Raw genomic sequence first — 282529 nt, 5'->3', positions numbered from 1 at the left:
AGCACAGCAGGCGTGGGTGCACATCAGGGGCTTTGTGCTGCTGGGACCAGGATGTGGCCCCATGGGTTTCTCTCCTGTGGCATTGAAGATCGAGAGTTGAGATCTCATTTTCCTGTTGCGTCTGACCCATCTCCACTGGAAACCTGTAACTCTGGTTCACCTACTACATCATAGGAAAGTTCTCCAAAAAAGCCTGCTTTTATAAGAAAACCTGTTCTGAAATGGCAAGTTGTTCAATGAAGACACTTCCAGAGTCTTCTGCCTACAATGGCAATGAGTATAGAGCAATTCAAAATTATCTTTAGAGCAGTACACAGCAAGAGCTACATCTTCTGAAGGTGGTGTCATTCCTTCCAGTAGAGTTGCACCAACTGTGGGCTGATGTAGCTGATTTTGGGGGACTATTTGAATTACTGATGATATATTTCATTGCCTGCATAGAGCCAGAAAAGCTCCTTGTACATCTGTCCCTCATAGAAAACACTTAAAAAATAATTCTCTGCTCTACATGTTGCAAGTGACCTTTTCCATGGAGGTGGAGGCTGGTGCTATGGTGGTCTCCAACATCCTCCACCGGTGTCCATGGCCAGGCAGGGACCGGCAGCGCCTGTCCGAGGCAGGGCTGGAATTGGGATCCCCCGTGCGGGGCCACGGCCGGGCTCCCATTGTTCGCGGCCTGCCAGACAAAGGGTTAAGTAAATGTTTGGAGAAGATAAGGTGCCCTGTTGACAAGCAGCAGGCTCCAGCGGTCTCAGCAGGATCTCTCCCAGCGGTGATAAATGGGGAGGTTTTCAAAGTGGGATCAGCAGACGCCACGGAGAGGGCGGTTGCTGATGCCATGATTGGCAGCGGGGAAGGAATCTGAAGGTGTTTAATGATCCCACACTCTGCCGCAGCTTTTTTAACGACTCTGTGTCTAGCCAGAGGAAAATCCTCTATCAGCCACAGAGGCTCACACTCCCGGGTCTTTTTTGTTGTTGTTGCTTTTTTTTTTTTTCCCACTAAAACATGGGAACATCCACTGAAAGGGATCCTGATAAGGATCCTCTGGGATTCCTCATCCTCTCATATCGGTTTTGTCCCTTTTAATTTTCTCTTTGAAGTGTCTTGCACGTAGTAGGTGGACTGTTTTGTTTGGCTAACTTTAGTCAGGAGCTGTGTTTTGGGGAAATAGCATGTATTAAACTAATGAGGTGGGTTTTTTCTTCTCTGCATAGCTGTATTATTCCAATTACTGACTTGCCATTCCTTTGCTATAGTAAATATATAATCAAATGACATCAAGGGTAAAACCCTCAGAAAGATTTGAACCCCTGATGTGACATCAGTGGGTATGCAGACCATTGAAGGGTTTTCCTCCTCCTGTAAACAGAGCCCTAAAAGCGATTTGAAAGGCTGAACACCAAATACTTTTTCTCCAGATAGATGAAATATTTTCTGTCCTCATCTCTGGCCGAAAGCTGCCCTGGGTGCTAGGAAAAGCTGTGATGGTGGTGTGGGAAATAGGGTAGGGCAGTCAGATCTGGGAGGATGAAGCTTTGCCATGTGCATTCATGGGCTGCCTCTCAAATCAGGATTTTAGACAGTTGTATTCCCAGCGGACTGAGAAATGGGAATAAAATGCTGCCTGGTCCAATCTACACCTGATTTACACCAAGAGGAGTGAGCTGGTTAGGAAAGCAGCTGGATAACAGGGATCCAGGCACAGGGAACAAGCTCATCTATAGGCCAACCTCATCCTGGAAGGACTGGGATGGGTGGACGAGCCTTTTTTTGGGGAGAAAGCAGCCTGGCCGGTGCTGCTGCTGCTGAGCTGGGCGGGCAGAAGGGAGCGAGGGATGGGAGGCTGCTCCGCTGGGCAAAGATGAAAGGAGCCCGGTATAACCCAGCAAAGGGCCAAATGAGTCGGGACATGAAAAGCAGCGGAAAGTATCTAAAGAATGTAAACACCAAGGTGGAAGAGGAATTATTTAGCATGTTACGGGATTGGAACTAGGTGCGAGGGGATGAAACAACAAGGAAAACTCACCCTTGCTAACAGGGAAGCCTTGCTAGCGGCTAAGTCTGAAGGTGAAAAGGAAAGAAACGGTTTCAGCAGAGCAACTCTAGAAGTCTCCTTGTCGGGAGGCGGGAGGTTGCTGGGGCAGGGGGGCAATTGGAGGCGCTCACTTGCGGCGCGCATCCGCGCTCTCTACCGCGCCGCCGCCTCCTCCAGCCACGCTGGGGCCGAGCCCGGGCTGCGAGCCAAGGGGGGTCACGCTGAGAACAAATAGGATTTAGTGATCGTAAGAGGGGAATGCAAAATACCCGAAGGAATTTTGATTGAAATTTTATAACTTAAAGAAAAATCTTTTGCAGATAAATCAGGAGGTGGTTTAATAAACAGTTTGAGAGATTAGTATTGAAACAAATCCCAGTTAAGTCTCAGCAGGGTAAGGGTAAGGGAAGACCACTGCAGCTAAAGGACGTCAGGGGTATTACAGGCACTAAACAGAAGGCTTTCCAAAAATATAAACAATCTGGGGAGGGGGCAGATTGGGAAACCTGTAAAAATAAGCAGAACCACATTAAAAGGCTAAACAGTGGAGCGAAATCAAATATTGAACACGGGGTTGCGAGTGAGCTTTCAGCTCATGGTGTTGGCCAGACGTCTCCCAACCGGGCAGGAGCCAAGGCCAGGTCCCCAGGGGTGCGTGGGGCTCAGGTGTGCAGCCCATGCCATGGTGGGGCCCTGGAGAGACGTGGCAGCCTGCAGCCACAGTGACCAGCATCCTCCTCCAGAGATCAGACATGAGATAACAGGGGAAATATCCTTTTAATGAGTATCCTAAATGCATTAGACACTAAGCAGATGCCTTCCACCCAAGATTTTCTAATATCTGAAGTAATAAGAGGGACCTGTAGCTAAAAGACCGCGTAGCAAAACCTTGAAGATCTGCAGGACACAAGGATCCAAGAATAGACGAAGGATCTGGCAGAGAGTGCGTGCAGGTGATTTACATGGAGCGAAAGCTGGGCCAGCAAAGTCTTGTTGTTATCAACGAGCTACAAGACCAGGAATGAGTCTGCAGCGATCTTACCCATCGGGACAAAAATCAAACCCATTTCCACTACAGAAATCTGTACCTTGGTCAATAAAGTCGCTAAGAAAAGGAGAGGGGGTGGAGGCAGGGATCTTCCATTTGAGAAATAATTTGAAGCCAGAGTCTAAAATGAGGATGTAATGTATCTTCAGCCCCACATCCCACTTTCTCCAGGGCACTTATGGAAGAGCAGGCACACTGGTCCCTGCCCAGGCTCCGGGTCTCTCACCTGCCTGCAATGAAGACACAGTGATTCCCAGGGCCTGTCCCAGGTGGACACACCAGGAGCTTCAGTTCAGAGCCGTCCATTGGGCACATTTGACTCCCTGGACACCCGTTCCCAGCATCTCTGTTCCACATGACTTGTACCAGTGTGGGCAGCCCCTGTAATGAGAGTTGCCATGCAAAAGGGTCTGTAAGGAGCAGGAGCCCCTCAGCCAGGGTGGTGGAGGGAGCTGGGCACTGATGCTGAAGGCACAGGCAGGTTTCCACGGGTGATGTCCGGCGGAGGAGCAAGGTGTCCAGCTGGAGCTGGTGACATCCTCAGGTATCACTGTTACCTCTGCCAGGACCCATCCAGATGAAGCAGTGCTGGTCCATCCAGCTCAGCTTTTGACAATCAACTTTGCAACCCTGTCACCTGGACTCAAACAACCAGCCCTACTCCAAAACACTCAGCCCTGAAGGAGGATCTGGGTGATCCACGGTCCTTTCAAAGCAAGATGTACTTCGGCCACCAGCAGAATTAAAGGGAGATGTCCTGCTCTTGGGTGATGTGACCCCTGCTGAGGGGAAACTGAGGCACGGGCAGGCAGGGACTGCAGAGAGCAACGGAGCTGAAACCAGGAGGCAGTGGCACCTCCATCCTGGTCCTCTGGCCGACACTCCCCGTTGGCGGTGCAGTGACAGACCCCGTAGGTGCTCATTGAGGGCCTATTTTTAATCACCTTTCCACTGGCTTTTTGCAACGCCCCGTTCACACTTGCTCTGTGAAAAAGGATGTCAGAGCAGATTAACAGCTGGTTCCTGCCTGCTCCGACAGCTCTGACAATGCGTCCCTTCTTCTCAAGGTGACAGGAACATGCAGCTGCCTAATGGGTACAGAAGTGTCTATTCTTTCCCAGTGACATTTATTGTGAAATATCTGAGTGGGACTGAGAGACATGCAAGGCTTTCCCTCCCTTATCAGGCGACCCTGGTCAGTGTCCTGCTGTCAAGGACTAAAGTAATTTATGTCAGAGCTGCAAGTGTTTACTTATCTGCCCCAGCACCCAGCTCGGCCAAAAGCAGCCAGACTGGCTCCAGTGGGGCTCACCAGCCTTTTCCTGCTGGTGGGAAAAGCTGGGTGCCGGCCCTGTCCCAGCCAGCCACGAGGAAAGAGAGCAGAGGGGCGAAGTGAGGCAGCCGAAAACCTTCCCTCAGCTCGGGCATGGGGAGAAGGCAGCAGTGGGAATGCAAGAGGCAGGGCTGTGCCAGCAAGAAGCAACATCCCAGGGCAGAAGGAGCTAAAGCAAAGCCCGAGCAGCAGCACAGGGCATCTGCACAGGCAGCACAGGCTGAGGCGTGGATTTAGAGCGGGTTTTGCTGGGCAGCGTCCAGCCGACAGAAGCTGCAGCAGGTCCCTGCCATGGTTTCCATGGGCATCACACCTGGGTGCCCGCAGAAAGCGCTGGGGAAAGGTGGGAGATCTGCTTGCCAGGTTCGTACTCTCCTGGTTTCTCATCTTATGGACCTCTGGGGTTTTGCTGAGTGGGGGTTTGTAAGGGCAGAGGGGCTCCAGGAAGGCAGAGCTGTTCAGGGCACAGGAGCAGCCCAATACTGGGGACCCACAGCTCCATAGCAGCTTGGCGAGAGCATCCCAAACCCCCGTGAGCCTCGCGGGTGGCTTTAAAGGACTTCTCCAGAGCTTCTGTCTTGTGTCATGACAAAAACTGGAGCTTTTAGTGCATCTGGCCCTGAGACTCTACAACTTTCCCTTAGATTTGATTCCAAAACTCGCTAGTTTTATAAAGCAGTATGATTATCCCGGCGGTCCTTCCCCCACACCGGCCACCATCCATCATCCCAAACAAGGGGACAACTTTCATCTTGTCTGGAATCACACATCCTTTGCGGCACGGGAGAGATGAGCACAGGCCTGATAGCTCTGCTCCCGCGGGTGACTCCTTCCTGATGTATGTGCCCAGAGATAAATATTAAGCGGTGGTAGTTTCCTCTCCGAAGCTCACAAGCTCTTGCTGTCAGGCGGGGAAACCTTTAACTAGTTGGGATGTCGTGAACAATAGATTAAAGGAGACAGACTATCTCTTACTAAATGAGCTGTTATTCTAAATTAGCTTCTTTTTTTTTTTCCCCAATCCAGGCCACTCCTCAGAAAAAAATATTCTACTGACATTGTATTTCTCTTAACAAATATTTTTCTGAGCTGCATCCTCTCCCCACCCAGTGGGGCATGATCAAAGGGCTGGTCCTGTGCTGGGAAGGAGCTGTGAGTGCTTGGGGTGGCCGTGGGGCCCCGATGCTGTGCCCCCATCCCTGCCTGGTGGCACTGGCTCAAGCCCTAAGGGACCCCACGTGTGACCCCGTGCTCTGAGATTATAGCAATGCAAAATCCTCCAGAGGTGCTCTTTGGGGAGGGAGTTGTGTGCGCATCACGGAGCCATTAGTCCCCTACCCTGCTCCCGCTTGCAGACGCGTGGCGGCTTGGGAGAGACGGGTGCAGGAAGGAGGTTGCACCCTTTGGGCCACCACCGCCTCCCCGTAAGTCAGGCCAGAGTCATTGCATGGCTCTGCAGTGGCCTGTGTCTTCAAGGCAGCTCCTCAGCCCCAGGCTGCCTGACTTTGTGCTGGTGGGACTGGACAGGGCTGCGGGGCACAGCCACCCCAGGAGCGATGCCGGAGGGATGGCGGAGCGAGGGAGGCTGCAAACTGCTCCGCAAGGTGCCTCTCACCTGGGAGAAAAAAGTGCATCTGCAGCGGGCAGAGCGGGAACCTGACGTCTGCTCAGCTTTTTTTTCAAATACTGGGAGATTTCTTAAGTGCAGTCTGATCCTACGAAGTGTAACGCCTCATATTTCTCAGTCGAAACCTGAATCACGGCAGACAATAACACACAGCCCCAGCGTTCGTCCCTCCGCTCTCTGACAGAGGCTCATATGCAAAACTACAAAAGCCTTGCTTAAAAAAATCAGATATTTATTATGCCTTTGATGTTCCATAAGAACAGTTGTGGCTTCTGCTTAGTCTCCGACGTCCAATTGACAATTGTTTATTAGTTTTAAAATAGCTGAAATTCATGTCAAACATTCCGCATGTTAGAAAAATGTTTATGAAGTGTTATCATAGTTTATTTAACTGTGAATGTTTAGGAAACCGGCATAAAATATAATGGACCACACAAGGCTCCGAGCAGCCTAACGACGGTAGGCACTTTTTATGGACCGTGGGGAAGAGCGATGCCACCTTCAGCCTCATGGAGAGTCCAGTTGCGTAAAATGGTCTCTGAGTATGCTGTTATGGCATTGGGAGACCAAGAGAGCAGGGGTTTGGTTTATTTTAAGGACATTCCTCCTAAAAATTTTACTAGAGCAATGCTCACAATTGCAATTTTTGCACAACTGGATTGAGCACAGGTTTTAAATCAAGGGAGGGAAGGATCTCTTCTTGTGAGCCACAACGGTTTGCTGATGGGCACTGAGTGCCCTGAGAGAGATTTCAGATGCAGGGCATTAATATTCATGCATCATGAATAGTTACACTACACAAGTATAATATACTCTGCATTAATATTTATGGTGTCCAAGATACTGCAAATTTGGCTTTATATTTGGGAAAAAGATTTCTTTCTAACAGGTTTGGAAGAAACTTTAGTCCTTCTTTCTCCAGAGCTGTAATTTTCAGCCTGGGGGTGTGCTGGCAGCTGACCATGCAGCCAAGCTCTCTTTACTTGGTCCTTTGTGTTCGGCTGGGGCTGGGCAGGGAGCATCCTCCAAAGGTGAGATACTGAGCGCAATCAGTGCGAGTAATGCCCATCCTTTTCAGATCCTACTGCTCTGCAGCAAAACCTCTTCACCTTTCAGAAACCAGAAGAGGTGCAGGTAAACATCTAGAATACGAGTATTAAATCAGCAAACGATTGCAAGGTGGCGCAGGAGCATCCCAGCACCCTGACTCCATTCAGGACCCCTGGATCTTAATGTCAGTGAAATATATAGAACCATCCCTACAAGCAGTGACCGTCAGCAGCTGTTTGCCATCAATGGTTGCATACAGGAGATCAAATTTTAGAAATTCCCCATTTTTGTGAGCTTTCCCTTGAAATCTGCGGTTTTAGCAGCAGGACAAGGGAAGGAAATGCTGGGTTGTTCTTTCCAGCGGCTGACAGAGAAGTGGAAAAATAGGAAGGGATATTTTAGTCATTGGGTTAAAATGTTTTTTTTCCCCTGACAAAAATGAACTCGTGGGTCTCTTGATTATTCCTGAGCCCAGATGAACCCAGGAAGATCAGCCACAGGCTCAGAGGTCTTTCTTCTGTACTTTAGGCCATCAGTTCTGCAAAGATGCTCTGATGCTGTCAGCTCTTCCTAGGACATTTCCCTAGCCCAGAATCAAAAAGGAACGATCCACACCCAGATTAATCGCTTTTGTCTCTAACATCTGAATTTGACAACAAAGCGTTGTTTTTTTCTTTGATTTTATTTTTGTCCGTTGGCACACAAGTGGATCTGGTTTAAGTAGTTTGCTTGCCTGTTGTTTTACAATAAGAAATTTATTTGCGCCTGTATCTCTGGCCTCTGGGGCCTAATTCTGTTCCCATTTAATAACAACTCCTGCTGGTTTCTGTGGATGCAGAACGGGTAGAGAGAAGGGTTGACACACCGGGTCGGCAGGGCCCCTGGCTCAGCGCGGCAGGGTCGCTGTCCTCAGTCACTGCTGGCACCACCAAAGCCACCAGAGCTTTACTTCTGTGCTCTTGCCACTCCTGTCACCTTCATCTGAACGTTTTTTCCCCTCCAATCATAAAATTTCCACTTTTAATATTTTAAACTCTTATTTCTCATAAAACCCCCAAGTATGAAAATTTCTTTTAGAGAAATATACCATTAATGTATCTTTATGATGTGCAGCTGATGCTCACAGCATGGGCTATGACTTTTTTATGTTCCCTACTTGTCCTTGAGACATTTTATTTTGACACCATATCCTTATATTCTAAATTAAACCATATTTTTATTATCTGTTATACGCCAGTAGACAGCAGTGCCTTAAAGCTGTTGTACAGCTCCTCATGTCCATCTCAGGCCACCTTCCCCTCTTCCTCCCCACTCCCCCCGTCCCTCCACCTCTCCAAAAAAACATGGATCGAGTTATCCCCGCTGACAGCAATTTACAGTCCCCATTAACGGTCATATAAATTCCAGTGGATCAAGGAAGCTTGGAGTATATGATATTCAGGCACAGCTAATAGCTCTGGGCTAATTGCCATCTCGTGTTTCTGCTCTCCAAGCCCCACTGTTTATATCTTTGGTACAAGCAAGCGGTAAAACAAGTTTCCAGGTTCCCCAAGTCACCCAACGAGGGCTGGGAGCTGCTGGCTCCAGTAGCAGGCGGAGGGCTGGAGGTGGCAGTCATTTCCCATATTTAATGCGAGCTGCTTCGGCGGGGCTTTCCCGCTCCCATCGGTCCGATGGTCCTTCTGCAAGAGTTGTATGGGAAAAAATAGAGTCAGCTTGGTGTTATTACAGTTAACATCATGGCCTGAGGGAACGGTGAGGGGCTGGTGGCTTCGGTTCACGCTGGGGAAGTGCTCGATTGGTCTATTAAATAACCTATATATAATCTATCATTTTACTTTTTTTCATTGGTAGCTTGAAAGCTTGATTAATAGGGATATTTATTGTGGAATCCTTGTTGGCTTGGAAAGCTGGATTAATAGGGATATATAGTGTGAAATCTTTGCTGATAAATTAACACTCACGTGTTAATGGTCAAAGGAGTTTGGAAACTGGGACATTGCTCATGCTGTGGTGGATTGCTGTGGTGGGAGCAGCAAGGAAAGCTGTCCCCCTTCTTCCCTCAGCCTATGGCAGAGGGGTTGTTTGTGTAGGACCTGGAATATATGTGCTCTGAGCACTGCAGAGCCAAAAGGAGCACATCTATGTGCATCCCATCATCCCGGCGGGGCTGGTGCTGGAGCTGCAGGTCCTGCCTAGGGAACCTCCATCAGCATCCCTGGGAGAATCGTCCAAGTGATGCTGGATCAGAAGCAGCATTGCCTCTCAGACTGTGCCGGCAATTTGCAAAAAGGTGGAAAGTTGTCACACAAGAGTGTCAGCGTTGGGTTTTGTATAGAGGGAAATGTTCATCGGGAGGATCCTGAACCTCTCCAGGGAAAACAGCCTCAGTTTGGGGGAAAATTCAGGTTATTTTTCATGTGTGCTTTTTCTCTTCCCAGTGATGCCAACCAAAGGTTATTCAAGGAATGCGAAATTCAGCACCTCTATGACTTAAATCCTGCTCATGTGTGTCATTTCACCAGGACTTTTTTTTTGAGGGGGGAGTCTAATTTGTTAGAAAATAGATCTAGTGCAGAGGAAAATTCAAGGGGCTCTGGATTTTCCTTGGCAAGACCAATACCGCTCTAACAGCTAACTTCCAATCGAGTCTTTTTGGTCCTGCTCACGCAGACAGCACCACAGCAAGGTCTTCGCAGCAGGATGCAATCCCTGGAAAGCAGCCGCCCCACAGTTCCCCCAGCCCTGCGTGTCTGCCCGTGCCTCTCTGGCAGTGGATCCCCGAGGGAATCACCCCTTGGCACTGGTTTGCAATGGCTTTATGGGCGGTTTGTGCCTCTGTGTTGGGGCATGCGTTTCTGGGCACCCAAGGGAAGGGCGTCGGGTGTAGTTACAGGTTTCCATCACCGATCTGTCATCTGGCACATTGGAAGTGATGGGGACAGCTCCCCTTTTTAGGAAAAAAGGAATCAGCTGAGCGGATTTGTGATGTTCTCCATGCCAAGAAGCAACTACTTGGTGTATTAAAGACAGGCAACTAACCATCCCGAAGCGTATAGGCAGAGCTCTGTGCTGGGCAGAGCGGGCAGGACACCATGGCCCAAACTCAGGAGCTATGAGCTGGGGGGTGGCTGAAAAAAGCCCATGTCCCCATTACCATGCCTCAGGGAGGAGGCGTTGCCCCAGCCCCCAGCGTGGCCGTGCATCCCCTGGCAGGTGCCCCCTCCAGCCGCCCCGTGAGGGGCAAAGGGTCCCCGGGTTCCTGAGCACGACACGATGCTCAGGGCCGAGCGCCCGCGGTGGAGACAGCGCAGCCTGTCCACCCGCATCCCCACTCGCCCTTCCTCCGTGATTCACTGCAGTTTAATGCCTCTCCCCCCCAGCTCTTCTTTGCTCCCTTGCAAGCCAAGAAAACCTTTTTTTTTTTTTTTTTTTAGGAAATGAAAACGAATCCTCTCCATCACACATATTTTTAATAAATTATTTGTGAGCTCACGCCTTTCATGTCAGTGGGGTCTGTCAGCGGTGTTTGCTCACGATTGATTCATCCTGCCCCGTGTCGGGGGGGGATTTGATTATGGCACAATTAAGCCTGACAGGGTTATCAGATGACCTCTGGAAAAATTGTAAAGCACTTTCCATCTTTTGCAAGATAGATAGATAAAACTTGAAGGGCTGCTTTGGTGCAACAGCTGAAAAATTCAGCTGGGGTGGGACTGCTGGAGGGGTGTCAAGGTATAAGGAAAAGGGCAGAATTCCCATCTGCATCTGGCGTGGGTCGTGTTCATGACACCGGAGCGTGCTGAGAGACTGCATCCTCTTCGCAGGGGAATGGATGGAAGCAAACTGTGCTAAGCTTAGAAAAGTGCAGTGCAAAGGCTGTTCACCCTGCGTGGCCCTAAAAGGCTGAGGGATGCAGCTGGCCACAGGATACGGGTGTCACTGTGGGGGCAAAATGGGCCTTGAAAAATTATCCCATCATCAGCAATGTTTTCATAGTACCGCTCCAGTGGTGTGTGTCCAAACCTCCCCACGTGCCTTCCAGCCCATGCACTCCCAAGGAGGGGATGGACCCACTGGTCCCTGGCCCTTGCTGTTATTTTGGGGATACCCAACAGCCCTCTGGCCAGTCGGCAGTGAAGTGGCAGGGCTGGACACTGCGCATGGAGCCACGGCTGTTTACATTGCCCTATCCACGGCTCCCCCATCAATCTGCGGTCCTGGCAAGCGCTGCTGGCTCTCTGCAGGGAGATGCCGAGGCTTGCTCCAGAAGCACCTCGTTTATACAAGGCCCTCCCGCCCCAAATGTGAAGCCAGGGATCATGCTCGGGGCTGCCGACTGGCCACCTGGGATGGACAACGCCCCCCCAAAATCTGGGAACCTCCCTCTCTTTTGGGTGGTGAAAGTGGAAATGTGTGTGCACCAGCTCCCAGGTCTCCTGTACCCAAAGAGAAACTCCCCCATGCAAACCCCGGGCTCGTTGGCGGTGCCAGCCCCGAACCCCATTATCACAGGGTGCAGGGACCCAGATGGCGTAGCACCCCAGTTTCCAGCTGGCATGGCATCCCGGTACCCAGCCTGGCCGGCATGCCGGGCGTCACATCCCCTCCTTCCTATGCACCTTGTTTTCATGTGTTTCTGACCACATTTCGGCACGGAAAGCAGGCCAAACCTATTAATATTGGGTAGGAGTTTCACCTTCCCACCCCACACACGCTCACCCAAGCTGCGCCTCTCCTTCCCGGAATTCGCTGTTATCCCCAGCTATTTGCTGACTCGCTCGGTTCGGCGGCTTTCATCCTCCTCATCGCTCCCGAAACGTTTGCTTTGGCTATTTGTAGAGCTGACCTAACCCTCTTTCAATATTTTTTCTTTTTTTTTTTTTAAGTTGAAAAAAAAAATGCTTTTTCTGCTACAATTTTTCCAGAAATTATCAGCAGGGCTGAAATTCTCTTTATGTGAAATATTTGCATTTACAGAGAAATGGGACTCTGGGTGGGAGAATGTGCTGGACTGCGAAGGGTTTGCAAAATGTTACCATCGTGGCGGCCTGGCCCCTGGGTCCCTTCTGAGCCACTGCTAAGGGACAGCAAGCCTGAAGCTCTATGGCCAAACCCTGAGCCGCTTTCCACTAGCTCTGTTAAAACATGCCTTGATTTTAGCCTTAAAAACTCCAGAAATGAAAGTAGGGGAGTGGCTATGTGGGATTCGTTGGTGGGTTGTGTTGCACTGAATGGTACCCAGCCACAATGAAGTGACTTCTATGCACCTACTTTTCCATTTTTTTATTATCTTGACCATTCGAATGACTATTACAATATCCTAATATTATTTTGAACATGTAGATTCGCACTTTCCAGCAAATAATCTGTTTCCACTACAAAGAAGTTCACATGAGGGTTTTCACACTCAGGCTGCTTTTAGCAGCCCCTTCTCGTGGTCGTATCCTGCATTCCCATCCCAAACTGTGGCTCATGGTGGGGTCATAAATGAAACCGAAAATCCTGGTGGAGAAAATGGGCCATTTCCTCTTTTTTTCAGGGTTTGGTTTTTCAGATTGGACTCTTGGTCTCCTTCTTGGAGAGGTCCAGCGGGAGGGAGCCCAGGTAGGCTGTCAGCCACGGAGGACGGCTTGGCCGTCATCGGGAGAGGAGCTGTGGTGGGGACGAGGCAGCGAGCGGGGCTGTGCGGGACACAGCTCTCCCGGGCACAGGAAGGGAGAATCAGCAAAGCCGTGGATGCTGAATGAATTCAGGTTTTCACTTTTGTGATTTTGCAGTAAACCCAAGTTCAGTAAATTGATTTTCGTAGTAATAAAAGCTGAACACTCATAACCCCCAAAGCGATAAACATTTTACTGCTGTTTAGAATTTATATTTTATTTCTAGTCTTTTCCTTGGATATGCCCTGAGGGGGAGCATTTTATGTGCAGCTCTAGAAATGAACTAAGTGCAAATATTTTTATTTTCTGCTAAGCATCAAAATTTTGATGCATTCTCATGAGGCCAAATGCACTTCTTAAAAGTACAGTGAGCCAGCAGAGCAACTTGGCTAGGTTTTTTCTGAAGAAAAAGCAATAACAGTAAAAAAGCTGGGCACCAGGAACTGGGCAAAACAGTAAGTACCAATCTCTGATCTTGACCCTCTCGTTTCTTGATGTTCAGATAGAATTGACCAAGTTATTTTCCGTGTTTATGAGTCCCTGTAATTCCTATTGTAGGAGTCAGAGGAGAAGATATTGAAGTGCCTCAAGAAGGATCATTCATGTCCCTCTGGTCTTGGATCAGCATTTTCTAGCCTAGAGCTGCGTAGGGCAAGGTCTTCTGCTGGTGTATGTTAGCAAGACTTGGTGGCTTGGACTGGTGCTGGGCTGATTTCCACCCATGCAGAAGCTGATCCACCTTCTTAATTGTAGGTATTAATTTCTAGGAGGGTGTGGAGAGAGGACAGGCAATGCTCACTTGGAAGCCTGGGAAGTAGCAAGATGTTGAAGCTTAAAATAACAGTGCAGTGATGGATGAGGAAACTATTGCAGGTGCATTTTAGAGATTTCTGAAATGTTTGAGCTATAACTCTTCTCTCCTTACAAGTCCCAGGTGGCCAGATTCAGAGCAAAAAAATACACCTGGCTTTTTATGCAAAGGGATAAAAGAAGCAATACATATAAATGATATTAATGCTCTCTAAAACATCCTGGAAATATTCTTTCTGTAAAATATATATGACAAGTATAGATGACATCTCATAAGATGACCCAGATGATTCAGCACTTGGCTGCATATGAGTAATGTGGCTATCCCTATCTCTGTAGAAGTAACCTCTTTATGCCATGTAATGCCATCCAGGAGAAGATGTACAGTGTTTTCTGTATACATAAATGAAGGCTGGGGGATCCGGATGCCAGATTTCAGCAAGCTCTCTTAACCATTGCAATGCCAAGAAAACTTGACGTGGGTAGGAAGCCTTGTTCGTGCATTCGCTCCGGCCAGTCGATGGGCTGCTTGGGTCCTCAGACATGCTCCGTTTGGGCTCTCTTTTTATTTGCATTTAAGATTAAGAGCCACTTCTGTCCTACATGAGCAAAACAAGGGCAGGATGGGACCTGGAAAAACTTCCTTCTCCTTGGCACCAGCTCCAAAATTGCCTTCTCATCAATGAAGCCATACAATGAGCCATGCTTAATGAATCAAAATGTTAATTAACGCGCACAAATTCAGCAGCCCTGCCTGGATGAGGGCTGGCCCCCTCTGCTACTATGAATTCCTCCCCCTCATCACCATCACATCTTCTGGCTCTCTCCTTCATTAGTTTTTATTTGATGATTTAATACCACTCTTAGCCAAAAAATTATTGGTGCTAGTGTGCATGCACAGCAGACTGCAAGTGAGCGTAGTAAAACGTGAGGGAATTCATGCTGCAAAGATGTCACACAACTAAAGAAATATCTCCCTCATTTCCACTGAGGACTGAATGGAGGTAGAGACCTGAAAACCTGGGCAGCACCAGTGGATAGCACTTGACTCTTGTAGGAAGAAAAGCATATAACAGCCAGGTAAAATGAAAGAAAAAGTAGGTTTTTGCAATAAAACTGGGTATCCTAGCCAGAAGGAAGAGGAACATCTCCTCCTGGGATTGGCATTTTGGAGGACGTTTTCTTCTTATTGCATTTGGGATGAGGTGCAGCGAGTCCTGTACATGTTACATTTGAAGCATAAAAAGTGTAAATATGGCTTCAGCCAGTCTGTGACCAGTCCTGCTGGCTTTCCCCTTCGGGTCTGCCTCTGAGAAAAGCCCGTTTGCCTCTGCAAACAGCAGGTACCATGTTTTCCTCATCAGCTTGGGTTTCAGGAAAGCAGTGTTCATTTACTCCCTGGTCTAATGGTTTCCATCCATCCCACCACAGACACCCTGGTTCAGTGGTCTGAGTCAAATACAGCAATAAGAGAAGGGGTAGGAGCCCTGAATGCCAGAACACATGGGGACCTTTGCCTGAGCTCTGCCAGAAGAGCTGCCAGCACCACGAGAGGAGCGACGCCCTGCCGGTTAGTGCAGGCAGGGGATGTTTGTTGGCAGTTCGGCTGTTCAGCAGCAGGGCTGGGGTGGTGTTAGGAGGAGTTTTGCAGAAGCAGAGCCACGTCCAGCCCTTCCAGATACCTTGAGTATATCTTAGGCATCTCTCTGCCCCATAACCCAGCCAAAAGGGTCATTAATTCCTAATTAGTTAACCCCTTGTGGTGGTCCTTTGCATTCTTGCATTGTAAGAGGAGCTGTTGTGGTCACGTAACCTGTGGGGGAACCCCCGTGTCCCTGCTGTAGCGGGATCTCCAGCCAGCTGGAGCATCCCGTGGGTGCTGCTGGACTTGGGGAAAAGGCAGCATGCCTTATGGACGTACTTCCCCCAAAGCTGCACCCAAAAGCAGTTCACCCTCAGCCACAGATAGTCTCGTTTTACATGCAAAAACAATAAGGGTGATATTTAATGTTTCTTCTCATGAGTGGAGAGTCCCAGCAAGCATTAACTGCCCTGGTAGGAACCGCTCACAGCCATGGGCCGAGGAGCTCTGGGCTGAAGATAAAGCTCCGGGTTGACATGTACCCTCCAGGGTGCCTTCTCCTGCCCATCAGCATTCACTCAACACGCTCCTGTCAGTTTGAATTTTGGGGAACCAGCATCAATCACCATGGGAAGAAGTGTTTGACACTGGTGCCTCTGGGTGGTCTCAGAGTAGTTGCTTTTCTTTGGTAATTGGGAAAGATTACACAAATGATTAAGCCTTTATTTACCATTAGTGACTTGGGTTTACCAAGCTGGGGGGCTGATCTGTCAGCCCCAGAGGCTGGGGACTCATCCTGAGCACCAGGAGACAGAGGAGCCCTTGGGAAAGCACAGAATTGGGCTTCAAAAGGTACTTTTGGAGAAGGATGGAGGCTTACTACCCTGGCTCTCCAAAGCTCTTGAGCTGCTCATGGTGCTGCTGCAGCCGTTGCCTTTGCTGGGTTTGCCCTCGGATGCTGAGCAGAAGGGAAAACGTTAAGCGTCCCAGGCACTGACAGCTAAACATACACACAGCCTAGATAGCTTGCGTGATAGATAAAGGAGAGAAAACATCTCCTTAGAGAAAACACAGGATTTCTCCCTCTGCCATTTTTCATCTTTGTTGACTCCTGATCTTGATCTCCCAGCCCACTGGGTGGGCGGCTCCCGGCTGCCTTCCCCAGCCACGGGGCTTGGAGAGCCACTTTCTGCAGGGTAGAGTAGCCTTCCCTGTAAACCATATCATCATCAAGGTTCCCTAGAGACTGTGCAGGTTTTATGGGGGAAAACTGGTTCCCTGTGGTCTTTGCTGGGATTGTTGGATGCTGGCAGTGGCTCCAATAGGACAAGGTCCCGGCAACATGGCACACCCTGGACCACCCCTCGCCACCCTTTCTCTAAGCATCTTTCTGCACTGTGCGGTACAAAAAAATTGCAAATGCCTTTTCTTTGGCTTAGAGAGAGGGAAACATTTCTGGATCTAAACCAAATATTCAAACTCTTGCTTTCTGGCATCCAAAGAAATCCAGAGGGTTTTGTTTTGGGAGAAAGAAAGCGCTAGAGATTGAAAAGTGGTCTGCACAGGTTAAATACAGAGAAAGGTACATGTCGGGTTTTAAGGAAGAAAGCACCTTAAGAATAATGTTAATTATTTAAGACTAAGTGCACTGAACAATACACCGGGAATTTTTTGTCCATCAGACAAGAGTTTGGATCAATTTGTCCTGCTTTTGCACCGCCATTGATTTCCGCTCCCGGACCATTAGTGCTGCCAGGGGGACCTGCCCGTGGGTGGGGGCTGCAAGCTCCGCCAGAAAACTTCTGGCTTCATCTCCGCTCTTCATGTAGGAAAAAATTCAGAGGCTGTGCAGCCCCTCAGAGACCAGTCCCTTTTCCTGGCTCGTATGTGTCATCTCCCACTGGTGATGGGCGTTGGGACCCCCAGCCAGATCCCCCATACTGAGCTTCAGGAAAGCTGCTGAGCGTATGTCAAGGATGGATTTGGTGAGTAGGCATGAAATCTTCCACTAATGGCCAAATCCTGCTCCAGATGGCTGGAGGGCTGCACATATGCCAGTGTGGGCAGATTTGCTTCCTAAAATAGCTTTTTGGGGTTGGTGCTTGCAAGGTTTAACATTTCCAAAGGTGTCGGCATGATGCTTTGTTATGATGGGCCGCGTTGGCCCGTTAAACAACATGCCATCTTCCCCGATAAGCATCGTAGGGACTAAACAAGCTGCAGGGAAATTAACTGGAAAACTGCATCGGTCTCCGGCCAGACTCACAGCCCTGTATAAACACGTACCTGCTGAAAGGTCAGCGGCTGCCCGCAGCAACAGCAGAGCAGAGCTCTCCCAGAGAAAAGCAGAGATTTCAGGGATTTCCTTCACTCCTGCTCCAGGCAGGGCAAAGTCTCACTGGACATGTGTTAGTCTGGGTCGTTTTCATTTGACCAGAGGGCTGTGAAGGATTTAAATTCAGGATTTTGCACAGACTGCTTCAGTCCTGCCTTTTTGATTTTCTCTATTTCTTTAACACCTATGAAAGACAAAATTGAAATGGAGTATTTGTATCCCACAGCTCTGCAATCTTCGGATGCCATGAATCTCTCCTAGCATTTTTATAATGCTGAAATATGGCCACTGCAGTCCATCCTTTGGGACAGGGACACATCATGGTCCTGATCCACCAACGGCAGAGGAAAAAGGGATCAACCACTTCCAAACCAATGGGACCAGCATCACCAATTAAGCAAGAATTTACTTCAATTATTTCTCCACAATCTTGGTTTTCAGTTAATCTTCAGGAGTAGGGCAAAGCTGCGGGGATGGGATCTGTGCACCAAACCAGAGCCCGTGCAGCCGCCGCGCTCCTGCTGGGATTTGCACCCGCGCCTGGGTCCTGCCAGAGCGGCAAAGCAGCTGGCACACAGAGATGGGGGGAAAAAGATTATTGAGAAAGGAAAGGGCCCTACTGTATCCAGATACAGATTAATAAGTGAACCATTCATCTGATAGGGACACGAGGGAAGTTTGCAAGTATTCGGCCCCACTACAATTCAGTAATACCACTTGGCTTTATCTCTTGCCCGAGTAACACAAACATTTATGGAATTACATTTTAAGGCTTTTAAAGGTGTATTTAGAACATGTTTTCTTTGAAGTGTTATCTTTGCAAGCTCTCATATGCTGATAAAACCCGTGTTTAGCTGCGAAAACTGTTGGTTCAGAGCTATTTCACTCTCTTTGGCCGGGGACAGGCAGCCTCCGCGGGTACCATGCTTTGCCCCGTGCCGCTGGCGTTTGCCATGGCCCTTTCCCAGCAGAGCTGCGGTGCTTGCAGGAAAGCAGCGGTGGGAGGTCTGCCGTGGTGGGACTGATGTGGTGGGTTGATCTTGGGAGGTGGGTAGCATCCTTGGGGACTGAGCAGCTCTTCCAGGGCTGAGGATGAATGTGAAGCTTTAATACAACGAAACAAGAGCCCTGGGTTTTTGCAGATATCGGCGCGTGTGAGCTCTGCTTCCCTCCCTGGGAGCCTTCAGGAGAAGGGAAACAGCACGGTGAAACAAATGACTTCACTCCAGGCTGGTTCCAGTTAGCATCCCCGTCCCTCCTCCCAGCCCTGCCCAGAGATGAAGACATTGTTCAACAGCTCATCACTCACCGGCAGGCTCCGAGCAGGCAGCCAACGCGCATACCCTGAGCCTCATCCCGCAGGCAGAAGACTTGACCCAAAGCTCCTTGAGATCCATGGAAAGGCTCCAGTGGATTTCTATGGGTCTTGGATCTCAGCAAATGTTGGCAAACTCTGCCGAAGCTAATGGGAACGTTGCTGCCAGTACAGGCTGATGGGTCAAGCAAAGGGAGAAAATTAATTCGTCAACGAAGTGGATTTGTCTTTCCTTGAAGTTTCCAAGGAGTTTCTTAACGGGGCATTCATTAACATACCTTTGAGGGAGGAGGCCTCTCTACGTGCCATTTTAAATACCAACAGCTCCAGATTGGCAGCAGTGGTATTGCAAATAGCTCAAGGGGGTATAAATATCTCTCCCCATCCCCTTTGCCCCTTTTCTGGTCCTCCCCAGCTCCGCGCAGGCTGTCTCGCTCCTGACCTCCACCCTCGCCTGGAGCTGAAGTCTCGGCGCTGGAGACCGGCCACGCTCACTCCAGCCCCGCTCGGCCGCCCTTGTGGAGTTGCTTTCATTCATTTTCTTCCCCTCAGACATATCCCCCTCCAAAATCACCAGGCACGACTTGTCTGAACGTATGCCGAACCTGATAAGACTTTGGCAACCACAAGAATAAATTGCTTTAATAAAAATGAAAACCATTTTGGGGGGAGGGGGGCGGGGAGGGAAGGGAAGCAAAAGCAAATGCAAAAATAATGTGCAGGCGAGGGCCCATGTGATCACCTGGCAGGAAGAGGCATTTGCAAATCAAAGCATAAATCATGGGGCTGGGAGCAGCCAGGCCAGGTGTGGAGGCAGGCGGCGAAGCCCTTCACCTTCAGGTTTTATTTGCACGTTCATTTCTGCAAAGAGCACGGAGCGGGTGTTGCTTTTACCGAGCGACGGAGAGGAACTTGCTAAAATACTTCCCAAAAGGAGTTGCACGAGGACCAGGCTCCCGGGGGGACTCGGCAGCACGTGGCTGCAGTGATTTTGCTGGGGTGGGTGTTCTTGGACCCCTCCAGGCAGGGCAGGCAGATGTAGGGGAGAGGGAGGGTTTGCAGGAGGTGTCCCCCCGGCCACCCTCGTGTGCTGAGCACGCTTGCTCAACATCTTCCCACGCCAAGGCAAGGGAGCAAGCTGGGAGAGGGGACCCTGCAAAGACCATGGCTGGAAAGCCGTGATTTGGACACAGGCCTTGGCACGGGTCAGGGAGAAGCTGGCCCAAATAAACCACGTTCCCCAAAGGAGCTTTTGCACTTGGAGAAGGAAATTTCACAGAGATCCCTGCAAATACATCAGACGACGTTGTCTTTTATTTGTGCTCGTGAGGAAGGGACATAAATCACAGGCTCGCACAGCTCAAGCTGTGGCATTGCACAACTGCCTGTGCCACTCTGCGAGTGTTACACCACGCAAACGGCTGATCAGCAATGAGGCCCTAGGGCAAGTCTTACATTTCCAAAGGTTTTGGCCCCAGAAGGAGAACATAATGTTGGTAGAACCAGCTTAGCAATTTGTCTGTGTAAATGCAGTGCTCATTTCGGTCCTTTTATTGACCTTCTGGGTTTGGAGGCTACGGTAAACATCTAGGGGGTTTTGCAGCCTAACTTGGTGGAGAGCTATTTTTTCTTGCCTAAGATTTGATCAGCCACCACTGCAAACTGAGGAATTGAGTTTTTCTATGATTTTCTAAAGAAAATCATTAGATACCAGGAGACTGGTGAGAAACCAGTGGTGGGTTAGTGGCACTGGGTGCTCCACAGCTGGTTTGACATTCACTCTTTCCACTCCAACTGGACCGAGGCAAATCATCTCCTCCTGCCCTTTATTGTGGTGTGACCACTTTGTTGCTGGTTTTCCATCATGGGGAAGAGGAGGTGGAAATAGAGTGAGAAAAAAAACAACCTTGGCACTTTCAGGGTTTGTATGTTGGGTATTCAGGTGCTGCCCCACTGGGGATACATCAAGGAAAGCTGAAAAGAGGAGAGCAATGAAGCATCTTTCTTTCCAAGGATCTGTGCCAGAAATGAAGTTCAAAATAAGTTTTCTTGTCCTTAAGACTGAGATATTATTGATGAATTAATTACAGAGGGATAAATGACATAGCTGTGTGTTATGGGTAAACCGTTTAAAGCCTACCAAAAATTAAAGAGCTGTCATCCTTTCCCAGCTCTCGAGAGCAGGAGCCTTTCCAATGAAAAGCTTTGTTAATGAAGCAGTTGTGAAAAATATTTACTGCCAGAGTTTCTTCGATTGACATTTGCATCTTCTGTAATTTGCCAAACTCTCTGTGCAATTGGAGCCATTTTCATGGGACTATAATTTACAGGAAGGGTTTTTCCTTCACTTCTCGGTCTCTGCTTAAAAAAAACCAAAAGCATCTTTGGCTCTGAAATTCACACTTAATTTTTTATTTCTTTTTGGCCAGGGGAGGAGGGAGGGGCAGGGGAAAATGGATATTGTAGGCGACAGAGCTGAGATGGAGGAGTAAGAGATAGGAAGGACTGTTAAGTGCAGAGTTTCTCAAACTATGGGTCATGACTGCTTAAAAGACAGCCAAGACATGTCAGAGGACAGCAGGGTCCTCCCCAGTTCAGCTGAGCAGGAGCCAGCTCAAAATGGACCCGGCTCCTCTCTCCTTGTGGAAAAAAAGATGAATTTTGGGCAGGATCAGCATCCTGGTCCAGCTTGGATGGGAGTGCGGGCTGGAAGAGTTGCTGTCCGGCCGTCCTCCATCCCTGGGAGGCGGGAGCCAGCTGCGGTCGCTGCCTGCACAATTTCATGTTAGTGAGGAAATGGTTAAAAAAACCCTAATTGCATTAATCTCCTCCTTGCAGAAGGAGGGAAAGGCAGAGGTAGAGGGGAGGTGAATCCCAGCACATGCAGCCCATTCTCATTTCCCCAGCCTGGACCAAGCCGTTGCCAGCCGAGGGGTCGCATGAAGATGGATGAGCCAAAAAGAGAGTGTTTTTGTAAAGTTTAAGAAATGCTCATTTCAATGGGCTGGTTTGCTGGGAGAGAGGGGGATAACTTCTGGCACAGCCCAGTCCTTGACGTCAGGAACCAGTGCACCCTGCAAACCACCCCATCCACACGACCAGACTATATTTTTTAGGGTGTTAAATATTTATACATTGAGCCATTGGGAAAATCTGAGCAACAGCGATAGGAACAGGTGAATTTAGGTGGGATCACAAAAACTTACAACGTGTTTCCTGACTAGACAAGTTGTGCCAAAGCCCGACATTGACAACTACGTTTCCATCATCCTTTTGCGCTTCATTGAGAACAGCTGCCACCCAGTTTGCTGGTGTCTTTGTACTCTCCTGCATGTTTGCAGCACCTTGGAAGGCAAGAGCTGCTCGCCTAGGGTGTTTGCAACCCAGATGGTGCAGGATCAAGAAGGTGAAGGAAACCTGAGCCAAAGTGGAAAGAACTCATCTGCTTCTCCTTCCAATTGAGAGAAAAATTACAGCTAAAGGGCAAAGCAGCATCAGTGGGAGGAGGTTTGCGGCACGGGCGCAGCTCACCGGCATGTGTCCAGGGCCAGAGCTGGCAGTGCTGGTCCAAAGAGAAAGAAAAGAGGGTTTTTTGCAGGAAATTTCCCTGCTTTCTGCATGAGTCTCGATGATACATTGCCATTTTGAGAGGTAAAAGGCTAAAAATTGGCCGGCTGCTTGATTTCTGAGTGACTCAAAGTTGTTCTGCTGGTTTTGCGCAGCATGTTTGCCAGTGTTGGCATCACTGGAGCAACGCCAGCCACGGGCTGGATTCGCCCCTGCTGCACGAAGGACCCCGCAGCACCGCAGCCGCCCTCCTGCGGGGCGTCAGATACAGTTTCTAGGGCCACGAGTGAGCTCCATTACTTTGAACAAATGGCTCTGATCTCTCCAACTGGCAGCTTCTGCATCTGCAAGGGGGTATAATGATATTTACCCACTTCAGAGCAAAGAGCCAGGCGATCTGCCGGTGAGCAGGGCTGCGTAAGCACCACTGCTATCACCATTTACTTGGAGTCTCCATGGCCACGTCTCACACGCGCAAGTCCTTCGATTCAGGAAAGACCTGCCCCAAAAGCACTGATATCTTTACACCAAACATCCCTTCCAGAAATAGCCTTTCCCTGCCCGCAGCACTGCCGTGTCAGTGTGAAGCTCCTAGGTCTGGGAAGTGATACCCACCCTTTGCTGTGGGTCTAAATGTTTAGAGGTTTCCCAAAGTTCATCCCATGCCTTGATATGCATTTTGCTCCAGTTTGCTAATTATGATAGGAGGATTGCAAGCAGGTAGCCCCTGGCTTTGAAATCAGTGAGATGACTCAGAGAAGCTGAGTTATGCTCTCCAGGAGCAGATGGCAGCAGGAAAACCCATGTAAAAATTGAATTTATTCTGTCTGTGCCATCAGTACACTTGCAGTGGCCACCCTTCTCCCAGCTGATCTGTCTTTATATCTTTTAGTTACAGAAATTTAATGTAGGTAACACCTTAAAGCAAGGTTTTTCCAGTCAGATTTCTGAGAGATCTGTGGGTGTCCTCCAGGGTTAAAGCAGCTCCCTCTCGCCTGCGCCTTGTGTCACCCAGTGCCACCCCATGCAAACCCTGGGTGAAATGATGAGACCACAGCACACAAAAGCAGCATGCCTTTGTTATTTAGTGTTATTTAAATGTTTATAGCACCTGCAAACAACTGATTTAGCTTGATCTCTCCTCATCCCACTTTGGCAGGGCCTTTCCACCTTTGCAAGGCAAGAAAAGCAACCAGCAAGCTCTTCGCCCTGCTCTTCCAGGGGATGATGCATCCATCCCTCGGGTCTGGCACCCAGCGCTGCTGGGTCTGCCGGGACCCCCTCCAGGCCTGCGGGCACAGGGATCCTACCCCAGGCAAGGCCCGGAGCCCTGCCCTGTGCAGGCAGCTGCAGGCAGCGGCGGCATTTCTGAAGCCGGCGAGCAGCCTCTGGTGGATGCTGCCTGCAACACGTGCTGCTCTGCCATAGCCTGCAGGCTGCCTGCTGAGGGGATGGCAGGGATGTTGGGATGGAGTGGCTTTAACCAGGGAAAATTTCGTTATCTCACTGCAACGTCTGCCTGGTTGGATTTATATAGCTTCCCTTTACATTTTTTGCCTTTGTTTCTGCGTGTCTGCTGCAGGGCAGCGTCCCCCCAAAATAAGCCTAGTGATGCTGCTCCCGCCTACTTGTTCCTGCCAGGGAGAGCTCTGGGCATCAGCCGGTGGGTTTGCTCTTATGGGGCTTTACGAAAAGCCCAAGAGCATCAGGCTCTGAAGTGTCCTCAGGCTTATACCGAATGTCCGGTAACAACATCGGTCAGTCAGGGCCAGAAATGGGGAGGCATCAACCTCAGTCATAGTGGGTCAGGCTCGTCTTCATCACCACAAACCCCACTGAAGCCCCGAGCAAGGAGCACGTTTCACGCCTCACCTCCACGCTCAGCTTATCGGCAGGGACCCACGGGTGGGGGTCCCCTGTTGGACCGAGTTGAAAAGTCCTGCATTGTCCATGGAAAGATTTTATTCCCCTGTTAGTATGGATTCGTACGTGGCATGGACAACTGCATTCAACTCACTTTGCTTCCCAGAAAACCCGTGCCAATGGAGCAGTCTCTTCCGAGCAAGGTTTCTGCGTGCAGAGCCCACATCACTTGCCTTCAAACGAGGGAGAGGATGTATTTCCAAAAATTTCCTGTTCACATGACACACTTTCTTCAGAGAAACTGTGCTCAGCATGGCTGCAAAAACACCAGAGCCCTGCTGACAAGGCAACAGGGATTGCAAGCCTGGAAAAATGTTTCTTAAATCTGCACTGAGATGACTGTTAACAAAAATTGAACAGAGGAGGTGGCAAGAAACTCTACGTGGAATTTTTTATGCTGGATCTCCAGCCTGAGATTACCAAAGACATCTGGAGCTCTGGGTTTTAATTGCACTGCCTGCCTCACTGAAGCTGCACCAGTAGGTCCTGATATCAGCCTAATCCCAGTTTATTATTTACTTACACTCTAACAGGGATAAGGACCACACTTCTTGCACAAAGACAGCCGTTGGCGAGGCAGGCGGAGGACAGAGTCTGTGACCTTGCCTAGCATCTAAATAGAAGAAAGGATGGGCAGGAAAGCTTTGTGCTGGATGACCATGCCATGGAGTGGGAAGGTCAGGGCAATGCAACCAAGAACTGCAGTGGGTGCTCCTGCTGCTCATCCTGCCCTGGAGCTGGCAGACACTTCTGGCTCCTCAGCCTGGCTTTCTATTTCACTTTATTTGGCCTCAAAATACTCATTGGAATGGGATCCCATGAAGTTACATTAGCAGGTGGGGAGGTGCACACTGCGGGGCCACCGGCTCCCAGGCTGCTGTGGATGAAGTTGGCTCCAGTATCACTGACACATGCTGCAGTTGGCACTATGGATGTCCCCAAAATTAGGCATTGGGCTCTGCTCCCTGTTCTCCTGATTCCTCATGTCTATAAGTGATTGCTAATGATGTGGGGATGCTTTTGTCAGGGCCCTGAGGACACTAATGGGCTTTAACAGCCCTGAGCAGCCTCACCTGGGGCCTCCACCCACACCCCTGGCCCAGGAGCCCATTTCAGCCCAGCATGGGACTGTCAGTCCCTGTCCTAGCGATGCTGCAGGATCCTGGTCTCCAGTTCTGGCCATGTCACCATGAACTCCCCTGGGCTTTTGGATGAACCTGCTTGTGAGCTCCAGCTCTGCCCTGCTCCTCGCTCAGGTACTGCTGCCCAGCCCATGGGGAGGCCCACCCCCACCTTGTAGTCACTGGGTGTCTTTAACCCCTGTGGTGGCCCCTTCAGTGGGAACAAGTATGTGCTTTCATGGAGTTCTTCCATGAAATAGGAACTTTTCCCATTCTTTTGAAATTTGTGGAATGAAGGATAACCTACATCCATAATGAATGTTGTTTGTGGCACCCATTTTTCCCTGAAAGCCTAACTGACGTTTGTCCTCTGATTTTGGGTGAGGGTCAGTATGAATCGACTCAGGGAATGGGTTTTCTCACCATTAAAACAGTTTCCCTATTACGTATATTGAGCTGATGCTCTTGGACCAATTGCCTTGCTCTTCTTTAATGTGTTATCAAGTGCTCTGGTACAAAAAGCTGGTGGGAAAGCTATGAGGGTTGCTTTCTTTGGTAGCAGGAGAGGGATTTTTCCCCGACTTTGGCTCCTATTGAGATCGTCTTCAAAGCTACGGGCAAAGAACAAACAGCTTTGGGAATAACGGCTGTTTGGGCCTTGGCTTGGGTGGGTCGTGGCAGAGGATGGGGATGGCTCCCACATCATGGGACTGAGACCCCCCCCAGACCTGCAGCTGGGATGCCTGCCTTGGGAGGACAGGGCTCCCTCTGTGATTTCAGCCACATCCTTTCCATCCAGCAAATAGATTGAAATCTATTGAAGGTCCTTCTCGTCTTGTGCAGTAAAGGTAACAGCTGGAATTTGGCAGGGTGAGAAGTGTGCTTCCAAAGGGAAAAACATGCCTGAACTTACAGAAAGAGTCAATTCAGGGGAGGACCTACACTATGTTTTTTTAAAATATGCATTCAGTCTAATGCCTGGAGTCTGCTCTGGACACTCACCCTGGCAAATACCCTCCTCCAGGTTTCTTACAGGTTCATGGCACTTTCCCGGCAGCACATGCCCATGGTGACTGTGGAGGGATTTCTGCCCTGAGTCCAGCTAGTGATCATCCTCTTCAACAGCTGATACATTTTGGCAGCAGCCTCTGACAGCTCTGGCTCTGAACCAGATTGTTCTTTCCCAGATGCAATTATCTGATGGCCCCTTCTTCCGTGCCGCCCATTGCAGCCCCAGTGCTGCAGAGCCTGCCCGTCCAGCGACGCTCTCCTGTCTTGCTGGTTTTTCAGTTGCAGCCATCTGTCTCAGTCTTGATCAGATACCTCCAGGTTGTGTTAGTGGTTTTGTGTTTCTTTGCTGAGAAGATTTTTGTTTTCTTCTAGAAAAAGGGCTTGGAATTATTTTTTAATTTTTATTTAAGTTCCCAGTTGCAAAGAAACTGGTGCCCTGTCCACATCTTCTGGCTTTTCAGCCTGGAAGCAGAGCCATCTTTTGTGTAATCATGGTTCCTGTGAGCAGTCTGCGTGATCTCCAAAAGACATCTGTAGAACAAGGTAGAGATTATTTCAAAGTACATTGCTTTCTGCTTCCCAGAAATGTCCATTCTGCCTTCTCATGCACCAGCACAACCCTTCCAGGAGCTGCTCCTGCCTCAAGCCTCCGCACTCCCCACAAGCAGCCGCTACCATTAAGCCCTCCTTTTAGTGTTTCCCTTCCCAGTGCCCCTGTGGGAGATGCTGCAGATAGAGCAGTCACCGAACCGTTGGAGGCAGGCGCGAGGCAGTGGTGGTGCCCCCGTGGCTTGTGCCGCACGTCCCATCGCCGCTGCTCAGAGGTCTGGCTCCTGCAGGTTATCTCCCCAAGCTCCATACCTCCCTGTTACCCCACTGCTGCTCCCATGATGTCACCGGGCTGGTCCAAGCAAGGATCTCTCTTCCATGTGGTTGCTTTTAATTCCACCACCGCAAACATCAGCCTGAGGTACCGGACCATATCAAGCAATCAATCTCTAATTGCCATATCCCTCAATAAAACAAAAAGCCCAAAAGGAAAGAAAAAGGGAATAAAGAGACCAAGAGCTTCCCTCTGCCCGTTGCAGATGGCTCATGAGAAGCCTCAGATGGAAAATAACACCCCTTAGCCCCGTGCTATGTCCCTCTTGCAGAAGAATGAGCCAGGAATTTCATGCACGCAGAGCAACCACCAAACAGTCCCTACAGGTCTGCCAAGGACCACTGCTCACCAAGCGGCTGCTTGTTTACCTGCCACCCATTTCCATAGCGTGGGTGTGCAGCTGCATTCCTGGGAGCCCCGGCTGCTCCCGACCTGTCCCTGCACAGGTAACAAAGCTCAAAGCCACCGTTTGGCAGCAGAGCTGCAGATGGGCGATGCGATTGCTGCGGGGAAACGCTGCCAAGGATGCTCAGCGCTGTGCTAGGCTTACTTAAGGAGCCAGCTCAGCAGCTGGGGTGTAAATCAGTGTGGTGATATTGCTGCCGGTGGATGGATGTGACTTCACTCCGGCTGAGGGTCTGAGCTGTTGGCTGGGGACCGAGCTCTAGGGATGCACAGCACGGTAGAGCTGCTTTCCTCGCACAGGATGACTCAGTGGAGGAGCTCAGCCTTGGTGCTCCAAATCCCCTTCTGCAGGAGCTCTCCCTATCCACTGGCCCTGGAAATATCACAAGGAAACCACCCTCCCCAGCTTACGTGTCCTGTTAAGCAACACGGATGTGTCCTTCCCGAGTGCGGAGCCGTGTTCGGAGGCGGCTGCACCAGCACAGCAGGGCCCTGCACTCGCCAGGCAGCTCTCGGCCAAGCAGGGCGTGACGTCTGGGTCTCAGATACATAGGCAACAACTTTTTATTGCTTTTTATTTGTGCCATGCTGACAGTGAGCAAATGCACCTCTTGCTTTCACAGCCCATGCACGCTGCTGCTGTCTGCAGCGATGCAGGGGAAGGCTGTGCCTGCCCAGCTTTGGCAGAGACAGGCAGGGGAGTCGGTGCCAGCTTTTTCCCTGGGGATGCTGAAATAGCTGCACTTCAAAGACTCAGGATGTGTCCACGTTGCCTTCGGCTCTGACAGCCCACGGTTCGGGGTGAAAGCTGCTTGTGTCAGCAGCTGGAGCCAGGAGGCAACCTGGGCTGAGCCAGGGCTGCCGGCCAGGATCAGCACCCAAGTCATCCAGCCTTTCCCCACTGGTCCCCGAAGCATCCCCACCACTGCAAAGTACCTCCAAGAGACAGTCCAGGACCACGGGCTTTCGTCCTGCACTTGGGAGTAGTTATTTGTGTCAATTTGGGAATGTTCCTTCCCCTCTCCTGATCCGTTGGAGCTGGGGGCTCTTTGCTGCACAGCACTATTACATGCCCTGGGCCGTGCCGCTCTACAGCAGGGTCCCAAGCCCAAATGCAACCTCTTGTCCAAGCCGCGCCACTGGGAAATCACCCTCCGAGGAAGGCCACGGCAGAGCACTCCATGGAGGCAACATCCCTCCAAGCGAGGCAAACAAGTGCGCAAGGGTTTAGTAGGAGGATGCTGCTGTCACATTTGATTTTTTTTCTTTTTTTCTCTCCTTCTCTGAAAGAGCAAAGTTATGTAAAACGAAAAAATTCCCATCTTAATGGTGGATGAATTATTTAAATGGGTCTGTTTGCTAATGTGATTGACTTCAACCAACAGCACAGGTTGAACTGTAATTATGGGAAAACAATCAAATCTCTATCTGCGTTCAAACCATACTGGTCTTGCCACTTTTTTTGTATTATAGCAGAACCTGTTGGGCAGCTTTAGTTAAGCTGAGCCTCCTTTCTGCTGCTGGGGCAAAGAAACGCGAACCAGTAGAGCCAGTCAGACTGCAAAGAAAAATTATGGCTTATTGTCTGTGCAAGTTCACCCACACTGCTCACTCCTGTCTCCCGTGTCCCAGATGACCGCCTCCTGATCACAACTTAACTGAGCCAGAGGAGTCGAGGGAGAGACACACAGAGCCAGCCCCGCAATGTGAGTATTGTGCCTGCACCGATTTTTATCGGTCCCCAGCATCCTCGGCTGTGTTACATAGCCGGGAAGGGAGCTGGCTTGAGCCGTGCATGGAGAATTGCCCAAAAAGCACGCAGCAGCGCGCTGGGGAGGGCTGTCACTTGGTGCTGGCAACCGGCGCCTGCTCCAGCTCCCATCTGATGGGCAGAGGCTCTCGTGTCATGGGTTTGTTTGCTTTTCTGTCTCCTCTTGGAGTTTGTGGAGGAAATTTGGATTTTTCTAGCAGCTGGGGAGTTGATGGCTTATTGCAAAGTGGTGGCTCTGCTTCTGCGGGCGTGCGGGGTCAGCAGGGAGCGGAGCTCAGCCAGCCCGGACTGTGCAGCCGCTGCCCAGCCGGGACCCCGGGGCTCTCCTCTCCTCTCTAACAAAAACTCCTCCTCTGGCGTTTTCCACTTGATCCTGAAAGGTAATGAGATATCACTGAAACCTGAAATGCAAAGAAATCGCAGCCAGCTCTAGCTCGGGTGAAGTGAAATAGCTGTGCGAGGGTCAGAGCAGTTTGCGGGTGTCAGGGTTCATGTGAGTACCAGGGAGGCTGGTCACATTTGCATCTAGAGAGCAGGGACCAGAGGCAGCAAACATCAAAGCTTCCTCTGAGCAAACATTCAGGGTGCGCGACAGCCGTGGTGTGAGCAGAGCCGGGACCGCGGGCACATCGGGATGCACCGTGGGAGCGCGTGGGCTGGCAGCGGTGCCTGTCCCGGGCAGGCAGCACTGCTCACCCAGGCGTTAGTGCCCGGCACCGGGCGGGCATCACCTCCTTTCATGCCTGATCCACCTCCCATGCAGCATCTCATGCAGCACTGGCCTGCGCCAAACCGCGCACGTGCTCGGCAGTAATAATTTTCAGTGGGATCGTGGGGCTCCTTTCCTACCTCTGGTTTCCCACCCTAAATTGACTGCATCTCTATTGCCAGGGCTAAGAACAATGCTTTTTTCCTCTGTGGCAGCTGGGAGCCGGGTTGCGGTGACCCCTGCTAGCTGGGCAAGGTGACCCTCTGTCCCCCCAGCCTTCAGACCCGCTGTCCCCATTGCATTCCCCATGGGACATCCTGCCAGTGCCCTCCCAGGGCAGGCAGATACGCTCCTGCGGGCAGTGCAAATATCCAGCAATGCTGGAGCTTGCCGGAGCTCCAGGGGCAGCTCCAGGCACAAGGTGTGATGCTGATGGGGGCCATCGTCCCCCTCCCTGCTCTCCCCTACCTGAAATCTAGGTCTAAGGAAGCAATGATGGGATTGCTGCAGGGGGGAGGCTGTGTCCGCACACGCTGCCTCCCTGCACAGGGATTGTGGGTTGGACTGTCCCCCTCGCCTGCTCCTTGTCCCCTCTGCTGGGACAGTCCCACGATGGGGAATGCCCTGAAAGCGCTTACAGGGGAGATGGCCACAGATCCTCCCATAGCTTCAGTGGAGGACACAGGACACTGATGCGTGGTATTGATTCAAAACCCAGCCTGTGCAGCAAATTGTCCCCAACACCAATGTGTCACCAAGCATTTGGGACAAGCAGAGTTGCCTCAGCCCATAAAAATGCCTGGCTGTGGCTGTCCTGCTTGTTGGACAGCACAGTGTGGGGCTGAGCTGATAAGAGAGGACCCATCCATGGTGCCACAGAAGGGCTAAAGCCCAGGTGGAGCAGAGCTGCCCTGGAGAGGATCAAGTCACCATTTGATCTGGATCAGATGCAGGATGAAGCCGGTAGAGATCTGCCCAGCAAGGTGGGGAAGCATGGTCCTGTGCAAGCCTATCAAAGAAGCAGATATTTCCCAAATACAGCTTCTCCCACTGAGCTTTGCCCTTGATCCTCTCGGGAGTGGTGACAGGGTGCACATGTCCCGGCTAGGCTGCAAATACGCGGTGTGTTAGGGGCTGGGCTCAGGAGTGGGCTAGCTCTGCTTGGCAAACACACCTGCAACTGGGTGGACTGACGTATGGCTGCGAGGAAGGCGAAGCCACGCTGAGTGGGTTTTTCTTCCAAATTAGAGGCACTGGGCACTTCCCCAGAAGCAGGGAGGTAAGCGGGACCTCCCACCTGTTTCAACATGAGCAGTGGGAATTCCCAAAGGACGGAGGTTTGGTGGAATTAGTCCTTGGCATCTTTTGTCAAAGTTTCTCCAGGGCTTTCGGAGGCAGGTCATTTGTTCCAGCTGCTCAACACCATGAGAACGTTCCCATACCACCTTGGCGATGGGAACCTGGATCCCAAACCTCACCAGGAGCAGAGGCCAAGGCTGGGAAGAGAAACATCCACCCTTCCTGCCCCGCTTGTGCTCAACCTGGGGATGCCCCAGCTGAATGATGCCTGAAACCCTGTCATTGCTCAAACTGCCCAAAAGAAGCCTTGAAAGCAGAGAAGCAGCAACCAGAGATTTGCTCCGTCACTGCCTTAGAAGAGCCACGTGGGATGTGCAGGGAAATGCGAGGCACAAGACCTTGCCCGAGATTGGAGCAGTGAGCGTGGCGAATGAAAGGGCCCCTTGCAGCCCCCCTGACCTCCCCTTGCCCCAAACCAGGCACCACCATGGTCCCGGCAGCTCACAGCAACCAGTGGCCAAGGGGACCGTGCCGCATGCAGGTGTCCTGTGGGTGGGTGGGGAGCTTGTTTGGCAGAATAACTGCAAACACAGCAATGTTGCCCTGGGTCTTCAAAGCAAGCGGAGCCTTTCCTGCAGCTCCTGCTATTATAAAAGAGAAATATTTACTGACCACCAAGACTTCAGCCTTACAGCAGTGGATAAAAGCCTGACGTGGTCTCTCAGCCCCCTGAAAGCTGGGGCATCCCCATTGGCAGGGGGTCCCAAGGCATCCCCTGTTGGGGCATCCCCATTGACAAGGGGTCCCAGCCACCTGGTTCAGCTTTTGGACCTGCACACCAGTGGCTTTAAACTGCCCTGGCCATGGGGATAGGGCCAGATCCAGCACCCTAAGGCCCTGCGAGCTCTCACAGAGGAGAAGTGCTGCAGGCCGTCCCACTCCCATCTGGCTGACCTGGTTCAACCAGTGGGGCCAAAGTACCCAGGATGGTTTTGCAGGACTGAATCTTCCTAGCACATAACTCCTTTTTTAAATAGTGCTGAAAAGAAAAGCTGATTCAGTTAAAGACTTCATTACCTGCACCATATCCAGGGGAGAGAGGTTTATTCTTTTCATCTGCATGGCCATTATCTTGACTCAGGGTGCCCACACACACCCTAACACAGCAGGAGCAGAGGTGCCAGTTTATGTGAGCATGGTTACAGTGGATCTCCATGCTCCTTACCCCACGCAAGACCTGCTTGCCCATGCAGGACCACGAATGATGGATTCTCCATCTGTCAGGAGCAGCATGGACTCTGAGGCATGATGCTGTTGAGGTCTTCTGCCACGGAGGAGGAGACAGCGAGACCGAGATGCTCTCCAGGCGCCGTGCACAGCGTAACGGGATCACAAGCAGAGCGTGGGGTGATACCACCATCTATCAGAGCTTCCCAGGGTATTTACCACCCGCTTTCCCCAGCCAAGGGCTCTGGGGACAGAGGAGGCAGCAGGAGCATGTTGGCTGAGCTGGGAGGAGACGGCGGCCACGCGCCTCTGCTCCCAACAGGGCTTTGAGCTATTCCCTGAGCCTCACCACTTCTCAATTAAAGCACCTGAAAAATGCGATAATGCTTCATTACCCACTTCCCAGAGCATTTTGAGGTGTTAATTAAGTAATGTTTATAGAAGCTGTGGTTACCCCGAGATGCACAGGCAGATAAGTGGCTACTTTTCATCATCTTCCGAATCCGTGTGCAGGCACACAGACCTGCCCACAGATCCGGCCAAAGCCCACCATGCGCTGGGGAGCATCACAGCATGGCTGGTGGCTCCAAATGCCATTCCTCCTCAAGCTGGGAGCAGGGCAAATATTTATGGCTAAACCTCAGCAAAGCAGCAGGGAGCTGGGGAGCAGGAGGACAAAGCCGCCCTCGCAGCTGAGGATGGTGCAAGAAAAGACCCCTTAACTGCTCAGCCCACTATATAAAAGCCAAAGTCCAGTTCCTGGGTATATTCAGGTATTGCAGAGGACCAACTTCTCCTGCTTTAGTGATCCTGCAAGCCCAGGGCAGCAAAAAGTCTATACCAGGAGGAGGGATGTCCCTGTCCCCAGGGGACACAGGGACACCCTCCCAGCTCGGGGTTCTCAAACAGGCATAAGGTAATGGAAGAAAATCCCCATTGCTTTGGTGATTGCCACAGCGGTTAGAGAAGCAGAAGCTGCCTCCAAAGGGCTGGGGTGGCAGGGGAGAAATTGAGCTGCTGGGTTTGCGATAGCCGGGGCTGCGCTGTATTATGGCAACACAGACTTTGTAGGGTTGAAGTAAATACGTGTGTGGGTTCTCTTGGAGGCTTCACTCTTGTTCTCCTTTCCCTGAAATGGGGCATGTCTGCACACACGTGAGCAGGGGCAGCATCTCCCTGGTGTTGCCGGTCCTGTTTAGCTTGTTCAGAGGGCTGTGACCAGCGCCAGTCCCCAGCAAACCCAAAGGGCTGGTGAGGCAGATCGTAGCCCTGCTGCAGCTCCGCACCACCCGGGTGGGATCCCCATCCTAAGTTGGTGGAGGCAACCCTGGGGCAGGGTGTCTGCAGCAAGGGCTCGCTGCAAACCGGCCCCCAGGCTGGTGGAGCAGCACAGAGTGGCTGCCCTGCTTCAGGGAGGATTTTCGGGTTATGCGAGGTGGAGGAAGGCACCGAATCCTCCTCCCGGGTGAGGTGAGAGCCAAAGCTGCTCCTCCTGTCTCACCTGTCGGGGGGTAATTTTGCAATCTGCCAGCCCCTATCCAACACCCGCGTGCAAAACCAGCGTGGTGGAGAGCAAGCACTGGGCTCCATTTTAGGACAGCCTGTGCCATGTTAAGTCATACAAATAAAGAAATGCCCAGCAAAAAAATTCCCCAACACACAGAAAAAACCCTCACCATTCTGCCAAGTGCACAGTACATCAGCAAAATGGATCAGCTTCATGCTGGCCCGTGAAATACTCCTGGCACTGCAGATTTTCCATGAGTGATCAGGCAGCTTTTCTGAGTACAAATTCAATTTATAATTCTAAAATTAGACCAAGAACATAGTAGGGTAGCCAAGAAAAGAAAGTTTGGCTGGTGAAAGCAGCCCTGCCCGGCAGTCGCCCAGCAAAAGGTATATTACATAAATCCAGCCTGAAGCTGAACAACTCCAGCGCTGCTGATGGGGAAATATCTGGTTGTAAATCCATTAAGCTTCACTGATCTGACAGTGTCAGAACTTCAGAGTCCTGCCATTTTTTTTTTTAACATCTTAAGCTCATTTAGCTAATGAGCTGCTTTATTCTTCTGAAAAGAAACAGTGCTGAGGGTGAGGATGTGCTGTGGCTCGAAGCAAGCATGGCTGGCAGCACCGGGGATGGTAACGAGAGGCCAGAAACTCCCCAGGGACCAGGGAATGGGGGATGGCTGTGCTGCCAGAGCTGGCTGTCCAAGTCCATTCCCTCCCAAACCCCCAGCATGGGCTAGGAAATAACCTCCCTGCTGCTTTTCCTTTCCCCAGCTGCAGTCAGGAGCATCCCGCCCCACGGAGCGATGCCATCGGTACCCAGGCGATGCCAGGGGCTGCCCCAGCCCCGTGCGTGAGAGCCGATGTGCCAGGGACCCTGCACCACAACCGGGACCCTGTGTCCCGCCCTGAGCTGAGCATCGGGGGATGCAAAGAGCAGGTGAGCAAAGCCGTGGCCATCAGCAACAGCCCTGCTCCAGGGGCTTGGGCTTTCCAAACCCACCCGATTTAGGGCCTGGATGAGGAGTTTGCCTTTGGTCCCCAACACTGGGGCTCTGTTTGCAGAGGGCACCCGTCACTTTGAAATACGCCCGGCCCCACCAGCACGCCAAAGGGTTGCTCCTGGCCCCGCCACGGGGCCGCAACCGGCACCGCCGGGTGTATATTACAGTGACAGCTCTGAGCTCAGGGCTGTAAATGAAATCCCTGTCTCAGGGAGTGAGCTCCATACTGAGGGACTCTGTGGTCTGGTCTTCATCAATAAATCTCCCTCAATAAATCCTCTCGAGCAGGGTGGAGGAGCGGGGGGATGTGGCTTCACGCCTTGGCCAGTCCACACCGGGCGAGAAGGGAGCAAAGCCGAACCCCTCGGAGAGCCTGGGCTGTCTGCGGGGTTGCTCTGCCGCAGCAAAAGGCTGAATCCTGGCTACAGAGACACGGGGGGCGATGCTTGTACAACATCGCTGTAACCGTGTGTGTGCACAGACCAGAGACCCAAAGTCCTCACCAGGTTTACTGCAGAGTGGCAGTCCCGTCTGCAGGCAGGGATGGATGCTAGCAGCTCAAAAAGCACCGAAAATGGCAACAGCTTTTCCCCGCTGATCGGATCCCCAGCAGGTTGCAGATCCCCGCTGACCTGGGGGCGCTGAGGAAAAGAAAAACAGGAGTGAGCCCCAACCCTGGTGGCAGCGCAGCCGCAGCCATGCAAGGAAGGCAAAGCTGCTGCCCACACCCCAGCCCCAAATCCTGATCTGCTGGGCTCTGCCCGCAGCGCTGAGTCACAGCAGCAGGGATCTGGATCCGGCGCTGAGCACCTGGGCTGCCCCGCGCCCTCCGCCTCCCACCACATCCAAGCCCAGCCCTGTCTCCCCAAACTGTGGGCTGGCACGAGCCCCAGCCTGGATGTCACCTTCCCGGGATGTCCCAGCTGGAGCCCTGTGGCCCAAAATGCGGGGTGCTGTTCAGCCCTCCGAGACACCAGCCTTGGGGAGAGGGCAGCACCGAGGTGGGGCTGATCCAGCTCCAGCGAGCATCGTAGGGAGCCCACGCGGCCGCCACTGGCTCTGCTCCCAGTTGCAATCCCTTCCCAGTTTACAGCACTGGGGAATGCAATGGAAATTGGTGCTTGAGCACTTCAAAGCCTTCCCAGCTGGCACTCGGGGTTTCGGCCCCATGACAGCAGCGGTGGGTCTCACAACCTCCCTTCAGCCCTGGGGAGCTGCTTTGCCCAGGGCAGAGCCAAATTTAGGACTCAGCAATCCCGGGAAGTGCTTCCCATTACCATCTTTTCATCAGGGGTTTGGGGGTTGTTTTGAAGTAGAACCGGGTGTTATGTCACCTGGCTCGTTATTCAGCTACGGCTCTTGGGGCTGAGCAGGAGAGATCGGTTCCCAATCCCATTTCACGGCAGCTGATCCCAAGCTGCACGAGCCATGACAAGCCACGCCGTGCCTTGTGTGAGAGATCACACAGCCCTGGGAAAGGGTGGGTTATGCCCGGGGAAGTGGGAGCAATGAATATTTTTTTTAATTGTTTCTCCAGACAGTGAGGTCCCTGCTTGTTTGCTCAAAAGGCAACGAAGCTGTTTTGCTGATCCATGCATGGTAAGAGCACGCAAGCCGAGCTCCCTGCTTCTGCTCACCGGCGCGTGCCTCATTTCTTTTGAAAATCAGATGCTTTAGGGGAAAGTTTCTTCTTCCAGCTCTGCGTGCCCACATCTTGCATATGCAGGGGATCCGGCACACCTCTGCTCTGCATGCAGATAAAGGCACAGGCGGGCTGCCGGCAGGGAGCCGGGCTGGGAGCGTGCCGGAGCCTGGCAGAAACCTCCCCTTGCTGCCGTGGGGCTGCAAAACCCAGGGGCCAGCCCAGCCTTTCACCTCCAAACAACAGAGGGGAGGTTTTCTCCCTGGTCATCTCTGCATGGTTGAAGGCTGAGTGCCCAGCTGCTTTGTAGGGAACGGGATTACCGGCTCTGACCCAGTAACCCAGTGTGACTTTTAGGGGAGAAGCTCCCATGTGGCGATGCTGAATGCCCTCACGTGGAAGTCCCTCTTCTCCCAGCATGGTTTTGGTGGTCCTGGAGGACACCGCGGCGCGGGCAGGGCTTTGCTGACCTGCTCGGGGGGTCAGGGAAGTTGCACACCCCTCCTGCCCAAACCCTGGGGGAGCCTCCACAATGCTCTGCAGGGATGCTCGGACACACATCCCTCCCCAGTACCACCATGGTCCAGGAGGGACCTGAGCCCACAGCTATTTCAGGGGATCCAAGACTGCCTGAGGCTTTGGCTGATGGAAAGAAAAGAGTTTTTCCCAACATCAGCATCCCAGGGAGAAATGAAGTAATCACTGATGTAATGAGCTTTCTCACCTCCAAAGTTTCCTCTTTCCATCCCTGCTAGTAATTTCAAAATCACTGGGATTAGCACAAAATTCTTAAAATTAGGGCAAAATTCTTAAAAAACAACCACTTTCAGGCTGTTTGTTTACCTCCTGTCTTTCCCAGCTTACTGAGCTGGGGGTGTCGTCAGCTGCTCTCCACCTCTCCTGTTTTTTGGGGGAGTTTTCAACCAAAAAAGGAAAAAGCAAGGCTTTTTTAGAAAGCAGAGCACTTTCTCTGTTCTCAGGGATTATAGAACGTTACTGCCAGCACTATGTGATGGCACTCAGCATGACGAGCATTAATAACCCCGTGACATCAATGGGGAAGCTGAGGCAGGGGCAGGAGCTGGGACATTGCTACTGGTACGGAGGGGCTGGGGACAGCCAGCGCACCCTGGGGTGCCCCAGCTCGCATTCAGTCCCGCGGGTGCTGTGCCCACACCGGCTCTGCATCCACCAGGCTTCCTGCGGGGCTTGGCTCTGAGCATCGCCTCTCTGGGTTTCTCTGTAAAATGGGGTGAATAACACTCAGTTTGGTGTCTCCCAAGGGTTTGAAGAGGTTGCAGCCAGCAAGGCCACACGGGGAGCCTGGGCAATGACAGCAGGGCGGCTGAGCAGTACGTGTTGCCTCGGTAGAAGCTGTGTGTGGTGCCAGAGGGAGGAGGGATGCACAGGAGCATCTCAGGACCCAGCGAGAGATGGGTCCATCAGGCTCGAGCACCAAAGCTGCCACGAGTTTTCCCATCATCAGTCCCCAGCAATGTGGTTCTGACACAAGCCCTGCAATCCCTTCCTCAAGAAGACGCCCTGCCCCACCTCATCCCAGAGAAATGTGATTTAAACAGCTAAAAAAGTAGAGGGAAAGCCTGATTTTTTTTTCAGCTGGGCTTTCAGTTCTCCCATTTTCCAAGACATCGCTCTCCACTTTGCCCGTGCCCCCAGCCCGGGGCTGAGGCAGGGTGGACAGGGCTGAAAATGCCTCCCCAGATGAGCCTGCTGCTTTGTGCTTGTCTGTGGTTTAGCAAATGATTTCAGTTTCTAGATTTGGGCTTTGTCCTGTTTCCAAGACTTCTCAGAACACCACATACATAAAACACTTCTCTTTTACTGGACTTTTTGTTTCTATTTTAGGCTGAAACCTGAATAATTTGAAACGAAAGGACATCCTCGCGCTGGAAGCAGCCCGGCGTGCAGCACAGCCCTGAGCATGGCCACAGAGAGTTTTGCAGAGTTCCTGAATAAGCTCAAGGAAATCCATGAGAAAGAGGTCCAAGGTAAGGAGACATGAGAAGTCTTATTAAAAACTAGTGGAGGTCCATTTCTTTGTGACACCGCCTTGATCCGTTTGGTTTGAAATAACCCAAAGGGAGGAGGAGAGGGTGTGGATTAGGGAGCTTTGGGAATTAGGGCTCAGCAAGCATCACCCCCGGGGATGGATCGGGACGCAGGGTCACAGCCTGGCCCTCAGGGGACCACACCATCCGATAGCACCTTGGCATGGTTTATCCATCTTATCCTGGTGGAGAAGAAAGTTTACTGAGAAAATCAGTAACTTTTTGGACAATGAGGAGGACCAGGAGAGAGAGAGTGTTCCTGCGTCCGATATACCTGGAGATATCCCTCTTGCGGGAATCCCACTTGCTCCAAGCATTAATCACGGGGGATTTGGCTCTTTTCCTGCTCCTGCTGCTGTGGTCTGTGATAAAGGTGAATGGGGAGGTTTGCAGAAGTGACACGCATGCCCAGTGGGCATCTTCTCCGAGCAACGTGAATTGGAGTATATTTGGATAGTGAGGGATCAAAGGGAAAGTGGAAAGATGCAATAATCTATAAGACTGAAGCAGCAGGAGTATGAGGCTCTGTTAAAGAAAACCGTAGAGTCAGTTAGATAATTTATTCCTCTAGGGAATAAATTATTCCTCGGGTCATACATTATTAAAATAAGAACCATTAGGTTAAGCAACCAAATGCCAAATCCAATTGTTTTCCTATTAGTATAATTCCCAGTATCAATATTATGAACAAAACAACAGCACTTTTGGAGGATTCTGGCTTATGAATTCATTCTTCTCTTGTGTAATTTCAAGCCGTGTGAGAGTTAGAAGAAACTGTTGAGCAATTTAAACCACATGTTTACATCTACTTTGCATAAAATGGATTTGACAAGATGTAACGTCTGCAGATCCATCAAGGAAAGCCGTTCTTGTTGAGCTGTAAATATCCTCCAAGACGCTTTGCAGCCCTGAGAGTTATAAAATACTGCCCACCTGGGAAATGCATGCTGTAATGAGAAATAAGTAGAAACAAAACTGAACCAGATTTTTTGGGGAGGGGAATGCAGACTCATTAAATAGTGGAAATACAATGTGTGCTCACATTTTGTACAACTTTTCCAGCTATATTGAACTGTGATATTGTTTAACACAGGCAATCTGTTATCCCTTCTCGGAAATAAGGTTTGTAAATTGATGAGGTTTCTGCAAAACCAGGCGCCCTCCTGAAGTTCCATCATTGCATTTTATTTCCGAAATGCCAGGGAACTGGCAACTAATACCCACCTCTCTGTCTCTGCTAATTATTCCAGGTCTGCAAAGCAAGCTGACGGAGCTGACGACGGAGAAGTGCCGGTGAGCAACACCACGTCTGCTCTACCCACGCCGCGGCGGGACGGGGGGCGGAGGAGAGGTTACGCCACTTCATTTGCAGACCTCCCAGGCACTCCTCCGAGGCTGCCTGATCTAGAGAGCACAGTTTGTCTTTCCGGCTCTGCCAAATTTAAACCTTTTGGTGACTTTCACCATGCAAGTCCCCAGCACAGGCCAGGCTTGGGGTGATCCCAGCCCACCTCCAGTTTACCTTCCCACTACCAAGTGATGCTTGTGCCGGCAGGCACTTGCTCTCTTGGAAAGCAGTAAAACGGGATGAAGCAAGCTGCTGACTCCAAGGGCGGGTGTCGCAGGGCAGCATCTGGGCTCTAACACATTTGTTTCCCCTCCTGCCACACAAGCAAAAGCAATTCAGCCATACCAGCATGAGCAGTGCGGCAGGCTCAGGGCAGAAATCCTTCTCCTTGACAGGGCACTGTGGATAAAGGCACAGATTTTGGGGAAAAATCTAATAAACCTCTTTTCTTTGCTCTGTTTCTTCAATCAGTGATGCTCAGAGAATTGAAGAGCTGTTTGCTAAAAATCACCAATTAAGGGAACAACAGAAGGTCCTTAAAGAAAATGTAAAGGTGTTGGAAAACAGGTAAGATTTATTTTTTAATAGGGTGCTGTTTGGTGGCAGCAAATGCCCCCTCCTGGGGGGGAGTTTGGGGTTTGCTGTCTTCCCAGAAGCAGGGTGTAGCACATGAACCTCTTTTTTGCTCATACTTGGCTGCTGGGAGAGCTGGGGGAGCCTGGGCACGTGCAGAGGAGCTTTCCTAAGCTGACGGTGGTGGGACTGGATCTTGGGGGTGGAAGGGCCAAGGCTGGGCTGCATGGGTGATGACCCCTCTCACCAGTTCTGGGTGATGGGCTGGGTGTTCATGCTTCTCCGTGGGGACAGCAGGAGCCTATTTCCCCCATGGGAACCATGTGGTAACAAGCTGCCGGCCGTGGGTTTTCCTCCAGGCTGCGAGCAGGTCTCTGCGACAGATGCATGGTCACCCAGGAGCTGGCGAAAAAGAAGCAGAATGAGTACGAGACCTCCCATTTCCAGAGCCTGCAGCACATCTTCATCCTCAGTATGTACCGCCGCCTGCTGTAAGCTCAGCTTTGGCTGGCTGGGTCTTTGCTCAGTTAATGCCTCTCCCAGATACTTGCATGTGAGCCCTCCCAGTGACCGGGCACCCAGGAGGGGTTTGGGGAGAAGGGAGGGAGCCAATGGAAGTGTGAGGGCCCTGAAAAATCAGATCTGACCAGGACTGCGGATGGCAGCCCACGTCCCCCCCAAGCAGAGGTAACCGCTCCCACAAAGTGGCAGAGCTGGGGGGGTTGCAGACCTCCACACCTTCAGAAAAATGTGAGATGCTCATGCCAAGAGCAGCCCTGAGCTGGCCAGACCACATGAGCTGCCTGGTAAAAAGCTGCATTTGGCACCGCAGAAGCAACACTCTGGCCAAGACAGGAAAGTCACAGCAGCAGCTCAGCACGGGTAAATGGAAATCAAGCAACATATGTGACGGATCTTCTTCAGAGCCTTTGGCAGAGCTCCCGGCACCGCTCAGGCCTGGGGTGTTTTTCCCTGGGGATCTGGCTGGCCCAGGGAGGGTTGTGGGGGTAAAGGAGATGAGGCATTAGGAGGGACAGAGAGATGCCTGCAGCCCTTGGTTTATCTCCCCTGTTATGCCATTTCTCCCTGAGTGCTGCTTTTGCACAGGAGCAAGCCGAGGCAGCAGCCCACCCTGCCCGGGAGCCTGCCTGCTCCTCACTGTGGCTGCTGGGTGCTCACAGCCCCCTGTGGCCTTCATCCGATCCCACTCGAGGCCCCCAGCCCTTCCCCTAACACAGCACCCGCTCATCGGAGGCAGCATGGTGCTCGCGGGCAGGATGCCGACTGTGTCCATCCCACTGTGCCACAGCCACCGCCCCGTCTGGGTTGCGCTCTCCCCCCGAGCTGGATGGGCGGCAAGCAGACCCCAGTCCTGCCAAATCTGAGTTGAAAAGTTGCTCCCTTTTATTCCTTAGCCCCCAGCATGTTTTCAGGGAAGGAAGGAAATTCGGCATCTCTCCGAAACCTGGTGCCTTTCCCTCCTCCTCCCCTGTGCACCCCAGCAAGCTGCAAGGAGCATCAGCTCTCTCCTTGCAACGCCTGAATCCATGGCACAACTTGTGTCCCTGCAGCTAACGAGACGAACCGCCTGAGGGAAGAGAACAAAACTCTCAAGGAAGAACTGAAGAAGCTCCGGAGCCTGGAGTAAGTGCGCTCCTGGGTTTCATTCATCATGAGGGGTGTTGGTAAGGACGGAGGCATCCCCACAACTGAGCAGGGCTATGTCCAGACCACGGCATCCTCAGGGGTATTTTAGCATTTAATTCCTATGGATTCCTGTAGATGTTATACACCGGAACACCCGTAATGGTCTCTAAGTCCTTGTTGACCTTTGCTCCCTCCCCTGTTCACCTGCATCCAAGGATTCAGTTTTTGGGGAACAAGGGTATTCAACACCCCCCCATGGGGGACTGCTCATGGGAAGCCAAAGCGCTGGGCTGATCACCTTGGCCGCGGACCTCAACCTGGGCTTCCATGGCTCTTCCATGGCACCAGCTCCCCTCCTGCAGCCACCAGAGAGGCTCTGCAGGAAGCAGGTTGTGTTTTGGGGGAAGGAGAGTGACACGCAAGGGATGGAGCAACCTGCACCAACAGGTTCATATCCCAGCAGAGCACTGTGCTGAAAGCCAAGTAACTTGCCAGGCTGGTTAATATACACAAATCAGCTCATTCCTCAATGGTTTAAAGTCCAGAGGAATTAGCACTGAGGGATTAGTTTAGAAATGTGTTTTCTTTGGGGCACAGAAGCACCATCCGCTTAAAGAGAAACTTTCACTTTTACTCCCCAATGCTTCCCAAGGCCTGAGGAGTTTCAGAGCTGTAGGTCGGGCTGGGTTTGCTGAGCACCAAGCACTCCTGCTCTGCTCTTCCCTGGGCTGCTGGATAGGAAGATTTCCAGCCAAACACCCATGTCTCAGCATCAGGGTCCAGCCAGGACTTTGCTCATGACATAAGCGTGGGTTTCTGAGATTCAGTGACTCCCTCGTAGTGACCAAGAGCATCAGCCCCACCAGCTCACTATGGTGAAGAGGGACAGCCGCCACATCCCCGCACTGCATCCACCCCTACATCAAGCTGAAAGCCCAGCCAGGGACACACAGGTTCTCACAGAGCTTTTGCAATAGCCGCAGTTGGGTTTTGGCTTACCCAACGTCATGGCTTCCTGCGACATTACCCACAGGCAAGTGGGGAAATCAGACCTTGAGCTGTCGTGCTGGCTCTGTCCCATGCTCCAGACTGCAGCTGAGCTAGCAATAAGCTGCAATGGAAGGAGGTGAGTGAGGATCCAGTATGTCCACATACATAGATGTATAAATACGTATATTTATATATTGGGCTCTATAACTCAGAACTCCCAGTGCAGTGGCTCTCAAACTGGTGATTTCCTTCTCCTGCCCCTTCTCATTCATTCGTGTCCTTCTCCTTTCAACGGGGACAGGACAAAGCCCCCAGGAGTTACCTCCAGAGAGAGCAGCTCCACCCCCAGCTCCCCCTTGGCTTTACTGTCCCCAGCGAGCAGGAACGCCGGCAGCGAGAAAGCAGCTCACAGGGGAGCAGAAGAAGCCCACCACGATGTGCCAGGCCTCGACCTGGGAGAAGGTGGGTGCTGCTGGCTCCCACCGCACTCAAGGGACCGGGGGACGGGAAGAGTGACTGAGCTACGGTGCAAAGTTGCTCTGGGAAAGGGTCTGGAGAGCAAAGACCAAGCTGTTGGCAGCTCAGATGGACATTGCCATGGCCAAAATAGCTGCTGGGGGGGAAACTGCATGTCAAGGGAGAAACATGCTCCTCTGCGTTAGAGCAGAAGAGTGCTTGGGTGCCCTCACTGCAAGACGAGTGCTGTGCAGGTGTGGACCCGCTGCCCATTTCATGCAGAGACCATGTCGTTGCCCTGCTGCCACCCACACATGCAATGGAGGGTACATTCATTCAGGTGGTGGCTTGAGCCAGATGGAAATTTTGGCTCAGATGGAAATTTTGGCTCAAAATCCTCAATAGGAGGTGGTTGGTGCCAGCCAGTGGCATCCTTGGGAGTCTGCGAGACTCCAGCACGCAGTGGGGTGGGGCAGGGCAGGGCAGCCTGCAACAGCTCTGTGGGACCGTCATGGTGGCTGGTTGCGTCTTTTTTTGCAGAAAAGCCTGCGGGACAGAGAAGCTCTCCAAGCAATAGGACTTCCCCGAGCACTGTCCTCCAAGAAGTCAGCCTCGCAGAAATTGTGAGTTCCCGGAGGTTGCCTGATGTCCCCCACCACTGTGGTCATCCGAACTGGATCAAGGCGGGTAGACTAGGATAGAGAATGAGTAGGAGGCACTTAGGGGGTAAAATAATTAGCAGACTTGGGGCAGTTTGCCATTCCCAGAGCCAAGGAGGGCGCCTACCAAATGCCAGATGCATGCTTTCTGCAGAAATTGCCACTCACTGCAAGCAAAGCATTCAGAGTTTGGCACAGGCTCCTGTCCCCGCTGTGAGCGTGCACGTCTTTGTTTGCTCCTGTGTTTATCCTCCATGACAACACGTCTAGCATCTTTGAGTCCTCTGCCCATCGCTCTGGTTCCTCTCTCAGACGTCTTGCTGGGGAAAGCTCTGAGGTGCGAAGGACCTGGGGAGATTGTGCTGAGGCACATTTCAGTGTAGCTTATCCTGAGTTATAGAGTCAGCTCTCCATTATCTGGATGAGCAAGAAGCTGGAGCATTGTGAGTGTTGAAAAAGCCTGGAGAACATGTAAACTGTGGGAGTTGTGGGTACTGAGAACAAATACACCACAGCAGCCCTGCCCAACAGCATCACAGATGTCTCTCCACCTGCAGCATAATGAACATTGGTATTGTCAGAGGGCTTGGCATTCGGCGGTTGCTATTTTGTGCATTGATGCAAGCCTGCCATGCCTTTAAAACACAGCGAGTATGTGTCAGCCAAGGGATGCTGAGTGATATGGTGATATTGGGCACTGGGAGATGAGACTGCAGGACCTGGAGCCCTGTTCCTGGTTGTGGGAACTCAAGCCCGCATACACACCCACACAGATGCTTCTGTTTTGGCACAGGCTTCACTTACTTGAACTCCACAGAAAACTTGAAAGAGCAGGTGAAAAGGGGTTTTGGTAAGGCTGCAGGCAGGCTGTGAGGATAATTAATAGGGATGGCAGGAAGGGTTGGTGACAACTCCAGATGGGCAGGGGAAAGTCAAGTCAGAACATGCGGCGAGCCTTTCATGACAGCAGATGGAGATGATGATGTCCTGGCCTCACAGCCAGGTACTCTGCTGGAAATACACCCATCAAATCAGTGCATGCCAGGAGCTTGCATGAATAAAGTCTAGTGGCCTGACTAGGGGTCAGGGAATTTACAGGGTCTTAGTTAAGCCGCTGAATCATGGCTTGGCTTGACTTGAGAGCAGGCACAAGACTTCCTGAGCTACAAATCAGTGCAGCCAGAAGACAAAGAGTACTGTAGATCCCTCTAGAAAACATGAAGGGGAAATTTCCTGGGAAAACCAATAAAAATATGGTTGAGCTGTTGACCAGAATTGTATCAAACAGAGCACTTCAGAGCTATCTGTCTTGTTCACACCGGTGAAGAGCTGCGTCTCTGCTCAGCGGGGCTCCCCTTAGCCACATGCTGCCCGGGGCGCATAGCAGAACAGCTCACCTGGACTTTCTCCCCTCTGCCGCAGGCGTCCCAGAGGATCGCCAACCAGCTGCATGGAACCATTGCCCTGTTGAGACCCGGCTCCAGACCCTGCCTCCTGGAAAAAAGTCCTTCGGGGGCAGCAGTGTCCCCACCGGCAAGGAAGACTCCTTTCCCACCGGAGCGCGAGCACAGCCCCAGCCTTGAGGCGTGAGTTACCTGCTCATGGGTCGTGGTGTGCGCCTGATCCGTGGCCCATTGCAGCTCCACCACCAGGCAGACTGCAATGAGATGGCCGGTATTCGCTGTATCTGCCCACTTTCTTCTCCAGACTTCTCCCACAGCCTTGGGGAGGGGGGGTCTCCCAGTTTACACCAGCAAAAAATTACTGGAATCCAGCCCGACGAGATCAGCCTCTCGTTACTCCAGCTTCATCAGACAGACCCACAAAGCGACCTGAGTGCCCCCACCTCCAGCCGGGAGGAGAGGGACTTGCCTTACGGGAGGCAGCAATCCCTGCTCCTCCTTATCTGTTCTAATGGGCTTTTCTGCAGGGCTCAGCACTTCCCCAGGCTTATCCTCCCTGTGGATTTCAGAAGCACAGAGGGCTGAGCAAAGCCAGTGAGTTCACCTGTAGAGACAGCAAGTTTCCCAGAGTGGGAGTAGATCTGTCAAACATTCCCGGGAAAAGCTCACACACATGGAAGCTGCCAAATAACCAGCAATAACAGGGACTCGGTTTGCAGGGCAGGTTAATGCACCATACAACCTTAGCATGGCTGTAAAAATCTCCCATTGAGTGAGATTAGGGAGAGTGGGCTGTTCCTCTGTCCTGGAGGTCTTCAGGCCGACCAAGGCACTAAGAAAGCCCAGTGCGGGGTAGTTAGGATGCTTCTGGCTGTAAGGCGTGGTTTGACAAGTAACTTCTCAGCAGCAGTGCTGACGAGAACGGTCTCTGCATACCCCCGCTCACTCAGCCCCCTGTCTGGAGCCGCTGTGGCCCAGGGACAGGAGAGCACTGTTGGATGGTGGGATGGTGATGGCTTCCTGCGGTCAGCGCAGAGCTGAGACCTGCTGCCGGCTGCCTGACCCCCACGGCCACTGGGACCCTCCTCCCCAGCACAGCACCCAAAGGCGTGATGCATGGGCCAAGAGCTGCAACAGGGCACAGTAAGAGCAGGAGAAACCACACACATCACCTGCAGGAGCTGGGAAATCACATGAAAATTCTCTAATTAACGTGATTATTTTTTTCTTGCTTCTTTTAGTTATTTAACAGCAAGCAAACCAGACTCCCCCAAGGTTGCTCCATCTTACGAAAACCTAAAACTGACTGCCCGGAGAGAGCAGCTCTGCCTCCTCCACAAGCACCTTTCCCTGCACCAGCTGGGGCTTGTGAGCAACTGCACCTCGGCCGACCGGGACGACGGCAGCTTCTCCAGCCATTTGCTCAGGGCCAAAGACGCCGACAGCAGGACGCGGTCGCATGATGGCTGGGAAGATCGCGCAGCCTTGCTGAAGCTCCCTGCTGCCATGGTGTACATGAGGGATCAGCACCTACAGGAGAAGCTGCAGCTCCTCAAGCACAAGGAGCGGCTGCAGCATTTCCTCATGCAGCAGTGCCAGCCAGGCGATCAGGCAGATGGAGACCCAAAGCTCGTGCCTGAGGAGCGGCCCCTCTCCCCATGGCTGAGCATCACACCGGGATGCAAGGAGGAAAGGTCCTTCCTGGAGGATGCTGCAGATGAGAAGGAAGAGAAGGAGCTTTGGCTGAGCCAGGACAGCTCCAAGCTCCGAGAAAAGGCGAAAGCAGCAAGGGACGATGGCGCAGACGTGCCACTGGATCTGTCGGACTCTGGCCGTGGCAGGGAAACAGGCTGGCACAACCGCCGGGAGAGGCTGGGGACAGGCAGCCCGCGGCCAAGCCCCAGCGAGAGCCCCACTGTGCCAGCAGCCCGCGGACCTTGCGGGAGACACGGGGCAGAGCGGGATGACTTGCGCTTCCCCTACTGCTGGCCCAATGCCACCCGGGCACTGCCTGGTGCTGTCAAGGAGGAGGAAGAAGAAGAGGAGGAGGAGGAAGCAGCTGTGGTGAGTACAGCTCATGTTGGCATCAACTATGGCTCCTTCCCCTCCCCACAGTGCCCGGCACTGGTGCTGGCACTGTTATGACCACCATTAATGTCCCATGGGAGGATGGCTTTGCTGCATGTGAAGCCAACGGGGACATATTTGCCCACGCCAAAAGCCACAGCCGCTCAGCCCTGGCTCTCGTTCCCCACCCCCCCTCCCCTCCAATGCCTGCAGGGTTTCCATCCAGGGCTAAGGACAGGCAGCGCCTGTGCCGCATCCCACAGGTTGGTGCAGGAGCTGTGCTGGGCTTCCCTGCAACATACTCCCAGTGCATAGAAATGCCTCTGCGATGCTCATCCCCACGGGTGTCACAGTGATCGCGTAGGGGCTGGGGACAGCCCTTTCCTCCTGCCTGGTGAAGGCAGCGTTTGTGCTCCCTGTATCCCACAGCTCACGCTCTCACGGGCACATCTGACAAACAACTCCACACCGAGCGACCCAGAGGCCCTTCCAGAGACCGGGGTGAGACTGGCTGTCAGTGCACAGAAGGGAGAAGCAGGTAAGAAGCCCCAGGCAAACATGACATTTGAGAAGACAAGAGCAAAAGGTGCATTTTGGTGAAGGTATCTTACAGCCGGGAGCTCTCTGTGCTGGGCTCTGCACGCACCTGCAATCTCCGCCGACCGAAGCAGTAGCTAACCAGCAAGGGACACCCTTCCAGGGACCCAGGTGCTGCTGGATCCCAGCTCTTTTGGGCCATTGGGGGAACTTCAGGTTTCACATTTTCATCCTTGAGGGCCCAATTTTCAACACTTGGGATGGCCAAAATTCAGGCTCAGTAGCTACAGGGAGAAAATAACCCTGGCTGTTCTGGGAAGAAGCCCAGTACCTCCACCCAGCACAGACCAGGAGCCACTCATGGGTGCCCTTGCACACCCTGCAGAGCACCCTGCACTCAGCTGCTGGGTGGCACAGAGTTCTCCAGGAGCTAAAGAGGTCAGTTTAGCACTGGCCCATTGGCAAAACCCTCTCCACAGTGAGCTGCGACAACGTTGCTGCTCCAGCATTACCTGCCCCTCTCAGGGAAGCAGAAGCTCAGAAGTTGCCCCAGCAGAGATGGGGAAAATGCAAGAGGTTTTCAGGACTAGCACTGGAAAAACCACCCCTGCCTGTGCCCCCTTGCCCCAAAGCATGCCCTGTGCTGGCACAGCACGTAGGGTTGAGCACGGAGCGAGGGATGCTGGTACCTGCAGCAGGTAGGACGGGATACTCCCCTCCCTTTCCCTGCTCCATCCCCTGTAAGAGCCTTTTCCATTCCCAAAACAGCAGTGTCCTTAGTCTGGGGACACGCAGTGCTTTCTCCCTGCCTGACCGCCACGGGCTGTGGGTGCCAGGTTTGCCCGGCGGGTGGGAGGCAGCAGCCATGGGGAGCAGAGCGGGAAGCACGTCTGCTGAGAGCTGCTCGGTACCGGCCTTACTGGCTCGGCCAGAAAGTTGAGCTCACCTGGATTAGTTGGTCTGGGCGTGTCAGAGCAGTTTGGGAACACTCTCCGGAGCAGGATTTTGCACGGTGGAAAAAAAAAAAAGGGAGTCCTCTGTGATTTACGTGCTCGGGAGATATCATCATAGCAGAAGAATTTCAGCTGATTACATTCTGGGTGTGGGAATACAGGACTTTCTTCAGTTCTCACCTTAAGGTTGATACAAAGCCCAGGAAACAATACACAAATACTTCTGCACTTTCTAGTGAACCTTAACCCACGGAAGGATAAAGTGAGGATGGGATCAGACTACAGGGAATCTAGGAGTGCCTGAAAGCAGCTCCATCTGCTCTCCCACCTGGGCAGGGGCAGCAAGGGAGGCTGCCCTGCCAACGGTCCCACCCCGGCTGGACCTGGGTGTCAGGAGCAAGAAGTATTGAGGTCCTGGAATGCCCTTGGCCCTCGGAAGAGGGGCACAGCTCTGTCCCCAGCCCTTTCTGCCCCTCCATGACCAGCACGGCTGTGCTGCTGTGGGTGCAGACAGGGTGACACATTCCCTGCCCAGAGCCACCGACTGGCACCAGCAGCAAACCTGAGGATTGTCCTTTTTGGCCTCTACCCAGACACACTTCTCCCCACCTGGGTCTCAAATGGGAAGATGCAGTCTGGGGTTTTAAATACCCCCAGCTTCCCAATCTGCACGTGGCCACGGACTTCGGGGCACTGCTTGCGACCTTGGGGTAGGAAGGTCCTACAGATACAGCTTTATTGGGAGCTGGTTTCCCAACAGATTCCTGTTGGATCTCCCATAGACATTCATTTCAAGCCACATAACTCACAGTGCCTCTCCTTTGCAACACAGTTTATTGCTGAACCTGTTTTCTGCCTCAATGGCTCTCAGAGCGTGGGCCAGTGGCCCTGCATCTGTTCGTGAGCTTGTCGGGCCCCCTGCCAGCCAAAAAACCCTTCCTTTTGTGTTTCCTTAGATGATGATGATGAGTCTGGGAAGCAGGAATCTGATGAGCCAGACACGACGGACAGCGAGGTTAGTTTGCTCTCCTCAACCTATTAGCTTAGGCTGTCGGGTCCGAGAGGCGTAAGACGGGTTGTCCCTGCCCAAGCTCACTCCAGAAGGTGATGGCTCTTCCTACACGAGGTGCCAAACCCCATTCCCACACTTGCTGCTGAGGGATAGAGATATCACTCTTTCCAGCTCGTCAAGAGGGTTTATGAACAGCAGCATTTGTCACCACTCCATAGCAATGGTCACAAAGGTCCCTGGCAATGCAGCCGGGCCATCAGCTCCCTGGGAAAGCCTGGGTGGTTTGTAGACTGCTCTTCTCATTGGTGCAGGTGGCTGCCCCATATGAAGATGGTATCCTACAAGAAGCCCAGGCTGATGGGAAATATTTTTGCACCAAAAACAAAGCTCATGAGCTGCAGAAGAAGAGAAAAAGAGGACAGGATCCTTGGACAAAAGGTAAGGAGGAGGAGTTCCTCGTGGCGTCAGCTCAGGGCTACAACTTCTGCTGCTCCCCGAGGGGCTCCTGTGAGAAACGCCCGAGGGCCCCAGCTGCCTTCCCTGCAGAGGAGAGTGCTCCTCCGCTGAGTGCATGCCACGCTGCAAACAAATGTTTGCCCAAGGTGATACAGTGGAGTCTTTCGTTTCCCTGCAATAAGACACGCTGTGCCGTGTTTTGGCAACGGTTGTGCCTGCAGCCAGAGGAGCCCCTGGTAATGGTTAGCCAGGGGAGCCTGGGCAGGGTGGCCAGGAGAGCACTCCCAAGCACCTAAGCTAATAGGGCTAAGTCCCTCGTGTTTGCTTAGCGGTCAGGGAGGTGGTGATTGGAGAAGGCCAAATTCCCAGGAGTGAGTTACTGACACTCAGAGAAAGGTTTCTGCCAACTCTGTTATTCTTCCAGTGCGGCTGTGGAGGTTTTCCCTGCTGACAGAGGAATGTGTTGTACCCGTGTTTCCTACAGGTGAATAAGCAGAAAACTGCTCCTGATAAGGGCAAGGATAAGACAGTGTGCCTGTCAAGTCTTAAGAAGTGCTCTGTCAGAAATACCCCACTACTATAACCCGCTTTGTACTGTCGGTAAAGATAGGGAGATGTTGACCTGATTATAAATGGAGAGAGGGCTGTTGCTTAAGCATGAAGGGAGCTTGTTTAACAGGCACGCACTGCCCCTTGCTCTATCCCTGGCCTTCGGAGGTGCCTGCTCGCTCGGGGGACACCACCACAGCTGAGCGAGAAGAGGATTTGCTCTACAAAACCAGCTACTCGGAGCAATGGGGAGGAAGCTGCCCTGTGCTCCCCAGGGCGGACACCATCCCGCCCTCCACAACTGGATGGGGATGTCCCGAGTGAGGGCTGGATGCAGTTGTGGCAGGACTGGGGGGATGGAGAGGCACAGCCCCTCTCTCAGCATGTGGTATGTGCCATGTACCACACTGGAAGGGGGAGAAATCCAAGAAATGCATCCCGCTGTCCTGGGTACGCTCTCAGGTATACTCCTGTACCAGGTCGGTTCTCTGCCTGTGCTTCACATGTGGTTTCTGTTTCCAGGGTCACAACAGCCTCCCCCAGGTACCCGTGCATCTCACGTGTGTGAGGCGCTGCTCTTCATCTTTCCTTTGCTGAAATGTCCTTCCTCCTGCGCTGTCCCTGTTTTGGGATGAGGCCACGCTGACCTCGTACATGTAAATCCATTGCTCTCTGGTTAACTCCCGCAGTCATCTTGCTGTTTACAGGAGCTAAGAAGTCAATGAGAGGAAGAAAGAAAGTCAAAGTGGAGCAGTGCTCAGCAGGGATCACGAAGGAACTGGAGAACTGCCCCATGTCCCACAACGATACCTCCGAGGAGAGCTAACAGCAGGGCAGGATGAGAAGCGGCACAGATGCTGCAAACCAAAGGAGAGGGCTTGGAGACCTCAGCATCCCACCCACACTGGGAGAGCAACTCCTCCTGCCGGGCTGGGCCAGGCAGTGGGGAATTCCTAAGGACTCATTAATGAGCAGAGCACCCTGGAAATCCTCACTCCGTGCCCCAGGAGAGGCTAGGCAAGGAAGAGCCATGCAGGTGATACCGGGAGCAGCCAGGTCACTGCTGGTGGAGCAGCGCATTCAGTGACCCCCAGCCCTGCGCCGGAGCAGACCCTCAGACGGGTGCTAGGAAGAGGAGACGCCCTCTTTGCAGCACTCACCCTGGGTCGGGACTATGTTCAGCCCTGGGATTTCATGCAAGGAGAATGAGCTACCCAAACCCCTCTCCCCATGTACGATGTCCCGGTGGCTGGCCGAAGGGTGGTGACCAAACTGAACACTGCAGGACCCCATGCACAAACCTGCATTGATTAAATCCCTACCCAGGTTTCATACATGTGTGGATCTTGTTTGACCTGGAGAAAGCCCATGGTTTTCTTTGCTAGTTAAGGGCATGTCCCTGGAGAGGACAGGGAGAAGAGCATGGGAAGGGAGGGCTTGTGTGCTCCCTCTCCCCAGGGTGTCCTGCACGCCTGGAAAAGGCAGGTGTGTGTGACCCAGCTGTGGCTCACAGCAGAGCACCAGCTCAGCAGTTCACACTGACCTTGGCAGGATTGCTGGGAGCTTGTTTTCATGTGGATAAACTGTTCTTAAACAATGTTTTCTGATGTGTTAAGCATGGGCAAGTTTTCCTTCAGCATCAAGTCACAGGGCTCTCTAGCCCGGGATGGGATGAGATGAGAAGGGCTGCAGTGAGCACCCTTGCAGCCACAGCATTACACCAGGAGCCAGGCTGGGTTGTTCCCAGTGCCTGTGCGGAAAACAGGGCTGAAACGGAGGGAGGCCAGAGGAGAAGTGCCAGAGATGGTACCTGCCCTGTCTGGTGCACCACCATTTCCTTTACCCGCAGTATTTCTATTTAAATGTGGTTTTATTTGCCCATTCACAAGAACAAAGGGCAAAGCGCAGCAAGCCAAGTGCCCAGCCCATCAAGAGCATCCTTTCTGCACACCCCACAGCGCATTCCCACCTCGCCAGAGCAAGCAGGCAGAAAAAAAACCCACCCCAAAAAGCCCCAGCTGCAAGGCAGCAGGGCTGGGGAGCCGGGCTCAGCCTTGCCCGGGGCAGCTGCAGGGCTCGGGGGCATCAGCCCTGCTCCCAGCCGGGGAGGAGGATGTTTTTTCCGAGTGAGAAAGGCTCAGCCATGCGGGAGCGGTTGCTGCCAGAATATTTCAGAGCAGCTAAACTTCCCAAGCTGAAAAATTAATTTAGACGGCTCTTATCTTCCTCCCATCTCCACAGTTTTGCAGGCCTCATTGGATGCCACGGGGTATCTTCATTAGCAGCAGGCTGGCTGTGGAAGCACAGCCTCCAAACAGCCATGGCAGAGCAGCGGGGCAGGACGGGGTGTTATGCGTTGTGCAGGGCATGTGGGTTAACACGCTCCTACGTTCACCGTGTCCCAGGTGGACTTTTCCAGACATCATGTCCCTTGCTGATGGGTTTTTCCTCCTCATATTCAATCACATCTCTCAGCAGCTTCTGCCTAACACCAGGCCAGATCCGACAAACGGAGTGAGGGTTAACATGTTGGAGTTGCAGCAGGAACTTGTATCTCACTTGCACCGCTGTGGCAACCGCTTCCCCCTGAAAAAAACTTGCAGTAGAGGCTGTGCTCAGCAGGAGAAGCTCCTTTGGGCTCAACCCTTTAGTTGTGCTCTGTGCCAAGGAGCAAAGTCCCAGCTTGTGAGTTATCCACTGGCAGTGGATATTCAGGGAATCGATGTCCTGGAGGTCTGTGCTCAGAAATGCTTGAGACGTCCAGGTTATGAAGTGGGAATGCGTCTAACGGAGAAAGCGGCACCTCCATCCCCAGCACCAGCTGCGCGGGCGATGCCCCATGTCTGCAGGCTCCAGGCAGCACAGGAGGGAGCCCGGGGCTCCCATGGCATGACCACCCAATAGGCAGCCCCCAACTTACACAGCACCTTCACCTGGGGACCAGCTCAGCCCAGGTAACGCCCGTCTCTCATTTTACATCTCGGTGCTGTGATGTGGACACAGTGCACAGGAGCTGGCACAAGGAGGGGACGGGCAGGGGTGCAGGGTTGCAGGGCTGATTCATCCCAGGTCAAAGCGTCCATGGGATCACGGCTGCGGAAAATGGATCAGGGCCACAGCCAACGCCTTCCCCTTTCGGTCCCAGGCAGCCAGCATCGCGGCTCTCCCTTGCTCGGACTGACTTGCAGGGGGCAGCAATACCCAGAGCAGCACTGAACACACATGGAGAACGGGATGAATCTGCCTTTTAAAAATACTCCATCCAGGAAAAAAAAAAAAAAAAAGAAGTGGAAATGTAATCCTGTAAAGAGGCCCCTCAGACTGCAGGGAGGCAGCCCGGGCTCAGGAGAACTGAAGGAGGGAGGGAACTTTCATGCGCCTATAAAATATTCCCCTCCCTATGACGAACCCTTGATAAGAAAAATGTACAGAAGTCCTGCCAAAAACAATGACCTCCTCAATTTCCTTTTTTTCTACAAAGAGATTTTTTTTTTCCCATTGCACAAGACCACAGCAGATTTCACCTTCATTTATTGGACTTGTATTTTCTTTTATGTTGCTTCTTGGCTTTTTCCAGCAGCATTTTCAGCTGATGCCCCGTACCTCTGTGCAGGATGTGTTTGAGGGGCTGGCAGGGACACATATTTCATAGTTAGGGCAATCCCATAACTATAAAAACAAAAAACAGTTTTGTCAGCTCTGAACGAAGTGCTCCTCCGAGCAAGTTGCTGCAGTGAAATGAACTTTATACGCTGCACTCGATCCAGCCCTGGAAACTCTGCTTCTGCCCAGCCTCTGGCTTGCTGTTACCCCACCACCACATTGCAGGAACACAGATAATTGCTAAAGTCCATTAATTTTTGTAATTATGCCTTGTCAGTCTCTTGTTCAAGTCATTCTTGACAGATAAATGCACGTATTGATTTGATGATATGCAGGCAGCCTCAGACTGGAACTATTCTGCCGTAAGGAAGAAATCTGAGACCTGCGAGGAACCCCGGCGCTTCCCAGAGGTTTTCTGTATGCAGGTTCAGTTCTGCTCAAGGTAATGCGTTTGCAGGACCACACCGGGCAGCGTTCAGGTTTTGGGCTGATCCTGCCTTCCTTGAGAGCACGGCAGCCGTTTAATAACTTCACTGGAGTTTGGCTAATGACTCTGAGGGGCATGCGTGTACCAGACCCAGCGATCTATGATGTTTGCAGAGTTAAACCATTTTTGTTGCCACATTTCCGTTCAGCACAAGGACTGCTTTACACAATGATCCCCAAAAAGCCACTGAAATTACCCTTAGAGTTACAACCCACAGAGCAACAAAGCAGAAGAGAAGCTGTCCCGTGAAGAGATCAGTCCTTCTGGGAGACTGGCAGCTCATGTTTGTTTTGTTCAGACAAATTATAGCTCTGATGTCATCAGTGACGTGATGTAGGTAGGGCGTCTGGGCCAGTGAATTGGTTTCCCAGAGGAACGGGTTCAGAGCACAGCTTGGGTTCGCTCAGGTCAGGGGCTGGATTTGAAATTGCACACAAATCTGCAAGAGCAACCGTGTAAGCATTTCTGTTCCCTTTTAGTCCATCCAAATAGCAACGACTGGTTCCCTTATTGCCCGTCATGCAAAACAATTCCGATAACAGACCATCGCAACTCTTTTGCTCCCTGATCCTTAAGCATCTGCCCATGCTGAATCATTCTCCCAGCACAGATCGCTGCTCTCAGCTTGCAGACCCCCCCCGGTCCTCCCTGTGCATCAGCCTCCCACTAAGCTCAGCAGTAAACTGACATATTCAGCTACTCTCTAGGCTTGGTATGTAAAATTTCCTAAGAAATAAGTTTATGCAGTTCTAGCCATGAGTATAAATCTTCACCTCAGAAAAAAGAGCTCCTCTCGTACATCTAACAGAGACGGGGCTGTGCAGGAAAGTAGGAACTCCAACGAGCTCAAAGCAAAAGGGAACTGTGCTGGGGACACAGCAGGCTGCAATGCAGGAACCAAAAGCACCAAAAATAGAGAAATGCACATCAGATTCTTCCCCCTTACAATCCTCTGCAGTGGTATTGCCTCTATGGCAATAAATATTTTGAAGGTGGCCTAATTCATGCCCTTCTCATGAGACTGGGCACCACTTTCTCTGTAGTGAAATCCCTTTAACCGAGATCTGATCAGTAAGTAATTCCCATTTATAGTGCTGGCTTTGGAAACACTCTTCACTCTTCAGTTCACCATGGGAAAACCCTTTCCAGGCTTTACTAAAGTCTTGCTTAAGTCCCGTTTTGGGGATTTAAGTGGGCTGGACATTTTGTGTAGGTCCTTCCCAAGGTCAGATACACCCCGCACGTGTGAAAAAGGCAGCACGCAGCCAGGCAGCCTCGCATGCAGCAATGCAGTGCACAGCCAGGAGCTCGGAGAGGACGGGGACAACTTGGGTGTTCAGAACAGAGCCCAGGGGCAAGGCTTTACACTTTCGAAAGGAGGCTGTGAAGTCGTGGATAGGTTTAGCAAGTCCAGCATGCAGTGGTGCTTCTTGGAAGGGAGAGATTTGGGGAGTTCCTTCGCTCCTCTATCTTGAGCAAAGTTTATTGTAGGAATTTTTGAGCCAAAGTGCATGTTCCTCCCGCATCCCTTGGGCATCACGGCTTTCTGTCTTTCTTTCTCTGTCAGAGCTGTGCTGCTCACCCTGCTCTTACCAAACTCGTGGCTAGATGTGCTGATCTCCAGTGGGACCTCTCCAGAAAACACATTTTACAAGATACTCCCATGAAATGTATTGATCTATTAATAACGCCATGTAGTGGAGCACCATGTGGTTCAGAGGAGCGGGTTTGATTCATTCATTCACAAAGCCTCGCGTAAACGCCACATACATTTTTCATGACGCGAGCACACGGCCCTCCCAAGCGCAGAGCTATATGATTAAATCAATATCAGCTGCGTGTTTTTTAAATACTTCGTGTCATGCAGGAGAGCCTGAGTCATTTTCCAAGGCACACAGTTATCATCACAGAGGTCTGGTGGTAACGTTTGCCTCCTGGGGCTCAGCATGTTATTTTGCTGTAACTGGAAATCCGCAGCGAGAGCAGAGGAGTGTGTCACCCGCCACAGGTGAGCACTCGGGAATCCAGGAATCCAAGGGACACGGCCGCTCCGCTCCAGCGGTGGCCAAGAGAAACCAGGACTCCCAACTGGAACTGACTGGAGGCAAATGAAAACCATTGCAGTTTGCACGGCTAATGTACTGGTGGGGCCAATAGCTTGAGTCAAACCCGGCTCACGGATTTGGGATGCAGGAGGAGAGCCGAGGGAGATGGATGTGCCAGCGGAGAGCAGGAGTGGTCCAACGCGAGGGTAGTTAGGAAGGGTTTCATAATTTCTTACATACATAACACGTCTAGGGAATGATACCTCCTGGCGTTTTCTGAGACGTGCTAAATAGGAGGGGGAGGACATGCCCAGGAGAATGCATAGTCCCAAAAACGTGGTGGCTGGTCTTTAGATGGATGTGGTGAGTGTGAAGCTTAGCTCCAAAGAGTGCTGGTCCCCCTGGGTGTGCTGATTTAAGGAGAGGATTTAACAGGGGTGAACTGTGATAGGATCCCTGGGACAAGGACCTTGGCTTAGAGCCTGTGCAGGAGAGAGGGGACAGTAAGCTCTGGATGCACGTTGTACTTACCCATCATCCTCCCAGGCTTCCAGAGGCCAACCTGGTCCCCCGTGAGGCCTCGTGGATCCCCATCCACACCCCGCTTAGGCTGGAAAAATGTGTACAGAGATTTCTGGTGCCTTATCTTAATGCTAGCAGTTCCTCCAACTGGAAGGCTGTTCTTCTGGTTCCCAGCCTAAATATATTCATGACCTGTTTATCTTTGCTTGATTTTGGGCCATGATTTTGCAAAAAATATAACACCCAGCCCACATATGTACTTTAAAATGCTGCCTCATATCAGATGCTTAGACCAAATCCTGCAGTTCTTGCACGTAGAAAAATCCTGGTGACTTTGGGGACTCTATTCCCCACACAATACTGGAAAAAGGGCTTGCAGGCTTGGCCCACTCCAGACCAGCTCCTTATTCCAGCAACCCCTGACTGCTCAGACATGTATCCATGCAGCCCAGGGTTTCTTTTAAGGTAGAGCAGGAGCTCCAGGAGCAAAATGAGCGTGAGTTGAGTATTGGAGATGCAGAGTAATGCTTTACATTTGTGCAATAACACAGTTGGAAATGCAAAACTACCTGCCTTCCTGCTTTTCTGGGGGTTTTGCAGCGGTTAAGATTGGAGCGTGCAGCAGCACTGTGATGAGTCCAGCCTTTCTCCAGAACAGCATCCCTGTGTGTGAATTAGGAGCATCTCCAGTCAAAACGGAGCTTGGGCTCCCTGCATCCCCCCTTGTTGCAGAAAACAGGGAGAAAAGGTTGCTCGGGGTTGGACCCAGTCACTGCCATTTGTGGAAATGATGCTGATGCGCCACCCGTCTGTTTTAGCGGCAGATTCCTTGAAACACAGCAACATGCCCACTGTACTCATACACTGTGAGCTGGTTCGCTTGTCAGACAGACGAAAGCTCCCCAACATTAACAACAACAACATTCAAACAGCTAAATTCAGCTTTGAATTTAGCAACCCACTAAGCTATGGAGGCTGGCTTCTTTCTGCTTCATCCTGCGCTGACTCAGTGGGACGATTTGCATCCTACAGCTGTTTTTACAAGGAAAGAATGAAAAAAAAACCACATTTATTTTTTAAAATCCAGTCTTGGGTTCTAGAGAATTGTTTGCAGCAAGCCTAGCTAGGTTTCCATGCCTATTTATCCCTTGGCTTATTTGATGAGCTTGCCAGCAGGAAGGATTTTAATTCCTTTTTATCCCAAATCATTTTTTCTGCAGCTGTGACATGAGATGATTCTGCCAAATAATTTAGGCTCAAAATCTGACCTATATTGAATAGCGTAAGATACTGAGGATGTTCTTGGGATTTTAAGGGGAGAGTTTATATTTCACTGTAGGCTTTTTAATGGAAGCCTACAAGAAAACATTGTCTTATGCTTCCTATCCTAATCCTATTATTATTATTATTAAATACTGTTAACACAAGAAGACAAGTGTTGATGTCCCACTTGCAACAGTATACAAAAAAGGATCTTATGAAACAGCTATATGAAAAGATGTAGAACCTGTGTGTGTTTTATAGTACAGTTTCAAAATCTATCTTTTATTCAGTGCCCACATTTCAGGTCACATCTTCAGACAGCAGTTTGATTGCTGATGTAAACTGCAAGCAGTATTAAGAGTTGCCATGTAGCTTCTTTAAACATATTTGGCAAAAGCATTTACCATTCTAAGGGTCAGATCCAGTGTTGCAAGTACATTAATACCTGCTTAATTGTAAACATCTCAGTAGTCCCTCGTTAGTGGCAAATTTGGTCTGATACGTCCATGTCTATGGGCAAAATCCCGCTTGGGAGCACAAGCTGCTTTGGAGCATGGGAGGTGGGAAGCACGGGAGTTTGCAAGGGCTGTTTCGGTTTCAGAGGAACACAGAGGCCACCAACACTCGCACCCTGCTCCTCACAGCGCCAGAGGCTTCATCACGCCCAGCAAAGCTCCCAAACCTCCTCCGCCAGGCCCAGTGGCATGGACATCATCCGTGCACACCAACGTCCTCCAAGGACGGTGGAAAGGGCAGAGCTTTCTGACTTGGCAAGCTGTCAGAGCATCATCCCGGGATGTGGCAGGCATCGGTTCAAGTGCCTACGGGACATGTTTATTCTGTGCAGTATAAACACACCAGTCCGGGAAGCAGCATGCCACGCAGAAATGCCTTGAGTCACTTTGTGGAGATAAATACTAAGTTTATGCTTTCCCAGATCTGGGTCTGCCTTGCCCTTATACGGCCCACGATCAGCACTGCCTTGGCTTTGCTTCAGGGGCCGGGAGGCGTGGGGATTCATCCCTCCGCAGGGGTTTCAGGGGCTGCCGGTGAGTCTCAGGGCCGTGCACGGGGATCCATGCCATGCATGGGGATCCGCACCCTCGGGGCCAGTGGGTTGGGGTCCACCGCAGCCCTGCAAGCCGGAGGGCCAAGTCCCATGCTGCTGGGCTGGAGCAAGAGGAGCAACCACCTTCATCTGCTTTTGTAGGAGCTGTCTGATGTGCACAGCTGCCCGCTGATGGTTTCAGCAGATGTGTCCTCCCTGCCTGCAGGAAGGCCAGGAGACCTTGGGAAATGGCAACCACCAGAGTCACTGGGAGTTTGGGTGGGGAGATGGGGGGGAAGAGAAATTTTCAAAAAATCATGCAAAGGGACATGGCGGGTGTTTGCGTGGGGACACGGCGGGTGTTTGCGTGGGGACACGGCGGGTGTTTGCGAGGGGACACGGCGGGTGTTTGCGTGGGGACACGGGAGGCTTGCGGCTCTGGTAGGGGAGAGAAGAGGCCGCCCGCGTGACGGCCCCGGGGAGAGGGCCAGGGAGGCGGTGTGCCGGGCCGCGGCCAGCCCTGCTGCCGGCGCAGCCCCTGCCCGCCCGGCGGGGGCACCACCGAGCTGCCTGGGCCCGACGGAGCCGTTGTGCGCCGGCGCTAGGACCCGGCAGAACCCCACCGCCCGGCGAGGGGAGGGCGGGGCTACCCGTGCTGAGAAGCCAAGCCAATCAGCGCGGCGCCGCCGCCGGTTTCATTTACATTCCGCCGCGACGCATCCAATGAGCGTGCGAGCTGCCGGCCGCGCCGCGCTCCCAGCGGCCCCGCCCGGGCGGCCGAGGCGGTCGCGGCTCATTCGGAGAATGGCCGCGGCCACGGCGTGCGGCTCCCCGCCTCCCCGCCCGCCCCGCGAGCAGCCGCCGCCGCGGAAGCGGGGCGACTCCCGGCGGCGCCAGGCCGCCCTCTTCTTCCTCAACAACATCTCCCTGGACGGACGGCCGCCCTGCCCGCCCGCCGAGAAACCGCCCCCGCCGCCCGCCGGCCCGGTCGAGGGGGAGGAGGCGGCGGCGGAGCCGGCCGGAGGCCCCCCGCGGCTGCTGTCCCCGCCGCCCGCCTGCCAGCCGCCGCCCACCCTGCTGCTGCCCGGCGTCCCCCCCCTCGCCGCCACCGCCGGAGCCAAGGGGGAGGCGGATCCCCCCCGCGGGGGCATCTTCCTGCCGCAGCTGCTGCTGGGCGGCCCGCTCTGCCCGCCGCCCCCGCCGCCGCCCGCCCTGCCGGGGATGCTGGCGGCCGCCAAGCCGGGCGCCCCGGGGCTGCTCAGCCCCACGCAGAGCGCGGCGGGCGGCGGCTTCGCGCTGGAGGCGCAGCGGCAGAGGTGAGTGAGGGGACGGGGCACGCCGGGCCAGCCCGCACACCGCCCCCCTCCCCGGCCGCCGGCGGGGCCGCCCTGACCCCACGCGGGGCGTGGGAAGCGGCGGGACCCCCCGGGGCCCTGGGAAGAACCGGACTTTCCCAGGGCCCTCGGCCGGCCGGCGGCCCCCGGGGAGTGGGGAGCGGGGCATGGGAAACGGCCGCCCCCGGGGAGAGCGGCCGTGGGAGGCGGCGCCGGCCCCGCTGTGGCCTCGCCCCGGGAGGGAGCCCCTGGCCCGGGGCAGCCCGGCCGGAGGTGTCCCGGGGGCTGGGGGGGGGCGTTCAGCCTCGCAGGCTGCCCGCTCTGCCCTGCCCGCTGCCGCTGGAAGCGCGGCTCAGCCCTGGGGACGACGGCTGCCGGTGCGGAGGATGCCCCGGCTTGCGGGAGCGCCTGCTGAGGGGGGTTTGCAGAGCATTGCCCTCGCTGAGTCTCTGGCTGCAGTTCTGCGGTATCCTGAACCCTGCCTCCTGCTTTTCCTTAGCCCAGTTCTTGCATTTTTCTGTTTCCAGATGAAGCCGACAGGGTCACTGCTAGGTAGGACTCTTCCTCCGTGCGCTGGTGATGTAGCGCCTTCTCATCTCTGCTGCTTGTCTATGCAGTAACTCTGTACATTGATAAATGCTTGTATGCTGGGAACTTTGAGCCAGCCTCAGGGGAGGATGCTCTGGCCTTCAGCGCAGGATTACCGTTGTATTTCCAAGGGACTTCTTTCAGCCTGAAAGTGTTGGTTTTCTAATCTACTGCCTTTTGCTCAGATCTTGGGGATTTGATCTCTGAAGGAACTCTTTTCAGGCCGTTTCTTGCATAAACAGCTTTGTAAGGTGAGCTGGCCCTCTGAGCCTGCAGATAGGCAAAGCAGCATCAAAGGCTTTAAGTCTTCGTGGACTTTATAGTGGCTTCCAGAGCTTTGTTAGTGAGCTGAAATAGAGATGTTGCCTGTGCTTTAAAGCTGGGGAGCTTTGCTAATAGAGTTGATGGGTGTTCCCTTTCGGTGTACCTCTCACAACGGAGGGGTCCCCTTGATCCCCAGGAAACCTACTTGGAGTTTGGATACTTGGAGTGAATATAAAGAAAAGTAGCTGTTTGTGAGCTGTGGGGGTCCTCCTGTGTGTCGTCCCTCCTGGTTTTTTTCCTTCTTGAACTGTCATTTATCACTCGTTGCTTGCTTTCTTGTAATAGAAAGGACCTTTCTTTCCTCACTTCTTGGAGAAATTGAAGCTGGGCCTGCTAGATGCACTGTTGTGTTCAGCTTGTTGTGCAGGAAAGCCCTAAGTCAGGGTGTTGCTGTGGCACGGCTCCTTCTTGGCACTCCTGGTCCACAAAAGCCAGCGCCCTAGGTGCGGTGCTATTCGTTTTGTTGCTTTAATATTGTTGGTAAAGCTCTTGAGGGCGAGTTTTGCATCAGGAGCTTTACAAGCACAGTTAGCTCTGTGCGTACTCGGTTCTGGACTGCTGGAGTTCATGTACACGGTTCAATCCTTCCCCTTCCCACGCCAAGTCAAGAGGACACTAAGAAAACACTCTTTAATACGTATTCCTGGGATCTTCTCGTTTGTCCTTCCTGCCTCTTTCCTTGGCATCTGGTTTTAGATGTTGTTATGTTCCGCTATCGTAATTCTAATCAATCCACCTGAAAACAGTGATAAATCAGAAATAAAAGGTAGGGAGAAGTGCGATGAGGATACTCAGAGGAATGAAAGGGCTTCTGTGTGAGTACTGACAAAACAGGCCATGATTTCTCAGCTTGGAAGAGATGGCTGAAAGGGTATATTGTATTGCATTAATCATTTTGTGTACTACTTATGAGGGTGATTTGGAGTGAGAAATAATCTATTTTTTGTCTTTAAAGAAGAAAACAGTGGATGGAGAACATCTGCTGAAACTATCAGGCAGAAGATCCACATCTTTACTTGTAGGTACACACATCTTCTGACGAAAGGGCAGTTTTACGCTGCCTGTGGGGATGCGTTAGACCCAATGTACTACTCACAGCCACATTGGGCGCAGGAGCGGGTGAGGTGGAGCATCCCTCTGTAATTACGATTTCACCTGCGACTTGCAGGGTGAGGGACTTGAAGCACTATTTTTTCGCTCGATGGTTCCATGGTTTGCTCTGCGACAGAGCACCCCTTCATCCCCGCAGAGCAGCGGCGTCTCCTCTTGTTGCAAATAGACAAGGAGTGATGTGGAGACTTTCTTTCCTGCAGGACAGTGGTGGTTATGCCGCTTCCCCTTCTGTGTGTGGCGTGCTGTTTGCAAAACAAGATTCAGAAATAAACAAACAATTGCAAAATTGTTTCCTTTTCTTGGGACTCAGGAATCTGGGTATCGTTTTGCCATACAGTAATGTTGCTGCTCTAGATATGTTAACTGCGTGCATCATGCAAGTATACAGGCGTATGAAGTCATCAGAGGGAAGGGGGAGGTGGAATCTGCGCTGTGACTCTGGACATCTAATCTTTGGTGCCCGCTTAAGGCAGCTGCTCTCCTCAGAGTCCTTTTTTAGTCACTGTCAAGAGCTGCTTTGAATTGCCCTCGTGGAGCCTCCCTTAAATGCACCAGAAGCACGGGCCGAAGGGTCTCCAGATTCACTCCGTCCGTCTTCGGTGACCAGTGCCACTGCCGTCCTGTGCCGTGCCCGGGGATTTCATCGCGCTGGGGCTCGCCCCGATCCGCGGAGATCGCTTTAGCTAGAACTGGCAGTTTCATTGGGCAGAGTTTTATTACAAAAACTTGATCTTGTTTGACTTGATTGAGAAGTTGCGAGAAGCTGATGAGACCGGCTCGCGTGGCTCAGGGCAGGCTGGGACGGCACCCCTGCTCGGGTTGGTGGTTATTTGTTAGCAACAGGCAGGATCTTCGGTACAGCCCAGGGAATAAATGGTCCGCTCAGCTGATGTAATGTGGAGTTTCTTGGAGTTGCTTGGTAGCTGTCAGGTCCTTTAGGATGGAAACTCCAGCGGTGCACGCTCCCTCAGAGGCACTGGTCAATCTGGATGCTTGGCTTCATTGCGCTGCTGGCTGAGCGTTATAAACTTTAACCTCGCCCTTTTGTTTTCCTGCGGAATCTTCTGTTTACAGGATCTTAAATTACAATGCTGTGTTCTACCAGCTTGCTTAATCTGCTTGCCATCCCTCCTCCCTTCTCCTTTTCCATCTTGCTCTGTTCTTTTGTTCTTTCAAAGAACAAGCCTCCCAAGAAGCAGTGGAGGGAGGCAGCAAACAGCGAACAAATTGGCATTCACACATTTTTAATGAATTTCTGCAGCTGGGTCTGAAACTGGCAGAGCTTTCTGGGGAAACACAGATAACAGAGGGCCCTGAAAATAGCCAGGTTATGAAAGCATAAAGAATGGGAACAACAGCCCTGAATGTCAGTGCTTGTTGTGCTTCTGAGGTTTCAGTATAGCGTAATGTAAAGCAGCTGGTTTTGCCATATATCTGCTGCATTTTTCTGGGCCTAGGAATAAATACGGAGACTAAATTATTTGGAACTGATGCTTTAATGTCCTTGGTGTTCAGTGGTCAGGGAGCTGAACTGAATGCTCACGGTTGCTGATAAATCAGAAATGACTGAGCTAATTTAGGTCATTTTAAGGGTGGGAGTTTAAATAATAGTTGATAACAGCAGCACTTTGGACCGACTCTGCTTTTAAGTGTTAATTGGATGCTGCATTGCTGACATAGGTGGGATCAAATTAGTTCCTTGAGTGGAATGACAGAAATGCTTGGTCAGGCTTTTATGCTTATGATGGTTAATGTGTTGTTTTATCCTACTGTCAGCTTAGCTACTGTTTTTGCTTCGAGAAATATAAATACTAAAAAAAAAAAGCGGCTCTCTTCTAATAAACAGATTTTGTTGAGATGGATGAAATATAATGTTTAAAAGTCTTAGTTTTAATTTCTAAGCCTTATTTGGAATAACCTGAGCACACGTGGCGCTTTGCAGGAAGCAGCGAGATCTGTCAGAGTCTGTGAGCTTTGACCTTTCAGGCATGAACAGGAGACTGGGGTGTGCTGCTCGGGGCTGAAAATGAACATATTCTAAACTTGAACTTTATTTAAAAGTCAGCTGAAATGTTCGGGCTGCGGTCTCCTCAGCAAGCACAGTTTGCTTCGACAACTTCCTCTCGTATTTGCAACTGCAGGCGAATTGCATGGGTCCAATATTAAATGTTTTTAATTTATAGCTGCCTGTAGTATTTATTATCTGTCATTCCCAGCCAGGTATATTAATCGGAATCAGAAGTACTAAGCTGTATGCCTAGCAGGGAACTTGGAGATCAGAAACTGTGCATCCTTGCATCCCGCGCATCTCTGCGAATGGGTCTGCGTCAAACAATTGTAGACGCTTTTAACACCAAGGTTATTTGGCCTCTTCATCTAAAAGAGTCCAGAGGCTTTTAAAGTAACTTTGATCTCCAGGCAGGAGGAGTCTGTACAGAATTAACTGTACTTGCAGTTGATTTCACCTGCGGGCGGATTATGTAGCTCTTCAAAGCAGTTGTGCGGGAGCCCCAGCAGCCAGGTTTCGGGATGCTGCAGGAAAGGGAAGCGCCGTTTCCACCTTTGGAGGCAATGGGGGTGATCAGAATGATGTTGTCTTGCTTCTTCAGCTCAATGAGTCATCAGCTGGGAGGGAAAATGCTACCAAATTAAATGTAAAAAGCTGAATAGCTTAACTTTGGGGAGGAATTGGTGGGGTCCCGTTTCAGACCTCCAGTAAGCAAGTCCTGTAGGAGTGTTATGGCCAGAGCTTCCTTATCCTGGTGCTCCTCTGCTGTGGGCTTGAATGTACTGCCAAAACCTTATGTAGCAGCACAGCATTCGTGGCTGTTTTCTAATGTTTTGCTTCCAAGATTTACTTTACAAACTTCCTCAAGTCAGGAAAAATAGTGCAAGCCTTATTGGACCATTATTTTCAAATGTAACTCTTGACTCTGAAGTCTGCAGGATCTCAGTGTACTGGCTTAAAATGTTGTTTCTTTGATTCGCAGTCTAAAATACTTCTCTCCTCCCTCCTCCTTGCTTTCCTCCCCCCAGATCTCAGCTGGTGAACAAGTGCCACCTCCCAAGTCTGAGCACTCGGAGCTCCCAAAGCTGATGTTGAGCAGCAGCTGTATGCTGGGTGCTGTGGGTGTTGGTGAGAAGGATGTATTTAGGTTGTCGGTGCTCCTGACCATAACTTTGCTTAGCCCCAAAGTCCTTGATAATTGCAGAGATGTGAGCTGCCCAAATTTGCATCTGCTTTGCCAGCTGACTGGACAGCTATCTCGCCTATCTGTGGGTGAAGCATCTTCATCGGGGCTGTTGTGTGCTCTTGGCACCGTGACCAAACGGGTTCAGAAGAGTCACTAGCGGCGGTTCTCAGGGTTTGTTTTGCAATTTACTGTGAGCGGTGGGATGAGGCAGGGAGGGAAGGATCTTTGCTTTCCATTTTAAAGAGTAGTTCTGAGCTACAGGCGAGCTCTTCTGCTCTGGGTTTGGGTATGGTCTGTTTGGTTTAGAATGGGGGGAAAAAAAAGTGGAGGGAGGGGAAGTGACTCTCACAAAATTCTCTATTAAATATTTTATTTCCTGCAGTATGTGTTTCTTAGTTATATTAAATCTTGAAGACTTCAGCTGTCCTGTGTTCCTCCTTTTTTCCATCTGTCAAACCAGTTAAAGCTGTGAGGCTGCCAGGCTGAGTGAGCTTGAAGATGCTTTTGAGCCTTCTTTTGAAGATTGTTCTGAAGTCTTCTGGCTCTGTAGTTTGAGTTTAAAAATGCACAATCTGACATGCACACGAGCATAATGAAATTTGGATTCTTGAATGAGCACGAGGTATTGTTGATAAAGCAGGTGACTACAGATGCAGGGTGCTCAGCTAAAGCCACTCTGTCATGCTAGCTCTTCAAATGCAGAGCTTTAGACTCCTAACCTTTGGTTTATAGCTGTTGTATATATAATTTATTGTAAATTATTATAGTCTAACCTCTGAAAAAGATGTTAAATGAAGAACCTTTAACTGGTCTTATAAGTGCAAGCAGAGCAAAAGTGTTTCACCAAGATAGCCCTCTTATTCGTGAGATGAGTCTTTAAAACTAAAAGCTTGCTGCAGCTGCCCCCGCTGCTGAGGCTGTGACCCTGGGAGCTCCGAGCCCCCAACTCTGTGCAGCCGCCTTCTCCGGGGAGCGCTCCTCTTGTGCCAGCTCTCGCTCAGCGTGGTGGTACCCGAGTTCAGCGTAGCCTGCAGACCTGCCTTGGACCTGGGTAGCCATTTGGTTTGCTAGCCAGCCACAGCACGGGCTGAACACCAGTCAAAGCTGCTTGCTCTACAGCATGGACAGATTTGCACTTGCTCTGTTGTGGTCACTGTAATTTAAGCATAAAATTTTGTCCTGGTGAGGCTACAGCCTCTTGATTGTGGGTTGGAGAGGACGGCAGATGTTGCAGTGGGAAGAACCAAGTGCCCATAAAAACACTGGGAGCTTTCCCTAAACTTTCTTTGACTGGGTTTCCTCCAGTCGCCTGTTTTGGGTTTTCTTCTCCTTCCCAGTTAAAAGCTTCTCTTTTTTTTTCCCCCTTCTCGCTTTTTTTTTCTTTTTCTTTAAACTTGGCAGTTTTATTGTGCTGAAGGCTTTTATTTTAACAAGGCACATGATGAAATGACAGCATCATCTCTCAGAAAAGTGCATGAATATTTCTAACATAATGCCCCCAGTGTTATCAGGGCGACACTTTGCATTTCACTTGCCCGTTCTGGTCAGCAGTTCAGTGCTTAGTGAGCAGAGCACAAAGCACAGAGGGAACCAGGTTGGTGAGCTAGGAACGCCTCCAGAAACTGATAGAAATTTGGAGAAATACAGTTACTGGTTGTGTCCTGGCCAGCACATCCAGTTTGCTTTGTGAGAAGCAGCAGGGATTTTAGGAGTGGGCTCTGGGCATGGCAAACCTTGCATCTGGTTTGGTGGTTCTGTTGCAACAGATGGCTTTCATAATACTTCCTGGAAGGCATTATTTTATCCTTGGATTGTCTAAACACTCTTAGCACCAAAACAATGTGATTTATGAAACAGAATGAATACAAGGCTCATTTCTTAGTAGCATTAGGTCTTAATCATATGTGGTTGTGAATCAGCAGTGAAGTAGCAGCTGCTGTGAAGAGTATCTAATATCTTTCCTTGTTAGTTTTTAAAACTCTCCAGGCTTAGTGAGCTTCCCACTTGCTCTGCCTCCACCTTCATTCAAATTATACTTCATTTTTTTTCCTTCTTGCCTGTCTTGTAGGCTGCGTGACACATTCTTTTCCTTGCACGTGGCTTTACTGGTGTTTGAGGAGCGCAGGATTTTCTCCTGGCTGTTTGGGACCAGCAGGAAAGCCCCCGGTGCCCCTTCAGTTTTGCAAACAAACCTTGAAAAAGAACACAAAGGTGAGGGAATTGGGCCTCCCCCCTCCTCCTGAGGTCTCACAGGGGGACCCGCTCTGAAGCGTAAAAGTTCTTTCCATGCTCACGTGGCTAATTTGGGTTTACTCTTTAAAATGAAGATTACCAGAGGAATAAATTAAACTAGCCCCGCTGTGAGAGTTGTATTTATTCTCTGGCAGTCTGATACTGAAACAAATGTCAGAACGAGCTCTTGGGACGGTGGCCTGCAATCCAAACTGCGCGTTTGCGGTGCCATAAAACAGTGAGTAGCTGACGTCGTAAAGAAGGAGCACTTAGCTGTATGCTTACTATCAATTATGCGGGGTATCTTCTCTGCCACTGCCTCTCATTGAACATCAGGGCTGAAACCATCTGTCCATGAAAATGGCTTGCTCAGTCCTGGGCACAAATCCTTCATTAAAGTCATTTATTTCACCAAATATGTGGTTTTGAAGGTGATTCAGTATAAATGTGGTCTCTGACTTCTTTTGGCTTTAATTACTGAGAACTTGTTGCTACTGATGAGCTGTACTCAACCTGCTTGTGAGCAGGAACCTCATTAATGTAAGCACCGCGGGTGGTAAGGCACGGGGTGCTGGTACGAGAATCGGGATGCTCACACCCGTCCGCTCTGAAGTGCAAGCCTGAAAAAATGTCTCCTGGGCTGCATAAGTAACGGCAGTTGCGAAAAATTAAGCTTAAAAAAAATTAAGCTTAAAAACTGAAACTGGTTTTCTTAATCCCTTGATGGCAGTATTTTACCTAGTCAAACTGAAGCACAGTTCATATCGGGTTGTTGGCTCGCTCGTAAGGAAGGAAAACGATACAGCTTAATCTTTAAAATATGTCTTGGCAAAACAAATCTGACAGGTATGTCTTCCTATTGTAAACAGGATTTGGGGTCTGGATTCTTGTGCAGATTACCTTTGACAGTTGTTACTAAGCTAGTGCTTCCAAAAAACCAATAAATGATTTTTGTCCTTGTTATATTAATAACTCAGTCCCTTGACAGCTGTGATTATACTGAGGCCTGTAAAGGACCTTACAAAGGGACATCCATATTAAGTAAAACTCTTTCAAGTAAGAAATAGGAAACCAAATTTTATTAGTCCCTAATTTTACACAGTAATTAAAAATCCACCCATCTATTAGCAGTACATACGGCTAAAGAGCAACAGAGGACATAAGCCTTGCTGCTAATTTTAGCCCAGTGCCCGAGGGGTCTGTGCCTGCGTGGGCGCATGCGGTGTGGCATCCTTCCCCCAGCAGAAGGGCGATGGATGTGATTCTATCTGAAACAAATCTGCCCCGCCGGCAGCCCTTTGGCTGGAGGAGGTCTCAAGTCACGTTACTGTCTGGATTTGCAGCACCTTTGAACGCTTGTGTCACAGGGCTTGGCGACCCTGGAAGTGGTGAGGGTAAGAAGTCACGGCAGAAGACAAGCTCAAGGTGCTGCGTTGGTGAAAATGGCTGAATGCTGATTGAACTCTGGCTGTGTGGTTGGCTCAGAGTGCAAACCTCTCTCTCTGAGAGGTGGGGGTTAATTGGGATGGGAGGAGAATCCTTATAAGATTTTAGAAACTTCTGACGTAACCCTTCAGGAAGGAGCGAGACAAGCCAGTCCTTTCACCTGCTGTAGCAGAAGTGCGGGAATCAGAAGGGCAAAACAGAGAAAAGCTTCAAAATGCCCAAATGGCAGCTGCACGCAGCAGCTTAAGTAGGATCGTTGGCCACTGCAATTTAAAGACCAACATTAGAAGTTACAATGAGGTTCATGAGGGTTGTTGGGAGTGCTGAGCAGGGACCCGGGTGCCCAAAGGGCTGCCCCGCTGTCCCTCAGAGGACGCAGTGGTCCAGGAGCAGGCGTGGAAGAGCTTGCCTCTGCCTGAAGACATGTCTGATAGCACAGGGCTGGTATGTCTTTTGCATTCAACTATAATATCTGCTAAAGAATGGTCAACTTGGACACTTCCAACTACAGCAACTACGTTACCCTTGTCCTCTTGGGTGTCTGCAGGTAGCCCAGCCCATGGATGGAAAGGGGGGAAACACTCTTGGCAAGCCATCGGAAAGGTCGCTGTTTAATCTGGAGCTGTGAATTAGCCAGCTTTTTCCTTTCAATTTGTAAGACAGGACACGTAGGGATTACCGGTGCTATACATAGATTGATCTTAGCTGTGTCGTGTTCTGCTGGGAACACTTAAGAGCTGTGTCAGCCCCGGAGCTGGGGATGCTGTGTGCTGTTTGTCCGTTGTTGTTCTGCCAGTCCTCGGTGGGACGCTGGTAGGACCAGCAGAGGACAACTCTGAAGCTGAAACACTCAAGTTGGGTTTCCTCAGTGGGAAATCCATCAGAAAGGATATTTGTGCGGGCTGGCTCCTGCTGCCCAGGGTGGGAGTCAAAATGCAACTCTGAACATAATTTGTTGGGTTTTTATCTGAACACAAGATTTTTTTTTTTTGTGGGCTTTTTTTAAGTGGACGCTTAGCTCATCAGGGATTTGGCAGCGGTGTTGGATTGTGTGCATCCATGTGTGCACGTGGAGATAACAAGCCAAGACGTAATCCAGAATTACTCTGCTTGATAGCCCCTTATCTCTGAGCATGTGCTGCGTCTGTTTTCCCTCTTGGTGGGTCCCCTCGGAGGTGCTGGCTCTGTAAACACAGTTGCTGTTTTTAATGTCGAAGTTCTAGGAAGGTCCTGCTTCATTGACTCCTGAAATACTGGGGGGCAAGCACCCAAAAGTGAGCTCCTGGCCAAGGGCGTACAAACAAGCAAGCCCTCTATGGCTCGTCAAGGACATAGCTGGTACTGGCGAACAGGCGTGTTTGAACTTTCTTTAGGATACGGTTGAAATTGCAGCCTGCTCCATAGAACTCATTAACATTTTAATATTGGATACTTAGATTTCTACTTGTTAGGTAGCATGTTGGTAAGGGTGTGTGTAAGGTAACTTGCAGTGCATGTATAGATGTTGGTATTCTGTTTTAGTATTTCGGTTGCATTTGGCAACAAACGTCCTGTGTAAACTACTTAAAATCCTTTGCGTTCCGGTGGATCAGAGCACAAGCAAGAAGTGTTATCCTAGGTGAAGCTGCTTAGCACGGGATACGTGACTCGACATTTTTTCATCGAAGCTAGCAGCCGCGAAGCGATCCAGTGCTGCCTGTTGTTGAAGTGTGGATCGGCTGCATGAGAAGAGCACTCAAGCTAAAGAAAATATATATATGTGTGTATATATAACAATAAGTGCAGACCACTCAAAAAACGTTAAGTTCTGCAGCATACTCCAAGTGCTGCACTACGTAATAAAGAAGTTCTGTACATTAGTCGTACTGAGGAATCTAGCAAGTCTTTCTTGGACTGCAGCAAGGGAGCTGTGTTGCTGTAAAACGTTGGCTTGAGCCTACAAACTGTTTCAGGTACTCTAACTGGATTAGTGAGACCTCTTTATGTACACCTTGTTTTGAGATTTGAGGGAGAGTGACTTGCTTAGCATCTGGGATTCCTCCGAGGTGACAGCTTCGCTCGAGGACAGAAAATATTATTTACAAGTGTAGCTAAAAATGAAGTTTCCTGCTGGCAGAGTGGGGATGAGTCATTGTGGTTTTGAGTCAAGGGGCAGGATCTTCCCTTCAGCAGGCTTTTACTTCCAGATGCGCTCTTACGGAGCGGCAGGTTCAGGTGTTTGTCACTTTTGTCCCCGTTACTGAGAAAACGAGGTGGTGTTGAGAAGGCGTACTGCTCCGGGTGGGTCTCCACCGTGGTGGTGAGCACCCCCTCGCTGGCCCTGAGGGCAGTTGTGCCTACAGCACTGTGGAGTTACTAGTGAGGGTCTAGCCGTGGCTCTCCCAGTCCGTCCAGTTACACCTGCATCCTTTTACAGAACTATGTCCTTTTTTTGTACCAGTGCCTATTGTCGTTGGCGTTGGCTCTGTTTCCCCTTCGCTGGCCTCTTTGTCTGCATCCAGCCAGGTCTCCCCTAGGAAGGGAGGGGGACTGGGGACGTTACCAACTGCATTCATGCCAGGAGGTTTGAGATTGGTCTCTGCGATTCATGAAGGGGTTTTTTTTATTGCAGGTTAGATGCCAAAGTAGACTGGAGAACCATGTGTATGTGAGAGAGTTAAACTTCCCTGTGCAGTTCTCGTTGAAAAGCAAAAAAAAAAAAATTTTAAAACTGAAGGGCTGATGAAGGGCATTGAAGCTGTGCCAGGAATGTTCTTCAGTAGCACCCTTAATAGCTGTTGATTTGTAGGAGGCAGTCTCTAGCAGTACTGAAGGTGTTAGTCCTGTGGGAGGATTCACCTCTCTTGTGTTTACAGAAAGGGACAGTAATTTTGCATCCTCCTACCTGTTTGAGTTGTGGTCTCTTTTTCTTTTAAGAATGCCTGAACAGTGCTGCTAAGAATCTGAAGATGATTTCCTTCTAGGGGAAAAAAATTAAGTTTTATATGGGAGTATAAGTTATTAGCTAATGCCTTTTCTCTGTGAATTTCTATATTTTATTAAGGAGATTGTAAGCAGACTTTGGGAAGAAGAAAGATGTTCATTAGTTTGGCTTGGCGTTCATTCTCTTTATGTACTTGAAAATACAGAGAAAATGGTGAATTGTTTCTCATGAACTTGTAGTGAGGAATGAGGAACTAACCTGGTTTCAGGAATACTCAGACCAAAGTGTCATTTTGCAAAACCTCTCGATATGGGATGTACAACCACAGGAATAACTTCAGAGGCCTTATTGCAGAGGCTTGTCTGCAGATCAGCAGTTTTAAGTAACATTTATGTCAACATGTAAGGAAAGTGCTGGCTTTTGTGTTCCTGGTATAGCTTGAAGCAAGAGGGGCAAATGCTCCTGTTGCTGGTAATCCACTTGTTGCAGAAATCCATAATTTTATAGCAAGTCCTGTGCATCGGTGACGCTGCCTGTAATGGCAATGTGCCATGCGGGGGGATGCGTCTCACTGGCAGAGTTTTTGGCAGGCAGCTCTGGCAATAGCTCCAGGTAGCTCGGAAGAGAAGAAATAACTTGCAAGAAGGGGGAAAAGAGGTGAAAGCCCCTGTTTTGTCACTCAGGCAATTTGCATTTCTAGACACCATGCTTAAGAAAAAGCAGATTTTGTGTGTGTCCAGAACTCTGGTGTAGCTCTTCGGTAGCGAGAAAATAGTGTGGTTTGCTTTCTTACCCATCTCAGGCTGGAGAGGAGGAAAGGCAAAGTCACTAGGATTAGCAGATTGTCCAACTGTTTCAAAATCTTGAAGTGCTGGGCTTCAAGACCAGACTTAATCCCAGGTAGCTTTTTTTGATCTTTAACTTGAATCAAGTGAAGCTACAAATGACTTTGCTGTGTAAAAACTCTTCCATAGCTGTTAACAGTTAATAAATCCCATTTTTCTTGGCCTCTCCCCCCCACACACACCCCTTTCACCCACCCGAGGTGCCATGCTTTTGCTTTGGTGTTGGATGTTAACTTCCAGGCGTGAGAGCCTGGCCTCAATCTGTCTCAGCGGTTTGGCTGCTCGTGAGTGCCAGAGCTCTGATGCAGTTTAAAGTTTGAATTTTTTTCCAAAAGTAGATCTTGTCAAACCAGAGTCCTGCAACTTTTGTCTTGTATGGTGCTTCTACGTTGACTTCCATGGCAGTATTGTCCATTAGTTGAGTTACTATGTCACTTTGGAAGAAAACCTTAGACTTGAACACATATGGCTTGTGCTAATAATGTAGCACAATGTACGCTTGAACACAAGCAGAAAATATGGAATCTGATCATTGTAGTTTCAGCATTTTGCTGGTGGCAGTTGAATCTAGGTGCATTGTTCCTATGGAAATTGCAGTCATAGCTTCACAATTCATTTGTAAATCTCTGCCAACAAAGAATGTCTTGACTTTGACAATAGTAATGTATCTTACTTTGGCAAAGTCTATTTTTTTTGCTTAAATGTAATATCCTATTACTGTTACAATAACTCGCATGATTCCTACTATTATTCTCCTTGCATCTTCCATTCTGGGATTTCAGATGGGTACCGAAGACTCTTTGCTTCCTCTAATAGCCCTCTCTATTGTTTTCCGGAGAGATCCGTCAATTTTATTGAGCTACCGTCATAGACTCTCGGTCTGCCGACTCAACACAGCTGGAGACAACTGTGTTCCGAATCGGGAATACACAGATATTTGGTCATCATACAGATATATGTATCTGTCCATAGATTGATATAAAATGACTTACTCCCTTGCCTTGATGAGGGGGTGCTTTTTGCAATATTTCTTGTGAGATTTTAAATGAGTATTTGGAAGCTTTTTAGGTGTTTAATTTATAGGTAGGTGTTCTTATGTGTTGAAGATAGTGAATGCTCTTGTTAATGAAGTTGGTATAAATATGTACTTCAGGGGTCCTGGAGGGGGAGACAAGTTCTTGGCCTTTTTAGAACTTGAAACTCTTAGTTAAGCACTCTTCCAAGAAAAAAAAAAAAAAATCCAAAAAACCTGCCGTTTGTCCTAAGAGCTCATAGATCTGTTGCAGTTCATAAACTCAGAGGCCATGAACTAATACTGTTCACTCTTCGTGGTGTTGTACATTTTACAGAAGGCGTTTTATCTCCCAGCGCTGCTCTCTAGACTTTTTAGAAGACATAGTGGAATATGCCAGTGTACGAAGGTACTTTTTTCAAAAGCAGCATTAATCTCAACTCGTTGCATGCAGTCCTCTCCTCCCTCCACCCTCTTCCACGCCAATATCTGAGGTCCTGCATGCTAGTGCTGCCATCTGATCATACAACTGGCATGACTCGTTTTCAGAGCACTTAACAGGCAGTGGTGTTTCTTTTATCATTGCAGAACCAAGCATATATCTGGGTCTCCAAGACACAAAAGTTTGAAGAAGATGCACTTCATCAAGAACATGAGGCAGTATGACACCAAGAACAGCAGGTAACTTCTGGAGATCAAGGTGCCTCCTGGACTCAAGAGAAATAGGATGTGCTCAGCAGTAGGCTCCAGTTCAATGCAATTAGCCGTTTAATGTCAGTGGGAATAACGTGACGTCCTTGGGGTCTTGTTAATTTTATACATACTTCTATCGAAGGCAGTAGGTGCTCATATCTGCTACATCTGCAGCAATATCCTGATGGTTCTGCCATCCTGCTTTGAGGAGGTTAAATCACTCTCTTCTAACGCCCTTCTTATCTCCAGCACACAGAGGTTAGAGCTGAGGAGGATTTAAGGAGAATGGCTTGGTTTAGCCAAATTCTTGGCTCATAGTTACTGGGCAGAAGAGAAAGGAGGGGGCGCGTTGATATTTATTATTAATAGAGGTGTGAGACTTCATCTAAATGTAAAATATTACCTACATCTTTTCACAAGGTTTATGTAAAAATTACGTAAATATACATATGTGTATTTAAAGACGAGGAGCTCCCAAGGTGATGGCAGTTACTGAACGCTGGCATTTGATACAGAACTTGGCTCTAAGGGCCTACAGGGTCAGAATGAAACCTCTGCTTTTGTGCTGCTTTCTGAAAACACAAAATCCATAGCAGTATTTGTGTAACTTATAGAGCAATTTAAGAGGAGTTCTGTGTTCAAGTTCCATAAAAAGCTGCTTTATAACTTCTGAATCTTTAATTCTTATCCTGATCTCTTCCCATCTGCTTACAGGATAGTGTTAATCTGTGCTAAACGAACACTGTGTGTGGCTTTTTCTATCCTACCTTACGGGGAGAGTTTACGGATCAGGTGAGTCATCTTTAACTGCTGCTTTGTGAAATGTCTGGTCTATTGTTTGCAAAAGATCTTTTTAAATGAGTGTGGTTGGTGTAGGTCTCCTGTTTTGAGGCAGGTGAACTAACTTAAATTACCATTTATGTGTAAGGACAAGAGCTTGCTATCAGAGCAGTAAAATCAGACATTGCCACCGTGTCAAAGCATTCATTCAGACTCCAAGAGAAAAATAGTGGAAAAGGTAGACTTTTCAGGTGTTCCTTCACGTTTTAAAGCATTCCAGTCCTGTGAAATCCCTGAAACCAACTTTGAATAGATGATGTGATTTCTTGCTGTGCAGGATTTCCTATGCTCCTCAGGTGGTCAGAAATCAACTATCTGTAGTGCAGCAAACAACTGTGTCTGCAAGAAATCATACAGAGCATCAGGGAAGGATGCTGCTGCCTTTACTGGAAACCTTCAAGGTTTTACAGTGAAGTTACATCTAAATAAGTTTAAGATGCTCTTCTGGTTTTCAGCTCTAAGCCACGTATGTCCCTATTTGCAGTCCAAGGAAAACAGAAACAGTTTAGACTGATTGAAACTGCCTTTAGTGTTGTACTGCATTTTTGTATAGAACTGTCAATGTGATGACTGAAGAAACTGAACCTGGTAACTGGATTTTTTGCTCAGTCCCTTGTGATATCTAAGTTGATTCTGTAAAGGTCTGTGATCTAAAAGTATACCATAGAAAATACTAATTTTATTCTAATGCACTTTTGGCAAAACAATTGTGTTGTCACTTGTGTCCTGTACGTAACTTATGGACAAAGGAAACGGATGTTTAGTGGTGGGAATTGTATTGTATGCAAATACCCTTGCCATAAAAATAGTTGATGGGAAAATACTCTCTCACTTCATTGAAAAGCAGCAAGGTCACTGGAGCTATTTTGGAGCAGTTGTGAGCACTGGATTGCTTTGCTTGTGTGTAAGCTGGCAATGCAGTTCTTTAACTGAAAGCTGCTTTTTCGCAGTGGAATATAGGTGACAAAGCTGTGTGCGGCCGTCGCTGAAGCAGAGTTCTGCTAGCAGCCTTAATTCTTAATTTGAACTTGTGTGCGCAGTGGTTGGAAAATTGCAATTGAAAGGCAAGTTTCTAATCCTGGAAAACTAGTAATATAAATCATGTTTGCTGTTCAGTGTTTGAGCATTCGTGTGTTAATGAATGGTATGGTCTTATGCAGAAAGACCATATCAAAAAAAGTTTACATTTGCTAGGTATATTGTTACAGATGTGACTTAAAATGATATGAAATCTGATTCTTCAGTTAATGTCTCTGCATTTTGAAAAGAGTGCTTAAAAATTAATGCTTTCTCAGAGCTGGGATTGAGGGAGTGCACTGTTCTCACATAGAACTCTGACCTGGTGGTGTTGGCTGTAGCTAGTGGATGGACCTGGTGTTGACCGTAGACGAAGCTGGGCTTATGCCACATTTTCTAAGTGCATTTTCTTATGTGCATTTAGTGATCTGAAAATGGAAGGACAGAAGCAACGACATCCTTCTGGGGGAGTTTCCGTCGCCACTGAGATGGTGCTTGGCTTGGAAGGAGTAGAGCTGGGTGCTGATGGCAAGGTAAGGACCTTTTTTTTTTTTTTTTTTTTTTTTTTGTCTCTTGATCTGTAACGCCAATGACCAAGCCACTGACTGGAGCCAGGGACGGCGGATGGGTAAGCTGGCTGCTTTCACCCTGGGACCATTTCATACTGGAGCAAATCACTTTATGGATGGCAAAGCACTGCATAAATTAAGTGAGAGCTGTAACTTTTCAGAGCAGTGGAAGTTTTGGTCCTTGAAATTTGAAATGTTTGGCTTGTGATAAAGCTTCTTCTGAGGAGGCTGTTGAAGCCCGTGATCACTTCTGCCTCTGTTTCTGGAGAACTGATTTGACTCTGGTATCTCAGGCAACATGTGAGTGATGTTTTAATAGAAATATGGGTGAAATTTATACCTCTTTAGTTAAATTTATATACTGCCAGAATTTTACTGATAAGATTCTCCCCTTTTCTTTGCCGCTTCTACAACACTTCCATACTGAAGTTGTGGAAGCAAGGCATTCCTCATCCAAATTTTCCCTTTCCTCCTGTCCCACAATTTCAAGGTCTCCACTCCCAAATACAAACTCCAGGGGACTCTCTGAGTTGGAAAATCCTAGATGTCTGGAAATAAGCTTTTTCATACATTTCCCCCTATAACTACTACAACTTTCTCTTCTTTAAGGTTGTATCCTATGCAAAATTCTTGTATCCGACCAATGCCCTAGTTGTTCGCAAAGCCGACAGCCATAGCGCTGTTCCCTCATGTCGAGCTAGTGCTTCACGGAGTCTTCCTGGATCAAGATATAAACCTGTGACAGCAAAAACGATACCAGCAGGAACAGACATTGGTAAGGACAGCCGTCAGCGTTGTCACCACTTGTGCACACAGCAGAAAAACGTAAAAGGAATATATTTGTCTGAAACAATTGCAAATGGTAAAGTGCATTGTTAGGAAGGATGTGCTGCGGCTGGAAGGAGACTCTTTTTAGCACAGCCTAGCAAAGAAGGCTTGTTAATGAGGTATAAATGATGAGCCTTAAGACTGAGACTTGTACACATTCCTTGCATCTTCTCTATATCTGGGCTAGTTCTGTTTACGCAATTCAAGGCATGCAAAGCCATTTCCTTGGAAATGTGAAGTTTTGTATTTCTCCACAAGAAACATCTGGTGTACAAAAGTACAGGTGGTCCTCCTTGCCTTCTAGCACAGTAACAACGCATAGGCCAAAGAGTTTGTGACAAGAATCCCTTCTCTTGTGTAAAAGAGCAAACCTGACAGCTCTGCTGTCTGCTAGATTAGAGTATAGGCAAAAGAATTCAGTCTTGTGCAGGTGTTTTCTGTGCATATTTGTGGATGACAAACTGTTAGCTTGCACTAAGTCTAAAGTGGTGCGTCAGGCGCATGCTGGAGAAGGAGCTTGTGTAGGTTTTTAATAATTCTGATACCTGACTGGTGCATTCATGGAATGCAAACAGGTGACTGTAGCTGCAGTTTGCCTGTGCTATGGGGTCTGCCAACACTTTTACTGTTTGCTCTTTGAAAACCTCTTTTAAAGAGGAAGCAGGGAATTTAAGACTCTGTATCTCGTGACGCGGTGTTGTGCTTTCCTTGTTCCACTCAGGAAGTGAAGCTGGGGAGGCCGCAGAGTACGATCCAAATCTTCTGGATGATCCTCAGTGGCCCTGTGGGAAACATAAACGTGTTCTCATCTTTGCCTCTTACATGGTGAGTGACTGGCGTAACCGAACAGAGAAATGAGTGAGTGCCTGGAAGATCCTCCTATAAAGAACTTCCTCGAGGAAGAAGAGTTCCTCTAGGAAGAAGTAGTTGTGGCTTTTTGAGAATTTCTTAGGAAAAATACAACGAGTTGGGTTTGTACACTCAAAGCTGAGGACCAACCTGATGTGTATCTCCATGTTATCATTTGCTGCTTGTAACCATTTGCTCGCTATTTTTTTTTTTAAGATTTTGTCTGTGGTTGAGATTCAACATGGTCTGTTACGTAGGACATTATAGAAATGTTAAATTGTGAATAAAAAAATCTCAGGTTTGCCTTTTGCATTACTGTCTTTGGAAGAGTTCTGTTCACAAGAGAAATGATAAATTTTGCCTCGTGTCTTTCAGACTACAGTCATAGAATATGTGAAACCCTCGGACCTTAAAAAGGATATGAATGAAACCTTTAGAGAGAAGTTTCCTCATATCAAGTTGACACTGAGCAAAATTAGGAGGTAAGAAACAGGCACTGAATAATGAGAACATCTACGCTGTACAAGGCTGCTTTTATCTTCCACTTGTATGGAGCAAATACTAGATCTATTAATAGTATATATGATTAAACACTAATCTCTTGTTGCCAGTTGAGCTGACGGTAGGATGACAGCCCTGTACAGGAATGGTTAGGATGCTGAGAAAGGGTAACAGTTGCTTTTCATAGTTCAGCCTAAAAGGGTTTTGTTTCACCGTGGTGTACTAACACTTATAGCCAATTAACAGCGAAGCAGTGTTAGCCTTGAAACAACTCGTAACCTGATTGTTTGGCTGTAGAGCAGTCCCACTCTAACTGGATTGTCTTTCTGGACCCTCTGGCTGTTTTCGCCTTTCAATTACCAGACTTACTGATGATTGTGGACTCTAACAAGATTCTAGGATAAAGAAGAGTGTTAAGTCTGGGGAGTCTTGGTAAAGAAAAGCATTTTGTGAAGGCAGGACTATGCCACTCAGAATTCCTCGTCTTCTGGGAAATGCATCTGGCTGCTCATCAGCGAGAGGCATTGCTGTGCCTTCCGAGAGCTGTAATCTTGCTGGTATTACGTGGTGGTTAATGTAATCGGGGCCTTCTGAAATAGCCAGCTTAAACATGGTTCTGCTGAATCACCAGGGCTACGTGTAACTCTCGACTCTGAGTGGAAGGCTTGCTGAGTCAGAGTGTGTTATGCCAGCATCCTGCGTACTCCTCCTTGTAGCTGTTTTGAGTAGTGTACTTGCACAGATACCTTCTTGCAGATGTAGCATGGATGGCAGCCCTGAGAGGTAGCATCCACCCTAAAGTTTGCCTGTATGCTGAATTGAAGGGCCAGCCGTGGTGGGAAGTGTGTAAACCAGTCTGCCTTCCTCCTCGGACCTGATTCTTCTGCGAGGTAGTAGACGTGTCCCTATGCAGCAGCTGCTGTGATCTGCGCGGCTTTGATGTGGCATTCTGTAGGTCAGGGTGGTTCAGTCTTATGACATGAATCATGAACCTGTTCAGGAGCCCAGAGGGACCGATACAGCAACAGCCTGTGTGTCAGTGGGGCAGCTAAGCCCCAGGTGTTTATGGGCAGACACAGAACTGTTCTTCCACAACGAATGTTGTCAGCCAGGTTAACTCAGTTTGTGCATCAGCTCCAGCTTGCTGCCAGCTGGGCTTCTTCAGTCTAGGATAATACTCATCACGGTTTTCCAAATAGGAGTCTTGCCCATATGCTCTTCTGAGTTCCCATCCTGCAGTGTTTCTAGAGCATTTCATAAAAGCTGTCGTGTTTGAGAGCTTGTCTTTTTTTCCTGTTCCTAGTTTAAAGAGAGAGATGCGGAACCTGAGTGAAGAGTGCAGTCTGGAGCCAGTTACTGTCTCCATGGCTTACGTTTACTTTGAGAAGCTCGTCCTCCAAGGCAAACTCAACAAACAGAACCGCAAACTGTGTGCTGGTGCTTGCGTTCTGCTTGCAGCCAAGATCAGCAGTGATCTCAGGAAACACGAAGTTAAACACCTTATAGATGTAAGTACTGTGAGACTTGTTTCAGGTGTTGTCAGAATCTTCTCTCTAGCTAGAACAAGACAAAGATTAAAGCCAAGACTTCAGCAGTGCATGCTTGCATTTAAAACCAGCTCTTTCAGTCGTTTTTATGTCTCATTAGGACTCTTCCTTGATGCTTTTTTTTTCCTAATTCATTAAAACTACATGACTGCAGTCTAATGTCCGACTGATCCTACGGTGAGGTTATTTTTGCGCTTACTGTTTCTCAGGCGAACATATGTCACTGTTGTGTGGGTGCCACAGCTGAGCTGGTAAGTTGGTTTACTTGTCTGAATCCTGGCAACGCTTTTGGTTCTGTAGGTACCGTTCTGGCCATGCATCACTGACTCCTGTTTTATGCTGACTGAATCTAACAGCGCGTTGGTGTCTTGTGGATTAACTGATTCTTTCTCCCCTTCTTTTTTTTTTTTTTTTTTTAATTACTATCATAGAAACTAGAAGAGAGGTTCAGATTCAACAGAAGAGATCTCATTGGTTTTGAATTCACCGTCCTTGTAGCTTTGGAACTGGCTCTCTATCTTCCTGAAAACCAAGTTTTACCTCATTACAGACGGCTCACGCAACAGTCTTAACCAAAGCGACGTTCCAGCCGACAGCCAGTGGCGCTGGGGATCGTATCACCGAACGCTGCTGGTGAAGTTGCCACTGGCCTTTCTGTGCCGCTGTGCGCGTCCTGCCATGGCTACAGCTAGTTTTGAAGCCTGCAGTGCGTTATGAAACTGTCGGGGGGTGCAGTATGGACATGTATGCCAAGCCTGGGGGATGGTACGAGAAAAGTTATTGAACTTTATTTTCTTTTGGACATTTAAAGCACAAATATTCACCAGTCAGCTGTCATGGCTGCTTATTATTCCTTATTTATCTTTTCGGTTTTACTAAAACTGTTCTTCCCTAGGAAGAATACTATGGTTTGTTTTTTTTTTTTTTAAGCCTTGATTGTATTCCTTGAAACTAAAGGAAGCATCACTTCCAGTGCACCATAAAGTTCAGATGTTTCTAAGAATCTTCTCGCATTTTTACATTAATGAAATGCATACTTTATTTTTTTAAAGATGTGCCTAAAACTGGCTGGTCTGGTACCAGTGCTTTTTAAGTTAGTTATGTTATTTAGTGGGGAATCCTGAATTTCTATAGGCATTTATTCTTTACCTGCATTGGCCTTGCATATAAGGAAAACAATTCCAGTGTATCTGCACTAATGATACACAGAGCATCTATTCTCTACTGTACTATGGATCTGTAAGTAGCAAGGTTGAAATTACTCCATTCCAATTTAGTTAACTATTAATACCTTAGAAATATACATTTTATTTAAAAAGGAAAGATGGTTTGAAAATCTGTCATGAAATACCACGTGTTGAACAAGGTGGCTGCAGCAAAGCGATTGCCATCCTAATTCACTCTTCAATGGAAGATGAGCGCTTGACTAAGAGCAGTTTGCTGTCCAATGTATCATTTATGGTTTTTGTTTCGGTGTTCCATAGTCTGAAATAAGCACCTTTTTAGTACGACTGTATTATATATGGTCTGAAGTGCTCTGAGCAAATACTTAAGTCAGTAGAGCTACTGCTGCCAAACTAAGCCAATGAAACAAAGCATGCTCAGTATTTAAAATGCTACTTTTTTACTCCGTTCTTCCAAGCATTGCATCACTGTGATGGTCCTCATAAAACTGGCATTCGTTGCACATCTGAACAGCCACTTCACGGCTGGTGCCAGCAGCGCTCTGATGCTTACGCAGAGGTTAAATAACTTCCCTGACCATTGGCTATTCCTTCCTTTATTTTTAAAATGTCCGGGTTGGGAATGAACTCTGATTTTATGTGGAACCTTCTGTAATATTGGCTCTTGGGTTTATTTTCTGAAGCAATATTATGAAACAAGTAACTGTGTCCGCTTGCAAGGAACAAAACTGATGCTTGGCTATTACGACTGAGAAATTTGTCATTTAAGTTTGACTCCTAAATGAAATACTAGACCTCGTACTGAGGTAAGGGACCTGCTATCTAATATGTAAAGTAATGTAAATTCCTGTTCCTTGTATTAAATGTTGGTTGTAGGCAAAAACAAAGCTGAGTCTTTGCTCTTCAGCTGTGTTTTGTCTGAAGCTCATTTGGCTTCATTAGAACTGCAGCAAACTTTACTGGAGCCCCTTCCTCTTTAAGTAGGGCTCAAAATGTATTTTTCATATGTAATAACTAGAGTGACTATCAAATCTTTTGTAACTGTGTTCAACGGTATGTAGCTTCAAGTTATTTGTGTAAAATTTAAATGCTTGTGACTTCTCTCTAACACAGAAGGACGTTCCAGTCTCCGTAAGTGAGATGGTAGCTAATAAGTTAGACGATAAGCTTGCCAGTTATCTTCCAAAAGGTTTAAAAATATTGCCTACTAGTTAAACTTTCTACTGAATATAACTGTCCTTGCATGCAAGAAATAGTGAAGTACTAAACATCTAGTGTATAATGAGCCTTCAAATTAGCAAACAGTGGTGAAGACAAAGCGGTCAACCGCTTCCTAAAGTCATTAGGGGAAGGAGGTAGAACTGAGCAAAGAAGTTTCTCACACGGTGTTTCCAGAAATAGTAAAACACTTTGGTTAGCGTGAACGAAGTCAGAAGATGTCTTTCTCTGGGAACTTCTTTCTGTTTAGCGTATAAAGAGTTTTCTGTAACAAAATTAACTTTCCTTTCTCACCATCTAAGGAAAAAACGCACTTTGGTTTGCAACACTTTGGTCTCTATTCAGTGGAAGTTTGTCTAGTTGCAGTGGGCATTTGGGCTGGAGTTACACTCCCAGAAGCTCTGGTTTCACGTCATAGAAAGGCAAGCTTTTGTTTTCTCTTTCAGAAGAACAAATGAGGATAAGGAGCATTAAATTACAGAATGCTGAATGTTGTCTAAAGGTTACTCTAAACATTGGCTCGGGCACATGCAGTGTTTTTGAGCTCAAAAGCTGTTTGGAGCACAGGCCAAAAACAATGCGGTGGAGCAGACGCTGCGCCGATGTCTCTGGTAGAGCGTGGGTTTGGGGCCGATGCCGTCCAGAGGCGTAGCCTGCGGCTTGTCCATCGGTACCTCTGTTTGGTATCTGTGCAGAAACAGTCCTTCTGCAGAGATACGGTAACTTGTGTGCGTACGTGTTGATTTTTCTATTTCTAGAGTGTAGCTTGCAGCCCTGTGTGGGAATATTTATCTTCTCGCCTAAAAGCTGCCACCATGTGGCAAAGGACTATTACTACCTTACCAATTAATAAACTGAAAGTGGGACGCAAAATAATACGTGGATCTGCCGGCTTTACATCTTTACAGCCCAGCTCCTCTTGCTTTGCAGAGAAACGCTGCTTCTTGCCGAGGGGAGCTCCAGCGCTGTGTACCCTGTCAGGATGCACGGAGAACGCTCTCCATAGGGGGCTGTACATTTTTTATGTAAACAATACTGGGTTTTGTCTTACTCCGTTATTTAAAAGTCTGAGTTGTAGCCTGTTCAGTGGTTTGTTCCCCCCCTCCCCCCCCCCCCCCCCCCGAACTTGTGAAATTAAGATGCTGTGAAATAAAAACTGTTTTGATACACGTTTTGTAACCAAACGTCTTGTTTCGGAATGGTCTTTCGGGTCCTGTCAGGGCGGCTCAGCGAGCGGCGGCCTGAGGGGCCGCGGCCCCCCGCCGGGGGGGGGGGGGGCGCTGGTTCCCTGCTCCCGCCGCCGCCTCAGCGGGGCAGGGAGGGAGACAGCGCCCCACGGCGACCGTTTAGCTGACGTTTAACGGCAGCGCAGCCGCGCTGCTGACGTCCTGCCGCCACGCCGGAAGTACCCCCGCTCCCTCTGGCGTATTTCCGCTTCCGGTACGGTGCCGCCTTTTCCGCCGCGCTGCACGCGAGGTAGGAGCGGGGCCGCGTCGCTGCTCCGGAGGGGAGCGCCCGGGGCGGCCTGGCGGGCACCGAGGGGAGCCGGGGGGCTGGGGGCGGCGGGGGGCGGCTCTTCCCTCGGCTTCCGGGCAGCCATGAGGCCGGGGCCGGGCCCGCTGGCGCGGCCGGCCCCTGAGCCCGGCCTTGGTCCGTTTAGGTCTGAGCGCTTGGTGCCTGTGCCCTAGCGGCAAACCCGGACGAGATGCAGAACGACGCCGGGGAGTTTGTGGACCTCTACGTCCCTCGGAAATGGTGAGGGGTTCCCTTGGGCGGCGAGGGGGACGGCGGGGCTGCAGCCGGCGCAGTCTGTGCAAAAGGAGGGGGTTTTGTAGTAGCCGATATCGGGGGGGGGGGGGGGGGGGGGGAACAACTGTTTTCTATCTCTTTCTGTATTTTTAAGTATCTTATGTAAAATACGTGAAGCAAAACCTCAAGTTGAAGAGAATACTGTGCATCTCCTGCCGCACAACTGCCGGCCTTACGGTAGCAGTGACGGCTCGTGTGGTTCGCTTCAGAAGTAAATGCCCGTTTGTAGGACGTTAGTGTTGGCGTAGTCTTACCTAAAGTGTAGCGTAGTGTTAGTGCTTCTGTGCTACCGGCTCCCGTAGTCAACCTGTGAAGTGATCGCTTGTTGCCTTGATAGCACATCGGAAGTGCAATTTTGAGGTTATAGTAAATGGACAGCGAGAAGCTTTTTGTAGATGCGTGTGTTAAAAAAATGACTAAAAAATAAACCACGTGTATGCATTTTATTAGGTTTAAGTTGAATGTTTTTTACAGCCTGTGATTTCTGAGGGTTTGCAACCTGAGTGCTTTTTGACAGCTGTAATGGCTCCCAATGAAAAAGGCATAGAAACTGCATTCTCATGAATTAGCTTGATTGCTGTATTTTTTATAGAATCATAGAATCGTTAAGGTTGGAAAAGACCCTTAAGATCATCACGTCCGACCGTTAACGCTGCCAAGTCCACCACTAAATCATGTCCCTAAGAACTTTTGCACTTTAAAAAACAAAGAACTTGATATTCTGTGTGTTTTGAAGGCCTGTGCTGCTGTGTGCACTGTACAGGGGTGAACTGGACATATAAAAACCAAAGTGAAAGGATAGTTGGCGACTTTATCGTGACACTACCAAATGAAAGTCTCTTTTAAACGTGCTTAAAACTGCATTTTAATTTTCTGAGCACTAAAAGCTTAAACTGTTACTGTCTAAAACTTTTTGTGTAGCTTAATTTGCATGTAGATTTGGCTTTATTAGGTTTTTTTCATTGTCACTGTCTGTTTCCTTTTGTTTAAATATCTTGTTGTTTTATTCCTTAGCTCTGCTAGCAACCGAATAATTGGTGCTAAGGATCATGCTTCTATTCAGATAAATATTTCTGAGGTAAGTTTCATAACAGAAGTGTGTGAGGAGAAAGCTACACCTTTAAGTTTGTGGTAGAAGTTAAGAAATACAACAGCTTGTGATGCATCTCCAAGTAATTCAGTAGAGACCATAAAAATGTAGAGCTTAAGGGCTTGCAAACATACAAGTATATTACTGTGTAACCCCTGGTTATTTTTCAGCCTATTGGAAACTATTTATTAGAGGGAATGTCATAAAGCTCTGTACAGTCTGTTCCAGTGCTTAACTGACTAAATACAACTTCCTAACTGTAGATGTTTAGAGTTATAAATTCCTTGTCTTGAAGGAAAGAAGGAAAAGAAATGCTTGTTTCTGGGAGATTCTTATTCCTTCTATGTTCACCTGTCTGTAAGAAAGTACTGTTCTTCAGTGTGTCCCTGTTTTTTATTTTTTTATTCTTGTTGATCTTCTCTGTGCTTTTTCTAGTTTGTCCAAACTTTAAGAAAGATACAGTCTGCAGAGCAGAACTCTATTTCTGTTCTATTTTGCTTAACTGAAATGCCATCTTCCATGTTTTTGCTTGAATCGTTTCTGTTAGTACTTGACACTGCTGCTCTTGATAGGCGACAAATGTGATTACTCGTGTGTTCTGTGCACGGCATTATCATTTCATTAACTCAGTGCTTGGGATATTATATGTTTAGAATTTTTTCTGAGGCATGCTGGTTATTTGTATTGGCTTGGTATTGTACATTTAGTTTTCTTTCTGTCACATAAAGAACTTGTTCTTGTCCAAATTTAATTTAATCTTCTCAAGGTAGCGTTATTTCAAATCCCTGGAAGCTTAACATAGATGCTGAGAAAACCACAGTAGACCTTGACTCCTGCAGGATCCCAGTTAATGCACGTGGGCTCCAGTTAATTTAAACTCCTTTTAGCGTGTTTTTTTTTCCCCATGTGTTTATTATTTATTATTTATTCACCTCGCAGGAATTCTGTGGACACAATGTTCCTATAGCTGATGAGCTATATAGCTTGATTTATTTCTTCTTAAATGGGAGACCACAAGACTACATTCCTGTATTTTTAAACAACTGAGTCTCTCGTGTTATCTGCCTGACTTAAGAAATCATTTTAAAAAATGCTCTGTTTACAATTTCCTATAAATGTTAAGGCAAATAGTTTTCTTGTTCGCTGTGTTTCATTCCTTCAGTGATCCCTATTTCTTGCTTTCAAAGGATCAGGATTAGCAGAACTTGAAAAGAAACTCATGTGATATTACAGGGTTCCCTACACTGTTTAATTTCATTATATATATTGCTTAGTCTTTTTTCCTGTTAAATTTCTCAGCAACTGGAGGAAGTGAGACAATTTGTGTGTCTCAAATTGGGCATTTTTCTACCTGTGTGACAAGACTGTCCCCTTCCGCTCTTCACTTCAATTTTCCGTAATAGTGACCTTAATTAAAAGGAACATGAAAAAATAGCAAAGGCAGTAAAATCCCCAAGTAAACTTTACATTGAACTTTTCCATTTTATTTTAGAACTCAAGCATTTTGTTCTTCTAGCTACCATTGTGTATTGTGTTCTTGTTATGCTTTGTGATTCATTACGTTTTATAGCTGCACTATGAAATAATAAATTTGCTGTGAAAAGATACTCTATAGTTGTCTTTCTAACTTCAGTATTTGCTTTGGGTTTTTGTAGTTCGCAGAAAAATATTTGCAAAATTTAACAAGTAATTTTTATCTTTGAGTGCTTGCCAAGTGTGATGTAAGAACATAAAATTTCCTAAGAATCTGTATGGAGTAACTTACTTGTAATTACAGGTTGACAAGGTAACAGGCAGAGTAAATGGCCAGTTCAAAACATACGCCATTTGTGGAGCAATTCGTCGAATGGTAAGTATTTTCTTGAGCTACAAAATGATTGTGCTTCTTTTTATATTGATTAGTAGTTTTTTAGATTTATATTTGGCCCTGAAAACACAACGTGCCTTCAGCTCATTCTAGAGGAAGAGTTTTTGTGGTGATAATGAAGACAGAGTGAAGACGTGAACAAATTCGCTTGCAAGAATCAGTTTCTTCTGGTTTTTTCCTCAATCTTTTGGTTTGTAGAATTATGTATGTTTATATTTTTTTTTTAAATCACTGAAGGATGCAAGTGGGTTTTTTTCTTTTAAGAATGTGCCAAGCTACTAATATCTGGCTTTTATCTGTTGTTTATGTTTATTAGAGATGATACTACCATGATTTAAATGTATTAAACAGGGCATGAAGCTTCCCAGAGTTCATCAGAAGTCTGCTTACTCAGAAAAATATTTTGTTAATGCAAGTGTATATTTTGTCAACTTAAAACTATTTCTTATTCTAAAGAATGACAAATAATTTAGCGGCTTGTTTTGAAAAGACTAATCTGTGCGTATAAAATGTAGCGATCTGTGGAAGGCGTTGTACATTTCATTACCAGCATTAAACGCTGCAGCTGCCTCTCTTTTTAAGGCGTTTCAGCAATTATTTGGTCACTTCAGAATCATCTTTTATTTCTTTAAAGGGTGAATCGGATGACTCCATTCTGCGTCTGGCAAAAAATGATGGCATTGTTTCCAAGTACGTATCTTTATCTTATCCTCCAGCTCTTCCAGGGGTAACTTCCATACCCAAATCCAACTTTTAGGATGAAAATGTATACATTGTATTTATAGGATGATTACACAGTTGGTCAAAATTATTTACTTGAGCTGTTGAAGCAAACTGGTTTGTAACAACGTTTGTTTCATTTTCTTCTAGGAACTTCTAACTGAAGAAACTCTGGTATGGAACATCTGATGTAAAATAAACAGTTCAAACCTATACTGTGCTGTGTCTTTTGTTCAAGTCATAAACATCGGTGTATTTATTATAGCTAGTCTTAAAAGAGTTAGAAATGTGTGTCTTCAAAAGATATACAGATTCATATGAGTTCTTAAATCAGCTTGTAAAGCAGTGCCAGAGTTGAAAATCAAGAATTTCCGCTTCACTCTTTTCCAGATTTATTAAGTTTTGCAATTGTAGCTCAACTCCTTTTTTGATCTGTAATGGAACATTTTGCAATGTAGCAACCTAATTCAGCTTGCTGCTTTTTCACTGGAAAAACTAAGGGGATTCTTTCGGTTATGATATCAAAGTTTATTGTTTTTTCTGGTGATAGAGGCTCACAATATTTATTCTGCCATTGACACGTTCTTTAAGTGAATTATTAAAACTGGAATTCATGTATTTCTGATAAGACAGTTATACTTCTTGACATGCTAGCAGATTGATTGCCATGTGAGAGAGACTCTTAAAATTTTACCTTTTTACTCTTATTTAATACCTTGATGCTGAAAAGCAGGGAAATTAAGGAGAAATACTTCTGACTTTGGCAATATTTTAATAAATTACTTATCTAGCCCTTTAAGGGCTAGAAGGATGCGAGTGGATTTTTTTCTTTTAAGAATGTGCCAAGCTACTAATATCTGGCTTTTATCTGTTTATGATTATTAGAGATGATACTACCATGATTTAAATGTGTTAAACATGGCGTGAAGCTTCCTAGAGTTCATCAGAAGTCTGCTTACCCAGAAAAATATTTTGTTAATGCAAGTGTATATTTTGTCAACTTAAAACTATTTCTTATTCTGAAGAATGACAAATAATTTAATGGCTTGTTTTGAAAACGCTAATCTAAGCATATAAAATGTAGCTATCTGTGGGAGGCGTACGTTTCATTACCAGCATTAAATGCTGCAGCTGCCTCTCTTTTTAATGTGTATCAGGAGTTCTAGCCCTTTAAGGGCTAGATAGACTTTCTACCTGCTGATGTGTTGGTTTTTTAGCTATCTTACTAGCAGAATCGAGGGAGGATACAAGCAGTTTGATACTGTGTCTGCTCCCATTGCGTGTCCCCTCGGTCAGTTCCCTGTCTCTGGCTCATTTCCATTGCTTTGTGCTTCTGACATAACACACGAGTTTTTATAATGTAGTTTGAAAGCTGCTTCAAGGTTTTGCCTGTTGTACTTCAGGTGTTTAGTTTTAATTTGAACTGCTTGGTTTTCTGGTAATGTAAAGCTGCTGAAGCAGTTACTGTGAAAGAAAAATATTATTTGTGGGCTCAGACTGCACTGATACTCAAACCACAAGCTTTGCTGAGTTACCATTGGGCATTAACTTCAGATACTGGATTAGAAATAAGGTTCGTTATCCTGCAGGGATGAGATCATAGCCACACTATCAAACTTGGGTGTTTAGAAGCTCGACAATTGTCCTGACCTTGCAGTACTGTATTCTGACACCTCTGAACTTGCTCCTGCTTTGGGTGCCAAAACACACCAGAAATTGTTTCCTGGTGGGTTTTGTTCTGTTTTGTTTTGTTTTTCTGTGATCAGCTCTTCACATTCGGCTTTGGCATTGCATTTGGAAGTGCTGCGCTCAAGGTGCTTAGAGCTGTGCCAACAAACCCGTGGGATCTCACGTGTCGTTCTAGTGAGCCACAGTGCTTTTGGCAGTATTATGACTTGGTTATGTCTTAACAGCATTAAGCACTGTATTAAATTGCTCTCCACAATATTTTCCTATACTGTCTGCAGAAATTGAGGAACAGAATTGCAATAAGTGCTAAGCTAGAAGCAACTGCTGGCACTAAGATACGGGTATCAGAAAGGGGAAAGAATAGGTGTTCAGAGAAGAGCAGACACTTTATACTTTCGTGTCTTACAGTGTCTAGTTAAAATCATTGGCACCTCTATTGTAAAAGAGATTTCTGATTTACTTCAGGTATAATTCCACAAGGACTTAAAAGCACGGCGTCTTTTCTAGTGGCATAATGTCTCTCAGATTTTTGTTCTGCAGGAGGGATGCAAGAAAAGGCTATATCCTTTCGTCCAGGTGCTGCTTTCGTGATGGTAGATTTGTTTGCGCACAGCAGGTTTATTTGTCAGGTGGTAATTAAATAGAATGTCATCTATGGTTTTGGTAGTTTTAAAATATGCCAGCGTGATACGCCTAGTATTGAAAACTTCCATTGTCAGCCACATTTTACCAATTCATAATATCTACATTTATACACAGGCTGTCCTTCAGATTGCCTGTTCTCATCTGTGTGCTCTCAAGAATTACCGAGAGGGGTTATATCCAGATTACACCCTGTTCGCTCCTGTGTGGTCATCTCTAGGACAGTGTGTGCGGTTGTCCTTACTCCAATCTCTGCACAGGCCCTCTCTCATGATAGAAACTCTTCTGGTGATGCTTTCCTGTTTATGCTGTAAGCTGTCTCCACGTAGAGCTGGTACCATGTGGCTTATTTCTGACTTGTTTGCAAGTTACTGTGGGTGTGGGAATCTTAAGCCTCAGGCTTCTCTCAGGAGAGCCTGGAACAGGGATGCTATCGCCTCTGAACTAAGGAGGAGGATGGCTGAACTCCCCAAGTGTAGTATCTTTCTCCTTATCTGTATTTTTCTTACTTCTCAGACATGTCAAAATGCAGCATATTTCTTTGGAAGACCTTGACACCATGGATATCTTGAATCTAAGCATAGCAAATCAGGCCGTGTTAATGTGTAGTTGCAGTGTGGTGTCATTTTTTTAATTTGAATCAGTTTGTTTTTTTTTTTTCCAAATTATAAAGTGAATTAGGATTTCAAGTGTAAGCCGCTGTATAGATCTAATGAAGTACGTAATAAACCTTTGTTTCAGGAGGAATTTCAGCAGAGAAGACCAAAATCGACAGGCTGTTAGTCCTTTTTAGCATAGCTATAAACTAAAACATCTTTGGTTACACATTCTGTCTTCCCACTGATAACACTTGAATTTACTAGTCCTCCTCCAAGCTGATAGCACTTTTAAAAGATAAACTCCTGGCTTTTCAAGTAAGGGGGAACTCTGCTAAAAAGACCAAAAAAAGGCTTCATGCTGAATCCATGTTGAACTTAATAATACAGAAAGCATGTGAGAGAGATACCTTTTAAATACCACAAGCAGAAAAAAAAATGAACCCACACTTTATTTTTGAGCTATTTTCTTCTGACATCTAAGACAACCATGAAAGAGGCATTAAAAAAAAAGGGCAGGGGGGGAATGGGACAGGACGGGACTGTTAGTTGTGATTCTCCTGGAAATAATTCATTTTTCCAGCAGATAAATCTCTGAAAACACTTTCTGGAAAGACAAATACAGTCTCCAAACTGGAGAGATTTCGGCTTGGCTTATGTCCAATCCTCATTACTTTCCTTTGTACACAGTAAAAGGAGATAAGTTTTAATTGGACTTGATGTTTCTTCCTGACGTATCTTAAATTAGCTGCTTCTGCCTTGGCATTAGGGCAGAACTTTAAATAAAACCAGTAACTGTTTACTGCTGATAAATGCCTAGTTTACTGAAGAGTTTAAATATTGTTGCCTTGTTTCTAATCCCCTGGGACTCTGTTCGTCCATGTGGATTTCAGTGGAATTCCTCCATAAGGCAAAGTGAACTGACAGCTTAAAAGCTCCAGATGAACTTGAGGTCTCTCAGATGTCTTTTTAAGCAATGAAACTCCATTAGCATACAACTATACCAAATTTCCACTCTGTAATGATTAAGTATTTAAGAATTATGTTGTAATTTAAAACTTTCTTTGCTTTGTAAAACTGATCGTTGCCATTTGTTTTTTCAGAATTTTAAAAAATTGAAACAAATTACTTTTTCATTAATTTCTTGTCAAAATAAGCTTATGAAATGTTATTGTGCCATATCCTAAAACCTAGTTCAATTGGCAATGGATTAGGGCTAAAGGCTTCCTGAAGTTCACACTGTCTTCACCACCGAGACTGCATAGCACATGAGGTCGTCTAAAAATTTCTGCGGAATCCGAACAAGGGAGGACATGTGTCCCTTTAAAAATTAATTTTGAGTTGCATTTTCTAGTATTGTGATGTAAAATGTTCTTTGTTTTCCTGGGACAGGAATAGTTCAGATCTTCTAGAGCCATGAAAGGGAATGAACTGTACTTGTACTGTACAAGATGGACAGAGTTGCCCTTACATGGTTACATTGCACCAAGTCGTGAAATTCTTTTCTGTTACTTATGAGGACTTGGCAGTGGCATCCTAAAGACATCTGATTTAACTGGGGCTATTTTAGTGTCTTTGGCCAAAATTTTGCTGCTCAGACAAGAGCCTGTCTACTCCTTGAAACACCTGTTTTTTTGGTAGGAGCTGGTAGATATTTCATAATACCGCTTTTTTCTTTTAAGCCTTGATGTTCTTTTAATGAACCACATGGTGTGAAAAGCTGCTTTAGTCAATCTCAGCTGTACGTGTGTTGTGCTCAGAGGTCCAGGGTTAGGAGGCCGCTGCATCTTCTGTGGCTGGGGGCACAGAATTAGCAGCTTTGATAACATCACCCTTGCTTGCAAGGTGCCAAACACGCAAAACGCTGCCAAGGCTGGGAGAAGACAAGAGGCAACGTGCTTCCCTGGCGTCAGTGCAGAAAGGAGCACTGTGGCACAGAAGGGGAATAAAGGCGGCCAAGAGTGTCTTTTGCCTTCGTGTATATCCATTGCTGCTGCTCTGCGTCCTGGCTCAAGCTCCCAAGGAGCGCGCGGAGCAGAGGCTGTCCCACTAGTGCTCCCTACAGAAAGGAAGCCGGGACAGCTTGCGAGGGATATAGTTTATTTTCCTAAAGCATGCCGTGATGCTGGAGGCTGCTGAAAGCCTACCTAGAGGACTGAGCTCAGCTGTTACACTAGGTTTGGCAGCAATTCTGTTTTTCAGTCGGGTGTTAGGGAGAGCTGTCTATTCCCATCTCCTGTTTTGTTCAGTTGCTGTCACTCTTAGTGATACACAGAGATAAAAACACCTCTGCTGCAAATATTACTTTGAACAGGTTAAGGAAGGTTTTGATTTCATTTAATTCATTGATGATCATTTGCGTTGAGGCATCCCAGGGGAGGCAGCTTCCCCATATGTATGTTAGACTAATCAGCCATGGAAAAAACATAGAAAACTAATTAGGCTTGTGTTTTCCTGCTGGGAAATACACTATTGTTTAATATCAGACAGGAGTCCTCCTTGACTAAATCCTCAATAGGAACCACAGGTACTGAGATTTTAAGAATTAAGAACAATTAATAAGGTCAATGTGGGATTTTTTTAAATGTATCATGATGAAAAAGGTATTATTTTAACATCTATTTTCAGAGAGCTGATAGCGAGTAAAACAGATGTGGCCAGGTTGAACCAAGCCTATTATTCTGCAGTGTACATACCTGAGCTTTAGTCTGTTAATAAATCCTGTTCCGTGGTTTCTTTCTACTGGGCTGGGACTGTGAAGGAAAGCAGATAAACGTGTCTTCTGCTGAGGATTCGGGACCCTCCGTTTGGGAGCAGAGTGTTAGTTGATTTTTGCGGTCCTGTGGCAGGTTGACCATGGCCGGCTGCCAGGCACCCACCCAGCCGATCCCTTGCTCCCCCTCCTCAATGGGACAGAAAATAAGATGGAAAAGCTTGTGGGTGAAGGCAGGGAGATCACTTACCAATTACCATCATGGGCAAAACAGGAAAATTAATTTATTGCTTAATAAAATGGAGTTGGATGGTGAAAAAATCCTACCACCCCCATTTTCTAGGCTCAACTTCAGGGGAACACCTGCTCTGGTGCCCAGAGCTCCCCGTCCTCCCCTGGCCTCAGTGCTCGCAGGGCTGTCTCTCACAATTTTTTTTTTTTTACCTCACCCGTTTCGCCCGTTCTTACGCACGTTTTCCCAGCCGTGCCCCCGGCGCTGCCGAGGGGCTCCGCTGTGCCCTGTGGCGGGGCGGCTGGAGCCGGCCGGAACCGGCTGTGTCCGCCATGATGCGGCCCTGCGTCTCCTCACAGAGGCCCTCCTGCCGACGCCTGGGCACCCGCAGCTGGCACGGCCCTCGTCCTGATCAAAAGGTAGTTAAAATAAAAACCTTTGGTGCTACAGCTGGTGATAGACTTCAGCAATGCCTCGTTTTTATGTTGTGCTTCTTCTGCAGCAGATCTCCACTAGCTTTATGGGGACGTATGTATATTTATCCGTGTTTCGCACCTGGGAAAGCAATGGTGCTCCGAGAGTGAGGTATGGCCATCTGTCAGACATCTGATAGCACCAGGATTAAAATGCAGATCTTGGGAGCCCCAGAGCTGTACGTGTATTTTCTGTTAACCCACAGCAGATGTTCTTCTGAGAGGATGGAGGACGATCCTTCTGCAGGGAGGCCATTGCTGGGTGTCAATTGGGGATTATTGCAGGGATCAAAGTAAAAGTCATGCTTTGCATTTTGATGAGCTGATGGTAAGCTGTGCACTAGGACATCAAAATTAAGCTGTTGGTTATCTGACTAGAAATGCAATAATCTTTACACTGCTTTCATAGGGCACCAGAGTCCTGAGAAGCACCTTGATCCATCCATCGATGCATACCAAAAGGTGATGCACTGGCGTCCTGATGTGAAGTTACTCAGACTGTTGCATGCTCTCATGAGTTGCAGTGCCTGTCAGGTAAGTAAGGTTGAGCAAAAATGCTAAGATACTGAGCGTTTTATTTCACGAAACAGCATTTTTGTAAAGTGTTTAGCACAACTCTATATGGGTTACTCATTGAGCTGGGAAATGTGATAGTTCATGCTCTACGCAAAGTGTTTCAAATGTCTGAGGCTGAATAAAAATAGCCCTTCAAAATAAATTGGGTAGTGCACTGGGGAGGTGGCAGAGATCATTACTTGCAGCTTGTCCCTGGTTCATTCAGTTCTTTCCTCTACACGGACTAGAAAGGCTGGGGATTTAATTCTCCCTTTGACTAGTATGAGGCTAAAAGAAAGGGATTTACACGCCTGATTTCTGTTCTGGCCAATGGAGCCATGCTCACAGCGAACTCCCTCTGCATTCCTGGGAAAATGGGGTCATTTGTGCCGGATCACTCAGCCAAGCGCACGAGCAGGATCTGTGATTGTACAGCCCAGAAGCCAGCTGTGCTGAGGAAATAACGACCTTAAAAAGTTGACACTGCTGTTAAATTCAGTGTCTGCTGATGGGTCACTTTTGCTGCTGTCTTGTGTCTGTGCTCAAGTGCCTGGAACCATCATCCCAGAGTTCAGTACATTAGCTGGTAATCTCAAACTTGGAAGAGTTTCTGGGCAGGCTGACCAAAATCTGAGGATCTAAGACTGCCTGTACCCAAAAATAAGTAAATAAAAGGAAGCTAATCCCAGATGGTGCTGATTAAAATGTGAACTGCAAAAGGCAGATTAAGGAAGCAGCTTTCAGGCTGCAAAGTATATTACCTGAGAGGGAGCTTGATCATTGTAGCAGAGAGCTCATATTTCTGGAATCCCAGCACATCTTGACACAGCACTGCCTTTGGAGAGCCTGCATCCTCCTGCAGAAGATAACGGCGCCAAGCTTTGGGTCTTTTGATCGCAGAGGGAATTGATGTCTCAGCAGTCACCTTCTTGCCGAGTGATACAAGTGTGACCACGTTAGGCACAAACCCTCTCAGGGTAAAGGGAGGCAATTTTATAAGATTTTTCTGACCTTCTCCCAAATGCTGCACTTGTCTAGGGACCGGGAGGCTTTGCAGGTGTGGGACAGGTGGCAGCGTACCGGCCTGCCAGCGACACTGCGGTCAGTGTTCACTTCTGACCTTGGCTACTGAATGGTTGATACCAGACCTGGTTTGGTCTTAAAGCCCCAGATGCAGATTTTTTTATTTTCCAAATTGTATTGTTTGTCACGCATCTCTGTGGGTTTTCTTTTTCAAGGTGGTTTGAGACTGTCTTGACAGAAGAGTTAATCCTTGCCTCAGCTGGAACCAGTGCTGACTCACTGCCTTAAGTCTTAATTCCCTGAAAACTTTAAATATTCAGGAAAGTCTCATATACATATAACAGCTTTCCATGCAGTTATGCAAAAATCTCAAACTACGTCACTTCACCAGATATCTTGTGGCTCATGTCTGTTCTGTTACTCAACCCTCATTGATTTTAGTGCCTTCCAAAAAAAAAAAAAAGAAAGAAAGAAAAAAAAAAAAAAAAGCATTGTTTCTGCTGAGCAGAGAGCTGTTCCTGGCATGCTTCCCATGAAGCGTGCATCACAGGCATTCAGGAAAACTAGAGCACTGGGGCCAAGGCTCAGGAGACCTAGTTTCTACTTCTGACAGTGACGTTTGTTTTGAGCAAGACCTGTTGACTGCTACATCCTATACTAGAATTTACCCATCTCTAAAATGAATGTGGTGAAAAAAGTAGGATGCTTTGAGTTGATTTGAGGAGTACTCAGAAAATGCAATATGAGGTGGCACAATTCTTGAAATAACTGTTACACAAGGAATAGATACTTTAAAGAAAATCTGCGGTAAACTCGGAGTTGAGCCAGAGGCAGGTGTTCTGATTTACTATTTTAACCCCTGGTTTTATCCTCTATTCAGCAGGGAAATTTAACACCACCAATTTTCTGGACATGCAAATAAAATAATCCAGGTATCTTTTTTTCTCTTTTTGAATCCAGTACCATTTATGGAGGTAGGACTGTTTGAGTGGTTTTTCTTCCTTTAGGGGGTGGGTAATGAGAGGGAGGGTCATATCAAAGTTGACTGCTGGAAAAAATTACTCTGATTTACAACGCTCTGCAGCTTGAGATAATGCCTCTGGTATTTGGAGACTTCCAAATGCAAAAAGTAATGCTCATGGGGAGCCTGTTCTCAGTCACCCATTTCTTGTATCAGTAGCTGGGACCCAGGAGTCATGAATGGCACAAAAGACTGATCATTGTACAACCCACTGCTATTCCAAGGCACACAGTTATAGCTGCCACGTTTGCTCCTACTGCTCTGGCCCAGTCTACAGACTTCTTGGATCCCTGAGGTCAATGGAGCCTTTAATGCAAATTCCCAGGATACCATTAGACTTAGATTCCCATCTTCATGAATTTGCAAAAGACAAAGCTACACCAAACACTCTCCAGAAGTGCTCAGAGCTGGGAACAGAACAAACTAAGAGAAATTCCAGCAAAGGGGGTGGTAACTGATTCTAGCTCCAGATAACAGTTGTTATCAGAGAAGCTCATAAATCCACCCAATTTAAACAGAGTGTCAGGCAGCATCCCATTCTGCAGCATGTGTCGCCTCAAGGGATCTATAGCTGCTTGTTCTGATCAACGACTTCCATTCGATCTTTCGGGTTCCCAAAAGTCACTGCTTCCTGGAAAATGTTTAGGGGGGTGCTGGTTCTGAGTGTCTGTGTGGCCTTAGGGAGAAGGAGCAGAACGTGTTACTGTTCCAATAAGCAGCCCCAAATTATTGTTTGGCTGTCACTCGGGTGGCTGGAAAATGCACTAATGAGTAAAACAACGTACATTGGCAAAAACAACATGCCAAAAGTATGGATGTTGTATAAATGTTGACTTTGGGATATGATTTTCCTAATCCAAACTGTCTGTTGGAATAAGAAAAGTCTTCATTAAGTGCCAGTGTCTCTCCTGGGACTTGTAATTAGATGCCTGATAGCCCTGTGCTTCTTGAAGCATGAACACACTGATAGCAACACCTTTGCTGCGTCACTGTCACCCTTTTGGTGTCATCGCTGCAGTCGCAGAGCTACCCTGCATCTTGGCGGATGAAGATTACTTGAGGAGAAGGACATGAGACCACACCATGGTAATCTATGTATCTTAAATCTGGTGTTGCCTCAAGCATTTGTTTTGAGGTACTATGGCTAGATAAAAATGAGGCAGGCCTTTGGGAGGAAATTACATTTCTTGTTTGGGGAAAAAAAAAAAAAACAACATTGTTATGGAAAACTATGGATTTTCTGTTAAAGAATGATGTAGATGTGAGAAGATGAGCATCCCTGGCAAGCAGTTGGTCCCAAGTACAGTGTTAGGCTAATTCTCATCCGCTCCAAGTGATTTCTCAACAACTCTCCTTCCTGCTACATGAAAAAAAAATATTTGTATTGTGGTCAGCCATCCCTTTTAGGGACGTGCTGCAACAATTATTAGGAGCAAGAGGGAGTCGTGACCTTGTTATTATTCTAGCAGCTCTATTAGGGGAAAATATGTGGATTTCAGGCACATTTTGTCTCTTCCAGCAGTTTTGTAGTTTCCAATATGCCAAAAAGAGCATAAAGGGATTTTGCCTCCACTATGGTGGCTTTTGAATGACCTCACAGGACAAGGACTAGATGATGAAGTGACCTCATAAAATACTCTTTTAGAACACCATGTCATACACTGCTGGGATGAATTGTCCAGAACAGGATGCTGGGAATAACACTGGCATTTTGGATGAACCTATAAAGCAAGACTGTGGGCTCATCCCACAAAGTGGAGAGATGTATGAACCTGCGGGACGTGGTGTCAATCAAGCAGATGCATCAAATCTCTACGGCAACCTGCAGTGTCAGTGGGTGCATGGAGAGGGGAAGGTTGTTTCTTCTGCTATATGTAAAGGTTCAGCATCTTGGCTACCTTCACAAGTGTGTAATATCGCCTCCCTGGCTTCTGCGGCGAGGAAACTCGGCTCACAAAAGCTGCGTCCTTCTATATATCCAAGTTAACTTCTAAATCGTCTGTTTGTGCCTAAGTAGAATAGTAGCTGTACGCTGAGACCCAGTGCTGTAACAGCTCTGGCACCAGGGGTGACACAGTGGTATTCCCGAAGAACAGCTCTGGGGAGCAGCACTTAGGGGAAGAAATTGATAAAATGAGAAAACAGTGACACAATCTTTTTTTTTTTTTTTTACTATTGTAAAAAGAGATTGAAAGAAAGGAGCAGATGGAAATGTTTTGTTTAGTGAAAAGCTAAAGGTTGAGTAGCAAGCTCTTACTGTCCTGAAACGAACCGCTTACCTAAATGCTGAGCCTGTGATCTTGCTCTAAAAACCATCCCAATACAGCGTCACACAGTATGGAAGAGACAGTACGGTGATATGGATTTCTTCCTGCACTGTTTTGAAATGCATTGCGCTAGGTGAATGAGATGTTTTACAGCTGGATGCAACCCTCTCCCGTGGCCAAGAAGGGAGGGCAGATGGACCGTAACAGAAAACAAGAGGCGAGATGTGAAGAGAGACAGAGTGGCTTGGTAGTTAGATAAAGAGCAGGGAAGCCACAAACCTGGAGCTGATGCCACCAGAACAGGAGATCTGCTGAGCATATGGAGTGGGTCTGTTAGTTCCCCATGCCTGGCCCGCCCTGCTTGTAAGGAGGGATAAAGCAGGATAACTGCAGGAGCAATGGACACGTTCAGGCAGGAGGAGTGGGTGAGGAAGGAGTGAGCAGCTGACAGGGCTGAGAGGTGCTCAGTGGTCATGACTTAGGGGAAATTTCAAGGAAAGCCGCACAGAGATCTGGAGGGAGGCACTGCTGCCTGCTGGAAGGGATCAGGAAGGGAGAGGTTTTGTGTATTTATACACTATGTGGGGCCCAGACAGTCAGATCACCGGGCAAGCACTGCGCTGCCACATGTTCTTTGTAAATGCATGGGCAATCACAGCTGAATGTGTACTTTCTAACCAGCAGCGCTGCATTCATCTGCACGGTCTGGTAGTGGTTAATCTTGAAAAGCAGTACTCTGCTGTCTCCTTGTTAGAAATGACCTGAGCAGCAACAGCGTAATCCCTTGCACTAAACACATGGCTGGAATCCTTTCGATAAAGTCCAAGACACAGGACAGCTACTTATGCACGCTCTCCTAATGGCCTGGCTGCCTCAAGGGCAGACCTGGCTGTCTCATTCCCCTCGTAGTGAAATTTCAGAAGCAATTTTATTTATTCCGGTTGGTTTTAATTGAACATCAGGGTTAATAACAGGGAGATTCCCAAGGTTGGCATCAGAGTCGGGAAGGAAAAGGAGTAATTTTGGAGTCCTTCCTTAATCCCAGCTTCTTTGTTAGAAATGTCGGTGTTATTTAATTGACTGTTAAATCCTAATCACATGAGCACCCTCCCCGAGTGTAATCTCCTGTGATAAATTGCCCGGTACTCGTGTCAGAGGTGCATTCTGGTCTCCAGCCTTTGCAAGACTGAGAATGCCCGGTGATTACAGTTGATTTTTGGAGCGGGAACAAGGCAGGAATGGATCTTATTTCAGTTTAAATTGATTTAAAAAGACAATTGACTCCAGATTTGGATAAACATACCATTTTCTAGTCTGCTTGAGGTCTTTGTAGATGTAGCTATTTTTTCCATGCTTTTCAGCAAACGCTTACAGGGTCCGGGTCTTATCAGACGAAGGCAAGGTGGTACAGCCAGCACTTAGAGGGGAGCAACCAGACAATTGCATGAGGTCTCATCTCACAGGCAGGTGAGAAGGAAGGAAATGGGCTAGGTTAGGGTTAGGTAGGAGCTAGTTATCTGTTGGAAGTGGCCTGCACACAGTCAGATCTCCAGGATTAGGAAAGAGAACTTGAAGGTGGAAATGGTAACTAGATATGAAGAAGGAACTGAGCAGATAAGAGGAGGATGGGAAGGAAGGCCTGTAAGTCTTCAAGAAAACCTTTCTTGTCCTACAATCCTCTAATATTTCCCCGTTTGATTCTGGTCATTCTCCCCCCTCAGAGATTTCACCCTATGTCTTGGGGTCTCTGAGAGCAACCAGAGCCAGAAAGACAGGCCAGAGTCGGAGCAGGGTGCTGGCATGCCTGAGGAGCACAGATGCTTGCTCAGGGTGAGTGTGCAGGGGACAGTAAGTGACTTCTGGGATGCTCATGACTCCACTGGCACTGCGCTCCCCAAACCCTGGGAATTAGGAAGGTGGCAGCATCTGTGAGCTGTGCACCTGAAAAGTCTCTGATCTCAGACCTCCACACTTGGAAGAGGGGAGATTTCCATCTTACTGTGAAGCCACTTACATTTACACCCAGCTGAGAGGGCAGGTTTAGCTTTGCTCAGGCAGTTTCCATTTAAAGATTCCTCACCTAATGTTTTCTTAACTCTCAGGGCAGCAGCAAAACAGCAAAGGACTCCCTGCCTGCCTCTGGGAAGGTGGTGGTATGCAGCAGCAGCCTAGAAGTTTGATGGGAGCACAGCCAAGAAACCAACGTTCTGCTAAGCAGGAGAGGAGCAGCCCTGTGGGAAGCAGCTTGCAGCATGGACACATCTAGGTAGGACAAGAAGTCTGGCCCAGACTGGCTGCACATGTGTGCCAGATGCAGGCAGCTACATCTGGCAGAGGCATGGTCTGCAGTGACTGTCTCTGGTGTCAGGCATCTGTCTCCCTTCTGGAATGCAAGGCATGTGCTGAGACCAGCTTGTTGGGTGCTATTTTCCCTGTAATTTTAAAGCTCTGGCACTAAGGGAAATGGCAGCATGTATTGTGGTGGGGTCAGGAAACACAGCCCCGGCTGAGTCACTGGACTGTGATGCGCCCTGTTTCGGATGCCTGTTCCCAGGCGTGCTGCCTGCGTCCAGCCCAGCAGCAGCTGTGACAGGGCCCGATGTCCCACCACCCTCGCAGCACGTCCTTTGGCATGGCCCCGCTGATAACAGCGTGTTCCCTCAGCCCATCACAGGCACGTCACAGGCCATCTCATTTTATTCAAATGCCATTTCCCTCCCCAGTCCTGAATCATCACCAGGTTAATATCAGTGCCTGTGTGTCAGTACCAAAGGAATGCTTGATAATATCCCTTTTTCTCCTCAGCTTTCTCCCAGCTCCCTTTAAATCCAAAATAATTTGTACTTCCTTATGACCCCAAAGGCAGTACAAAACAAATGTATCAACATGAAAGTAAGCACTTTAATCAGTAAAATCCAGGATTTTTTTTAAAAATAATAACAGGACCCTGAAGGGAGAAAGACTAAGAAAGGAAGAGCAAATAAAAAGAAATGCTATGTATGTTATGGCTAGGAGCCAAAGGCCCTCTGGGCCAGGTTTGGATGAAATAGGGCTTAATTTCTGGTGTGAGAAACCGCTAGAGTGAATCTGTAGCAAACAAAGGCCAATTCACAAAGGGACATAGGCCATGGATGGAGGAGGAGAGGGCAGCCTGCCAGTTCTGCCAGCTCCTGTGATTTTATCATGTCTTGCAATATCAGATGTTTTACTCGCAGCTTCCTTTTCTGCTTGCATTTTTTTAAAAATTGCATTTCTACTCATGAAGTCTGTAGGGAAAAACTTGAAATGCACCCCAAAGATGGTCCAGAAACCAAAAGGAGGATGAAAAACACCAGAGTTCATTAACTTAATGAAAATTAAATTGAGATTCTTAAACAAGACTCAGGGAGAGGAGGGGGTTTTTTAAATGTTTGGGCTGGGCAGTGTGAAATGCTTTCTGGGACCATGAACAACTGTTTACATTTGAAAAGAAATGCTGTGTCAGCAGTCCTAGCAGGCTCATCGCTCAGTGACAGCATTATCTCCCTGGAGAGCTTCCAGCGCCAGAGGAGTGTGAGATCCCCCAGAAACGGTAGGGCTCAGCACTGCCCTCTTCCAGACCACCAAAACCTCTCCTCTGCAGATCAGGGCAGGCAGAGAGATGACATAAAGCCAACTATGGTAACAGGGTAGTACAAACCTACCAAGGGAATTCTCTCCATAATGGGAATCTTGCCTGATTCTTAAAAGTTCAGTTCACTTTTTCCGTTGGGAGCATACCAAAGAGCATGTACCCAGACCTGTGCCATTTCCATCGCAGCCCACAGTATGGGTGGTACTGATGGGAATGAATCGCGCTCACGTCCTGTTACGTACTCTGATTCTTTCCAATAAACAGAGCAGAGATAATAGCTTGTTCTGAAAATCTAAAGCTTTTCTATTAGTTGTACGCTGTGCTTAACGCCCTTGATAATTAAACAGTTGGCTGGTAGAATATACTTTTTTTTTTACTTGCTCAGATCTAGGCAGTGTCTTGGGTAGTCAGCTCTCAAACAACTAGGCATTTACTGCGTTTACAGAAACTAATGGCATTATGTATAGTGAAGTCAGCTTTAGAGTCATGCTCAAGAAGGCTGTTGGGGATATAGGATTGCTTCCCCCAGGGGTCATCTATGTGTTTTCCCATGATATTATCTGATTTTTGAGGCCAGTTGTGGACTCAGGAACTCTGCCCATGCACATTTCTTCTGGCTCTTGTAAGTCCTGGGATGACAGTAGGTCGGCCCACACAGGGCAGCCTGTGGCCATTTACCAGCCCAAGCCAACATAAGCTCTTTCCTAATTTTTTATTTTGAAAACACCATCATGCGAGCATAGGGAACAGAACTTTTGGGTCACCATGTCTACTTTGGAGTTACCTCAGGCAATCAGGACTTGGGCTTTCCCCATAAGCTTTGTGGTTGAACACAAGTGGGTGTGAGGTGCATCTGTGGAGGGGTTTTGGCTGTTTTGAGGTTCAGTCCCAACAGAGGCGCTTCTAGAAACAGCTGCTGGAGTTGCTGCCACTCTAGCAGACCAAATCCATTAAGTTTTCAAGCAGAGATTGAGCTAAGGATCTGAGATGTCATGATGTAGTTGGCTGAGAAGAAGTTGGTGGAGTTTACATCAAACTCCGCTTTATGTTACTGAAGCATTCAAGGCCCATCCCAAAAGCAGGGAGGCTGTATATACAGTGGGAAGGCGAGGGATGAAATAACTTACTGCAGTTTGCATGACAGCTTGTGGTAGGAATCTAAATTGCTCCATCTCCTCTGTGCTGGAGGGACACTGCCAGGCACAGACGTATATAGACTTTTGTACGCCCAAGGCACCAGCTTCAGTGACAGCCAGTCTCGTAGCATTGGTGAGAGATACGTTAAGTTACTTTCCAAGACAAATGTACTGGAAGTGACTGAATGGACCACCAGCCCTCTCCCAGCCTCCTGGTGCCATGTGCAAGTGTCCCTTGCTGGGGAAGGGAGCCCATAGCTACCGTGTGCTCAGCCACATGCCACTGCTTCCAGCCTGCCTGTGTCTGGAGACCAGCCCCGGCATCGTTGGGGACCCCTCTATGGGCGCTGGCCTGCTCAGCGCCTGGAGGTGGGCAGATGCAGGTTTTCCACTGTGTTACACGGGCTCGATGTGACTAATGGAAGGGAAACGAGGAGCGTTTGACTCTCGTTAGTGTCATAATTTCAAGCGATGACCACCCATTGCCTCAATAGTCTTTTACGCTTGCAGGGCTCTGACAAAGAGTGCTGTGTTCTTGCTGTATATGATTAACTAAATCCCGTGTTAGATGTAAGAGGCTGAATGGGGAGCTGAGGACGCTGTTTGCAAAGATAAAGGATGTGCAACTGTACTGGCACAGGCAGTGCCTCTGCAGTAGTGCTTTTTGAGTGGAAAGAGAGGCTGGATCCTGTTTTTATCCTGTTTGTAGCTGTGGTACTAACAGTACATACTTGAAATTTGAAAAATCCCTTTGTTTGGCCTCCCTCAGCCTTCCCACATGGAAAAAGGGTGTGTGGGGATGGGAGTGTATATGGCTGTGAACACAGTGTGCTCTCTGCTGCTCACATCAGCCAGGCAATGGTGAGGGAAGGAAAAGTCACTCGCCTGAGTAACGGGAATTGCTCGGCTACCACAGCCGTGGTGGAGAGGCTCTGTACATCACCCATCGGGGAAGCCTCCCAGGGATCAGGTTCTCCTGTACAAAAACTGTTCTCTTCCCTGCTTCCACCTCAATGTTTCCCACTGTTTAGACATAGACTTGCTCAGACACCACTTTTTTCCTACTGTCTCCACTTGCCTCTGTTCTGAACCAAGACCACATATATCAAAATATTGCAAGGATCAGCTTCTTGGAGGATGAGGAGATACCGGTGAGTCCCCAAGACTTCACATGCTAATTCATTTCAGCACGACCTGTCTCCTCTGCTCATCATCTAACACTATTTTTATTACTCATAATTTTTCAAATGGAGTAAAGTAGTTTGGGCAGCTCAATTTGACTGCAAATGCTTTTGAAGATTGACAGGAACAACACTTATATTGTCGCATTCCAGCACGAGCATACCTTTCACATCACTGATTGGGATAAAAATGATATATTGTCGCGGTGTTCCAGGTTTAATTTCACCTACAGCATCTGTATATTATGTGGCAACAGCCATTAGAAATGAATGATGCCAAAACCAGACAGAGCTTGTGCTCGTAAGTGTAGAGGCCATTTGCTCTGCTGATGACAGACAGTGACTGCCTGTGTACACTGACTTTACCCCATTCATGTGTTTCGATGTTTTTGCTGCGGTGTTTGGTATGGAGGCAAGTGAGAATATCCTTTTTGCACCATCTGTGGTGGGGTTTTTTTCCAAGTGTTCTGAAAGATTGACTTGTGCTCAGACAAGCGTGATGGCTTTGAACTGAATGGAGAGATGCCCGCAGGAATTCATCCCAGCTTCAGGAACTGGTCTAGGAGACACCTTTCAGAAATATTAGAGCCCAAAAGCTCTCCACCTCATCCTGGTACGGCTGTGTCTTAGCTGAGATTGCTGCCCACAGCACAGCCCCTTCCAAGCACATTCACTCAAGGGTGGAGCAAGCGTAGAGGCAAAGGTGGGACAACGGCCTGTGCAGTTTATTGCCCAAATATGAGTCCTTTGCGTGTAGAAGTAGCTCACTGCGTCACAGCGTGGCGTTCGTTAACGCACAGCGCATCGTTTTGAATGGGTTTATGTTGATGTAAATATTTAGCATGGGTTAGGGTCGCCAGTGGGATTGGGACAAGTGTGAGATCTATACTGGATTCTTTCTGAAAGTGTCATTAGAACAGTGTATTTAGTGAGGTTTTTTTCTGTTTGCAAATATTTGCGTGTCTATGTACGCACATGGTGAGTCTCTTTTGTAATGAGTCTTCACCTGTTTGCTAATTGCTGCAATGCAAAGCACTGCTGGGTTTGGCCTCTGATTTCCTATGAACACCTTCACTTCTGGATATCACTTTGGTAATCCTAACGAAAGCCATCCTGACAGCTCTGACTGATTGTCCCCGTTTATAAAAATGCATCTTAATACCTAATCCTCACCACCACTGCCAGCCAGGCAGTTTCATTGTTAAAAAGATTAAACTATTATCCCATGCAAATACCAACCTCTTATTTTTAAATGTTAGGCTAGAGTCTACCAGTGACGGAAAATGCCGGGATGCGTGGGACATTGTATTCTCTGGAGTTTCATGGCCAACATATTTAAACCTCTGTGAAATATAACCCACTGCTGCACTCATTATTTCTGTAGGTGAATTAGTGTCCCCTCCCCCAATCCAAACTCAGCTGGTTTGTAACTCCGAAATGAAAGTGAAGCATCTTTTGTTTTGATTTTAAAATATTTTTTTAATTCAGCTTGAGTCACAGGCTAAAATTATGGTTGATTTTGGACTATTTACAGCACAAGGATTTTAATAGCAGGCGTTCACTGAAAACTCAAAGAACAGTCCGCAGACATGGACAACATAAACTCTTTGCTACTGTGTCTTGTACTAATACCAACTTTTTCCCATGAATCAGTATCAGACAGAGACATGATCTAACCGAGGTGCATTTTGAGTCAGATTCCTGCTCTCTCAGAAGAGGAGGCTGCTTGGCTTACATATTTAGGAGGCTTTAATGAAAAGTCATTTGTACCGCATTGGGTTTTCAAGCACCTTTGGGTTTTATCGAGTCCGCTTTGAAAGGTGCGATTACACCCCAACATACGTTTTAAATTAAGCCATTTTGGCTGACGGGAGTCTAATATAGAACAGATTTAAGTAGCTTGAGTTACAGTCAAAGATCCCCACGAGATTGAGTTTGGCCAGCTGAACACTTGCTAAAGGATGACTCATTTAATCTTTGTCAGCACGGTAGACGGTGCATGTTAAACCGCACAAGCGGACGTATCTAACAGTAACCCTTTGTCCAGGCCAGCTCTTGGTGTGGGGCACTGCTGTGAAACAGCCCTGCCGAAGCTTGCAGGGTGGCTGCAGATGCCTGTTCTCGCGCGTGAGCGAAGGCAGCAGCAGCCCGAGCCGTGGGGGTGGTATGTCGGGCTGGCGCGTTTGTTCATGTCACTTGCTGGAACTGCTGAGCTATTGCATGCAAGATCTGGAAAGCCAGCGTGGTCTGGAGAAAGTGATTAAACAAAGATACGGGGGCCTAAGGAAATACCCTGGTTAGCTGAGATTTATGAACCACGGTCAGATGTGTCACTTGTAACTGCTAAAACAGAGGGGGATGGGCCTTGGCCCTTCCTGGATGTGGCAGAGAGCTGCAGGCTGTACTTTCCCATCCATTTGGTGTCCATGCTACAGTATAGCTGTCTAAGCAATGCCTGTAGCTTCAGGTGTCTAGGCTCTTCCTTAGTGTTTCTTGCCTTGTCTACTTCCCTTTAGTAAAAAGAATTCTGCAGTCCTGCTTATTTTACATCTTCAATTTAAAAAAAAAAAAAAAAGATATTTTTCTACAGGGACTTGGCTCATTTTGCAAATTTCTCACTGAGCAGGGGAGCTGAGGTGAGGAACTGTGAGGCTGCCTGGTGGTGCTGTGCGGTACTTGTGTTGTGATGGCACAGCACTACACTCGGGGCAGGATCCGACACTGAGAGAGCTGCAGTATGGGCTGAAGAACAGATCTCTGGGTTTGATCCGTAGCTGCTGATGTGGCTGGGGAGTCTCCTGCTGTCTATAGCAGAAAGGGATTCTGAAGGGTTACATTTTAATAACGCAGCATCTCTCTGCTTTGCCTGAAGTAAGAGAATGCCTGGAGTTAATGGCTTGTGCTTTGGTGATTTCTGCTCCCACCAGTTCTGGAAATGAAGGGTAGTCACCAGCCTCCAGAACAGCTCCTGAGGCTTCATTTTAGACCTAAAAAGAGCCAGTGTCCAAGCTGGGAAGAAGACAAAGCAGATACCCACTGACTACAGTGCTCTGAAGAACCAGGAGCGACCTGTGGGAAGAGGATTTGTCCTATCTCTCCATGTTGCACAGCTGTGAAAGGAGTGAGAAGATGGTGCCAGGTCCCCTGTGGCAGTTGTTCCCTTTGCCACAGCCACCTCATTGTGCCAGGAGGTGACTGGGAAAACCACCAGCCATGAAGCACGGAGATCCCTGGAGTGCTGACTGTCTTCATCTCAAGGGAGGGATCTTCTCCTGGTACCTTTTATCTTTAAAATAGTTTATTAGGGAAAAAAAGAGCTACAGGGGCTAGAAATGGCAGGGGAATGATTTCAGAGGAAAAAAATGCTCATGAACCTCTCTGCTCCTCCCAGGCAAAGAAGCTGCCAGCCTTGATGTGGCATGTCATTCATCAAGCTGTCACCCCGGGGCCTGGAGATCGTTCTGCCGAAGTCGGTTCACCCGGGAGGGAGCACGGGCACACCTGTAACCTTTGCCTCCCAGAGCTGTCTGCGGTTGTCCCCAAGGCTTGCTTTTGACTGCAAATGCAACAATAGGCTGTGGGGGAGGTGGGGAGGGGCTGTGGATTTCAGTGGGTGCTCATACCTGCCGGGGTGGGAGCAGGGAGCGTGCGGAGAGTGCCCTGGAAAGCCTCGGCTCCCCTGTTGCAGGGGTGTGTTGTAGCCGTAGGGGCACACTGCCGTTACAGTGAGCAGCAGCACAGCCCATCTGTCCTGGCATTACCTGAGCCCAAACCCACAGAGGATTCATTTTTGGGGAGGGATCCCTAGTGCTGGAGTTGCTCATGCTGAGTGTGGTTGAGAGCTGCTTCAGAAGATTGCTGCTCACCTTTCTGGGATGCAGAGCACCTCCCAGACCTGACTTACTGCAAGCAGCTAGCTCCTGTATAAAGTTTGGGGCTGTCGAGTTTTGTTTTGAAGTAACTCTTCCTCTCTGCATCAGCTAAAGACGTGGGCGTGCACGTTCAGATTTTCTTTTTAATGCTAGTTTCCAGATGTTATAGCAGCTTAGTGGCTTATCTTACAGCAAAGCACAAGAGTCCCGTGCCCGTTCCCCAGCTGTGCATGGGCAGGACAGATGCTATCCAGCCCCTCTGAGTGACGGTGGGCTGTACAGGCTTTGTGTTTGCTGAGGGTATGAGCTGCAATGTGCTAGCAGAGACAATAGCTAGGCAGGAGATGAAAAACACACCTGGTAGGAAAAATGAGTGGATGCCAGCTTTTTTTGAAGTAACATGCGAGTATCTGTATAGAGGGAGTGTTTTTTAAACCAGGGTACAGGCCTATCAGGCCAGTAAGTCCCATTCTTCTTGGTTATTGTGTAATTTATACAGTACTTCAAAGGTATCAGGGCACTCTCAAGCAAATACTAGGAGAGAATCCACTCCCCAGAAAGTCTGCAATATGACCTTGCAACCATTAAATCCCTGACTCTCCCTTTTTGCAGTAACCTGGAACACCTTCCTGCTCCAAAGTCTCCTGAGGTCCCTTTTCCTTCCCTTCATCAGTTGCTTTTTTCTTATTACATATAAGTTTCTAGATTAGAGCAGACTCTGTTCTTCCTGATATTTAAGAAGATGCTGTCGTGCATCAAGGAATCAATTTCATTTCTTAGCCACTGAATATTTACAGATATTTTATTGCCTCTTTTTTTTTTAAGGTCCTGCTCCTTTTTTGTTTTGGGTTTTTTTTTAATTTTGTTTTTTTTTTAACCTTCCAGCTCAAAGGGAAGTGGAAGCTGGGTGATACCACTTATTGCTTCAAAACAAAAGCTACACTATTTCTGATATCAGGGCTGTAATGTTTACTGAGGATCAAAGGAACCCTTGCAAACATCACTGTTACCGTTAAGAGGTGGCAGCCGCTTCTTAAATAGCCAACCTTTTCATCCAAAGGAGTAGGCATTGGTGATTGAGATGCACTAAATCCAGCAGCATGGGCTGGACTTCAGTTACTTTCTGGTCAATTTGGGCAGCCCAGTTCTTGTAGCCGAGCTTTGGCCCCAGCAAGCCCCCAGGGGATCATTTGACCTTTAGTATGAATTTAGATCAGCACTATGACTTTTCTAAATTATGCCTGCCAGAGGTCTTCGGGTCACAGCGCTCTATCGTCAGAGCACTTCCAGCTCCCAGCGCGCTCCCGGCTATGTGGGAGAAGGGATGTAATTATTGATCTTAATTTTAAAAAAAGCTGGATGTAAACAGGGTGGAAAAATGACAATCTGCTTGGGGTGTGTGCTTGTTATTTGTCACTAATATGTATTTAGAGATGCTTCTGCTGATATAAATGGCACCACCTATATTACTGGTGTAGGACAGCAAATTAGCTTTGCACATGTCCCAGATGGTAACGTTTCTGCCACCATATAAATGGTTAAAGTAGAGGAGCCGCTCTCTCCGCTTAGATAAACAGGGTCCCTGTGTGAATAGCTTGCAGCCCCCGGTCGTAATCCCTTTCTGATCTCTGGTTATAAAAATGATATATGGAATGTAAACTCCATAAAGATTAGTAATCACCAAGAGAGTAGGAAAAATACTGGGAAGAGTTGTAAGGTTCTTCTGCATTCCTGAGGAATTCTGCAGGGATTCCTTTTCTTCGGTGGAGCTTGTGCTATTGCCCAGCTCATCTTCCTTCAAACTTGCTGTCTGGAGACACTGGAGATGTTCATGAAGGATTTTCAACTATTTTTAAAGAAATCTGGCATGGACTCACTGTGACCTTGTGTAAATGACATGATGGTTCTTTGCCTTCATTTCTGTAGTTGTAAAGCAGAGTAACAGGATGTATGTACTTGTCAAAGAATTTGGGGATTTACTGCTGGCTCGGATGGTGCTGTGATGTTCTCAGGGAAGGAGCCTGACAGTGAAGCATCGATGTTATATGGCAGAACAGCAACCCTCTGTCATTCTATACATTTCAGCGTATTCATGTGGGATCCTATTCTTCTAATCTTTTGCACCCAGGGCTGCTCTTCTGAACACAGCTATTGATCTTGAGTGTCTGGTGTAGCATGTCTGATTTTCACAAGTTCATGGTTTATCTTAAAATGTAACCATTTTACAGTGTACAAATTTGGATCGCAAGTCACGTATCTCTCAAAAAATCTCAGTCCTTCAGTATACCTTATGAAATACTCTGAGGCTAAAAATGGTGAAGGTGGATCTTCCCAAAAGCTGAATATTTGGGAACTGGGTTACGATAGCTGCAGCCTTTGAAAAATCCAGCCCGTTGCACATATTTTGGGGGATTTGCTGTATTTGAAATAAGTTTCTGCTAATTGGTGATAGTAATGTAATTTGGAGGAGGGGGAAATGCATTCAAATTAGTCTTTACCCACACCTGTGAGTTAGGATTTTGTTGGTCTTGAGATCCACCTGGAACAGTGTGTTTGGAGGTTCATGATAGATTGGAGGAGGTTAATGATTGATTGCTAATGCACAGCAGGCGGTAAAACAGAAGAGCTAAACCTCTGGCTGGCTCCTGCTTCCTGTTCCCTGGGTGTAAACCGCTGAGCTCCATGGGGGTCCTGGGCGAATCGCCAGCAGCAGTTTACCAAGCTTGTCATCTCACAGAGCTCTGCTTTGGGGAGACTTTGGATGCAGTTCAACAAGAGAGATGTTCCCATCCTTTGGGATGGGGTGGGGCGGGGGGGGTGAAGGTCCCGAGTCCAGCTGGTGCAGGCGGTTCAGTGGGATAGGGAAGATGTGCTGGGAACGAACTCATCGAGCAATTGTGGTGTGGTTAAACCACCGATGCAGAAGCCATGTGCGGGCTGTAAACTGAGGGATTTGGGGGAAACAAGGAGGTGGTTTCACCTACACTTCGGCAGGGTTTTCCCATGTGCCTCCCACCCTCTGCAGGGCCTTTGGACTGTGTTCAGAGCAGCTGTGTCAGGTTGAAGAGTATGCTCCAGGGACACAGTTGGGCTTTCATTTAGTAGGAAGGTGTTTGTGGTATGTTGCCAAGATGGTGTTTTATTGCAAATTACCAGTGCAAGCTGCATCAGAGACCACCCAGATCTCTCCCTGAGAACATGGCTGTGCTACGAAACTCCTGTCAGGAGATCCCATTGCCATCTTGTCCCTGCAGTGGGTACAAGCTGCCTGTCCTCTGCTGATGCCGTGTGCTGTTACGTGAGTCTTTTTTTTTTCAGTTATCCTAGGAGAGTGTTTTACCTCAGTGTGTAGTGTCTCATCTGCTGTGCCTGCAGTGCTATTGGGGTGCAGGCAAGCAATTCTTCCAAGACCATGTAGGAAACTCATGAAAATCAAGGACTCAATCCAGCACCCAGATAAGCACTTCAAATATTTTTGTTTTTTCTCTTTTACTGCTGGTTACTGCAGCTGATTTATCTTTCCTGACTAACTCTGCTATCCCTATTGCAAATCTGGATTTGGCTGGAGACTACTTCAGCAAAACATTTGGGATTTTGCCCTAACAAGATCTGTAAGGCTAGCTGAAACAGCACAACTTACATGTGCTCCAAGAACTAAAAACTCTGCTGTAAGTGCATTGACATGTCTTCCTCTCCCGCAAAATGGATGGATCACTTTCGGTTCTGGCCTAGCGACACTCCACTTTGCTATACATCAGTGCTCTCAATATTAGGAATTGCTGTCTTAAATCAGCAAGAGCGGGATGTTCCTTTCAAGAACTTCTAGTGCTTACCTGTGTTAACAGCCTCGCACAGAAATAGCACAGTTTCACAGGGAGGGCTATTTCTTAAATGGATTAAGATAGCTTAAAAAAAACCCTCAAAACTGTAATAAAATTGTTTACATCCCTTCTAATAGCTGGGTCAGTTCCCTGTTCTGGTGCATAGCCTGGTTCCACAAATGGTTCTGTTGGCACAACCAAAGGGGAAGGAGGGCAGAAACAGATTAGGTTAATACTGCTGCCAAACACAACATGTTGTCAAACCACGGCCTCGGTCCCTCCTGTGTGGGTAGCAGGTCTCCTCTGTTCTCTCCAGCCCTAAACACGGTCAACAAATAGCAAAAGAGAATCCGACGCTTCCTCTCCCAAAGCCAGCGAGTGCCTGTAATAACAAGGATTTGATAAACACCCCAAAGCACTTAATCTGCTTTTTCAGTGAGCTGCAAGCCAGGGAACAGCCAGAGAGACATTCAACAGCAAAAGCAGACTAGATTGTAATTAACTTTAAAACCCTGTGAAACTTGCACTGCTGTGTGTGGCAGGCTCGCTTTGGAACAAAGCTGGGTTTAGTGCAAGTTCTAATCTTGGTATCAAGTCAAGGCTTGTCCAGAGAAAGTGTATGTGCTTTTATTAGCATGCAAATCACATACCCTCTTTATTACACTGTCTCTGCATCCCTCCCTCCAGAGTGGTTTGATAGAAGCAGGCAAGGACTAATTAAATTCCTTTATTCATACCTCATGCTTGAAGTGCAGAGCTCAAGGCAAGAATGCCAATGGGCACACGCCCATACCCTCTCCGTTTCCAGAACGAGTGTGGCATGCCTGACCTTCACCTCATTAGGGAAGGAATAAATCCCCTAGCATGAAGATGAGGATGTCAGGCACTATATGCATAAATCACATAAGGAGTTTCCAAATGGCTTTCATCTTGGGAGTCCTTAAAAGTTCAGAGCTATGGATCAATCCAGAGTGGATACCTTTCAGCAGTAATTCCACATCTAAAGCTCTTTAATAATGTGGCTCCTTTAAGTAAAATTCTGAAAGCCCAACCTAGCTGAAATGGCAGTATGCAATCAAGTTAATGACTTTAATTACTATAAAATTACCAGACAGTGTATTTGTAATTTTAATCTCCTAATCCGCAAAGTACCTTTTTCCCTTTAGTGTTCCTAAAGAAAGTAAAATAGCTTTTGGTTTCCTTGCCAGTTTTTCAAGGATCTTTGAAAACTGAGGAGAAACCTCCCACAAATAGCCCAGCTGTGGTTATGAGGTTTCTTTTTTCTTTATTTAAAATATTATCCTTGATATTAATGCGAAGTATTTAAAAGCAGTAACAGGATCTATCCCAGCAAACCAGCCATTCTGAGCCCAGGAAGGCTTCTTTGCTTACCTGGATGACTGTACAAAGGTTATACAATACAAACTTTCCTTCAAGTGCTGAGGAAATTGAAGGTTATTTCAAGGGAGGAAAATCTCATGCTGAAAACCAGTATTCAAAGAACAAACCCAGGACTGCTCTCTTCTGTCTGCAGCTGCTTTATTTGAAGTGTTATGGCTGGAAAACCGCACTCAAAATTCTGCACAGAAGGATCCCAAAGTGCTTCCCCGTGCGAATAAGCAAGGGTTTCTGACCTCCAGGGATGCAGCCATTCTGCACACCAGCTCGTCCTCTGGGAAGAACTGAAATTCTCCAGCTTAGCAGGGCGGTTTGTAGAGAGGCTGCTGTAGCAGCCTGCCCCAACTTCCCGAGCTCATAGCCTTGGAGAATCTCCTGGGCTGCCCTGTGTGTGAGAGCTGACGATGGCTTTTCTATTCACCAGCCTTTGGAACTGAGTTTAGCGACTGTTGGGTTTCTGAATTGTGTAAATCTTGACAAACCTGTCAGTTTTTGTGCTTGCTGTTTAATCTCCTGGAAGGTGAACCGGAGAGGCTGTGCAGAATGTGTGGGATTTTCACTGAAGTTTATTAAACCTACAAAATCAAGCAGGGATTAGCTGCTAAATCCATTTTTTACAAACTTAAAAATGCACCTACATTTGATAGTTGAGAATCTCACAGCTTTTATTCTCATCATACCCCATGACTGCTGCAACTTTTCATTTTGAGTTGAAGAGAGGCAAAGAGGAAGCTGATGTGTCCGAGGTCATGCATGAAACTAGCAGAGAAGGGGTCTGAGCCTCAGCCGGAGCCTAGGCTCTTGGCTGTGGCACCATCTTTCTCCGTGATGTTAGAAACAGGCTCATAGCTCTTCTATTTTGGAGAAAGCACCTATTTTCCTATTTGCTATCTCTTCCTACTGGGGGGAATTATTTTTAAGCACAAAATAGCTAACTGTTCCTATTAAGCTACTGTAGGAATAATCTGCATGGAAAAAACTGGGGTGCTTTCCCAAATAGGAAGTAATTTAGATTTCAGATTAATGGCTGTGACAATGGAAATATGTAAAATCTTTTCCTGATATGGAGCCCAAACCATGGCTATTTCTTATCTATGGTGGACACAGGTGTGAAAACTCATTTGTGCTGCATGCAAGGGACAAACGCTAACGAAAGGCATAAATATCCCCATTACCGCAGCACACCCAGACTGCGGTGTGCATCTAGAGGGTGAATCAGCTGGTACTGGTGAACAGCTTAAGAGTGGGCAATAATGTGTTTTCCTCTGTCCCCTATGAATCAACTCTTAAAAGCTGGTTCGTATGCAACTTAGCGCAGCACAAAACCAAACCGTGAGTCCCTGATGCCAGAAGAGATTGTGCTGCTATATTTATTTTTTCCTTGTTGTTAAAGAAGCCTTTTTTCAGGAATAGGCTATGCTGATCAGAGTCCAGGGCAGGCACCAGGAGGTTCGAGCATCCCATGCAGTGCAGCTGTCCTAGTTTTTACCAGCCGGTCAAGCAAATATTGCAGCCTGAAAGGAGCTCTGCCCTGCAGCAGCTGATCTGTTAGCGAATCTAGTGCTGCTTGTTCCGGAGCTAAGCCAGGCACGTCTGCAGGAACCACAGCTGCAGACTTGCAGCAGCCCTTTGTTGCGCACCTTGAGCTGTAGGAAAGAGATCCAAAACTTCTGTGACCTTTTGCTTTCACCAGGAAAGCAAGGCCTTAGCTGGCTGAGGCTAATCGCTGTAGAGGATATGGTTATGGCTTATGTCCCTCTTGGAGATGAAAGCCCACAGCAGGCGTGGAGAACCAAGTGGTCTTGTAGCTGCAATAAGATGTAGCTCAGTGGTTACCTTGTAGGAGCTACACAGTGCTCGCTGAGCTGTGCTCAGCCTTTCAGCTCAAATGCTTGGACAGGTGCTAGCATCCTCCCTCGTTTAATGGAAGAGAAAACATCACAGTGCACATTGTCACCCTAAACTTCTCTGTCTCTGATATTGCAATTGTCTTCTCTCACGCCTAAAGCAGGAGTCTTGGGAGCTTGGTGTGCTGGACAGAAATAGGGGGGCTCTGAATTCTGAGATTATGTTGTCAAAGGAAATTATTTTGTGTATTTCCAAAAAGTTTTAAATAGATGGGAACTCTTGATTTTGCAAGTCTTCCTCTCTTGCAGGTGCTCTGCCCCTGATCCCACCCAGGGAAATGAATTGTACTCCTAGAAACAAGAGGAAGAGTGAGAAGTAGGGAGGATCAGGACACTGAGTCGTTCTCTCTGGGACCTATAAATCCTCAGTCCTGGCAGTGAAAGGAGCTTTGTAAAAGGAAAATTAAGAGTTGGGCGGACAGCTGGGATGGAGGCAGCCAGCACAAGGAGCGAGCCCAAGTCTGGACTAACGATAATACTCTGCTGCTGTCAGCTGCAGCTTACAAAGGAACCACTTAAGTTTCCCCTGCTGTCGCAATCCTGTGGGTGGGATGGTGCCAGCCTTCCTGGGGACAGCAGGACTGCAGTCTAGGGCTTGCTTTGTAGGCTTCTGCTCAAGCAGAAGAAAATCTCTCTTCTGTGCAAGCCTTAAGCTGTACATGGTCAAGGGCATGTATGTGAGCAGTTCAGATTCCACCCAGCAGAAGGGGAACGGTGTGCATGCAGCGCCAGGGCGCTTGTAGGGAGGGAAGTGATGGGGGGAGAAAGCTTGTTTAGGTCAGGTGAGGATCTCTGTCAGTGCCTTTCCCTGTGTGCCACGGTTCTGCTGGTTTTCTCTCACACCAAAGGTTTTAAGTTGCTGAGAACTGTGAATTGGATTTTGTGGCAGAAGGGCTGGCGAGGCCTGGACAGGGAGTGCTTCTTGCTTTGCATTGCATGAAGGCCCTCCACATTCCCCACGTGTTACGCTCACTGATAAGGTTAACAGGATAAAGAAAATGTTACCAAATGCATTTTAATAGATATCTGCAATTTGCACTCAGCTGTTTTTTCTGTCTTAGGAAATGCAGAGTGGGAAATCCTACCTTGAATTAGCGAGAGGGGCAAGATGAGAGTGAGGAGCTAATGATTGCAGAGCGAAGCTCCGCAAATTTCTCTTGCACTCAGTCAAACTACAAAATAATCAGATTAAGCCATAACTGTATAAATGGGGCTTGAGTGTGTTTGCTCTGCTGACTTGGTCATGCATTCAGGACGTTCAGAGTGGTGTAACTACAGCCCAGGAGGTATTAGTCACGCTGGGGGAACTTCAGTGAATATAGGAGGCCTTCATCTGGGCAGTTACCAAGGCAACTCTTGCTAATATTTCATTACAATGCTTTTGCCCTCTGCAAGTCCCACGGATTAGGACTGGGAATCTCAGAAAGAAGAGTTTATTGTCAATATTGTGCTTGGATTGAGTGTATCCCAGAGAAGAAAAAAAAAAAAAGGCAAAGCATTCCCCATAGGCAGAGCCCACAATGCGCAGCTGGAGCTAAACTCTGTCATCCAGCACTGCCTTGTGCCCTGTGCAGAGTCTTGGGTAGTAACTAATCTCTCTCTTTCCAGCTCTGAAATAAGGAGAAAATGCAGGTATGAGCTCATCCTCATCTGTGTTGAGATGACGCTAAGACACCCTGCAGCAGCGCTGTGCCAGGTTCCATTCAGAGTGGCTGCAGCACAGCTTGCACCAGTACCAGCTGGTGCCCTCAAACAGAGGGGCAGCGTGCTCCAGATGGGCCGAGTTCACACCGAACTGCTGTGGCTGCGATCGGTGTGGTTGCTGGAATCGCGTCCCCAGAGCCAGCATGGGGGGGTACGGCAAGCAGAGGCTGTCTGACCGTCCCGGGTCGTGGGGCTGAGGCATTGCACACGAATGTCTGTTAACTTTTTTTCTTTGCATTGCAGCTTCTTCCCTGGTAAAGGATGGGGACTACTGGGCAGAGTTAGTGGTATCACATTTATGTCTCCTAATGTGCTTAAATCAAATAATGAAAACACAAGGGTGTTTAATGTCGATGGTGCATACCTGGGATACCAGCTCCTTCTGTTTGTCCCCAGTGATCTTTGTTACTCCAGAGGAGTTATCCTCTCCCTTACCTTTTGTTGCCCTTGCCTTGCCTGAGGTGAGAAGAAAACACAAAACCTGTGCATCGAGACTGCTTTTTGCCTTAACAGCTTGTACACAGGAGGTTCCAGTAATGGTCTTAGTCTATAATCCTGACAAGTAACGCGAGGCAGGGTGGTGGATGGCTGGTCTCCGCTTCCCGTCTTGCAGCCGAAGCCCTGTGGCTGCTTGGTGACCCCAGCACAGCCTGCCTGTGTGGCAGAGACCTTCTGGCAGAGGCCCCACACACTCATTATACCAGTGCTGCTGGTATTGGCCATTCAACTTCCTGGACATGGGGAATGAGGTTATTTCCCACGTTCAAAAACTGCTTTGAAAGGGATGAGGGACGAAACCCTTCATATTTAACATTTTTTTTTCCAAGCTTTGCATCTAACCTCTTTACCAGCTGGCACTCTTTATAAGACACACAGTTCTCATTTCATCTGGGAAAACATGTGCAGCACAATTAGAAAAGCTGCTGGGGAGCAGCAAAAACTGGAGCTTCATGGCTGGAATGTGTCTCCGCTGCTTCATTCAGTTTTCTGCATTTTTAAATATCAAGCTAAACCGCAGATTGGAGGTAACAGGGAAATTTCAAATTTAAATGTTTGTTCTGCTAAGTCCAACAAGTCCGTTGGGTTGCTGGGTCTGTGCACCTTTCTAACTGTATTCCTTGTGACTGACACGAGAGCTGTTGCTGATTCCTTTGGGGAGCCACAGCCACTGTGAGTTGGACAGGGCATCCCCTTCAGCTGGCAAAGCACATGTGAAAACCAAAGGACATCTGCTGGTGTGGGGTATTTGTTGAGATGATCCTTCCTCTGGGGCCAGCTTGGCATTTGTAATGTTGCTGGGGTCTGTTGCTTGTGCCTAATTACACTTTTCATTAACGATGTATTATTTCTCACTAAAGAAAGAGGACTTAATAGGAAAATGCCAATACTACTATCCCATATGGCAGAGAAGATAGTTTCTCCCTGGAGTCCATGTACTAGAAATTGATAGTGGAGGGGTTTTAAGGCATGATTTGGGTCTCATCAGTCCTGGGTAAGTAGGCTCTATATGATATGACTGTGTAATTAGCCCTAACAGGAACCATTTACTGGATATTTGAGTGTGTGCCTCACCATCTCATGACTCCAGTTCAATCTAGGTTATAAGCAGAAAGATTTCCTATGCAAAACCAGAAGGGTAGATTTGGATCAATCTGATTATAGGAAAGGAGAAGTCTGACCTTCAAGTCCCTAAGCGTAAGTGACAAAAGTTACTGACAAAAGACCAGCTTGAAGGTAGAAGTTGTTTTCACGGTAGGAGCTCTGTGCGGGTGTATCTGTATCAGCGCTGTGTTCCCTGCAGACAGCCGTGTCACCTACCAAACACAGCACGCAAGCTCCGTTTCGTGCTGGTTTAGTAGCGCTAATGAAATCAGAGCATTTCCCTGATCTAAGCCAACCCGTAGCTTTCCAGCTGAACAGATGCGCAGTTAATGAAAACGCAGTCACGAGGGCAGGGCAGGCAGAGGCAAACTGCAGTGGTCAGCTGGCGTCTTGCCTTTCTGATCTGGATGAGATCTTTTGCCATGTTAGCTACTAACTTTCTCCAGGACCTCTTGTTTTCAGTGATTTGTGACATTAGCACCAGCTCTCCAGAATGGCAAGGAGAAAAGAAGCTCCTTGAATGGAAACACAGTGGATGATTTAACCCAAGCAGTCCTTATTGGTGTGAATCATTCCTTCCCCTCCTTCAAAGAAATGTGTATATTTGCATTAGAAGTGCTAACTGTTTTTTCTGAAATTCCTGAAGTTCCTTGCTACTAATAATTTCCACCTAGGTTCTGAAAAATTGGGTGTGATGTGATGTTTGTGGAAGGCAGCAAGGGTCTGTCAGGACCCCATGCCTGAAGAATATTTGTGCGCATAGCCACAGGGTACAGAAACAAACCCGGGTGAAGTAACCTGTGGGAAAATTAATTCCCCGGTATCCAAAGAAGTTATAATGACATAGTAGGCAAAATCCTATTCTCGAGTCAGGCTTGACTCAGTCTCCCATTTGCAGTGCTGGATATGTCCCACCCATCAGACAAGAAGTAAAAGCGTGCTCTGTCTACGTGTCTCTAGCTTGCCCCCACTGCTCTTTCACACTCGAGCGGGTGCATTAACTCCCATCATTGGACTGGTTTTCATCCCGAGCGCATTTGCTCATCCCCCTGCTTCCTCTGTGGCTTCAACGGCTTCAACTTGACACAGCAGCGTTCCTTCTCCTGCAGTGCTAAACAGCTACCATGTCTCACCCCAGAAGTAACTGCACTTTTCTGGTGGGTGAACTGATCTCTGTTGACATGTCAGCTCGTTAAATCTGCAGGGCCCTTCTGGCTGAAGGGAGAGCTGCGTGGCATAAATTTAAAGCATGATTTAGTTATTAACATAAAAGCAGCTGTGTTCCTGTTTGATTTGTGCAAAGAAAAACATGTAGCTAATGATGACCAAGCCTGAAGCGTGCCTAGGAGACAGCACATATGTATGTTTTCAGTGCACCCCAGAATAATACGGAGTTTTAGGCTTTAAGAGAAAGTATTTGGGTCCGTGCCAGGTAGACAGACAGTATGAATGAAACACCTGTTCTGGCTTTGGGAGGGTTTTGGAACCATTTGATTACAGGGAAGGTACAGGCTGACCTTAAAGTGAATTGAATTCTCGGGTGTAGAGTAACATGTCCTGCTACATTATGAAACTTCTTGATCTCTTCATGAAAATGTCCACAGCAGACAAAACACAGATGCATGTCTCCTTTTGTTTTTAACTAAAAGGTGCCATCCGGGCATGGCAAATTGACCAGCTGTGTATCAAAACAGTCTTTTTCAAATTTCAGTAAATGTTAAAGGGGGAACACTATAAAGGAAACAAAGATAAGACACGTTAAAGTAATTTTACAGGAGGGGGGGAAATAACTGTTAATTCCAGATGTGTCCTAATTCAGCTCTTGCTAATGCTCATTTGGCGCTTGTCAGTTGTAGGGGTTTGCATTTTTACATAACGTAATCCAGTTCTGAAAAGATATAAAGGATGCTGTCTTTCCTAGAGTTGCTTCCTGTTGTATCACCCTATCAGTCTGGTCTGGTTTGTCCAGTTCTAACTATTCCTGTTAACATCGCAAAACCGGCATCAGGAATATTTTAATAAAAGCAGAGCTGTGCTGGGTATAGCACCGTGGGGTGCAGGTTGATGGCCTGTAGCAGACAGCAGATGAGGTAGTGCGATGAGTCCGTCCCTTCTGGCCTTCGGCTTTATGCGTTCGTAAGAACCAGTCCGAGAAAGCGAGGCAGATCCTGGTCAAATTCCTCATGCCTTCAACAAAACTCCAGTCGTTTCCCACTGTAGATTCAAACTGTGCCCTAGCTCCCCACATGCAGAAGGGTTTAAAAAGCTGTAATTGAGCTGTCAGTTTGAAGAACAAACAGGGGAAATGTACTTTGGGTCTGTGTCTGTGGGCTGTTTGCAGAACTGTCTGCATGTGCATGTGTGCGGGGGTCTGTGTGAACAGGGGAGGACTCCTTTCCATGCCTCTGAACTCAGCAAACTCAATGCAAGCCTCACTTGAAACCTGCTTATGTCTTTTTTTATTTTGTTTTACAGTCTTCTCAGTTACAGCCCGTGAAGCTTGTAAAATTATAAAGCTGGAGATGTGCTTGAAGGATATTGATTGCTCTTCCGGCTTGTGTTGGTTCAATTCCAGCTCATGTGGAATTAGTTCTTAGCTGCTAGTAGCTGTTCTCGACACACTTGTGTCAAGACACGACATGCTTATGGAAATGGTGATCTTGGTATAATGCTCTTAGGTCACCACAGAGCAAAGCTCAGGAAACACGTTCCTTCACACTGCTTGCAGCAGGGTAGTAGAAAAGTAATTAAATCCTCTGTAAGATAACATGTTCCTGACCCTATACAATACACGGTACAAGAACCATATGCTCTCCTATTTCCCTTGGCTCAGGCACTGCTTTTGCTGACGGCTCCGACTGTGGTGGTACCTTGCTAGGAAATACTGCACGTGAAGGCAACGGTTCTTTTTTCATTGGCCATATGTTCGTTTTCCCAGAGTGAGGAGCACTTCTTTCTTTTCTCTGTGTAATAGACAATACAAAACCAGAGAATTTATTCACAGCAAGCAGAATGTGTCTGCTTTGCCACTGAATTACTCGGTGGGCCTTGCTTCTGTCTGTGGGACACTTCCCTGCACTTCTGCAGCAGGTTAAAAGGGTCTGTGTAGACAGGAAAACTCGTGCTTGTAATTTGCTGAATCTTTGCTCAGATTTAGGAACTGGGTTCCCTCATCAAGGCAAGCTGTTGGGAGCCCAAACATTGAATTTGTTCTCGGATCTCTTTTAAGCTCTTCCTGTCCCTCGACGCTCCCCAAACAGTCATTCTACAGCTTGCTTGAAGAAAGAGCTTGCGGTTTCTGATGGCAGCTTCTGGCAAGCTCCTCATGGCCCTGCAGTTCTTAGGAAGGCAAAAGTAAAAACTTCAGTGGAACTCAGATGCCTTTAACTGTTGCAGATGGATAGCAGCATGGCTGAAGTCATGTTGCTACATGTAGGTTCAGAGAAGCTTGGAGTAGGATTGCTACGGGCTGGATTTTGTTTTTTCAGTTCTTTCTGTATTCACTGGTAGTGGGTTGGTTTTAAATGGAAAAGTCTCTTCTGCTTCAACACCTCCTATTTGAGAGTGTGTCACTATGATCAGTAGCTTTGTGAAGCCAAGAAGCAGCATTGCTAGGCTCAAGAAACTAGTAAAATTCAAAGAGGGATTAGAGCAGATAATAACATGAATGGTAAATGTCCAGGGCTGTTGAAGTTAACGCTTAGAAAAGCTTCTTAAATGGAAGAAAAGCTTCAGTATTCAAGCTAAGTTCTGGCTGTTACAGGTCAGGGGACATCTTTTTTGGGAGCAGAGTATTCCTTGCCCACCCACAGGGGTTTTCACCTGATACGTTTGCTGCTAGTGACTCTCAGATGAGATGTTGGACTAGATGGGACTTGTGTCCCATCCAGATTAGCAAATATGTCTTGTTTTCCTGAGTGTGGCTGACCAGAGATGGCATCACGACAGGAGTTCAAGCTGTTAACCTCAACTTTTTGGTTAACCTCGGATATTAAATCAGATGTTTAGCTATGTTATAAACCCTCTGCCCCTTTCTTTCTGTACTGGGAAAAAAACCTCAGAATCCTCTTTCTTTAAACCATTTCTATTGCTTCTCGGAAAACTTCAGATCCCCTCAGTATAGGTAGCCTAAGTACAGTTTCAGTCTTCAAACTGTCTTTGCAAAGTAGCTCTGCGGTTGCCTAGAGGCGAGTTCAGCCTGCGGAAGGGTCATTTTTTCTGCGTGGTGCTCCTGAGTCATGCCACAAAACCCACGTGCTAGCTGTGATTTCACTCTGGATGGATTGTTCATTTTCCTTAATTGCACGTTGGAGGGGTGATTAATTACGCACCACGGCGTTACCACTAGAGGGATTACGGATATTAGACTGGCCCAAGTGTTTTGCCTTGTAACTCTCTAGAGGGTGTGGGAGAAAGTTATTTTCCTCATCTGTGCCCTGCTTTCCTTGTTAACTCTTTTTACATATTCACAGGTGCCATGGGGTGTAAGTAGCTAATTAAATATGGCATTTGACAAAGTTTAAGGAAGTTTTAATTCCTGTCCTCTGGAGTATTGGTCTCCCATACATAAACATGTTAGTTAAAGATTACTGCAGAGCACATGTATTTTCAAAGGTGGCCGTTCTACTTTCCCCAGAGCAAGCTACCCATTTTCAAGCACAGTTTAAAGGGCAAGGACTGCCTGTTCTCTTTATAAGATTTGTTTTAAAAGGTTCTATTTACCTTTTAAAGGATACATTCATCTGCTGAGTGCTAAGATCTTGCATTAAGTGGGGAAACCAGGGGAAAGATCTCCAAAGAAGCGGACAAGCAGGAAGGGGTTAAAAGATGTCTGAAAGCCCTTTAGGAAGTCTTTCTAACTGAATGGGCTTGGCGGCTGTGCTTCAGTGCTTCCTCGCCATGTGGAACCAGGCACCTCTCACCACCCTGCCTTCACAAGTCCTGATGTCATGTGAATGCAATCTGGTGCTGCGCAGTGCCAGGAGAGGAACAGCTGGCACTGGATGGCTCCCTGGGCCGTGGTGGCATCTGGGTCCGCAGTCCTCCACCTCCTGATGGGGGGACCGACCAGCTTCTCCAGGCAGCGCCAAGCCGGAGGGCTGCAAGTGTCCGACCGCCTGCAGCACAGGGCGCTGCGGTGAGTAGGGCTCCACTCGCACCCTGCGGTAATCTTACAATATATCGCGGTGGGATAGGCCGCGTCCAGTGCTTTAGAGACAGTAAAAGGGGTCTTTCAAAGGCCCTTGAAGGCTCCGAAATGAGCGTAATTGCATAGCCTGCCAGGTACACGCCATATGCGAGTGCAGTCTGTGGAACTACGTGTTTGAACTACACACGTCACAACGCTTTTTTTTTTTTAAAGAGCTTTTCATATTTAAGACAGTAACTTTTCCAAGAGGGCTGGTTCCTGCTAGGCTGTCCACAAAAGAGAAACAAAGAGGATGATGTGAGGCAACGAGCAAATGCCCAGCAGTAGCCTGTGAAGACCTGGACGCGCTAAAGAGCTTGTTTTGCTTCTTGCGGGGTTCAAATACCATAGCGATCCAACTGTACGGAGTCCAGACCTGATCTCTGTTGGTCTACTCTATCTTCTTAGTTTAAAGAAACAGTATTGGCTGGTTTGGGCACAACATTTTATGTGTATCATTCAATTCTTAGATTTTAAAAAGTCTGTCTGTGCTAGAAAATCAAAGTAGTGTTTCAATAAGTTAATTTATGTATTGTTATATATAACTTCTTGTAATATGTTCAGTTTCTTATCCGTAAAGTGTCTTCCCCCCAGTAGTGTATAAAGACCTGCCAGTGTGTGTGTCCTTGCAGGTCACAGCAGGGAGGGACTGTCCGTGGGTAGCGGAGGGATGGGGAGAAGGTTGGGTGCTCGCTGAGCTGCGTCTTCCCCCCCGAGGGGAGAAGGCAAAGCCTTTCCCGGACAGCCAGCCTTTCTGGGGAAAGCGGAAGCGAATTTTCACTGTCCAAATTTACCGAGAACCAACAGCATACCCCGAGGAGAGTGAACTGGATTTTGTGGAGCCTTTTACTCTTTTGTTAATTAGTAATAGAGTTTTTCCTGGAGATAAACGGATCTATCGGTTAATGGAGTTTAACGTACTAAACTACCAGCCGGCGCGACCAAGGCAGATACAATGGGCACATTGTTCCCCTGGGGATCCTATCCCCCCTTTGACTTGGGGGGGTGGGATCACTTCACCCCCTGTGGCCTCTCCTCCCGCGGGGCCGGGGGGATCCCGGGGGGGTCCCGGGACGAGGCCGGGGGGGGGGGCTGGCAGCGGACCCCGCCGTCGGCGCCGAGCGAAAGGGTTAAGGGCGGCGGGGCCGCGCAGGGGGCGGGCGGCCCCTCCCCGCCGCCGGGGCAGAAGTAGCGCGTCCGCGGCGGCGCGGCGGGCAGTGCCGGGGCGGCGGGACCGGGGAGGTCGGGGCCGCTGCCCGCCCCCGCCGCTTGGGCAGCCTCGGTGAAGATGGCGAGGGCGGCGGAGCGGGGCGGTGCGCGGCTGGGGTTGCCGCCGCCGCTGCTGGGGTTGCTTGTGCTGGGGTTGCCGGTGCTGGCCGCCGCCGCCCGCCCGCCCGCCTCCTTCCCCAGCGATGTGAACGGGCACAGCCTCCACCCGCCCTACTTCAACCTGGCCGAGGGCACCCGCATCTCCGCCACCGCCACCTGCGGCGAGGAGGCGGCGGGCGCCGGCAGCCGCCGCGCCGTGGAGGATCTCTACTGCAAGCTGGTCGGGGGGCCGGTGGCGGGGGGGGACCCCAACCAGACCATCCAGGTACGGCCGGCGGGGGGGCACACACGCACCCGCAGACGGGCAGCTTGCGGAGCCTCGCTGGGGGGGGCAAAGCCGGCTCCCGGCCGGGGTGGGGGTGGGTGCAGAAGGGTCCGAGCCCCCCTTTGTGCTCCCTCGTCCCACCCCTGCTTTTCAGCCGGCGGTGCGAGAGGAGGCAGAGCTCGGTCTCCCCGGGGGCTGGGAAGGGCAGAGGCTGCGGCGAAGAGTAGGGCAGCTCGGAGATGGGCGAGCAAGCGGCGTGCGGGGTCCCACGGTCCCCCCTGCCACTGGTGTTTTCCCACGCTTCCCCACTTGCCGGCCACCCCAGCCGGACCTTAGGCAGAGCTGGTGTCGGCCAGCTGGCTGGTGGGTTAGCGGTGGGGTGCTCTGGGAGGGGGCAGAGGGCAGGCAGGGGTGGTCCCCAGGGCATCCTCCCCTGCCCGGGCCTGTGCACCGGGGCCGGGGGCCCATCTGAAGCCCCCCGGAGCAGCAGGGCGATGAGACACGCGTGCTCTTTCTCTCCCAGCCTTGCCAGAAGTTGCACACATGAACCGTGGCTTGCCGAGTTCCCGTGGCGTTATTTTTAAAGTTATTGGTTCTTTATATTGACAAAATCCTGGGCAAACCAGCTCCTAAATTCCTCTGCCGGTCAGAGAATTAATGTATGATAAACGTTATAATCTTTACCTTTATGGGTCTTAACTCCGCCATTCCCTCTGAGTTCAGCGGGGCATTAGGATGAGCAGAAGAGAGAGATAAGAGGGTGAATTTTACGAGCAAATGTCAGGTGACGTATCTCGGGGGTCCCATTTTAAGTGGACCAGAAGGAGCTTGTAGCCAGGAATGTAGATGGTAGAAACTGCTGTGCAGTGTAACGGCTATGGTCCTCTTGAAAAGAGGAAAGAACAGTTGTAAACAGGCTTGTAAAACACTAGTTATAGTTGCAGGAACTCCAGACCCGCTGCCCCCCTCGGGGCAGCCCAAGCTGGGAAGAGCAGCTCTGATTTGAAATGCTTTGCAGCCCGAAGCCTGCCAGGGAGCCGCCAGCTGCTCCTCGCCAGTGTTTTCTGCTTGTTGCTTATGAGGTTCACAGTGCCGTTCACCTGTTGCGACAGAGCAGTGGGGTTGTCCGTGTTGTGTGTAATGGTCAGGAAGAGCAAGGGAAAACTCAGTTTCTCGGATCAAGCCTTTCTTGGCCTTTTGGTAGGGGTGGCTTGGTTATAAGATGAAACATTTTTCTCATTCTGGCCACATTCTCCCACGTTAGTGCTGTACTAGGAATTTTCTGGCTATTGTGTGTTCATGATGTGGAATTTTGCCCTGTTTGTAGTAGAAATTGTTGAAGATGTTACTGGATGGCAAAAAGCTGACGTATCCTCCTCTGAGTTTTGCTACCTTTTAAAGTGATGTGTTTCACTTTGCTGCACTGTAAAATAATGTAACTTGAAGAAACTTTGCTTTAAGTACTAGTAGCAGGAGACTTATAGGGACTTAGATGTAGTAATTGTGCCTACAGTGAGGCAAAGGTAAAGAAGTAATTGCTACTATGTGCACTTCCAACCAAATGTGAATGATCTGCCAAGCAAAACTGGGAGGATAAGGCTGCTTGGAAAAGCTGGCAAATGTGGGTATGCATTTATCGCTCTACATCTGTCCACCTGTGCTTCTGTCCACCTGTGCTCTGGCCACGCTGCTGGTTCAGCATGACGCATTGCACTAAGGATGCTGGTGACTAAAATAAACCCTGTACCAGCTTTGGGGGCAGTTGTAACTCATCCTTCAAGTACAGCCCTTTCCTGGCACCGCAGGGTGTGTGCATCCTCCCGGCTTACCCCTGCTGCCCCACAGGGCTCCTCGCTGCGGATTTCTGCAGTGACCCCCTCCCATCCCCTCTGCAGCTTTGGCACAGGGTCGCTTTGATCTGAGCACCTCTTCCCAGGCCAGTGGTCTTTGGTCAGTCTGAAAGCTTTAGAAAAATCCTTTTGTAGTGGCTCCTTTCCATGACCACAGGCAGCACCTAAAAGGGAGGGGAGGAAACAGGAGGCATCAGAGCAGAGGTCAGAGTTCCCAATTCATCCCCTTTAGGGGTTTCGGCACCACCCGGTGACTAAAGCAATAAGGGAGGTGGGAGGGAAGTGTTCAATTTGAGCAGACTGAAACGACAATAACGAACTCCACATGCACGTTCTCGCTGCCCGTGTGTCCCTCCGGACGGAGTCCCTTCCCTTCTCCGTTCACCTGCTCTGTGCTGCTCGTGCACAGTGCGGCTGTGGTGTAAAGGGATTTTGGTCAGGAATTCTGGAAGAATGCCTCTTGGGACCTTCCAAGAGATTTCCACGTGCTGTGGTGGTGAAGGGATGTTTGCTTGACTAAAGACCTAGTGTAAACACTAATACAATCATCTAGTCAATCAGTTCAGTCCTCTGTTTTCTGCTTCTTTTCGTTTGACATTGTAGAAGACTTTCAGGAAAGGGAGTTCATTGGCTTTAAAACATGATAGTCTTAAAATGTCGATAATTGTTAAGCTTTCTGAAATAACGCTGCCCTAAAGACACTTGCAGTGTTTTTGGCACAGTTTGTGGGAAGGCTCTAAACCTTTTCAAGGAGTTTCCTTTGCTTTATTCAGGGCTCTTTGGCAGAAGACAGCATTTCTAACCGTGGGGGGCTTTTCGGTCTGCAAGGATGTGATGCACAGCAATGCTGAGGTGTGCTGAAAGGGACTCACCGTGGAGGTTTTCTTCCCTTGTCCCACTCGCTAATCAGCATGGGCGATCCTACATTAATGTCTTGAAAATGAGGCAAAAGAGAGATTATAAGTTTATTTTTCTGATCAAGCTTTACTGAAGAAGCTTGTAGCCGTCTCCCAAGACAGAGATGGCTCTGCAGAGGTATAGCTGTGTGCGCCCGTTGCCCATCCTGCCCAGCTGCCTGGGGGCTGTTCCAGAGACCTGCCAAAGCCGGCAGGGATTGTACGCTGCTCTGAGGCAGGGTTGTAGATGATTACTTTATTGCAGGAGATTAGTTGTATAACAATAAGGAAAGTTACTAGCATTAGCTGAAGCAATTACAGACCTTAGAATTTTAAAATGTGCAACAAACCTCACCGATTTCAAATCGGTGCTGCATTTGCTTTGTTTGCACGTTGAATTGCAGCGCTGAGCTACATTTGCCAGAGCAGTGTTGGTGCTTACTGGAGGTCTTGTCCTCTTGCTCTTCCAGGTGTTGGTAACAGATGAGGTCTGAAGCTGTTTCATACCTGAATGTCTCTGAATTAAGTGGCATTCTCTTGATATCTGCCATCGTCAGTGACCATCTGGCCCCGCGCTCTTTATCCCACGGCATCTCTCGTGCGTGGTGCTGCGCGGCAGGGGGGAGCTGGCTCAGCCCAGGGCTGTCTGGGGTTTGGGTGACAGTTGGTGTGGTTCCTCTCTGTATGTGTCTTCTGCGTTTACATATGTGATAGCATTGGACTTCAGTGGTGTAACTGCAGCTGAAGATATGCAGTTTTTAAAACAAGTTGCTGTTACCTGCAGAGAAGATGCCTGATGAGATAGCACCTGCTTAACTCTGGGTGAGCAGTTACTTGATCTGCGAGGACAGCCCTGGTAACAGCTTGCAAGCAGGCACTTTCCTTGTCCAAAATATTACTTTTTGCCCCCCGTTTCCTGCCCCTCTTACCTCATCCCCTGTGGCCCAGGCCTGGGTCACGCTCCCTGTGGTTTTCCGATAAATTAGGTGAGGAGAGCTGAGGTTGGGTCATAGTAGGGCCAGATAAACCGGGACAAAGCCATTTGCTTTCCCCGAGGCAAGCCGGGCCAGCGGGGTGCCAGGCTGGCCTTTATGCTCAAGGGAAACTTCGAAGTTCCCGTTGACGTGAGCAGGAACAGGATCAGGCCTTGCAGGTCTCTGGAAGCTGCCCTCCATTCAAACCTCCTCCTTATCTCTCTCCCTTTGCAGTTTGCTCTGATAGTGGCAGTTTTATGTTCTCTAAGCTGCCTTGCAACTTCTTGCATTGCTGAAGTTCTTTCTTTGGCGTACCTTGGTGATGTCCACGCCTCTCCTGCTCTGGGAACCTGCTGTCTCCGCTAAGCCTGTGGCTCACAATTGCTTTTTAATTAAAATCCTCTGCTGATGTCAGAACTTCTCTCTTCCCTGTAGAGACCCGACTGTGCAGGAGCCCGACTTGCTCTAAAATAGGAAAAGCTGGAAATAATTCTCATCAGGTTTAGGTCTGGCTCTAATGAAAGAACTAATGAGCAACTGGTGCATCAGAGGGGCTAATCACAGTTTTAACAGCAAACTTAGTTCAGCTGTTGATGTGTTACCAGCCCAGTGGCAGCTAACACATGCTGGCTGCACAGCAGTGGGGAGGGATAACAGGAGCACTACAAATGTGGCACAGCTGATCCTAATTTTTAGTCCCCTCTCACTAAACTTGAATTGACTGTTGCCCATCAATGTGAACTTTGAGTTCAAAATGGTTTTCCCATCTGTGGCAAGAATTTAAAGTATGAAAGCACTTTAATTTTTTTGTTGTTTATCCCCATTTTGTAACCTTGCCTCACTTCTCCCCCCGCCTCAGTGTTGTGTATTGTGCAGCAGAAATTTCCACACAACCTGTTGCACCGGTTCCTGTTAAAGGTTTGAGCTGAAGAGTTGGGTCAGTTTTATCTGGTCTGCTCTCCCTCCTCTCTTAGTGCGTGTTCAAACGAGCCTTGTCCTGACCTCTCTGTACAGCCGGAGCTCCCTGCATGGGCATCAGGGTTACCTGGATGGTTTCGGCTGCCCTCTTCTTTGGCCTTGTGCTTGCCTGTCTGCTATTTTCATATCTCTAGAGGAATTAATTAAACGATCTTCTTGTTCGGGATAATTTGCATTGCATAATTGCCTGCAAATAACATAGCACATGGCCATGGGGAAGAATGCTAGGAAATCTCCATTTCCTTTGCGCTGAGATTCCTCCAGAGTTTGGGGCATCTGGAAAAATCACTCACTCCGCGGTGGCTCTGTCTTGCTTCAGCCTTGTAGGGATGGAGATGGAGTACGCAGGAGGGAGATTGCCTGTCTTGAGATCTTGTACCTGGTATAATATTGAAGCTGTCTGCAGCTGGGATGGGCAAGGGTAACTTGGTTGCCTGGGGATAACTACGCCTTTAAAAGGAAAACTGCCTGTAACAGAGTTCCCTTCTAGGCTGTTTGTAGCAGCAATTTAAGTGATAGAACAGTGGCTCCACAAAACAACTTGCCAATTTTCAGGGCTATTTGCAGGTTTCCTTAAGAGTGGGTCAGATTCATTTGTGCATTAAATGGGAAAGAAAGAATTGCCCCTAACAGCTCAGGTCTTTGTCTGATCCTGCTCAGGAGGTGCTGTTAAAGTTGCAGAGCTGTTTTCTCTGGCAGCGTGTCCATGGAGCTGACAAAGCCACCCGCGCCGCAAAAGCAAGGCAGAAAAGTGATTGCAGCTAGGTCCCTGGCCAGCTGACAGCAGGGGCTGTCCCTTTCTGGCCTTGCATTGCAGCATCACCAGCAAAAGGAACTTGGCTGCTAGACTATTAAGCTTGAAAATGTAGCTGAAAGGACTGTACTCGTGAAATGAATAGGTTGACAAGAAACAGATTGCAGGGAGCTGGGCAGAAGAACTGCCGGTCTGGGTCCATAGGAATGACTGAATGGTCCGGGTCAAGATCTCTGGCTGTCAACAGGGGTGTTAGTGGCAGCCTCAGCAGAGGAGCTTGTGGGCCTAGAGCTTGAGCTACTGCTCTCCATCGTGGTTCGGCTTCTCCCTCTGCATGCTCTTCTGCATTTGGCAACCACTTCTTTGTGTCTGGGTCCCTTTGCCAACGCTCAGTGCATATCTGAAATACAGAAGGGGTGCTTGTTAGAGCAGCCCAAATTTTGCACTGGGTTGTTGTGGGCTTTTTGAACTTTTTGTTGTTCCTTTTTCCATCTGTGCTCTAAATTGGTGCAAACAAGAAGTTTATATATTGATTTGTATTAGCAGGCTTACACCCTGTGTTTTCTGAATTGCTGCAATACCTGTCTGCTTTGTGCCATGTTTTTCTGGCTACAGTAAAATGTTATTTTTGTACTTTCCAACAGGGCCAGTACTGCGACATCTGCTCCTCTGCAAACAGCAACAAGGCCCACCCCATAACAAATGCCATTGATGGGACAGAGCGCTGGTGGCAGAGCCCCCCTCTTTCCCGGGGGCTGGAGTTCAACCAGGTCAACGTCACTTTGGACCTTGGACAGGTAACCCAAGTCCTTCTTGGTTATGTTGTACACCATGCTGGCAAGGAGCTGCCCCTCTGCTTCTGAAATCCTTCAGTGGCCCTTTCTGGAAGGGTGGGACAAAACCCACTCACTTAATGACAGGGCAGGAGGCTCTGGTTAAAATACAGAAGGGAAAACCTCTTGTCTGTCTGTTTGTAGTATTAACTGTAGTCTGTGCTATGTGCTGTTACAATTTAGGGTCTCCCTAAAAGTTGAGTCACTCACGGAAACCTACTGCAGTATGTAGGTGCCATTCCCCTAAAGAGGGTACCTGGCTCCCGAAGGGGGACGGTTAGCAAGGCTTCACCCCAGAGCTCGAAAATACAGCCCTGAGGAATTTAAGGTTGTGCTGTAAAACTTCAACTGGTTTATTTAAAATTCTAAAACCAGCAAGTCCTGCTGAAGATCTTCCTATAAAAGACAAAGAATGACAATGGATGTTTGGTCTCTAATGCTGGCAAGTCAAAGGGAATTAACATTGTAATAGCGCGGCTGCCAGTCCCCACCGCCTCCTCTGATGCTCCTATTCATCCGCAAAACTATCCCTCTGGAAATGGGTTATCCTCTCAGACTTTTCTCAGCTTAGGGGAAAGCGGCAGAAAAGATGTCCTGGCTGAAGCCGCAGAGGCGGGAAGGTAGTATAAGCCAGAGAGGTGAAGGGCTGCGGGACGTGGGTCTGCTTTCTGGTATGGGACCATTGCTCCGGCTGTTGGATGGGGGAACTCCTCAGTCCTCTGCCATGCAGCCTCATCTCTGGGAGCAGCCCCAGCTGGTTGCTGGCAGCCATTAGCCCCTGTAATTCAGGACTGGGGCATTTGCTCTGTAGTCTGACAGTTTAGCAGTTAACTACTGAAATGCCCCCATGAACAGGTAGGGATGGGCTTTCACCTCCTCTGCTGCACTTCCCTGAGCTCTGCTACCAGCCCTGTAGCACCGAAGGCCGAGTTTGGGTCTTCCTTGGCTGAAGGTCTGTGGGACGGGGCAGTTGTGCAGCTGTGGACAGCTCACCTCTTGCATAGGAAACGCGGCTGCTGTGATTGCTCAAGCAGCCTTTCACCTTTATGCGGGAGTTTGCACTGATTGCAGTGATTTCAAGCCTTGTTGGGCACTGAAGATTTGCACTGACCCTGCAGGTGGCTTTTTCACCCTATGTGGTGGAGTAAAGGCTCGTTTGTCACTGCTGTTTCTAAGGCGCCTGACTCCAAATTTACAGCGATAGATACCTGGGATGTATTGGTGATGATACCCTTCTGTTAGATGCCTCAACACACACTTAGCCCCCAGGATTGTCTCTGACCCACTCCCTGCCCTGCTGTAGCACTCGCTTGGAGCCTCTCAAACATCCTCCAGAAATTTGTTCTCTCCCATGAGTGCCAGCTATCTAAAGCTGTGCTATACACAGCACCAGCAAAATATCTCCTAACGCCTGGGGCACATCATGCATAGCATAATAGCTGTGTGGGCAAAGCCTCCCGGGGCCGCACACAGTGTGCTGATGCCATTAGCCGATGTAGGTGGCATCTGCTGTGTCTCTTAGAAACTTCCCAGCTGGCACGGTGTGCTGGGTGGGTGGGTCGCTTGCACTCCCTCCTCCGACCAAGGGCCAGCCTGCAACGCAGCTTTCTGATCGCTCACCGCTTCTCTGGAACGGGATTTTCAAAGACCATCGTTCCTTGAGAGTTCCTCCTCTTTGTCATTCTCTGTGGCAACTTTCTGGCTTTAGGCCAGAGCTAACCCAGCTGTGCTGTGCGCTTGCAAGCTGCTGCATTTGGCTCACCTGGGGATTTGCAGCCTTCAGAGCTGCAGCGCTGGGAGCCAGAGCCTGGAATAGTCTGGGGGGGCTGCAGTACTGCTAAAACTGAGCTGGTGTGTTTACCTTCTCTCTCCTGCCCTCCTCTCCCAAGCCTCTGTATTTGCTCTTGGTACCCTGGGGGGTGGGATTGCACCATTGTTTCTGCAAGGTTAACAGCAGAATTTGCACGTGTGGTGCTGGTTGCAGTTGCTTCGCCTGATGGGGAGTTTCTCTGGGCTCACAGATCCTCTGCTTCCCTGCCACCTTTGCAAAGTAAGCGGTTGCCCAGCTGGTCTCAACAGGAGCATAGACCTAAAGCTTCAGCTCATTTTAGTGGCTTCCTCTTTATATGTGCCCTTATTGTATGTAATTGCTATAATAACCACTTTATTCTCCTGGTGGGAGACAGTTCTTTGCTTTTCCCTCCTTTGTTTTGGTAGGCTGGGCAATAGAAACAAGATGAAATATTACAGAATCGCTAATTTCCTCCTTTTGAAGTTGAGGTTGGTTGAAAGGATGGAAGATAAAAAGAGGAATTCTTGGGACCCAGCGGGGTCTGCAGGGCGAGTGCTGGATCAGGCCGGCGTACCTGGCAGCCAGGCTTTGCAAATTCCTTGGATACCTGTGAAACAGCGCAGGTAACACCCTCAAAGGCATGTCTGAGAGCAGGGCTTTTTTTTGGCTGGCAAACAAGGCCTCTCTTTGCTCTGTGTAACCCTCTAGGGTGCTCTTGGACCAATTAAGATTTAATTTAAGGGACTGACGGCCACTAAAAGCTTTTGTCCCTTTGGGGGATCATGAGTGCCTGGAGTGCTGGTGCTGATGGCATGGTGGGTGCTTTGGGGGGGGGGGGGGGGGCGGCGGCACGGCCAGGGCTGGCACAGGAGGTTATGGTGTCAGCCCCCTCCCTTTGCTGCTGTGCTTCCCTGCTGTCTTCATCCCTCTCGAGCCATAAGTGCTTAACTACCAGCTGGAATCAGGTTTCTCCAGCATTTGGCAAGGCTGTGGCAACTGGGAAAGGGGCAGTTAATTAGGCGGCCTGTTGGTCTTAGCTTTTGCTGGCTGGGAGCTTGCTCTCCTCACAGGGATGTTAAAATCCTATGGGAAGGAAAGAGGGAGGAATATTCACAGCCAGCAAATAAGTTAAAGAACAGCTCAGGCTGGCCACCGAGCTGGTGTGAGTATATTAAACACTTGCATCATGTCATCTTACTGCCAGCAGTGGCCTAATCTTAATGGCTTCATCAGCAAGGCGGATCAGAGCTCCCACCACAGCATGGGAAGAGATTGTGTCTGATTATCTGCTGGGGGGGTCGGATCTGAATTGCTCCTGCTGGTGCCGTGTCTGTTCCTGCCTCCTTAGGGAAGAGTAATTTTTCTTTTCAGAATTGGTAGGAGGAAAAGTCGTTTGAGGGTTCCCATGTCAGTCCTGGGTCTGAGCGCCAGGAATATGGCAAACAGCTCCAAGGAGGAAAGCTAAATGGATTTTAGGAGCTGCTGGGGAGGGGGGAGTATGAAGATGGAATTATTTTTTTTTTTTCTTGCCTTCATTCATGGCATTGTGCTTAAAGCTTTAGTATATTTAAGATGAATGGCTGGGCCACTGCATGGATTTGCTGCAAAATACAACATCACAGCACCATGATAAAGCACGGTTCAGGTTTTGCAAGGTGGAATAATTGAAAGGTGCTATATGCTGGGAGGACGCTGTTGTGTGTTGTGGTATTGCTGGACAATCCGGAGTTGTCCCCAAAACTGGCCATCCTGCCTGGCTTGGAGGGCAAAGACCCGTGTTGTGATGGAGGCTTCAAGCTCTTTTTTTCTCCTGCCCAGAGCCTCCAGACCAGCTGGAAATGGGAAAGTGCCTCTGCTGCAAAGGGGCTGTGCAGGGAGCAGAGGGACAAGGAGACCATGACTCACTGCTACCATGAGAATTGTCCCCTGTGATCCTGCTGTGATTAAGTGCCACAGTGGGTGGAGGGGAGGAAAGGGTGTGATGGAAGAGTCCTCATCTTTTTTTTTTTTTTTTTTCTCCCTCTTCAAGAAGGTCATTTGAGTCAGAGCTGACAAAAATCAGGAGGCTTAAAGAAACATGAATGGCTGGCTTCCTGCCAGGGCCTGACATCTTCCTTGCATGAAGGTGAACCCAGGCCAGCCCTTCCCAGAGATGTTTATGGATAGTTGGTGCTTTATGATAAACTCTGTGGAGAGGAATGCTTGCAGTCATGCAGGAGCAGGAGCTTCGTGCCAGTGCTTGCTTGAGGTTAATTACTGCAGTGAGAAGGTGGCTGGATAGCATCCCCTGTCTCCCCCCCACTCCCCAGAGTCTGCTGGCCTCAGTGACACTAGAGAACAGCAGAATTTCAGACTGAGGCTTTGCGGGGAGTTTTGATTTACACCCCAAAGGTATTTAATTCAGCAGTGCCGCACAGAGGGCACGCAGCCTCCCCTACACACCAGTCACCAGCAAGAAACACCTGTGTGCGTTCACCTCTGCCACCAAGAAGAGAAACCTCCTCCTTTGGAGAGCTCCAGGCTGTTACTGCTTAAAATGCAGCTCCCTTTAGGGTTAAAAAGAAAAAAAAATTGCATTCATTGGTAACTTATGACGATAGAAAGGAAATGAAAAGGATTGAGAGCTGAGCTCCTGGGCCAGTCTGAAGGTGTGTTTTGTAGTCGCTGTAAGATGTGTCTAGGCAAGGGAGCAGATCGATAGCTTACTGGGTGCCTAGAGAAGTACCTCTTGAGTTTTCTAGTAATTACAGTGGGATCTGCCAAAGTTACCATTTTTTCTGGCCTCTGTTGAACTGATTAACTTATGCTTGCCAGGCTCTTCTAGCTCCAAAGGAAAGGTGTTCGTTGGCACAATACACACTAGGCGCTTCAGCCCTTGGCCAACAGGCTGCTGTTCTGTCAGTGCCAGACTCCTCTCCAAAGGAGGTGGGTGTTTTTCCTGTGATGGATTTCCAGGGCATAAACCTACTTCCTTTCCCTCTTGCACTGCAAACGTGGCCCCTCGGGACTGGCTTTGCACGATGGTTGTACGTGCGGGACGCTTGCAGGTTCTGCGAATGTGGCTGAATGCCTGACTTGCATGAACAAGTCAATCCTCTTTGTGCAAACTGATTTCTTGTTAATGAATATTAAATTTGTACTCATCCTTGGTAGATCTGGGCTGGGTTCTGTAGGTGAAAATGCCACTTGGCCTAATGCTAAATGAACACCACTGAATCAGAGCATAGTACCTTGTGTGTCACAGTGCTCTGAAATCTTCTTTCACCTCAGTTTCTAGCCTCCCATTTATTTTCATTTAATTGAAATAGCAATGGAAGCTGCTGGTGGAGATCTTCAGGAGCCCTATTGGAAAGAAAGCCAGACGGAAAGCCTTGCAAACGGATGGGCTGAGGCTTACCTCCCTGTCCCTAGCAAAAGCCTTCAGCACACAGATGAATCTGATGTTTATTCCCTGGCTTAATTAATTGAAAAATCCTTCTTGATGAGTAAACTCATGAAATCCCAAGAGAAAGTTCATGGTTGTTCTTGAATGGAGCTGTTGTCCTAGTGGCTGCTTTCCCTAGGCTTGGTGAGGGATAGGGGTGATGGCCATCCAAGAAGAATTTTCAGCTGAAACTAGATAAATTCTCCCTTCTTTCACCTTCTTCCTTTTGCACCTTCATTTCAGTTGCTGTGAGAGTTCTTAACATCTCTGGGTGATGTAGCTGCTGCCTACGTTTCCCTCCAAGGCATCCTTGTTCATTCTTGTTATACACAGGGGGAAACTTGAAATGAGTCTCCTCTTCCTTTCCTTCGCCTTGGTGGGGAAGTCTTCCCCATCGTTTTCCCCAGCACGCATCGCTGGGAAATGCACAGCTTCCATTTCTCTTGGGGCCACAGGCTGCCTCATCTGCCTGGCATGTGTTTTTCATAGAGCATTGGAAGAATGGATGAAGATTTAAGATTTGTTTTGTACGTAGTTTTTACTTAATTTCTGTTACTAGAAGGACTACTTGGTTTTCACTGTGCTGGGGCACCACTGTGGGAAAGGGGTAGGAGGGTTCCGTGACATTTATTTTGAGTTTTTGCACCTTAAGTAAAGGGCTGGGACGTAAAATCTCTAACAAAGACATTCTTTCTCCAAGTTGTTCTCTAGCTCTTGGAGCAAAAGCAGTATTAAAAATAAAGCATGTTAAGCAGGCTGAGCAGAAATCCGCGTTGCTTTCAACAGCTGAGCCTACAGTCTCTTCTCCTGTGTAGAGTCCTCTGCAATTGCCATAAAATCCTCCAAAAGTAGATCAAGATCTCTATTTGTCCGTTTACAGCCTTCAGAAACCTGGTTCTCCAATCTGAAGTGGCCCGTGGCTCCCCTTCAACTCTGGAGCCTGTTCAGTGCTGCTGTATTTTAACATGACTGTCAAGTGGAAGCGGGGTGCATATTTGTAATGCTTCTCTGGGAAAAGCAGAAAACGTGTGACTGTGAGAGAGCGTGCCGTGGTGGGAGCTGGCGCTGAGCCCAGGTGTGTGGATCTTCTCTCCCAGTATATTTTCCCCTTCATTGTTTGAAATAACTTAGCTTGTGAAGGCTGTTCTGTTTTCTTCAAAGTTGCAGTTCCCCTGACCCAGACTAGCAGCTTTTTTTTTTTTTTTTGTGCTGTTAAGGGGAGATTTTTGCCTTCGCTTGGTCCTTCTCGACCTTTCTGTGCTTTCTGCCAGCTCCCACCAGATTCCTGGCTCCAGTGGCGGTGTGGGAGCCGCTCAGGTGAGCGGGAAGGGAGTGCCCGATTGTTAATCAAGTGGGAATCTGTCTCCTCCGGCAGCAAGAGCAGACCCATCCTCTCCTTTTCAAACAGCCTTGCCAAGTCAGATGCCAAGCTCCCCTCTCCAGGATCCAGAACAGCCAAGGCTGAGATTTCTTTCCTCTTTGTTAGTGCTGGTGGTGGTTGCTGTAAGGGAAAAGATGTGTGGAATATCACTTTCGGTAAATCATGGATGACATGTGAATTTTAATTGTATGTTATGTTTACTTATGTCATGAACCAGTACTGCTTAAAATCAGTTTTCTAGGGCTGCAATGAGTATTTCACTTGTAACATTTGATTCCCAAGAGACCTGCCATGCCTCACGTCTGCCAGGCTGTGAGCACAGAGAAGGCTCCCAGCGGAGCAGGAGGCTCTGGGCAGATCACTCGGCATTGTGGCACCTTTTGTGGCCCCCAAGGAGGGTGTTTCTGCCTGTCCTTTGCATCTTGTACAAATGACCCTTGTGCTTCAGCGGCTTAATCTTCCCAGAGGCTGTGCTTGCTCTGCCTAGACCTGAATGAGCTCTGGAGAATTCAGGTGTTAAAATAAGCCTCAGCCTCCCCCCAGGAACAGCTCCCGGTAACAACTGGTGAAAGGATAATTACTCTGTTTCTAAAAAGTGCGTGCAAGATTTCTACTGTAATTTCTCCCTAGATATTGTTGCCTATTTTTAATTTTGGTGTGATGAGAAACGAGGAGGCTGACGGTGAGGTCTCCTGCCACAGAGCTCCCCCTTCCCTCCAGGCTGCCTGTTCCTGCTCAACTCCCTGGGATTCTTCAAAGATTAGGAGAAAGCCTCAGGCGAGCACGAGCTGGGGAGAGGTCAGGTGAGCTGCAAGCTGGCGTATGGGAGGCTTTAGTTTGTAATGAATAGCTGGAAGGCAAGCCTTGTAATTTCTTGCTGTTCTCCTGGAAAGTGTCTGCTTGGCTGGGCTGGTAAACAAGAGCGTGCCTTGAATCGGGTGTGAATGTGTGCAGATACGCGTGCTCCAGGGGTCAGCTTTGTCCGGCCTGTTTGTGGTTGTACCAGGCAAGTTAAAACAGACCAGAACCATATAGGTCAGGCCTCTGTTCACTGGAGACTTGTGTTTTCCTACTTCAGACAGATGTTGGAGGGAGCGTTCCGTGAAGGTCAGTGTACCTGGTGGAACCGGAGAGGTTCACAGCTCTGACGTGGTGCATGCTGGCGTCCGAGTAAGTGGGTTAGCGTTTTCTGCACTTTGGCTTGTCCCATCTCCAAAGTGGGAATACTGCATCTGTCTCCATTATTTTGTGTGCGCAGCCTGCGTGCTGGAGCCTGCCCAGCACCAGACTAATGAGTACAAAATCGTTTGCAGAAGAGAATGATTTCTTGAGTCAAGCTCCCAGGATAGCTCTTGGCTTGGCCCTGTGCAGCCCTCCTCTTCTGTCCATCGTCTTCCTCCAGCAAGTGACAGCATCCCTCACCGCTGCGGGGGGTGCTTGGCTGTGCATGAACTCATGCCCTGAACACACACCCGAGTGAGCGATGCTGAAGCCGAGGGCTGTGAACCTGGAGGTGCTGCTAGCCCTGCTCTTTGCGTGACCCAGGCATGGGCTGGGAGACACGCTCATCCTGTGGCATTGCCCAGTCGGTTCAGTTCTTGACGCCTGTCCTGCTCATGATGAGAAGCCCCTCAAGTGGGCTGTTCCTGCTTCCTGGGGCAGGTTTCCGGGAGCCGTCCTTGCCCTCTGCAGCTCCAGCACAGCTATCTCCTGGCTCAGATCCACCCGGCTGGCAGGGAGGATGCTAAATACACTTCTGATCATCTGCCTAGTCAGCTTCTCTGCTCTTTCAAGCCTCTTCTAGCCCCCTGCACTTTTCTTTTGATGCTTTACCAAGCCTGGCTCAGCCCTGCTTTCATCTCTGCCTTATCCTTTTATTATAGTCATAAATGTAGGCCTCCGGGCTGTGCCCAGCCTTGATCCTCAGACGTTTCCTGTTTTCTGGATTCAGTGCTCTTCAAATTCCAGACCTGCCCTCCTATGTGTGATGCCAAGCAGTGCAATAAATAGTACATTGCTTCCATTTGATAGAAAATACAAGGGAGACCAGTAGGAAGACACAAAGTGAGAGGCACGTGCCTGGTGTGATGGGATGGGAGAGTCTCTCTAAATGGCTTAGGAGTAGACTCAAGATCAGTGGCAGCTAATTAGGGAAATGTGGCCTGTTCACACAGACCTCGTAACTGAGTTTTTGCTTCTGGAGGCGTACTGAGGAGATGGCTAGAGGAGAGATTGGAACAGGCATTTGTCATACTGGGAGATCCAAGGAGGAGGACAAGGCCTTGAGAGTGGCACATGGATGACTGCACAAGGTGAGGATGGCACAGTGCTTTGGGGCCACCTTGGTCACCAGAGGCTCTGATAAGCCTGGGCGGAATGACGTTATTTTGTGTTCCATAGAAGGACTTGCCAAGCATGACTACAAAGAAGGCCTTTGTTAACATGAGGTCACTGCTAATGGAAGGTGGGTCTGGATGGTGCCAGCTCCTGTTTGAGCAGCTCAGGAAGCAACGGTGCCTGTTTCCTCCAAGCGTCCCGATCCAGCCCCATGAACGCTGCTTTGGAAAGGCAGCCGCCCAGGGACAGGGAGAACAGAGGTCTCGCTGTTGGTGCAGTTTAGAGACTCAACATCCACTTCCCTTCTCAATCCTCTTCCGAGATGGTTTGTTATGTTCTCTAGGTGGACTGGATATCACCTACTTGATGTCAGCAAGGGTGTGTAGCAAACTGCCTGCCAGCATGGTGGTACCACTGCTAGGATGCTGGGTGGCTCTGGAGCAGCAGGGATGGGGGCGTGCTCCTTCCTGGCAGGTCTGCTCAGGGGTGACAGCCTCTGGCAGAGAGGATGAGCAGGTAACGGGGCCCAGCAGTTGCTGCTGCAGCAAGAGTTTCTGGGGCTTGTCGGTCAGAGCTCCTGGAGAACAGTGTTAGGATGGTAGTTTGGCTGTCTTGTCCTTTTCTCTGTTGAACAATAAAATGTTTGTGGGAGATGTGAGTCTCCTGGATGTGGTGGGAAGCTTCCCACCTCGTGTTCCCAGCCACATCTACCTTGAGGAGCTTTAACCCTGCCAGCAGGGTTAAATTAGCTGAGCTCCTGTTGCGCGGATACGTTTGCCTGTGTTGCATGGTGTACGTGGTTATCTGGAAGTTAGAACAGTTTCCCTTAGAATAAGTTGCTTTTGTCCTAGGAGATTTGCATATCACTGATGGATTTTACCATTGTACCTGTGTGTGCTGAAAACCACATCTTTGATGGAGCAGATTAACTGTCAAAGCCTGTGCATATAACTCAGCTCTAGTTGGTGTGCTCTGCCTGAGAATAATTTTGCATCTTTTGCTTGCTATCCTGAGTCTTTTCAGTGATTGTTTGCATAACCCATGCAGTGACAAGCAAACAGCCAAACCTTGAGAGCTGCCACAATTTTTCACTCATGCATTTAGTTGCTCTTTCCCGTTTCTTTCTTTGCCTGCTTTGATACAGAGCTCTCCTTCACACGCACGCTCAGCTGAGCTCTATTTATGGGTTCCTACAAGTTCCCGTCACTGTGGATCAGACCATGCCCTGTGACCAAAAAACAGTTGGCATGCTGCTGTAGGCATCTCTTGGATCTAGTTAAATGCGTATGATGCCAAGCCCTGATGGGAAGGAGAAAAGAATGGCTTTCTGGTATTTGCACATAGTTGCAAACCGTAAACGCAGACTCATAACTGCAAACAGAAATCTGTATCACTGGCTTCATCATGACTTCACTGTTGTTGTCCCGGCTGTTTGCTAAAGCTGTTCCTTAATCCTTTTCCAGGCTTTTGCAAAGTCTGCATCCACACAAACTTAGTGGGCACGAGGATTTTGGCTGGACTCCAGGATTGGGCTTTGGTTTTTTCTTTCTTTACCAGTCATTACTTTCTGCCTTGGAGTGGGCTTACTTTGGGTCTCTGTAAATGGGACTGTAAATACAAGGAGACTCTTGGGGGATCATGAGTACAAAACCTGTGTTCTTGTGAGCCTTGTATGTCTGAACAGCAGCAAGAACTGCCGCGCGAACGCTGTAGCTGCAGATCTCTGCTGGTGTTAGCAATGGCATTGGGAATGTTAATCCCGCTGTGGCCCTGGTATGCGCTGCTGTTGGGTCAGCTAACCCGGCTCTGAATGGCAGTGTCATGGTGGGGAACTTGCTGACAAATGCTAACGTAGTGCATGGCTATAACGCAGATTTTTAGAAGAATGAACCTGCTTGCACGTGTCGGGTTTGGCTTTGTTGAAATCTGCTAACAACTATAGCTTTAAACCCAGTGTTGTCAAGGCTTGCAGGAACCACGTAGAAGAATTACAGAAAAGCCATGTTGCTGAAATGTCTGGAAGCTTGGTTCAGTCGGGTTTGGTGTAGGGAACTAATACATGGTGCAAGGGAGACTCTTTTTCCTGTTGGAGCCAGGTCTTCTCTGGACCTGTGGGACCCGGAGCTGCTGCCTGACGATGGTCCAGAAAGGGACCTTCCAAAACCACTGCTTGGCCCTGGGAATGGGCAAGGTGGAAGTAAGAAAGACAGGGAATGGAGAGCAGAAAGGAAACGGCATTTGCCACCTCCTAGAACTGGGGTCAGAAGCAGACAGAAATAAGGTGTGGGAGCATCCATATCCTCTTCCAAATCCAACGGAGAAAGGATTTAGGTATACTGCTCTTGGGTGCCAGAGAGATTAGGCCTCCTCTGAGGTTTGCGTGAGTCATTCATCTTCGGCATTTGGCCATTTTAAAATAAAAAACCTTTCAGTGGCTTTGGTGGCAAGCTAAGACCTCTCACTTTGTGCCAATTTTTAGCTAATTCATCCTCTTCCGTTTCCTTCCCCTCCTCACCCTTCCCATGCGCGCAGGTTTGCGACAGGATATCCACTCCATTCAAGGGAATGGGGGAAATATTTGCTTGTAGCGTGGCCAGTTGCCAAGGTTGCTTTGTTCTCCTTGTCGCTGAAAGGACAGCCCAAGGAAACCCTCGGAGCTGAAGCTGGCATGTGACTTGGAGTGGATTTCCTGCAGCTCTGGAAGTGAAATGCACGACGTTGGGATTTTATTTTTTTTTTTTTTTTAATCCCATAAACGCAAGGAAAGAGAAGACCTGGGTGGGCTACAGACAGGCTGGGTCTGAAATCCTCTCTTTGATGGGAAATTGCTGTGTCACAGCCATACAAGTTGTGCCTTGTCAAGGTTAAAATCAGTCTTGGGTTTTTTTTAGGTGAATTAAGGGCTGAGCTTGTGACAGGCCTGGGTTTTCTAGGAGAATTCAGTTGTGTGGTTAAGAAGATGGTTGCCCCTGCACTATTCAGCATGTTGTAGCTGGAGGCTCTTCTTGGTGACACCCAAGCCCTGCCATGATTGCAGGCAGCCTTTTTGTAACAAATTCAGAGCTGTAATGACGGTGGCGAGAAAAGTAGTGAATTGCAGTGTCTGGGTTTTAACTCCCTGGTATGGCCAAAGCAATGATGTCCAGGGCTCTGGGGCAACGGGGTTACAGGCTGTATAGAGATGGTGAGAAGAGCTCTTCCTCGGTGAAGCAGGCTGGCGCCTGGGCTGATGTTCTAACACCTTGTTCTGCCCACTGTGCCCTGCAAGACAGAAGATTTGACTTCTGTTTGTCATGGTAGATGAAGTGGAATTTATCTGTGTGCACGCTGTGTTGTGGTGGGATCATTGCATCTCCATCCCAGGCCCCCCAGAAGGCTCTGGGAGCTTCACAGATACCTAATTTGCTGCTGGCTGCAAAAAAAGCAGGAGCTGTTGCAAGTCTCGTGTAGTGCTTAAAGCACAAAATCCTATTTGTATCCTATGGAAGGGGACTCATTTCTTTTTTCAGTCTATGATTTGGCCAAGGACTTCCTGAATAAACTTAGCAAATCAGCAAGGCTTTTTCAGTACAGAAAAGGGTTTTACTATAGCTCTTTTATAGTATTTTTTTATTTTTAGTACTGCAGGGCCTAGAATGTCTGGTCATGGAGCAGGTCCCAGATTTGTACAGCTCCTAGCATGCTCTGGAGAGCCCGTCCCAACGAGCTTGTGGTCCTAGCTGACGTAGCTATGCTTGTAAAGCTCTGGGTGTAAACCATCCTGCAAGCTCCCTAAAGCAGAGATAAGTGTTCTTTTGTCTGGCTTCTCCATTTTGGTTGTAAACTGGCCCAGGAACTCCTAAAAATATTTAAATTGTTTTGCACAGTGAACCTGGATTGGTACTACTGTAACTTAAACACCACATAGAATGTACAGTTGGGAACATTTGTTTGCTCTGGATGGTAGGAATGTCCTCTTGAAAATGTGCTATGCTTTGGTAAGTATGAATAGAGGGTTTTTCCACCCCCCTCTCCAGGTTTCTGAAGGCCAAAGTCTTGAAACAGCTTAGAAAGGCTGCTAAGCTGTGCTGATAAGATATGCAGCAAATGTGCTTGAGAGCCTAATGTAGGAACAGAAATGCCTAAGCTGTTTGCTTTCCCCTTAACAGTGTGAAAAATTAATACATCTTATTAAGGAGCCTGGAGAATTGTGTGCTCAGAGTAAGGGCTGTGCCGAAATACTATTCCTGGTTTACGTTATCCCTGGGGCTGGCAGCTGAAATACTTGGTTCAGATTTACTGGGTAGGAGACTGGAGCTGGTTTGGGCTCTGCAGAGCCCCAGTCATTTCAGTTCTGTTTCTAGCAGACTCCCTCCATCTCTCTGAGCTTGGTACAGAGATGGGATCACCTCTCAATACAGCAAGTCCCCTGTTGTTTGGAGATGTGATTTTTCTGTCCGGTTAATTCCTTATTTTATTCTCCTACCACTTTGTTCACTTGGCTCACTGGCTGAAGAAGGCCATCTCAAACAATTTTGGTAGTGGGTCCTTGCAGAGGGGTGCCTGTTAGAAGAGCAGGCCGGGAGCTTTTGGTGAGTCTGGGTTCATAACGCTGTCAACGTGAGCCAGGGGAGGATGCTGCTCTACACCCCCTGTTTTACACGAGCACTCTCCTTCCCCCAGTCCAGCACCCAATCTCTACCACCACATTCAAGATCCAGAGGATGGCTTAAATTCACACCATGAGCACAAGCACTAGAGACTGTTCCCTGGAGGTGATCGGACTGCACGAAGAAAGCGCCATTCAGTTGTGTGTCACCTTTAATGTGAGCAAAGGGCAGATCTTGACCTCCTGCACTGGCAAACGCAGCTGGAAATCCAGCCTTTTCCAGAACATGTGGCTCATCCAAACCAGGGCGAAGGCAGATGTAGCCTGCCTAGCAGAGAAGCAGGTCAGCTTCCAGGGAGGGTAGATGGGTGCTGCAGGCAACCCTCATGTGGCTTTGCTTCCCTCTTTGCTGCTTTTTGCCTGAAATGCTCAAGCAGTTACCCCAGGCCGTGGGCAGAGGAGTGGGGCACTCATCTGAGCTGCAGGGCCCCTCTCTGCACCAACGCTGGACTGCCCTGACATCCGCAAGCCACCTGCAGAGGGCTGCTTCCATGGAAGGCCAGTTGGACATATTCCATCAGACTGTGGTGCCCTGAGAATGACAATGCAGCTATTGCTTAAAAACTTGGTTTTAACCTCCCAAGTAAATGACATACCTGTGCTGTGCCCCCACCCTGGACACATGCCATCGCACATGCCCTCCCTTCTTTCAGCAGTGGTCTTTCTTTCAGTGGTGTGTGCTTACACACCCAGCCCTTTCATCTCTGCTAAATCACAGCTTTCTTAAGGCCTCGTGTTTTCTGTAGCACTCCCCTTATCTCTGTTCCTTCCCAGGGCTGGGCAGTGGGAGCAGGGAAGCAGGAGGGGCTGAGCAGACTGTAAATGCGTGTTTGCCCTGCGGTGATGCTGTATGGCTTCCAGTGAAAGGCAATAGTGAGAGCAGTAGGAGCACCTATAGGACAGCTGGGTTTTTCTGAATTGCTGGGCAGCTGGGGTTTCTGCAAAGCAATTTTTTTTTTTTTTTTAGGGTCTGAGGCAGTAGGATTTGCAGCATGTTGGTGCAGCACGAAGTTGCACTTTCTCACATGGATGTTGGCTCACAGAAAGGAGCTGAAAACTGGCTTGAAGGTCGCAGTTGAGTGTATGGTCTTGTCTCTGTTGTCTGTCCCCTTGTCTCTGCCTTGTCCTTCTTTCCAACCATCAGAATAAGGATACTGTGAAGTCCTGCAAAGCGCTTTCAGTAATTCTAGGCAGACTGTGGGACCAGTAGGCATCTGTGGGACCAGTATGCACTTTTGCAGCCTGGTGTGCTCCAGGTGCTGGGGCAGGACTCTGCTGTCCGTACAGTCGGTGGCTCCAGCCAAGCCAGGGCTTGGCAACCCCGTGCACCCCCCTATGCCTTTTGGTGGCATGTAACTCCATCCGTAAGATGGTGTGGCGGGTGTCCTGCCCAGCTCATGAAATTACTGTGTCTGATGAGAAGTATTGTGGTTTTTTCCTTCCCTTTCCTACAGTAAGTGTTCAGCAGTGGCTTTGCAGCATGCAGTCACCTCTTGGCAGCTCCCAGGGTCTGGATCAGTTTTGTGTGTGTATGTGCAGGGTGTGTGTACGTGCAGGTGTGTGTCCGTATGTGTGTATGTGCTGTTGCCCTCTTGTGGTTGAACCTGCAGAACAGGCTGTGGGTTTTAGGGCTGCTCCTTGCAAGGACGTCTTACTTGCTTGTTGACCCTTTGAGTTGGAAAGCGCAGAGTCTGAGCTCTGCTTCCCAACAGGTTTGTTTTCTGTGTGGGGGTTTGCCATCCACAGTGAAGGGCAGTAACTCTGCAGCTCGCACCACCTTTGTCCCATTCTGTAGCCAGAGCTGAAGGTTTGGGGCATGGCGCTGAGAGTTGCATCTTCACATGCCATTTTGGGGGAAACCTGTGCAACATGGGTGCATCTGGATAAGGTATGATGCCTGCTGCGGTGCAAGCAGCTGCGTGGACGTGCGTACCCTTTGAATAATATGCAAATAGTTGCGTAGCAGTATTGGTTTTGCTCAGTTTATGAGGCATCTGACCTTTCTTTTGCTAAGGCTTTCAACAAGCCAATTTACAGTCTTGGAAGGGACCACCCAGAGTCTCGTTTCATGGCCAGCAGAGGGGGAAGAGAGGGAACTCTTCAAAGAGCAGAGGAGGTGAAATTACTACTGCAGCCCATATATTGATTTCATGAACCGTGAGGCTCAGAGTCAGATGCCAGTCTACTTTGCTGTGATCTTAGCAGAATGTGACCCCTGTCCCTCAGCAGCAGAGGCATGGAGGTGATCGCATTTCCCCAGGCAGATCCGATTTCTGGAGGCCGTCAGGGCAATGTACCCTGCGCCTGGGAACGGTGCTGGGAGGCATGGCAGGGGAGGCTTTGGCTGTGCCTGGTAGACACACGATTGAGTATAAACACCCACCGCAACAGCTTTGGAGATGAGTGCCAAACAGTGTGGATTGCTTGTAGCTACCCTGTTTGCATGAATGGCTTTGCCTCCCCTCCTTTGAAGATGATGACTCTCTTTGAAAACAGGAGATCAAGAATCTGGTCTCAGACAAGTTGAAAGACACTATTTACAAATGTTTATCCTGGAAAATATTTATAAATCTCCCCTTGGGAGCAGAGCTGTACAGTACAGTGGCCTCCCTTGGACTGCAAAGTACAGCTATCTAATGGCTTGTGAGCCAAACCCACTCAGGTTAGCGTGCGTCCTGCTGAGGGATACCGCTTCTTCCCTGCAGCCACTTATTATTGACCCCACGGTATTTATATCGCTGTTACACACAGTGCTGTATTCAATGCCAAATTGCACTCGCAAGGTCCCTGCCTCTCAAAGAACTGCGAGGGTTCAGCAAAGGATAGAAGTTAAATGGCTGCTCTCAGCAGCTGCTCTAAAGGTGTTTTGGGATATTCACACCAGGTCGTTAAAAGCTTCTCGTTAATCTCATAGCAGCATGACATGCTACAACACCACTACTGTTGCTTCCAAAATAACAGCCTCGTGTCCTTCGTTCTTGCTCCATGCCTCAGAGGAGCAGTACAGGCGCAGGCGGTGATGCGGGGTAGCCTGCACCTCCCTGCGTGCGGCTGCGTGCTGCCCCTTTCGCTGTCCCTGCCCAAATGGCAGAGCAAATCCTGGAGCCTGGTGGCGGCGAGCCGGCGGTGCTGGTGATCCCACACCTCTCCAGTGAGGACATGCACCGGGTGTTCAGGGCATGCGGAGTTTGTAATCCTGTGCTTACGCTGTACCCATAACTAGTACTTGAATTGCTGTCCTTTTTTCTTGCATTGAGGGGTAGTAAATCCCCCTGGTGATGCTATTTTCTGGGCAGGGAGCAGGGATAGGGGCTTGGATTTCTGTGCTGGTGGGACCAATCAGTTACCACGTACCTACACCACTGGGAAGGAGGAAACATGAGATGGCAGACTGGGACGCTGTCTTTGGTGCCGGTGTTGGAAAGGCTTTGGTGTTTATTTTCCCCACGTCTCAACATCCCCATCTCACGTCAGCAGTGAGGCCCGGTGCGGTTCCGTGTTCCTGCCCCGCGTGCCTCAGCGTCCCCAGGGCCGGGACAGGATGCAAGCGCATTTGTGGCGTAGCTGCCCCGGCTCGGGTTGCTGAAAGGGAGAGGGGCTGACAGGTGCGTTGCCGGCAGCACCGCCGGGTGCCGTGGCGCAGCTCCCCGCGAATAGAAACCGCCCGGATTTGAAATTAGGTCAGAAGCATGACCTGAATCACGCTGCTGGGCTTGAGAAGTTCTGGGCTGCACCTCTTCCTCCGATCCCTGGCTGCTGGGGTCCATGTGTGCCTCATCGGCCAGAAACGGGTGTTAAAAATGCGAGCAGGTGGATTAGTGCTGCTTCTGGCTTGAAGCACGCACAGGAGTAACGCTGTTTGCAGTTGGCCTCTTTTTTTTGTGTGCTTTTTGACCAGGATAGCTGGAGGTGTGTTGAAAGCATCAGTCCTCAGCTAAGTGAATCTGTCACGTTTGAGCTGGGCTTGTCTGTCAGCAGCAAGACCTGCTTTCTGCAGCAAAGTACCTCCAAGGCAGCCCTGGGGCAGCTCAGAGAAAAGCAGGGCTCTACAGCCAGCAGAGCAATGCAGCTGCAGATGTCTGAGCCACGGGAGCCACTGGGGCTTGAGACCAGAGTGACCGCACGTGTCCGCAGCGTGCTTCGTCTTAATGCGTTGTTTATTTGATGTCCTGTTTGTTCTGGCAAAGCCCAGTTGCCTGCTGAGATAGATAACCGAATGCTGGAAAACAGCGTAAGCTAACTCTGTTTCTCAAAAAGAAATGTCTTGCAGTTGCTGGAAGCAGTTTTTCTCCCAGTGGCTGGTACGTGGCAGCCAGGGACCCAGTAAGGGAGGGGGAGTCTCTTTGCCTGTCCCCAAAGCAGGAGAGGTGGCATGGTTCATTTTGGAAGTGCCTTTGGTGTCCAGGGTAGGTAAAATAGACCCAGAGAGAGGCTTTAGGCTTCAGTTGCCCCACAGCTACAGGGCACGTGGATGGAGTGCGTGGGAAGGCTTTGGCTCTGGACTGTGCCTTCCCTCTTCCCTTGTACCTGCTGCTGGTCCCGCCGGTGCTTTCGGCGGTCTCTGCTACACAGCCGGCACGCGTGGTGGGGACAGTCAGCAGCCTGCCCCAGAGGGACTGCCTTCTGTCCCACCACATAGCGAGCCATTAATTTCCTGTTATTAGTTACAATAACACAGCACGTATTTAAAAACAATCCCACATTAGTCCTCCCTCTGAAAGAATTCGAACCTGTCATGAAATTTAGAGGAGAAACATTTTCCCAGACAGCCTGTACAAAGCTGAGCACTTCTGTTCTCATCAGCTCCTTGTGCTTTTGGGAAAAGCAATGGATGCGTCCAACAGCGGGGCTTTCCCGGAGGTGCGTGGGCAAGAAGCGCAGCCCCGGGGAGCACCCATCTGGCAGGAGCTGCTGTAGCCTCCCCGGCGGAGGAAGGTTTGGGCAGCCTGGCACCAGCTTTAAGTTGTTGTGATTCAGACATGACGAAGGGCACAGATCTGTGTTAGCAAGTAACGCGTAGCCCCGCTCTCTCCCACTGCTCCACGGTGTTTAATCAGCAACTGGCTCCAGACCTGGGGTGCGCTCAAGGTGCAGAGAGCGATGGTGTAACAGCGGATGGAAAGAACAGGGGTTCCCTGGTCGTTTGGAAGGGTTAGCGTGAGCATCTGGCCTGGACAAAGCTGTGTTTTGCACATGTGCAGGTTGTCGTTCCCTCTGCTGCATTCCTGCGGACCTGGGTTAGAGGAGCTGTTCCCAGGGACAGCTTGAAGCTGAGGGGGTGGAGGGGGGCCCGCTCGCCACCCCGGGGGGCAGGAACGCGTTGGCATTGCCCAGAGAGTATCAGCTGAAGAGGTGGGGGCGGAGGTTAAAGAATTCCCTGATATTCCAGTGGCTGATCAAAACCATACTGAAAATCTCTGTCTGGGGGAGTTGCTGCATTTCATTAAATGAAATCAGCCTCCTTTCATCCGACTGGAGTCAAGCTGCTACGGGCAGAGAGAAGACGCGTTGTTGATATCACGCTCACGATATGATCTTATCGGCTCCTGCCTGTGAATTGTGACTGACTTTAATTGACTCTTTCCCCGGGTTGGTTTGGGAGGGTTCCTCTTCCCCAGCAAATGAGTTTTCCAGATGCTTACTTTAAAGGAGGAAAAAAAAAAAAGTTAGGGATTTTCTTTGGCCACCTTTCCAGCTTCTAGCTGTTAAGTACTGGAAATGTGTTCTTCATTATGTCCAAGAGAGAAATGTTTCTTTCTTCCGATTCGGGTGGCAATAAATATTTCAAAACATAATATGCTGTAGACAAGTAAGTTAGTATCATTTGTTTTCCGTGCAGCAGGCTGAGCAGGCTGCGGTGAGGAGCGAACGCCGGTGCGATGAACGGGCCGGGGAGTCGCCGTGGTCATGCCTCAATACATCAGCTGTCCCCTGGCTGCGCACAGTCCCTCTCTTTGGGTATAGATTCAATGACCAAGTGTCTGGTTCTGCCTTCAGGCAGCTTTGCATTAATTAAAACAAACAAAAAAGTCAAAACAAAAAAAACCAAAGCAGAAATCATTAGCAATCCTTAGCTGCCCCTTTACATTAACCTTGACTTGATGATCTTAAAGGTCTTTTCCAACCTAAATGATTCTGATTCCAGTGCTACCACTTCCAGCAAACACGCTGCTGCCTTCACAGCACATCTCCAGGCTATGACTCCTTTCTCTGCATCTGACCCCAGAGTGGGTGAGTTCTGGAGCGAGCCTGATGAGCCACTGATGGGGCTATTTTAGATTAAGAGGAGGAGGGGTGAATTCCAGCTTTCTGGAGTATTCCCTCCTCTGCCAGTGTTGGCTTTGCTCATAGCAAGGATGCTCCAGTCTGCATGCTTTTAGTGATCTTGGCCAGCCCAGCGTGGCTGGGGCCCTTCCACAAATAGAAGGGTTGCAGGACACTGCCTTGTGCTTATCCCAGCTAATCTTAAGTAATTCAGTTGCTGAAGTTTGCTATGGTTTCCCTCTTTGGTCAAGAAGGTGCCTAGAGTTAGAAGAGATGAATTTGGGCATCTGCAAGAGTTGCTGCCTGCAGTCGCTGCGTCTGGCTGGGGCTCCCAGAGAGGTGACTGCAATGGCAGCATCTGGGTCTGAGGGGATCTTCCCAGAAAGGCAGCGTGAGATGGAGAGAGAGGACTGTCATTGATAGTTAACAGCAGCCCGTTATCTAAATCAGCTTGGCTGAAAGTGGTGTTATAATTGGGGTACATCCATGAATGAGCCCTTGGAGCAGAACAGCAGTGTCTGATGCTGTAAATGATAATTTGGTGTGAGAGGAAAAAAATATCAAAAATTTTGCTATGGGCTAATTGAAATTCAAAGGAGTGTGAGCCAGCGTAAGCCCCAACTGTGAGATGAGATGGTTGAAAGAGAAAGAGTGGAGCTGGAAAATGCAACGGAAGCATTTCTCAGGCAGGAGAGGAAGGAGCAGCCCAGCCAGCGGGGAGGTGGCTGAGCCACAGAGCTGGGGTTTCTCCCTGGTCTCTGATGCCGTTCCTGTTCTGCAGCTGGGACGGACGGCTCTCACGCAGCCCGTGTGGGGACGTAAGGAGGCACACAGGTACCCGCCTTGGAGTGGATGTGAACGCTGCCTGTGGGCTGCGGTGAGTTCCCATGGGTTTGTGTTGTAACTGCCATCGCTGCGAAGACTGACCTGAAGCTTAAATCATCTGTCGTGCTCTCTCCTGCCTATCTACCTTTAAAGATATCTCCATCCTTTTTGTCTCTCCCCTGTTTTCTGTGGTAACAGCCCAAAGCTAATCGGAGAGGCGGGATGTGAATGGACTTTTCGGATATTCTAGACCTTCATTCCCAATGTCGGAAATGCTTTAAACTATCTGTTTCGCCCACAAAGACTGCAGCATATTTTTCCCTTTTAAAATAATGTTTAATAAGATTTTTTTTTTTTAAGAATTAAAATACCAATAAAAGCAGGAGGGCATAAGCTAAATGTTAAGAAAAAACCCTTGAGGATAAAATGAGTCTGTGAGCAATTTGGTCTTGAACTCTGTGGGAATTGGACTAAATCTGTGAATTCTTCCCGGATATCCCTACATAATTTGGAGCCCTAAAAATAACACAAAACTTGAATAGCCTGGATGACCTCGAAGCTGCTTTGCAAGAGACTTGCAGTGTAGCCAGATTAGGTGAACACCCTGCAGCACACCCAGGTTTCAGAAACCCCTGATGAGGCAGTTGGGGGATTGCTAATTGGTTACTGGTCTTCGCTAGCATCAGGCTTTGATGGATAGGGCTCCTGAGTCTGCTTCTGCAATGAGCAAATAGTGATGGGGGACAGTGGCTTCTTTTGGAAATGTGAAACAAGTCTAAAGGGTCCAATTAAGCTGGTCTCAGGGAGGGCTGCTTCACAGAAGACCACAGCCCTCGCTGCTGGCGGGGAGCCTGCTGCGGTGATTTATTCTTGGGCTCTGCTGTTGCACGAGCCCCAGTGCTGACCCATGGGGCCGAGCAGCCCAGCGGAGGAGATGCAAGCGTATGCAAAAAGGTACTTACAGCGGAGGTCTGGTTTGAAACAAAGCAGCCAATTTCCTTTCACCACAGAGAAGCCTTATCTCGGGAGATTAGGTTTGTCTCGAATGGAGCCTCTGGTGTCATAACCGCGCTCTTCCTGGGCAGATATAGGCTTGTGCAAAAATCCCATAGCGGCAGGCTGGGCTCTGGTTGTGGCTGTGACTCATGAGCCCTGGCCTATGTGGGACGTGCTGGGACCAGGGAGTTTGGGGCTTTTTGGTTTGTTTTTTTTTTTTAAAAACCTGGCAGAGGAGAAGAGCTGCAGGGCTTGTTGTCCTGCACATTGCTGAGTGGGGCAGCTCAGGTGCCTTTTGAGGCATCTCGTCTGCTGCTGCGGGTCTGTGCCCCCACAGACATGTGCATCCTGCTGTGCTATCAAGGGAGAGGGCTGCCTGCTGCCTGGCATCTGTCTTGCTGGTCTGGCAGGCATGGGGATTTCTCCTAGTAGTCATGAATGCATGTTGCCTGTAGAAAAGGTCTTTTTCTGGGACATGGTCTCCTCAGCCAGACAGAGAAGGTTGTTTTCTCCAGCTCCTTGGAAACACTTTTCAGTGCACTCTGACAAATACAACTGCAGGAATCAACTGCTATACAGTTGTTGTCCTAAAAGGGTTGCAACATGGATTGCAGATAGGTTGCTTAATTAGTCCATCATTCCTGAGAGCAGACCATGTTTTATGGTCCTGGCACAGACATAGCTGAGATGTGTTTGCCTTTTCTCCTCCCGTGAACGCAGTGGGTGCTGCCTAGCTTGAGATCAGTGATGGGCTGCAGATAGGTGTGTCTGGTTTGACCAGTGCTTTACCCAGCTGCGCTCAAGGTGCTGGGGGAATTTTGTAGTTATCCTGTCCTCATCAGCCAGGGAAGATTGCTTCTCCTCATCTCTGCATGCAAAACCCCATCCTGCCTCTGCAAGTGTGCTGGATAGCCAGGTTGCCAAAGAGTTTGGACTGGGGTATACATATATACTTTTTTTTTAGCTCATTCACATTGTTCTGTGACATTAAATGTTCTTTTTGAAGCTGGGGCAGGAAGAGGCTGGAGATAAGACGACAATAAAAGGCTGGAGTAAACCCTGCAAGCAGAGATAAAACACTTCAGAGAATACGGGTGAACTGGCAGACTGGAAAGTTCAAGGAAATCTGAACTTCTGGCCAGTCAGGATGCTTACTTTTCTCGCCAACTGCTCTGCACAGCCGGCTTGGCTTGTGATGTACCTGAAACAGCTTTTAGTTTAACTTGGGCCACCTGTTAGATGCAAGTTCGTTATGTTCAGAGCTGTATGACATAATGTATATTACTCCACTGCATTTTTATTTTTTTAATCTCAGTCTATTTAAAGGATTTTGCTCTTATACCTGGCCTAAATCACAAGGTCTCTCATGTACCCTTCTCAGCTTTTCCTCCCCTGCATTCTTGTTCCATGAATCCATCTTGTGATGTCTGACACTTCTACAAAGAGGAGAAATTCATTTTGTCTTGATTTTCCATGTGCCCAGCCCAGCTTGTTGGGAAGTCGGTGTTATATCATTCGGGATTTGTTACCCCAATGGAGCGAGGTCTCCTGTGTATCCGCATTGCGGGTTTCTTTCTCTAACTGCCTGAGTTCGGGAGGTGTTGAAGGCCGAGTGACGACGAGGAGATACAGTCAGCAACAGGAACTGGTTGCAGGGTCACACTGGCTCCAGGGGGCTTAAGACACTTTCAAACCAAAATCCTTTCTTGAAGGATGGTTTTTGAAAATTGCCGAGCATTACATCTCATAGGAGCTTGAGAGCGACCTTGGGCTATCTACCTTCCTGCTCAGTTTGGACCCGACCTGAGAACCAGGCAGACTCTCATTTCTGACTGTGCTAATTTCTTTGCTTGGCTGGAAATGCCTTCAGGCGTTCCGCATTGGTAGGCACCCCATCTTTATTGGCGTGTAACTTAACCACAGTGTTAGCTGAGCTTAGACATCAGCAATACAACGTAGGCACCACATACTATGCCACACAGCGATCTGCTTCAGCACTCCCAAGCTGATCTGCAGCGGCCCACACTGTTTCCATACAGAAATTGTGCAAAAATTGATGGTCGTGCTGTACTGCTGCTGCTTTTTAATTGCGGAGCAGAAGAAATGAAGTGGTATGAAAGGTCAGACCAGATTTCTTAGCGAGGAGCTGTTTGCTGTTTGGAGGAAGTTGAGGAATTTTGGCCCAGGGCACGCTGAAATTCCTGCTTGGTTGTGTGGGAGCTTCGGCTTGGGGGAGGCAGCTCCGCTTGCAAATTCATTGAGGCTTCGCCTTGACTTTTATTTATAAGGATACAAACACTTTGCATCTTGCAAGCTGTGTTGTGCCTGTCCCAACTGGTGGTGGCTTGCAAGAATGGGAATCAGAGGAGCCGTGCAGAAGACCCTTCTGCTCTCCCCAGCCTCCTCCCAGGAAGGTTCCTGGAGAATGGGCTGCAGCACGGGCAGAGCCTGGAGGACCCACGTACCCCAGAGGCTTTGAGCTCTGCTGCGCTGGACCGTGGACCTGCGCTTTCTCACAGCTGTGCCCATACATCTGGGTCTGGAATGCGCCATGCTTTAATGACTTGCTTTTGTCACGATTGCTGCCAAAGTCACGGATTCCTTCTATATGTTTTTAAAGCAAACAATCCGTGACTGCGGACACTTTATTCTCTGCATCTCGGCACACATGCAGCTGGGTGAACAGTTAACCAAATTAACTGAGAGCTGTTAAATTACACTCGGAGGAAATGAGAAAGATCAGGAGCAGCGCTGAGCTCTGACTGGCAGACTCTTGGTGAAATCCTCTCATGGTGAGGTCGTCCTTGGCTGGAAGAGGGATGAATATGGTCTTGTAACGGGATTCTTTCTTTTCCTTGTGCTCAAGGTCATAGTTTCTACCCTGTTAGACTGCATATTGATAAACAGGAGGTACCAGGCAGGGCTGTCGTTACTAAAAGTATTACAGCTCTTGACCTCAAGCTCATTCTGTGTCTGTGTCCCAGGAGCGGATGCCCAGGGAGGCCCTACAGACTGTGTCTACAGCTGCTGGGACACTTCAGCAGTAGGTAGGGCCTGGGCTGGGCTCTCCTCCCAGCCGTGCTACTGCTTGCCGTACCACTGGGGAAGAAAAGAGGGACAGGTTTTTCCTCTTGAAGTTGGACCTTCTCCCCTCTGCACAGCAAGAAGTAATGGATAGATGGGTTATTTTACCCATGTGGGGAGAGGTTGTGGCAACATACTGTGCCATCCCCTCCTTCGTACATTTGTATTGTCTGTTGTTCAAGTCTTCTTTCACAAAGCAACCAGTTGGTGTTCCTGAAATATCAGTATAAGGTTGTTCCTTGGACAGGGGTGGCGTTGGGGTGAGCCACTCTTGAGGGAGGTTGTCCATGGGGACAGGAGCATTGGAGAATGACCCAGATGGATGCAGAGTGAAGTGGCCTTAAAAGGTCTCTTTGCAGAGCAGTGCCATGCTGGAGCTCACCGTGAGGCACTGAGCCCTTCATCCTGGGCATGGGGACCGGCCATGTCCTTCCAGGGCAGAGATGTGCTCGTTGTCTAAAATTTGCCATGGTCGGGTGGGGCACTCCAAGGAGATCTTTTTTCTATTAGCCTCTGGAAGTCTAGCTGGCATTAAAAACTGAATCAGTTCTTTCCCATTAGTTACCAAAAAAAATACTCTCCCTATGTGTGAACTGACAGCTCCCTGAAGAGACTGCTGCTTCTTGCTGTCTCAAGTAACTGCTGTCAGATTACATCCCTCAAGTCATGCTTTTTTTAACAAATTCAGATTTAGGATGCAAGCACACCAGTTAGTATCAGCAAGCAGGAACTTCCTGATTTTTCTATTTATAGAAAAGCACATTTTTCTGTATGTTTTGGGATTACTACAGTTGGTATAGTTTTCATTTTGCTAAAATTAGTCACAAACTCCTGATAGTTCAAGGGAGGGGAATTAAGGCAATGGACCAAGGGCCTTTGAAAATCAGCCTCAAGAATGCTTTTTTTTCCTGCTCAAAGCCATCATCATGTAGGTGGCTGGATTTATTTAGCTGTCTGGATTTGAGTGACTTCCAGTTAAATTCCTCTACAATACCAAGTCTTTCTGGGGCACCTGCTCATTGCTCACCTGTCTACACGAAGCAGCTTGCAGGCAGTTTGGCTTCTCCGCTTCTGCACATCAGACAGCACGGCACAAGCACGTGTTACTTCACAGTGGGGCCATCGATTAGTGCACCTTGTGCCTCCGTGAGCCCAGAGACAGACCTGCATTTTCCATTTTTCTTCTTTGAGCCACTTTTTTTCCTTACCCCTCTTTTCAAGTAATACCATATTTTACTGGAAGGAAGACTCTAGTATGAACTGCTGCTAATCCTGCCAGTGACTAATTATGATGCAGATATTTTCCCAGAGCACCCAACTCCCAGAAAACATTCCCAGAAGCTTCCTAGAAGCATTTAACAGTCAAAGACAATTGACACCTCAAGGTGAGTGGTCTGAAAATCTGAAATCCTGACTGTTGCCGTGGCTTATCTCTGAAGCATTAGGAAGTTTTAAGGACATCTTTACAGCCACCACTGTGCTGGGCTTCTGCTGGTGTTTGCAAGAGGATTGAAGCGCCTGGGGAGGGTTGCAGTCCTCGTGGTTGGGGCACCCGCTCCTCTCCATCTTCTATGGCCTCAGCCTGCTCCCGGGCTGGGCTGGCCTTGCAGGCCAGCATTCGTCCCCCTTTATAGGGTGCCCAAGGCTGTCCGGATTGTGGTGGCAGGGGAGTCCACCTAGCCCTTCCCGGAGGGTGTGCTAGTTCAAGTTTGGGCTAAAAGACAAATATTTAAGCATTGTCTCTAAGGTGTTACTTTACACTTCTCCCAGCAACCTAGAAAGTGCAAAGGCCGTCTTAGCCAAGTGCAGGGTATCTCTTAATGCAAAGTGAAAGCCTAGTGTGGGCAAAGTCCTTATCTGTGAGTGACTGAAGCCTCATCCTGAGGAATTCCAGCCATCCCTTTCTGTCCTGACCACGTTTTGCTGTGCTGTGACGCCTCCAGTTACCTACACCCGCCTTGGGCATGTCTGGCTCCAGTAAGTGACACTTGGGTGGCTGTTGGGCAAACACAGAAAGGGCTGGTTCAGTTCAGAAGGGACCCCGCTTGCTGGGGTTTAAGCACAAGCTTGTGTTTGAGCGTGTGCAGGGTTGGTCTGTCAGCATCCCCTGAACGCTGCACGTGGAGCTGCGTGGCACTTGCTGTTTGCAGCTCCAGGCAGGCACAGATTTAATGGGATGCTCCCCAAACCCTGTGTCCTGCCCATACTCCTCCATGCCTCTCTCCTTAGTGTCAGCCAGCTGAACCTGCTGTGTATCAGGCTCTGCTGCTGCCCTGTTGGTGGTCATTTCTAAAACTTGGCTAGCCAAATCTTCAACTCAGCACTCTGCAGGCTTGCCAAGCCACAAGTGGTGGCACCGCTCTGTCCTGGCTTGCGCCAAGTGCCACAGATTTGGTCCCCCAAGGGTTTTTGGCAGGAGACGTGTATGGTGCTGGCTGGGGAGGGACAACTCGCGCAGGAGGATGCTGTGAAGATAAAGCAGTGCTGTGTGTGAAATTAGTGAACGAGCCAAATCCTTCTCAGAAATGGTGTTTAAAGAAAAAATCCTTTGTGGAAAATGCTCTATCAGCTGTTCACCTAAGCCAAGCTGCTTAGAAAAGGAACAGGCACTGTTTAGAAACTAACATCATAAAACATTGGGTTGCTGTTGCTGTTAGTTATGACACTGAGCAGGTTTCATGCTGGCTGTGGTTTCCAGGGGAGTCTTTTCTTTGATCTCTCTCAATAAATTTTTCTCTCAAAACTCAGAGTTTTGAAAACGGGTTGGCGCAAAACTCAGTCCCTTTCCTGTCCCCCGAGTCTCAGCACTCGCCTCTCTCCCCAGCCCTGCAGAGATGTTTGAATAGCTGCAGCTTTCCAGTTCTGTCCTCTCCTCCAGGTATCTCGGGCTTGGGTCTGCACAGGGCTCTGGCTCTCTGGTTCGTGTCCTGGGCCAGGCAGGGGCTGGCTGTCACCTCCCACGGGCTCAGGGAAGCCGGGGCACTGCTGCCCCCAAGCCTCTGCCTTATCCCAGACTTTCTGGAGGAAGATAAGCGCTAACCTGCCTACTGGGGCAGGCAGCTCTGGTTTCTCTCCAAGAGGTGTGGGGCACCCCGAAGGGTTTCTGAGCATGAGTGTCATGAGTTGCAATGGACCTGCAGACGGTGAAAGGGGATGGGTGGTTGTTTCTAAAACTTGGCCATTAAAATCTTGGGACACAAGCATATGGGAACTTCTCATTCAGAACCCTGTAACCCTGCATGAATAATTTGGAAAAATGTCATTTTTAGCAGTGAGGACTTGACACCCAGACATATGAGAACGAGGCAGGAGGTGCTGTGAGCAAAAGAGGTGGCAAGGGGTGTGTTTCGATACACGCCTGCCTTTCAAACAGTAACTTTTGTGCTTTTTTTGTGGGGGTTTGTTTGGTCTCAGGGACTTGAGTATTTTATAAAAAATGACTGGATAAAAAGCCATGCCTACTTGGAGGGGAAGCACCTTTTTTTACTGCCTTGAAGGGCTGAAATAGTTCTTGTGTGTTTGGAAATAAAAGGTAGGCGTATACTTAGCAGCAGCTAAATGTGAGAGGTTTTAATAAAGGATTCTGATGTATGGGCTAGGAAGAAATAAATCTGCTGTAGGACAGCAGAAGCTCAGCAGGGGGACAGTCAGGCTGTTAATGAGTAAATCCATTGCTTCAGTGAGAATAAATGATTACAGGCAAAAGATGCAAAAGGGGCAGATCACTGACCTAGAGAAATTCAAAGCAAGTCAGAAGCTCTCTGGCTTTCTAGGGCTTCTTCACCTTCCACACACTTGTTTGCAGGGATAAAAGGTGCGCGAGGAGGCTTGATTGCGTATTAGCTTTAGCTTCTGCCACTGCTGGGAAGGGCGGATGCGGTGCCAGCGCGGCCGAGTGTTTCCAAGCCTTACGAGTGCTCGCTATGCCCACGGTAGCTGGGCAGCCGCTTGCCTGAACGCTGGTGCCTGGGCTGCGGACGGAGGTGACCTGTGCTCCCGGGGAGCTGCTTTTCCCTGGGGCTGTGGGCAGGTAACCCCATCCAGGCTCTGGCGTCTGCCATGTCTTCCAGGTGGGCTTGTGGCTGCAGCGTTGGACCAAGGCAGTGCCTGGGGGATGGATGGGCTTGGGAGGAAGCAAAAGCATTCTGCACTTCTGAAAGCTTGGGGGGAGGGGGGGGAGAAAACAAAAATAAAAAAAACCCCACTACTTTCCACAGTTGCTCTGCAGCAATGCCTATCTGAAATGGTTCATCTGGGTTTTCTCTGCTTTGGTCTAGGTTTTGGGGATGTCTGGAGCTGCAGTGCAGTGGCTCAGACTGGGGTGCAGCATGCCCCGAAATGCCGTGGGTGCTTGAAGCCCTTTGGGCTGACCGCCGCTCCCGGCTGCACCACGTGTATGCAAGAGGCCTCGTGTGCCCCTTGAGAGCGGGATTTATTGCCTGTGTGCTGCGCCGTTGAGCCACACCTGCTCCCCTGGTCCATCCGATCCTTCCAGGAAATCCCAAGCAGGAATACGGCAGCGCTAGTAATGCTATCCACACGCGCGCTCCACGGGGATATTTAGCAGCGGTTGGGAAGAGATGAACTGCTTTGTTTTTACGTGGTGCTATTTTAATAAGTCAATGCCAAAGGTAATAAATCTGTCCTGCAGAAAATTAGAGAGTGGTTTACTATATAAACTGCTCCTGCGCACTCTGGGGCTGGGAGTAGAGCTGCACATAGCTCCCGGCCAACGTAGCCGGCTCGTACCTTTTTGTCAGAGGACCAAAGAAGGGCCTCTCTTGCTGTTTGTCAAAATGTAGTTGCCAATATTACAACAATGTGAAGATTTATTTTGCTTATTAAATGCTACCGTATGGCTTTGTGGCTCCTTGGAGGAACATCAGGGAGGCTTCACCAAAAATCTCTGACCAAAGAAACACAGGATGTGGCTGGATCCAGCTTGCTGCCTTCTTTCCACATGTGCCTCCCAGAGCTGGAAAATGGAAATTGGTGTCTTGAGGGGAGGGAATAGAGGGGAAAAATGTGCAAGTTTGCCATCGCGTGCTGCTTATGCAGGAGGATAGATGGACGGATGGACAGAGAACGTGCTGCTCCAAAAGCAGCTGAGTTTCTCTTGCCTCTCTGGGTCCTGGTTTTACTCTTCAAATCTTTGCACTGTCACACTGGGCAGTAATCAGAATTATATTTTCATGGGATTTTGGTGCTGGATAAAGCTGCCCACCATCCAAGCCTGCAGAGTGGGTGGGAGATGGAGGAAATGCCCTCATCTCCATCTTCCTCTGCTGGCTCCAGGATTTGCTCCGTCCTTCCAGGCACGGGGGCAGTCACAAGTGATTGTTACTAAGGAAACATGCTTCAAAACCACTAACAGCAACATCAGCTAGATGTAGGGATGTTACTATTTTCAAAGAAAGCTGGTTGCTAATTAAAATACTCCTGTCAGAATTTCCTGGCTGGAAAACCATTTCATGAAATCCCAGGAGATGGTCGGGGGTTGAGTTGTACCTGGCGTGCTTTCAGAGGTGGCGAGAGCAAGGGATCTGCCTGGAGACAAGTGTGTGCACCAAATCTGGTGCTTCACCTCCTTCCTCCATGGAGAAGGGAAAAAAAATGCCTAAGAGGCTGGGAGCATAGAGGTTTTTATTCATCTGACTGATAATAGGAGCTAAATAAAGGCTTTGGAAAAAAACCCAAGCATTTCTTTTGCGATGTTGGTTGGGCAGAACTGTACTGGAACTAAACATGGAATGAAAAGTCTGGCTTTTCTGCCAGCTCTATTTTTAGAGCTACTGCTCCGTCTTTGTATATCTCTTGAGTTTTCTCAGCATATGCACTTGAAGCAGGCAATCTGCCTTTATTTTTTCCGGCAGGCTGTGATATTCTGCAAGATGAGGATGTTGGATGGAGGGACAGGGGACTCACCAGATTTGACAAAAATCTCTCTGAATACCAGGATGCAGGTCTTGTTCCAGGGTTGATTCGCTGCAGTCACAGGCTCCTGAATACTTTCTGTGCTCCATGTAGGAATGACCCTGACCCTTACGTACTGGAGGGGAGTGGGTGTGCAGTGTTGGCTGACTTCTTCGTGTCCCAAAATTGCGGTCATGACTGAAATAAAACTGAGCAGCAGTCTAACGGCACACAGCAGTGCTAATGATGGATTTGGGTATAGAGCAGAGGAATTGTGTTTGGCTTCGAGGGTGGGAGCAGGGTAGGAATATCCGAACTGGGATTCAGCTGAGATACTGCGGCCAATCCAGCAAGAGCGTAGAGGTTCTTGTGCTTACCTGTGAAAAGCAGCAATGAAGGACAAAAAGTTAGTGTGCTAGCCCTGGCCTTGGATATTTAACCCTGTCAGTGGGGGTGGGACTGGCCTTTCAGAGAGCTCCCAGCAAGCATGGACACAGTTCTCCCCAGTGCGCGTTACATCCACAAACCTGCATCTCCCATGACTTAAAATGCACTGAAACCAGCTACATCTTCTTTCAGCTAGCGAGGGCTGGTACGGGTCATGAGCCTGTGTGCTGCCTGACCCTGCCCCTCCCCTGTCTCAGGAGCGCTTACGCCAGGGCTTCCAACCAGCAGCACTGGTTCTTTTTTTGGCTGTTGTTTTCACTTTATAAAGCACTAAGCCCTAGGCTTGGTTTTGCATCAAGTTTCAGGGTTTGTGCAAAAAACAACTCCACAATGCACCAATTTGACTGGATCGTAACCCATGCTCTCCAGAGGCGGGGGACTTCTGAGCGCTAGAGGCGTGCGAGGAGTTTGGACTGAAGGACGCTTAATTAGGAACATTTCTTTCCAGCATGAAACTGGACAGCAAGGAGGACCCACCAGAAATTCTGTGGGATGTACTGGCTATAAACTCATAGCTGGCTGTCTTTGCAAAAAGATAAATGCAGAAGATAGGGATATGCCTCACATTTCTAATTTTGTGTTTGTGGTTGCTGTTCATTCAGAGTATTTCCCCGAAGTGTGAGGACAGAAATGCATACCTTGCTCTTTGAAAGTGCTAAAACAGGTGACCTTTTAAAAAGCATCTTTCCTCCATGGATCTCAAAGCAATTTAGATGTGCCACAAGTAAAGCTACACAGTGCTTCTGTGAAAGTGATCTTTCCTCTGGGTTGAGAGAAGCTCCGAGTGCGTATTGCAGACCTGACCGGGGGGTTTCACTAAGATGCATTAAAGGCAGCTGAGGGGATTGTACATTGTGGCTCCTTTCACTACCAGGTGCTTCCCATCACTTCGAGCTGGGTACCCCAAAGTCAGTCACCAAATTCACTGGTTGAAAATAGAGATTCCTGATGTCAGGGTTAGGGTGACTTATTTGACAGTCATTCTTTCCACCACAGCACGAGGCAGGCACCGGTCTTCTTGCTGTTCTTCAGAGGTTTCACCCCAAAATGCCTCTCCAGCTGAACGGCCGATGCTGCGTCCTGCGCAGCTCCTGCCCACAGCTTGCCTGCAAAGACCGCTGTCTCGAGCTGTCATTTCTTCCTAGTTTCCTTTTATTCCTGCCTATTTCTAGTTTTGTTCCCTTGCTTTTGCTGCTGTCGATTAGTTGTAAGGCTTTATCATGTAGCAGTACAGTCCTGTATCAGAGTCTGTCATTCTGAACAGTGTAGCAAGGCTTTTCCTTGAGGAGCTGCTGGCTGAAGCCTAACAGATGGGGAGATGGTCTGGGTTTGACTTGACACATCTGTCTGCAGCTGCCTGCTGTGTGGTGCTGTGTCCTTCAGCTGTGAGCAGTCGGTAAAGGGGTGATGGCTGTCGTGTTTGTGCAGACACAGCACGTGGGGCTCTGCTCCAGCTCGCGGGCTGTTAGATGTAGGTGCTACAAATACAAAATGATTGTCCCTTTGCAGTCAGTATAAACCCCAGTTTATGGAGGAAAGTAAGGTACTGAGAATGTAAAGACTATTTTCAGAGGCACAGAGTATGTGCATCAGGTGTCTGCTAGAGCCATGGAGGGCTGGTAGCTCTGAGGGCAAACCACAGGGATGGAGTTAGTGGCAGAACAGTCATTCGAACATGTAACCCCAAAGGGTGCTGTTTTGCTTGGGTTTGCAATATTGCTTTGTTTTATCAGTGCTTTGTTTTGTGTTTTGGTGTGAAAAGGCAGGTTATCCCTTTTGCAGCCCGTCAGCTCTCCCAGTGCCTGAGAGCAGAACACTTGCAGGTACACTGGAGCCACAGTGAATTTCGTCTAGGTAAAGGCTATGCCAGATTCCAGCAGGAGCATGAATTTATTCCCTGTAGAATAAAGCTGGAGGAGGATTTACAGAGGAGGGAAGGTGTAACTTCACTGGCTGGTACTCAGCCCTGTTCTCATGCCAAGAGGCAGATGTTAAGCTGTGAGAACTGGTCCTGCAGAGAAAGCAGCTGTGTGAGCTGAACCTCTTGGGCTTCACTAGCAAATAACAGCTCCGCTGAGTGGGTAAGCAGGCAGAAAATGCTGCTCCTCCAAAAAAACCTTGTATGCCTTGTATGCCTTGTATGTCTTGTATGCCTTGACAACTGGCAGGTTGCAGAGGGGAATTAAGGCAGCATTTAGGTCTGTTCTTCTTCAGTTTTTAGCAACACGAAAAGGATGCCCCTTTCCTCCTTGGTTGGCCTTACAAGTCTTTTGGCAGCAGGGAACGGTGTTGGGTGACCACTTTGATTTCTTCGTTCTGGATGGCACCAGTCCTTACCAGTGCAAACCCTGAGAGTGGTGACAAATCCCACCCTCCTGCCCATTCACAGCTGCAGAATGGCCTCTGACTGACTGTGCCTCAGGATCCTGCCGCTTTCCCAGCTGGATCTAATTCACTCTTCCCTCAGCATCTCTCTCGAGCCCCCTTAGCCTACACCCAGGCGTAAGTTCAGGTGCCACCAGCCTGCGGTGGGAACCAGAGAAATCCCTGATAAGCAGAGGAGAGGCTGCCTCGGAGCCGGAGGAGCGTCCGGCAGAAGCCTGAGGAAGTTTTGTCTGTGTGTCCTGCTGAGGAGGAGGCTGAGCTGGTGCCAGTCCACAGGGCTTCACCCGTTCTCTTGCTCCATACCCACACAACAGCGCTCAGACCACCTCGTCTGAATGACTGTAGCAAGACGTGTACTTTATGGATGACTCGGTAGATTTAAATGCCTCTTCGTGGTCTCTTTTTCCCCTTAAAAAGTCTCCTGTTGATTGTCAGAGCTATTTTGGAGGCATGTTATTATTAATAGTCACCCTCTGGCCTGATGGCATGTGTGGCTGGGGCAGGCTGCTGTTCTGGCCCTCCTGCAGCTGGTTATGGCTGGGGCGGGCGGGCACGGAGCCGTCCCTTTCCTCCCTTTGTAGAAGTGTCCCTCTGGGTACCTGTTAGTCTTTGGGGGATGTATGCTCTGACAGCAGCAGCTTTGTATGAGGAGGGACTCCTGAGCTATAAATCTCTGCTTTTCAAGCACTAAACTCCCTTTTCGGTTGTTTTTGACATTAGGAATTTTCTCTGATAAGAGAACTTTATTTGCCGTTAAATATCACTTTGTGACAGAATGATGGAGTGCGGATTCTTGGAGCGAGCCTGTGCCAGCCAGGGAAGGGAAATTCTGCTGGGGCTTTTGTTTCTCTCTAGCACTGACATTTTAGCTCTTTAAAAGAGTATGTTTGTTCTATTCTTGGTAAGGGTGTGTGTGCACACATTGGTGATCAGACAAACGGGAGCAGCCCAGTGTTAGAGCTGGGTCTCCTGCCTCCCCTCCCTGCGGCACCTGGGGAAGAGAAGCTGTGCTGGTGCTCACAACGCAGGTCGCGTGGGTGAAGCAGGGCTGTCATGTAGAGAGCCTTTAAAAAACAAACAAAAAAAAAGGATTTTGTGGTATTGTGTGCAAGGTGCGATTGGATATTTCTGGGCTGACAGTCCAGGGTGTCACCTGTTACCCCAAGAACAGCCCAAAAGCGGAGTCCCCCAGAACAGCTTTGTAGCTGGTTTACAGTGCTGCCTGCTCCGGTCAAGGCTAAGTTGAAGGTGTCGCCCAGCCCAACCTCCCGAGTACAGCCTGTAGCCACAAAGTCTGTGTTATGTTTGCATTCAGTCTGGTGGGAGCTGAGCTCCCTAATCTGGCTCTCGCCAGCAGCCGTGCTGTATCACGATCCTTTTAGATACGGATGATTTTGCTCCACAGGCTGCTTGTGGGCAGCAGGATCTGCAAAGTGCCAGCTCGTTTATTCAGCTTGGATCCCACTAAGCTTTCCCTGGTTTTCATGATGCCTTGAGCAGCCAACTAACTCTGTGTTCCTTTCTTTCAGCTCTTCCATGTGGCATATGTCCTGATCAAATTTGCCAATTCCCCTCGTCCTGACCTCTGGGTGCTGGAGCGATCTACTGACTTTGGCCTTACCTACGAGCCCTGGCAGTATTTTGCCTGTAAGTATGCCAGTGTTAGAAGAGAGCTGCAGCTTAGCGCTAGGTAGTGAGGCCACAGTGAAGGCAGCTCTTTGTGCGAGTACTGGGCCGGGTTTGGAGTTGTTTCTGTGTCATTGCTGCAATGTGGTACGTGTCCTCTCTCTCTTCTGCCCAATAAGGCTGCAAGAGTTGAAGCTCAGATCAGAGCACCTGGGTGAAGTTGTGGTGCTCCTCAGGGCAGGAGAACTTTTTTGCTCTCTGGGGACTAAATTTATTTTTTAAAGTGTTATCATTGGTGCCCACCCACTATGTGGATGCCAAAGTTGGCACCAGTGTCAATAGTTGGGCATTGCTGATCTAGGTCTGGAACATGAGATTTCCTATCATCTCCTCCCTGCCCTCCTCTCTCTGTCTGTCTGCCCCAAACCGTATCCAAACTGGTGTTTTTCAGCTCCTCCAGAAGCAAACTAGCGGCTCGCTTCCAAGTGGCTGCTGTAACAGAAAAGTCTGGAGGCAGAAAACAGTCCCCTTGCGCTCCTCAGAACTGGAGATGGGATGCAGCCTGCGCAGGGCAGGGAACCGCTGTCCTGCTGCTGTGCAAGGTGGGATCAGAGAAAGGCAGCTGGAACGGATGGCTGCAGAGATCCAGGCTGTGCATTTGACTTCCCTATTCTCTGATTAAAACTGGATCCCTTTAGAAACAGCTGGTTCTACAAAACTCTTCTCCCAAAGGGTCTATGGGGTAGCCGGATGCTGAGGAACTTGTTAACCACCAGCCCCTCCCAGAAGCAGCAACAGTAATTGGGAGAAGATGTGAGTTAAGATCTGGAGCTTAAAATCTGGCAAGGAGGGCCCTCGGAGCACTCCGAGGCTTTGCCCTGGGCTGCCCCTAAAGGCTTCTATTTCTGGCTTACCTGTCAGCCCGTGCTTTAGCTTTGCTGACCTTTTCTTGTGCAGGAAAGAGCTGCAGCCATTTTACCTGGTGTGTTGCCTTAGCATGGTAGCTCTTCTCCAGTGCGGATGTTTTCCCTTCTGCTGTGTGATAGTGGGGAATTACTGCTGTCAAACTGTTTTTTTTTTTAATCTCTGAGAATTTCCCTTCCAGCTCTGAAGCCTCTCTTGGGGCCCGTTATGGTCACATTATTGCACGGTCTGGGGCTGAGCGGGGAGCTCTTGTCCCACTTGCTTGTTCCTGCGTGTAGCGGCAACGCTGCAATGTCTGGAGTCCTCTTCCCTCCCGCACCATCAGGCCCTGTCTAAGCCATCCCCTCAAGTAGCGACATGCAGTGATACAGCCCAGTGGAAAATTCCCATGGAAATACAGAAGTGGCTGCTCCAAAACCTGCCAGATTTGCTAGCACAAGAAGTCCTTTGCGGAGGTTTATTTTTGGCACGGGGAATTCTGTAGGTGGTCTAATAAAAACACTGGTCAGTTCAGTACGAGGGTTAAAAGCAGCCAGCAGAAATGTAAGCATTCTCCAGAGACGCCAGCGAGCCTTGCTATGGGTGATACCGTCCCCGCCGGCTCAGCGCTGCCCCTTGAGCCCCGCTCGTGGTGGGAGGTGGTCAGTTCCCCGGGCTGCCCCATGACCCTGGCCAGGCTGCTGAAGTGCTTTTGGGCTCAGCTCTGTGGGAGGAGGGAAGAAATGACTGTGGTGGAAAGCATCTGTTGGTGCAGCTGATGGGCTCTCTCGGGGAGAAGGGGCTGGAGGGACCATGGCAATGCGAATCCTCCGTGCATCGTGGCGGGGAGGCACCGTGCTTTCCTTGGCCACCAAAGGAGAAGCAGGAGCGCTGGGGAGAGATTTATGGTGGTGTTTATCCACACAAAGGGTTCCCCACGCGGCGTTTCAAATGGGGACAGGACATGAAAGATGCCTGGTCCCAGCTGTCCGTCCAGGCCCGCAGAGCCTTGCCTGCCCCAGCTCAGCGTGTTGTGCAGGATTAGCCTGTTTTGTCTCGCTTTGCTGGGCAGTGGCACTGCGGAGGGGAAGGCAGCCATAGCGCAGGGTGAGGCTTCGTCCTTTTCTCCTCTGAGGGTAAGCTTCTCCAGTCTGCAGTTTCCTTAAAGCATTGCTGTGGCTTAAGGCTGATGGATTACTCTGGTTTAGCTCAGAGATAGAGTGCCTGGCTTCTGGCTCACGTGGTTGTGTAGATTTGCAATAACTGGAGGAATTTTTTGGTTTTCCCGAGTAGCTGCTCTTGCTGAGCATCCTGTCTCCAGGCCCAGCCATGGCAGTGCTCTGGAAATCAATCATCTCAAGCCAGTGGTGACAGGCTCCTCGCCTTGGGCTTCAGAATAAATTGCCTTTAAAAAAGCACCTGGTAAAGCAAAGCTTGGTGGCCAGAGACCTGATGTTAAATGTTTCCGCACCACCTTCCTGTGGATGCAACTGAGCTCCTGCTGTTGCCAAAACAGTGTTTCATGGAGCGAGGCCACGTTGCTGGAGATGAGGTGTGGGTGGGTGCAAGCCAGAGGTGAAGGCAGGGGAGGCAGAAGCTCTCTGTGCTCCCTCCTGCTCCGTGCTCCCTCCTGCCTGGCTTATCCTACCAGTGCAGCACGTGGAGTGAGGGGTAAGCCTCCTGGAGGCACATTGCAACAGATTTTGGAGGGTTATTCCCATGAACTAGGCTAATGTTTCCCCATCAGCTCCCTGCCTGAGCTGAGCAGCACTGGCAGGAGCAGCAGGTTGTGTTGGCTGCCTTTTCCTCCCTCTGCTCCTCATGGAAACGCCCTCAGGAGCGCTGCAGCGACGTGTGCTTCAGCACGCGCTGCTGAGAGCTCCTGGCGCAGGTGAAGCGGGAGTGGGAAGGAGCAGCAGCGTTTGTCCCAGGCTCTTCCCCGGGGGAACAGCCCCAGAGAGCGGCCTGAGAGTGGCACTGTGTAGGTTTTTGCGTGAGTAGATGTGGGTGCTCGCCACCCTGCACAATCAGGTCCTGAAACGCCCAGCACATTCACTGTGGTTTGGCTGGCTCTGCCGGCACAGGGATGTCAGACATCCTGGGGACGAGGGTGCTGGACTGGCAGGAGCGGCTGTGCAGGGAAGCCAGGGCGCTCCTGCAGCTGCAAGGAGACTCTTGGCATGCAGTGTCCCCAGAGCAGGTTGCAGGGCCAGCAGTGTGACTGCCTGGCTGTGCCTGTCCCCTGGCTTTAGTCAGCCTTGCATTGCCACTTAGTGGCCGGAGCCCTCGATTGCTGTCCCCAAGGGGCCGTTCTGGGCAGCTTCAGCATTTCTGTTCTGTGGCGTTGGTTTAAGAGCGATTGCAGAGTTCAGAAGAAGGTGAGAGGAGATGTCCTGCAGGCAATCACTCTGCTTCTCCCAACCACCGCAAGCCCCTTCCCCACACCTGCATGTCCACCCTGCCTGATGGGAGGTGGCACAGCGGTGGCTGGGGTTTGTGGTTGCTCCCATTGTGTGGTTCTGGGCCGGCTCACTCTTTGGGAATTACCCAGGAAGTTAAGGAGCCATGTGAACGGGATGGTACAAGCTCCTACAACAGGAGCTCTAGCAGCAGATAGTCCTTCTTCAGTTCAGCAGAAGCAGTGTACCAAATCCAGTGCCAGCAAGGCAACAAATTCAAACAGGGTTAGAGCTCAAGCTGGTTAAACTGTGAGCTTAATGCCAAAATTAAGGGGTGGGTTTCTCTGCAGGTGGTTGCAGTAGGTACGATGGCCGTTCTTACTTCCCTCATTTACTGCAATGAGGTGATTTGGGGGATTTTCTGACCATGCCTATTACTCTATAGCGACTCTCTTCCTCAGTGGAGTACCTGTATGTTAGCAATGACAGAGTTAATGATACAAAGCAATCTATATGTAGTAAATGCTTAACAAAGAGTATACACCCTTCTTTCCTGTTGGGCGGTGTGGGAAAACCGATACAGGGCTCTGAATTGTTCCTTTTCTCTTACTGCTCTTATCTCTGGTTGATGAACAGCTTCCAAGAGGGACTGCATTGAGAAGTTTGGACTGCAAACCGTGGATCGCATCACCAAGGACGACCACGCCATCTGCACTACTGAATACTCCCGGATCGTGCCTTTAGAAAATGGGGAGGTGAGCAGTTGCACGTTCTCATCCCCTGGAGTTTCCAGGGTTTCTCAGTGAGTGTAGGTACTCTTACTAATTGGTTCCCTCTTGCCTTATGGATGCCACTTAAACTACTCAGTTAAACCAAATGAGACTGGCAGGGAACTGATTCAGTTGTCTTGAAGGGAGGTAAAGATTGGGTTCAGCTGAGGGAGAGATTAATTTCCTCCCACCTCACAGGATTACACAGATTTGTTTTCCCTCCTTGCATTCACAGATTGTTGTCTCTCTGGTAAATGGGCGCCCAGGAGCCATGAACTTCTCCTACTCTCCTCTGCTGCGGAATTTCACAAAAGCCACCAACATCAGACTGCGCTTCCTACAGACAAACACTCTGCTCGGGCACCTGATGGGCAAAGCTTTAAGAGACCCTACGGTGACAAGGAGGGTAAGGCAGGCCTTGATACCTCTTGCTAATGAGGTGGAAATGTTTGAGGGCTGTGCATGCCACCTCTGGGGAGAAGACATCCCTGGATGTTGCCTGTGGGGATTTTTTCCTCTCTGTCCTTGTGCTCCCTAAGCTGAAGGTGTCTGCAGCAGATGCCACTGCTGCTGTGGCTGGAGCTGGAGGCTGCTTGGGAAGAACTGTGCTTAGTAGCAACAACGTGAAACTGGGAAACACCTCTTGGTGTCACATGTGGCTTTCTGGCTGTGCTGGGAGACCCGACTTGTAGCTAATGGGCTCTGTTAGTGGTAGTGGGTCTTAGCATAGGCAGATATTGCAGCCTACAAGGTCCAGCTTGTCATTCTAAGGGAAACACCCCGACACACCATTTTACTGGATAAAGTCCTGCTGAATCCTGAGTAGGGCAGTCATGAAACTTATTCATAAAGATATTAATGGTCAACTTTTCTTGTGCTCCCCAGTATTACTACAGCATCAAAGATATCAGCATTGGAGGGCGCTGTGTCTGCCATGGCCATGCAGATGTCTGTGATGCCAAAGACCCTAATGACCCTTACAGGTACGTTTTTTTCATTTTTCTTGAACTCGTAGTAGTGCCAGCACTATTGCTTGTGGCTCTGCCCTGAGAATGAGTCAGAAACTGGTCCAGTCAAAGTAGCAAAAATTAAACGTTCTGGCAGGCTGTTTTCCAGCCAGATAGGCTCCCTGCTCTGGTTTCCCTGCCCACAGTTTTGCCACCCCCATGGGAGCACAGTGCTGGAATGGGAGGGTAGGTGTGCAAAGCCGATACTGTTGAACATGGAGGTTTCTCGTCAAAGCCCAGGGTTGGTTTCTGAACTTGTTCAGAGAAGTCTCTTGCTTCCCAGGTGGCTTCTTACGAATTGGGGCAGTGCTCTCGTAAACAGATGGTCTCCCAAGAAACCAGACTCCACCGTCCAGTTCTACTCATAAGAACCATAGATTGGTTATGTACATAGCTGCGTGTAGCTAAACAACCACTCTCTCCAAAAGAACATGCCAAGCCGTTACGTTTTGGCTCACGGGACTCTTCCCATCCGCCTTGGCAACTTGAAATGCCAAAGAGCTGCTTCAGACCATGAAAGTGTTGCTTCTTAGCCATCTGTTTGCAGCCTGAACGTTGCCTTTATGAAAGGGATGGGTAGATTCAGCTGGATGAGGGAAGCTTATATTTCTTTCTCATCAGGATCATGTAGAGCTTTTGGATCTTCTAAAATAAAATTCCAGTGAGTCCCAGCCAAGGTTAAAAGCTGCTAAGTGTTAAAACAAAGATGTATTGAAAAGCAAGTCTGCATTAGTGTGCCTAGCTCTCTGACAAAGAGAAGTTCATAAATATTTGAATGTACAGTTCCTTGGTTTTGTTTTAGACTTTGGTGTTGCTGGATGCATAGCACACCCATGTACCAGGGCAAAAGGGCTTCACGGTGCAAAGTGATTCTTTAACATAGAAACACCCTGGCATTTCTTGGGTATATCGATGGCTTGGGGCTCTCCGGGAAGGGAGGGAAAATTGAGGGAGAAGACATGTGTTGGGATCCTTGTTCAATGCCACTTCTGTTGATGACTGTCTCTGCCTCACAGAATTCCCCTCCTCCACTCTCACTTGGATGCATTTGGCATCTTCGCTCTTGGCCCCAAACTGTGCTCTAATGTTGCAGCACATGTTCATAAGCAGCTGTTGCATTTCACCAAGAGCAGATCGCGCTTGCCTGGAGGAGAAAACATTTCCTACTTGAGTGCTTTGTACAGTCAGCACGTAACATCTGTAAAGCCCTTTGGGATGCATCAGGACAAAGATGCTGGTAAATAGAAGAACTTCTCATGGCATTGTTGTACCCTGTTAGCAAGCCCAGGAGCATGCAGAAGTCAGCAGAAATATGATACTTTCAGTTGAGAATATGAGTAATCAGTGAAACGCTGCCATTCTCCAAGGCTCCAGCAGCAGCTGTGTCCAGCCTTCCCGCTGAAGCGGGCACTGCTGGGCAGGCATCCCACCCCTCCTGCCCTGATGTAGCACAGAGCCAGCACGGTGATACCTGCCGTAGCGCTGCATGACGAGAGGCATCGCAGAGGCAGGTGGGGCTCAGACACACTGTCCCTTCGTGTCATGGGCCCCAGCTGTCAGAAACATATCCTTCCTTCAGAAATCTGCGTGACCCGTCTGAGCAGGAGGTGCATCCCTCTGCACGTCCTGCCTCTTCAGATGCTGCTGTGTGACAGCAACAGGGCAGGGAAATGCAAACGGAGGGAGACAAGGAATGTGAATTGGCCTAACCCTATTAAAAGTCCCAGTTATGTCTCAGCCTGTCCGGGAGGTCTCTGCTTCTCATTTTAACTTCTTTCTTCTGCACATGCCTGTGTTTCTTGTGCCTGTTGCCCAGAAAGGCAGGATGAGCACTTCTGGTAGAGGTGAGGTGAGCTAGAAACCTTGGCAAAGACTTTAGGACGTGATGGAGCATGTTCATGAGCTGACTTCCTGGCCATTATAAATGATAATGTTTATCCAGCCTTGGAAAGTTTCTCTGAAGTGCCAAGTTACGAAGGCTGCACATCCAGCTGTGTTAAGTTGGCAGCACATCTGGTCCCCGTGTGAGTGTGTATGTGCAAGGGCCTACAGTGTGTGGGCAGATACAGCCTCCTCAAGGGTCCTTGCACTTCTTACAACTGTCTCTCTTTGCCCCAAGATCGAATGGGCTGAATTAAGCAGAGGGAAAGAAAGTTCTCCTGGTTAAAGGTGAACACCAGCAAGATCAGGCACAAACCTTTCTCCTGGCAAACCCCGTGAGCAGTGGGATAAGCATCAGCGGGGACCTGGCACGTTGGAGACGGAGAGCCCAGACAGTAATCGTGTGTTAACTTGGGGCTGCTGTTGATGTGAGCTCAGGAGAACCCTGCAAGTGCTCTGCATCTGTCTGATGAGAGCAACTCTTTCCATGGGTTCACTGCCCCATCACGGATGCCACAAGCAAGAGAGGAGACAACCGGAGAGTCCAGCTGCTGCTTCTGTGCCTGATGCTGAAGGTAACCAGCAAGACAACAGCAGCCCGGCTGGTCAGAAGCAGATCTGCAGGAGGAGATCAAGGATGCTTCCCCGCTGCTGGATCCGGAACGCTAGCTTGCTCTTCCCCATTTTGGAAGGGAAAGCACCATCTGTGCTGGTAGACGTGTGCCGTCTGTGAGTCCCTTTTGCAGGTGGTTTTCCCTCAGTACAGTCAGAAGCAGTTGGAGGAAGGGGCTTTTTTTTCTTGATTGCGCTACTCAGATGTCCCGGCCAAATCCAGCTGCTGTAGCGCTTGTGTGCCGCTCTCAGCTCTGACACAGCTGCTTGCTGGAAACTGTTTATAGTCTCTGTTATTGAGCATCAATTCCAGTGGGAAGACTGTGGGTTTATTTTTTACGGCAGGATGACCAGGAAATATGTGCTATGTGAACACAGCTGCTCCCTCTTCTTCCTTGTATATATTCAATCAGTGAAATATTGTAGCTTATCCACATTTGTCCATGATTCATTAGCAGCACAGACTTGGCACAAGGTGTGGTAAAGCTGCCGTGATAGATGAGCTCTCTGAGAGGTTGTTGCTAACTCTGGACAGCAGAGACTAAATAAATAGCTCCTTCTCCATCTGAAATGTGCATCTTTACTTATTGAGTGCCATCTTTTTGCATTCTGGGAGCTGAACCAGTGGTTTTCAAACGTCTTGAACATTAAAGAGCTGGGGTGTGTGGCTGGAGCCACGTCCTCCAGCCAGGGAGATAAACACTGCTCAGCAGGTTTGTAACTTCCCTGACTCAGTGACCAGCTTTCTCCACACATATGTATATGGACGTTAATCTTGATCTCCAGCTGCTGCCATGGAAAAAAAACATAAAAATTTGTTTCCTTGGAAGTGCTAAGTGGTAGTCAGCCAGGTGAGAAGTCTGCAGGCAGTTTCATTTCAGAGGCACAGCCAAGGTTTGCCTCTCATTGAGTCTCCCCCTTGGGTCTCCAAAACACGGGGAGAACAAAGTTCCTGGTGAATATGTCAGGGCTCATTTCTGCCACTTGAGCTCCAGCCAACCTCTCAGGAGCTCGGGTTCATGCCTGGGCTCTGCCAGCCACAGCCCAGCCTGTGAATGTGGGTAGGGACGGGGCATCATGAGCGCTCAAAGAGCTGACTGCGGCCAAGCGCTTCATGGCATCTGCAAGGGAAGGACTGGGAGCAGGGCCAGGAACCTCCTGCTGCTCAGCCCCCCTGGCTGAAGCAAACATGCTGAGTGTGGATCCTGCCTACATTTCCCCAAACTTTCAGATCATCCCATATTTCATTAAAATGAGTTCACTTGTCCCATGCTGCTGCCTCTGTCTGGCTATTCACTATACATACACTTGCAGGTCTGACATCTTAAAAATAGATGTAGGTGGAAACCGTGACGCTCAGCTCACTGCAGCCATGCAAGAGTGTGTCTGCACCGCTGCATTTCACCCAGAATGACTGCTCCATTTGCTTTTAATGTCTTAAAAAATTACATTTATTTTTAAACACTGGTTTTGAATGGAAAAGCATTGGAGGAGGGAGAGATGGGAGTGGCAGACCGGCCCTGAGGGGAAATGAGTAATTGCACAGATAAAAGCTGGAACATGCTGTATTATCCATAAGTCTAATACAACAGAAAGCGTTTGTGTTGGATGGGAATCGCCTTCTGCTAAGTGGAAGTTTTGGAGATGATGTCACTGATGTTAATGAATCACCGTTGCAGTCGAGTAGGGACGAGATCCGTCAGTCGACCGTCGAGATTTCTTGCCTGGCGCCTCCGGAGCCGCCTGTTTACCCAGCACAGCCCTGCCTGTGCCGGCTGAGAAAAGCAGGAGGCGCATTTCACAGGGAGCATGGGGCCAGCATCGGCTAAAAGACTTAATTCAAATTTCATGGCCATCCTCTCTGCAAGCGCAGGTATACTTGGAGGAGCAGGTGGGACCCATGTTGCCCCATCCCTCTCCTGCTCTGGGCTATCATTTATTCCTTTCACGCTGCCCCTGCACAGTGGTGGGGACACCTTTGTGTCCCTGCACCACGCAGCTCCCTCTCAAGTAATTTACTTCAGCTCGGGTTTCTACCACTGCCACCCCCAACTGTTTCACATTTTATTGTCTGTAGAGCTGGCTAGGCAGTGGCACGCTGATTTTTATCTAATCCTTGTCTCCCTGTGAAGAAAAGAGGAGTGATGGTGGAGGAGAAGAAAGGGAGAGAATGGCACTGGAAGAACAAAGTTTGGTGTTTGGCTCAGAAAAAAAAAATAATCAGCAATTCAAAGGTTAAAAAAGCCTTAGAAGCCTCTTTTCCAGATTATTTGGATTAACAAACGTCACTCATTTGCCTATGTGACTAGCGATAGTTATGCATAGCAGGGTTATGCGGCGGCTCCCCATCCCACACATCCCCGTCGTTGCCCCAGACTTGGCTGAACCTCATTCCTCTCCCTTGCAGGCTGCAGTGTGACTGCCAGCACAACACCTGCGGCGGGTCCTGTGATCGCTGCTGCCCTGGCTTCAATCAGTTCCCATGGAAGCCCGCCACTGCTGACAGCGCAAACGAATGCCAGCGTAAGTTGGAGTTGGGTTTTTCCTTCCTTTTCCAACTGTTTTGCAAAGCACAGATTGACCACATTTCACCAGTCCCTTGCCATTCTGGTGCAGAGAAGCCATGCACCCAAATGGTTGGTTTTATGGTGTGTAGCACTGGGTGAAGTGGAGATCACTGGCACTGCAAAGAGGACAGTTTGCACAGTGGTTAATTGTGCTCAGTCGAGGCTCGCACAGGGAGGCCCACTAGGTCTGTATGGGACTTTGATTGTGCTTACGTTCCAGTTCCTTCTCTGTGTCCAAGGGTTCACGCAGGCAAGTCTCGTTGCTCAATTCTGTCTCCAAGATGAATTACATTTGGATGTGTTTACATACAGAACATCTTTATTTGTCTAGAGAAACCTTTTGGTACATGCCGACAGTGGAATTTATGCTGCACTGGGAACACAGAGCATGGAGCATAGCTACATCACACAATCTCTTATAAATGCAGGGTGGCAAAGGACAGTTGGATCTTAATCCTGTGCGTTTATAAAGAGCACCCTCACTGTGTGCTGAACTCTACAGCTCACCTCCATCCCAGATGGGATAAGAGGCGAGAACATTGCCCTCTAAACCAGACTACTTGAGGCCCCAAAGTTGGGTAATTTCTCTTTCTCGTCTCTACTTGCCTGCACATATTTTACTTCTGATTTTGTGCCTGCTGCGTTTTTTTAGTTGCAGACTAGACTTTGTGAGAGAGTTGCTGCTTCCGCGCTTTTGAATTGGAAGACTTCTGGGAGCTTGGGTGATCGTGTAATCCCCCAGATGCATTCGAGCAACTTTCCTCATTGAAATGTAACCCATCCAATGTCAAACCCACGAGGAAGAGTTCATCTTGAGATCCAGCTGGTGACTGAAGGACCTCTGTGGGCTTGCGGCTTAGCTAACGTGTCTTTGTATTTTCAGCTTGCAATTGCAACGGCCATGCCTACGACTGCTACTATGACCCAGAGGTGGATCGCCACAAAGCCAGCAAAAGTCACGAAGACAAGTTTGAAGGGGGAGGTGTTTGCATTGACTGTCAGGTAGGCCTGAAGGGCTCTCGTGGAAAAGCCTGTTGCAGATTCTTGTGTTTGTTTCTGCTGTCACCCTGGAGTTCAGCCTTGCTGGCAGCTCTGCCAACCCCATCACACGCCCTCTGTTATCTTAATTAGGTCTCTCCCTGGAAAGTTAGTCTCTTTGCCATAGCTTAAAGGAGTGTGCAGTAGTAATGAAAACAGCACTTGGGTTCCTAGCTGTCCCCTGGGTAGTACCATTACCTTTCTGATGCTTTAGGGTTAGGTCTGCTGAGGCACTGTGCATTGGGAGCGACAAGTTGGCGCTGAGCACGTTGGAAGGTCCCTGCCTAGTTTGCAGTGTTCAGGTGCTGTCATCTCTCTGGATCTCTCTCTGACCACCAAAATGCCAATCTCCTTAGCCTCTGAACTTCCCAATGGAAGTGGGAAAGCAGCTCTTCCACTCCCAAGGTGACTGTGAGCTGGTTAATTCATGCAGTGGTATGAAACTGGAGTGACTTTTAGCTGTGCTTTATTGCTGGGAGGAAACAGATTACTCCCATCCTAGCACAAAGTGGTCAGGACATTTTACCATCTGAAGCAAGTGAAATGGGCTTGGCGTCAGATATGAACCTGAAACTCTGACTGGGCTTATGGGAGGATACACAGTTTGCAGGAAACGCTTTGTTTTCAAATCAGTGTACGTGGAATTTTGAGCAGATTTAGGTCTTCTGTGTGCTGACACTTCTGAGTTGCTCCCTCTGGACCCTGAAGCTGTTAGTAAACCTGGCAGATGAACATGAATCCTGCGGGCAGAGGAACTGATGCCCCTCTAACCCACTGTTTTTCAGCATCACACCACTGGCATTAACTGCGAGAGGTGCATCCCAGGATACTACCGGTCCCCTGACCACCCGATCGACTCTCCATACATTTGCTACCGTGAGTGTAATTTCCTCTGCAGGCTGTAGATGCCTGCTTGGGCTTAATGACGCTGGGGAAGGCGGTCTGAAGGATGGGGCTGAGAGATTTTTCTGGTGTAGGCAGTCCAGCACCATAAGAGATGTGGCAATGTGGGGTGTTCCTGCTACAGCTGGCATTGCCCATGGAAATGTATGTGTGCATACAGCCATCTGTACATGCAGACAGTATGTGTGTCTGCAGCATCCGTGAAATCAGAAGTGGTGGCATGTTCTAAGGCTGGAATGAGCTAAAAATGTGTTGTTACCCCTGCTGTTGCCTGCAGGACAATCCAGTCGTAGCTGTCATCTCTCTGCCCTTTCAGCTGCCACTTGCAGACCATTGCTTTCCATGCCCTAAGACAGGGATTTCTAGGCAGCAGTGGATGTTATCCATCTTGCTGGGGAGCCCAGCTCATTCTGGTAGCTGTGACACATCAGCTGTTCTGCACTGCGTCCTCATGGCAGTGTGCCACCACCACCTCTCTGGGGAAATTGGGGTCTCCTGGAGAAGCAAGTTGGGGCTGTGCTGCTTTACTTGGGACCCTGCACAGTGGGAGCAGTTCCTCTAAGCCAGACCCCTTCTGAAGAGGCAAAATCGCACTTTTTATTTTTGGAGAGAATTTACAGCAGATGGCGGGGTCTCTTATAGAGGCTCTACGTTGTAGTAATGCTTCTGTGGTGCTCATGGCTGGCCAAGGGTCCCAGCTTGTGACAACCACTGCCGACTTGTCCCTCTCTGCAGGCTGTAACTGTGAGTCTGACTTCACCGACGGCACCTGCGAGGACCTCACTGGCCGCTGTTATTGCAAGCCCAATTACACTGGGGAGCACTGCGATGCCTGTGCTGAGGGATACCTCAACTTCCCCCACTGCTACCGTAAGTGGGGGGTGCGGGGCCATGGGGTGGCCCGGTCTGGGGCCCCACAGACCCAGCGGGTGCAGGAAGGGCCAACAGCTCCAGTTGGGGCTGCTCTCCAGGTGCCTTTTCCCTGTGCCACATGGCACTCCTGTCCCAGGAGGAGTTGCTGCAGGTGGGAACAAGCCTGCGTTTGGCTTTGGTGGAAGCTGGACCAGAGCTGAGCTGGGCTGAACCTGGCTCTCTGGAGTCAACGGGAGCTTCCCATTTAGCTGGAGTCTCATCTCTCGCTTTCTGTGAAAGACATGTTTCCAGAGCCCAGGTTAAAAACGGTTGTAATGGATCTTTGTTGAGTGGGATATCTGCACTTTTTTCTGTATTCCACGTTTTCATTCAGCCTGTTCAGCTTTGGGACTGTCAGCCCATTGATGTCCTGACAGGATTTCTTTGACCGTGTGTGATGACCAGTGCAATGTCTCTTTCTCTTTGTAGCTGTTCCAGCTTTTGCTCACAACGACACTGGAGAACAAGTGCTCCCCGCGGGACAGATAATAAGTAAGCAGTGCAATTTTCCTTGCTGCTTTGGTAATCACCATGCTATTGTTGCTGTTGTATCTCACCACCCAATGCAAGATCAGGTCTTCAGCTTACTGGGCACATAAGTGGTTCTGAGAGAGGAGGCAGCTGAAGGGTGGGGGAAAGGAAGTTTTATGATCTCCTTTTTATAGCCAGGGAAAGTCTAGCCTAGAGTGACGGTGTGATTGCATGCTTTTTTTCTGGGGCCCAGGCCATGTGGGTACATCCCTTCTGGCCTCCCTTTAAGGAACCCCCCCAAGACCACAGAGGGGCTTTGGCTGAGCTGGAACCCAAGCTGAGTTCTCCCAGATCTCGGCCTCTGGGTTTAGATACAAACCTGTCCTCCTGCCACACCTGCATGCCCTGCGTTTTCCATGTGGTGGGCAGTACAGTGGGTCCGCGCCGATGGCCCCCTCTGCCCGAAGCTGCGGGTAGCACGGCTGCGGGTGCCTGAGAAGCGTGCGCAGGCGGCCGCTCGCTCCATGTCGCTTTCTCTGTTAATTTGAAAGCCCACCTGTGCCCTCATCCCTGCTCCCCTCCACCTCCCTCTTCTCTGATGCTCACTCTTCTTGGTTCATCTCCTCCCTTGTGCTTTTTTTTCATCTCTTTTCCCACCGAGTCCTCCTCTATCTCATGCTCCCTAGTGCGCTCCAGATAACCTTTTCCTTCCTTCTGATATTTTGAACTCTGTATCTTCCAAACAGGTTTTTCTTTCCTGAGCTGGAATTTCTCACTTCCCTTCTCACTTTCCCCCCTCCCTCTGGTTCTTGGATGATTTTTGCCCTTCCCTCTCCCAGCCCAGCACCCCACACCACTGCTGTCGGTGAAGGCAGGGCTGGCCAAGGGCCTCAGCACTGCTGGCGCGGAGCACCCGCCTGCCCTGGCACCAGGAAGGTCTCGGATGCGGCTGAGCATGGAGTGACCAGAGAGAAACCCCAAACCCCACCCTGGTTAGCTGAAAGCTTTGGTTATTCCCACACAGCTCTTGGGCAGTGCTGCATGAAATCAGCCCTGTCTGGGCTTGTGCAGCAGCGTTTGTCTGCCCTGTGCATTGCCCTGCAGCACCTTGCACATCTGTGTGATGCTGAGGTCTCCCAGCCACGCTGCGACCCCACGAGCCAGGCGTGCTGGTTGACTGAGCAGGGTTGGATTAAAACATTTGCGTCTCATAGGAAGGTTATTAGGAGGGAAATGCTTGAGCTGTTGCCTCTCATGGCAGCTCCTTCCCTGTCCTTAAGGGAGCTCTGCCCAGCAGCAGAGACCAACTGACAGCCGTGTGTGGTGTTGCTCATTGTGTGTCCCCACTCCAGACTGCGATTGCTACGCCGGTGGGACAGAAGGCAACGCCTGTCGCAAAGACCCTCGGGTGGGGATGTGCGTGTGCAAACCCAACTTCCAGGGAACACACTGTGACCAGTGTGCTCCAGGCCACTACGGACCCAGCTGCCAGCGTGAGTGACTTGTGGTTAGCGGCCCCCAGCTCGCCCTGCTCGCCTCCCTGCTGGGGAGGAGCGTGCCTCTCCCTACCCTCTGCTCACACTGGGGAGGAGGAATTCTCTGGCCCCACTTCCAAGTGACAAATTCCCATGACTTTTGCTGGTGTTTTCCACCCAGCCCTGACCCTCCAGCATCCTCCCACCCTGGGGGGGTTCTTGAGAAATCCCCTATGGATGTGAGCTATGGGTTAGGCATGCTTGCCATCAGCTGTGTCCCCCATGGTTTCTCCAACGACTGCATTTCTTCCCCAGAGGAACAGGCACTCTGGTTCCTTTCTTAGGAAGGGGAAAGACTAAGAAGCTGTTTATCTACTAGAGCCCTTGTTGCTTTCCAGCCTGCCAGTGCTCCGGCCCCGGTCAGTACGATGGCACCTGTGACAGTGAGACAGGACAGTGTCTGTGTCGAGCAGGATTTGAAGGGCACTTGTGTAACCAGTGCGCTCCCGGCTACTTCAACTACCCTCTGTGCCAGCGTGCGTATCTGTCCTCCCGTGGGCCTGGGTGGGCACGCACAAAGCCAGAGTCTTCTGGCAGGGTTTTGGAAGAGGACTGGGAAGTGGTTTTGTGGGCGTTTTGGAGGATATATGCAAGGGGCAGAGATCGATGGTTGGAATGCTTAGAGCAGCACCTAAATGCCCATCTGAGAACCTCAGAAAAAAACCCATATTGCCATGAGCTTTGCCCTATGCTCTCAGCACAGGGCAAACAGTTTCTCTCTGTTGCAGTATGTGGCTGCAGCGCGGTCGGGACGCTGCCGGGAGGCTGCGACTCCATCGGGAGGTGTTTGTGCAGACCCGAATTTGCTGGGCCGCGGTGTGAGCAGTGCAGCTCTGGGCACCACTCCTACCCCCACTGCTACGGTAAGGACGTTAACGTTCAGTTTCTGCTGGTCTGTCACCTTCTGAAAAACGTGCCTATTTTTGCAAGACTTTGGTGTGTCTCAAAATCAAAACCCATGTGGTTTGCACTGTGCATTTGGCAGGCTTGTTCTGGAGGTCATGGATCATGCCGAAGCCTGGAAGACAAAGCTGTTTTTATCGGTCACACTTCCTCATCACAACCCTGCTGTGTGACCTGGTTTCTCAGCTTATGCCTTTTTTTGTCTTTTTAGTGCATTAACCTACTAAACTGCTGAGGAACATTGAGTGGGCTGTAAAAAACCCTCAGTGGGATTTTCCTGGTATGGCCATGACTTTAGCTGAAAATATTCCCCATCTCTTCAGGAAATTAAGAAATTAATTTAGTTCTGATGGAAACGGCTAATTCCTGTGGGGCTGAATGACAATTCAGACCAGCAGTGGTTGGCCACGGATCACATGTGTCATCAGACTTATTGAGACTCCTTCTCTTACAGCTTGCTCCTGTGATTCCCGGGGTGCGGTGGACAACAACTGCAGCCCAACTGGCCAGTGCCGATGCCACACGAATTTTGCGGGACACACCTGCAACCAGTGTGCCCTGGGCTTCTATGGGTACCCCAGTTGCACACGTGAGTAACCACTGTCGGATCTCAGGGGATGGAAGGGAGTTGCTGCTGCTACTGGCTTTGTAATGGTTTTCCTTTCCATAACCTGTCTCCCAGGGTTGTTTATGAATCTAGTTGGCTCTTCAGCAGGAATCAGTTTTCCAGTGCACAGTTCACCTGGTTATCTCATCTGACAGGCGTGCTGTATAATGAGTAAACATCTCAAAGAAATGCTTCCCCAAAGGCCATGCAGTTTGTCTCCCCCAGTTCATTCACTGTCACTAACAGCAGGAGCTTGGGTCTGCCTGCTCAGTTTGGAAATAAAACCCAGTCTGGACGTATGGCCTCTAATCCAGCGACCTATTAAGAAACAGACCTCCAGAGTATGACTTGGAGAGCAGTTGTGGTTCGGACTCTCTCTCCGAAAGCATTCTGTGCAGATGCACATAAAACACGTGCTGAATTGCATCTACCTGTCCTCAGGCTTGAGTGCCTGCAGCCAGAGAGAGCAGGGCTCTGAGTGGGGTAAGCAAAGTCTCAGACTAGATGTTCGGATTATACCCTGGTGCCATAAGATGCTCCGATGTGGCTCACATGACACAGGGCTTATTCCACCTTCGTTTACGCCAGTGCACGGGAGGAGCAACTGTGCTGAAACCGGTAGGAGTACAGTTGTGTAACAGGGTGAACAATGAGGATCAGGATTTGGGATTTCATGTCAGCCCCGAATGCAAGGTGTCTGCTGGCATGGTGAGAGCTTTGCATCTGCTTTGCTGGGCACTGCATTGCTCCTGGAACAGAGCTACTGGTGCCAGAGCTGAGCACTGCCTGTGGCAGGTGCCTGTGGCCCCAGATACTCTGAATAGCCCTCCCCAGCTCTGGGCAGAGTGTCCCCATCTCCTCCCTGTCGGCAGTCCGACTGGAAGCCAGATGTACTCTTATGTCTCCCAGCAAGAATTTACTGCTCATTAAAAAATAATCTGTGATACAATTTCCCTGAAGCAACAAAAGAGCATCATCACCCTCTTGCACCATACTAAATGTAGATGCCTGAGCTGCAGCCAGCTGGCAGAGCCCTGCTCGCAAATGCTGATGCCGGCAATATGCCTTTGAAGAGGCTGGAGGCACAGATGAAATGGTCTCGCAGGAGTTCAGTAGTCACTTAGTCACTTCTTTTTTTTTTTTTTTGCTTCATAAGGCAGTGTCCAAACTGCAGAACTGTAGAGGAGTCACAGCAAGGAAAGAAGAGGAGAACCTGATTTTATTTTTCTTTTATTCTGTTGTTTTATGAACAATGTTTTGCTGTTAGCCAGTCTAGGGGTGTCAGCCTAAAACATCCCCTTTGGCGGGGATTTGAGGAGCGCTGGCTGGGCAAGGAGGCATGGGCAGCTCCCTGGCAGCTCGCTGACCTTTCGTGCGATAGGGCAGCAGGATCTCTCCATGCGTTTGCAGAGCCATTGCCCTGCCCTTGCCCTTGGCTGCCAGCAGTGCCATGGCTGTGTTGTCAGCCTCCTGATCGTGCACAACGTCTGCAGGGCAGACACTGATGGCCGAACACTGCTCTTAGGTGTTGGGTGCAAATGGGCTTTTGTAGGGTCTCTGGTCAAGGTCACTGGTTGCTGACCTTGTGGGGATGAGATCACACAGTCCCCTTTTCCTTATCCAGAACTTCTCCCTCCCTCCCAATATACACATAAAAGTATGTGAATAGGTGCGATAAACATTGCAGCTTCTATTGTTTTTCCTAAAAGATGGGGTGTTTTTAACCAAAAGCAAAGAATAAGCGTGTATGTTATTTATAACCCACGTTTCTGGCTGCTTTGATGGTGGTGAAGGTCAGGCAGACAAAAGAGGTTGTTGGTGGGAGGCCTTGAAGGCAGGAGTCCCTGTGCCCTGCAGCTCCACCGTTGCTCTCCCCTCTCTTGCAGCTTGCCAGTGCTCCCGGGAGGGCTCTCTGCACAGCACCTGCGAGCAGGAAACGGGGCGGTGCAGCTGCCGGCCCAGAGTGACGGGACTGCGCTGCGATAGCTGCGTGCCGGGTGCCTATGGATTTCCACACTGCGAAGGTAGCTCCCCTCTCCTCCCTGATCAGGGGGGAATCCGGCGTCCTGGCACATAGCGGTGCGGTGCTGGTGAATGACAGAATCATAGAATAGTTTGGGTTGGAATGGGCTTATCATCCCCCAAGAGCTTTGCAAGGGAAGAAATAACCCCCTTTAGGAACAGCTAGGGTGTGAGCTCTCTCTTTATAAATCCCTCCTTGTGCCTCTCTTTTCTAGTGGGCTCCTGTAACCCAGCAGGGTTGGTGACTGCAGATCCCTTGCTGGCCCCGGTGAGTATGAAATGAACCCAACCCCTGAAGGCCATTTCTGTGTGATCCCCCCTCTTTTACTCACTTTGGGCCAAGTCCTTCCTTAAGCGCAGCCTGAAAGCAGCCATTACCCACACCAAAGCAGTAGACACCACGTTCAGCCACCGTGCTGCAAATTCTCACCTGCTCTTTTCTCCCCCTCCGTTTCCCCAGGGCTCCTGCGCGTGTCGGGCATACGTTGAAGGCCCAGCTTGCGACAGATGCAAGCCCTTATACTGGAACCTGACTCCAGAGAACCCCTACGGCTGCATGAGTAAGGAAATGGCATTTGCATGGCCCCAAAAAGTCCCCTCCATGTTGTAATGGTGTCAGACCCAAACCTAAGCCAGTGGGGACCGTCACTGCTGGATGGAAGTGATACCCTTCCTTCCTTCTTCACCCTGAAGTGACATGTCAAAGCTGGAGTGCTCTGGGTAACCCCACTTGACGAGGGGAAAGACTGGAGCCTGGAGCTGTTTGCTTGGGATGAAATACAGGGCTCCTGCAGTGAGTTGTGTCATTCTCAGCCCTCCCTGCAGACTTCGGACACTTAGGTTTTCATGGCCAAATGTGCAGAAAAGGCAAATGTCTTTGGCAGTTGTCCTCAACAGTAACTGTGCAAAATTAAATGTGAGCCTTGTGCAGTGCTACCCTCTACTTGACCAGTTCTCAGCTCCTTTTACCCTAGCCGGTGTCCTCTGGTGTCATGTGGGTATTGTCCCCCATCAGGCTTCTCGGGGGCTGATTGATCTTCTGGCTTTCTTGTTCATCTTCCTCTCTCCAGGCTGCAAGTGCAACACCAAGGGCACCATCAGCGGAATCGCGGAGTGCCAGCAGGTAGGTTTGCTCCTCTCTGCCTCCAGGCACCTCCAAGCGTGTGCTGCGTTGGGAGTGTTTCAGCTCCAGCTCTCCCAGCAGCTGCTGGAGAGGCCTGTCCTGACGCTGAGCTCTCAAACGTTGCACCACAATCTGGGCTTGTGTAAGAACATAGGATTAAGACCTATCATAAATTAGGCACCTAAATATTTCTGGGTCTGGCCCAGGATGCCTGGATTTTTGCTTGCCTGCTTTGTTGGGTAATTTAACTTATCTGGCCCACCCACGCGCAGGAAGCAGTGTAGAGCTTGAAGCTCCAAATGCTTCTCCAGTGTCTCAGACTAGGACCCAAATAACTGAGAAACAGCTTGGCCGTGACGAGCAACGGGAGGGAATGAGCTTCCATGCCTGCTTCTCTCCTAGGGCAACGGGCAGTGTTTCTGCAAACCGAACATCTGTGGCCAGTTCTGCTCGGCGTGCAAAGACGGCTACTTCAATATGGAGAACGCAAATTACTTTGGCTGCCAAGGTGAGCTGCCTTCATGATGTGTTGGGTGAAGGAGGGGGGCCACAAGCGGCTCTGCATATACCAACTGACTGTGGGCTTTGGAGAGAAGGGGCAGGAGATGTCCCACTTCTTGCCTTTGATCATACCATGGCCCAGAGCAGGGGCTGGGTCTTGCTGTGGATCTGGGGACCTGGGTTCACACTTTTGTCACCGTCGGACACAGGTCTGTCAGGCTGGGGAATGAAAGGCCAGGAAAGGTGCCCCTTTGGGTGCCAGAAACTGGTGTGTTTTAACCACTGGCCGTGACCTTGCAGCTCTACCTCTTCCTCCTGTTGGGAGCAGGTGGGCATGGACGTGTGGGGTTGGCTGCTCTCCATCATGCCCATGGGCAGCAGGGAGGGAGGAGATCCGGCCACTCAGACGGCCCACGCGGTGCTGGCAGGGCTGGGAAGAGGGAGCAAGGCTGCTGCTGGCAGCAGGGCTGCGGCGACCAGCCATGAGGGTTTGCAGACCTAGTTCCTCCCGCAGCCGTCAGCCGTCTGCAAATAGCTCGGCGCTGAGGTGGAGAGGAGCTGATCCAAGTGGGGCCAGGGCCAATATGAAAACGGATACAATGGAATAAAAATAACGGCCCCAGCCTCCCCGCCCGCTGGGACGCGCCTTTGATTAGTGACCAGGAGCTCGTTAGCGTGGCGGGAATGTAAACAGGCGCTTCCTGCCCACAGGCTGCCGGTGTGACGTCGGCGGGTCCCTGGGGCCATCCTGCGAGGAGCGGAGCGGAGCCTGTCGCTGCCGGCAGAGCACACGTGGCCCCACCTGCACCCAGTAAGCTGCTAGCGGGAGATGCACCTTGGGGTGCTGTGCCTTCTGTTCACTCCTTCCGGAATGGTGTCCTCTGGCACCATGAGGATGGGGACCTCATCATCTGGGCTGCTGTCACATCAGCCGTGTGCCTGGTGGAGGTGTCCTCTTACCTCTCCCTCCAGGTAGCCCAGCAGGTAACAGTGCCCTCTCTTCCCCAGACCTGTGCAGGACCATTATTTCCCTGACCTTCACCACTTGAAATTTGAGCTGGAGGAAGGCACCACGCCGGCCGGGAGGCCTGTGCGGTTCGGCTACAACCCCCTGGAGTTTGAGGGCTTCAGCTGGCGAGGATACGCACAGATGTCCTCCATCCAGGTACGCCTGGTGTCTCCATCCCATCCCAGCTCCCCCTGGGGAGGATGCAGCCAGTGGAGGACTGATGTGCTTTTGGCACACGTCTTTCACCCCAAGTGCTTCTCAGCCCTCCAAAGTCACATGATGGCCAACATAAACAGCACAGTGTATATATATATAGCCTGTTTGCGCAGATATTTCCTGTAGTGCTGGGGATGGCATAGACTGATGAGGGGAAAGATCCTAAATTGGGAATTCCCTGACATCCTAATCCAGTTAGACAAAGGTGGTAGCTTGGTGATTACTTACAGGGATGTCTGTAAACACTGTCTTTGGGTTTCCTTGCGGCTCTTTCTTCTGACTCTGCTCTTTCCTGCAACTCTCTGCATAATCTTCCCTCTCTTTTCCAAAAATAAATTAGCTCCCCCTTACCTGCCATGTTCGGCTTGGACTTCTTGTTACCGTTCTGCCTCTGCTCTTGCTGTTAGATGGTTTGCTGTAGCGATGGTTTACACTAACCTGGAGTTGCCCTAGCCCTAGAAGTGAAGCCATTCCATCTGTTGACCCTTTTTTCTCCTCGGTGGATTCTTCTTCTGCACGGCCCCTGCGGAAGTGTTGCCTCTGTGTGTGTGTTTGGGGATGGGGTGCAGGGCAGCAATTCTCTGACAGTCTTGTCCCATGTAAGATGTTCCTTATTCTGGTGCGTGTACTTTCAGTTTTCTTTGCTTTTTCATGCTTAGGTAAAATAACAGAGGGGCCAAATGTGTTAGCCATTTCCCATTGAATTTGTAGGTAGGAGCTAAGCAACTAACTCCTGTAGGCACACTTGAGAAAACCCCAGCCTTCAAGCTTAAGGATGGAGCTCGTGCTCAAGCTCATGGCTTTTGTTTTGCATCCAGTGTTGGCATTTGAGATAGAAATAGGCCTTGACAGAAGGGCTAGCACATGGCTTTCTGCTGGCAGGTCTCACCTGTAGTCTCCTCTCTGCAAGACCCTTCCAGTTTGCTCTCCAGTGGGAAGCTTCAAGGAACGCAGAGCCCTCATGAGGAGCCTCCCTGGGCAGACCCCAGCTTTGCCCTGTAGGCAGGAGGGTATTTAAGCAGGTGCTTAGATCTCTTTGAAATGGGTAGGACTTAAGCATCTGCTTAACTGGAGTCTTTCTGAACATGGTCTAGGCAGGCGGAGGGTTGACGTGCCCATCAGTGGCCCATTCCCTTAGCACCTCTAGTCCTTAGCGTTGCCAGTTCCTGGGGACGAGGCACCATCTCCATTTGCAGCCTTCTCTGTAGGCATCTGGGCAGAGCCCCGTAAACACAAGGGCAAGCGCTTCAGCATTTGGTACCTCCTGGCTGGTTACGGCACACTAAGCCCAAAAGCAACATGCCGATAACAAAAGCAAGAACTTCTTAAAACCTTTCCTCTGGCGTGGTGTGTGCCCCAGGATAGCCGAACCACCCTGCTGTGCCACAGCATCTTCCAGATGTGGGCAGAGCCTTTCCACCCCCTTCCCGCAGGCAGGTTGCTCCCTCGGTGACTGGCGCCAAAAGGGACAGCGTCACGAGGTGTCCATGCCATGACTGTGCAGCAGGGCCGGTGTGCTTGTCTCCTCCTTGCGCTGTGGCATGCGGCTTTGGGAGCAGTGAGCCAAGCAGCTGCGCTTGGGCTGGTAGCTGTTGGCGGTGGAGGTAATTGAAGGTGTGCTCTGCTTCTCTCCCCTTTCTCTCTCCCACCAGCCCAAGGTAGTGGTGACTCTCAATGTGACCTCCCCCGACCTCTTCCGCCTCGTCTTCCGCTACGTCAGCCGGGGGCCCGCCAGTGTGGAAGGGAGGGTCTCGGTCGTTGAGGAAGGAAGGTTTAATGTTTGTGGCAACTGTAAGTGCGTTTTTCACTTCTAGACTAACTCAGAGCATCCCACGCTGCGACACTGCTCCTCTGCCCCTTCTCCTGCCCCAGCTGTGCCCGTCCCAGGTGTGCCCATCCCAAGTGTGCCCATCTCAGGTGGCCGGCCAGAGCCGTGCTGTGGGATGGTGAGGGAGGGGGAAGAGAGGCAGGCAGGCAGGCAGGCAGACAGGCGGGTAAGGCTCTCCCGCAGAGCGGGTGGGCGGTCAGGAGCTGGCCCCCCAGTGACGTGTGCCCCATGTGCTTTTTTGCTTTTTGCAGAATAAAATCAGAGTCTCTGTAGACGTGAAGGAGGCAGAGCTCTATCTGTTCCATGTCATCCTGAGGTATATTAATTCAGGAGGGGCCACTGTGTATGGCAAAATTACAGCTTATCAGCCACGAAGGAGAGGTAAGGATCCCAGACTGCTCTGCTCCCCTGCACCATCGCCACCTCCTCCCCATCCCAGGCAACCTTCTGCATCATCCTTTCCAGAAGACACTTCCATATGGCTTTACCCATTAGTCCTGCCCTTCCAATTGAAAGGCTGATTTGAGTTTGCAGCCCCCTTTATTTAACAAAGCAGCAGCGAGCTGGCCCCCAGTCCTGGGGCTGTGCACTGACGACTGTTATCAGCCAGGCTGGTGTGAGATAAGGCTATCATATGCTTCGATACAACCTTTCCAGCATGGGACAAGATCACCCCAGTGCCCCAGGCAGAACTGAGCTGAGTTTCCACAAAACCAGAATGGGCCAAGTGCTGGGAACTGGATCCAAACTTTGGCAGCTGGACATGGTTTTATTTCGCAGGTGCCCTCATGTGGCAGTCCTGCCCTTGCCTTGTGCTTCTCCCAAACCAGGCTGCTGGCTTCACACATGGCGTGGGGTTTGGAAGTGGTGTGGAATTGCATGTGTTATACAGGCATTGCACTCTGGTGCAATGTCTTCTCATCAGGCCATGAGCTGCTGGAGAAGAGGAGCCACTAAAAGATGGCTGAACAAGCCTAGAGACCTGGACCACAAATATTCTGGGAATCAAAATGAGCAAGACTGCATGGGGACAGAACTGAGGCCATGCAAGTGCCCTAATGGGTGGTTGGCTGATTGATTTTACCCCTTCGGATGCTACAGCCACACCGTCCTGCTGCTCTTCCTCCGGACCATACGTGCACAGCACAAGGCTGTCGACACCAGCTACCTAATTTATCAGTGTGTGAAGTTCTCCTCTGTCTTGAATTGACATAGAAAGTGTTTTGTCTTTGATGTGATACACAAGGTTTGAAACGCCAAGATATTATTTTTCTACTTTTTTTTGAGGGGAAAAATAGCTGGTTATTTTTATGGCCAGTCATATTACGCAGCAGAAAGACAAGAGAAGCGTGAGCCATGCTCGGGCTTTAGGATCCCACCAAAGGTCAGGAAGTGTTTAATCTGTCCTATCGAGCAGCAGAGCCCATTTGCCTTATAACGTGCTTCCCTCCTTGCTCAGAAGCAACGTTTGATTTTTTCTAGTGCTGAAGGCAAGCTGCCAGACTGAGGCACCAGCAATGGGATCCGGGAAGGCAGCTTCCTTGATAGGCCAGATCGGCTCCAGAAATGCTGAGCCACCTTCTGCCTGGGTGGAATGGGCTTCACACGGTAAAGGACAAGCAGCCTGGAAAGAAGATAAGTTGGAAGATGCGGCTTGCAAAAAGGGAAGCCTTTTCCGAGTGTATGATTTGCAGACCGGTTTCTCCCACCCCACCTCCAGAAGCCATCTCAGTTTGAGTTGTGTATCGTCTCAAAGGGATGTGAAACTTGAGCTTGTCAAGAAATCTCTCCCATTGCCTGTTCAGGGAAATCTCTTCATTCCTTGCATCCTCACCTCTGCTTCCCATCTGAGAAAGCAAGGGCTCAGCCTCAGCTGATGCCAGGCATGTCGCAGAGCTAGCACACGTGGGAAGGGGCTGACCCATCCCAGCAGCAGCACAAGCCCTTGCTTTAGCTTCTGCATTATGCCTGGATGTCCGTGTACCACACCAGGATAATCAGCGTGCCACATTCCCTACTTTCTCTTCGTCTCATCTGCTCGCCATACGCGGTGAATCCCTCTCACTCCTCAGACTGCTAGACAGGCAGGCAGTCTGCTTCTAGGTGCTGTATCGTTATTACATCCAAAGTTAATGAATTCAAAGTTTATGGGACTGTATCAGCTGAGCCAAGGAGCTGTTCAACAGCAGGAGGATCAGGCCTTAAACCCGTTCTGTCCTATCAGTTAAAATTACTGTCTGAATCTCGGGTGCAGAGTCTGTGGCTGCAAGAAAGACAGGAGCACAGCTTGAGAGTCTGAGAGTTTGCCAGAAGACAGGTATCTCGCCTGTGGAGCTGGGGTCAGAATCTCCCTAAGGGAGGATGTATCTGGGTGATTCTTTTTGTCTGTCTCAGAATAAATTCTTCACAGATGAGTTCCTTCCTTCTCTAGCTGGCAAAACGCTCCTTGGCGTGCAATACTCCATGCTTTGCAGTCCGGGGATGCAGAGCACACTGTGAGAGCTGCAGATTAGCATTAAGGATTGCAGTGATTTATTTTTTTTTCTCCCATTAAGCTACTGAGCAGATTCAGAGTGGATGTCTCTGTTACGGGACAGTGTGGGATTGTGGTGCATCTGCTGCGGCAGCGCTGAGAGAGCAGGAGCCCGGGACTCCCCGCTGCACTACAGAGCTGCTTCCCTGAGCGTAGCCTCCTATTTGCAGCCCCAGGTTTTCCATCCCAGTCCCTTCACAGCCTCTCATCCCTCCCGCTCCAGGTACAGAGCAGACCAAGCAGATTGTCTTTGCTCCCAGCACGGAGCCAGCCTTTGTCACCGTCCCCCAGAACAGCTTTGGGGAGCCCTTCGTACTCAACCCCAACACCTGGTCTCTGGTTGTTGAAGCAGAGGGTGTGCTCCTGGTAAGGACTAGGCCCTGTGCTCCGTCTGCCACAGGGGGCTTCAGCAGCTCCCTGGGGGCAAGGGTCCCAAACATAACCAACTCTCCTATCTCTCTTCCTAGGACTATCTGGTTTTGCTACCCAGCTCATACTATGAAGCTCCTATACTGCAACTAAAGGTCACGGAGCCATGTACCTACCAGCCGTCCCCAGAACAAGCCACCCAGAAGTAAGGATCTCCATGTCTTTGTGCTGTGTGGGACGTACTCAGCTCCTCTTGGCCTGGGGTTAATATATACAGCCCACACTCTGGGAGGGTCTGGATGCAGTAAAACTGCTTAGTGGAGCACTTTGCCGTGGTTGATAAAGCCTGCTGAACCTGCACTGTCCCAGAAAGCCAACGCGTAGATCTCCTCATCCATGGCACAGTCAGTCTGTGTGTTCTCATGGACCCTGAAGGGCCAACTCACCCAGTAAGACCATAGAGCTCTCCTCTGCTAGGCTGGGTTCCCATTGCTGGGTTGTATGTTAGTCAACAGCCCTGGAAAATGGCTACAATGAGTTAGGTCTTGCTGGACTATTTAAAATGAATGGGCAGAGTCTGGTAGTGCTTAAAGCATCTCCATGCATCTGCTTGCTCTGCCCAGGACCTCCCTGTCCATCTTGGCAGAGAGGCTGGTTGGGCTCTGGACACCAGTTGTCCCTTCCACTATAGCAATGGTCCCCAGGATAAAGCATATTGCAAGGGGAGAAGCTTTTTGTTGTTACTGCCACCATGGGTCCTATAATACAGAATCTCTTGTTCCACCCTAACCAGAGATGTTCCTTTGGGCAGTGGAGCCTTCACGTTGGACCAAAGCCTTTTGCAAATCTTGCTGGGATAAGGCTGCACAGGTGCTCTCGATTCTTACAATCGTGATGTAACAACCACACTTTGCAATTTTTTTCTTAATGTTTTTAGCTGCCTCTTGTATAAGTACCTGTCCGTGGACGGCTTCCCTGCTGCATCAGGGGTGGATGCAGTGTGCAGGCTGGACAACCGGTTACCCAGAGTGTGTCCCACAGAGCAGCTCAGCCCCTCCCATCCCCGGATGGCGTCATGCAGCGGCAGTGATGTGAGTGGCACTTCTCTTTCATCCCTCGCGTGGGCACTGCGGCACTCATCCCTTTGCTCCCACCGTCTGGTGCTTTACGTACACCCGGGCAGGCTGGCAGAAGTGTTTTGCACCCATGTACACCCCACTGTTGTCCCATCAATCTTGCAGCTGTGTGCTTGCATACCCTGTTGTTCAAGGCACCCAAAAGCAGTGTCTCACATGCAAAGGGCTTGCGAGGGCATGTATGGTGTCTGGTAAGAGTTGGCCTGTTGTCCGCTCAGCTGCAGAGGAGGCTGGTTTGTTGCACAGGCATCCTGAAAACACTCACTAGGGGGAGTGGGATGGGAGACCCTCACTCAGTCGTTTCTCTGTCCTCCAGGTGGAAGTCCAGCTCTCCTTGCCTATTGCCCAGCCTGGGAAATACGTGCTGGTGGTGGAGTACGCCAACACCAATGCTTTGCAGACGGTGGGCATTGCTGTGAGCTCGCCACACTTAGCCATGCAGCAGGCCACATTCGTCTTCTACCCGTGTGTCTACAGGTATGGTCAGCTCCGAGACAGAGAAAGGCTTCAGTCCTCCTCTGACGTGGCAAGGACAGCCCCCCCCCCCCCCCCGGTTCAGCTTTTTCTGCTTTATCACATGAACAAAGCAATGCCTCAGCGTTGTACATCTAAGCTGTGTGTGTCCAAACTCATTCTAGCTGGGCGTGGTTTTTACTGACTCTCTATCCCTGGGAAATGCATGGCATCCCTGGCACGCTGCCGGTGCCAATGTAGTCCTCTAATGCCTCTGCCAGGAGATAATCTGTTGCTCCCATTTACAGCTGGGTACATTGGTAGGGGCCCTGATTTAGGGAATGGCCTATGGGCTTATTGAAGCTGTTGGTGCAGGTCAAACCCTGCCCCTTACTGTAAAAATGTCTGACTTCAGACCACAACCTTTGTGACAGGAAACATGTCTGAGGTGTCCTTGGGAAACTTCACTCTTATGACTTGCCAGAAAAAGCATCAAAAGATTTACAGGGACTTTGTATAAATACCTTCAGGACCTATAGCTGGCAAGACAAGAAATGGGTCATGACCTGGCTCAAGGCTGGCTTCAAAATCTGTGTTTCTCTTACAGTTTCCTTTGTCGAGGGATTGCTGTAGATTCCCAGAGCCGCATGGCAACATTTGAACTTACCTCGGAGGCTACCATTCGGTTCACCTCTGATCTGGCTGACTTCTTCCTGGTAAGGCTCCCTGCGAGGGCAGCTCTGGTTGCAGGTTGCAAGGAGGAGAGGCAGGAGTGGTACCTAGCCTGTAGAAGGGTTTTCTAGTCCTGTTTGGACTGGATACTAGATGTTAGTCTATGTCACGAGCAGTCCAAGGTGGAGAACATGGTTAGTGGTGTGTTTTGAAGTAGATCATGGGACTGGGATTTTGGAGAAGATGGGGAGAAGTAGCTGCTCTTTGCAGAGGGAGCTCTGCAGCAGTGTGGCAGTATTTCTTTCTATTTTACCTTGAAGGCATTCAAAGTTGCTTAGCCAAGGATAGAAAAATCCCATAAATATGTGGAGCTTCTAAATGCCTTAGGGCTTGTGCCAAGGAAGAGAAGGGGCAGTAAGCAGAAGCGTGACCTGCTCTGCATTAGCTGATATGTCTGATAAGGAGGTGCTTAGCGCGGTCAGCCTTGATCACTGGTGGGCACAAAAACTGCTGTAGGCTCCCAGTGGCAGTCTGTTGTATAACTGGGCATCTCTCTCCTTCATGTGTGGCAGCACAAAGTGTACCTTGTACCTGCTGCACAGTTCACCATGGAGTTCATTGAGCCGAAGGTGCATTGCATCAGCATCCATGGCACGTTCTCATCCAACAGGTAAGAGTCTTGGGTCCCTCACCATGAATGTAGCTGTTTCCAAAAGTAATTGCTTCCCCCACTTCCCTCAGGTTTGGAGCCTTTTCAGTTCTTGACCCAGGAGAAAGAAATCTGTGGCTGAGGTGCAGCACCTTGCCCATGTCCACCGAGCAGGCAGCAATGGAGTAAGGACTGAAGTCAGGCTGCTGGCCCTCCACCTGAACACCACACTGCCTCCTGTGGCAGACACTCAAGTGTCGTCCTGAATAGCCTTTCCTGTGCTTGCTCACATAAAGCAAGAGACACTTGCTGTATCTGAATTCTTGATGCTGCTTTGAATCAGTATTTGCACAGGAATCAGCCTGTGTAAGGTTCCTGTTCTTCCCACTGAGCCTGTGTCCCAGAGCCCCTGGGGTCCTGGTAGAAAGCTCTCCCTCAGCAGGCATGCTTCGTAATCTGCCAGGTGTTACAGGGCGTGTTTCTGCTGCCGTGACCCCTGTAGCCTCTCTCTTTCCTTGTCGGAGATCTTTACATCCCATTTTCTCTTTGTCTTGCAGCAGCTCCTGTGTTCCCTCAAGGTTCCTGAAGCTTTCTCAGTCCATCATTTTGGAGGGAGGCCAGGCTCTGCCCATCGCTCCTGATGTCCCCCTGGCTCAGGCAGTCCACGTGGCTCCAGCCGGGGTCCCGGTGGAGCCCGCACCTCGGCCTCCCACAGCAGTGGACCCCACCGCGAAGCTCATCCTTCTGCAGTCACCACAGGTAGTGGGATGGGTATGGATTGGGCTGGTTTGCTGGTCCTGTGACACCAGACACCTGAGGCACAGAGATGTTTTCCTTCTCTATTCAGTAGCTTTAGCAATAGCAATTTAGCAATTAGCATTTCCAGAATTTAATCAGGACTTTAAACTTGTCCCTGAACCTGTAATTCCTGTGAACTCTCCTGTTTTGGCTCCATCCAACCCTGCTTGGTTTTATGGGCTCCCGGGAAAAGCTTTGCAGGTGGCACCATTAGAGGGGAGAGTATGGAGATGGGGGGATCAATTCACCAAAAGTCTCAAGACCTGGCAGCTGTGCAATAAGAGCACAAATTTGTGCAATAATGAAAAATATCCCAGCTGTGAGTGCAGCTGTAAGATGTGGGGTTTTGTCTCTTTGTTCTCCTGTTTTGGGCCAGGCTGCTGTTGTGTTTAACAGCCGGATCCAGACCCTGGGACGCTATGCTTTCATCCTACACTACTACCAGCCCAACCAGCCCACCTTCCCAGTGGAAGTGTTAATCAATGGTGGGCGTATCTGGCAAGGTGAGAAGAGCGGGGACCTGGGGGAAGCTGCTGGTAGGCAGAAGCCCTGGAAAGTTTTTCATGCCAGCGGATAACTGCGGGTTCTCTGAGGAGTGCCAATATGAAGCAAGACTGACTCATCTCTTCCAAACTGGGAGGGTGTGATGAGGACCGCAAGGGAAATGTGGGACCGATACATTTGTTGTCTTTTCAGGTCAGACCAATGCTACTTTCTGCCCACATGGCTACGGGTGCCGGAGCCTGGTAGTTTCCGAGGACCAGATTATCCTGGATGTTACCGATAATGATCTGACTGTGGTTGTTCGAGTGCCAGAGGGCAAGCAGCTGTGGCTGGTGAGCCTCTCTCTGGGAAGCTCCCAGGGCATGCTGGACCAGGCTCCAGCAGGGCTGGAGTTTGTCCTTGGGGATTTTTGTCACTGTGTGACTACAGAAATGTTTCCCACCATCACTCAGTTTCTGAACTACCCTAGAAAGTTGCAATCTCCGGCCTTAGTGGTGTAGAACTGAGGGCAGAATTCTCAGAGACGGGATCTGTATATGACAGTTATTCTTCACTGTGTGGTTTTGATACCAAAACAAGGCAGAAATTGAAGCTGTTGCTTTGCATACAAAGCTTGTGGTAATCCAGAATAAGCCTTATTCCTGCCCCAGCAATATTTTGCACCTGCGTAGCATTGTTTGTCCAGGCAGGTCTCATTATGGGAGCAGGTAGCCCTTGTTATCCTCAGGCAGCAGACTAGAAGATTGACCAAAATTTGGGTAAATGGCTGAAAGACAGAATTGGAACCGAAGTGCCTTCATGTCTAGGAGTTTGAGACGACAGTGACCGCCTGCCTCTGTGCTGAAGCACAGCCAGTACTGCCCTTTCGGAGTATTGTGCCTTTTTTTATTCCAGTGAATTTGGGCCACTTCTCACATGGAGCATTAGAGTAGAGGGACGCTGATGGACAGATCCCAATAGAGAGGTGGTCCCTGGTCTTCCAAGTACATGGGCACTTTGTGTGTTATGTTCTGTCCCAGCAAGGGATGAGCTGATGAGAAGTTGGTGCATTTGGACTTTTGAGTGAGCTCATTTTGGACTGCATCTGTCTGGCTCAGCTAAGGAGCCTGGCTCACCCATCTTGTCCTTGCTTCGCAGGATTACATCCTCGTGGTGCCTGAAGACAGCTACAGCTCTCAGTACCTTCAGGAGGAACCCCTGGACAAGTCCTACGATTTCATCAGCAGCTGTGGCGTCAACAGCTTCTACATCAAGTGAGACCCTTGGCGTTGGGTGGCTGCTCTGCTGTCCATGGGCTGCACGCTCCTCAGGGAGCAAAAACCCCTTCCCTTTGTGGGCCCTGTGTGTGTCAGGGGAGGGATCTGGTTAAGACTTTCCTTATCTAATGACCAAACCTGTGAGTATTAGGGGGATGTCAGTGTCACAGGGCTGTCCCACTAATTCAGTACCCGTTGCTGCAGGAGATCCTGCTGGATTTTGGGGTGATGGGGAGGTCTGTGGGGGTGTGCAACACAGTGATTCCTCCTGCCTTCCCCTGCAGCCCCAGCACATCGTCGAGGTTCTGCCGCGACTCTGCCATCTCGCTCTCCCTCTTCTACAACAACGGGGCACAGCCCTGCCGGTGCCACGAGGCAGGGGCGCGGGGCAGCCAGTGCGAGCCCTTCGGCGGGCAGTGTCCCTGCAAGTCCAACGTCATCGGGCGAGAGTGCTCCCGCTGTGCCACCGGCTACTGGGGCTTCCCCAACTGCAGGCGTGAGTTGTCCCATCTCCCGCTCTGCTTTCCCAGCACTTGCTGGTTTGCCTCTTACAGGGCTGAGGCTGATTTGGGAAATGGCTGCATTTTCCAGCCCTGTAATGGCTCCACTTGCATGAAAACAGCCCAACCACCCACAGAGCAGTGGAGCTCTGCATCCATTGCCTCATGCTCTCCTTGGGCTGCCTGGTCTTGCTCCCCCAAACACAGCCCCTTTTCTGCCCCTTCCAGCCTGCGACTGCGGGACACGTCTCTGCGATGAAGTGACGGGGCAGTGCATCTGCCCTCCTCACACCCTGAAGCCAGAGTGCGTTGTCTGCGAGCCCCAGACCTTCGGCTGCCACCCCCTCATCGGCTGCGAGGACTGCAATTGCTCTCGGCCTGGCGTGCAGGAGCTGACGGAGCCGGGCTGCGACGTGGACAGCGGGCAGTGCAGGTGAGGGAGCCCTGTCCCGGTGCAGGGCATGTCTAGCAGCATCCCCAGTCCCTGCTGGAGTAATGGGACTCATCCCAGGTGCAGGATGGAGAAGTCCTCATCAGCACTGTGTCCCTGCCAGTGCAGGGGAAGCTCTGAAAGCCTGGCTGCTCCCCGCACAGCAGCACAAGGAAGAGGTTTCTAATGCTGCAGCTCTTGCGTCCCATCCAGGTGCAAGCCCAATATCATAGGGCGACAGTGTGACCTCTGTGCCCCTGGCTTCTACCACTACCCCAACTGCCGGCGGTGTGACTGCCACCAGGCTGGCACCGAAGCAAGTGTGTGCGACCCAGTCACGGGGCAGTGTCACTGCAAGGTCAGTCCTTCGATGCCTTCACGCGGTGTGTTTCTGCTCAGCTCAACTCTCCTGCTCTGGCAATACAGCTGGTTCAGCCTGGGGGGCCTGTGGGTGTCTGGCGTGCCAGGAGAGAGCAGGGCTTGAGAAGGAGATTACCTGTGTGCTGAGCTGCAGCCAGCCCACCCCATATGTTGGTGGGTTCAGAGCAGCCTGAAAGACTCCTTCTCCTCATCTTTCCTGGCCATGACTGTCACTGGGGAGACAGGCAGTCTGAGGCCAGCCCCGTGTCAGAGCCCACTGCAGGTAAAGCTGTCAACCCTGTTGACTCCTCCTGCTTCTGTGTGACAGCAGAGTAGCCTAAACTGCTGCTGAGCTACCTGCTCTGGCCCCTTTCCAGGGCTCACAAGGGCTTTCTCCAGGTGAAATTAATGTTTGGTGGGTGGTGTGCAAGCAAACCTGTTTGGGGACTGCTTAATTATCTTTCAGCATCACATCATTGTGACTTGATCACTCGTACGGCCATCTCTGTCCTCCACTAAGGTCTAGTGAGGAGCCGCTGACGCTGTTGAGCTTTGCTTGTCTTCCAGGAAAATGTGGAGGGCCCGAGATGTGACCAGTGCCGCCTGGGGACATTTTCTTTGGACGCCAGCAACCCCAAGGGCTGCACCAAGTGTTTCTGCTTTGGTGCGACCGATCGCTGCCGCAGTGCTGAGAAGCACCGAGCTGAGGTGAGAGGGGTCGGGGGCCACCAGAGCCTGCAGTTCAGTTGTGTTCCCGTCTGCCTGGCTCCCTGCTGCCCTTGGGTCTCTGTCCTGCAGTAATCCTACCCCTCTGGAAGATACACTGTGAGGAGGCTTATCTTTGTCTCCCTGTGCCCATCTCCCACTTTCAGCCCCTTTTCCTGGTCTCTGGGGTCTCACAGGGTGGAAAGTCATGGTGTGGGGGGACTGTGCCAGGGGTGGTGCTCAGCTTTCCAGTGGCTTCATCAGGATGCATGTGAGGTTGCGAGCCTGTTGTCATCCTTTGTGCTCTGGGACTTGCCCTTCTGAAGCATCAGCACCTGAATACATTCTGTAGCTCCACCAAATCTATGGTTGCTCTTCCCCCACAGTTCATTGACATGAACGGGTGGCTCCTGCTGAGCAGCGACCGCCAGGAGGTGCCGACGACTCTGAGCCTGCGGGAGCAGCTCCTCCGTGCTGATCTCAAGAACCTCCTGGATGCGTACCAGGAGCTCTACTGGGTTGCACCCAGCTCCTACCTTGGGGACCGGGTAAGAGCACAGTGGCAGCTGGACCAGCAGTCATGCCCATCCCTGACCCCACCAGCAGCATGCCCGCTGACATGCAGGCATTGCTCACACTCTGGTTCAACATGGACAGCTCTGACCCAGCTCAGTGCTGTGGACTCACAGCAGCACATGTGATTTGGCTCTCCCTTAGGTTTCCTCCTATGGTGGGCACCTGCGCTACGAGCTTCACTCCGACCCACGGAGGGGTGACGTGTTCATTCCCATGGAGTCCCGCCCGGATGTGATCCTGAAGGTGCAGCCCAAGAAATTCCCTGGTGCCCCCTGCTAATGCATAAGCAGGATGAGGTGGTGACTGACACCTTCCTTGCTTTTCCCAGGGAAATCAGATGAGCATCATGTTTCTGGAAGGCACTTACCCTTCCCCAGGGGAGGTACATGAAGGCCAGCTCCAGCTGGTGGAGGTGAGTTTGCACACACAAGTCTGTACCAAGTTAAGTGCTCAGATGCTACTGAAAGGACAAGACTAGCACGTAGGCAGAAGGGACAGTTGCTTTGAGCTCAGTGTTGTAGGTTGCTGTCTATTGCAGCAGAACTGGCTGTGAAGATCCAGGGGCTCTTCTACCTCTGCTGTCCGTCTCAGCAGCAGGGAAGCGAAGGCTGGGCTGTGGATGTTGAGGTGCCTGTGCTTCCCACCAGTAATGTCAGGTCTTCTCCCACTAGGGTAACTTCAGGCACACAGAGACGCACAACCCCGTGTCTAGAGAGGAGCTCATGATGGTGCTGGCAAACCTGGAACAGCTGCAGATCCGGGCGCTCTTCTCCCAGCTCTCTTCCTCCGTGTCCCTGCGCCGCGTGGTCCTGGAGATGGCAACAGATACAGCTACGGGCATCCGCGCCAGCAACGTGGAGCTGTGCTTTTGCCCAGCTAACTACCAGGGGGACTCCTGCCAGGTAAATGTGAAAGTGGACACGCTGCTCCAGGCAGAGGAGGGTCAAACAGTCGCATTTTGGGTCTCAGCCACCCCTCGTGCTTGGTGTGGGTGGCAGCCGCAGGGTTTGGATGTTTGTGCAAAGCAGAGTACCAGCTTCCAAGCCAACCCCTGAGGGCTGCAGTTGAAATTACAGCTCAGGTTGTGCCGGAGGAAGGAACAACATCTCCCTGGCTCCCCAACATCAGCCCGCACCCGGCTTCCCTCCCACCACAACACAGTGCACCTGGGAGAGGTGTGTTAGCTGCATCTGCCCTCTTGGAAGAGGCACAATGGAGAAATCGTTCAGCTGGTGCAGACCAAAATTAAGTGCATGGAATACCTTGGAGTAGGTCCTTCTGTCCGGCCAATTGTCTCCTATTGACGAGGAGCAGGAAGGAGCTGCACTGAAAAATCTTCGTTGCTGCTTTTAATCTCTTCTCCGTCAGCACACCCCTGTGGGAATTCTGTCATGGAAACTAAATTAGTCTCTTTGCTTTGCCTGAATGTGTTGGGCTGTTTTTCAGATCTCCATCTTTTTCTCTGTCCTCAGGAATGTGCTCCAGGTTACTACAGGGACACCAAGGGGCTCTTTCTGGGAAAATGCATCCCATGTCATTGCAACGGCCACTCAGATCAGTGCCTGCCAGGCTCTGGGATATGCCTTGTAAGTAAACAGTGAACCAGTGTGATATTTTGGAGTTACAAGGTCTGTAGCATGTGATTAAAAAGCTCTTCACGTACTAACTGAGCTGGCAGGACTGTGCCTGAATTGGAGCATTAGCTGCATGCGCCATTTCAGGGGTGGTCCCGCTCGGGGTCAGCTTAGGGTGAAAGACAGTTCTGGGAGAGAGGAAGGACTGAAGCACCCAGATACCTGGTGGGGAATTCTTTGTGCAACCCACCATTTCTTGCTGTCAGTGCTGAGCCCACAGCCTGCCTTTTCCTTGCAGAACTGCCAGCACAACACGGAGGGAGACCACTGTGAGCGATGCAAGGATGGCTATGTGGGCAGCCACTCTGCCGGAGAACCCCTACAGTGTGTTGGATGTCCGTGCCCTCTTTCAGTTGCCTCCAACAAGTAAGCGCACCCTTGGATGGGATTGTCTATTTGGCATCACTGTTTAACCACTGGGAACCACACTGTGCCACATCAGGGCGCTGGCGGGTGTCCCTGTGCCAGCCTTGTCCATGGCCCCAGACCACATCCGCGGCCTCTTACCCAAGGCCCCAGCAGCCCCCACTGAGTGATCAGCTCCCCTGGCACCACGTCAGGGGTAATGGCACCTTCCTGTTCACCCCTTGTCGTTTCAGTTTTGCCATCGGTTGCGTCCACAAGGGCTCCAACACACAGTGCCTCTGCAAGCCCGGCTACGCTGGACCCAACTGTGAGCGGTAAGGGTGATGGCACCCATGTTTCTGAGGCCATGCACACCCAAGTCCTGTGCAGCCGCTGCTGTGGCAGAAGTAAAGTTGTCCTCATAGAGACTGCAAAGGAAACAGCTGGCTCTGCCCCTAGTGTGCTTTGCTCTGGCAGGATTTCTTTCGGTCCTTTTCTGCCTGCAAAAGCCCTATTGCTGTCTGCACTGCTGATGTATTGTGTTATTGTGGGTGGATTACTTAGCTGTGCTTTGCCTTGACTTGCAGTGGGCAATAAAGGCACCTTTCTGGGGTATTGTGAGGCAAAACACAAAGTGCTTGGAGATCCCCGAGGGTTGTAGCAGTTACAAGTGTTGGATGCTCGCATTGTTGTAATTGCACAAGACTCAAGCATGGTGCAGGCGTGAGCTGTGGCGATCCTCCCCGATGCCTGGCTGTGTTTTAACTTGCCATATTTCTCCAGGTGTGCCCCAGGATACTACGGCAATCCCTTGGTGATTGGCAGCTCTTGCCAGCCCTGTGACTGCAGTGGGAACACGGATCCCAACATGCTGTTCAGCAGCTGCGACTCCCTGACAGGCGCCTGCACGGGGTGCATGCACCACACAGCCGGCACGCAGTGTGAGGTCTGCACCCCCGGCTACTACGGGGATGCAGTGGTAGCCAAGAACTGCACACGTGAGTGGGGCAGGCAGCAAGCACTGGGGGGGGAAGATGGACAGACTGACAGTGGACATATTTAGTACCTTAGCCAGGCTGCGTGTTGCCCCAATGAGTCACGCACCTGGTTGCACACATTGCAGGCATCCTCCAAAGGCGATAAGAAAAAAACTCCAAAAACCTGCCCTCCAGCATCACAACTCCATAACCTCCAATCCACCCCTGAATGCGAGCCGCCAAACCACACCCAGGCTGGAATGGTCTTGCCTCCGAGCAGCTACTGCAGCAGCAGTGCTGGCACTCCCTCAGGAGCATGGGTTTGCACAGCCCACTCCCAGCACTGCTCAGCTCCCTCTGAGGAACAGCAGCCAAATTGCAGCTCACAAAGGGGAGTCTGCCCTGGGCGGGTGTCACGGGAATAAGTTGTTGGCAGGAGTAAATCCAAGAGGAAAGAGGCTCTGTCTTTGCTCTGACTGTGATAGATAAAGGAGAAATAGGATTCCCTGTCGGGAATAAGGTTCGTGAGTGGCTGAGTGGTCTCCTTGGCATATAACTGAGTGTATTTTTCCCTTGCAGAGTGCAACTGTTCGCCTTGTGGGACAGAGTCGTGCCACCCACAAACCGGCCAGTGCTTCTGCAAGACTGGAGTGACAGGCCAGCGCTGCGACCGCTGCGAGGTGAGGGCCACCTGCGTACTGCGATGGTGCCTGTCCTTGGCACGGGGACGAGGGGCAGCCCCCCTGTGTGTCCCTGGGCCTGTGAGCAGAGCAGTGCAGGTGGTTAAGCCAGGTGGTTAAGACTGGATTTGCTTGATGTGCCTATGCATGGCAAAAGCCTATTAAAGATCGGCAGCAAGCGATGGAGGCAGCATTCAGCTGCAGCCTGGGCAGTAATGTGGTACCCTTTGGGAAACTGCAATAAATCCCATTTCCTTGCATGCACCCAGTGTGGGCGTTGCAGGGCAAGGGCAGGTTTGCAGGGTGGTGCTGCAGTGTGTCTGGGCTCCTGTTGCAGCTCCACATCTTTGCCATGTTGATGAGAGTTTTGTGATGGTCAAAACACTCCTAGAAAGCAAGACTGGGGTCCCACATCACCTCAGCCTGCCCCAGGAGGGAGGCACACATGCCCTCTTGCTGAACAGGGCACCCACTGCTCTGCTTTTCCCTAGGATGGGTACTACGGCTTCGAGGGGTGCTCCGGCTGCCGGAGGTGTGACTGCGACGTCGGTGCTGTGGGGACCAGCTGCCACGCACAGACTGGCCAGTGCAGCTGCTTGCCCGGCGTCAGTGGCTCGCGCTGCCAGCAGTGTGCCCCGGGCTACTGGGGCTTCAGCGAGAGCGGCTGTACAAGTGAGTCCTGCTTCCCGGGTGTTGGGTCCCACGCATGGAGGAGTGGGACAAGGCACTGGTGGCATGTGTGCTAGTTGAATTGCTAAAGGTGAAACACAACTGATTGCTATTTGAGTTCCTGTGCATGTTGCTAGGTTGCACAGGGAAACCCCTAGCAATGACATGTAGATAAGCAGGGATGCAACTGCACAGCTGGAATAAAACCACTCCTTCCTCTCCCTCCGGGGTGGCAACAGCACAAAATGATACCACGGGCATTTCCCTGTTACTAAACTCTGCAGAGTGCGAGTGCAGAGGGGGCTCCTGCGACCCACGCACTGGGGAGTGCACCTGCTCCAACGGGCTGACGGGGAAGCAGTGCGACGTCTGCATGCACGAGTACGAGATCCCCGTGGCAAACGGTCCAGACAGCGTGAGGTGCGAAGGTCTGTATCCTGCAGTCCTGGGGAAAGAGGCAAGGGAATCCCCGGGAAGGGGCCCTTTGCTGACCGCTCCGTTCCCCTGGCAGTGTGCGACAGCTGTGTCCTGCTTCTGCTGGAGGATCTGCAGAGCATCGAGATGTCCTTCCCCTCCATTCACAGCCAGTTGGTCAACCTCAACGCCAGCTCCATCGCCTGGGCTCGCCTCCATGGTCTCAACAGCACTATGGCGACCGTCGCTGTACGTGGAAGGTTTAACATCACTTTCTGTCCATGTTTCCTGGCCCATTCACCTGATTTCGGCTCTTTTTTTCCAGAACCAGCTGCGTGAGTACCAGAGAGCCATGAACAAGGTCAGGCAAAGGGCTGATGAGCTGGAGGATGAGAACGTGGACCTCACGCAGGACTTGAACGCACTGCAGCACAAAGTAGGGTATTTTTCCATCTTTGACAGAGCACGAGTCCCTCCTTTTATATATGAGGTCTTTGAAGGCTGTGAGGAGCCTAGTTCAGGCAGGATGGATCTCCTGCCCAGCTAGCACTAGGCTTGGGGGTCAGGGTCTCAGACGCTCAAGCTAGATTACCTGTATTCCTCCCTTGGAGGGCTGTTAAACATCTTGTGATATTGATGGTTGCTTCTTGATTTATTACTTGCTTTTCAGGTGGCTCCAACTTTAACCAGTAAAAATAAATTCAATAAAATGTCATTTATAGAGGAAGGATACGAGGAAAGAACGTAAACATCCAGGTCCATCCTGGATGTATCCATGCTGTGGCAGGGAGAGCCTGGGCTGTCAGCAAATGAGCCAACCTTTTTTATTGTAATAGTCCTTGGAGACCTCAGTACAGCAAGACCTTTTGCAAGATGTAATCTATATACAGTCTAAAAAACACCAGTTGTGTCTTCAGAGAACTTATAAACCGAGCAGGTTTTGATTTGATTTGATTTATAAACTGCCTGCTCCTAATCTAAGGGAGAGGGAGAAGTCTCTATTTGATCGTGTATGTCCCTGGGCAGCTGCATGGATAAACTGCCTCTCTGTATATGTACGTCTACACACGTCTATGCTCTGAATGGCCAAACTTCAGCCCTCCGTCTCTTCTTGTGTCCTGGTCAGGGCTTTTCCTGTGTTAAGAGCGCAGGACAGTGCTGTCCTCTGTGGTCTTAGGACTGTTTCAGGATGCAGAGCCTGCAGCATTGGAGCTGCATTTATTGCTTGTGCTTCTCTGAAGGTGCTAAATAAGACCATCACTAAATGCGTTGTAGGTGAGCCGCACAGGGCAGGCTGTTGGAGGAGATGTGGTTCAAGGACCTCAAAAGCTGCACATTCCCAAGCCTTATGAGCCTTTTGGGAACATCTTTCCTGCTGACAGATCACATAAAACATAATCTCATACTTCAGCTAAGCCAGTGTTTTTTGTTGTAGATGACAATGACTCGCAGAGAAGCAAACCGGATTGATCAGCACACGAGAGAGACTTACCAGAGGGGGGAGCAGCTCCTGCTAAATATCCAAAGCGTTCAGAAAGGCATTGCAGGTAGGTAAAGAAGGGTCTCTGTTTTGTGGATTTTTCCTGCTGGGAATGCCAGGCTCTCGCTTTCAAACAGCACTGAGTACTGCATCACTTAGAGCCGTGGAGAAAACAAGGGGACATACAAATGAAATGGAGATCCCTGCAGAATTCCGGCTGTTCAGGTAGACTAGGCTTATTGTGAGTCCCAGCTGTTTGACTAAACACAATCTTCGGAAACACATTATACTTGCACGAATGTTATTAAAATGCATAAAACTGGGGCAGTCTGCACTGCTGCTTCAGGACAGATTTAGCAAAACAGGGAGTGACTGGACCTAGGAGAGGAGGTAAAGCCACAAAAAGACACTTGGGATGTAGCGTGCGTTACTGTAACGGCCAAGGAGACAGAAATGAGGGGCAATACCTCTGAGTGATCTTGAGTAATTCGGGTGCCTGAGTACTGCATGAGAGCTGGCTGCAGTTTGTTGAGAGTGATGTAAGAGGAGGAGGAGCTCGGGGGATTGTGAGGGACCTGGGCTGGTCAGTGCTAACGGGGGATCTGGATTTCTCTGCAGACTTGGTGCGGCAGATGGCCAGGTTTGGGGCAGCAAACACCAGCACCACCTCCACTGAGGAGTTTCGGCAGAAGATGGCTGAGGTAGAAAGAATGCTGAGGGAGATGAAGGAGCGGAGCCTCGGCAGCCAGGAGGAGCTGGCAAGGCGCGAGCACGAGGAGGCTCAGAAGTGTGAGTCTGGCTCAGTGGCATGAGACAGGGCTGCACAGATCCTACGGGGTTGAGCCATTCCCCGAAGCCTGGCGTGGAGCCCATGTGAATGCTACGCATCATGGTCACGTTTGGAGAGTGCTGTTAATAAAGCGGGCACCCCCAACAAGTTTTACAGTAGTTTTAGGGTCCCCTGTGACATTCCATTTATGGTTTCTTTTTCCCTAAGGTGAGTTTTAGAGCAGATTGTATGAGCCGGGTAGTTCTGTTTGAGGACCGAAAATGAGAACCCTTAGAAACAGGAGTTACCGTTATGTATGCATCATATGTGGACGTGAATAAGCCATGCCATGTTTCTTCATATTCGCTGTCCCAGGAAGGGGGTCTAGAGTAAGAACCAGCAGCCCACCAGCCTCAGCAGCTCTGCCATCCTGAGGGCATCCCTTGCAGGAGCGAGGGCTTGGATTGTGCTCCGACACAAAGCCCCGCTGCATAACCAGGCACGCTGGCGCTGCAGGGAGCAAGCGCTTCTGATTAACAGGCAGTGGCAAAATGTAGTTCAGCAGCTGAAAGCTGGAATTATAAACTGGCCCTTGCTAGAAATAAGTAATTTTTCACAGTGGGAGTAATCAAGCACTGGAATAGGCCTCAGGTGGGGTTTCTCCATCATCTGGAGCCTTTCAGGCATGGCTGGGTGTCTTTCTGAAAGAGATCCCATTCCTTTCACCAGCACTGGGGGTTTGGAGACAATTTTTGATAAGATCCTGTGCTATCCAGGCTGAAAGAGGGAGGGAGGGAAGATGGTCACTTCTGGCCTTGATACCTGTCAAGTGAGACCAGAACCAGGCTTTTCCACAGCCAGGCACAGAAAGAGCCCTTTAACACAGGAGGATGAATTAGCAACAGTTCTCATCTCCTCCGTTCTCAGTGCTGCATCGGGTGAAGAGTGAGCTGCACACCCGCTGGGCGTCTAACCAGGACCTGGTGAGCAGCATCCAGGACCGGCTGGCACAGCACAGCTCCCAGCTGATGGATCTCCGCGATGCCCTCAACGAGGCCGTGAACAAAACCAGGCAGACGGAAGACTTGAACAGCCTAAACCGCAACAACCTGGAGGAGAGTCAGGTAGACCTTCACCAGGTGGTCCTGTACTGCCGTGCAGTGAGGGGGGGGCCTACCGCGGCCCTGCCAGTGCCTAACCCTGTGTCTCTGTGTCTAGCAAAAGAGCCGTGAACTCCAAAAGCAGCATGCGCTGGTGCAGGAGACCCTGAGGATGGCCAAGGACTCCCTGGCCCAGGTCTCCGACTTCCTACAGAAGATGGAGAGTGCAAAGGAGGTGAGTGGTGGAGGTACTTTGGCATGGGCAGAGTGCGAGGGGGCGGCAGCCCTCAGGAGTGAGGCGTGTCCTTGCAGGCGTACGAGAAGCTGGCAGCCCTACTGGATGGGGCAAAGCTGCCCCTGACTGAGCGGGTCAAGAAGTTCTCCCCGGCCAGCAGCAAGATCCCCATTGTGGAGCAGGCAGAGGAGCATGCCCGGCTCCTGGATGAGCTTGCAAGGAACCTGTCCAGGTGAGGCACCGGTCTTGACGCTCAGTAGTCAGGCCATCTCCTACCAGAGTTGGGGATGGGAAACTGCAGCCCCGTGCCATGGCAGGGGAGCTGTGGGGTGCCATCTCCAAAGCTTTATCCTGGAGAACATGTCGTGATGAGGAACCCAAAGGGGTTTGTTTGTGGAATCCTGGGCAAGAGCCCAGCCTGAGCAGTCTCCATGGACTTGATGGCTTCATCTTCCAACACAGCATTATCCAGGGCACAAACCAGGATGGTTTTATCCAGCGGGCGATTGATGCCTCTAATGCCTACGCCAGCATCATTGAAGCTGTGAAAAAAGCCGAGCGAGCAGCCCACGATGCTGATGAGGCAGCCAGCGAGGCTTTGATGGTATGTGCTGTGGGGAGCCCCGTGAAGATGAGCAAAAGCCAGACTCCCTCAACAGTCCTCCAGCTTTTCATACCCAGAAGTAGGGCTCTGCTGCCCCTTCCCTCTGAGACTTGAGCACTTTGTTCTGTGCCAGAGAGCAGAGCCTCTGCCACAGCTGGGCCCAGACTCTGGGGGTTTGGGTCTCCCCATCGCACCCCAGCAGCACACCCCACTGCAGTTGTCTGAACGAGCATTTTTGTGCGCAGTCAGGGCCAGAGACTGGAATTCCTTTTCAGACTCCCAGGCAGTGCATGTTTGTTTTACAGAATGTCATATCAGAAAATCTCGGAGCCATCTCTAAAGAGCTGAAGAGGAACAGCAGCAACCTGGCGGAGGCTGTCAGGAGAGAGCAGAGAAAACTCAACGGGGGTGAGAGAGGCTCCTTGCAGGGTGTGATGTCCTTCAGGCTGGACTGAGATCCAACACACAACATACGCATTTCTTTAATTCCAGCTATTAAAGGCACTCTGCAGGCAGCAAAGGACAAGCTGGCTGACCTCCGTGTGAAGAAGGAGCAGCTCCTGAGCCAGCTCCAGTCTGTGCAGGACATGCTGGGCAGGGACCAAGGTTTGACCTGGAGTAGCTAGACTGGTTCCCTCTGCTCCCTTCCTCGCACCCAGGCTGTGATCCAAGGGTGCTTCCTCCCCTCCTGGCCATCCCAGAGATTTTTCTCCTTCCTTTCCAGAGGACACAAAAGAGATGATCCAGAATGCCAAAGCGGCGGCTGCCGAGGCCAACGAAACAGCTGCAAGAGTGGAAAATACCCTGAGCACCCTGAAGAAAAATCTGGATGAGTGGAAAGACCAGTACGGAGGCCTTCGAAATGAAGACCTGAACCAGGCAGTCCAGGATGCCAGGAAATCTGGTGAGTGCTGAGCCTGCTGGGCTGCCAGGGCTGCGTCTGGCACGAGCCAGTGCTGGACAGACGTCCCCAGAGAGCTCTGTGCTTTTGGAAGCCGTGCTTTGCAGCTCCAGGTCAAGAGCAGAGGGAGGTAGCAGCCAATACTGGGTGCTTTAAGTCCTGGCCCTTTATTTTTTAATCTCCCTGCAGTGCCTATATTACCTATACCTTTACTGCAGGAGATTGTATGCACTAGAGCATGTTCACAACATCCAGGCTGTTGGATTTACGGGATCATTCTGTGACTCTGCTCCCAGCTGCCACTGCTTTGACTTGCATGTCTCAAAACTGCCTGAGCTTTACATCTCCCTTCCTCACTAACCTTCAAAACCCCTGGCTCCTCTCCAACCCCAGTGTCCAGCCTGGAAAGCACCATCCCACTGCTGCTGGGGAAGCTGAGCAACCTGGAGAACAGGAGGAACAAGAATGCCACCGTGTCGGAGAACATTGTGCGGATCCGGCAGCTCATCACGCAGGCCAGGAATGCTGCCAGCAAGGTAGGCTCATGGGAAGGTGAGGACTGTGCATGGGGTGCCCGGGGCTTGGGGTGAATGAGGCCTTACCTGAGGGTAGTATGCAAATGGCAGGGTGTCTAGAAGAGCTCTGGGCCCACCGGGCAGGGTCCCTTTCTCATGGGAAGACTCCAGAAAATGCTTCAACTTGGTAGAGCTGGCAATGACACGAGAGGCAGCAGCAGTGGTTTCAGTGCTATGGGTTTGGATTTCTCTCTGGCCAGGTGAAAGTCCCCATGAAGTTCAACGGCAGTTCAGGTGTGCAGGTCCGGATGCCCAGCAACCTGCAGGATTTGGCAGCCTATACATCCCTCAAATTCTACATCCAAAACCCTGAGCCCAGGAGCCGGCAGCGACGGCAGGACGGGACAGAGGAGGGGCGGTTCGTGTTGTACCTGGGCAGCCGGGAGGTGAGACAGGGCTGTGCAGGCAGGAGGAGGGCAGCGGGAGCCTGTGTTGGTAGCATCAATGGGGGATCATGCCTGGACGTTGGCTCCTCTCCCTTCATCTGCTCCCCGAGTGTCTTTGTGGGGAACACGAACAGGTCCTGAGTGCAGGCGTCAGCCTGGCTGGCGGTGGATGGGGAGGGCAGTGCGAATGGGGGTGCTTGGCCGGTGCAGCCCTGGGAGCACCAGGGAGAGGATTGCTTCGCACTCCTGCCTGTCCCAAATGCCAGCGTGTGGCCCTGTCTCTCCCTGCATTCAGGCCACTGGAGACTACCTGGGCATCGTGCTCAAGGACCGCAAAGTGCAGTGGGTCTACAAACTGGGCGATGAGGAGCCAGCCTCCCTAACCGTTGATGAGGATATTGGAGAACAGTTTGCCACCATCAGCATCAACAGGTAGGAGACTGATGGGACACATCCCGAGGAAGTTCAGTGGGAGACTGTCCCTGCAGTGAATGCGGGTATTGCTGTGCCCAAGCCCAGACAGGCCCTGAGCTTGCAAAGGTGCTGCAGACTCCATCATCCATTCATCCCTAGGTGATCAACACTGAGATATCTCAAAAAAACTAGCAGGGAGATGGTGTCTTACCAGGTCATGGAGGGTCTGGGGGTTCCTGCAGGAGAGGAAAGACAAAGCTCATCGTGTAGGGTCCATTCAGCCTTGTGGCAGCGCTGATAACATCAGTGCTGTCTCCTTTCAATGCACTGCTGCTGTGGGGCTCCCCAGTGGGAGATGCACCCCTTTTTGGTAGGGCTGTGTGGGGAGGCCCTTTGCTCAGGGAGGGCAGGGTTTGCTCCTCTTTGGGGGTCTCCCCTTGTCTTGACCATCCCTCCCTGCTGCAGGATCCTGCAGTATGGGCACATGTCAGTGATCGTGGAGAGGCAGACGGTGCACGAGACCAAGGGAGACAGTGTGGCCAAGGGGGAGCAGGGGCTGCTCAACCTCGACCCGCGCAACGTGGTCTTCTACGTGGGTGGCTACCCTACCAGCTTCACGGTGAGACAGGCAGTAGGGAGGGAGGCTTGGTTTTCTAGGAGGTATCAGCAATACCTTTGGAGCTTCTTGTGGGGGAAAACCCTTGATTTCATGGGAAAACCAGGATCAGACTTGCCCTGACTGTCTGGTTTCATTCCCAGCCTCCTCCCACTTTGCGCTATCCCAACTACCGCGGGTGCCTGGAGCTGGACACACTGAACGAGGAGGTGGTGAGCCTGTACAACTTCCAAAGCACCTTCCAGGTGGATACCACTGCCGAGAAGCCCTGTGCAAGGTAGGGCACCGTGCCCAGGCCGGGGGCAGCTCTGGTCCGTGGCACTCACCCTGACCCTTGGCTGCCCCAGAGCGTGGCAGTTGGCTCTGGAGTGATGCCTTGGGTCTCTTCTTGTGTGGCTCAGGTCCAAGTCCACAGGAGACCCCTGGCTGACTGACGGCTCCTACTTTGATGGCACTGGTTACGCAGAGATCAAGTTTGAGAGCCAGTTTGGCACAACCAAGCGCTTTGAGCAGGAGATTCGGGTGGTCTCCTACAACGGCATCCTCTTCTTCCTGGAGAATCAGGCAGGTGCTTGCTCCCCTGGGGAGCCTTCACCCCTCAGCCAGTGGGCTAGGACAATCCCAGCCCCACTTGCAGGCATTCCCAGTTCAGGGCCCTGGGGAGAAGAGGACTTTGGAGATGGCAGTGCTACTTGGAGCAGCGTTTCTGTGCTATTGTTAAAAGCCACAAGAGGGCTAGACCCAGACCTCATGGCAGAGGCACTTGTCTGGTGCTGGAGGGACTCCCCTGAACTCCAAGAGCACCCACGCACAGACCCTCCGAGCTGGGCCAGGGTTCACTGGGGCAGGCAGTGCTGCAAGGAGCATTTCCAGCCTGCGGTGCCATCCCTGTGCCCCAGCAGAGGGCTGCCGTTTGCAGATAAATCCCCAGTAATTGTTGCAGTGATGCATCAAGGCACCAGCAGTAGGACCTGCTCCCACCGGTGCTAAAGGACAGGTCAGGCTCAGCGCCACGGCTGCGCGCTGGACACCAGGACATGGGGCTGACTGTCCCTCCTGCCTCCCCCAGGGTCAATTCCTGTGTCTGGCCATCCGGGACGGGAAGCTGGTGCTTTACTATGACTTCAGTACCGGCCTGGAGATGGCAAAACCCAGTAGCAACTCCTCCTCCCTCACCATCAGCAGCACCACAAACAAAGCGGTAAGGGGGAACAGCTGCCTCCCTAGCTTGCTTGGAGGGCTCCTCATTGGGGACGGTGGGGTACCTAGACCCTTGTTTTCGGTGGGGGAGAGCTGCCAGAAAGTCTTTGACTAGAGCCATGAACAAGACATGTCGTGCTGCCCTCTGTGATGGACCTAATTGCCCCAGGCTGGCAGATCATTTTTCTCCTCTGTCTCCAGATCCAGATTTTCCTCCTCAAAATGAATAACAAGAAGCGCATCCTGGTGCGGCTGGAGCGCCTCACCATCTTCATGGTGGAGCAGGAGAACTCCCTGGAGAACGCTGTCTCCTACTACCTGGGTGGTGTGCCCCCAGCTGTGCTGCCGCCCAGGTGGGTCCAGCCCGTGGTGGGGTGGGACAGTCCATATCTTCCCCTCCAGTGTCCCTTGTGGTGGCCCTGGCCCTTTCTCGGCCATATCCAGGGCTGTTGGGGCCCTGCTGAAGTTCTAGGGAGAGATTTCCTCTTCCTGCCCATCACAATGAGCTTTTGAGGGTGGGACATCATCTCTGGTGAGGGGTGAGGTGCTGGTGGGTGTTGCCGAGTCCTCCTTTGCAGTGCTGGGTGCTCTGGACAGCCTTCTGCCTGAGGTACTGGAGATACCTGTGGCCATCATGGGTCCTTCCCAGGCACTCTGTTTGAAGGGCTGCAGGGCCAGGTCCTGGGCAGAGCTGGATCCTGCCTGGGGCTGTCCTCGTAACACTGCTTGCTTCTCCTGCAGCTTGAAAGCGCTCTTCCCCACGGGTGGGCCCATCCGGGGCTGCATGAAGGGCTTGAAGGCTCTCGGCAAATATGTCGACCTGAAGCGCATGAGCACCGTTGGCGTGAGCTACGGGTGCACTTCGGACCTCCTGGTAAGCACAAAGCCCTGGCAACCTGGCCAGCATGCTGGGGAAAGGGAGCACAGGACCCTCAGGACAGGCCCCATCTCCCCTCATTCACACAGAAACAAGCACAAAACCCCTAGGTCCTCGGTGCAGGGCGGGTGTGGCAAGGTGCTCCACATGGCTGGCCATAGCACCGGCCAGACCCAGCGAGGACCTGAACGCCTTCAGTCACCCTCCCAGCGCCCCTGCAACGCCAGGGCCGGGCTCTCACCTCACCTCACCTCCATGGTGTCCCTTGCAGGTGGCTCGCTCAGTCAGCGTCCACGGCCATGGCTACCTGACCCTGGCCCTGAAGGACGTGCCAGGGCTGCGGGACTTCTACAGCGGCTTCGGCTTCCGGACAAGCCAGCATGAGGGGCTGCTCTACCACCACGCCACCCAGGTGGGCACCTGCAGTCCCCCCAGGTATTCCAGCAGCAGGGCACGAACATCTGCTTCTGCTCTGGGGATGGTGCTGCTCCCCCTTGGGAAAGGGGGGGATTTTGGTGGGGCCAGGGGGTGCATCCACAGTGAAATCTGCACCCTGAGCTCCTGGAGGGTGGTGGGGAAATGGGCCTTTCCTTGGAGTTCAGCTGCTGAGCGGCAGTGGGGCGATGCTTTCTGCAGGAGGGGATGTGCCAGGTGTCCCTCCAGAGGGGCCAGCTGACCTTGAACCTGCTGGAAACAGAAGTCACCACTGAAAATGCCTATGCAGATGACAGGACCCACTACGTGGCCTTCTACAGCGATGCCCGTGGGTACGTGTCCTGGCGGTGCACAGGAGATGGCGTGCTGGTGGCCACGGGCACCCACTTGGCCTGCACTGCTCCTCCCCTGCAGGGTCCGGCTGTACGTGGACGATGAGCTGCAAGACACCACAGCAGGCACTGGGTCCAGCCGGCGGCAGCGACGCCAGGATGGGCAGCCACTCTTCCAGCTTGGGGGCTCACCAGAGCCGGGTGCCCTCAGCAACCTCACCGGCTGCATCGGGAATGTCTTCGTCAAGCGGTGAGCATTGCTGCGCCCCTTCCCAGAGAGCTCAGCCCCTTCCTGCCTCCTGGCTGGCCTGGTGACAGGGACCCCTTCTTGTGTGTAGGATGTCAGAGCCACAGATGGTGGTGGACCTGCAGCAGAATGTGGAGAGCATCAACGTCACCATGAGCTGTCCTTGGGGCGAGCAGCCGCAGCAGCTCAGAGTCACTCTGAAGAAGGACAGGCGGAAACCCAAGGTATGAGCTGCTGCCAAAACTCCCCACATCTTCCTCCTCCTTGTCCTCAGATGCCACCATTGCCCCCTCACTGAGCACTTCTGCCTGGTGGCACCTGCAGGGATGCTCCCGTCACTCCATTCCTTGGTACAACTTGTGTAGGTGCTGGGCAAGCCTGCCTCGAAGGACCGCCGCCATGATCGGGATGGGCTCTGCCGGCTGCACCCACAGCCCCATGCAGCCGGGGGCACCTTCCGCTTCGGGGGTGCCCCAAGCAGTCGGTGGGAGTTTGAGGAGATCCCAGCCGCCTTTGGCTGGAGGTGAGGCTCACCCCACACCCACCCAACACAAGCTTGGCCCTGGGGACCATTGCTTGGAGAGCAGGTGTCTCCCTTGCAGTTGTGGGAGAGCAGGGTGCTCCCATCATCCCCTGTCCCTGCAGGTCATATTTCTCCCTGGAGGTGAAGCTGAACTCCTCCAGTGGGCTGCTCTTCTATGTGGCGGGCAAGCGGGGCACCTTCATGGCTCTCTTTGTCTCCAACGGGCGCTTTGTCTTCCTGGTGGACGTCGGCAGGCGCCGGCTGCGCATCCGCAGCAAAGACAAGTACCGCGACCGGCGGTGGCACACGGTGAGCGGAGGGCCGGGGCTCAGCAGGACCTCCTTGAGCCACGTCGCTCCCATGAGCCCCCCATCGCCGGGTGTCTGTGCAGGGTTTAGCTCGGTGCAGCCCTGCTCTGGGCATCGCTTCCTAATTGCACAATGGGACACCCGCGGTCCCATGGGAGCAAAGCGGAGGGCAAAAACACAGCCAGGGCTGGCTGAACCTCCCAGCCGAGGTCTCCCTTCCCTGGCTGCAGCCCTGGGGCTCCTCCCAACCCAGGAAGCCCCCAGCCCTGACCCTGACCTTTGGTCTTTGCAGGTTGTCTTCAGCAGAGACCAGAGCCGAGCCCAGCTGGTCATTGACGGGCTGCGAGCCCAGGATGCTGCAGTGGCCACTGCGGGGTTCTTTGTGGCCCAGACACCCTTGTATGTGGGGGGGATCCCAGATGGAAAAGCCAAGGCTCACATACCGGTAAGGGCTTGATGGTCCCATGGCATGGCCCTGTCTTGGCCAGTTCCCAGTCCTGTGGCATTGCCCCGTGCCTGCCCTTTTTTGGCCCCTCCACTCTCACTCTGGTGGCCGCTCTCCACAGGTTGCATCGGCCTCCAGCTTCGATGGTTGCCTGAGGAACCCACAGCTGGATGGGAAGCCCCTGGGTCCCCCCTCACGCACCTTCGGGGTGACGCCGTGCTACGAGGGCGCACTGGAGAGTGGGGTCTTCTTCGCTGCAGATGGCGGGTCCGTCGTCCTAGGTAGCCCACAGCAGCCTGCGCTGGCTCCCACGGCCCTGGGACTTGGGAGGGACATGTCTCAGGGGAGGTCCCTTGTCCCCCTCCTCACCAGTAGCATTTCTCTTCCAGCTGATGCAGTGGCAACTGAGCAGGACTTGGAGGTGACACTGGAGGTCCGTCCCCGCAGTGCCTCTGGCCTCATCTTCTACATCAGCACGAGGAGAAGCCACCATCTCCTGCTGTACATGGAGGAGACAAAGGTAGTGGGAAGGTGGCTTCCTCACAGGTTTTCAGAGGCAGCGGCCATCTCCTGCCCATCCCACTCAGCTCACTGCTCTCTAACGGGTTTGTCTCACACACCAGGTCACCGTGAGAGTGAATGCTGGGGCTGACAAGTTCTCTGCATCAGTGACGTGCCCATCTCTCTGCGACGGGCAGTGGCACACCATCGCAGGTGAGGTGACAGCCAGCACTTGGCTCTGGGACGCTGCTCCACTCCTGCTGCTCAGCCCATATCTCCAGGGGGGAGGCTGGGGCCCTGCCTCGAGTATTTAAACCCCAGGTCCCACCTGTGTGCACTTAATGTGGGAGATTGTAGCTGCTATTAAGTCATTTCCTAATTAAGAGCCCTTGCCTGATCTTGTTAGCGCTGGCAGATCTGGTGGGCAGGAGAGACAGGGTGCTTCCCCAGGTCACAGAGCGGCCGGGGATGTCCCACGGTCCTGCTGGGCCAGTGCTGGCCTCGGCTCCATCCAGCGCTGTCCTGCTGAAAGCAAAAGCCTGACTTGTGCAGATCGTGTCCAAAGGCTCAAAGCCCACAGCTGGGGCCAGGGATTTGCAGGATTCATGCTTGTACGGGCAAAACTCAGCCTTTAATGTATCTGCCATTGACAAGTGGGTCTCTTCTCCCTAGTAACAAGCGATAGGACGAGAGGAAACAGCCTCAAGCTGCGCCAGGGGAGGTTTAGGTTGGATATTAGGAAAAACTTCTTCACCGAAAGGGTGGTCAAGCATTGGCACAGGCTGCCCAGGGCAGTGGTTGAGTCTCCATCCCTGGAGGTATTTAACGGACGGATAGACGTGGTGCTCGAGGACATGGTATAGTGATGGACTGGGCAGTGATAGGTTAATGGTTGGCCTCGATGATCTTAAGGGTCTTTTCCAACCTTAACGATTCTATGATATGATTATACGAACTGCTAAGGTTTTGCACCAAGCCCTTTCTGGGGGTGGGGGTCCCAGCTACAGCCCCCGTCTCAGCGCAGCTCTGTTTTAAACCCTCGTCTTGCTCGACCCAGCACTGGGTGAGCACCAGCATGGGCTCCTGGTGCATTTTCAGCTTCAGGACCTCTCCCCATCTGTGGCCAGAGCCAGTCTGAGCTGACCCCCTTAGGCCTGGCGTGTGCTGTCCCACGCCGCTGGGAGAGGGCAGCCCTCTTCACTACATCACGACTCAGTGCTTTGTGGGTGGCTGCTGTGGCCAGATTTTGGGGGAGGATCTCCAAACTCTGGGTGTTTCCCAAGAGCCAGGCCAGGCCCTCTGACCCTCCCAGAAGTTTTGCTCTGCTCCAGCACTGGTCTCTGCCAGAGGGCACAGCGGACTTGCAGCACTGACTCTTGTTTTCTTTCGTTCGCAGTTACCAAATGGAAAAACATAATCCAAGTGGATGTGGACACAGAAGGCAACTACACAGTGGGACCCAGCCAGCCTCCTGCGCCCAGTGCAAGGGCAACCTTCTATGCGGGAGGGCTGCCAGGTGAGTTGGGAAAGATGCGCTCCAGAAAGAAATACCCCACAGCCAAGAGGGATACTGTTCCAGGTGCAAGACAGAGGTACTTAATCCCCTGCCCTCCTAGTAGCCAGGCTAATGCTTGCTGTTACTTGCTCCTTCTGCAGAGACAGACAAGGCCAGCACAGTGTCACCGTTACCTCCCCTCCCTCATTACGTGGGCTGCATAAGGAACCTGGTGATTAACCGGAGCCACGTGGACCTGTCACGAGCCGGGACTGTCAGGGGCTCCGTTGGCCTTAAGGGTTGCCCTGTGCTGTAAGTAAGTGCACCTCCGTGTACAGCCTGACCGACAGAAAGCTGCGCTGCTCCCCGGGCCCCAGATGTCACCACTCGATAGCGTTAACTGTGGTCAAACATACTTGATCTCCAGTGACTGCGGGCGCAAGTCTGGGGCCAAAACCAGAGAGGGGCCACGCATCCATGGGGAAGGAGGGCAGGGGAGGAAGGTGGGGAGAAGGGGGCACTTTGGGGACATCGTTCACTAATATAACCAAAAAGTTGGAGCAGGATGTGGAGGCAGGTCTGAGTCCTCCCCCCGGGGTCGAGCATCTGCAGCAGGACTCGTGCTGCCGCGTGGCTCGTGGTGAGAGCAGCTGTCCTCCGCGGAGCGTGAGCTGACGCGCACAGCAGCTGCGCATCGTGTCCCAAATCCTGTTCCCTTTACCCCACACTTACAACGCACATAGATTTAGTTCACGGAACACTTGAGGCTATTAATAACAGTCACAGACTGTCTTCTGCTAAAGGCTGTAGGCAGTTTCTGTTTTATAATAAATGCAATTAGGACAAACTGGATTAATTCAGTCACTTCTGTGTTTTTAAAAGCAAAGACGCATTTAACCTCCCCCCAAGGGCAGGCGCAGTTCACCTGCCGCCGCTACGCAGAGAGCTCTGCAAGGGGGAACTTGGACAAAATTCTGGTCACAGAATTAGCATCTTCTTATCAGATTAATCTATAAGAATCAAAAAAAGGAAGAAAATAGGCTGGGAGAGCTGCTAAGGGAAAGCAGAAAGACACAAACACCACTCTGACTCTCTGCAGTTGCATTCAGCGCTGGTAGATACACTGACAAAGGTCCTGTTGCGTCAAGCAAGAATCTGGCTTGAAAGGGAATAAAGAAAGGTTACCTCCGAGCCTGGCTGGCGCGGGCGTCGCTTGGCCCTCGCCCGCCCTGCCAGCGGTTGCCTTCTGCTCAGCCTCACTCACGCCTCTTGTAGTGCAGCCTTCACTTGAGAACAGCTTCTCCCAAGACACCTAGTTCACTCGTGCACTTACACGTCATATATGTATCTGTGTGTGTATATATATAGCCGGCCACCTGGGGACAAAATCTTGCTTTGGAAATGGACTTATAACTTATATCATTACACTGTGGGATTTTTTTATGAGGGGTAAATATTGTAAAATGCATTTTTAACATGTCCATCTTAAATGTAATTATGACCTGTTTCTAAGTTGTAGCATTAAAGATGGTCTTTGTAAATCACTGGTACATACTTTGGAGTCAAATAAAGTTTTATGTTACTCTCTTTACTGGTGAAGAGCAAGTATGAGGCTGATGTAGACCTGGAAGAGGAACAATCACCACCTGAGGCAGTGGCATGACAGGGATGGTGCAGCTGTGTTTGCCATAAGCAGCTCCCTCCTCGTGCGTGCGGCAGCTGCGGCGGCAGTGCTCCGACGTTCACCAGGGTGCCCCTCCTCCTGTTCAAGAGCGAAGTCCTGCAGCCAGGACGGGACGTCTGGGACAAGGACGGGGTGAGCTGGCAGCCCTGCAGATCACAACCTGGTGGGCCCAAAACTGCCTGGCCGTCAGCAATGCGTCCCTGAGGTGCTCATTACTCACAGAATCACAGGGCTCAACCCTCTTAGCACAAGGAAATCACAAGAATTAGTGGAGCCTGATGTCAAAAGCATCAAAACCGAACAGTAAGCAGCTCCACTGACAAGGAAGAGCAAGTACTGCTTTAAGTAACAGACTGAGAAAGAACAGTATGGCAGATAAAGAAAATTCCTTTATTTGTAGATTTATATAAGCATAATATGAAGTTAGTAATCCTACTGCAGTTGCTTAAGTTAGTATCTAGGAATATCTGTAAGGAAGAGCAAATAACTTAATCTAAACTCATATCTTCCTCTTCGTCTTTCTTGTCCTTAGAGTCTCCTTCCTTTTGGTCTGACTTGACACTGTTCTGCATTGCTTTGGCAAACGCTTCTACATCTAGAAGTTAAACACATTAGTTATTTAACTTTGCACTTTCTGGGACAGAGTTCATTGTCCACAGGAGGTTAAGCTTCATTACTTGGAAAGTAAACTTGATTTAATAGGAATCTATTAGTAGGGAAGAAAATTTTAACACTCATTCAATCTATAACATGCACTTGGATCTCTCTGACACAGCCGGCATTTTAACTCCTCTGCACAGGCAGCCTAAGACCAGACTTACGTCAGTTGTGGAATGGAGTCTAAAAGCTCATCAGGGACCAGTGACAGCCCTCCCCCCAGCTGCAGGCCCCCCCGCGTTCACTGCATTCAGATGAATCACTAAAGGCTCCCACAAAAAAGGCGTTCTGAACAAGGTGACGCCGACATCTCGAGTCTTTTGCATCTCTATCAAGAACACAACGCCAAGGCTGCTGGGCCCATCTCTTTGCAGAACCCCGGCTTCTCTAAACGCACACCTGACACCACCCTGTGCCTGCTGGGGAACACCTGAGCCACTCGCCTTTGTAATAAAGAACAGTGCAAGAGTGGGCTCCTGACAGTCACGCAGCAGCTAATCGTTACATTCCCCACTCAATGGCTGTATGCAATGAAAAAACAAAACAAAAACTACAGCCCAACAAACCACTTCACCATGTTCCCAACAGCACCAATACTTACCGCCTTTATTTGCTGCATCTACTGCCTCTGCGGGTAAGCCAAACTGACTCATTAGCGGGCCAAGCTGTCCTGAAGCTAAGGCAGCACTGAACATGCTCAATGCCTGTGAATTGGAGTCAACAGCGTCAAAAAAAGTTTGCATCATGTTTCTCCAGCAGCAGGTGGCTGCTGTGCAATACCTGCTGGAGAGAGCCGCCCCGGTACGGCGCGGTGACCGCGCGGCCAGCCCGGGAGCAGCCGCTCTCCTTTACAAACTACTGCGCTGTGGGCAGGCTTCGAAATGCCGCTACGCCACAGGCGCTGTGCGATTCTGCCATCGGGAACAAGGTCTGCCCTTAACCAGCCAGGTGCCAGTTAGCACAAACCGGTATGCCCGCTAGACCGAGCGACGCAGCAAACCACAGCGCCAGACCCTCCGGTCGGTTTAGTGCACGCACAACTTAAAGTTTTCTCTCGATGCAGATACTCTATCAAGTCACCCCAATTAAAAACATCATTCCTCGTTTCCGAGTCACGTCTGCACAAAAGAATTCCCATAGTTTAAACTAAAAACAGTCATCTTTTAGCCACTGAAATTTTGCAAATTTTCAAATTTCAATCACTCAGTGTAACTAGTTCAAATTGGCCTGTAATACAGCTTTAATCACACACAGCCAGCTCTGGAATTAAGCACTAGTGTTTCAAGAGGAACACGGGACGTAGTGCTGTAAACACGAGCATCTCGTCCTGTCAGTCACTTGACCGTTACGGACACCGCTGACAAGCCACTCTGACAGGGACTGATGAATTTGCTACTGCTCCTGTCATTTGCCAGAGAGCATTTATAATAAAGAGAAAGGTAAAGCCCAATTCCAAAAGAAAAAGTAAAAAAACATTCTGATCTGCCCTTGGGCGACCACAGGAAGGAAGAACTAGTGCTCCATTAAATCGTGTCCCTCCTCCTTTCCACATCTACAGAGCAGCTTCCTAATCTGAACAGTGTCAGGAACCTGACAAAGCAGGGCAAGGCGGGTCGTGACGCACGGGGGAGGAGGGAAGGAGAAGCGCACTTCCCCTGACAGCCAGGCATCTACCTGCTGGAACTGAGGAGACGTCAGGGTATTCTGAATCTCTTCTGCAGTCTGCGGCAGAGATTCCCCCGAGGGAAGGTAAGGCATCAACCGCTCTTGAACTTCAGCGTTGGCCAGGATGGGAGCCATTATCTCGGGAGTCAGAACAGTTGCCAGGTCAACTAGGAAACAAATAAATGGTTGGCTGTTAGACTATGTACACAACCCCAGGGTGCTGTCATGTAAACCAAACGATCTGGTCAGAGGCGTACGGAAATGTAGTCAGCACACTGCTAGCATCCCTTCTCCCTCTCTCAGTTTTGGAGTGAGAATAAGACACTTGAAGCGGCCAAGAATAGCAGTCAAAGGGGGAAAAAAAACCAAAACAACAACAAAATTAAAAAGTCAGAGACCTTTCAAACCAATTTGGACCAGGATAGGACAGTAAAACAGCTCCAAAGGACTCCTGGATCCAACAGCTGTCTGGGCAGCACACCGTTACCTTGCTGTCCTCCTGCTCCGGACGGCACGTTCATGGTAGCTAAAATGTTCTGCAGGTCACTCAGTTGAATGGGCTGGGTTGGGCTTGTGGCCGAGCTGGTCCCATTACCCGAACTCGGTACGGGGCTCGGGCTGGTCACAGCCGCAGCCGCAGGAACGGACGGGGCAGGCGTTACACGTGTCGAAGAAGTCGTGGAAGATGGCGTCACAGCAGCTGATTGGCTGCGAGAGCTGGAGGAGATAATTAGTATAAGTAATTCCCTGGGAAAAACAGCTTTGCCTCTTTTATTTTGAAAAGCTTCTTGTCAAGCCCTTACAATATGAAGGGCTCCTACCCTGATTTTAGAGAGGTAATAAGCAGTCTCAGTCCCCATCATGTTTCCTATTCAGTAGGCCACGATGCCTCCCACAGAAGTGGCAACTTTATGTTACGAAAGTACTACAAACCCAGACCTGACCCGACCTGACCATCCTACCTTGACGACGAACTGCTGGTCGGGGGTCCCCCACTTCCAAGCAGACTGGCCAGCCCAGGACCCGTCAGCGCGCCCAGCCCACCTTCCGTAAACATAAAAGAAGAACAGGTTTAGAAACTTGTTTCTTTGGGTTTTTTGCACCCCTCTGCTCTAGAGAGGTCACTCTTGTACCTGAAAGGTTTTATTTGCTAAAACAAAGGAGGAGGGGGTGAAAGAGCCCAGACCAACCCCCCCACCCCTTCTGTAAATCAACAGCTCTCATTTTCTGATCTTGCATCCCTGTTAGAAAACTGCCCGAGAGCGCTGCACGTTTCAGAAATGACTCAATTTCTAGATGTACACAAGGATAACATTACTTCCATTTGTGCTGTATGTACATCATCATTGTAACACAGCCCTCTCCTCTTATCTACCCGTTCCCAAAAATCCAACTTTTCCCTAAACTTTAAAGCCAAAGCCCTCAGCAGAAGATGAGAGGCAGCCTTTGAGCCAGCGCCGCCGCCTCCCCATACACCTGGGCTTTGCAGCTTCCAACCTATCATCGCAGAGATGCGGCAGCAGAATCAGCCGAGTCCTTAAACGCTTCATAGGCAGAGCAAAGGAAGGCCAACCCCGCGCACAAACCAAGTGCTCCCAGCAGAGCAGCGATCAGGAAACGCAGCAGGAAACCAACACCCGGCCTTTCAGCCGGCTGCCCTAAGGAATCAGAATCGGCCTCCTTCATCCACACATCCCAGCTACCAACGACTTATCGCAGCATCAAGAACATCAGCTAAAAAGAGCTGGGGAAAGGCCTGGCTTCTAGGTCCGCTGGAGCTGTCAGTGACGGATTGTCCCCCTACAACTCCTTTGAGCCACATCAGCCAAACGCTCCATTGACCACACGCTTCCCATCCAGCGGTTTCTTGCACCACATCCAATTAGATACGTGTCCCTGCACAAGCACCTGCGTTCATCACCCACCTTTTGGGAACTACCTGCAAGCGGAGGACAGAACGGCACCGCTCCGTTAGCAAACACGCGATTAACTGAAGCTGCAGACCACCGGCGGGCAGAGCGAGCGCCAGCCACCAGCTCCTCCTTCGTACAGGACCCCCCCTACGGAACCATGCCTGTAACGCTCGTGTTCACTAGTCACAGAGCTTCCGCAGCAGCGGGAGCAGCAGGGCGAAGCTACCCGGGCTGTTCCACACGCTACGCTACTCAGTTTGTCCTGGCTAGGAAAGCTTACCCAGGAGCAAGAAAGCTCCTTTGTTGCAGGAGCTCTGCAGTAAAGGCAGAGTCCTGAGAGAGACGCAAACCAGATGCAAGAGAACAAGATGCTACTGGGGGAAGAGATGCACACAGATTCACCACAACCACTGTTTGCCGAGGCAAGCAGATGGTTTTCTTTGCGTTACCGTAGCGAGTTTCATGTCAAGCTGTCTTATGGTTAGATGTAAAGGCAAAGAAAGAAGAGCTGCTGAGAAAAAGTGTTGAGACGAAGAGGAAGACAGTCTCAGGAGTCAGGTGAAGCTTCAAGAAGGAAGATCTTTTCCAAACACATCCTAAAAAGCCAGAAACTTCCAACACTAACATTAGATTTGCATCTGAACATCCCACCAACGTGAGATTCGCATCTGAAGCTAAAAAGACACGAGCTAGATCCACAAAAACGGACTCTGGAGCTTAAGCACAGAACCTCAGTCACTGCCACCTGCTAAGCGTTACTTTGCCTACTTCCATTCGAGGGTCTGACTTCTCGGGAAACGCTCTACTGGGCTCAGAGCATGGACAGCGTTAAGAACAGACGACAGCAGGGACCCCAACACACCTCTCATCCCCTTCAGAGAAACAGCACGGCGATCCAAGCTCTCCCCAGCGCTGCCCAGGAGAGAAAGCCCTAACCTGAGCCTTACTCCTCTGACTAGAGAGCGCTGCGGGGTGGGTACCTCCAGCCTTCCTCTTGAACGCTTTCTACTTCACACACAAATATTCACTGGATCAGAGACAACAGGAGCAACTCTGCAGCTTGGTAACTGGGACATTCACCAGGGATGAGTCCTCGGTTTTCAGTCCCTGCTCCAGTGAATATTTAGGAGGAAGAGGAGGGGTGAAAAAAAGGAGGGAAAAAAAAAAGCAGAAGATTCAGTGGAGCAAGGAGCAGAACCGACGTTCCTTGCAGATCAAGCCCTAAGAGGAGTGCCGTGTAGAGTCTGGTACCCTCCGATTCCTGCATCCTTTTTTTGCCCCTTAGCTCATCTTTGAGGCAGGGCCTTGCTTTCTCACATGAAAGCAGCGCTATTCAAATCAATAGCACTACTTGAAAATATTGTCAGGTAAGATTTAACCTGGCAGGAGAAAATACCATTTTGGCATAAAGATATTAAAGCATTTTACCAAGTCCTCCTAAGCCCGTTGGTCCGATCAGCTGCATGAGCTGGTTATGGCTCATGTTTCCAAGAAGGCTTTGCAAGCCACCCTCACCTAAAAACAAAAACATTCTGAAACACAACATATTCACATAGGTTTTTTTTCACAGCACTCCGGCTCAAACAGCAGGAGATTAATTGGCATCACATTCTGTATGGAAAAAACAGTTTCAAGTGTTTACTGATTCATGATGCTCATAAAAGATAAATGCAACTTGGCTTCATAAAGAGGTAAGACTCCAGAGAATCTACTGGAAACAGAGAGAGATTTCTTCTGGCAGTCTTAACTTTCAGCCTGCACCTATTATAACAGCACAGTTTATTTTGCTAAAAGCACGTTTACGCTTCTGGTATTAACATTGTCCCCAACTCACCCTCCGCAGCCATCAGGAATTTCTCCCTAGGGAACTGTAAGTGCTCATTCTAAAAATAAATTTTAAAAAAGCCTCTCACGTGAAGGAGCAGAGAATGGACTGTACCTCCTAATGCCGAGAGCTCGTGGCCTCCGCTCGCATTTCCACCCAAAGCACCAGGCATTGGTGGATTGTTGAGATACTCGTTCACTTTACGGCAGTGTTCTTCATCCTTGTCCGTCTTCGGCTCCTGCAAGAAAGCTGCTCTTGGTACGAGGCAAACTGGAAGTATTTTGTTCCAAGACCTTTATTACTGGCTTCCCACAAACCTGCATCCAGAAGAAGAGTCGCTTTGATCCTGCCTTGAACTTCAATACATACACACGGCCAGTGGTGCACTGCGGTACCCTCTTGAATTCACAGTCATCAGGAAAAATAATCAAATCCTGGAAAACGTGGCAGTAGAAACAAATGTTTGAGGAAATACATGAATATTCCTTTTAGCCTCCCAAAGGCCTCTGCCCTCCTCCCCAAACCTCCTTCCATCTGCTCTGAGGAGCAGAGAGGATTTGGAAGCGCAGGTCTGTCAGGGCACAGTGGCATTCTCATCCCAGTTTGTCTTGGAGAAGCTCTTTCAGCAAGGCCAGCGGAACGAGAACAAGACAGAGCGTGACTTAATGCCTCAGCACCGAAACACAAAACCATACTCACATCTTCGACGTTGCCCGAAGTCCTGTCCTTCCAGCAGAAGTGAATGAGGGAGTCATCGGTCTGCTGGATGTACACAAGGCCTTTTCTCTTGTCTGGCGTCACCGTGCTGCCTTTCAGGGACATCTTCCCTGCTCGAAATTCCACCAGGTATTTGCTCGAAGAGCCACGGGAGCCTGGCACCAGGCTTGGAAATAACGCACCCGAAGACATCCTGGAAAGAGAGAAAGAGCAGCAGATGTGATGAGAAACCTTCCAATATTCTCTCTTCTGAGTATCAAATTTCAATCTTTATCAAGTGAGCTCCACGAGAGGATCCTGTCTCACTGCCTGCGGAATTTCAGGGCGATCCGCAAGAGCTAAAGCGGAGCCCAGGTTGAAGACAGGGCGCTCCACAGCTCTCCGCTAATAACGAGGAGTGCGTCGGCTAAGGTGCTCGAAAACGAAACCACCTTCCCCCGACGCCTCCTTCTTCGGTTCACATCACGGTTCACAGGATCAGGGGCGCTTTAACGGCAAGAAGCCCTGCGGTAACGCGAACCTTCAGACTGCTGGCCAGCACCGCAGCGAGAACCGCAGGCGGCCCGGCGCCCGGGCGGCCCTGCCCGGCGGCCTCCTCACGGCTCAGCGCCCCGCCGCACCCGGCCTCGCCCACGGCAGCTCCGTGCCCCCCGAGCAAGGCGTTCGCCGGCCCCGCGGGCCGCGGCCGGGATTGCGGCCGGCCTGCGTGACTTGGCAGTCGTTCCTAAGCTCGCACGGCCGCTGAGCCCCGCCGCGCCGGCCGATCCGAGCGCTCCGCCGGTAGCGGCCGGTCAGGCCCGGCCCCGCCGCAGGGGAGCCCGGCCCGAGCCCCTCGCGCGAGGCAGGAGCGGAGCTGCCGGCACGCCGGGCCCGCGGGCAGGCCGCCGGGGCGGGGCAGCACAGCACGGCCCGGCCCGGCCCGGCCCGGCGCCCCGCAGGCCGCCCGCCGCCGGCGCTCCCCGCCCGCTCAGGAGCCGCGATCTCCAGCCGGGCCCCCCGAGGCCGCGTCCCCCCGGGCCTCCCCCGGCAGGGGACCCCGCTCCCCGCACGGGGCGCAGCCGACCCCCGGGCCGGCCCCCGGCGAGCGCCGAGGCAGGCGGCGGCCCGGGCCCCCAGGAGCCCCCCCCCCCCCGGAGCCCGCCGGTACCTGCCGCCGCCGCCGCAGGCCCCGCGTCGCTCCGCTCTTCCCGTCCCCCGCGCCGGAACCCCGCCCGCCGCGGGGCGGGGCAGGGCGGCAGCGGGCGCCCCCGCGGCCCGGCGCGGTTGGACGGCGCGGCTGTCAGTCAGGGCCGGCGGCCCCGGCGCCCTGCTGTGTCACGGCGGCGGAAGATGGCGGCGCCCCCGCGCGGCAGGGCCCGGGTCCGGCGCTCCTCCAAACCCGGTCCCGCGGCCCCGGGCCGCTCCCCAGCGGCGAAACGTGGCAGAAATGAACCCCTTTCGCTGAAGCGGGGCCCGGCGCGGGCAGGTCACCGGCGCGGAACTGAAGTAGTGCTTTGCGGTGCAGGGGACCCAAATCTCCGGTGCTGCCAAGGGGACGGACGGACAGATGGGTCTGTTCCCAAGAGGAGGGCGCCGAGCAGCTGCCTCCCACCACCGCTCCACTGAAGAGGGTGGGGGAAGTCTTGATTTTGGTTTTTAAAAACATTTTTCGACCAAAAGGAAATTCCTGAAAAATTATTTTTAATTAGGAAAGAGGAATAAATACTGCTAATTAGCTTTCTGGGTAATTTAGGGTACGTGCTTCCTGTCCTCATTAATCTGGGTACCAATAATGATACAAACACCTGATGCCTGAAAAAGCTCCTCCCGATTTACAACGACGTCTCCTCAAAGCCACCACCCCAGCCGCTACGCAGCAACTATCAAGTTAATTTTTCACTCCCACGACCGGTCTGAGGGAAGGCCACTGGCTCCCCAACGCCATCACGCCAGCGCCCGCAGCCCCTTCTCCTCCCCGCCGCCATCGCCCCGCGCTGCTCGGGCCCCCGGCGCCGCAGGGCAAGGGGCTGCTCGGGAACCCAGCCCACCCACGGCTGGGAAGAAGCCTCGACGGCAAAGCCCCCATCTGGATCGTCTTCGGCTAACAGGCGTCACGGGGAGAGCACACAGCACAGGCGCGGAGCTGGCTGAAGGAAGCCAGTCGGCCCCAGCCGTCCTCTCGCCCTGCCAGACAGCGGCCCTGGTACGGAAAGTCTCACTTACAAAAATCTCTCTGTCACCATCTAGAGGCCCGAAGGGTAGAAGTATTTATTATAATTTTCTAGGTGGTTTCTCTACATAGCTCTATTAACATATACAAACACAGTTATCTTATATACAGTGTTTAATCAAGTTATAAAAGTGACATTCTTTCAAAAGGTGCAAAGTTATTAATGTTTTGACACGTAAACTACTGAGGCGAGACCTGCATCGAAAATAAAAACTTTTTCACTTTCAGAGCAATCGAGATGCAGCAGTAGGAGTCCCACGGCCAGCCAAGCATAGACGGGTCGGCAGTGACGGGAAAGTATTTTCTAAGTGTTGTCAATGAAGAACAATAAATTAAAAGAACGGATTTGGAACTAGTATGAAATTTTACTAAAAACTTTACACTAAAGGAAGGCGAGAAGGGGGTAAAGACACAACTAATGAAGTGTTCTTACTTTAGAAATCTTCCCAGTTTCTTTTTAAATCCCATGAAGATTGTATACTGAAGTTTGGAATAAACACGTTGTTACAATTTTTTCATGCTTTCACATAATGAAAAGGGGTTTCAGGTCTTTGAATTTAAATCATAACTTAGATGAGAGGGATGCTAACCTGTACACTTCTTATAAACAGAATATTTCTTTAGCAATTACTCTACAGTTTTCCCATTCAGGCAACTTCTATTTATAGGTATTGGTTTAAAAACACTACTCCAGCATTAAACATACGATTTAGTTTAAGCAAGTTTTAAACTCCCATGAGATGTTAAACTGGTTTATTACGCGAATCCTCTCACTCCTCACCTAACAAAGGGTGCCCTACGCTGCTTGCAGTGAGTTTGGAAAGGGGGTTACAGTGCCTGGCACGGTCATTGAAGTTCAATGATTTTTAGAAAGTATTTCCGCGCTGTCCCACGTGGGTCAGGCATGGCTTTCTACAAGCCAAGCGTCTGGGCACTTAAAAAGGACAAATCCAGCCCTACTGTCTGCACCGCACTGCCAAGCCGAGCTTGCGAGCCCTGAAGACTTGCAATCAGCACGAAGTACGATTTCTGGCGACACAATAAAGTTGCCATGAGCACGTTTCAGACTAGGCCCTTATCTATTGCCTTGAAGTTTTACAGCTTCTCTTGTTTTTCCAAATGAGGACAACAACTAAATCTCCCAAAAATTGAAAGTTAATCCAATCATTAGATGCATGATTGGACAGAAAAATGTTTCTCCATGAGTATGTTCATTTTCTTTTGCTTTTTAATCCTGTAGCTGGGAGAGAAGCACTTCAAAAATCCACTCTTTGGATGAAACCACAGATGTGTTTGGACATCAATCAGACCAATTCTTCCCTCAGTTCCTCAAGCTGCTGGAGCTTAACACCAGCAATTTCTGAATTACTGTAAACTTAACAGCGTGTAGCTGCTCTCCATTTTTGCCTGGTTACCCAATTCAAAGCATTCATAAAAGCAGCAGCAACATTAGGATTAGTTTTAATTACTGGACCTAATCTTTCAAGCCTCTCTCCCCCCTGCCCCCCGAAGTGTACCACTTGAAAGAAAATCAATGCGTCAATTCAGTAATTGATTATTTCCAGTATTACATGGCTTCGATGGTTCGATATGGAACAAAAAATATCCCACTTTTTGACAGCACGTGCTCACAGAGAACTCGTAATAGGTATAACTGCCAAAGCTTTAAATTGATTCTGCTTTTTCACAACATACAAAACAGACATGACCTAATAATGAAAAACATGCAAACCAAAACTTCCCCAAAACATGAACCTGTGTGGATATACATACCAAAGTACTTCCAAATAAAAGTTTAGTCTAGAAGCATACACAGCGCCGAAGCTGCCAAAGGTAGTGCAGAAGATTTAAGCCTCCAAGTGGTAGCAAGCAATATATTTTACATTGTAACCACCTCTACATTCCTACAATTGCTTCTGAAGCTTCTCCTATTTTAAGAACAGCATTTGACTTCAGAAAAAGCACACTTTTTAATGCAGCCTTCCCTTCTCCTAACGTATGCTTTATGTAATTTTATCACAGGTATACAGTTTAATGCTCACAGTGTCCAAAAGTTGTGAAGACTCTGTAACAGACAACTACAGTTTGAGAAGCTCAGGTTGGTTTTTGTTTCCCCAAGTCTCTGAATTATTGAATCGTACTGAGAGAGAGGGGCCAGGAGCTCCAGTCCCCACGTAGTGCTACATACCGTATGGAAGTTCACATGCATCTCTTCACGGGGAGTATCGACAGTACTAGATTTGATCCTGTTGGTACCATATTAGCTTTTCATCCCTGCTCCGAGTTCCAAAAACTTCAGATTCTTCACTATTGTACTAAGTAACAAGGATATTATTTCTATTTTATTTTAAGTTACGTAGTTTTCAAGGATGTTATGTGCTCTACCGGATACAGCGTATCTTCCTGACAAAGAAACTAGGGAAAAAAATGAAGAACCAAAGCTCCCTTTGAAAATTAGTGAAAACATGATGATTTCAGGTGCAGCTTTATGGAAAGAATGCAACAGTATTTAAATATTTGGCAATCCAACATTAGTGATAATTAAATCCTTGATTGTTGACCGATAGAATTTTTGTTAAAATTTACTTAGAAAAGCTGGTTTTCGCTATCAACAAAACCAGAGTTAACTGGCTTGGAATGAAATCTAGTAGCTAGATGTCCAGATGAGATGAGCAATTGGCTCCGTAATTTCAGTATATGTCTGGACAGTCTGAGAAATTTCTATCAAAATAGCCACCTGAGTACAGCCAATCTGAAGTCCCAGTGTATGGGTTAGTGCCTTGATGAAACCACCTGTAAAAAAAAAAAAAAAAAAGAAACAAACAATAAAAGAAAAAAGCAAAGAGAGTGAACAGTTATTAACAGGGGAAAAGAACAACTTTGCTTCTTTCACAAAACATTGTAAAAAGGCACTGGCAGTTCTTACCAGAAAAAAAATTCTCAGGAAATATTCTGAACAGGAAAAAATAAGGCATTCAGCTTTATACACAATTATCACCACACCCTACAAAGCATCCTTTTTTAATTTTTTTTTTTTTTTACATAAAGTCATGGAGGAGTATGAAATCGATGTTAAAATTGCTGTCCCATTCCAAATAAAAATAACACTGATACTCTAGATCATATATTGATTACATATATTAATTTTTACTTGAAAAGAATGCCAAATCAGTTACACAACCCTTTTTGTGAGCCTGTCCAAACTGGAAACAGTTTTCTTCTGTGGAGCTGTACTTTGCACAGAACATTAACAGATGCTCCCTTTTTAGCCATGTTGGCTGAAAACAATTTTATGTTCTCTGGAAGAGATTTTCAAAAGGCATTAACTGGAATTAGTCTGTGGCTGCTCCTCCAGGCTTCGGGAAGAGAATGCTTTCTCTTCTGAATTTCATGAAATCATGGGAGCATCCCAAAGTTCTTGCCTTTGAAGGAAGCACCTGCAGTAACTGGCCATGAGCGTACACCTGACTGCACAGCACTGGCATCTGTGAAAAGCAACCAGCGGCAGCAGGAGCCAAATCACACATTACTCCGTGATGCGTTCTGTGACTGGGAAGTCACTTGAATATGCAATCAAAAAAGCAATTTCTGAAGTATCCAAGCCAAGAAGTCCCAAGAGTGTGAAAATAAAAGGCCCTAAAGGCCCACAACATTTTAGTCAACTGCCAAAAGCCAGACAGGAATTGGTTAAAGGAGAGGGGAGATTTAACATTTTATTCATTCTAACAAAAATATGACCTCTGTAGGTTTTAAAAAACAAAACAAAAAATCCAGGATTACCACAGTAGTTAATTATGAGAGGTTTCAGCATTTATTATTAGATAATTTCTCCAGGACAGTTATCAGCAATTTTGGCTTCCAGCTACATTATTTAATTGTTGACCCAGCAAATGCTTTAAGCGTCACTACAAATTGTGCTGTCATGCAGGAAATCAAACACATGCTGTCTTGAATAAAAACATTCAAGCAGTATACCAAACCATTCCAAGCATCAAACAAATGCCCAGCTTCCTTCCCCCTTACCGTGTGTGCCACTCCACTTCATCTTTTGCACGCTCCTTGCGAGCAGCTCTTTGTTTCTCTTCTAGTCTCTCTTTTTCTTTGCTAGCCACATCTAACAAACATTTCAAGAGAAATTGGTTACTTAGCAAAATAGAAACGAAAATGCAGAAAACAGAAAAGACTGCAGAGAAATGAAATATAGTTCATTTAAGCAAGAGAAAGCATTTGCTGTACACAATCTCACGGAACAATGAAAATCGCAGGCAACAAAAAACTAAAACTGTCATTTCAGAAAAGTTGCTGCTACAGAGTCAAAACTGAAATTTTGGCGTTTTATCTATCAGAAACACTGCACCGAGACAGCAGGAAAGAACTTCGATGAGGCATAATAGAGTGATTTTTTCATATTTGGCCATGTGTTTTTTCTGACAAACGCCAGAGCGACAGAGCATGTCTGTTCACCACATGTCTTTCCAGACAAACTCCAGAGCAAGAGAGCATGTCTGCCAGTTCCCCCCGAGTTAACAAACATGCAAATACACCATAACATAGGATAGCAGTCTTGGGATCCACCTTGGACACGTTTGCTCTCCCAGACTTTTCTGGGAGAAAACAGACACCATACATTGTTCAAAAGCGTGTTCATTAACAGAGGATGAAGAAGAGGTATGGTTGCTCTGGAAATGAGAAACTGAAGACAGCGTTCCTGTATCAACCAACCTCCCTTCAGTCACCACTCTCAAAACTTATCATGTGAAAAGATTTCCTCCAGCAAACACATACCCATGTTTCCATTTTCCATATTTCTGATATCTGGACGTAGCCGACAGTCAGTGGGAGCCAATATTGCTTCCATGCCCTTTTCTAGCTCATTGAGACTCACAGCAAAACTGGTGAAATTGTACATCTTAAAAGCAAATTAAAGATAACATATAAGTTATTTTGGCCAAGTGGCACTGGGTTCCCTATTTCAAATGGATACAACAGAACTTCCAAGAGAAATTACTGAGTCAAACATTCTCCTGCTGGCTACCCTGAAAGCAAGGTTAGGTTCATACAAAACCAGGTTTTTTGTTGGAGGGGAGGGACAAGGAAGGGCAGAAGGGGATGGAAATCACAGCTTTCATGTTTTAAGCAGTCTTTGCTTCAGAGGATCAAGACAGATTTTCCCCCATATCTGATATTTAACGTCATGATTTTTATGAAAACAACACCCATAGCTAAAAGACCAAAAAGTCTTGTTGAAACTACTGAAGTTAATATCCAGCTGCCCAGTTACTGCATTTTTTGGAAGCCTGTCTTCTAACAGCAGGGTCAGCGGAAGGGACCGTGTGTCCGTATCTTAGCCACTCTAAGTGCAAAGATCTCGCAGACAGACAGGTTAACCTAGGACACCAGGCTCACACTGAAGCAGCTGCAGTCAGAGCGTGCATTCTTCCTACCAGCTTCGACACAGCAGTGATGCTTTCAGCACAGGAATGAAGCAGAGAGCTTGCTGTAGTACAGTTTTACTGCTGCAGCAAGAACTGCCAGAGCCTGTCAATAGGGCAGGCACTTCAACAAGGCTTCCCTTGAACATTACTCATGTTTCCTTGGATAAGTCACTAGCGACAGCAATACACAGACTGATTGAAACAGTTACCTGTGATGAGTTTGGTGGCCTACAATTTATTCTCCAAAGCAATTTACTGCCTGGTATGAACTGCACTGTGTCTTGAACCTCTGGCATATCATCAGCCTCATCATTTTCGGATTTAATAACATCTTCACTCTGAAACAGAGGTAACGTTTGGCAGGGGAACAAAGGGAAATTGGACAGTTTCATCTAGAGTGACTGTTGAAGAATCTGTTCAAATTTGAGATATTAAACACTCTCCTGTACTTCTGCCTCACCCCTCGTGTTTGCTTTTCCTCACTCTGTATACTGTTCCTTTCATTTTTGTTGTAATGTCTTGCTCCTGATATCTCTGAATAGTATCCCACCACCTACGTGCAACTTGAATGTCTGTTTAAAAAAAAAAATAATAATAGTAAATTAATGTCTTCCAGAAGTCTTTTCTCTAGCTTCCCTTCTATCCCATGCCATAGCTTAATTTCACCTAACATGACTATTACTTCTTCAGGTTGAAATGAGCAGAGACTGCAATTTAAAGCAGTTCCCAGAATGGCCTAAGAAAGGTAAATAGGGCATGCCTGCTTTTGGATATTGCTTCATCATTTGCAAAAGAATTGAATGTGCAATTAAAAAACAGATATGCCCTAGTTTCAGTCCGATTTCCTGTGATCTAGATTCTAATAACTATTATCACTACCAGTTTTCTCACTATGAGGACTGCGTACTTAAGTTTATAAACAGTGTCTTTCCTTCCAAGTTCCTTTGTTACCAGATGCACTGCTATAATGCATATATAAAATCAAACGCAGCATTCTTCAAGAGGCTGCTCTCAGAATCTGAGAGAATCTGACTGTTGTAGGACACAGACAGCTACATTGTGGGATTTCAGAGGATTTCACCATGAGGAACCATTTAAAACCACAACAACCAGATGGGAAGTTTGAGGCAATAACATCCCAGAGTGACAGTATCACAGCTTTCCTCCCTCCCTTCACTCCCACCCCATTTCTATTTTCTTTCTGCCCCCTCTGACATGGCTCATTTATTTTATTCAAAAATACCCTATTAAGTTAAACAGGGCCTGTTTTATACACTAAAAAACGGCTCCATATGGTTAAGAGTCTAATTTCAATCATTTGGTTTGAGTATTCATTATTTTAAAAGACTCTTTTAGGCTACTTTGCACGTCAACATCTGGTTTACTGTTAGACAGTTCCCCATCTAAATATAGATTCAACAGGAAGGAAGGAAAGAAAGAGTTGATTTTCGTAAGATGAACAGAACCTTATTATTTAAAAAAAAAGTCAAAATATAAGCCTGTACCATGATGGAATCCAGAGCCAAAAGCAAGGCCTGTTGCTCTAGATTCTTCTGATGTGAATACTTTTTAATAAAAAGTTTGAGCCTCTTAACATTAAGAGTGATTAGCTTCTGTCAAACTTCTCATTTTCATTTGCAATGAGCAACCAGGGTCTGCAAGACCCTGTTGGTATCAGGAAACCCAATAGCCATCTGCTGCTCCATACAAGATTTTACATTTTCCATATAACACTGAGGCTTTAGCGGTAACTCACCTGACACTGCTTACATGTGATGAAGAAACCCTGCATGTTTCCAGACCCCTTTGTTGTCAAGGCTGTCTACATCATCAATTCTGAAAGGCTGCATCGCCAAAAAGTATAACTGACTTAAAAAAACATGTAAATTTTTTTAAAATGTCCAAATACTAGTATTTTTACATCTGGAGTTGGCAGTAGAGCCACTTTCCTCATTCAAGGACTGAACAACATCAGCTTGGGGGTTGATATTTGATGACTTCTCTTTGACAAATCTCTAGCAAACACCAGTCCTGTGAACTCTCTTCAATATCAGCAGCTCACACTAAAGTTTACACAAGTTCTAAGTGCAATGCCTTCTCATGGGACTAACACTGCTCGCATCCAACCCCGACCAAAAGACAATTTAAACCCTCCATTCACCACCACCTGACCATTTCCATAAAGATGATGTTTTCCTTCTCATATTTCAGTATCTTTTCTCCCTAAAAAATCCTTAACCTTACCGGCTTCAGTTTCTTCTGCTCACCACCTCTCTTCTCATTCTTTTTGTAAGTCTCGTACGTAGTGGGATCCGTGCACCATAAGCATTCTGTCCACTTGCCATAGATCACGCACAGCTTCTTTCTGCTGCAGAGAAAGCAAAGGAGACTTAGCTTTTGCTTCTTATAAAGCCTTCTAAGCCAAGTCATGCAGATTCTGATCTATATTAAATACCCAGCTTCCTACTTTGTTGTATTTTGTGCTTCTTTGCAGATTTCTTAGAAGTCAGATATTTGATAATGCAAAGAAAAGGCTTCAGCTTATTCCAGTCTTTCTGGCATCCAGTCCTGCAGAACACATCCTCATGACTTAGTCGCGTGCTTTTGCCACTGTTAAAATGAGTGTGGGTGCAATAAAGCCAACAGCTCATAATATAGAGATTCAGAGTCACAAAACAGGTTTGGGTTTGATTAACAATTTCTAATAACCAAATTGTCATTATTGTAAACTGAAGACTGAAATTGTGACTGTACAACAGTGAAATCAGTTATGAGTACTCTGCATTTTCCCTGGATATCTTTATTTCCAAAGACCGGACCAGAGACTTTTTCTAATAACACTTAAAATGATCATCCTAGAATCAAGGGGTTTAATACTGACACAGAGAACTGAAATGGGTTACAATCTGCATTGCTGGCAACTTGGCAGTCACATCAGTTGCGGTCCCTATGCCAGCACTAAAGAAATGCCACAATGCTCAGAAACGGAGAGGCCAAGAGGCTTTTATCACTTACTTTTTGTCCTGAATGTATCCCTCTACTCTGTGAAGCTCTTTCCCAAACAGTCCACACGGTTTAAAATTAAGGACACATTTATCTCCAGTACTGTAGAGGAAATAAATACATGCTTAAAGCAGCAAGCCCCTAAATACATTAGTACATTTACTTTTTTATCTTATTTAGTGTTTTTCATATAGTTACAGTTAGTAGTTAGCTGGGGGCTAGTTATTCGTATAATTATTTTTCTTTAACTATGATTTATTATCTGACCAGGGCATTAGAAATGGCACACACATTTTAAAATTCCACAAAAAGGACAAAAAAGAAATCAACGTGCACACGAAGACATCAGCCTGTGAAAGCCAAATGAAAACATGACCATACTTCTGAGTTTCATGTATATCTAAAATTTATCAAAAGTACTAGGAATAAAACAGAATGCAGTCTTGCACACTAAACCCACACTATTAACACACCGCATTTCAGCTTAATATCTATTTACAGCTAATCGTAATGAGAAAAAAACTTTTACAAATGACCTATGCAGGAAAATCTAGTTAAGCGCATTCAAAAGTTACCTCTAAATTGAGTATCAAAAATTCTGAACTAAATATTTTACAGACATAAACCAGCACTATATTTCAGCATCTTCCTTGCATTGAGATACACACGTATGTAAATCATCTCTCCTGGTGAGGTATCAGGCCACGTTTCTATGTCGAGCACAGAGCATACAGAGACCATCCGGGGTCTTTTGTGCCGATATAGGAGACAGGATTGTAGATTCAATGCTATGAGAAGTACCAAAACAGCAGCCTTGCTGGATTAAAGCTCCCATTTATTGACAGAAAAACGTGTGCAGAAGTAATACTGTTTTCACAAAATTCTCTCCATCATTATAGCAGGTAATTTATTTTATACAAGGTAAAAAGCTTTTATATAGGCAGTTGGCAAAGCAACTGACATGCTCTAAGTTCACATTACTCTACTCTGCAGTCATTTTTCCATGCTGTACCCTTAATTTAAGACATTCTCTATTTTCAAAACTAAAAAGAGGGCCAAATCACACTCAACATGATCGAGGTCCACTGCAAGCCTCCAACAATTATTCCATTTAATGGTTCTGGAGTTAAATTTAATTTCTGTTCTCTGTCAATATGGCTGAATTTAATGAGTAACTCACAAATGTAAAATCTTTGTATTCCATAAGCCATCTAGCCCTGTGCCTTTTCATTAATATCATCATGATACTAAGCCCAGTCCAACAAATAGTTTGTATTTGTCAGAAGAAAAAACAAAACAAACAAAAAAAAAAGAAAAAAAAGACAAGACTTTGGACCTACAAAACAAAGCTTCCTGTGTAATCTGACAAAAATCAAAACACTCTGCTTTGTAACAAAAGTGACCATGCACCAGTCCCTCTAAGCCAACCCTCAGTTTCATGATTAGCATTACCTGTGATTTACAATTTCTACCGTTCCGTATTGTTCTAACCACAGTTTACCAATAATTACATTATGTACACAACAGGTTGGATTTGTCCATGTGTAAGCTTCATTATGTCTGTAAAGAAAATAGAGAAATAAATCATTTTCTTGAGTTTGAGATGGAATGTAAGCCTGTTTTCAGTTCTGCTCATGGCAGGGCAAAATATTTAGCACTGCTATGAACAGCCAGCAGTTAACTTCAAAACAGAAAAGAAACAGATTTTTCTTTATAAGCCAACAATGCATTGCATCTAAACATCAGTGCAAGTTAATAAAGTGATATCTTCCTTCTCACAGAGTTGAAATAGAAAGTTTTACAGTTGCTGTGCTTCTGATTACAAATTCCAGCCCAACGTAAACAGCACTCCAGGAATTCATCTTTTTCATTTGCACTGTTAAAGTTGTATGTGATAAACCATAATACTTGCAGGAGAACCAGACTGACAAAATAATGCCTAACAGTGCCTTCTATTCAACTACTGCAGCAGCACTGCAAACTTCTTCCTAAAGCTCTTTCTTGTGAACCTCTATCATAACCTAGAGAGTTCCCTTTTGTGATAAAAAAAGCACTGAACGTAAATATTTGAGCTTTCTAGCAGAGAGGTTAATCACTACCACTTCTGACAAAGGTTTGATATGAAGACGCTCCTCCTCGAGGGCTGGTCAGACTAACCCACTTCAACAATTTTTCATTTTACAAACACCGAGTGGTAAAGGGTTTTGAACCTGAAGAGAGTGACACGAGTCAGCAAACTGCATAAGTAGTTTTCATAAATAGGCCACAAGTTTCCACATCGGTATATGAGGTCTGCTCCAGTGTCACTGAAGGCAGTTTGGGGTTTTTTTTGGTTGGTGGTTTAACACCAGTGGGACATGATAGCACTATATTCAAGCTGCATAAACATGACATTTAAAAATCCAATTTATGACTCAATTCCATCCTTTTCCCAAAGATTTACTGAGAAGAAGGAAAAGTCCTGGAATTGAAGATTTTTCCACCTAGTTTCTTTTTGCTTTTAGTGTTTTGTGAAAAGCTTTACAAAGATGAATTAACAGATGCTAAATCCCTAAAAGACATTATTCTAAAAGTGGTTGAAATGTTAAACAACAGGATTCCTATTATCACTAGCTCAGCAGAGTCATAGCCACCTATTCTCACTCATCTTTCCATGCTGGTAAAAGAAATGAAGTTACCTGGTTGGCAATCAATCCATCTTAGGAAAGCTTGCAAACTCTATTTTAATAAAAAAAAAAAATAGAGAAACAAGCAGCGTCCTCTTTGTAACAAATGTCTTGTACTTCTACTTCCAGTAAGTACGGAGAGAACACTCCTATTTAATGTTTCCAACTGGTCTGTCATTTTCCAGTACAGAGAAAAGCCAGATCATTGAAGTCTGACTATTTTCCACAGCAAACTGTCTTCAAGCATACTGCAGAACAATGACTACTCTTCAAGTGGGGAAAAAAAAATACCATAACCCCCCCAAATCCACCCCACCAGCCTTAGCACACATTTTTATTCGTGAACTACTTGACACCAGAAGCTGTATAGCATAAAACAAAACACAAGACACTCACGGCCAGCACTGATAAATTGAAACACTTATTTGTGCCGGAAAAGTGAGGAAGAAGTATGTTTTCTAATGCATGTTTTGAAAACATAGTCATGGTTAACATAAACGCAGTACTTAGCGTTGACTTGCAATTTTGCTGCCTAAACGGTTACTTGTTCACTCGGGCCCTGAGGAGTTCTCAGACTGCTCAAACTAACAGAAAGGTATGAATCACAACACTGAGAGGCTCAAAATTTGATTTCAACTTCTGCTGCTAACTTGAAGCAATTATTTAAAATAAATGCTTTAATCATCTATATTCCAGTTTAAATCTGTGTCCTGTAACTCAATTAGGCAGAGCAAGAATCTTAATAGCCTTCTAAATAAAGGCGCTCTGTCAAGCAACAAATTTTATTTTTGTCATGTCTGCATTCTACACTAACATTCATAGTTCCTTCTACATTCAGAAGGAATTTCCTCTATTTCCATCACCATTTAGATCCAAGACCAGTTCATACTTTCATAAGCGTTGGAAGATTAGATGCCAGCAACTCGAAAATTAAACTATGCTTTCAAAAGAAACTACAGGAAAAGTCAATGCTTGATATGGCAGGCAAGTTGACTCTTTATTGAAACCAAATGTCTAGAAATTTCATAAGACGACATTTCAAAACAACCTCAGAGTTAGGGCTGAGGAAAGCTTTTATAAAGCACTTGAGTGTTCAATTGCAGAATACTTTCTTTGCAACTGTTACCTAGTGCATCCTTGTGTCCTACTTGGGAAAGCTCAAGAGTCTGTGTGCCATCAGGGCACAAACGAACTTATGGAAAGTCACATACGTTATGAGATACATACACAATTAGAGACAAACCTGGGAGTAATCTGGAGAGGCATTCTTGATTTTAATGGGAAGGTGATCGCACACGGGAAGCGTTAAACAGGTGACAAGGCAACCCGTTTCTCACATTCCCTTATCACACAGAACAGCTATTCTGAAGATGCAGTTCTTTCCACGCAAACATACGCACACAATCAAAACCAACAACAATATTTAAAAGTGAGATGAGCTTGAACAGCCTGGTAATAGAATTTTATCTCTCTATTTAAATTTTACATGCCTTCACAGAACTAGCTTGCAGTAGCATTCAGTTTTTACAGAATGCTAATTTTCCTAGTGGAAAAACTGGGTCAAATTGCTATAGCTATGCAAGCATGGCATAACTTAAAAAAAACAGAGCCCTGAAATTAAGCAATGAAAATTAACTTGTAAATAAACTCTTACAACCTCTTCAGCAAGAGGTTTTTGGATAGTCACCTATGAAGAGCCAACAGGACGATTATCACCTATCTTTTTATTCAAGTAAATGTTAAGGAGATTAACATAAAAAAAGGTATTTACTTCTCATACTCACTTCAGAAGCTCCAAAGTAATTGTTCCCCGAGGCTCCGCTTCTATGCTCTTTCCCCAGAATTTTAGTTTGGGATAGATTGATCCATGAAAAATAAAGTCCTTATTGAGGCCTTCGGAATAAAATGCACTAATAGGTGGGTGGTGGCTGACTTGCTCAGATATAAACCTAAATCCTAAATCCTCCCTAGCAACAACAAAAAAAGAGCATTAAACAGTAAATATTTTTTTTTAATATTGCAAGAGAAAAGAGTTACTTGATACTTTAAAAAAATTTGAAGGCTTTTTAGATTAAACTGAAGGTGAGATTTTTCCTTTTCTAGTCCCATGACACATTTACAATTAATGAAATGAAAGAATTTGTACTCTGAACACTTTCTCTTTATACCCAAAACCAACCCCCAAACACCTAAATGACTTTTTACCCAGAAAGGCATTTGAAAAAATTTCACTGAAATAACTCACGAAAATGCCAAAACTCTTTGGGCAGCAGGAGAAGGTCTGACTGAAAATTCTTTTCTCCACTGCAGACATATCACCCATTTATTTAAGCAAGCTGGAAGCCCTTCAGACTAACTCCTCTATCTGACATGATGAGCAAAACACTATTTAATAGTGTCTGGTCAGGAAGTGTCTTTGGTGGAAGAACACGGACCAATTTTTTCTCTGAATAATTCAAAGAATACTCTGCCTAAACCTGGAAATAAAATTATTAGCTTTTATAACAACTTCTCAAAGATTTTGAGATAGTTGGGAGAAAATAATTTTAGCTATACTCAGAAATATATTTTAGTAGATTCTTATTTATTTCACTGAATAAACAACCAAACTAGTATGAGAGTCTGCTAACTCATGAACACAAATAGCCCCAGCTCCCAATTTCAAGTAATTATTACCTGGTTAATTCATAGGTTTCTCCTAACAGCGGGTTAAATGGTTTGCCAGTTCTCTCCCACTGAGAAGCTACAGCAGAAACTGCAAAAGCAGCTACAGCCTGTAAGCAAATTAAGAACACAGTGTTATGAGAACAGTACATTAAAACTCTAAGTTTAATATATTTGTTGCACATTACAGTAATTCATTATTCTTCCAAAAAGAAACCGCTATATATTGCTTAAGGCCAAAACATTCGTAAGCCGTAGGATAAATGATATAGAAGTGGGGAAATATAGGCAGTTAATAAGAATCTCATTTCCAAAAGGAATTATTTACTGTAGTAAATTTTGTCAGGTTACACTCTGCCCCATGCTTCTCCACCTACCTCTAAGAGAACAGCCTCGGTTTTTAAATCTACTTTTCCCCTATTTTGACTGTCCCCCACACTCAACTCATTGGGAACAGAGTCTTGCTTTTCCTAGTGTCAGGCAAGCATTATTTCTGACACAGATGAGCTTTCTTGAATCATACCAGCAGGTACAAACAACACTTAGAAGCTCCTGCAGGCTGATAAGTAGGGGTACATACTACACAAACATTCCAGTTTCACTTAAATAAAAACAGAGCTATGAGCAATACCAGTATAACCTAATGTACACAGGCCTAGTTTCACCATATTCAGTTCCTTGCTGTAAGACCAGCCAGTTACTATATTATACTCCCAACAACAACCATTTTTGGCAAAGGAAAGAGTGGTAAGCTTGTCTCTGTCACAATAATTTTTCATCCAGTAACTTAAAAATCACAGAGCCACTCAACAAATCAATTTAGGGTGACTGAAAGCCAAGATTTCATCTTCACAACGCGTAAAACCACAAAAAGTCACAGTTAAAGCAGTCCTGAAAAGGGCTGAGGTCCTTGGGCATCGTCAGTTGTGGCACCCTCCAGCACTAGACTTTTGGCTCAAACTGCAGAGCATCCAGTGGGAAAGTGTCACAAATATCTGATACAGACACTATGAAACAAGAAACTTGTCTAGACAGGCAAATACGGGCATTCTTATGACAGCCCCAAAGAAAGAAATACACTCAAGTGAGAAACTGTCTTAAAATAAAAGATTTTGGGAGAGAAAAATTTCTTCTGAACTAACCAGAAGGTGGTAGCTGTTAGTTACTTACCTGCATTCTTTCCAGGGGGTCTGCATGACTGCAAGCCTTATTAATGAGGTATATATGTTCCATATATTCTGTTATCCGTTGAAGGAAACTCAATGGCTCGTTGAAGACAATAGGCATCGTAATCTTAGACAGCTCCTAGGTAACAAAAGGATAAGTTAATTTCTTAGACACAACACTAAGTTAACAACTGACAACAACAAGAATTTTGAAAATAAGTTGTGGGTTAGTTTATTTGTAGCATCATTCAAAAGACATATGGCAAGTCTACAGTAGACCTTGAAACGCTACAGCTGAAAGGGGCTACAAGCGCTGCAGAACCCTACTAGCAATCTGAAAGAATAAAGTTCAAAAATCGATCCAGCTAACCTAGTAAATTCAAGAAAAATGCTACCTTCTATGTTGTGATCTACATAAACCAGAGAATGTTAAAATTTCTGTAGATAGCAGCAGTAATGTGCCAACCAGCTCATTACTGATATTTAAGTACCACGCACTCCTTTGAAATCTCATGTACCTATTTGCATAAAATCTAGCTATTTTACTGAAGTAACCACAAATTATTTTTTAAAAGGAACAGTTACATAAAGAATAGGATTTGGATTGCTCTAATAAATTTTAGTGGCTTTATTTAAGCACCCTGTTATTTGCATCAGGATGTTTCTTATTTCTCATGTGGATACAAGACAGACATGAAGTTCACACAGAGATTTCCAGTTCCCCAGGTCGTCTACTATATCTAACCAAGACTGGCTGTTTAATTTAAAAGTTGCACTCATGACTGAGCACTAAAGCGTCATTTAAGCGTTCAAAACTTGGTGGAATGGAGAAAGCCACCAGTTAAGTTAATGCAACATTTTCCTCATAATGTCACAGGCAGTAAGGAAAAAAAAAAAGTTACCCCTACCTCACTTAAATTGATTTGGTCCCAGCAAAGCATTCTAGTAGACAGGTCACTCATCCTAACAAAAGGAGTTTTGACAGTACAGCTGTATCTCTTAGACGACATAAATTAAGCTAGCAGAAGGGCTCACCAACTTGCCTGTTGCATTCACAAAGGACTGTACTGGCAGACCTAGACTAGACACGAATGTAAGTGCTTAACGCTTCTAAAAAGCGGCTATGGCAGCAATGCCCTCCAGTGCAGAACATCATTTTCCTTCCTAATAAGAATGAAGTAACCAAACGTGTAACTGAATTCTTAAAGGACTGAAAGAAAACAGCAGTGATGGCCAATAACGATGCAAGCGTCGGGGTCCTTTACCCGTGTAAAGGTCTGTGTTTCTGAGTCCAAGAATAAATCTTGTGACGCAATCACATCACACCATTAATACTCCAAGCCTACGCTGGGCTCTCTAAGAAACTCTAACAGATCCCAAACTTTCGTATCTCTTCAATCAGATGAAAGCAATTTTTTTGGCACAAACCACTTAATTATGGAGGGGAAAAAAACAACACAAACACACCAAAATAAAGGCCTAAATCACAGTTTGCTAAGTAAAGAATAAAAAAAAAAAACCAGAGAAAAGAGCATTATGTTAATCAAACCATGTTTGACTATATTTTAATGGCTTTAGTCTAGGTTCTTATAGGACAGCATTAGAAATGCCAATCCACGTGCTCCAAGAGCTAAAGCAAGTAAGGAAATAGTACCATTAGTAAATGGATGTTGAGATTTAGAGAGTTGCAGTTTAAGATTATGTTTGCTACAGAAAAAAATGCAAAATGCACCTGGTATTATTCTGTGTCTTAAGGTTTAAGCAACAAAATTAACCAGTTGAAGTCAAGAGACCTAAAATCAGCATATTTCATCCAAGCTAACTTACCAGTCCAATGCATTTTTTTAATATGCTCCACACACTAAAATCACTTCTAGAAAACATTGGGGCAGGTAATGATGTCCTGTAATTGGAAAAAAACAACTGTCGTTATCAGCCCCTTAAACCACAGGACATTTTCATTTGTAGGTACTGAAGTAATTTATAAAGGAAGCAAAGCATTAACCTAGAGTTGACATAGGAAGCAGACAAGTGAAGTATCTTTTCAGTTCCAGAGAATTAACCTCTTCCAATGAGAACAGTAATGCCCCAAAAGATAATGAACGAGCACATACTCACTTCTCATTTACTGTGTAGTACTATGTGTTTACCTGTGTCTCTTAATTCCATTTTCTTGAATCTCTGTCTCTCCGTTATGCTTTCCAGTCCTATTGCTTTGGTGTGGATCTAGATCAAGCATTTCTGCAACTTTATGATTTGCTTCTGAAAAGTCTCCTGAAGAATTGTCAGAATCAAAGCCTGTATAAAAATCATCAGGCAATAGTTTTCTTAGGAACCTTATTATGCCACAGGGTGCTACTCACATTTTGTAACTTTCACAGCATAAGTACACTTATACCAGGTTATTTTATTTCAAAGAATATCAGAGTGAAAACCTTTTATTAAGCAACCTAATTTCCAAGAGTATTCAGAGCCAAGTATTGCATTAAAATCAAGCATTCTCAACTAATTTTTCACACTGCTGAATATAAACCCAATTTAGAATCTTACAAGCTCTTTGTAGCTCCTAATCAGATTAGCTGTACTGTCTCTTCTTCAGAGCTGCAGTGTGATTACAGTAATTTTGTTCAGTTATGTAGTTTTCCTCAAAGACCTTAAAAAATTTAACTTAGCCTACTTGTACTGCTAACAGGCAAGGACAAAAAAAAAAAACAACCAAAACACACCAAACAGATAAAATGGCTATTTCACAATCCAGTGCCAAATATCCAGACTACGAGAGCAACAGACATGTAGGATATCAACTTCTTTTTGCCATCCATGTGTGCAAACCAGGTAACACTTCCCTAATGGTTACAGCAAGAAGCTGTGGACACCAGGATGACCCAAAGCATGACCTGCAGTAAGTGGCTTCATTTCCTATGACCCAATTCCATCCACTTGGGTAGACAGCTACTGGAAACACCGTTGTAACTCAGTGCCAGCAGTAACAACACACTTTGAACAGCTTTAACCATAAAAAAAAAAAAAAGTTAAACCAACAGGAATCTTCAGGAAAACAAGTTTCTGTAATCAAGCAGCCCTAAGTACAAGCTGGACTAAACCAACAATCCCAAGACTTTAGTCTAATGATTTTATTTGTTTTTAAGTCACACTACTTCCCCACACACACTTAGAACAACAATTTATTTTTGCATATGCCTTTAAATCAGAAAATTGTAAAAAACATTTTATGCCTATACACACACACACTTGGTCACTACCAACAGCAACAGGCCTCTTGTCACTGCTCCTACACAGACTGACTGCAGAAACAAAACAATTGTTAAGGTCAAATAAGGATCAGCTGCAGCACCAATACAGAGCACCCTAAAACGATGCATTAACACAATCCCCCCTTCACAACTGTTGCAGTATCACAACAGAAAGCACGGCTGATCGTTCAGTGTAATAAAGGAACATTTTTGTTGAAAATAATTCAAAGAGCATTAAGTCCTTTCTGAGTGCCACAAGGGTCAATTCTTCATCAAGAACCACAAGACGGCTTTAGTCTCCAGCTTCCAATTTAAGAGTCAGAATCCAAAACCAACATGAAAACATGCCTATTTGCTGGCATGCAATTCTTGTCACAGTTTTAAGAAATACACCAACATCATTTTTGTATTCCTTTCATTCCAGCTATCACAACCTGGGCAACCGCTTCTCTGTGTGCTGACAGTTGCCATCACGCTCAGCTCCAGCCTATCCCAAAGTCCAGCTGTGGGTACAGAAAGATTCCAAAATATTACAAAGCACGTAAACACTCTAATGGAGCAAAGAAATCAGTTTTGACATAGATTATTTCGATTTTAAACAGAGTAAAATGTTGTGATCCTCTGGCATTGACTTTTTAAAAATAGAGAGTATCTCCTGTAAGTAGTACTTTAACTTTTCTTTTCGTTACCATCTCCGATAGGGTGCTTTTACTTTATTAGAGCAAGTCATGCAAGGCACACATTCAGAAACAAAAAGCTGCATCTTTTTCGGGGATCAGGACCATGACAATAACATTCAGAACTGCACAAGGAAGTACCACGGATATGATCTTATTTGGTAAACAGCCGGTGTAATGGGTGATGTCATGTATTAAACCGTCTCCTACATTTTGATGTCACAAGCATTTAATTATACAGCAATAACCACACCTTAGCAGTCTTAGTACTTAACTGGAAACTATGATAGTCATATATATATATATTCAGGTCATTACAATGAAGACTACCCTGAAACACCTGCCTTAAAAAAACACGTGCCTATCTTCAGTCAACCCACAACAAAATATTTATAATTTTAAAATGGCATTTCTAACCACATATTAGCTTTTTTTGGAACTTGTTACAGTACAAGGAGATGGAAAAGGCAAGTACTGTAGGGCATAACAAAATAACTTTTATTAGTTTGACTGATGAAGTTGGAAAAAACAGATGAGCTTTCTGGTACACGTGCCCTCACCCAGAAAGCTGACCAAGCACCTACAACATAAGGAACAGCATCACATTTAATGGGCACTTCAATGAGATAAACACACCTAAATGTAAAAGTAAAGCTTTATAACAGGAATAGTCAACTGGCTTATAGGGGAACAGTTATGAAGAACGTTACTGGAATTACAGTCTTTACATTGTACCTGGAACCTTGCAAATCCCATCAAATGTTCATTGTTTTTATCCACATGAGTATTTCTGCTTCTCCATGATTCAGAATTGTTTTGCCCTGTTCCTGTACAGCACAACAGGAACTTGGATTCAGGTATATATATTATTTATGGACAACAATATGTCATTGGTAAGTAAATAAATGCCAATTCAAACAAGTGTCTTGCATACAAACAACAAAATTTAAATCCCTGCTCCAGAAAAATACGGTATCAGAAGTGTGAAGTCTGCTTTATTAGAGTGCCTCTCCACCTAAATATTTTAAAAAACAAAAACAACAAAACAACAACAACAAAAACCTAGGGTCCACAGCTAAATAATCACTAGACTTTCAACTATACTTTCAACCTTAAGCATCAGCTGGCTTGTCTACTACAAGTCCATTGAGAAAGTTTTAAAAGCCATTTCTCAATGAAGTTCTAAGTATTATAGTTCTGTGAAGAACTGTCCAGAGAATGTTCTTCACACGGAAGTACTGATCTGGAATAAAAACAGTTTACAGAAAAACTGCAACAAATCATTTCAAAGTTACAAAAAGAGTCTTTCTCCAGCTGCCATTAAAGTGTTGAACTTGCAGAACTGATTAGGTAAGTTTTACTTACAGGACAGTTTTTATAGTGAAGAGCCACTGGGAGTAAGGATAAAAATGGGGATTTAAAAGGAGGATAGGGGATCACACACAGAAATAAAATGTCAAAACTTAGCTTAATCAAAAGTTCCAACTTATGTGTATTAAGGGTGAAATAAAAGCTTTTAAGAAGTCTTACATTTTCAAAGACAAATACTTAACTTGGGTGCCAACATTAATCTATTTCAAGAGCTTAAAGAAAAGTGACTTGCCAGTAACTCTAGTTTTCTTAGCCTTCTTCTTCCACATCCTGCAAATGAAACAAGTCCACTCAGACTACGCTACACATCCACCTACGAGGGAGCAGAGAGGCACACTGTTCTATGAGTCATGTACAAAGACACAAGACCTCCCCTTTCATACAGTCAGCAACTTCCTTAAATACTAATTAAGCCTTGTCACTCAGGACAGAAAGGGAATCAAAACAGCGTAGTGCTGAGAACCTTCAGACCTTCAGAATAGGGATAGTTATGCCAGAAGTGTAGATGGCGAGTGACGTGAGAGGTAATTTTTCTTTGCCAGAAATTACCGTTCTCCACGTTTCAGAACAAGTCCATCTTCCCAACACGCAGCCGTATCACGCTGCTCCGACAGGAGGCAGGCTGGTCTTTCACGAGATTTGCAGTACTTCAACATTATGGCAGAATCTGCTGATCTAGTTCGATCCAGACAGTGTGAAATTATATAAATTTGGCAGCAGATAGCTCACTTCCTCCTCCCCAAGCGAAAGCAATAGTTTACAGTGAACAACAGCCAAGCAATAGGAAACAGAAGGGCAATATCCTCACAAATACACCGGGCCAGATTAGCCTCATGCGCACAGAACAGATTTCCATGGAACTGCAGGTTAATCTTTAAAAAAAACAAAACTAAACTATTTAATGTTTGTCAAAAATAAATTACCCTGTAACTAACCAAGCATTTTCCTGTTCTGGGACAATCCTTTCACAAAACACTTTGGCAAATCGGTATCTGACAGAATTAATGAAGGATACAGTTCTGACACAGCAGAACCTGATGGCACACAGTCTTTAACGTCTGCGATGAGATTAATAAACCCAAGGTGACATAGGCTAAGGGCAAATGATGAAAGCTATATGCTCCCGTAAAATCTCAAAGAATCTGAAATTCATCAAAGGGCTGACCACTTTATCTGATCCAGTCTCAGCGAAGACTATCTCCTGTATTTGAGAAAAAGCAGATGCTGTGCTGTCAAGAGTTAACCGAGACCACAGGTAACATTTCCAAGAGATTCCCAAGGGGAGCACTCATTCATAAAGTAAGGATGTCAAGTCTCCAACTAATCAGCAAATGCTAATAACCTCTGAACGCAAAGAAACTTCTCTCCGTGAAAACTCTTTACCGGTCACTAACTGGATTCATCACCTATACAACACAGTCCATCCTGCATGTTTACAAGCGTAATCATCATCCAGTCAGGGTCAAACCATCTGCCAGGAGGGCGATTCCCAACCACACAGCACGCAATTCCATCACATGAGCATGGCTTTTGGATTATGATGGGGACAATGTCAGAAGCAGGGAACGTCTCAGCCAAAGAGATGAAATCCACCACAACAAAACCCAGGGTTTTCTTTAGGATAGATTCCCATTCTAGAAGTGGATGTCACCAATTAATAACTACAGAAAAGTTGTGGCTTCCTCAAGGAGTGAACTCATAGTATCTTAAAGGAGGCAGCATACTACTTGGGCTGCTGCTGAGACTGCTGCAGAATTCTAAAGCGTAACTTCCCACCGAGTTCAAGTGCTTTACTAAGCCTGGTTTGCTACTTACAGGACACAAACCACAGTACCCAATTACTAAAATCAGTGAACTTGTGGGAATACATTGCAGCTCCCTCTGGGAAAAACATGGCCCAGGACTCTGGGGGAGCAAGAGGGGAAGAGTATGGTGTATACGCTGTTTTCATCTCAACATGGAGCTGAGACACAGCTGCAGAATGTGTTTGTACCTGATAGCCATGTCCCAATCCTAGGAAGGACCTAAAGGAAGGAGAGTATCCTTGGAAAGAACAGACTGAGGAGCCTGCCAAGGGCATTTCATTTTTTTATCAAAATTTGGAACCCCAAATCCTGAAGTTTTCACTGTGGAACCTGAAAGCTCACCTTGGCTCAAAAACGACCTTGATTCTGAACTTGATCTCCTGGGAGTAGTGGGTCTACACCTACCATGTCCAGACCATCCAAAAACTACGTGATACGCAGGCACAATCAGGACCCATTAGAACCTAAAAAATTCAGCAAAGCACCGTCTGAAGGATACACAGTCCATGGTGCTAACAGGAGCAAAGAGTTGCTACAGGCATCAGCAGCTGGGGAACATGAATGCAGAAAGACCTATTTACAGTTGTTCTTAGCATCACATTTATATATGACTTGGACAAGACACAGCTACAAAGAACCGGGTCCAGATTTCACTAGGTTTGTGGAAGTAATCCATCAAACTGTCAGCATCTTCTAAAGCATCTAGCTGGAGAAAGAGATTCAGCACCTGTCTTTAAAGACAGTCCCAAGGGAGAAAGAATCTGAAACAAACTATTCCAAACTTAGCACTCCTCTTAAACAAAGTACCCGTGAGGCACACTCTGAGGCAACATATGCAAGGGAAAAAAGTTCAACCTCATTTAGTTCCTGGAATGGCTGCTCTCATCAGATGAGAGCCTATGAAGACACCGGATCTTCTTTTGCTTAGAAACTTCTCTCTCCTGCCATCACATTGCTCCCTGTGGAAGAATAAGATTAGGACAGGACAAGGAGTGCTCACAGAACTGATGCACAACATCCCACTTCTGAGCAGAGCCAGCCAGGACTGCAAGGTACAAGAACATCTCACAATAGCTCAGAAGTCATTCACCTTGAGCATTTGTGGGATAATCAATCTTTTGAGGTTGAAGAAAGTGGAAAAAGAAGAGGAAAGTGGACAAAAACAGAGTGTTCAAATGCAGATGACTCAAACACGGAGGGCTGTGTATTTCTGCAGCAAAAGACAAAGGAATGCATCAACATCAAAGCTGTACGACACAGACCTCATGCACACACATTTCTGTTCACCCTTTTCAGTGAAAAAAAACAACAAAACAAAAAACAAAACAACTACTTCACTTATGGCCGTGGTCCTGAGCTCTTGGAACTGAAAGATTACTAACGACATGCAGAAACAATCCATTGTGTTTTCAAGATTTTTATGGTACAACGATTTAACTTTACAGATGAATTTGGAGTACTAGCCCCTATCACTCCTAGCTAGCATGAATGCAAACCAAATTTCCTTCTCTTCCCCGTGACATAATTGTGACAAGTCTGATACAGCCTGCTGTCAGTCACATTGCTTCACCCAGCCCCCTCTGTTTACTCCTCATATGAATTTCCAACCAACCATGTCTAAGTCTACCTTACCCACTTGTATCCACCAGGCTACTTCCATTCTTTCATGCTTCCCATTATTCTCTTTTCATTCCCATTAAGTGCTCTACACTCGCCATTGCCAGCATTTCTCATTTCACCTCTATTACAGGATTTCTAAGGAGACATTTAAGTGGAAGACTTTTAAATTGTTTGAGATCTTTGAAAGGATTTCTTTTTTTTTTATTAAAATACTTTAAGCAGTTTATTTCACCACTAAAACCATGTAAGGCTCTTATAAATAACCATTCATCCTTATTAGTTCAAAGAAAAGTACTATTTGATACACTACTCAAGTTTGAAGTGATTCATGTTTGCTTTTCTAGAAAAAACACTGGATTGCAAAGACTTTTGGCTCCCTATCTTGAAAGCATACTTTTACAGTAATTTGTTTCTGACTAGAAAAACATTTTCTACTTCAATTCTTCAGGATAAGTTTTCCATCAAAATAAATAAAATAACAATAAAAATAATCCATGGAAGATATTTCACCTTTCAAAGGGTGTTAAAAGCATTACTTCAAGCTTCTATTAAATTACCTGCATTTTAAAGAAAATGAAACCAAGACTTTGCCACTAAAGGACTGTTATAGTGATAAAATGATAGCCAGCATTAAGCTCTCATAAAAAGCCCCTTCATTTCCAAGTCTGAACCTGAATTATAATTCTTCCTTTCTTCTTTTCAGAAAACAGCACTACAAGTTTTACCAACAGCGTTCTACCTTTTATTTATTTCTTAACAGCAACATATTACTAGGCTCTCACCACACACACCATGCAGTTTATAGTGGGAGTTTTTTCCTTTTTTTTTTTTTTGGCACTGTGCCCATCACTCACCTGTAACGGCATCATAAAACTCTTCTTCACTATTCATCCTTCAGTGTGAAATCTCTGTACAGCCAGTCCAGCTTCCTCTAACGCATTGTTGAACTTGATTTAGAGATTAAGTATCTGTGTGCTGTCGAAGTCTTCTTTTGCAACTACCCAGCTGCTTTAGATGATCTATTTGACAAGACAGGGAAACAGAATTAGCAACTTCCACATTTCTTATGTGCACAAACATGCACACCTGACAAATAACTAATTTTCCTATTTCTTCCCATGGCAAAAGATGGATTCTTGCATTCATAAGTAAACATCCTTCTTTGATACCAAAGTCATTCTGAAAATGAATACTACCTACCACAAGAACAGCTGATGTACTATGCCATGCTTCTCTCTATATAAATACATCATATACATTACTGTAAAATATACCGTATTTACTGCAAGTTAAATCTCAGGCAAGTACAGCTAGAAGGAGCAGAGAACTGAAAGAAGGAAAAGACAGCTGGCAAAACAAAAATTCTCCTCTTCAGCAAGAGGATAAGCCTTACAGCATCCTTAACCAAGAAAGCTGGGAACAAGAAAGAGAACCTTATATCTCAAAATCTCCCTGTTGCATGAAACTGTTGGGCCTCACTGTGCATCACGCAATCGGCATCTAGTGGCCATTAGAGAAGTTTTGTCAGGCTACTGCTATGAACTCTTGAAGGGACAACTGGAGATTTTTCCCTCTAGAGGGAGAGTGTAAAGAAACAACAAACTTTTTCTCAGTAAAGCCAAGCACACTGCAAATAACTTACAGATTTATGAAGCATTCCAGCTCTACTTTATGGATAGACTAAATTAGATTTTTTCCAGATGGTTGGCAATGGTGTAACAAACATTTTTACTTCACCCAATTTTAGTCAAGGAGAATAATGAGAAAATTTAGTTTGCACTCTTACAAATGTTCATCAGGTACCAATGACGAGCCAAGTACACAATGATAAACGACAGCATGGCAATGCTATTGATATCTCCTCCAAAACAACCTCAATCTGTCAGTCTCAATTTTTTATGATCCTTGAAGATCCCACCGCGTTTGTGACAGTAGTTTTTCCAGAGTAATTATAACTTGCACAATTCCATTCCAATTAAGAGAAACAAAGCCAGAAGCGCACTCTACTCCTAGTAGAAGAGCTTGCCATATTTGAAGCCAATTCCTTGTGTCTTCCTCTCTGCAAGAAACCAAACTGCATGATTCCTCCTGTATTTCAAGTCTTTTTACCTCCCTGCCCAGGACAAAAGCTATTTGAATGTCTCACACACATACAGTCCTTCCAATTCTCCGTTCAGAAGGAGGAGCTAAAATAGCCTATTTTGGAATCTAAGTTAATGAATGTAGCATTCACCTTAAAGTGTTATGTCTGTCAAGGCCAGGTATCTCAGTGTGGCACTTTTCCCTTAGGAACTCCCTATTTTGCTTGCCACTATAGGATTTTACATCAATCTCTGCATCATGGTGAGTATCTAGGCCTCCACATAATCTTCAGGAATCTCATATTTACAAGCCCTCACCTCCGCAAGGACAAAACTTTATGCAGCTGCTTCTGACTGTTGCTACAGTGCTGTTGCAACTGCTCTCAGCTGGATGATCGTTTCCTTCCCTTTTTCCCATGCTGTTCTCCAGTCACGGACCTTTAACCTTTCTTCAACTTTCTTGCTCATCAGTAACAAGTTTGTGACTTACTTTTGTCAAAGTGCTGCATTCTCCTAGGCAAGGATGCTCAAAACATTAAGAAGTCGGATACATGTATGTCTGAAGACTTCCAGTGCAAGGCTATCGGCAAGCGCTCTGCTTGCATAAGGCAAAGGAGCAGCAGCTTCACTTCAAAAGGATACAGGCAGCTCAGGCCACGGGCAACCGTGGTGCCACAGAATCAAAGAAAGGAAGAAACCCTCTTAACAGTTGGTTCAAGAGTAGCAGCCACCTCAGATTTCTGGGTGAACTAAACAGCAGAATTGATTACATGGTTCTAAATCCGTACTGTAAGTACAAGTACCTATCCCTGTGTTATCTTGCCTAGTGGAAGCCAGTCCTTGACTCTGTAAAAAAAAGAAAATGCTTGTTCATACCAAAGCTGCTGTCAATCTTACAGTTTCTCCAAACTTTCCAGCCCCACCAGCAATATATCTGGAAGTATCTCTTCCAAGGTCTCCAAATATGTCATATCTTTGCAGAGAATCTGTCCTTGAGGCTGCAACTATGTAAACCTTTCAACAGGGGCGGAACAAGGGAATCCAAAGAAAATTATTGCTACAGAAAACAGGAACTCGATGCCTCGGGACAACTGTTCACCCCAGAAGCCATTATCACCACACTGGAATGACTCCCCTAGTTTGCCAAAAAAGAAGTTACATTAGAGGGCTTCTTTAACCCTCCAAGCTACTGTATCCTTGAAGATGCAAGACATTTATGGTTTCAATGGTCTGCAAGTATTGCATCCTTCTAGCAAAACAGCAGCCAATATTTCCAGAAGGAAACTTGTATATGCACAAGATACGGCCCTCTCATGATCAGCGCTACAATTCTCTCATTTAAAGTAACATATTTTGCATCAGAGTTACACTAGGAATAACTTAGCGCTCATATCACTTCTCTTACACTCGGTTCTTTTATTCAGCAGAGATTAACGTGAATTTGCATGTAGCTGAACACACAATGATAACATCATTTGGCTTTCATGAGCCAAAAAGCTAGGATTAAGTCCTTTTCTCTCACTCAAAGCAACAACAAAAAGTTACTTTCAACTAGGCTGGAATGCCAGAAGACAAAACCATCTTGTTTGCTTCATATTCAGCATTTGTAATCTGTATTTCCTCCTCCATGTCCACGATGTACGCAGAAGAATTCACTTACACACTAGCTTTTATCAAAATTGCCCTTTGAGGAAGGGCGCAATACTGCGTCAGACAGGCCTTCAGGAGCTCAGGACCAACTGCCACCCTGGAAAACCTTTCATAAAGCATAAACATCATATCATATTCACATCTTTTAGCCCTACAGTGTAGAAGAAATACAAAGTCTATTTAGATGTTTTCTTACTTACATAGTAATCATGAGGAACGTAACAAACAGTTTTCCATACAGGACTTCACTCGCTCTTTGCTGTAGAGAACGCTATTTCAGCAATCAGGGTTTGCTGGTTTGCAGGTTAAAATTATCTTGGTGGGCTTCAGGTTAACAGCCAGTGCTAATGGGCTGGGGCTGGGCCTGGGTACTCGAGGCACGGACACCTAGAAAGGTGCTTTTGCCTGGGGACTGCAGCCCAGCTGCATTGCCACATTTATGACCAAAGAGAGACTGTACATAAATCATTTTATAAATAATAGGAAAAAGCTGCAAGCAGAGGCATCTTAAGAGAACTGGAAATTGTAATTTAATGATGACAACACACCCCTGACCACAAGCAGCCCAGATTTTGTGGTTTACAAGATAAGCGACAAAGCTCATATATTTCCTCATATTTTAAGGCTATGGATTTGTATATACTAATTGGATTTACTATGGGATTTGTGTGCATGAGTAAAGTCTGCCACATTTATTTTTATTTTTGTAATGGATTGATTTCCCTACAGGAGAGATGCTATTTTTGAAGCTCAAACTGAAAGACAACAGAAAAAACATCCAAAAAACGTATAATACCCATCACAACGGTACACCTTCATAATTGGTTGGTAAATCTGTACTGCAGGCTGTATTACTATATATTTTGTTCTGAGAAATTCTCCGTACTGGGTTGTCCAGAATATTCACAATATAATTTTACTCTTTGAAATTACATTTAAAGTGAGTGCCAAGGCAATTAACAGAAAACAACGAAGTTTAACATAATTTATTGAAGCAAGTCTTGAAGAAGTTATTTGGGCAGAAGCTAGTTTTTCTAGTCATCTTGCTTATTTGCATGCAAATGCCTACAATACACAAAACCAGACTAGCAAGAGTTAAGCTAAGCACAGCATGCAAGTCAAAAACTTGTAAGAGCTTCTGGTTATCTTCTAATCAAAGGACTAGCATTTTGGTTCCTCTGAAATAAGCTTTGCACCTTAGCGATGTTGTAAAGCCATCCACAAACAGGTCAAACAAGATATTATGCTGTCCAATAACACAATTTAGAAATGCAAATACCAATGCTGAAATAAGAATGCCATGTTGGCCCCAAGCAAGTAACCCAAAACCTGAACAGGTAAGGGATGGAAATGTAACTAACTACTAGTCCCATGGGCACAAAGTCTCTGTTATTAAAAGGTTTCACTGGTGCTGCACAACTAGTTGAGAGCAGGTTACTCATTAAAACTCCTTTAAATTCTCACAACTTATCAGAAAAGGCTCACATATTCCTGTATGACTGATGACCACGGACAGTCCTTTTCTTAAAGGACATGAGGATATTTGCAAAGGCAAAGGACGAAAACAAGCATGCAGTTGCAATAAATGCTGTGGAAACACAAGAAAACACCTGCACCACATCCATAGCACACCTTGAAATAGGTTCTACAGAGAGGAGGGAATTGCTAAGACTGACGTGCTGCTTCCCAGAAGTGCATCTGTCGCAGAGAGAGAGAGCAGACAGAAAGGGCTGTTCCTAAACATGCACGGCACGCCAATGGGCACAACACGTACTAAGACAGATCCCGAGAGGCTCACTCTCAGGAGAAAACATGCTTCTCTCAGTGATCTCTGCAGCCTTGATGCAGAGAATGTAACTATTCATACCACCTACGCTACGGTCCCATGACGAAGGAAGGAACAAAGTCATACCGTACCCGTCCATCAGCTGGTTATGAATAACGTCCCAGTGTTCTGTCAAGCACTGCACTGAATGTGTAACTCAACAGTAACTCGTACCAGGTGATCTGGCTTCTGGTAAGATGCTTTGCTTTCAAAAGCTTAACTCCATGCAGATGGCAGGGTCCTGTACAAGCTCACAGTCCCCAGCAGCAGAAGGTACAGGGAACTCTTTTCCAGGGGTGCAGCATCAGTAAGATCAGTCCCAGACTTTGCACAGTTCCCACCTATTTTAAACGTTTTACTCCCACATTAATTTATTTTTAAAACCAGGACAACAAAAGTGCAAGACTTTGCCATCACTTTATAAAGTATCTAATTTGCTCAAGCCATTCTGTGACACGCGTATGAGTGCCTGTATGAGGAGAGATGCAGGCACTCCTTGTAAAGAGAGGTTCTACCTTCATAGCTTCTCTCTGAAACCAAAGGTGTGGAGATCCGCTGCCTGCTGAGCAGTCGAAGCTGCTCTCTGCCACCTGTACTCTCCACACCTATACACCAGGTGAGGCTGCGGAGGTGACCTGTCATAGTTGTCCGTACATCATTTCATTTGCTTACAGCTCTATCAAGTAATAAAGGTTGGAATTTCCTATGCCATTTATCTGGATAGGTTAGTAATCCCTCAAATCTGTCACCGCATATGCTTGCTCCTTCTCAAATGCCATTCCTCAAGGGAAAAAAGAAAAGACAGAAAAAAAAACCACCTTACGTCTGTGTCACTAAGATTCTGGATCCTCACAACTTATGCACCAATTCAAAAACCCCAAACATTAGTACCTTTCAAAACAACCTGTAAGCATTTGAGCATGCAATTACTAAGACTTAGTTAATTTAACATAACTAGCTACTCCATACTAACTTGTTCTTCTGTGTTAATCCTCAACAATAACCCAGCTGGTTAACCAAAAGTTACTCCTCCTTAAAGAAGCATTTACATTTCCATAGAAAGGTAAGCATTTACAGCTGGAGTAGCTACTTTGACTGGAATGCGGTTCAGCAAGATCAGTTTTGCAGCCTGCCTGGCTGACTACAGCTGCAGTGTCTTACTCCTCCAGACCTGAAGGTGAAATTTCACATCACGCAGCAATTCTGCAAAGCCACTGCTTTGTTGACACCATCCTGCTACCTTTACAAATCCTGGTTTTTTTGCTCTTAAAGCACATGTTAAATACATACAAAACACTAAAGACATACAAAACACTAGGTCGTGTTCATTATACAGACATTGAATCTACTTGTGAGATCAAGGAGCATTTAAGTAAAACCAAGTACAGTAAGCAGTCATGAAAATAAACACAAGCGTTCACCAGCATGAGCAGGTAGGGTGTTAGAAGTTCAATACCCTGGAATTAGAGTGCCACCAAAGAATGAGTGAACTAGCACACTCATCAGCTTTTTCACATGCCTAACAAGGTTTTGTTGGATGTGCACTTCCACAGCAAATTTTAAAACAAATGAAGTTTATTAACTTGAAGGGAGAATACTTGCAAGCAAGGGGAGGGGGAAAAAAAAAAAAAAAGTAAAAAAAGAAAGTCACTTGAGGCCTTCCTCACAAAAAAAACCTGGAAACTTTCTGTCAAATCTGACATGATGAAAATACTGCACAAGTATTGCCAGGGGGAGGAAGAAAAGGGGCAAATCCCATGAACTCTGAAAAGACACTCAGTTTTCAGGCTTTTGCTTTTCTTTAATGGGTCAAAAGGGCACAAGCTCAATTTAATAGAAATAGTATCGACATAATTTAGAAGTAGCTCGATACAAAGGAAAGTTCATTCCATGCCCCATTTAATCCACCTAACAGCATATATTAATAAAGAGCAACATCTTCATTAGTTTGATATCCTGTGTCCAGGATGCACCGTCTGTCCAGAAAGAGACTCCAAAAGAGCCAGTAGAAGGTCAAATATACACACCCTTCATATTAACAGTAAAAATAACAAATGAAAAAAAAGGAGAACAAAAAAATCCAACAGTTCTACAGCATGACTGGTGGAATAAGAGCCAAGCCCATCTTCTTTTGAGTTGCCAGGTGAAATAAAACATAGCTATAGTACTTCAAGGGACAGAAATAAATAGCTTGAACTAGAAGATAAATATTCATGTGTTTTTGCTTCATACACATCTCTTGAAAGCTTCAAACTGCAGTGTTTCATCTCTGAATGAAAGCTTCAGCAAGGATGAATCTTAATTGACTCATAAAATTAGGTTACCAACAACACTGGATCTAAAACATCTATAAAAATTAGCCAAGAAGTCAATTTAATTGGCAATTTAGATACCTGCTGTAATTATTATGCGCTTAAAATCTCTTCAACCAGAGAACAGCTACACAGATGGCAGGATCCAGAAGAGGATTTTATTTACCAAGTTAGATTTGTTTCTTACTCCAAAGTTTGAATGTGATAGCATCTTCCACCAAGAGGTCGTGGCAAGACGAAACTCACTCGGCAGCCACAGTAAGAGAAGGGCAACTTCCTTCTCACGTCCGTTAAACAAAGTGCAGAGAAGTTGAGTGAAGAGGATCAGCTGAAGACCTGGCCCACTGTCACTTTTCCACTTCTTTGAAGACTGCAGTTATCCCTATTATAGGCCTTAATGTAGCTGGGAGTTACTAAATGCCCTGGGGACAGCTGAGGACCTGTATGGGTCCTGCTGGGATGGAATTAATTTCCTTTCTAGCAGCTTGTATGGTGCTGTGCTTTGGATTTGTGACCAAAGCAGTGTTGATGACGCACCCATGTTTTATTGCCAAGGAGCACTTATGCAGCATCAAGGCTTTCTCCCTCTCCCACTCTGCTCCCGCAGCGAGCAGGCTGGGGGTGGACAAGAGGCTGGGAGGCAGCGCAGCCGGGCCAGCTGACCCCAGCACTGACCAAGGGGATATTCCACACCACACACCCTCACGCTCAGCAACAAAACTGGCGGGGAGTTTTGCGAGGGTTGCCGTTGCTCATGGACTGGCTGGACACGGGTCAGCTGATAGCGAGCCATCGCTTCGGCATCTCTTGTTTTTCTTTATTTCTATTTGGCTTTTCCCCCCTACCTTTAATAATAAAGTGTCTCTGTCTCTACCCCCAAGTTTTCTTGCTTTTGCCCTTCCGATTCCCTCCCACACCCCCCGGGGCAGGGCAGCTGTGTGGGGCTCAGCTGCCTGCCAGGGCCAACCCACAACAGAACCAAAGCACTGAAGCATCCTAAGCTGATAGTTTAGCTGAACTTATTTTTAAAGCACTTGAAACAATGGTGGCAGCAAACTGAACATCGGAAAATTTAACTTTGAACACATGAGCCAAACAGATTTATGGCAGAGAATCACGTTCTGTTCTCTCAGGAATACAGATTTTTGGTGATACTTCACAAGAATTAGAGCCAACTGAAACGCTAGAAGTCTGGTTTGCAATTGAGTTCAGGCTACAAAAACTTGTTTCCGCATCAGAACAAACCACAATAATTGTCCCACGCACCGAGTACTGCCCCCAGCACAAAGCTACAGTGCTGCTATTGGAAATATTATTTATTGAACATAAAAATTGGAAAGATGAAAACTGGGCAGAAAATACCCTAGCAGCATAGTGCTCAATCACCTACAGAACCGACAGCTATCCCCAGTTTCACTTCAGCCAAGAATTCTGTTCTATGGCTAAGGATACTGGTTCACAAAACTTCCACCAAACATAAAAAACCAAACAAACCAAAAAAGGCCAAGGAAACGTGATTCCAGCAGATTAATATTTTCTGATGCAAAACACTTCCCTGAAATTCCCACAAAATTCTGTAAATGTTCTCCTTTTTTTTAACGCTACCTCAATATTTGAGACACTTTTCTGAGAGCACCTGGTACAGCATTCTTTGGACCTTGTAGCCTTCCCTTGGAAACTATTTCATTGTCCACAACTATAAAAGATCGCAAAATTCTGGTTTACATGCCTTCCCTACCCATGATGCATAATGCAAGGCTTGGTCATGACTGATACACCAGCTCATTTCTAGCCACACTGTTAAAAAAATCAGTAATTCAATACTGTCTTGTAAAACTAGTTACTTCTTACTAGCTTCCTGAAGGATTTGTTTTATCTTATTTGTAAGAGAGACAAGGTGGAAAGTAATCAATAACTCCAACCACAGTGGCTTTGGACACAAGTGTCAATTGATATATCATTAATCATTTATGAACACTTCTCTTTGAACCAAAGCTTACTTTGAAGGTAAAATTAAATATGCTTGAATATTCCTCACCACCCCTACAAATTGATCACTGAAGTTTAAGAATGCAAAGACAATTACAGCATATAACATCACTAGAGAAAACTCCTAGAACAGTAAAAACAGTTACAGGTTCAGTTTATAGATCTTCCTACCAAAAGGCATTTTTTAAGCTTTGTCTCTGTGGACTCATTCTCTCTGGGTAGGCGTAGTTTTACATTTATTCTGTACAAGGTATCTTACAAATCATCTTCGTGGAGACTCTTAAACAATTATGATAGCAATCATACTGCAAATAAAGCAGGACAACAGCTGACTAACCTACTGCAAAGCCCTACAGCATAAGAAATAGTATTTTTATGCCTACCAACAATTCCTCACACACTGAAATTCTGCAGCACGAGCTCATTCACACAGCTACTGGACTATTTGCTAAAGAGTTTTAAGATGATACCACAAATTTGCAAAAGCTTTAGAAAGTCAGAGTTTCTGTTATGGTTGAATTCCCTTTAAAGCTACATTTATAGTAGATACTTAATGGATTCCATTATAAGGGTGTTACTGTGTTTGCTGTTGTCAAAATATTAAAAAATTGACTTCTCAAGACAGGACAAGTATCTCTAAATAGGGTTCAGTTTTAATAAAGAATCCACCTAGCATTCTGCTCAGTAACATTAACCCACTCAGATAATAAAACGAGTGCGCAGCACTTAGAACTACGTTTAAGACAAAATAAGGCCATGTAAATAAAGTTATTTGCATCTCTAAATAAGGATAGCATTTTTGTTTCATTATGAAACAACTGTTCAACAGTTTCATTGACATTGTGCAAAACCTAGAAAGAACTCATGTACGGGGGAGAAGTTATGTTCTTCTAACAAAGTTCTCATTTCGTCCAGCAAGCAAACATGCTGCTAAATGGACCATTATAAGCAGGCCGGTGAGCTAACTCCTCCATAGCCTTACCACGTACGAGTTTTATAATTGAGCGTTATTAAAAGGATTCTCATTCTCACTTGATCACAGTGAAACATTGTAGGGAACAGAGTCTATCTTAGTGGCCAGAGCTGGTTAGGTCTGAAGTGAGTGACGTGAACCACAGACACCTCAGAATTCAAATGCTTACCATCTTCAAACTTTCCATAGCATCATTACTTTTGAACTATCATTAGAATCAAAACCCAATAAGATATGTCAACAGATTCTTTTGGGAGCCCCCCCCAAAAAAAAAAAACAAACAAAAAAAACCTGACTCAAAAGAGTAAGAATAATGCTAGTAAAAATATAATGAAGTTATCCATTCACAAAAAGACATTTCTTGACAAATATCATAAGCATGCAGACTTCTTTGTAATACCCCAGAGGTTCATAGCATCCCAACAGCCACAAACCTTATCTCATCTGAAACTCTGAACAGCACAGCAAAGGAACTGAACTCAAACAGGAATGCCACAGATCAAGGTTTCCATTCAATCTAATGCCAAGCACAGATCTTAAGTGTCCAACAGAGCAATATATCCAGTTTAAGTTTTGGACTATAAAACCAAGAGGGACAAGATTAAAAGGTCCAGATGTAACTCTGCAGCTGCAGGCACAATTCACCTTTTGTGCACACTCCCGCCAGATTTATAAACAATTACAGGCAGACAAGGCTATCCAGCCTCCTGCAGTTTCTGAATGGAGGGCTGCTGTAATTTACTAGAAATCTGTCTCATTAAATTATGTGCATAATAAAATATACTGAAATAATCTAAAGGATCTGTCTAGACCAGCAAATGAATTTCCAATTGTAACTGTATTAAAAAAAAAAAAAAAAATCAAGTTTAAGTAAGCTTAGTCTATTCTTGTAACTTATTGATCCTGAAAATTAAGACATTATCTTTGTGCACTGAATCAACAACAAATTTTTGAAGAGTATAACTGAAAGTAATGGTAAGCCACATTTGACACATTCTAATTGCTTACTGCTCTCATGCAACTTGCTATTACAGGCCTTTAAGAATACAAAGTAACTAACTACATCATCACCCGTTCTTCTGCATAGTAATTATTAAGAATTCGAGGACTGAGATAATGTATTCTTTCATTCCAAGTTCTATAGTGGTCTATTCCATACAATAATAAAAACCATAAAAGAATCGATGTAACGCATAACCTATGTTTTTTTGCAACAGGAAACATATCACAGTCCCATATCTTCCAAAAGCGGCGGATACAGGGTGACCAGCTTTTTCATTGCTCTCACTTTCCGATTTACTCAGCTAGCTGAAGATGCCCCCGTGCTCAGTTACATGTTCAAACTCAGCAAAAACATTCAAGATGTTGAGCACTCCATATTTAACACTTATTCTTTCCATGCCCGATTTTGCGCATTTCTTCCAAAAAACGTAGGAGAACCAAACATTTTAGTCATTTCACAGAGAACACGCTAAACGCTAAGCATTTTAAAACATCATATTAGCATCAAATACAGACATTTCTTGTCAGATCTCTTCATGACTCAGGTGACAAAATTGATACTGAGTGAAAAAATGCCAGCTTGTAAACAGAAGTTGTAGTTACCAAGTACCATGATGTAACGTTGCATTGTTCAAGGACAAGTTACTTCAAATACCAAAGCTAGTGAATTAGCTCCTTAAAAATTCAGTGTACTTGCATGTGAATCTTGCTTTCAAACAGCAACAACAAAAAAATCATCTGACTGGCACTACAAACAGTGATTTAAAAAAATACAGCCTTATCAAAGCAAGAAAACCTGATCGGTATGTTTTCCAGCCAACACTAAAATAACAGAAAGCTAAGCGTTCCACCTTTGTTCTAGGGCAGCACGTGTGAAGTTCGCGCAGTAGAATTCACAAGGAGAAAGACTGAAAGAAATACCAGCTTCAATCAGAAGACCTGTCAGCTTAAGCACGTACGTATCACCGAAAGCAGTAACAGAATTAAAATTGATTTAAAGAAACCATCCAACAGTGAAAATTACCCTCCATGATCAGTCACCAATTAAGTGGATTTGCATAGATGTTAGCAAACAAACTACTACGTGCACCGCACTCTTCTTCAGTATTGCATCAACTGAAACCTTTAACCTATCTAGTCTTCGACTACTTGCAGGCACAGAGTTTGTCGTCTAATCATCATTTTCTATCTTGAACTTTTGTCTTCTCTTTATAAGATTATACTTGCATGGCTGAAGAGCTAGTTTTGGAGAAAAATGGCATATTTATTCCTGGACAGCAGATGTCTCAGTGTTTCCTTTTGAGCACTCCCTGAAGTTACAAGTTCATTATGAGGTGCTGTTGGTTCAGGAAAGCAATATTAAGAATCACTCCTGATCTTATCCTAGATTGCCCTCAACTTTCTGTCACGTGGTCAAACATCTGTATGACTTGACAACTATTTTAAGAAAAGCTCTGTTTACAGTAACTGAAAACCCAGGGGGTTACTTAGGGGAAAATCACTGCTCAGAATTTCTCGCTTCTGTGCTAGTTTAGCCAGTTCTCCTACTTCCATCCCACAGCGCAGCGCTTTATGGTTGGAAGTTACCCAAGTCACTGCTTCCAGAAATTGCCCTGAGGTTTCAGAAGTCCCAGAGCATACTGGTATAAAGTTTGTTAAGATGGTATATATGTGGCTGCCCCCAGACGTCAACGTGAATGTGGAGTTACTGAACTTTGGAAGGTTAAGTGGGAACGAAACAAATTTATTTTTCCTTGCGTGCATAAGCTTTAAAAACGGAAACACTGTGAGAAGAGTGCTACAGTAATGCCACTCTACACTGCAGATCTGCGTCTCCTTTTTATTTTTCCTTCTTGAAATCTTAAACGAAGGCTAGTATTTTAATTGAGAAAATTCACAGTAAATGAAAGCAGTATCTGCTTGCATTCAACTTGGGCAGGTACTTCTGAGGGGAAACACAAGGCTATGGCAGACAGAAAGAACAGAAGGCGATTTCGAACCCACATCTGAAATTCTGGCCTGCAAGTGCTGCAAAGTAACAAACTGCTTCCAAAAGGAGTCCTGAATCCAAACATACAGATAGCACAAACATGATTAATATCCAAATTAAATAAACAGCAACATAATTTATACCTTTGTTACTATGCAGAAGTTCTGGTGGCATGTTATTTAAAAAAAAGCCTTTTTTCCTGCTATTTTTCCCATCTTGCTTGTCTCCCTTTCAGGAGCTCTGTAAGAGAAACATTGAGTAGGTAACTGAAGAACAAAAAAAAAAAAGCCAAACTCAAATAAATCCTAACTGCTCGCTGTGCTTCAGCTGTGGCCTGAAAGGCCCCTTGAGGCTCCCGTATCGTGCTGAAGCTGAGCTCAACACATTCATCTTGGGAACTGGGTGTCACAGACTCCTTCGCTAAACTACCCAGCTCCAAAAGCAATCAGGGAAAAAAAAAAAAATTAGAAAAATCCCTACAGGAGGGCTGACAGGGCTCCACTGACCCGCAGCCCGTGCTCTGCACAGCAATGCCCTTCAGCCCCCGCCACCTCCCCGTCCCACGGCTGAGGAAACGGTTCTGCCACCCAGCCCGGGGCACCCGAGGTTCTGCCGCCTCCGCTGAAGCATGGAAGGGCAACATCACTTCAATCCACCAGGCTACTGCCTCGGCCGCCCAGGCCTCCGGCTCCCGGCGCCCTGAGAAAGCAAGCGAGCGGGTCAAGGACCCCCCGTCCGCCGGGGAAGAGAGCGCAGCGCTGGGGCGGCCGCGCTCCCCCGGCCCGGTGACGGCCAGCGCCCGCCCGAGCCGCCCCTCGCCCTCGGCCGGACTGACAGGAGGCCCCGCGGCGCTGAGGAGAGCCGGCAGCGGCCCACCGGGGGGGGGGATCCCCGCGCCGGGCTGGGCCGCGCCAGGCCCGGGCGGGGCTGGGGGAGGCGCTGCCGTCCTCCCCTCAGCGGGGGCGCCGCTGCGGCAGGTGGAGGGGAGCCCCGAGCCCCCGAGGGGAGCGGCTCGGCGGGGAGGGCAGGGCAGAGCGGGGCGGCGCGGCCCGAGGCAGGCGCGGCGGCATTACCTGGCACCGCGCTCCCGCGACGGCCCCGCCGCAACACCCCCCCCGCCCGGTACCGCTGACACCGAGGCGGAAGTGCGGCCCTCGCAGCGGCGGAGTGACGCGCCGCTTCACCAATCGTAGAGCGCGGCCGCGCCCCGCCGTCGCCGAAGCGACGAACCAGCTTCCTCGCCCACCCGCTGGGAGGCGGGGCGAATGCTAATCAGGCGCCTAGCCTCACAGCCCCGGGCCGCACCACTGCTGGGGAGACTGCCGACCAATGGCGCGCAGGGGGCGGGGATATGCAGATGAGGCGGTACCGAGATCCCCCGCTGCGCCAGGCGGTCTCACCTGCGCGTCTCGGAGGGGACGGTGCAGCCTCCGCTGCACAAACGCACACAGTCCTGCTGCAGCCGGTACCTTTCCGTTGTGCTTTCTGGGCCGCTTGTACCATCAGCCAGCTGCGGAGAGTTAGCCCGGATCACCGTCACCTCTGTAGCACAATCTGTCCTCCTAGTCGAGGGCTGGAGAATAATGTATTCTTCTGGCCGCGTTCAGGCCCCCTCAGGTCCCCCCAGGGCTCCGCATGTCCTGAAGCGGCCTCCAGGCCCACCTGGCGGGGCTGCACCTGCCATAGTTTGCTGTGCACCGATGTGAATTTAACCAGTTATGTATTTTTTTAACATTCTAGCCAGCTTCGAGGCACGGCACACGTCAGCCCTAGGCCGCAGCATGCGACAGTGTGGTTTTTCAGGGCATTCCTTCATCCCAGTGAGCTCCGACACGCGGCTGCAGCCAGCGCTGCTCTGAGCAGGTTAACGGAGATCTGGACGTCCCAGAGAAATGGTCAAGCTGGCGGGTCAGAGCCGGCCCCTGCCCCGGAGCAGCTGGCAGCTGCTTTTATGTCTGTAGCCCTGAACTTGCACTTGTTCAGACACGACAGGTAACGGGAGGCAAGCTCGTAATCATCCCCTTCACTTCAGAGTAGTTACTGGCGTGCTAAAGCAATTGAGACTATTTGTACAGGTTGATGCAAGCATCAAAACTGTGAGTCAAGAGTTTAAAATTAATGACTCATAACATTTCTTTTAGATAGCACCTGTTCTGCTCTTTTTATTTACCTTCCAATGTCTGCGTCTGCAAGGTGTTTTCCTTCACATACTCTTAAACTTCTCACATGATCAGAGAGATCCGAAAGTCTTTTCCACTGAAATGTCTCCTTCCCTCCCTTTTTGTACCTGAAAGCTAAGAATGGAATGAAATCTCATTGGACCCAGCCACCGGGACTGGAAAAGGAAAAAAATTTTAAAAATGGCAAAGCATGCACGGAGCGGGGCGCCTCAGGAGATCAGCCACAGGGCTAGCCAGCGCCCGTCCTGCGGAGCGACGAACCCATCGGTCCGGGCGAAGCACGCCTCGTGTCGCTGAGACAGCGCGACGCCCTGCTGTGATTGCTGAGGGGACGCCTCATCCTCCTCCGCGGGAAATCCTATGGGACGTCAGGAGGGGCCAGCGCAAGAGGGAACAAAAACCGCTCGGGAATGACGAGCTGCAAAGGAAGGGTAGGGAGCGAAGGAGGGAGATGAGTCACAGAAATATTTATCCTCAAAATGATCTTTTACCATTGATACACTTCTCAATGCAAAGCAAATATAGGAATTAGTATATTAATTCTGTAGGACAGAAGTGGTTCATCAGAGGTGGATGTAAATGCTTTTTAATAGGGGAATGGCTGCAAGGCCGGCGGGGGACATCGTCGCTACGCCAGAGCTTTGCCACCAGACCAAGTCACCGGTGCAGGGGTTGGGAGAGGGGTCGGCAGGGCCGGGCAGGGCTGGAGCGGTCCTGGTGGGGTGCTGCGTGTCGGGGGTGGCCCGGGGCTGGGCACCGCGCGAGGGCTCCTGCTGGAGACCAGAGTCCGGCCGCAGACGTAGCAGCACGGGCGCCTTCTCGTTGCTGGTTATCTGCCCTAGGCGCTGAAGAAGCCTCACAAGGAAGGGTGGTGGTCGGAGGTCGGGGTGACAGCAAGGGCCCACATCGTGATGGGATTTATTCCTCCACCAGCACTTGTGTAAAGTATGTTTTCGGAGGTGCAGCAGCAAAAATACAAACCGCTCCTTTGCTGCACAGCTCCCTCCTGCCTTCCCCAAATACTTTACCTGGCACACTGTTGATTCTGGAGTATTGCTCATCCCTAAATGAGCTGACAGCTCCTGGCCATCAGCTACATGCTGACAGTATATGAGACATGAATTAACAGTGATAACGCTCCTTGCTCTGGCAGAAACGTAAGGTTTTAAATGAAACCTCCACTGAGAGTTTCCCACACGCGCTGGGATTGAGCAGCGTTTTGGGGTGGGCACAGCTGGCTCTGAGGATGTCCGTCAGTCTTTGGATCCAGTCTTGCTATACCCTCCCGTTGTTTTATCCCTGCGTTCGCCCAGGCAAGGTGTTGTTGGGCTCATCTTTAGGGAATACAAATCTTTGGGGGTAGAGGATAATTTGTATCATTCCAAATCTAGTTTTAAGATTTTCCTGATTTGCCCAAAAAAACGATTAATTTTTTCCAGTAAGCCCTGATTCAGCAACCCACTTCTGGATTGCTCAACATTATAGGCTCAACATTAAGCACAGAAATATTTCTATTGCAGCTTTTAAGCAAAGGCTCACAAACAGAAAGTAAGCATGAATTTAAATTATTTTCTGACTGAACAGGCCTTTGTCATGACTAAGCAGCTGATCTGGAGGAGTTCTCTGAAAGGATCATGGAAAGAGAAATCCACTGATTAGATGACCAAGGAATACTGAACTTGTGTAGCTTTTTCAGGTCTTAATTGAAGGCACGGGCATTCTGAGCCTGCCACAAAATCCTCTCCCACGCATTTCGTAGGCATTTGAGCTAAATGCCCATGCTCAAAACGAGGCTAATTGAAAATTTCTTCCTTTGTTAAATATTCAGGGGCTACTCTCTAGCAATCTAAAATCACAAAACCCCAAAATTGGACAAGGAGAAGAATCTAGCTCCGTATTTGTCTCCCTCCTGTGTTGGCAATGAGGGGAGAGAGCAGTTACCTTTTAAAGGAGATGGCATGGAAAATTTTGCCTTGCTGGCAAAAGTTTTGCAACATCAAAAGTAATTAAAACAGGGTTTTACAGTGGAAAGTGTTGAGCAACTGTCTCAGGCATAGGTGTAACCATCGGCTCCACCTATAATCAACCCAACTGTTCCCCGCCTGCGGAGCAACGCAATCCGCTCAGAAAACCGATCCAAGCAAACCTTGTCACTGCGGTAGATTTACAGAACCTAAATTGCGACAGAGTAAGGAAGGGCAAAACAAAAAAACAAGACACATTGATCCTGTGATCTAGATATAATGCAAGGAAACGTGGCACGTTACAGTGAAAATACTGATCGTCTTTCACCAGTTGTACTTAGGCAGAGACAAACGCCTCTTCTCTCCTCCTCCAAATAAGCCCGTGGCCAAAGGCCGCCACTTCAGTCCCAAGATGTGTGGGCAAGTGCTCACCTCTGCCACGGGAAGCTCTTTTCAGACAGCGACTTCTTGCCAGAGAGCTTCAAAACCAAACCCATTCGTTTAGCAAGTGCTCCAGCATCTTCTGCTTGGCGTTGCTGTGGTCCCTCCTCCATGCCGTGCCCGTCTGCAGCGCGAGGCCGGGGTTCCCGGCACACCGTGCCTCCACGGCGTTTCAAAGACACAGCGTCGTCCTTATAGTTCTGTGCCGAACGTGCTTGGAAACACTCCCGGTCCTGTTTACCAACAGCTTCACCTTGGAGGAGTACGGGGCTTGTCCACACCTGAAAACTAATTTGGATTAAGGGAGGTTGTGAATTAAAAGCAGAGCAGGACTGCCAAAATATCTCTGGGCGGATAAGCCCCAAGTTATCAAAACAATTGATTAAACGTACCATCACTAATTGCAAAATCAGTGGAGACGGGAAATAAGCGTGCTCAGGAGAGAAGAAGGTCACGCATCCCGGCACCGGCAGGGCCGGGGCAGGTTTGGGTTTACCCTCAGCCACAGGGAGACGTGGAAGCGGGACGTGGGGAAGGAGCAAACCTCGTAAGAGGATGAGCGGGACAGCAGCCAGAGCACAGCCCATGGCTGGTTATTGCCTGTCAGGGGGTCCCGGCTGCGGGGCAGGAGCTCACCGGCCCCGGGGTAGGTACCAGCCTGGATGGCCGCGCTGTGCCCAGGTGGAGACGGTGGTTTTCACATCCTGTTCTCTGCAGTTTTCTTGTTAAATATTAGCTGTGATTCTTATAAAACGGCACACCCCTGTCACGCCGTGCCGGAGGCTGTGCAAACATAGAAGAGAAAGAAACTTTCTGCTTTAAAGAGCTTGCAGTGGCAGGCTCTCCCTCTTCCCAAGTGAAAGGAGGCTGCATCCAGATACGCGTGAGCCAGACACCGCTTTGCAAAACGGGTAGCATACAAATCTTCCACAATCTGAATAATAAAGATTTCCCCCTATAGCGTGTCCCATCTCACAATATGAACTCTATTGACGATGATAGTGTATTTTGAGTTGCTGGCACTAAAAAGGGAAGATATTGTGAAAGAGCTAGCATCGCATAAATTTATTTAATATAAAAAAGACATTAAAGAAGCAGACGTTGGTAACACTGATGGGGCTTTAGTGAAAAACATGGTAATGTTGAAACCACATGAATTTCAACCAGAATCTTGAAGAAAAGCAATTCAAGAGAAAAAAGAATCCATAAATAATGAGGAACATGGCAAAAGCTGAATAAGTAGAAATAGCCAGTCTGTTAAAAGGCTGAATAAGCATGTTCTTTGTAGCGGCATGGAAAGGAAAAGACACAACAGCCTGTATCCTCCGCTTCAGCGATAATTTCCCTGGGAGCTGCACCCATTCAGCTGAAGGCAGCTCAGGGTCTGGGCCACTTCTCTTCAATATAAAATAAAGTTTTGAAAATCTCTGTGGTCAAAGTTGTGAAAGCTTAAAAGCTAGATGCTGAGCGTACAAGAGGCTTTCCACAGTAAGCCAGAAAGCTTCTTAAGAAACATGCTTTCTCACAAAGTCTAGATGTTACTCTCTGCTGAATCCTGAATTCTTCTCATTCCAGATACGACTTCTGGCACTGGAAACTCCCGCTCCTGGAGCTGAGTAGGGACGAGCAGGGATAAAAATAGTCAGACAAAACTAGGTCGCTTCCATACCCCATCTCACCTTCCATATCCCATTTCACCATGAATGAAAGTCCATGGTTTTCTTGCATCTCCATAGCAGGACAGGTGGGGATGGATCAGCTTTGACTCACAGCTTCAATCCCCCCGCACTGGTAGAGGGTTTGGGAAGCACCGTAGGGGGATACCAGAGCCCCCCTGGAGCCCGACTGTTAGAAACCCTCTCCCACTGGGTACCCACGAGCTTCAGCTGTCTCTGTTCCAGGAGCAGATCTGAAGATGCTCTGTTTTCCCAGTGCCCATGGGCCATCATGCTGCCGCCAGTTGATCTGCCAACGATCAATGATGCTTTATATCCTAATAGAGGTTTATTTGTCAAACTTGGCCAAAAGGGCGTCTCATTTGGAATTAATTACAATGTCTGGTTTTAGCTGTGTGTACGGCAGCATGGCAAGTTACACTTGTACTCTTTGCACCAAATTGCTATCTATGGATGGCAGCAGTTACATCAGAGACTAATTCAATGGCTTGTATGATGCTTTCTTTCTGGAAATTGAAGTCAATAGAAGCTAATTATACTTATTGATGCAAGGCCAGAATTGACGTGTGAGTAAAATTTAACCTGTCTGAGTGCTTCCTTGGTAACTTATCTCTGTCTCCAGGATCTCACCCATGGGTGTGCAGGAGGCAGGGTGAAGGGATGCTCCTCGCAGCCCACAGCGTGAGGGATATTTTCCTTTGGATACTCCCCATGCTAAGTCAGAAAGTGGAACAGATTTCTACTGCCCAGGTAATATGGAGGTGTTTCTGATGTTGGGTGAATTAATTTCATTAAGTTATTCAGTGAATTAAACACTATTAATTCAGTAGCATGGTGTTTCCCCCAGTTCCCTCTCCATTTTGCTGGCTTTGTGGATGAACAGATGGCAGAGGAGTGTTTCCTGTGGCATCCGCATGTATTTTTCAAGCGTTCCTGATAACCTGTCTACCCTGTGCCCCACAGCACGGGGAAGAGCCGCCGGGGCTGGCAGAGGTCACAGCACGAGGACAACTGCCCTCACACCCCGGGTACCACCTCCTCACGCATCTGCCAGCCCTGGGAATGGGCTCAGGCTGGTTCAGCCCTGCAATTTTGTAAAGAATCCCTGGATTTTAACCCTACCACTTGTGGTTGCCAGCAGCACCTGCAAAAAGAAAAAAAAAACAAAAACAAAACCAAACCACTGGTATAGCAGACTATAAATTTTTGTTAGTAGTACACTATAGACTGTTCCAAATCAATTCAGCGTGTAGTTTTCTTTAGTTTTGTAAAATTAGCACCTTTGAGCCAGCGAATATTTATATTCACATATTGCTTGCTGGGACAGTCTCCTGCACTGAACGTAACAAAGTCCTGTTCACCGGTCCCTAGGCAACCACTAGAACAAACTAATTAGTAACTACAAATTCACACACATCCATCAAAATAAGATCCAGATTAATTTTACGTTGCCTCAGTATCTTCTGTGCTTGAAAATTAGCATCTAAACTTGCCCAAAACAAATGATACTAATTTACAGATTCGTTTTAAAAATAAGTATAAAAAGGATCTCATCATGAAATTCCACCAAAAAAAAAAAAAGTAATAAAGTAGATAGGATATTTGAGCATGAACAACAACAACAAAAAATCAGATCCTGTCCCAGATCCTGTCCCAGATGGAGCTGGGAAGTTTGGCTCTGGATCTGAAGTCCGCTATACAAGCAATCCCCGACAGGCAGACAAAATAATGTGCCTCCCTCATCAGCTTCTGTGTCAGCTACAGCTGACTCTATTTACTTTTAGCCCAGAGGAGGAACTGGGAGCAGAAGGAAAAGAAAAAAACCTTCATTGATATTCACAATGATGTCTTACATGTCCAGCATTATTTTTGTCTAAGGAAGCTCTTTCAGAAAATGGGAGAAAACAAGTGATTAGGTGGAAGAATGGCCATCAGGAGTGAAGAAAGGACCCTGTTGTGGAAGAAGGGGCTGTATTACTCTGTCTGTTAAATTACGATGAATCATTTTGATTACTTTGTGTATATTTGGTAACAGAAAGTAAGGTGGACTCAGTCTGGGCGCTGTGGAAAACCAGGGGTTTTTACCTTAACTAAGCTAAGTGCCAAATTAGAAGTCTCTAACGATGAAGGCAGATTGGTTGAAACTGCACCAACCTGTTTCCCTCACCCTGATGGGGAAAGGAGGATAAAATCCCTCCTTGTCCCCATTTCCACGCAAAAGAACTGATGTCTGAACCCAGAGCACAACCCTGCCGCAGCCCAGGGAGCTGTGCTGAGGGTAGGTGTTCACCACGGGTGCAAATCCAACCGCTGAGCTTTGTAAAGAGAGAAATCATCCCCGGGTGTCTGCCTGCCTGGCTTGGCGGCGGCGTTTCCCAAGCGCCGAGCACAAACACCCGCATCCCCGGCCACCCGGCCCCACGGCCGCGGGCGGGCAGGCAGGAAGGAGCCCTGCCAGCTGGCTGCCTGCTAAGGCTTTCCAGCAGTGAGAAACCGCTCTGCCCGCATCGCTGCCCAGGGCCCCTTTCACATTTCGATTTATTCCTCGTCACCGGGGGAGAGGACCTGGCTGGGAGGGGAGGAGGAGAAGCCGCTTTACCTGCACTCGGCCGCGCTGGATGCAAAGCATGCTTGCATTTTTCAAGCCCTGTCATTGGGAAGCAGATTTTGCAGGTACTTTCTCCTCATTTACACATAGGGAGGGCTTCTCCCTGGCTGACGGAGCTCAATTTTGGCTCCAAGCATGGCATTTACACGGGTGTGAATAATGTCCAAGAATGCACAACTCACAGGAAACTTCTAATTGACCAAGATGTGATTCATTAGTAGGCTTGCACTGGCTGAATTAAAACAGCATCACCGAAAAAAACCAAATCACTGAAACCCCCAGGCTGGCTGGCAAGCAAGTGTCCCAGTAATCCTGCCGTGCTGGTGGGGGATGGCCAGGACTTCTTGCAGGCTGCTGTGGTGCCGGAGCTGCTGCAGCCCCTCAGGTGCAGGGCTGGGGTCTGCCGATGATGCAGCTCGAGCTGGGCCCAGCTGAACCATCCTCCCCCCATGGCTCTCCAGGTGCAGCCACTTGGTTTTTTGGCAGTGGCTTTGCACAGATCAGAAGCAGCCCTTCTCTGGGAGCAGGGAGGCAGAGGGAACGAAGGCTGGGGGAGGAAGGAGTGGGGTGAGGAAGGAACAATGGCCAATGGGCCTCTGATTTCCTCAAATTAATCATAGAATCACAGAATGGTTTGGGTTGGAAGGGTCCTTTAAAGGGTATCTAGTTCAACCCCCTGCAATGGGCAGGGACATCTTCAGCTAGAGCAGGTCGCTCAGAGCCCCGTCCAACCTGACCTTGAATGTCTCCAGGAATGGGGCATCTATCGCCTCTATGGGCAACCTGTGCCAGTGACTCACCATTCTCATCATAAAAAAAATTCTTCCTTACATCTAGTCTGAATCAGCACTCTTTTAGTTTAAAACCATTACCCCTTGTCCTATCACTACAGACCCTATTAAAAAGTCTGTCCCCATCTTTCTTATAAGCCCCCTTTAAGTATTGAAAGGCCGCAGTAAGGTCTCTCTGGAGCCTTCTCTTCTCCAGACTGAACAACCCCAACTCTCAGTTGTCGTAAACACAGAGCATCCACTCCGGAAGCACAGAGCAGAGCTCTGGGAGGATGTCATGCATTGGGAAGGATGGACCTCGAAGGGACCCCCAACTCCTGCCTCCAAATTAAAGGCTGGAGTGAGGCTTGTTGTGACTTACCATCATCTCTGCCTTGGCAAAACCCTCTGCTCATCCAGGGCCTGCTGCGAGGTGGATCGCTTTCCCCGTCTATTCCTCTTCCCATCTATTCAATCCAAACTCACGAATTTGGGTGCATGGCCCCAGACGGTGGCCCCATGGATATCCCACCACTGCTTCGCCAGGCAGCACGAGAGGAAGGTCTCCTGCACACGTCTGCACGAGCACAGGCAAAACCAAACACGCAGAGGCAACTGGAAAGCCAGGCAAGCGATGGGGACAGTCGGGGAAGAAATTTCAGCCCACCGAGCGTGAGCACGAGAGCGGCCACGCACCCCTCACTTGGCTTGTGCCATACGTGGTCCACCTGATGATGTCCAGTAAGCTCAACCCTCTATCTGGTTGTAGAGGGGAATAGATACACTCCCAGGGGAGGGACATGGTGATACTGGGCTTTCCAGATTCTTCAGGCACGCAGGTGCTAAAATGCAATGGTTGGAAACTAGACAAATAGCCACCCCTGGCAGCGCCCAGATCAGCGCTGGGTGTTTTTCTAGCCCAGAGGGGGATTAGTCCAGAGCGGCCCTGTGCCAAGTGTCAGAGAGGAGACACAAGTGCCCTTTCAGCCCTGGTGAACTTTATCAGGTTTTGAGTAGGAAAAAAAAATGATCTGCTCACAACAGCAGCCTTGTGGGGCTGCACATGTTCTCACCGCTTCAGGCAAACAGAAGTGGAAGGGCTTTTTCCTATCTTTTGTATGTGCAGCCGCTATTTAATGTAAATGTACTTACCAGAAATTGAATAACTCCCACACGAGTAATTTTATACCCATCCAACATTTAAATTATAAATGCAATAATCTCCAGCACCACAAGGCAAGGCTAGAATTCCCGAGGCAAGAAAAGTCTATTTTTAGACCTTTCAAGCTGAAATTTTTACCTTATGTAGAAATTTGCTTCCTTCCGCTGCCTTCGGTGTTCATTTGCATTAAAAGTTTCAGGGTTTTGTTTTTCACACTTTTGGGTGGTGCCTGGTCAAACACCAGCAAAACAAACCAGCTGTTTTCTGCCACCCATCACTGGGGAAAGAGCGCAAGAAGGAACCCCCCACCCGTGGCTCTGCAGCTCTGCCCGGGTCATTGATTGCCTAACAGGGTTACTTGAGATCACAGGGAAATGATGAAATCGGCTGTTTCCCCTGATGCCGTCCGCTGGCCGGGATGTAACCTGGCTCAGGAGCTGCGTGTGTCCTCCTCGAGCAGGGGCTGTGCTAACCCTCGCCGCATCGTTCCAGTTTCAGTCCGCGTAGCTGGCAGCAGTTGTACGACGCTGCTGTCTAGAGATTTCAGAAAAGATGCTTCTGACTGATGTTTGCAAATGCCATTTAAATTCATAAGTTATTTTCTTCTCCAGCCTTTTTGAGGCTTTTTTTGTATTGCAGCGACTTGATGTTTTTACTTGTTGCTCTTTTTCTGTCTGTGGTACCCAAGAGAGACCAAAACACAGTGCAAACCTCTTGTTACCCACTTGTGCGTGGCAGTAGCAGAAAATAAATGAGAGAGAGAAAAGGATCAGATACACCACAATAACCAGGAGCTCCTTTCTGCTGGGCCCTGTGAGGGGTCTGTGTCATCCAGAGCACGGAAGAAGCACCGGTCGGGGATGAGCAGCTCAGGGTTAGATCACTTTTTGCTTCATATAAAGGCATTTATCAGCAGGGCTGATAATAACTGCTTGGCGAAATGCGATGCTCCTTCCAAATGAGGACTGTAGAGCAATGCCTTCCATGCCAAGCTCCGTCTGGGATTACAGCAGGGCAAGAAATCCCAGCCCTGGCACTCTCTTCTCCAGACAAATCACCCCATCACCATTTCTTAATCAAACACTGCCAAAACGGGAGTGCTAGTACCAGCTTCTCTGCCCAAACCCAGCTGTGTGGCAGCTCGGTGGCAAGAGCTAAGCATCGTTGTTGTGCTTCTGAATATCATATATGGATAAGGTACAGAAACAGATGCTGAAGCTATGTAGGAGCCCAGGTTCTCCAATACCCCGTGAAAGGCTCTAGCAGAGTAGATGGACCTTAATTTCCTCCCCTCTGCAGAGAAATGCAGTGCTTTCCCTGATGTCATCA

At 48.6% G+C, this 282529-nt stretch overlaps 6 protein-coding genes across 14 annotated transcripts; 4 read left to right on the top strand and 2 right to left on the bottom strand.

The window, feature by feature from the left end:
* Positions 1-38814: 38814 nt before the first annotated feature.
* Positions 38815-52563, top strand: RBBP8NL (RBBP8 N-terminal like). The gene is made up of 13 exons (XM_087750253.1): positions 38815-38881; positions 40192-40234; positions 40761-40856; positions 41222-41334; positions 42434-42506; positions 43795-43961; positions 44496-44578; positions 46037-46200; positions 47259-48081; positions 48514-48622; positions 50531-50589; positions 50898-51024; positions 52299-52563. The coding sequence occupies exons 1-13, from the start codon at positions 38815-38817 to the stop codon at positions 52415-52417; spliced, it is 2043 nt and encodes a 680-aa protein (XP_087606379.1). The 3' UTR covers positions 52418-52563.
* An 8776-nt stretch (positions 52564-61339) lies between these two features.
* Positions 61340-85978, top strand: CABLES2 (Cdk5 and Abl enzyme substrate 2). Of its 2 annotated transcripts, XM_087749799.1 has the most exons (10): positions 61340-61875; positions 75908-75979; positions 76159-76251; positions 76978-77055; positions 78545-78653; positions 79299-79464; positions 80239-80342; positions 80742-80848; positions 82171-82375; positions 82846-85978. In XM_087749799.1, exons 1-10 carry the CDS (start codon positions 61364-61366, stop codon positions 82984-82986), a joined length of 1587 nt encoding a protein of 528 aa, XP_087605925.1. In that variant the 5' UTR covers positions 61340-61363; the 3' UTR covers positions 82987-85978. The 2 variants fall into 2 exon arrangements, with proteins under 2 accessions (XP_087605925.1, XP_087605926.1); XM_087749800.1 differs by lacking the exon at positions 75908-75979 and having other exon boundaries at positions 61343-61875; positions 82846-85977.
* A 238-nt stretch (positions 85979-86216) lies between these two features.
* On the top strand, positions 86217-90515 carry RPS21 (ribosomal protein S21). The gene is given in 7 exon segments (XM_087749864.1): positions 86217-86292; positions 86477-86571; positions 87640-87703; positions 89493-89564; positions 90217-90253; positions 90256-90272; positions 90453-90515. Coding segments are annotated over 6 exon segments (279 nt in total). The 5' UTR covers positions 86217-86292; positions 86477-86521; the 3' UTR covers positions 90492-90515.
* Positions 90516-128160: 37645 nt separating this feature from the next.
* On the top strand, positions 128161-223837 carry LAMA5 (laminin subunit alpha 5). 2 transcript variants are annotated; one of them, XM_087749789.1, is made up of 80 exons: positions 128161-128529; positions 134626-134778; positions 169840-169957; positions 173875-173993; positions 174244-174414; positions 174894-174991; positions 179916-180031; positions 180959-181077; positions 181899-181989; positions 182752-182886; positions 183358-183420; positions 184752-184892; positions 185273-185410; positions 185663-185797; positions 186292-186426; positions 188331-188468; positions 188682-188734; positions 188927-189026; positions 189537-189589; positions 189992-190097; positions 190802-190901; positions 191099-191255; positions 193395-193524; positions 195900-196042; positions 196144-196250; positions 196983-197136; positions 197498-197658; positions 198242-198350; positions 198879-198976; positions 199513-199714; positions 200130-200256; positions 200450-200589; positions 201395-201510; positions 201798-202009; positions 202242-202446; positions 202657-202801; positions 203371-203511; positions 203895-204056; positions 204226-204327; positions 204413-204496; positions 204756-204986; positions 205557-205670; positions 205957-206084; positions 206318-206398; positions 206847-207061; positions 207620-207720; positions 208212-208392; positions 208674-208817; positions 208901-209052; positions 209129-209239; positions 210239-210350; positions 210902-211072; positions 211980-212176; positions 212271-212387; positions 212465-212619; positions 212850-212991; positions 213297-213399; positions 213484-213597; positions 213716-213895; positions 214286-214428; positions 214668-214853; positions 215149-215285; positions 215733-215886; positions 216027-216160; positions 216285-216447; positions 216953-217084; positions 217285-217436; positions 217825-217957; positions 218232-218372; positions 218597-218727; positions 218810-218977; positions 219066-219198; positions 219340-219497; positions 219620-219806; positions 220098-220250; positions 220372-220531; positions 220640-220770; positions 220874-220964; positions 222148-222267; positions 222408-223837. In XM_087749789.1, the coding sequence occupies exons 1-80, from the start codon at positions 128224-128226 to the stop codon at positions 222560-222562; spliced, it is 11094 nt and encodes a 3697-aa protein (XP_087605915.1). In that variant the 5' UTR covers positions 128161-128223; the 3' UTR covers positions 222563-223837. The 2 variants fall into 2 exon arrangements, with proteins under 2 accessions (XP_087605915.1, XP_087605914.1); XM_087749788.1 differs by lacking the exon at positions 193395-193524 and adding an exon at positions 192968-193106.
* ADRM1 (ADRM1 26S proteasome ubiquitin receptor) lies at positions 223750-232012 on the bottom strand. 6 transcript variants are annotated; one of them, XM_087749793.1, is made up of 10 exons: positions 231855-232012; positions 230690-230900; positions 230308-230424; positions 230105-230228; positions 229594-229680; positions 227215-227296; positions 226740-226969; positions 226262-226419; positions 225189-225291; positions 223750-224076 (listed from the first exon to the last, which is right to left on the bottom strand). In XM_087749793.1, the coding sequence occupies exons 2-10, from the start codon at positions 230897-230899 to the stop codon at positions 223886-223888; spliced, it is 1302 nt and encodes a 433-aa protein (XP_087605919.1). In that variant the 5' UTR covers position 230900; positions 231855-232012; the 3' UTR covers positions 223750-223885. The 6 variants fall into 6 exon arrangements, with proteins under 6 accessions (XP_087605919.1, XP_087605920.1, XP_087605922.1 ...); XM_087749794.1 differs by lacking the exon at positions 231855-232012 and adding an exon at positions 231228-231646; XM_087749797.1 differs by lacking the exon at positions 223750-224076 and adding an exon at positions 224149-224171 and having other exon boundaries at positions 231855-232011.
* A 918-nt stretch (positions 232013-232930) lies between these two features.
* On the bottom strand, positions 232931-271607 carry OSBPL2 (oxysterol binding protein like 2). 2 transcript variants are annotated; one of them, XM_087749790.1, is made up of 15 exons: positions 271473-271607; positions 270543-270639; positions 257432-257596; positions 250001-250148; positions 249678-249753; positions 247855-247989; positions 246697-246794; positions 245805-245987; positions 242807-242914; positions 241367-241456; positions 240596-240719; positions 238561-238689; positions 237702-237825; positions 236940-237030; positions 232931-235709 (listed from the first exon to the last, which is right to left on the bottom strand). In XM_087749790.1, exons 3-15 carry the CDS (start codon positions 257466-257468, stop codon positions 235607-235609), a joined length of 1446 nt encoding a protein of 481 aa, XP_087605916.1. In that variant the 5' UTR covers positions 257469-257596; positions 270543-270639; positions 271473-271607; the 3' UTR covers positions 232931-235606. The 2 variants fall into 2 exon arrangements, with proteins under 2 accessions (XP_087605916.1, XP_087605917.1); XM_087749791.1 differs by lacking the exon at positions 270543-270639 and having other exon boundaries at positions 271473-271542.
* Positions 271608-282529: the final 10922 nt, after the last annotated feature.

This window comes from Nipponia nippon, unplaced genomic scaffold (assembly GCF_047370975.1).
Source record: "Nipponia nippon isolate SJK-2023a ecotype South Korea unplaced genomic scaffold, ASM4737097v1 scaffold_13, whole genome shotgun sequence".
NCBI classification, from domain to species: Eukaryota; Metazoa; Chordata; class Aves; order Pelecaniformes; family Threskiornithidae; genus Nipponia; species Nipponia nippon.
This window is presented reverse-complemented; position numbering and strand designations above follow the sequence as displayed.

Coding starts and splice junctions, on each gene's coding strand:
- RBBP8NL (XM_087750253.1), top strand. CDS start 38,815: ATGGCCACAGAGAGTTTTGCAGAGTTCCTGAATAAGCTCAAGGAAATC. Junction 42,507..43,794: donor AAGAAGCTCCGGAGCCTGGA/GTAAGTGCGCTC, acceptor TCCTTTCAACGG/GGACAGGACAAAGCCCCCAG. Junction 44,579..46,036: donor AAGTCAGCCTCGCAGAAATT/GTGAGTTCCCGG, acceptor CCTCTGCCGCAG/GCGTCCCAGAGGATCGCCAA.
- CABLES2 (XM_087749799.1), top strand. CDS start 61,364: ATGGCCGCGGCCACGGCGTGCGGCTCCCCGCCTCCCCGCCCGCCCCGC. Junction 61,876..75,907: donor CTGGAGGCGCAGCGGCAGAG/GTGAGTGAGGGG, acceptor TACATTTTACAG/AAGGCGTTTTATCTCCCAGC. Junction 75,980..76,158: donor GAATATGCCAGTGTACGAAG/GTACTTTTTTCA, acceptor TTATCATTGCAG/AACCAAGCATATATCTGGGT.
- LAMA5 (XM_087749788.1), top strand. CDS start 128,224: ATGGCGAGGGCGGCGGAGCGGGGCGGTGCGCGGCTGGGGTTGCCGCCG. Junction 181,990..182,751: donor CTCTCCATACATTTGCTACC/GTGAGTGTAATT, acceptor CCCTCTCTGCAG/GCTGTAACTGTGAGTCTGAC. Junction 217,085..217,284: donor GCAGCACCACAAACAAAGCG/GTAAGGGGGAAC, acceptor CTCTGTCTCCAG/ATCCAGATTTTCCTCCTCAA.
- ADRM1 (XM_087749793.1), bottom strand. CDS start 230,899: ATGTCTTCGGGTGCGTTATTTCCAAGCCTGGTGCCAGGCTCCCGTGGC. Junction 230,425..230,689: donor CTTCGGGCAACGTCGAAGAT/GTGAGTATGGTT, acceptor CACGTTTTCCAG/GATTTGATTATTTTTCCTGA. Junction 225,292..226,261: donor CGTCTCCTCAGTTCCAGCAG/GTAGATGCCTGG, acceptor TCCAATTCACAG/GCATTGAGCATGTTCAGTGC.
- OSBPL2 (XM_087749790.1), bottom strand. CDS start 257,468: ATGAATAGTGAAGAAGAGTTTTATGATGCCGTTACAG. Junction 246,795..247,854: donor ACCCCCTGGAAAGAATGCAG/GTAAGTAACTAA, acceptor ATTTGCTTACAG/GCTGTAGCTGCTTTTGCAGT. Junction 237,031..237,701: donor TATGGAAAATGGAAACATGG/GTATGTGTTTGC, acceptor AATGTTTGTTAG/ATGTGGCTAGCAAAGAAAAA.